The sequence below is a fragment of the Ptiloglossa arizonensis genome, chromosome 5 (assembly GCF_051014685.1).
Source record: "Ptiloglossa arizonensis isolate GNS036 chromosome 5, iyPtiAriz1_principal, whole genome shotgun sequence".
Taxonomy (NCBI): Eukaryota; Metazoa; Arthropoda; class Insecta; order Hymenoptera; family Colletidae; genus Ptiloglossa; species Ptiloglossa arizonensis.
This window is the reverse complement of record NC_135052.1, coordinates 5827122-6115479: the sequence shown is the minus strand read 5'-3', so window position 1 is coordinate 6115479 and position 288358 is coordinate 5827122. Positions and strand designations below refer to the sequence as shown.

Sequence of the window (288358 nt, the reverse complement as noted above, 5' to 3'; positions counted from 1 at the left end):
GCGTCGTGTCCTTTTCAATGCTCGTGAGAATCAAGCTTGCGTCCTTCGAATCGCACAGCTGCCCGCGCCACCGATAAAGAACGGTTCACCGTAGCTGGAAAATGTTCCGAATAGAACCGTTATAGAAAAAGTTCCACGGTTCTGGTAAAGCATAGCGAACGCCTACGCGCGTATACGCTATCGGAGCACCGTATTACTTGTTAGGAAGAACGCGGCGTTCGCGAACGAGCAGTTGTGACGATCGAATAAACGAATGGTTAACGGTTCGATAGCAATCACGCGGCTACAGCACTCCACTATTCCCAGTCGTAGCAACGGTGCAGGCAGGAAATGGTAGCACGGCAACCTTCGTGTGATCTCTCACCGGGGAGTAACGACATTCCTAAGCAGACTGTCGCTAAACGGGCCTATGTTCGACATGCAATCTTCATTAACGCGTCGAGGACCGCGCCAATTTCACGCGACTCTCCATTAAGGCCCCGTTATTGCATTTGTTACGTACGTTTGTAAACGACGATTTACAACGTCCGTAAGATTACACAAATAACTCGTCGGTAGAGGTGTAACGATTTCAACGTACGAGATATAAAAGTAATCGGATTGGTTTCGTAAAAGTGTTCGTATTGGGTCATCCTATAACTAATGTCGTCTCTTATCGTACTTTAAACGAACACTTGAATCGCATCTCGGCGATGCGTTTATAGAAACTTCTTTCTATGTAGCTTAAAGAGTCCTCTGTCGACGGTATATCGGTTGCGTTCGATGCAGTTCGATCGAGATTTTTCACTTGAAAAAAAATTTGAAAACGAGCGTGCGCGAACTTCATTCGCGGCAGTGTACGCCTATACGAATTTGAAAAAAGGTAGCACAACTACGGACACGGTTAAAAACATTTGTCAAGTGTACGGTGAACGTGGTTTGAATTTGAGAAACGTGTCAAAGATGGTTTTCCAAATTTCGAAAAGGTGATCGAAAGCTTTAATCGAGTTAGAACCACAATTAACTACCGATGAAATTGCTGAGAGATTAGGCAGTAGCAGCGGTACTGTCCATAGACGTTTAATACAATTGGGAAAAGTATCGAAACTGGGAAAATGGTTACCGCGTGAACTGACGATTTCTAACCGTATCCAGCGCATGAACATTTGTGTTTCTCTACGAGATCGACAAAATAATCGTTCGTTTCTCGATCAGATTATCACCGGTGACGAAACGTGGGTCTTATACCGCGATCCCAAACGAAAACGTCAATGGTTATCACCTGGTCGATCATCTTTACAGTGGCCAAAACCAGGGCTCCATCCCCGGAAAGTTTTGTCGCGCGTGTGATGGGATATTGGAGGAATTATTCATTTTGAGCTTTTAAAACAAAATCAGACCGTAACGGCTGAGATTTACAGCCAACCACTTGAACGTCTTCGAGCAGCGTTAGTGGGAAAACGACCATCGTTAGTGAATCGCAAAGGTGTTCTATTCCATCACGATAACGCTTGGCCACGCACAGCAAGGATAATAGTAGAAAAAATAAAAAATTTCAATTGGGAACTTCTGCCACACTCACCGTACTCTCCGGATCTTGCTCCAAACGATTACCATCTATTCCAGTCGATGCAACATTTTGTTAAGTGGACAAAATTTCAACAATAGCGAGGATGTAAAATCGGCACTAAACGAGTATTTTGATTCAAAATTCTAGAAGTTTTTCGAAAATGGAATAAGAAAGTTGACCGATAGATGGGAAAAGGTCATCGAAACTGATGGTCGATATATCGATGATTGAGAATAAACGTAAGTATTAATATTTTTCATCGAAAGTCACCGTCAAAAAACGACATTACATATGGGATGACCTAATATTTCGCTTAACAAAATGTTTACGTTATCTCTTACAAAATAAGAGGAAATTCCATGGAATTCCATGGAAATTCCATTCCTGGAAAGTTACAGATTGGTAGAGACGTTCTTTCGACACTTGGTAACTGTCCCGAAAAGCATCCGACGAAACTGTCGAGTTGTTAGTGTGGGATTGTGGAATTGTTCAGCACAAGAGAAAATGTAAATAGGACGTTTATTTTTAGATAAATATAATACAGTCGTATGGTTACGAACAACTGAACAGATTGTAACGATCACGTCGGCACACCAATGGAAAAAATAGGAAAGCCGATATCGAGCTCATCCACCATTCCTTGACTTCTCAAGTACTGCACGGTTCAATGTCGTTGTGTTCCAACAATTAGGAATACTAAACGAGTAATTTCGTTTTCCAAAATGGAGAACGTACAATATTAATAAAATATTTATACACTCTAAAAGAATCGTGTTTCGTTTCACCAAAAAAACAAATGAAACGACTTTCCGAACAACCCAATACTTTCAATCGATCGGTGACAATTGATCGGTTCAATTGATCTTCCGGATGTTCACGGGGTTCCGTAAGGACGAATCACGAGGTGGTTTGTTTTTTGTGGAGGAAAAAGCCACACGTAGTGAAATAGAGAGTACGGAGATCGCGAGGATACCCTTTTCGAACGAAAACTCGTTTTATAGACCACGCGGTGCGAGAAGATACATCGTCGCGACGCAGGATCCAAGAACGGGGAATCTCGGACCGGAACACGATCCTTTTTCTCGGTGTTTCGAGAACGATGGTAGATTCGGTCACCCCGGAGGTCCCTGTGGAACAAATTCCTTGCAAACCGTTCCCGTGAAACTTCAATTCCTCGCGAAATACTTTCTCTCGATACTTCTCGATAACTCTGTCGCGCGTGCAACACCGAGAAACTCGAATCGAACGAGCGAAGAGTATCTCGTTAAAGATGATCTCTGCGTCGTGTTCGCGTAACTGGAACACATTCGTGCGATTACACAGAAACACGTCTTCTATTTGTAGACCGAGTTCCAGTAACCGATGAGCAGGGCCCGACTTAATCGTTCGAAAGAACTACTTAAACATCGCAGTGAACGCAAACTACAGCGAAACGGTCGCAGCATCGAGGAATCGAACCGAGATCGTCTCTGTCCGCGAATCGTCGATGCACCCGATTCGCGAAGCTCCTGGAACGAACCTCAATGGTGGAAATTGCTACGAGGTCGCCACGAAACCACCGGAATGCTCGCTAAAGCTTATACAGAGCCCGTATAAAGGCGATGATCGAACAAACTTCCAACCACGAACAATGTCGGCGATGTTTAACCAAATCGCGATTAATTCTTCAACTCGGGAGCTTTTGCAACGGAGGATTGTCCGTAAGAAACACAGAATAGACCTGTAAGTCCCTAGAACGTGACCCGTGATGGATTTTCTCGAAAGAACGAAACAAAATTGAAAAAAGAGATCGAAACGAATCGATTTGGAATAGTCTCGTTCGTTCATCGTTTACAAATTCATTGCTTCGTTTCGTAGGTCGCGTAGCAACACAGTGTCTACGAGGAGAAACGAAACGAGTTTGGATCTATCTTATTTGGGTCGCTCTCGACCCAACCACCGTAGTCCCGGGTTGGTACCTCGTACCAAACATTTTCGAAGGAGTTTCTTTCGAGAAGAAGGAATACCTTCGGTGCTCGAGATTCGAATCGCGAATGAAATGAAAACGTTTCAATTGTACATCTCGGACGTAGAGATACTCGTTTCTGTAATCTTTGGTCGATTCGAATCAACGAGCTCCAATCGAGCAGCTTTCGTCCTCGTGGGCGTGAAGTTCGGTTTCCTCCTTGAACTTCGAGCGCGTGTTCTCTGCTCGAAGAAAATTCAAAATCCGCGAATGGACCGAAAGAAAGACGATTCTTCGCGGTGAGTGGCGGTTTCCAAACATTTTCGAAGGAGTTTCTTTCGAGAAGAAAGAATACCTTCGGTGCTCGAGATTCGAATCGCGAATGAAATGAAAACGTTTCGATTGTACATCTCGGACACGGAGATACTCGTTTCTGTAATCTTTGGTCGATTCGAATCAACGAGCTCCAATCGAGCAGCTTTCGTCCTCGTGGGCGTGAAGTTCGGTTTCCTCCTTGAACTTCGAGCGCGTGTTCTCTGCTCGAAGAAAATTCAAAATCCGCGAATGGACCGACCGAAACCAGAGAAAGACGATTCTTCGCGGTGAGTGGCGGTTTCCAAACATTTTCGAAGGAGTTTCTTTCGAGAAAAGAGCGTCTCGAGATTCGAATCGCAAGCGAACGAAAATATTTTGTCATCTCGAATGCGGAGATACTCGGTTGGATCGAAGACACGGTCGATCGAAACGAAGAAATCGCGCGATACCGCTCGATCTCTTTCGAAACGCGATTACTCGATACGAGCGAGTCGATCGTGGCGAACTCGAACGAGGACTTCGATCATCGAGAACAAAGAACCGGGTTCTGGATCTTCGCGATACGCGTGGAGCAGCTTCGAAGCGGCAGAAATTCTGGGTACTGTTTCGCGAAAGAGTCGAACGACGCTTAGCCGACAAAAGGGCCCGAAACTGGCGAGGATCGTGTTTACAGCGATTTCTGTCCGTAAATCCGCAACCGGCCCGGATTCGTGGAGCTCCCGGGTAAATCTCAATGCTGGATAAGTACGGTGGGTCTCCACCGCATCGCGAAATCACCGGAATGCCTGAACTGGTCGATGGAATCCGTGTAAAGGCGATCGGTGAGGAACGAATCGGGACAAAATCGGCCTCCGCCCGTAGGAAAAGAAAGAAGATATTCCCCGCGCGTCAGGATTTGCTCTGGAATCCCGTTCGGTAATTCATGGAGACAAAATCGTACGATCCGATGGCTCTTCCACGAAAAGGATATGTTCCCGGCTCGGGGAACGAAAGCACGACGTCGTCGTTTAGAAGCGATCCGGCGGTGCTTTGTCGTCGTTTCTCCTAACTGGCTCCTTACTCTCTCGTATCTCGAATATGGCCTTCGATCGGCCCCTTTCTTTTTTAGACGCGAACACTCGGAATCTCGGTGTAATTTCATCGTTCGAGATTCGGTGTACGCGTGCACGGCGAGGGTGCGATACGAGTATCGGGAAGGTGTCGTTCGTAAACTCGAATGAGTAAACTCGAGTGAAAAATAATTTCGTACAGCGACGATACACGGTGTTGTACGGTCGTTGTTCCGAGAGGGTGCCGGTTCTCCGAAACTTCGCGCGTCCGCTTCGAACTCTCGCTCGAAAAATGCGCCATTGCTCGGACAAGCTATTGGACGAAGAAAGATCTCGACCGTAAACTGTACACGGTGATTTACACTCGCGATTGTAAAATTGTAGTTTTGTTTTCAACGCGCGAAAACACGAAACATCGATTCTTTCGCGACTCGTGCTAAAAATATACGAAACGGACAAACAAGCGAATGATACATTTCCACGATTCCGCGCAGAAGCTTCTCAACGACGTATTAACGCGCGTAAAAACGATCTCGAGCGACAATTTGAAAATTATGAAAAATAACACGACTAAAAATGCGAAGGGCTCGTCTCTCGAGACGATTTCCCGATACAGTACGAACTGTAAACGAATTCAATTTTATTTCGTATCTTTTTTGCTCGTCGACGAGGAAAAACAATTTTCACCTATCTCTCTCTCGAGTGGAATATTAAAGTTTTTATTCGCCGAATATCGTGGCACGCCTTCACGGATGCCGAGAAAAAATTATTGAGAATATTCGCAAACGTGCGAATAAAATTTATCGAATTGACCGAGCGAATACTTCGAACGATGTGTCGCGCGCAACTGGTACCGCGTACTTCGTATTTTATTTTCCACGTACTGTATTTTTATCAAATATAGAATCATCGAAGAGACCAGAATCGTTCGCACACGTGCAGCTGTAACGAACGTGACAATTTTTGCAGAGGAAACATTTCGATTAGATTCGTTTGCTTTAATTCGGAATTATAAGTAAACGAGTATCTCCACATTCGAGATGACAAAAATTTTCGTTCGCTTGCGATTCGAATCTCGAGACACTTTTCTCGAAAGAAATTCCTTCGAAAATGTTTGGAAATCGCTACTCACCGCGAAGAATCGTCTTTCTCTGGTTTCGGTCGGTCCATTCGCGGATTTTGAATTTTCTTCGAGCAGAGAACACACGCTCGAAGTTCAAGGAGCAAACCGAACTTCACGCCCACGAGGACGAAAGCTTCTCGATTGGAGCTCGTTGATTCGAATCGACCAAAGATTACAGAAACGAGTATCTCTACGTCCGAGATGTACAATTGAAACGTTTTCATTTCATTCGCGATTCGAATCTCGAGCACCGAAGGTATTCCTTCTTCTCGAAAGAAACTCCTTCGAAAATGTTTGGAAACGGCCACTCACCGCGAAGAATCGTCTTTCTTTCGGTCCATTCGCGGATTTTGAATTTTCTTCGAGCAGAGAACACGCGCTCGATGTTCAAGGAGCAAAGCGAACTTCACGCCCACGAGGACGAAAGCTTCTCGATTGGAGCTCGTTGATTCGAATCGACCAAAGATTACAGAAACGAGTATCTCCGTGTCCGAGATGTACAATCGAAACGTTTTCATTTCATTCGCGAAGGTATTCTTTCTTCTCGAAAGAAACTCCTTCGAAAATGTTTGGAAAGCGCTACTCACCGCAAAGAATCGTCTTTCTCTGGTTTCGGTCGATCCATTCGCAGATTTTGAATTTTTTTCGAGCAGAGAACACGCGCTCGAAGTTCAAGGAGCAAAGCGAACTTCACGCCCACGAGGACGAAAGCTGCTCGAATGACGCGCTCGGACGAAAATCGGGCGTGCAACGAAAGCTGGTTCTCTTGTTCGGTTCAACACCTCCGTCGAAAAAGCAGCGGGAAGAAAGAGAACGGGCCAGGATACGCAGCATCAATCGCACGCGTCCACCGAGTCGCAGGGAACGTCGAACCGCGCTGAAAGAAGAAAAGAGAGCAAAGAGACACCGGGTCTTCGCGCAGGAGGGAAACGATCTCCTCCATTCAACAGGCGGCAGGTACGATTTCCAATCGGCGACCGCTTCCTTGAAACGGGTACCCCTTCTGCGGGATCCTGAACGACTGCACGGGAGACCGCAGCTCGGAATACTGGTTCTAACCGTGGCTCCATTCAAGCGTTCTTGCACCGCTGGCATCCCTCGATCGTTTACCAAGAAACTCCTTGATATTCCGCGGCCGAACCGATCCAGTTCGTCCCCGCGCGTTGATAATGCCGACTGGATGAAATAAAATGACGAGAGTCGGTCGACGGTTCGAGAGGACCCGACGAAACCAACTCCTCGAGGGAGTTCGATGACGTACAATCGGCGAATAAACCGTGCTCCTTTGTGTTCGAGAAACGAGCAATACCGGGGGAAATGTGTACCGTAGAACCGTCGTCGATTGTAGAAAATAATAATAAGAAGAATAGAAACGCGGAGACAAACCTCGACTGCTATTGAATCTAACTTGGATATTATCAGAAACGTTGATTCGTTATATTAGATAGAACATCGCGAGCAAACGTAATTTGAAACCAGCCCTCTGCCATTCAGGGATTCGTAGAGTTCCTGGTCGGGAGATCTTCAAAATATCTCCGATTATAAATAACGTTCTTCCAATTTCCCACGATACGATTTTCACGAAATTTATTCCAACCGAATTGGAATTATCGATCGGGTAAAGTTTCCCGAGAAAAGAATTTGCCGATGTAAGGAACTATTGTTACTACTCGTGTTTCGAATGTTTCTTTCTACGTAGACAATTAACGGACAATATGATTGGTCTCTTTAAAGACTCGAGAGAACTTCCTCCGAGAACACACCCTCCGCGATGAAACGCGCGAAATGAAAATTGTTACTTTACGCTCGTAAATATAGGTGGGGCCACGTGGACGAAGACGAAATCTCGCGCGGTCGAGGCCCGTCAACGGCTGCGCAACGGGGGTGGGGTGGGGGGCGAAGGGGCCAGCGGTTGGGTCCGGTAAGAATGGGAAGGAGGGGCTGGGTACCAGGCCCCACTTCTTCCTCTCTCGGGAGTCCCTCCGGGTCCCACATTACGTGGACATAAAAGGCAACCCCGGCACGGAGACCGTCTCTCTGACACATTGACACAGCCTCTGAACTACTGCGTGCTCTCTTCTACTTTACTCGAGGTACTCCTTTTTCCACGCCGACTGCACGGGATCATCCGCTCCGTTCTTCGTTTCCGTTCGGGCTTCCATCCGATTCGATATCCCTGTTATCCGACGATCATCGTCTACCCGCTGGTTTCTTTCACCAATGGAGAACGCCCTACGTACGTACGCGGTACATCACTGTCGTTTCTCGCAACCGAGAGAATTTCTACGGGGCCACCGTAACGCGAAACCTCCCTAAACCTGCTCTTTTAGAAAATTGTCCAATTTCGAATCGTATCATCAATCGTTAACCAATCGTCTTTTCCATCGATTTATCGTTCTCCGAACACATTTTACTCGTACCGTGCCTGGGTCTTCTCGGACCCAAGAAACTTTTCACATTTCTCAATTATATCGCAGAGCATTTCTACGGGGCCACCGTAACGCGAAACCTCCCTAAACCGCGTATTGCTCTTTTAGAAAATTGTCCAATTTCGAATCGTATCATTAACCAAACGTCTTTTCCATCGATTTATCGTTCTCCGAACACATTTTACTCGTACCGTGCCTGGGTCTTCTCGGACCCGAAGAAACTTTTCACATTTCTCAATTATATCGTTCGTACAGGTTGTTTTTCTTTAGAAATTAAAAGAAGGACAATAATATTGGGTTGTTCGGGAAGTGATTTCTTTTTTTTTTTTTCTCGGTGAAAATGAAACACGATTTTGTTAGAGTGTATAAATATTTTATTAAATTTCCGAACAACCGAATAGAATCTTCGTTCGAAATATTCGAACGAGATCGAGTTGTGCCTGTTCGCTAATTTGAACACTCCAATGTCGTTACATTTGCTTCGAACTCGAAAGCTTTCGAAATCAATTTCTGCATTCGGTATTTTGTAAATTAAATTGTAATACGTCCTGTCACAACCGTGAGTATTTACCTTTACCGTGTACTTCGCTTTAATCTAATATCTCTCGAGCGTCGTAGAATATTTTTCGACTTACTTTTTGCTTTTGAAAACTTAAACGATTCCATCGCTTCCCCCGATTTATCTATACAAGTGCTTTTTAAATACACCTTCAATTCGAAACAGCTCACCGAGCCGAGAGCCGACAGCTCTCACTGAGACACCGTTTAATATTGCGACCAGAATTCCATAGAACGAATTACGATCGGTTTAATAGTCGTAATAAAATATACATTACTGTTGGTAGATTTTTATATATTCCTACATTTTTTCGCAACCGGAATTCCATAGAACGATTTACGATTAATTCAATAGCCGCGATAGAACATACACTACTGTCGATAGATTTTTATAGACTTTTATATATTTTCACATCTTCTATTACTTAGAGAAATAATGTTACGCGAACTTGTTAGCCTTTTGGAATGGTTCGGTATAATTTTTCTGTGTTTTCGTTTACCGAAAGGTTCGACTCGCACATAAAGAAATAAATAAATTGAAGCAACTCGGACATCGTCGTGTGTTCTCGGAGGTCACAAGTTTCTCGAACATCGAACACAATGGGAGGTCAATTATCAGAACTGATCCCTGACTGCCTTTCTAATAAGGTAATTGAAATTTTGCCAACCAACCCAAAGATACTTCAAAACTACAATTTCCCCTCAACTTCTCGTTATACCGTATAATTCATTTTTTTTCGTATAATTGGTCGAGATACGGGCTCTCCTTGTTTCTTTTTTTAACGGAACAATTCGCGCGCAGCCCTGTTGAAAATTTTATCCCGAGCAGATTTCGTACTTTTTCGGCTGAAAAAACGAGCACGTGCGTGCTCATTTTAGTTCATAATTTCACATTTCCATCGTTTTACGTCACGAACTATCGATTTTCCAATAGCGTATTCGAAGCCCTTCTGGTTATAGTTCCACGGATTTCCAGCCGATTCGGCGTAATATTTCTCTTTGTAACATCCACGTTACGATGCTCGAATCTTGGATTATTTGTACACGCTAATGTTTACTTTCTTATTTGAAATCGAACGATCGAATTTACCCCTTAAAAGTCACCGAACGCACAAAACAATCATAGTGCGCGTTACACTATTGTTTCCGTTTGCATCCAGTTTCCTACAAAATGAATATTCACGAATCGATCCGAACGAATTACGTTGCTTGGACTAGCATCGCGTACAGATGCATTAAACATCCGCTACTTTTTCAATAAATGCGCGATACTCGCGAAAAAGTTCGCCGATTTTCGCTCGAATATCACGCTGGTTCTCCACAGTGAATAACTAATAGTATAATTCCTACTATACTATTGCTCGAACAAAAAAAATAGTAAAATCAGACCGGAACTGGAATTATTCGTTGAATTTTTCTGTATTCGAATATTTCGACACTTTGATCGTTCAAACGCTCGCCAACCATAATCGCAATACCGACTCGAGTGTTCGAATATTTTATACATTTATAAAGTATCTGGACATTTGAATAGTACAACGTAGACTGTAAGTCACATTCTTTAAGTTTGTCGTTTAAACACCACTTTCGTTTAAGATATACCAGGTTGTTCGATAAGTTTCGTCGTTTTTCCATTGTAAAAAAACATACAACAACACTTATAACAACTGCAAATATACGAACGAGTCGATCTACCTGAAACTTCGAACATGTTTACCAAACAGTAGTACCGTCTTTAGAAAACTAAAACGACAAATAGCGCCATTTCTCATCGAAGGACGAAACTTATCGAGTGAACCTATTACAACGTTTCATTTTGGTGAAAAAAAGTGTCAACGTGTTTACATTTTTCGACCGTAAACAACTTTTTCCGCACTCACCGTATCTCCAAGTTAAATCATTCGAATAGATCAAACTCTATCTCCTAACGCGCCAACGAACGATCGCGATTTTTATCGTTGAAACATCGTGTAAACATGTTTCTCTGTCCATCTACGAAGTTTCATTAACCCTCGATTTACCAACCAGTAAAAATCACTGATTCCAACTGCTTTCGTAATGAAATTTCCTTTAAATTCCATGGTACGTTTTCTGACGACGTTGTGATCTTTCCATTCCAAGCATGTGATCCATTTTACGAATTCTTCTCTTTCCTCATCGATTGATCTTCTTTTAGATATATGTGCAAGGTGTACCTTAATATTACGAAATCTGTAAGCGTTAAAATCCGATCGCGACACTTCACGCGGTTCCCTTGTTAGTCCTCGATCCACGAGAGACGTGTCTGAACCTCGTTGCAGTTAAGTAATAATCATTCGTCTCTCGTAATTCGGAACGCGGAGGATGTGCGAATCTGTCTAGTTGCAGCAAGATCTCCTCGATATCTACGCGTTGGTACTGAATAAGGTGTGAGACGAAAGCGTTTGCAACTGGTTTCGTCGATTGTGAACGTTCAATCGAACGAAGACAAAGAATTCCTTACCGAACGAGAAAATAGTCTCCGACGTGAAAATTATTCTGTGCTCGTTTCGACGTCTTTTCGAATCTAACCAGCGTACAAAATTAACGACTTCCTTTGTGTCGACGATTTTAATTAATATTCGTTGAATTTCCAATATCGTCTAAAGACGATACGACAGAAATGATCTCTGGTAGCATCACGTGTGTACGTGTATGTACACGTGTACACGAATGTATGCACGTGTATACGCATGGGTGGTTGGTTGTGTAAAATGTTTTTTCTAGAATTTTCTAGAAGATTCTATTCTACGGATACGCGATGGGGCTTGAATTAATAACGACCAAACCTACAACTCAATTGTAACATGCTTTTGTAATAATTTTTTTTATAGTAGTACCATTTATAATTGGAGGATTTGGAAACTGAATAATTCCCTTAATAATCGGAGCACCTGACATAGCATTTCCCCGAATAAATAACATAAGATTCTGATTAATTCCACCTTCACTATTGCTTATACTCCTTAGTATATTATTATTCCCAGGTTCAGGAACTGGATGGACAATCTACCCTCCTTTATCATCGAATCTTTATCACCCATCTTTATCCATAGACCTAACAATTTTTTCTTTACACATTGCAGGTATCTCTTCAATTATAGGATCAATTAACTTTATTGCAACAATTCTTAAAATAAAAAATAATGCTTTAAAATACGATCAAATACCTTTATTTGCATGGTCAGTATTAATTACTACAATTCTACTCCTCCTTTCACTTCCTGTTTTAGCAGGAGCCATCACTGTACTATTAACAGATCGAAATTTAAACACTTCTTTTTTTGACCCTACTGGAGGAGGGGACCCAATTTTATTTCAACATTTATTTTGATTTTTTGGCCACCCTGAAGTATATATTTTAATTTTACCAGGATTCGGCTTCATTTCTCATATTATTTTTAACGAGAGGGGGAAAAAAGAAACTTTTGGGAACCTAGGAACGGTATATGCAATACTTGGGATTGGATTCTTAGGATTTATTGTACGAGCTCGTCATACATTTACAATCATACATTTACATCATATATATCGGCAACAATAATTATTGCAATCCCTACAGGAATCAAAGCATTTAGATGACTAGCTACATATTATGGGTCAAAACTTATCATAAACTTATCATTGAACGAAATAAGAGTTTGTTCGTCACCACAACGAACTGCGATTCCGGGATATTAATAAAGTTTGATTTATCGATAAAATAGAAATGCCGAGCTATTATTTAATCGTACTCGTAAACTGAAATTCCAATAATACTTAACGTACGCGAGTCGCGTACATTGAACGCGCGACACCGGTACATCGTAATCTTGTAAATACCTGTTTCGTTGGTCGAGTTACATCGATTTACAAGGACGATACCCGAGAATGTTAACTTTACGTCTGACACGAAAAATGTTTCCAACGATTGAGAAACCGAGGTGCTTAACTTTCAATTCTCGCGAAAGAAAGAGGCAAGATTTCACGATGCAATTATTACTGCAATTATCGACACAGAACTTTGCTCCAATTTTGATATATTGTAAGATCGAACGAAAACGAGAAATAGTTACCAATTGGTTTGATATTTTGATCCTCCCTGCGCAAGATTGCCTCTGTGCAATTAGAGTGGAACGTCGATCGCTCGGAGAACGAGCCACGTACTTAAACTACGTCTGTATGCAACAATATACACATTCGGGGTTTAAAAATTGTAATGCCGACGATACTCAGGAACGGTCAAACACGGATAAAAGTAATCCAAAATATGAAATTATGAGCGACGATGACATCGTTTTATCCATTCTTAATAAAGACGACGATAAGGATTCTGACACGGATGAAAACACGGCGAGATATATCAGCCCGTGTCGACGCATCGTAAAACTGAAATTGCAACGGATATTGTATTACAATAGACGAAACAACAGAAAGAAATTAATCATCTTCCTTACCGTGTACCTACTCTCGTTGGTACGCGCCTAACAATAAGACGATATCACGAAAGAGATACACCTCTTCCGTGCAATTGATCATTATTTTATTTCTCCTCGTTTTACACCGTACTCGTAAATTTGGTAAATCCGAACCGATCATCCGTAAAACCGCTCATCCAAACGGATTTGTTTCCCGATCGGTTCGTATAATCTTCGTTTAACCGTGTTCCTTCTATCCGGTACTGTTTCCAAACCTCGAGAACGCACCAAACCCAAAACCCCAATAGAACAATAGAACGACGATTGCATTGGGTTGTTCGAAAAGTGCTTTCGTTCGTTTCGGTGAAAATGGAACACGATTCTTTCAAATCGTACAAACATTTAATCAAATTACATATTCCCCATTTTGGAAAACTGGGGAAGACCCGTAAGGTAATTTAGGTAAGGTAAGCTTCAGGCCCGGGAGAGGTATAGATCCACCGCAGACGTTTATCGGACACGATCGACTATTCGATAATTTCAATTCAGCTTATTAGAGAGATAGGTGAAATTGTGATGTTCGTCGGTCAGTCTCGAGACTTCGATACCGCAGCGGCGATGGACGGCTGCTAGATCAGGTGAGAACCGGCAACGGAAGGAGCGAAAGAACGCGAAAGGCGAAGGAAGAGAGGCAGATGAGGCAAGGTGAGAGACGAGGTTGGCCGGTCCGCGAGGTTTAACCGTCCAACGAGTAAAAAGCATGAATGGACGCCATCACGGCGCCGTACATTATCTTGCCTCCTTGTCTCTTTATTATTATTCTCTTGGCTCCTTTTATCATCCCCTCCCCTCACCTCCCCTCCCGTAGCGACGAGCTCCGTTCGCCCCGCCGCCCCGCCACTCCCGTACCGCCGACTCTTCCCCCTCTCCTTCCCTTCGTCGTTCCCCCCACCCCTCGCCGTGTACTCTTTCCACGGATTATGCTCCGCCGTGAGCTTATCTTGTTCTCTTTCGCTCCCACCACGGGCTGGCTGCGTCTCTTGTTCTCTCGCTCCGATATCTTGTTTGCACTGGAGGGAGATCAGGTTCACCGTACACTGGCAAGATCGTGTAACCTGCTTCCACGGGTGTACGGGATTGGACCAAGGACCTGTTGATATTCTCTGAACTCGATCGCACGCCACTGCGCGAGCTTTCGCGGAACTCGAAGGAAATCCACTCGAACGTGACTCTTTCCCGGAGACTTCGACACTTCGTGCCATTCCGCGTCGAATCGCGTTACGTTCGACACCGCATACCCGCTATTGGTTTTTGCCACCGATCGACAACGTTTCGTTCGACGGCCGCGCGACACTACGCGGAAAACTACAACTTCCTAATCGCACGGTACGGATATTTCTTAGTTTACCACTCGACGACCTTACTCGCCGCCGCGACGAACAACGGACGCAAGCTCGAGCACGTGAATACACGTACAGCGGTGAAAGCAACGCGACGGGACGAGATTTTTCGAAATTGGCGCTAAATTGTACGGAAACTCTACGGTCCACGTGTTAGAAATAGATTGTTCGATAAGTTTTGTCTTCCATTGCAAAAAAGTACTGCGACACTTCGAACGGTTGTACATATGCGAACGAGTCGACGGATCTGCGCGAAATTTTGCGCGTGTTCATCGAACGGTAGTACCATTTTTCGAAGAACGAAACGACGAATCTAATAGCGCCGTTTCTCATCGAACGAGACAATTTCTCGAGCAACGAGTATCGTTTCGACGAACTTCGAAGGTGCAGAGAACGGAACTGTGTACATTGTACCGTATGTAAAGTAGAATTAATATCTACGCGTAAAATGTAGCTGGATACACGCACGTGAAAATCATGGGGTCGCGGTAGAACGATAGCGTTCGGAAAGAGTCGGTTATTAGATAAATTTAATATCGGTGGAATCGGCTTCACGAAATGATGTTTTTCCGCTCGGTAAAAAGCCATCCTCCGAGAAACACGATCCGAAGGGATTAATAAATGGTTATTAAACGACATCGATTCGTTTTTATTTTACTTTATTCGACGTCCTTATTATGCAAAACGCGAGGCTACGGAGTACTTGCTGTAAAAACGATTGGAACAACGTTTATGTAAATCCGCGAGAAACGAGACGCAGCTAAAGGGCTATTAAAATTGAATCGATTAATTGATAAAATATACAGGACGTCACGGGCTTGGCGAAATAATCGCACCTCCTGACTCGTTCAACAGCTAACAAAAGACGGAATTAAATGGTAAAACGACGTAATCGATCGAAATTGATAACAAGTAATGCAACTTCACTCTTTCCAAAGTTTCTGGAAATCTATGAGAAGCTATGCATCTCGATCGTTTAAATTGGGAAGGTCTCGCGTTTGGAAACGTTACGCGAATTTTAACACCGTTACGCGTACCAAATTGTCCACGTTGTCGGCCACGTAGATTTAATTCACGCAACAACAAACACGAAACGAAACGAAATTTACGAAGAAACCCATCGAAATTGTATTTTTACGACACATCGATAAGAGAGATACGAAAGAACGTTTCGATCGGTTCCTGTAGCAAATGATCGATAAGTCCCATCGGCCGGTTGGCGTTTCGATGACGTACCTTATGAATCTCGTAGTTACAGCTCAGCCGTATTGAGAGTAGCCGAAAAAGTAATAAACCGGATACGATAATTGATATCGCATTGCCGGGCCTGTTCTTTATCGTGCCACGTGGGTGGAATTGCTTTCCATTCATTCGCTTCCCTCTGGCCAGCGGATATTGTGCAAAATTAATACATAATGCATACGCGCGTGATTAATTCTATGCTTATTGGATCGATACGTTGGCCAAGAGTACGATAACGGGTGATTTACGTCTCTTGTTACGTGTAATTTTCTTTCACCAGAATTCATAATGGTGTTTCCTCGTGTCGCCTTGAGTGAAGATTACGTTTGCAGCTGCACCGACGAGACTCTCGAGCGATACACGCGCGTTCACCGAGCTTGAGAAAATCGTGTACGTAAATCACGCATCGAAGACAAACTTTGATATTCTCGTATCGGAGCGGACCAGTTTTGCCATAATTTAACGATCGTTAAATCATATCTGGCGTAGTTGTAGCGAATTAATCCGGCTATCGAGGTTTCGCGTTCGAGTTTCCAAGAAACCCGGATCGATAAAGGAACGGTGGCCCAACGTTGATCCGTTTCAATGATTTGTCAACGGTAACCTTCTCGATACTCGAATTGTCCGCGTATTCGTGAAATCTTCGCGAAACGTAACCGTGAGAAACGTTGAAATCGTGGTGAACGAATGGTACACGCTCGATTCTTAACTATCCCGCGCGAACGAGAGAATTTTAAGTAGCCACTGGTAAAACGTTGATTGTATCGGCTTGGGACGACACGCTTTTAATCCTCGCGGATTTTTTTACCACGAACACCACCGGTTTTCCAGCTACTGTGCAAAATTAACGTGGACTCGACGATTATACGCGCACCCTGCTCGAATAAATGCAAGGGTATTCGAATCGTTTAATATCATTGGTAAGAAACTGAGAAAACTCGGATTACAATCTCGTTGGGGTGATTATTACGAGAACGGAACACGAATAAAAGTTCATCGGAGATGAACTTTTTTATCTTGTTGGAGATTGTTCGATATATCGGGTTGTAGACCCCCAGGTGAAAATGAAACACGATTCTTTTACAGTGTATAAACATTTTACTAAACGATACATTCTCCATTTTGTAAAACGAAATCACTTTCCGAACAACCTAATAATTTTTCAAGGGGAAACACTTGGAGGGTTTCGAAGAATCGATCGAATTTATCGTTTCCAGAATCCTCTTAAAATATTCAGAAGAATATATCCACTCCATGGACGACTCGTATTATTTTTTAGTCGATTAAAATTCATTCGAAGAACGAAAGCCAAAGTTTCACGAAACGACCCGATACATGAAAATCCATCCTTCACAGACACACAATAATTAAACATCTGATTCGAATACACCGAGTCTTGTGTAAGTGGACCAGTTTGTATTTCCTTTAGACATTAAACTTTTCACAAGTTCCTCGAGCAGCTAGAAACTCATTTTTATTCAAGTCTTCGGTTTTGAAATATTCGAGTATAATTCGATCGATATCCGACATCTTTGGACACCGTGTTCCACCTCAAGTTCCACCATGATCAGTTTCACGGTTCTTTCTCTCGTCCGTAAAAATGATTTCCAATGGTGTCCGCGCAGAGCCGAAATCTCGAGGAACAGAGGTCCTTGGTCGACCTTTAAAATTTCGTTTTTCCAAGAAAACTATTCGCGGTACGGACACGCCATTAAAGGATCCTCCCTCAAGAACAATGGACACTAGTCACTTTTCCCTCGACGCCGGTTCCACTGCGAACTTTCCGCCAGAAATTGGCGGAAGCGACGATTCACCTTGTCAGGAGAGTTCCTCGGGTTCGGTCGTCAGACGTACCCGAGAGATACTTCGTTCTCTATTTTCCTTTCGCTGGAAATTCGCCGTTTGTCCTTGTTTCTCGTTTCTTTTCTGCTCGTTCTCACCCTGCAAGACCTGCTAAACCCCTGAGAGACCGAACTGATCCGTACACCGAAGACCGAACCGTCCCGATACCATCGACATCACCGCTTTCCCTGGCAATTTACGGCTCTTTTGTCTCAAGGATCTATCCCGTACTGGTAGAACCGAACCCAACATCGAATAAAGGGACCTGACTTTTTCTTCGAGTTTTCTTCGTCTGTGCTTTTCCTTCTGCAAGGTGCCCCGAGACGAGAGAATTCGTCTACCTTCCAAATCGTTGAAGATTTCGCGATGTATGTTACAACGTTTCAGAGATCTTCAAATTGGTTTGCCATTAGTTACGTACGATCCATGGTGCCGTTTATCGTTGGTGAATTTTCTCGATCGTGTTCTACGAATATTTAATATTTATGGAACTAACGTACAGGAGAGAACGCTCGAATAGAAAAATACTCGTGCAATGAGGTAAATATGAGAAACACGAGCTGTTTAACATTGTACTTTCCGTGTCACCGAGATTCCTTTGAACGTTTTAAACGTCGCGTATTATTTCAATAACGCGCCACAGTCGATAACAAGACGAATTCAATAACTTGTAAGAAAGTGACCTTCGAGTGACTTCGATGAGAGGCAACAAACGATAAACACAAAGAGTTAACCCGTTGTACAGTGCTCCAGATTGTAATCGTTTTACAAAATTGCGAAAAAGCAATGGATGCTTTAAGAGAGGTCACTTCAAGGTCACTTTGTTGTAAACGACGACACAGCGTTGCAAATAATACGCGATTTTACTTGAAAATGTCAAGGTCACCTTGATATCTCAAAAATTACGAGCCACGAACAAATGAAATGCTTCTGTTCGATTGGTCCATTTGGATACAACGTAGAGTACTCGATGTACGAAATTGTTTTTCTTAAATCGCCTAAACGACACGATCATTTTTAGACGAATATTGCTACCGACTTACCTTGTACGTTTTAAATAGTTCTGTGGTTTTCTTATAGGATAGTTTGTACAATTTTCGAGTACTAACATTTGTAAATCAATCGGGGATAACAATGTGTAACATTATTAATTCGATTAATCAGTACAAGCTGTACGATCGAAGTTAAATAATCAAAGAAGTCGTCTACGTGTTTTAAACTGCTCGTACTTGATTATAATAAATTGGTCCCTCTTCTTCGTTAAAATCGAAAAAGTGTGTAATTTTTGGTAAACAGCGATTCAATATTTGTCTAATGTTAAAAGGTACGATTGAGGTACGAATTATCTTTCGTTTATTCGAACAAATAGATTTGATTTGCGTTTTGAAAACTGAAAGGGCATAAAGTGTTAAACCGGCACGGTTAAGTAACGAATGAAATTGGTAATTTATCACAACATTCGGATCAAAATATAAAAAGTCTTCCCCAACGACGACTTATCATTCTCGACTGTGTATTTTTTATCTGCAATCGTAGACACTCGTCAGAATTTCACAAAAACAGTCGACGAACAAAATATTCGAGAAAAGTATTCGATTAATTTGCGTTTAACCATATGAACGGGTATTTGTTCGAGTATGTATTGATTGTGTAATTCCATCGAGTGTGTAATTAATTCATAGATAATTATTTACATGCTTTGCTATTTATTAGTGGGAATATATAATCAATTACATAGACTTATGTACGCTCTATGAATTTACAATATTACAGGAAATAGCTGAATTAAAAATAATTAAATTTAGAAGTATTTTGAAAAAATTATAACGCGCGTGTTGTCAACAAACACATAATACAATATACGATAAAATATCACAAGTGTATTCGTTGGTATACGAAAATTATTCTTATCGTTATATTTATTAATATTTTCTCGGACTTTCGTTGCAAACGTAACGTAAAACAACGTGCATCCTCACTTTGGCTGTTCGTGTAATATTTAAAGGGCGTACGCAAATTTATGCGATTAACCGTATTATATTTAGAAGGCACGTGACTTTATTGTTGTTCACGAGCCAATAAAAGGTACAAAAATTACACGCGTAACTTCTACATTCCTTGAACTTGCGAAAGAAAATATTTCGCGATAATCGAGAATTTGTTTCCATAGAGACCTATTCAAATAATAATAAAGCCTACTGTACGCGATAAGAGTATTATACTTTGCGAAGGAAACTCGGAAATAAAACTTGTAATTGTAAGATTGGACATTCTCGCGTAACATTGTAACGCGCTTCTATTCAAGGACAATATGAATCGGTTATTAAAAGTAAATACTCTTACTCATGCTGCGTTAATATAATCGATGTTACGGACTCGAATAAGAGACGTTGAAAGTATTGTCGTGCCATACCCGATATAAAACTTCAGAGTTTTATTAAGACGTCTTTGTGTGAAAAACAAGTGATCGGTGTACAAAGCAAATCATATCGGCCCATAGATTGGTTGTACGCGCAATCTCTCTTATTATCTTATTTGCAGGTGATTTTGGCAAATTACGATGAGTCATCGGGCTTCTTGTTGAGATTCGTGGTTTGATATCGTTTTGTGAAATTGAAGATAAAACCAGCGACATGCCTGTTTCAAAAATACTTCGATATCTACGACAATGAAATTGTATTAAAAATCGTCTATCGTTTAAAGTGTAAGCTGGCTATTCGATCGATCGGTATTAAATCTGAAGAATATATTACGAGACGCAACTATATTTTCAATTTACACTCTTAACGACGAAGATCCGACGTAAACGTACATACACGCACAGCACGTCTATTATTAGAAACATGTAACACGAAGCAATACTCGATTCAACCGTTAAATTAGTTAAAAAAAAATTTCTAAGGAAAAGTTTGCACAATACGTTCAACGATACGGAAAATATACCGTTTCACTTAGTTATTAATATTAATTAATAACTATGAAAATAGTTACTCAACAACTACGAAAATATACCGTTTCACTCTCAATATTAATGAACAACTGCCGAGATATCGTGTCAAATAGATTCTCAAGTATCGTCTTCGTTTCGCTCTTTGTAATAAAAAGAAAACAATACGTGTCAAATATTTTTGAAAGAAACACCTTGTAGAAAACTGCCCTAAAAATTGGTCATTGTCACATTTTGAATGTTCCCTTGTTAGGATTTCGATAAAACATTTCTGACCGCCTCGTAGCTCGGTGGTCGCTTCCGTGTAACATTTGCTTCGTTTCCATAATAATCGCTCGAACGTGTTTCCCAATCGCTCTTTTTCATACATTCTACTATCTCATTTTTTTACAGTAGTAACAAAAATTCCATCGCGTCGCATTGAATCGGAAGGCCGTGCGTTAGATACAGCGGGGTTTTTCGATTTCATAAGAACCGAGCGTGTGTTTAAAACGATGGCCACCGCTACGGTCAGAAGGGACACCCGGCTGGTCTCATCCCTCCTCCCACTTCGTCACCCTGTTTTACCATCCAACCCTCCTTCTTGTCCTCATTCTTTCCGTTACCTGCCTGAACTTTCGTTCCCCGAGACGCGAACCGGGTTGTTCGCTTTACAGATGCCACGCTTCGACGAAGACAAAGACCCCTATAAGGTGGCGTTGCAGCTGCCCCGAAGAAGTGTCCCGAAAAAATTTCAAGATTTTTCCAGGAACTACCTGCCTGCTAGACTACGGAGAGACAGACGGACGGTCTTTTTGTCGATGATCTCTTCGGGGTAGAAGACGAAAGAATTTCTGTCTTTCCGGGAACACAAAACTCAACGGGGACACGGAGATTCTATTCCTGGTAAAATCTAATGGAACGTTACTAAATTATCGTATCCAGACTTTGCGTGAAAATTAAACTCGTAACGCTTCGAATTGTTTGGAAGAAAATTCGTTCGATTGAAATCAATAACGTCTATTCCAGTAGCAACAAACCCTTTTACGATTTCATCCATTTTGTTCGCTCTGGTGATCTCTTATTGGCGCGTTGTTTATACGCGGAAAAGTGGATTTTCCACGACTAACATTGATAGAAAATCCCCTGATTGTGTTTCACGATTCCTACATTTTCAAACGTTCCGTTTTACATTTTGTAAACGGAATTCGTTTTCGTATATTGTACTCTTACATTTTCTCGTATTATTTTACGTATTATTTTATGTATCTCCTATTTCATATTCTGATTTATCTAGACACACAAGTACTTTTTTGTTCGGTAGTTTTTCACTGTGTAGTTTATGTTTTCTCTCTTTTGTAATTTATACCGTCCCTCTTCGATAGCTTTAAAAATGATCTCAAACCGTGTTCTTGTTGAATCTTAACGATTCAAAATGTATTTTCTATCGGTTCGTGAACAATTAACCTTTTACGATAGTGTATGTCTGCTCTCAGCCACGACACAAGGAACCATACTAATCTTATATTTTATTCAACTATGTATTAGTTTACACTTTCTTTGAACAAATCTGAATGTCTAAAGAATCTGTTCACGAACCGATACGGTGCTTCTATTAGAGATAACGGAATCCAGTAAAGAGGAAAAGCTTAATGGAAAACTGCATATATTGCTACGAAGATGTAAAAAGTAAAGATTGTTTTGTATATTCGAAAAGAAAGATTAAGGGCGGAAGATACCAAAGCAATTATTTCTGCGATTGATGTAATCGAAAAGGACATACAGGACTATATGTTGGAGACTGTTTTGAAAGATACCAGACGATGGAAAACTATAAAATATAATTTTTACATAAAAACATTACATTGGAACACATTGTTGTACGAACGTATATCTAAAGTTCACAAAAGAATCGATAAATCTTGTTTATCCTTCGTAATCTTAAATGTTATGTATCGCTGCTTTTTCAAGGGAAATTAATTCATAATTGCCCATAAGTGTTCTACTGATAATATTTCTGTAAGTTTTAACCACTAACATAGAAGGTTAAACGCCAAAGATTAAACTTCTTTGTAATACTTTCTTGCGATTCTTAATCTCTTAACAGACGTAACATCGATTGCTTTTAACGAACAAAATTTCATCTCGACTGTGGCTACGTGAAATTATACGCGATTACATTTTTATTTCGTTCCGGTGATCAGATCGATTTCGCAGATTCGTCCATTTTGAGATTTACATCGGTTCATGAGTCATTTATTTCACGAACTGCATATTCTCGAGTAATCGTCATCAATCGTCTGCTAGTTGGTCACAGTTTCAGCATCTCATTGCATTCGATTTCGAAATATTCTTTGCGAGTACAATACGCGAATATTTAATATTTAAATATTAACCTCTGCGCGTTCAACTGTACGAAATTTCGTCCGAGTATAAACATACCTAAATATATTCTTACCGATTCGGACCGTACGACGTCCATCATTGGTTTATATTCAGTCTCCTAGTAATCGTTAAAGATAATTTTAGCAAGAGGAATAATACCTATTTTTCAGTTAAAATCGAACGTAAGGTGAATTTATATTAGATACACTTTGATTTTCAAATTTGAGAGAGGAGAACTTTTTAAAGATCTGTATCTACAAGGAAACGTTGGTAAATGAATTCAGAGACAGAAAACGATTATACATAAAGTTGACCGCACTTCGGACAATTAACGTTCTTTCTACATCTGTACGCGTTTCCATCGAATAACATTTACTTCAACAAATACACCCAACGATGCGAAATGTCCCGATATATCACAGGTTAAAATTGCAATGTTTTGAAGTCGACTTTCGCTAATCTCGGAAATAGAAGTTCCGTCACGTACGCGTTATAAATCGACGAGGACAGGGTCAGACGTGGGAACACGGTTTTTTAATGAGTCACACCTCAAACTGTAGGTCTCAACGACCTGTTTAACTGTTTCTATTCAACTGCGTGCGTATATACGCAGTTAACGTGATCACCGGATTTCCGCACACAGCGTACGCTAAAGGGATAACAAACAACCCCTTTGGGATGTAACTGCCCACTCGTACCGGTTACAGTTTTATAGACCCCTGTATAGACGAAGCTTTGTTACGGATTTAGAGCATTTGACAACAAGAACATACAGAAATCGTGTACGATTCGTGACGGAATCGTGAATGAAAATTATAAATAGCAACGGAGCTAAATTCGAGACCTCGAAGAACACCGAATAACCCGACAATTGCAACGCGAAACCCTTTGAGGTCAACTAAGCATTCTGAACGATTTCGTCGCAATCGAACGCAAAACATGTTTTCGAAAACATTACGATTCACCGAGTTGGGATTTTCTCTAAAATTTGAAAATGTAACATCGAACGCCATCGTTAAATTTGTTATCAGCCGTATGTAAAATCGTATTAAAATTCTCGAATAAAAGTGTGCAATTTTGCAACTACAATTTCATCGAGAATCATCGGCGAGCGTGGCAGGAAGAAAAGTGAATCTATAATATTTCACATCGGACTTGTCTCCGTTTGCAGGATGCAATTAGGCTAGCGAATAGAAATTAACACATTAAAGTATAGCGTTATACGTCCTGAAATACGAGCGTTTTCGTGCATGGGTATCATTATTGCAACAGATCTTAGAATTATATTACGAGTAATTACTGACTCACCTTTGCATAACGTTGCTGTATAACTTCTATGAGTAATTCTATATCGTGTTCCACGAATGTGACGCCTATGTCCACCGGCGAGCATAGTTTCTGCTTCTTTCATCTTCAATGCAAATGTCGTTACCCTACGTACTCGCGTTTCCCTCGGGCACGTGGCGCCGCGAGTTAAAACAAGAGGGGTTTGCGAGGAGCTAAGTGTGCAGCAGGAAGAAAATGAGGCGCAGCGAAGAAACGCGGTTTCATTGTGAAAGGGATGGAGAAAAGAAGTATCTTCCTCGCTGGCAGAGACGGAGCTACGAATTTATCTTTAGACAGAGACCACTGGAAGGACGAAGTCGGGATAAAAGACGAACAACGAACAAAAAGGGCCATCTCACGAAATGCAGGAATTTTCGTATCTTATTGTCGCGAATTTTCATTTTTCCTGGGTGCGCGCCTGCGCGTTGGGTGTATTTGTTTAAGTAAATTTTATTCGATGGAAATGTGTACAGATGTGCGAAGAATGTTTATTGTTCGACGAGTGGTCAATTTTACATATCGTTTCCCGTCTCTGAATCAATTTACCAACGTTTTTTTATGGATATAGATTTTTAAAAGGTTCTCCTCTCTCAATTTTACCTATGATCGTTTCCTGTCTCCGAATTAATTTACCAACGTTTCTCACCAACGAAAGATACAGATTTTGAAAAAGTTCTCTCTCTGATTTGAAAATCGGAATATATCTAATACGAATTCTCCTTGCGTTCGATTTCAATTGAAAAATAGGTATTATTAACTACATTTAGATTTCCTTGCTTCTGAAGATGAAAAACTTCTAAAGAGGACGAATTTTGGACGGTTCGAAGCGAGGAATATGATCGTACAAAATGATGTTGCAACGAGACTTTGAAATCGTCGATATTTTTCTTTCGAACGACAAAAGGAGAGAAGCTTGCACGAGAGAACAAGTAGAATCGATTTGTAGATTATTTGGATTACAGCGACACACTCTTTCGAAAATGATAATTACAAAAGGAAAATATAATATTCAAAAATCATACGAAGCGTGCATCAAAGATACGAAATAAAGATTAATGTAATCGGGCCAAATTGAAACGAACGAGTTGCGTCGAGGCTGGTGATAACCGACGTGATCAAACGTATAACAAATAGTATCGAAACCTGATGTTACGTGTATGTTCGAATTTTGCATCGATTAATTCGAGGAATAATATCCGTATCCATAAGTAGAACCAAACCTTATATAGAACATCTAATTCGAGTATCCACAAGATTAGTACACGTATCTATAAGTGAAATGGTACTTTAATAGAATACGTGGACTGTATTTGAAAAGCAATGTAAATAATCCTGAAATGAGCTTACTATCCTAGTACTATAGTACAGGAGAAGATTATAAAAAATTAATCGAAACATGCGATCACGCAAGACTTCTGTGTCGTTGAAACAATAGAAGCAGACATTTTTTTAGTACATAATTCAAATTGAAACGCTCAGACTTCATTTTTCAACGATACGATACACCTTGCTCTCTCTTGTATTTAATTATTGCGATACTTTCCGTAAACTATTCGAAACGTTTCAGTACCCCTATACATTGGATTGTTCGGAAAGTAATTTCATTTTCCAAAATGGAGAATACATAATTTAATAAAATGTTTACGCGCTTTAAAAAAATCGTGTTTCATTTTCGCCAAAAAGAAAAAACGAAATCACTTTCCGAACAACCTAATATTTTCTACAACTTTTACAAATTGGCTTCGAAACACTCGGTCACGAATCGATGTATACTTCAAAGGTAAATTTATTTCTGCGCAAACTGAGTTAAAATTTGATGTTTACATTATTGATTCGAAAGAAGGGGGCAGCCCCCGTTACGTCACGTATACTGCATAACAAAATAACTTGGTTTTAAAAATTATCAACTACGAAAACCGTTCAAATATTCAAACGTTAAATATTCGACGAGTATCGATTTAAATTATTATTACCATTTCTCGATAATTGGAATGCTAAAATAGTTCTTCCCCTAATTCGTAAAAGAAGCATTTCTCTTCGAAACAGTGTTACAAATGAATATTGACAAATATTGGATCGGACTCTAACAAGGGTAACGCATTTAACACAAGTGGGAATGTCAAAAACGCTTAAAAGTACAAGTTCAAAGTAACTTCTGTTTCTTCTGCAGACCTTAGCAGAAACGAACGACAAAGAGTAGTATAATGCAGCGTGTATCGTTCGAAAGAAATCACCTTAGTATCTTCCCTACGAATAGTGTCTACAGTGAAGACGTAAACTATATTCGAAAGTTAATCAAGTGTATTCCAAATTAAATGACCACATTTCACGATGTAGTTCGAGAAAGTAACGAATTATGGAAATAAAAGGCTCGAGGTACATTTGTCCCAAATAATAATAACATTTACGCGCGAAACTCATCGACGTATTTTTTCTCGCGTATTGTTCCATCAAACACCCCAATACACACACGAATCGCACGATTCTCGGAATTCCGAGAAAGTAGTGTCGCGTACACTGTACGCATACAGGGTGGTTCTTAAACAATGATTGACGCGTTCACGAAATTCGAGAACGTGCGAGAAAATTGTTCGCGAAAAGAAACAGGTTCGAGAAGAATCGGACGTCGATGAATGTTTTACGGTTCGAAGTTGTTTTCAAATCGAGCCTACGGTTTGTTTCAGAAGACCGTAAGCATGTTAGCGAGATATTCTTTGTACGATCATAATTTTTCACACGTCCTCGAACGTTAGAGATAATCGCATCGGTCACTTTCCAAGAATTACCTCTATACGACGTTGCATATTAATGAATCTGCTCGAACAGGATGATTGATCTTCCGGTGTCTGTTTTGCGGACCATCGTTCGATCGGTCAATTATCATTATACGTTTCGTCGTTCGAATGATTACCTGAATCGGATACGATTCCACTGGCATCTGTCTCTTGTCACTTCACTGTCCAATTATCCTGTTCGCAAGGGCCGAGGACCGAGTTCAACGAATTCCTCCGAAGAACTGGAGCGTCAAGAACGATGCCAGGACAAAAATAGGAGTCATAGGATATTACATGAATATTTTACCGGCACCTCGATCTGCACAAATTTTCTCGGTGTTATTCGCGTCGTAGCACCCTTACACGAACCGGGAGCGAATAAGTTGTTACAAGTCGTGTATACAGTTCACGTGATTCTTTTACGTACGAATTCCGCGACAGTATTGGCACCATCGATTGGAAAATACCGTTTAATGATTACTCTTGCTCGAAAAATAAGTCTCGATAGCTCGACCGATGTTCTCGAGTCTATAATCGATACCATTAACAACATTAAAGAATTACATCGCCTCGTTGGCGACCAATTAGAGGGTACTTTCACGAACTTTTGATAACGACGCTTGAATTTCATACACGGACCTAATGCACTCCAGTGGGGGTCCACGGATTCCCAATTAGGGGCCCTACCTACTCAACTTGCTTGAGCATAATTTATACGCGACGATGCATATTTATTAATTTGCATCGTCGCTTCTTGCGCATACGTCGAACATTCTCATTCTGTCTATTGTAATTATCGTTATCGTTGTACCGAAACCTTACCCTTCCATCGAGCAAATAAGTAAATTATTGGGTCTGTTCGGACCAAGAGACAAATAAGAGGTAACAAGTCGCGAGAACGATTCGCGCAGCGAGTCGATATTTTCTCCTACCGATTACACGTAACGTGAAAAATCACGAGGTATTTTATACCGAGCTGTGGCCTCTTACTGTAAACACGCGGTCGAAAGTCATCTTCCGTGTTCGTTGCGCTATATTAACGTGGCAATTTCTCGACGGTGTTTACCTTCGTTTACAATTTCACGTGGAGGAAGACAGTGTCCATTGAAGCTTCCAGTCGCGAAACAGGTGTGTCGAAAAGCAGTCCGGTGGGACGTCTTCCGCGGACGAGTCCGACTCTGGCGCAGAAGGTTGAACGTGGCCAAAAGTCATCGTCGAGCAATTCACATTCGCGGAATTTCGTTCGATAATAGAGCCGCGAGATCCGTGCGCAATACGACGGATCGTGGCGAAGGTTCTTGCAAATTCGACGAGCATCGATTCGCACGCGCGAGTATGTTTGTCTCGTGAGTCATCGCAGATACGAACGAAACACGTAGGTAACTCGGTGCGCGGGAACGGGAATTGAAAAGGAAAATACGGGCGAAAGGGATCGGTCGTACGATCCGAAATCGTCCAGATACCGATGAACGACGAATAAAAATACACTTTCGGGGAATAATCGATCGTGTAGCGCGAAAATTTCAAGATTGCGACGAAACGCGACCAAATCGCGCCGAACGTATATCTGATAATCCGCGACAGGATTGAACATAGGGATCGATAATGGGGGTATGTCGTAACGTTGCGCGAAATTTTGTAAACGTAACGCACCGACGGTGCCCGCTTTAGCGTACGTTGCTATCCCTGGACGATTCTTAGAAATCTAACAGAGCCGAGAGCTTCGATGTCGAGTGGTGAAACACAAGACGCACGAGGTTCGAATCCGCGTCCGTACGTGCACTGTATCTCTGTCTCGTTCACGCTCATCCCCTCTCCTTCGCTCACTCGAATTCCCAGAAATCACCGCCCCGGATAAGCGTCCGTATTTGGACCCGTCTGCGGACACTAAAGCGGGCACTACTGTATTAACAAACGAGGCAACGAAAATGTACGAGTATCTTCCGATGTAGAGACCGGGGAATCTTCAGAGGGGGCGTCTTACGATTCGAAAGGGGAGGGGGTAAGAGAAATTTTTGAACGAAGAAGTACGTGGACAACTCGAACACCTATTCGCGTATCGTTGCGTTACTATAGGTCGAATCGTGAATACAAGGAAATGGATTTTTCGTACAGAATGAAAAGAAAAAAAACGGCACAGAAATTGCAAGAATAACGTTACGATACAGATGGAAGCGAAATTGTAAACAATTATGCCGTACGTATTTTATCTTTAAGTTTAAAATTTTTCCCGAAATAATTTCTCGTGGAAGAACTCGTTTCGGTGTTATTTCAACGAGCGATGTTTCTTTCAGAGGTGGACGAATACTTATGAGCGTTAGTGTACCTACCTCTACTTCGAATCGCAGGAGCCTAACTTTGCGAGACGGACGAGGAATTCCCTGAAGACGGACGGCCAGCAGGTGTACAGAAAGCGGTGCACGAGAGGATCCGTTCCACCTGCGGTTTCCATGCTTCAAGGTCCTCCCGAGGAGCATAAGCGGTCCGGTCGCGCGATTTCGCCTAGCGTTTCAACGTAACAGGTAAACGGTGCGGCCGATAATCGCGGGGATTCGTGGACAGTTCCATGGTGATGTCCACGAGGCGAGAGAACGCTCGATTAATCTCCCGCGACGTACAACGTCCATTTAGAATCCATAAGACGAACTCGTCCGGCTTGAACTCTTAATAAAGAGCATTCCCGGGAAACTGGGAATGCCGCGAATGTCTTCGTTCCATTTGATTCCGACCGGTTTCCATGCTCATTAGGTCACCTATAGTGGGTCAGAATTTTTCAAGCATGCTCCTAGACCGTGCCGCGGTGAGCTTCGTAAAAGCGTGCTACGTATTCGGAACGTGATGCGAAGAACGACAACGGCGGTTTTAAATCGAAATTCTTATATCGGACACGAGCGGAATATAACTCGTGGAATCTGGTGTTCATCGAGTTCCTCTCGACGAGGCTGTCGAGTCGAAAGAACAGTTCCACGGAATAGGACGAGAGTAGTATCGCGACCAAGAAGAGGGATTTCTCGCGATAAAGATCCAAGATTACCGAGCGGGCACGCATACGCGTAAATTCGTGACGATACAGGAACACGAAGTACTCGAAATCGTTTCTTCCTTTTCACGGTTTGCTTCGAATTCGACCATTTTGTACGTACAACCTGGACAAATTGCGCGGGATAATCGTTGTGAAACGATTCAATCGTATGCAATTGAGAATGGAAGTTCTGTTTCGTACGAACGATCTTTTTATAAATTAAGACTCGAATGACAAATTTATTTGAATAATTTTCTGTATACGTCCCAAGAGAAACAAGAAGGAAGAAAATGTATACGTTTAATGGTGAATTTACACGTATATCGAATTCACCGGTAAAAGTATATACTCGCTACATTATTAATACTGTTACCGGTAAATGTATATATTCATAGATTACATTTAGTGAAAGTCTAGATTAGAAATTGAAAGTTTTACCAGCGCGCAACAGTCCGAGGATCTGATTGGACGCTTGACAACAGGACGCATCACTGTATCGAAGATAACTTCATAGATAAAGTGAAAATTCCTAATGAAAATTCGCTGTTGAATTTCCTGCAGCTACGGGTACATCCGTTCGATTATGACTTAAGTAGTTTTTAAACTGTCAATTTTTCATTTAAATGCCCAACTGTATCAAAAGAAGCATATTATTCTTTTACCAAAACACGACAGTGAATCTATGTACTTAGTTCAGACGTGTATTCATTTAATGCAATTTCTGCTTTTAATATGCTTGTATACATATATGTATAAAAAGTCCTTTTTGAGAAGTTTAAAGAGTTTCCCAATGTTGAAAATTGTATTTAAATTCGTATTCGAAAGTAAAGATAAACGAATGGCAGGGACTTAACTAATTTAAACGTGCAATAATTTATCGTGACACAGATTCTAGAAATCTTCTTGCACATCGTATATTCTACGTTATTTTAAATTTCCTTTTTCTATGTTACTCCGTTAAGTATCGTAGACGGTTAAAGAATCGTACCGACACCGCCTCAGTGTGCACACCTTGAGAATTTTCGATACAATTTACCGTACACGCTATCCGGTATTTGACAAAGATGGTGGCTAAAAATTACCTCCTCCTTCGTAAAAAAAGACTCGAATCCAGAAAATAAAAGAAAACAAACACCGAGAAATATGTAGTCAGCGGAAACGAAGGAATTCTAAGAAGACAAGGAAGGAGTGTTCGAGAGGCGAGAATAGAACGAGAAAGACCGTTGAAATAGTAAAACCAGAAAAAGGTTCGCGAGAAATGGGAAACGAGGAAAAAAGGAACCGGATACGAGAGACAAAGAGGGACCATCGAAGGAACAGAAGCTGCATCGCGGGGAGAGGGATAGAACGAAAGGTCCGTGGGAGGGAGATAAACGTAAAATAAAAATTATTAGAGGAATACAGAAATAGAGAGGAGGAGAGAGGGCCGTAAAAAACGTGTCGGAAGATGATGAAGAGAGGCGATGAGAACAAAGGACGAAGAAAGCCCGAGAGAGAGAGGGAGGAAGCTGAAGGAGATAGTGCTTCGAGGAAACGGAGGTCTCGACCGTTGATTGCCGAGCCGGCGTAAAGCTGCAACGGGGAGCGCACAAGTTGAGCAAGCCTGTAGAAGCGAATAACCAACCAGCCAGCAGCCAACCAGTCAGGCCAGAAGACTCAGGCCTGTGCTCGATCGGAGTTCCGGAGGAGTCCGACTGTTGTTCGCCCGAGACGACGGGACATTCCACGAAATGCCCAGCCGTTCTACTCCTCCCTGTGCTCTGCCCCCTCTTTCTTTACGCTGCTCGATTTCCCCTCGTTGCCTCAACGTCCTGAGGGCCGCAAGGAGACGCGTACTCCACGCGTCTAGCGATGGGACTGATCCGTCGTTGATTCAAAAGGATATCGCGCGCGCACGATTCGAACGATGCATAGAAGGCGCTAGGGCGCGTCCCGACACCCGATTGGCCACGCGCGTTCCACCAATCGGAGGTCGGGACGCGGCTAGAGCCTTCTGTGAATCCGCGTACTGCGGACAGAACCGTTTCGATCCACAGTGTGCTCCTCGATCCTAACCAAACGATATTTTCAATAGAAAATACTTTACCCTATGCCTTTACCGCCGAATGACGTCCCGGTAGATTTACCGAGACACTTCCAACGTGTCTCGTCGAACGTAAGAAATTGTTAAACGTAAACATTACGAGAACTTGATACACGTTACCTTCATACGAGCTCAAACGATACGGTACGCTTGTACTTCATTTTTAGGCGCACGTTTCTAACGAGACATTGGAAGAAGACGGTCAATTTTCGAATACATGTTTCTTATTTTGTATTACGATTTTGTTTTCGGTCCTTCTCAACCGTGTAGAACCATTTTGCGCGATGCAACGGACACGCGAGAAGGATACTCGGTACGCGGGGACAAGAAGGAAGTTATCTCGATTGAAAGGGAACTCGTGAAAAATCGGTACATTTCCATGAATCTCGATAGCAAATCGATCCCATCGCTATGCGAAGCGTGCACGATCTTCTCGCGTCACATGGCAGTCACTAACATGTGGATTCCCTGCGCATGCACACGGACACTGTATATGTAGCTTGTCGCGCTTCTCTCCGCGTTTTACTACTACAAACGCGTGCCACTTATTGCTCCTTCTGCAGGGCCGTGTACAGCGTCGTCCGTACAGGAAATTGTCAAGGAGCATCGAGCTACCCTCTGAAAGTTTTTAAACAAACAAAGCACACCTCCACACTCCTCGTGCCAATCGCTTATCGAATTAATCGATATTCTCGGGGTTTATTGCACTGGAAAATATACTAACCCGAAAGACTGAGATTGTTTGGAAATCCGCTACTGGACCCGCTGCGTATACAAGATGAATCGCTTAAATCTAGTATCCAGAGTACGTCCATTATTCTTAGTGAAACGACAAAAAATCGATGACACGAACGTTATAATTTCAAGCACCGATAAATAATACGTTAAAGAGTTTTCGTTTTTAAAGCGAAATCTCACGATTTTCGACATTTTAAGTTCACATCGGTTCTTTAAAACGGAACGTGTATTTCAAATAAATTAAAAAGAAAATGTACTCTTTTGTCACATTACGCGCGACTTTGATCAAATGCGTTATTAGTATGCTTTTACCGAAGTATCAGTTTCGTAATGACGGTATACATTTACCACAATACACATTCTATCTTAGAATATAAGTTAGGAACACTGTTTTGTCAATTTGAATAATGAAATATTATTACTTCGCAATTACGATGCATCGGACGTTTAATCACGTGTGAACGTGAAAATTTCCAGACAATTCTCATTCAAGTTGTATTCTCCGATTTAGATTTTCGTATATATTTCTCAATTGTTATCAATTTTATATATTACCATCGAAAATGAGAATAAAATGTAGAAAGAGAACTTTGGCGAGAGTATTATCGCGTAGATAATACTTGGTTGACGCGAGAAGGGAATTTATTTGACGTTTTGCTTAAATATGAGCCAATCTGCAGAATCTGACGGTACAACACCTGATTCAATCTCGCTCGCCATTGACGTAAAACTTAAAAGTGGCTCATTACTTATCACAGATTTCCAGACGAATCGTTGGAGTTCTTTATAAACACCAAGAGGAGCGAGCAATTAGGAACAGTAAATAGTTCGCACTTCGTTGGTCGTGTAATTAATATCGCACAAAATTGTTGATAACGATGAACTTATCCCAGTAGCAACTACGATCGACGCAGTAAAAACACACCGAGGTAATAATTAACAGTTTATCCACAGCAATACAAATGAATCGTATCGAACACTCGTTGCGTGTTAATTATCATCTTAGACGTTTTAGTAATTGATTTATACGTTTCCATGACCACTTCGACGGAGAGATTAAGATTATACCAACTCTAACAAAATATTACAAGGGACTGCTCGGCCTCCGATGCAATTAGCAGTTAATATACTATCATTATCGTGGCTTATCATTCAAGGACAATCAGATGAAGGTATAATTAACGATTGTGTCGCGCAGAGTATAGGCAAGCTCCCAGTTACGCGAGTTTATCGATCGTATCTGATACCTAACACCGCTCGACTATATAGTTTTTCCGTGGCCAATCAACTGTACGGATTGATTCCGTAACGCAACAAGTCACTTCGTTTTATTCATTGATTCCCCACTGAAGTTTACTGTACGGTTTCAGACTCTTGAATTCTACCGCGTTTTTCACATACTTGCACCGTGATACACACGACGACACGAGATCGATCAAAATCGATTTGCGATAACTTTCAAAATCACCGACACTTAAAAAAAAAACTACGACTATTTAAAGAGTAAAGAATCTATTCGAAGATCGAGTTAAATAATTCAAACTCGTCGTACATCGTTGAAATAATATCCCTTAATTTTGTTTAATATAAAAATGAACAATGTCGTAAAAGAATATACCTAGTTATCAACGGTTATTGAATAAATAAATAAACGAATTACTGCAAAAATGCTCAGTTAAGGGAACTATAATATTCACAGTTTTCTTTATTTATTATTATCGAGATAAGTGAAAGGAAACAGTAAAGTGTAATTAATTATGAAAATGAGTGAAACGTCAAGTTGGTAGGTCGCCAATTGTAGAATTTCCAATATAAAAACAAGAAAAGAATTAGATTTGAATTGGTAGGCACATTCATTCCGGACAATATCACGAGCATTCGTAATGACCGTACACTTTGTAGTTTATATTTACGACTCTGAGAACGTAATAGCAATGTCAGGATGAAACAGTCATTTTTATTAAGAGAAAGAATTTGTAGTAAAATCCACTCTCCTTGGAGAAAATAGAAACAAAGAAAAAAAAAGAAATAAAGAAAACTGAGAAAGCAGTGAAAAAGGAAAGGTTTTTGTTTCTGTAAGCCAGATTTACCGAATTTCCATGTAGTTCTGAAATTTCGCGAATTCTATCAGAAACACGTGACATGTTAGAATATACCATTCCCGCTGATAAGAGCGAGCCTATATCAATACGCACTACGAGCCAAAATCTATACTTTAGAAAATGTACTCATCTCTGTAATACAAATGATAACCGACTTACTGGCCAGCTACATTTTATTCGAAGCGGGTAAAATAGAGATAATTACGATTACGATTTCTCGGATTACCGGTATGTTATTCACAATCTTCCCATCCAAAATTTATATAAGATTTTTAATTAAGATTACCGTTGCCTGCGAAATTTAATCCAAGATTATCGGTAGCAGTCGCGACTGAAATTCATCTAGAATTTTCGTTTAAGATTAAGATGGAAGCTATAACCGAAACTAATATATTTTCGTTTAAACTATTTAAATGTCGTACGGTTCTCAACGAAACTTCTATAGTTTGTCATATAGTTATTCACGGGACCTGCAAACATTTCAAAATTTTGGGAATCTTGGTATTCTGATTGCAAATTTATCGTCCCTGTGATACAACGATTAACATTTCGGATTTAGAACGACGAATCAATAATCGAAATTCAACCACTTGCGTTACTTCGGTTTCGTCTACTTGCCTCGTTTGCTATCGACAACAAGACGCAATACAAAGATTTCCCCGTTTCACGAGTAAAAAATAATTAATTAGCTTCGTCGAAAAATCACATGTACTTACATATGTATATCTGATTTCCAAATCAATATATTCAACTTATTGTTTATCGTACAACGCATGTAGATAACGAGATACGAGCCCAAGAATAAAATACCCACACTTAATGGCAAAACATTTTTATTCAAACGTTGTATGCAGTATATTTCGGAACCACAACTGTGTACACAATTATACCACGACTGTGTATACAATTACACCACTATTGTGCGATTTTTACTAACAGTGTCTCAGCTGAAACATGCTTTCTTACCCACATGCGTAATAAAGGCGTTAAATAAAAATAAATAAAACAAAATTTACTCGTGTTTGCTCTTCAAAATAATTATGACTCATAAAATATAATAATTACCACGACAAATATTGGCTCGAAATCGGCGATGAATGTTCGACGAAATTGGTTCAATTATTGCTCAATTCGATTGCTCATTGAAGCGATTTAGGTGGAGATTTGTACGATGTTTCTTCTTTCGAGTCGCATCTAATCTTAAATTTGTGTAAATATTTTTCGTTGGCGCGCGTGGCATTAAATAAGTAACGTAAACCGCAATAAGAAGTACATTGATATCCCCGAGCAACCGCTCCTTTCCATTTCCTGTTCACTTTCATGATTAGTATTTTCTTCCGATCGTCTTCCCCGAGCTGTTTCGTAGAGGTCAATTCCCTGAAGGCCGTCCTTCCGGGACTGGCAGACGCGTGAGAAGAAGGTTGTATGTATCTGCCAGATAACAGCGTCCCCCTGCACGGGAAGACGAAACATAGCCGTGGCGACACCCAGGAAGACTGCGTCTGCCCTTGGCTTTACAGATCCGGAATAGATAAGCCAGATTATCACCAGGGATTCCTGTTTGTCTACTGCTCTCCCTACTTTCGTATCAATGTTTATAACAGGACGCATTTGAACGCCTCGCCGCAAAATATCCCGGCCCTGTTTTATCACTTTTCCTTTACACCATCGATTAGTTTGACTCAGGTCAGAATAAACGATAGAAAATTTGTAAACAATGGTCAATAGCGTCGTTCATTGCAATCCGCAGATACGTATTGCGTTTTATATATTGTGTAACATCGTTTCTAATTTACCGCGAATTTAAGCCGACAAACGAGAATTAGAATCGGTTACTTATTTTTATCGTATAAATTACGCAACGTTTAATAATCAGTGTTATTTTTGTCGTTCGTTTGAGTTTTGAATTTCTGTATCGAAACGACGGGTAAAAATGTCAGAATGGTTACGTGAACGGAACAATTACCGTATCTTCGTAAAGTAATTAAACGGTGAAAAACATCTGAAACTACTACAAGAAGTCGATTTTAATTGTAAAGGCTCTGTGCATCTCATTCATAGTTCATGCGATGACGGCAAAGAAAAGTCCATCGAATATCGTATCAGGAAATCCGTGTGACGTAAGAAGCCGCGGAACGAATGGAGGTATTTTCTCGATTTTCCATTTAAACATGCTGCAGCGGCACAAGGCCACGGTTAAAAGCCTCATTATCGTCTTCAAATATGAGGCATAGACAAGAGAGAGCGTAGTAGAGTGCGTCCCTGAGGATTCTGGCTGAATATCGCTAACTTTGTCTCTCCGCAGGCTTGAACTTTCTCGTGTCGAGCAACGTTAAAGCCTGTCCACACGGGCCTGGCTTGTTTAGGTAAGTTGGAACGTGTGAACGACAGCGGTATAATTTACGTAAACTAGAAAACTAGAGTTCGTACGATAGGTACCTCCGGTTCAAATAAAATTATAAAGTTTCTAAAACAAAAGCAACCGTTGAAGCGAAACGTAACAGCGATCGTTGCGCTCTATTCGCGGTATTATTTTTCGTTGAAAGATTTAGTGAACGCGTAACAAACGGAAAAAATAGAAATAATTGCAGTAAATATTGAACTAGGGAGTCGAGAACATCGTTATTGTTGTTGAATACAAAAAAAAAGAACGGAACGGTTATACTTTCGAAAACACTGAACAAACTCTTCGCAGTTACGAATTACTAAAGATGAAAGTGTTAACTACGCGGGAAAAGAAATATGTTACCATTGTTCGGAAACGAGATGAATTTTTCCGTAGCAGTTTAAAAACTAGTAATTGAACGGCAATGATTAATTTCGTTTCTTTTCGATTGATGCTTCCGCTGTTATAATGTTTACCGCAACAGTCTCTAATAATACGAGGGAATCCCGAGAAAGTTGGATCGGATATAAACTATTGCAGAGAAACCGTTATAAGTCACGAACGAGGCACGGACAGGAGCGTTTCGAAAGACGAATGCGTGTGGACGGAGCTTTACACTCGTCTCAGCGTCGAGTCCCCTCCCCTTTCGTCCCTACAGGATCCCCCACCCCGATGGTCCGCGTCCATCCCTTCAGTGGCTCGGCAGCGCGCGTTCGATACACGGAATCGCCTCGTGGTTCTCGGAAGGCAGTAGACTGTCGTCAGCCACGCCAGACGGCGCACTGCTCGCACACTCACTGCTCTTTCGGAGATACTCGCCCACTGGCTCACCCACGGCTGCTGGCTGTTACCTCGCTGTCGCGACCTCTCTCTCTCCGGCTGCTGGCAGCAGCACACTCGGCTTAGCGGGCCGCCAGTTACGCAACAATAACAACGCTGTCAGGAGGTGTAGCATGCGCGTGCTGTGCCACCTATACGCCGACGAACGACCCTGGAACGACGAGCTACCGATTCGTCGTCGCCGCCGCCGCCGCTTCTGCTGTTACTGCTACTGCGATCACTTGTTGAAAACCCGGTAGGAGAGTGCACATCCGTTTCGCAACACGGCACACTACGACGATCTTCTTTTGGTGGGAACAGACTCGGTGATAGTAGTGGTGGCGATTAAGGAGGAGCATGGAAAGTGCGTGCAGTGCCGTCAAACGGGAATTATGTTGCAGGAAGAGTGATGAGTAGTAACGGAGTAAACGTGGTGGGAAGCGATTTGAGTCCGTGCGGAGTGAGTGGCGCGGATCGAACGCTCGATACGCGACACGCGTCTGGAGATCCTAACTTATGGAGGATCGAGTCAATTCCTTGCCGAACGAATCGAGAATGAATGAGTGAGAAATCGTAACGCTACAGTGTATCACAGCTGTCCGCTTGGAGCGCCGTCTCTGTTGGCTTTAGACCGACAATCCACCGAAGCGAGGAAACTGATTTCTGTAACTTTATATCGCTTTCACGACAGGAAGTTGATGCGAAAAAAAAAAAGTGGGATACTTGTTGAAGCGAAACTGCTGAAATCGTTCTGTAACTTCTTTGTCCTGTCGATACACGTGAGAGAAGGAAGCGAAAAAGGAGGAAGGATCGAGGAAAGATCTATCGTTCGGGAGAACCACGAGGTGTACGTCCGACAGAAGTACGCGAAGAAGTGGTACGCGAAATACGTCGCGATTAGGCGCCAATGACGTCAGGCAAGAGTCGCGAAGACGTGTAAGTCGTAAGGGGAATTCGTTTGTGGAGTTTGCGGTGCGTTTACCGACATGGTGTCGTCGATGTGTTGGTGATATTACTGCTGGCAGTAGTAATCGTAGTAGTAACAACACCAGTATCTGTCAGGAGTATTGGTGGTGGTAACAGTTGTGTAGTGGGCTTGGTATCGGTGTTGCCGAACAGTAGTGGGGCTAAAGGAGACCCCGTGTGGAATTGCTGCGTGGTCCGTCGTGGTAGCCAATTATATTTTCTACGTGTGTGCTTCGCGGGCAATGACTAACTGCTCACCGTTAAATGTGTTAGTAGGAGATATCGTCGACGGACCCGTTTCTGCGTTGGTGTTGCCGTCTACGTCAGCACCGGTCGGACGGGATTTGCATAGCAAACAGATTGACGCGCTGGTAAGTGGATAACGAGAGAGGAGTCGCGACTCTGTGTCCCACCACGTACCAAAGAGAAAAAGATAGTGCGTGTGCGTCTCTCTGTGTCGCTCGTACGCCTGTAAGAAAAGAAGAAAGAGCGAGGAGAGCCAAGAGACGCAGACGACGGGGCAAGTGTGGAGCTTAAAATAGAAGAGTGACTTCGGCTTAAGTACGCGCCAGGGGGACGGGCAAATAAAGAGTAACCGGAGAGGGTGTCTCCTTTCTGATTTTCTTCCAACAAAATGATTATTGTGCTTCTTCTGTGATACGTTTCTATATCCGGGAGTATCGTGGTCGTGATCGTCTAGCGAGAAAGCATGCAAGATATACGTATAGGATGTATAGAGTGATAGAGTGAAACAGCGAATGAAAACGAATTTCGAACGAACGAGGATCGGTTATCGCATTGAGAAAATCGGTAGTAAGTGTTCTGTGATACAACGTGGTGCACGACGAGGGGTGGAAACCAACCGCGATTCTCCACCCATCACCGTCAGTCTGACATCTTTTGATCTCTGCGGAGACGGCGGATTATTGTAAGAGAGAAGCTTCTGCATCACGGTCTCTCCTACGATGGATCGTGACTCGCGTTCGTATTCCTGCGGAGGCTGCGAGAGGATCGAGGGTCGAGCTATGCCGATGGAGTAACAAGTGAGCGGCGAAGCGGCGTTGCCATGACGACAGGTGAACCATGAGCTACTCCTCTCTCCTCTCTAGTAATCTATCTCTCTTTCTCCCCCCTCCCACTTTTACCCTTTTTATCAATCCCTCTCCTTCTGTCTTTTTCCTGCGTATGAATTCTTTCCTCTCTCGGAATCTCCTGTTCGCTGTCCCTTTCCATTCTTTCTCGGTCTCTGTTTCCCCTCTCTGTTAACCTCTCCTTCCGTCTGTCTTCAGGCGATTCTCGCAATTGTCCCTCTTCTCGTCTCTGACCTCGTATATTTACAAGATACGGTGCGACAACAGTGTCGTTCGTCTTTTAACTTCCCGCCATAAACCGCATTTATCTACCTGTCTCCGCTTGGGCAGCCCTTCTTCCCCTCCGAATGTTTTATCTTTCTCCGTATTCGCGCGCTCTGTTTCTTTCTTTTTCCTCAACGGTCTTCCCTCGTACGTAGTCCCCACTCCTCGAAGGAGTCGTGTAATCTCTCGCGCTCGCTCGCACCCGCTTACGCTTGGCGAGCGCTTGGTGAACGCCGTTGTAGCATGCTTAACGCGTAGGCCGCACGATATTCCAAGTACGCTTGGCTATTTTCATGCTACACCAGAAAGACACCTAGCGACGCGCCACACCGCGCTAAGCCGAGCCACACCGAGCCGAGCCGAGCTTATAGGTGACACGAACGGTCGAACTCCGAACGCCGTATAAATCCGAAATCGGACGATCAGACCGACCGACCGACCGGAATTCTCGGAATTTCTTCTCGATTTGTCTGTCTCTCGAGTGGACAACGAGTACGAAACCGCTCACAATTTTTCTCGGAGTAACCTACTTCTTTTTCTCTATTTTATTTTTTGCTTCGATTTCTTTTTACTACGACAGGCATGTTCTTCCGAACGAAAGCGTTCGAAACGTACGCAAACATTTACGAAGCAAATTCTTAGCTATTTTCAATATCGATACTCATTTTTTCATCGTTACACGCGTGCGGATACTTTTCGTAACCGATACTTTTGCACAATGGGAATCTTTCGTATCGAATAACGTAACAAATTCGACAAAATTATTACTTCCTGCAATTAAAACAAGCGATTCATCATCGCGTTATTCGTTATTCGTATCCTGTAAGCATTATGTAAAGCACAGTAGCTCTGGGTCACTTGTAAATTCGGAACGCGTATTTTATACGGAGCACATTTTCTCTTTACTATTTCTTTTTGACGACGATCTTAAGAATGTGGCAGTTTTCTATAAATAAGTACTCGGAAAAATCTACTTTACATCCGAATTGCAAAGTGCATTCGAAATTCGTTCGACTGCTCCAATCTTGACACAGCGTAACGTTCCGAGTAGAAACAGATGCGCGTAAATTCTTCGGTTGCGTACGATCGAGGTTGTCTAAAATTATAGTTAAAAACAATTATCGTTTAAAACAATAGAAATATATTAACGGTCGGATGTAAGGACACCTTTCGTCCTGAGTTGCAAGTTTGCGGAAAGAAGAAGCAAAGGAGAAGCATTCTTTGAAAAGTTTCTCGCGATAAATCTTGTTTAGTAAGGGAGAGGAGGAGTTTCCCCAAGTTCCATTACGTCGACGCAAATACACGTGTCATAGATCTTCTAAGAACAAATTCCATTGGTATTTATAGGACGGGAAGCAGAAGAAATTTTTCTACGTGCTGACTCGCTCGACGTACTTTTCCGAATGTGTATTTCAACCAAGATTATATTAAAGAACGAAGCAAAGAAAGTCGATTAAAGCTACGATACGGTTCTTCTTGATAATTCTGAATGAATGCGATTTATTGACGGGTCGTTCATTGAGTACCGGGAACGCGTGCATTGCGTGCACGAAATTCCACGCGTTCTTTTTTGTTCACTGATCTATTGGAGGAATTCGATTAATGTGTCCCGATAATTATCACCAGTTGCGCGGATTCGAACGACTTCTCATTAACGATTAGTAAATTCTGCGAAGTTTGTGTGTTGTTTTCGACGTGACGCGCTTTTGAGAAGTTTTGGCAAAAAGTTCGTGGAAATTGCTAAGACAGCTGCGAAACGTTAACCGAGATAAGAACATTACAAGGATTTTGTATATCATTGCCTACTTTAAGGAATATCGCTCTCACGGAATCTCATTGAACGCGAATCTTTCGAAATCCTTCGGTAATTAAAAAACAAAAACTATACCACTTTTATGAAACCTGTTAAACGTAATACGTATGTATTAATTAAAAAAAAAAAGAAAAAATATCTTTGACGAACAGTCGGGAAACGAATATGAATTTTCTTGATATTAAACCGACTTGAAACAGCTAAATATGTAATAATCCTCTGTAATATTCTTTCGAATTGTTTCAAAGTCGAATACAAACGACAAGTCGTTACGCGCGGTGGTGGAGGATACGTAACATGGTCGTCTGTCAAATTTTCATTCCGAGTAACGGTAATAATAGTGGTCTAAGTCTGTTAGAAGAGAAACAGGTCATAATAAATCTAATACGATACAATTTTAAGCCACTTAAGTTATTACACATTATTAAGAAGAAATTCCAAAGAATAACTACTCTGTTGGAAATTCTACGGCTAAGATGTTAAATTATCGTCGACGATGACGGAGCAATCGAATTTATTTGACCTGCTGTTCAAATTTACTTCAATGGCCGAGGGGCCCGTGTCATAAATCTAGAGAACTTCATTACATTCGTTCAGTGATACCATAAAGCGGTTACGGCCTTGTAATAAGCTTAAAAGGATTGAATGCACTCGCTTTTCTCCTCGAAACTACTTTCGATCTTGTAACTTTGGCGGCTTCAACGGACCGGCACAATTCTCATTTTGCTGCTGTATTTCAGTTCCAACGATAAGCGATATTACGCACATTGCGTAGAAAGGTAAATTACAGCTCCGTCTATCGCTGGCTGCTCTTATCTTTCATTTTCACATTTTAACCGGGACGCTATCGTTTCGATTCCGTACTATTTTGATCGCGAACGATCGACAACGGCGCCAAACAAAATTGCCCCTTGAATGGTCAAATTAGTCACAGATATTGTATCGATATTATTACGCAGGAGAAATCAATATACAGAGAAACCTTTTTATCGAGTACACATCACTGTTAGAAAGTTCTACATTCTGTTCGACGACGAAATGAAACCAATTCTAACAAAATGTCACTTCTCGCGCCTCGAGCGCAATGCATTTTCCGAAATGCATTTCCATGCCACAAAATGCATTTTTCAAAATCTTTGGAGCTACGTTCGCAGTTTCCGTTCGATGTATTTTCCTTCTTGCAAAAATTGTTGTTTCGTTAGAGTTTAGAAATGTAAAAAGAAAATGGTTCGATCTCAGTTTCCTTTTTCCTTTTTGTGTTACTCGTTTAACAGTTTCTTTGTACGTTACCTGTATAAAATATAAATCACCATTACGATGATGATATTTTGTTCGCTTTCGTTGTTTCCAAGTACGAAGCAAAACTAAAATTTAACGAGGAAAAATGTAACACAGTAGGATATCGCGGGGAAAAGCTTTGCAAAGATGTTTTACTAGTTGGTCTGTCTCCGTCGACGTTCGACTGTATGAAATACAAGTAAAACATTCTTTGAAGGAGAAATTCATTAGCACAACCTGATCCGGAAGTTTTACGGAGTCTGTATTTTCTGCATGAGCACACACTCTAAACGAACTGATCGTCAGTAGCATAGCAACCAGTTTTCGAAGAATTGTTTCGACGTTTTCTGTATTAGAATTTTCAGACGTTGATGCCCGATGCGAGTAAAAGAATAAACAAGGCTAATTAGATACACGTTCCATCGTGCTTGAACCAAAGTGTACGCTAAATCGAATATTGTGTACGATAACACAATACTCTGTAGTGGATGCTGTTCATCTTTCGGCTGATAATGGATTGAAAAATATAAATATTCAAAATTTAGAATTATTTAGAAAACAGACATTGATGCTTTCGCGAAAGTCGCAAGTTTAAAGTTAAGTTGTATTATTTACCGCGTATATTCAGCGCTAGAGTGTTAAATATTTACTTTAATCCCATCGATTCTTTAAATCGTTGAAAATGCTCGAAGCAAAAGCAATTTGACTTTTTTTTTTTTTTAAAGGAATCTTCGTATTTGTACTCACGCGTACATAGTACAAATTGAACGCGTTACAGGGGGATTACCTGTGGTACCGTAGGCCCCCATATAACGCGATAGTTTTAAGCGTAGTAACACTGGGAATTTCCAGTTGTGTAAAAACTTCGATACGGGTATGTATCTACATACATTTTTAGAACTGGTTGAATCGTTCTTTTTTACACTGATCGACGTATCGTCGCATTTTGTATCAGTTATGAGTTTCGTATAACACGGTTTTCTATATCGCGAAACGTATTCTTCGCGTTACACGATTCCAGTGTATATTGCAGTGGAAACGATATGTTTTATGGTGTACAACGTTTTACATTCTTGCTAGTCAAGATTAGGTTAACCGTTGTTGATCTGACACTACGTAACTTTTATTTCAGATACGAACAAATCCACGTACAGGCTCAAATTCACGTTTAACTCTTCTTTCGAGTTTCGAACGTCAAAAAGTAGTATTCTTCGATCGAAATACCTTATCGAGCGCAATGGTAACTCGATTCTTCCGTTAATGAACATAATTTGAACACGCAATTCCATTCGGAAGGTTAAATATTTCTTTTTTCTTTTTTTCTTAATTAATACGATCCTTCGAAACTTTAAACATAGCACCGTAACATTATTTCGAAGTTGAGCAATCGGTGATATCTGTACTAGAACGGATTATCAATTGAAATACCACTGATTAAATTATCTGAGTTAAACAAACGTTAATAAACGCGTTATACAAATATCTCTCTGCGTGTTGAATTACTCTAACGCATACGTAATTGTTTAATTCGATATTGACGCAAACATGGTAATAAATAATTCTCCTAATATTGATGTTAAAATTAATTCGCTCGGGGAAAAAGTGAAGTAAACAATTAAAATGTATCGTACGATAAAGTGTATGCCAAGTAATAATAATATTATTATTTGACAATTACGAAACATTTAACGACGAGTTACAGGTAATCGAGAATTTCTCGAAAAATCGAATCTTGTTCTTTTACCGTTGGCGATGTTAGAAATATTTGATGGAAAGTTTTAATAATTTCAACGATGAACGAACAAAGTCTTCTGTTCAAATGTCACGGTACTTCCCATAACGTATTTCAAGCGATAATGTCGTTGTACGTATTAAGAGAAAGGCAAATGAAAGATGCCTTTCATTTACGACGATAAGGAGTAAATTACTCGTAAACAATGAACGATTCTCGACGGTGAATGTCCTGCGATATTCTGCGCGCGGGACTCGTGACCTAATCACCCATTCACAAGTAGTACCTACTTCGTCATTACCGTGCATTGAATGCTATTAAGCCGCGAACAAACCGGAGATTTGTCGTGAAAATCGTTAATGATTATCCACAATCCGCTATAGTTGGATCGAATTCAATTGGACGCTGAAGGCCATTTCCCTGACTGTGAATCACGTCGAACACGACTCTAACTTGTACGCCATCACGGCTTGCCTCATTATTTGAGAGACGAAGAATATATGCCTGCAGATTTGCGCAAATAGACGGGAGATAGAGCCACGGAGTGGTAAAGTGGTGGGGGCGAAGCATCGGTGACCAGTTGATTTTAATTTATCAAGAATTTTTTCGTTTACATTACGAAAATCAAACACTCGTAAAGAAAAAGAGTCACGAAATACGAAATTATTGTCCATCGATCCCGCTGTAACGTACAGAACTGAATTTCAATTCGAAGAACTAGAAAACTCGAATAACGATAATACCTATACGAGTGAAAAGGAAAACGGTTCGTAAGTATCGAATAATTGTGTGAAAATTTCGTAATTTTCAATGCTCTCGAGTCACTTCCGTTAATTCTGAGTTCGAATTTCACAATGTTTAAAAAATAAACTCCGTTGTCTACCGAAACATGGCATAAAGAGCGCGCTCAACTTTTTAGGATGTATTATATCTTCGGAGTATCTCTCTAACGTTTAGCGGTAATCTGCCAGCGTGGTTCAGTTTATCCATCGTGGAAATTTCCTGGGCAAAATCGGTCTCTGTGGTCGTGTCGCTTATGGCGCTTACGTTGGCAACGAAACGGGGGGGTCCGTGAAAATGTACAGCGGTAACGTGTTCACCGTTAAAACGCTATTAAGTCGGGAGATTTTGAAAAAGGATTTTCTAAATTTATTCAAGTGGAAAACTGTGCTCGGCCGTGTTTCGCACGAGGATAAAAGTATACCGCGCGAGTTGCGAAAGTCGCGCATTCCAAGCGGCGCTAGGTTAGAAACCGCGGCAGAGAATGCTTGTAATAATAGGTAGCGAGGCGATCAGTGCCTCTCAAAAACAACAGGGGATTCCGTGGATACACGGCCGTGAACGGCCTAGGGCACGTAGACGCACGGGGTGCGTGACCTAATCACCCGTTCACCGCTCCATCGGAGCGGCGCAAGTCGAACGACGCGAATCTGCGTCGAGTTTACTGCTTCTACTCGTGGAGGGGACGGGCTTGGGAGGCGGGAGGACAAAGAGAAGGAGGCAAGTGCGGCGAGGAGGGCCTCGGGGTTTCCTCGTGGCTGGCAAGACAAGCCGAGCCAAGTTGAGCCGTGTCGACTCGTGGAGACGCAGTGGGGAACCGACGACCGTCTCCGTGTTCGCTTTGGCTTGGGGAAGACGCTCGCGGGGAGGGTGTTGGCACTTCGTCAGACCGGAGAGGATGAGAGAGGCGCTTCGTCAGACGCGCGAGCCTAGCCGCACGCGTGACTCACTTGCCTATCGCGGGAATCTCCCGTTTCTCTGCCGGTGGCAGCACCGTACGAAACATCGCTGACAATGTCCACTTGGAACGTAAAACGAAACTTTCGCGTCACTTCGTACGCTACTCGAGACCAGCAGTTTCTGGAAATTAACGATCGTAACGAATTTTAAAGATCTCGAAGACCCGATGCGTCACACGACTCGATGGAAAATCGGGCCAACGTTCGAACCAGCGATGAAAAGAATGTGCAATTTTGACTCGCTTGAAATACTTGCGCATACAAATTTCACGCATTCGTATATTTTCATTATTTCCAAACGTTTTAACAGTTCGGTAGATCTAACCGTTCAACGATACATCGACAAGGGACCGGCCTGGATATATTTTTAACTTTTATTTTAGCGATACAAATATGTGCTTATTTTATACGGTTAACAACCTCGGAATTAACCGTAAGTCGTTCGGTTGCTCAACTGTTAACGGAGATTTTATGTTTCGAGATTGTTAAGACTTTCAACGTTTCCAAACGTTATAGTACCCGAAGGCTTGCAAAAAAGAAAATTGAATGTCCATCGCTACTTGGTACGGTTCATTCCAAGCCCAGCGCTTCTCGTCCAGAAATAGGCTGCAGACCGATGTGGCTTGTACATACATCTTTCTTTTACCACGGTGCAGTGGACCAAAAATGTTCTCGACGCGTTAAGTCTTCTGGGATTTCGAAACGTTCGATGGGGAATTACAATTGTTCGTTAATAATTAGTAGTATCGTCGATATTGAAAAACACATTTAATTTTAAGAAATTGATTCTCTCCTGAAATTTAATACTACGTACTTGACACTTGTAGAGTTATAAATTACGTAGCGACGTATAAATAAAGCTAAAATATGTACATAGGTGAAAAATTATATAAAGACTAATGGATTTTAAAGCTTTGGTAAATATTTCATTAACAACCTTATATATTCTGCTTCGTTTCCAAAGTCCACTGTATTTACCCACTCTTTTACAATTATAAAAGCGGGGCACGTTTAAGAAAAATATTGTACATATATTCGTTTTAAATTAAGATAAAATGAGAAACATAGTAAATCATTTAACAGAATATTCGAAGGTATATTAAAAAATTTGTATATATTACTATCTTTTGCAACATCGCATATACATTCATGCTTATGTATAAAAATATACTTTTTTGTTGCTTTTTTTTTCTTTTGTTCAAAATTATAAGTAACTGAAACCGTGTTTCAAAAAACTAATACCAAATGAAATTGTGTTTATTGCTTTTTTGCCACTGAACTATTTTAGCTTTTCACAACGTCCCTGCGTCCCTATTTATCATTCTTGTGTCCCGCTTTTTTAACCTTTAACCCCTTAACGGTTCAACGTCGAAAGTAACCAAGAAGATTTCGGTGTTGCGTTGTTTATAGAGTCATGAATATTAAATACTTTATGTAAATTTGTGTATATTTAAGAATACAAATATGTATATCGTTTCCAAGTATACCAGTTGTATGTAAAACGTACAAAATATTTGTTTCAGCATTCAACAACAGTTCTATACTCTATTGAACGGTGAGAGATCAAGTGATAATTTGAAATAATACCTATTAAATATTATAGTTACTTTTAGACGTGCGTTAACGTTTATTCATTTTTCAAAGTCTAAGGAACTGCGTGAGATTTTATAATTTACACATTTTTGGGATACGCAAGAAAAAATGTGAAGAAATATATTCCATATATAGTAACAAATTTATCAACATTCACGCTCAATATGTACTTCGTGCAAGAAATCGATGAATCATCGCTCACAGATAAATTTTCCTCCGTTCAAGCAACTAGTAAATAAGTGTTCATATTGTACAACTTATAGCACTAATATAAAATCTAGAGTGTCCTTAACATTTATTACTTGTGTCGATTTCTTTCAATTTATACTTCATTCGTGATTCGATTTATCGACATAAGAGTATCTTTTGGAATGGAAAATTATTTTTCAATGTTTCTAATAAAACCATTATTTACGTTTTGAATATTCGTTCTAGTACATTTAATCGTTGTTATGTACCACACCTATGAAAATTACAATTCTTAAGAAAATGTATTCGATAAAATGAATCGATACGACTGCAGCAAAGATTTACGATTCGAGCAAAGTTTGTCTGCAAACCGACATGACTGGAAAGTGACGCTTCTGTCACTTACCAAAATTTCCAACAGGAGCGCGCCGAAGTAAAAAAAATAGAACGAAACGCAACACGAGCATGGGTGCAGCGCAAAATATTTTAATTTCCATTTTCAGCAACGTACAATAGAATAATCCATTCTGAAAATAAAAGTACCAAGGTTCGTCCTTCTTGGAACTAATATTTCCCGAAATATTCCGAAATATTTGTTTGTTTATTATTTACATTTTAATGGATTGACTTATTGACACTCTTTTGTCATTTGAATATTCAAACCAGTTGCGTAGAACTCGAGGTTGTGTTCATCCTGGACAAGTTAAAACACGCTACATTTACGTGTCGAGAATTCGCAAATGAGTGATTCATATACGCACCACTGAAGTTATACAATAAGAAAACCGTCTGCTATTAAGGTGTTAATAATCCATTTGTTTTCTGTTACGTAATGCTTGTCCTTTTGTTTCACTGATTGTAAGCTTCTTACCATTGGAAAACAAGTTTAGAAATATTTTATAAAATAATCTTTTTTATCGTGACTCTGGTTTCACATATACCTACTTGGAAATAAAATGTTATAAATTAATTATTTCGTGTTTAATAATTTATAGCGTAGGACGATAGAGATATGAAACTAGATGCAAATAATTACGTAATATTCTTATTCGAAGTGTCGTTGAAATTCTATAAAACTTACAAACATTTACGATTGGTAAAAGTTTTCGAACAAAACAGTTTCCATCGAGTGATACAATGTTTGAATCAATTTTTTCGTACGTATTTGTATTAAAAAGCGGTTATTCGACTTGTAGATTTTGAAACACATCTCTGGTATCACTTTCAAATATTAATTAAAGTGAATCGAGTTTCTTTTCGATGGATAAATACCCGGTTGAATTAAATTCTTCTTTCACTATTTAAATACCTTTCTTTGATACTTTCATATATGAAGCGATGAGAAGAATTGATCATTTCGAAAAAAAAAAGAAACACAGATATGGTTCCATTTAAAAAGCAAATGTAACTGCACTTTGCAGGTGCATCGTTGCACTCGCGAAGTAAATGGCGTCACAGGAGTATGGTCATTGTTATGTCATTCAATAATTTTTTCTCTCTACGGTATAATAAGTTCTTTTTTATACACCTGTCAACTCGACGAATGACTGAGTTGATTTGAATGCGCGAAAAATGACCGCAGTCTTCTTACTGGGAACCTTGAGTGTCATCGCGCCGAGCTTTTTTCCTTGTTTCGCGGCGGTCGAAATATTGTTCGGAACGAAAACGACGATTACGACAAATTGAAGTAAAGTTCGAGGACCGTTGAACCAACGTTTAACACAGCTAACGCGTCCGGCATAAAACGGTTAACAAATTACAAGGCCTGGCCAGCGGCTCGTCGCGCGATGTACAATAGTCTGAACGGACTATTCATGGCTCGTAATTGATCGTTTGTCGTGCAAGTTACGCTTCATTTCTTGGACTCTAGCGTTATCTTGACTTGCAGCCTTCGTCCATCATTGCTGTCACTGGTACCCGCTGCCCAATGACGTTTATACTTTTCGTTCTCTTATCAGTCCCATATTAATTTTGGCACAACGATCCTTGCGTTCGTCGTCAAAATTATTAGACTAGAATAATTACAAGTTGAACGACTTCGATAACGAACGGCTCTATTATTAACGCAACAATCGAATGTTGCTAATTGATCGAGCTTTCATTGTTACAGCCACGATTGTTTGTACCGACAGAACGACACCCTTGGATAATGCTCCGCACGCAGTTCGCGGTCGTTAATGCAAGCATTATGATTTCAATTAAGTAGTGGTTTCAATTCGATGAAAAAGAATAGTTGATTCGAAAGGTCATTTCAAATTGGCGAATTTTTACGATACAATGATGATTTACAGCGACGAAACGACACCTTTCGGGCGCAATTGTCTTTAAGAGTGAAAAAATTGAAAAATTTGTTCACACAATGGGAGTTTCATATGTTAAAAATAATTACAAAAGGTCCAAGCGAAGAAATGGCAATAATGAGAAAATTTTTACGCCTAAAGTGATAAGTTTGCACGGTAGTGTTGATATGCTGAAGTAGAATTTCCGACACGTAACCACGATATCTACAAGGAACGAGTTTAATCGAGTAGGTCAAACTTCGAGAACCTATAACATTTTCTGCTACATTGCGTTTTAAATATTGAACATTAAATGCACGTACGAACTTGAAATATGACCGAAAATTCGTAATAATTACTACCGAGAACATTCGTAATACAGATATCGTAGTATTTTATATTTTTTTTACCTTTACGTCGAATAGTGTCCTTTCTGTAATTATACATATCTATAAAAAAAAGTAGATGCCACAGAGCGTAAAAGAGGTCAATGGAGGAATAACGAAAATATTTTCACGGCAGATTTTCCAGTTTTACACTTCGATTGCGACGTATTTATTTTAATTAACACACCGTTCCTTTAACGTTTGTTCCGTTTTGCAACCCACACGAGGATGTAATAATTACATTATGTTGAACATTGAAAATTCATTACACGAATTCAATTTTGTTGCATTTATTTTACCGAAATATTTAATTCATTGAGAAATGTAGAACTTCGTTAAATATCGTAATTGACAATTACAATGCATTGGTTAACTCTAATAGAATTTTATTTCGAAGATTCGAAAAAACTAACAATACGATTGATTTCACTTTTTCTTTTTCAAGATATAGAGATAGTTTTCCAGACTTCGCTTAAGTTGCCTTTTTTCACGGAATAAACATTTTCTTCGAGTCTAACAACAGAGAAAAAAACGAAACGAGTTCAAATATACCAGTTTATGCAGCCCCTGGCAAAAAATTTTCAATCGCGTAAATTGAAAACTAGAGCAAAAATTACTCACTCGTTTACCATTGGTTTTACAGCACAAACTTACGAAACAAAAGGTTTTGCAAATGAAATTTGAAAACGTTTTTGTTTCGAATCCTCTTGCATTTATTGCGAAACAATAACAGCAGATTTCTAATTATTTGTATCGTGGAAAATGAAAACACATATTGACACACATTGGGTAACGTTAAAATAATTTTTGTATCGAAACAATATTTTCCATCACGAAGAATGTCGGATAATTTAGATAGTAATGCACACGTTTCAACATTTTTTAATAAGATTCGTAAAAAGTGATGAAATTTATTTGAAGTCATTTTTTCTTTGTTACATGTCTGAGTTAGGTTTGAGTTAGAGCATATATTTGCACAAGACATTGTACCTCACTTTGCATTTTAAAATATTGTTCGCCTTTGGCGACACAAGTCTGATACTGGTGTATTATTGAATTTATCACAGAACGTGTTTTATTGCAATATTTTATTGTTGCATCTCGGAAACTGCAATGTTAATTCTTTCTTTTAAATCTTATCATATACTTATACATGTGCCAATTTACAATGGATTTACATAAATAGAAAGTTTACTTTATAGTTCCTCCGCAGATAAAAATCTAATGTGTAAGGGTTCGGTGGTTACGGGGGCCAACAAACTGGTCCTCTTCGATCACTCCATATTTGGGAATTACGTGCATTCGACCAATTTCTTGCTGGTTTGAGGCCGTCATCTTTTGAAAGAATTTTTCGAAGGATATTCGTACATTTTCTTCTTGTTCTTAACTGTAGAATGTATTGGCAGGACGTTCGACAGAAAGATGACTATAGACAATTAAATTTTGCTTTAATTTTACATATAAAATTTCTCCTTCTTAGAAACAAGCGAACAAACTAGCAAAGAAAATCGTGTAATTGTAATGGAATTGACAAACAGAAAAAACTGTCTACAAAATGGCGCCCAAGAGTAATCGTAGACGGTATATCGATGAAAGAAAAAATTGTACACGCACATTAGTGTGCAACAACGATCTAAGAAAACGTATTTATGTACAATATTAAATTTTTGTATTCTTTTCTTCCAAATTAATTTTTTTTATCTTTCCACAAACGTGATTACTGTTACGATTAATATTAATTGTTCCGGATTATCGTTGTCCCTCTCGTTTACTTTCCCCGTTAAAAAAAGAAGAAAACACACTTATCTATGATTGTGCATTCCTTTATTCTTTACTTTAGAAATTAATTTCGCAATCTTTTTCACACATGTTATTATAATTGTGACTAATATTAATTTTACCGGGTTATCGTCGCTCCTCTAGAACCGCGCACAGAAGTTCATAAACGGAATGAAAAAATAAACAGAAATGGTATTTCGGTCCGTTTACGATTTCTTTCGATATTTCGACTCGCAATAAGTCTTGAAGACCACGCGAGAGAACCACCGCAATCAAAACCAAAGGTTTACATTCAAGCACACGCAATATTTACGTATACGCGTGCCCGTTCTGCTCCACTCGACAATTTCAATTTTCAACTTACGACTGTTGGTTCGAGGTCCGCGCGGCATTGATTTTATTGGTCTAACAATAACCACAGTTGTCTGTCCGATAACGCGGCAGGCATGCGCGACGAAAGCCTCGAAACAAACAGCGCAGAGAAAGCAGGAAATTTTTCGAAACCTCGCTGGCAACGAAACACGGTGGCACACGAGTCTTTACGGAGACGGTCCGTTCGAGAACCTGACGAGTAGAAACGGAAGAAGGGAGGGGAGGTGGGTGTAGTATGAGGTCACGGAGCAAAGCTACCGAGATAGAGAGCAAACAATAACACCAATGCGTCAAGAAAACGCTGCATCGGGGCTTTATTCGGTTCGGTGGCCAACCAACGATGAGTACAGTTTCCCGAAGAAGCGTGTTTCATCGTTCCTCGCTAAAGCCCGACAAGACCAATTTTATTCCTCCGTAAATTGATACACGTGTTCTTGCCGTATTTTCCAACAAATAAAGAATGACTCGCACTACCTGCCTGTCGGGTAACCGAACGGTGCGCGTCGTGTACTACGCGGTAACTACCGTTTGCAATGTAACCGATCCAGGTCCGCTAGTTTTCACACGTACGGGAAATGTAGCGATTTTGTTTTTCCAGACATCGACACTTTTTTTCCTTCGAGCCGAGGTCGAGTCTCGCGTGTGCTGTTCGACGTGAAAAGTAAACGGGACACACCGAGAGCAAGCGAGATAAAGTAACTGCGAACGAGCCTCGGTTTATGTGCGTACGGCGCTCGACATCGATCCTTATCGCGCGCGAAATCGAACGTAATCCACTTATAAAAATTAATATTTTTATATTTATTCGAAATAATAATCAGATTATACGCCACTACGAACTATCGATATTTTAACAGCCTTTGTCAAATCAACAGACTGTTGTGAATGGATGGCAAATGTTAGTTTCTGTATTTTCATAATTTATAACGCTAACATTACCTTCAGCGCCGATTTACTTAAAATATATGTTTGAAATAAGTGACTACCGCAAGGTCACGTAACGTTTAATGCTCGTTATCTCTACATCACCGTCACTTGAGTATTAAGGTACGAGTATACGAAATGACATCGTAATGTTCCTCTAATTTCGTATTATTTATCGTTATGTTCAATAATTCGTTAATCTCGGATTTCGAGTGGCGCATTATAGGAAACCCCCATCCCCGCTCCCCAATCGAATATTTTCATTATATCTTTATAAAAGTATTATCGATAGATTGGCAATACTCGGCCAGATGAAATCAATTAAAACCCGTCCAGACTTTAAACTATTTTCAATTACGCACGTAATTGGAAGTTCTTTCAGAAGCAATTCAAACAATATGTAATTAAAAATAATCTGAACAAGGTCACGTTTCGCTAATCTATTGATAATACTTTCATGAAGATATGCAGACAAATATAGAATTTTTATTTACAGTAGTAGGTGAAATTCTACCCAACGTATGATAAGGATCGTTCTCGCCTGCGGCCGCCGGCCTCACGAGTCGACGGTCGCTCGCGCTGAATAAACAATAACAGTGGTGAGGATGACTTCGTTTCGCCTATCCGAGGAAAAATTGTTGCTCACAAGCGGGAACCGTTCTCGCTGTCTTTTAACACTTTTTATTTCTATGTTTTTCTTCAACTGGACTCGATATTCAATTTTATAATAATTATTTTTACCACGCTGGTAACGTTCCTACTTACCGTGATACAATTATAAAGAAATTACGAGTCGAGGGCCATTTCCATGCAACGATACTCTATCGTTACCGTTTCTTGCCAAAAATAAACAGATCCTGCGAGAAATCACTCCGCGTGTATAATTTTTTTTATAAATTTATTCATTTAAAATGGCGCGGTTGCATATTACCGAACACGAGAGAAAAAGATACTTAAATGTTTCACGCTATGAATTATAGCCTGTCAAAGCTGGGACCCGTGTTTGTTTTAAACAGAAACAAAACGAATCGCGACCCATTTCCGTGCCCCGTAGGTGCAGCTGCATTCGAGTGCACGGGAATTCAGGCTGAAAAAAGTGCGAGCCTCGTGATATTTGTAAACGTAAAACGGTAAATAGACTGAATTCCCATTCGGTCACTGTAATAGATACGATAGTGAAATAACAAAATGCACCAGTTCTGTAACTCCACCTAGTAACCATTCGCGAACGGCTGAGACAAATTTTTATTTCAAATTATATGTCACCTAGAAATGCAATTGTTTGCTTCACATATTTATGGTTCGGTTGAATGAAAATATTCATGTAATACGAAAAAGTATCAACGATAATATACAGGAAAGTCAATGTTCCATATATGTATCATTGATACGAATTACATTTTATTATTGACGAACTTTATCGATGTCGATTCACGAAGGAACTTTTCCGAATTAAATTGTCCGGTATAAAAACTATACAGAATTATCGTTTAATTCGAGAGATTTTCACGCAGTGCGTTAACATAATTCTACACGAACGCTCACGTGACAACACTGTACCATACAATTAAGATTACGGCAATTCATGATCTATTATATACAAATACTCTTTAATATTGCATAGGTTATGGCAATTGGAGTCTAGATTACTGCGATGACCCTTCTCATTAACTGTGATCCCATGGGGTAATGATTAGCGTACTGGGTTTTATCGTTAACCGTGTCGTGTTTGATTGTATAAAATATTACCAGAAAAATTCTCCGTCAGCCTTTCCCTCTCTTTTGATCTTCACGTTTAGAAAAATTATGATACAAATCCATGGTATATTTTGCTAGAGCTGCTGTATTGGATATCTGGTGGAAAAATATTTGTTCGTAGACTTTTTTTTTAATAATTGTCCCCTTATTTGTCCCGTCATTTATACAAAATGAATCGTTGATTCTCTTGATCGATAGAACTCGACGCTTCGTGAAATCGATGGTGCAGTTAGTCGCGACACTTTTAACGTAGGCTGCGGGAGGGGACAAAAAAAAAGTAAAGCATCCTGTGATAATTCCTAGTTGATATCGCGCGTTCTCGGAACAGTTGAATTTCATAGGAACGAGTTCAACAAAGAGTGCCGTCACTGTCATTTCATTCATTTCTGTGGATTTCCTGTTCGAGGATCCAATAAAGTCTTGAAGCGCCGTTTGTTCCACATAACTTCAGAAACTGGTTATCCGTTTACAAAGGGGCTTCCTCGTATTCAATGAATCTGTTGTACACAAGGGTTGCGAAATTGCATTAACCTCGTCGTTTCTTCCGTTTTTAATTGGCGCGATATGGTTTTACGCGACCTGTTTCGTATCGGTTTATCGGTTTCCACGTATTTCTTGCTCGGCTCTTGATTCCACTTTCATAATCTTCTCTCGTTACCGTCAAGATCGCTGTGACATTAACGACTTCGAACCTGCGAGGCAAATCACGAGAGACAATTTTTTGAAGCCTCAGCAACGTAACAGAACTATTGCACACCAATTACGAAAGATTCGTGTTGGCAACTTTTTAGAAATATTCTCACGATACGATGAAATCTTCTACGATAAGCTTACGTTCGATTGATTCGCGAAATCGTAAAGATGCGATACTGCAACCGGCAATGTAGATACGGTGTAACGGTGCCTCGCTAACTGACGCATTTTCTGCCCCGTTAGTGGTCATAGTTATCACTGTTACCGAACTCTTTAAGTACAGTATTCTATTTAAAAGTATCCGGTATTAACTCATTCGAATATCGTGTTATTATTGAGCTACGATATCGAGATCCGAATAAAGTCCATTGGAATTTGTTTTATTTGCCCGGTCCGGAATAATTGTAGACTTTGTTTAACAAATCTATGTCCACTTTACGTTATTACAATTTTTCACCGACAAAAATAGCAACTTGGAGTACTGTTGCTCATTTTACACTATGCGCGTACAAGTATCTTGATATTATTAGATACTTTCAGATGCCAGTGTCTTATTTATAGGACACGTCGTGACTTATTGTTGAAAAACAATGTTCTCTCGTGAAAAAATGATGCGTTTTGTTCAATGACGTATATATGTTTTCATATATGACACGTGGAAAGCAAATATCAATTTACAAAAAAAAGAAAATAATAATTCGGTAATCAATGAATTAACCGTATCTCACTCGTTCCCACTGTTTCTCTCCCTCGTTAACTGTGACGGTTCGATTCTTGGCGAGGTAATACTGGGCTGCTATGTTAACGACCATGAATGTTCTAATACATTGTACGATAAATAATTTTCTTTTCATATATCTCGAACAAAGAAATTCTCTTTTTTCTAGATATCTGCCTTTTAAAAAATTTTCAAATCGTTACTTCAAAGTGACGACATTTGAGGATAGTTTATCAAAAATTTCTATCAACGATTACTCAAGTACGACAAAATGAAAATATTCCTCTTACTTCAAAATGGAAGCAAAAGTTGCCTTTCGTTCGAGATTCGTGCGTCGAGTATTCGTATGAAATTTTACGACGATATGTAGCATCGTTTTGTAACTAGAACGATTGCTATAAACACACCATATCGACGCGCTAATGCAGAATTTTGCCGGCTATAAGCGAGAGCCAAGCGACGGCGGCGCCGGGCAGAAATGTGTTAAGAAACCTTGATCTATTAAGAACTATTCTTGTAAAGTATTTATTTTCCGACCACCTTCCCTTAACACTTTCCAACGCAGAGTGACGAGACGAATCAATCGATGTAAAAGAAAATATACAATTCCATTTACAAAAGAAAAGTGCAAGTGCTCTTTCTTATACCATAGAACTTTTCTCTCTACTTACTCCAACTATTTTCAATGAAACAGGACTCACGACCCGAATGAGCTACGATATCCTAAAATACGACTTAAACGAAACACTGAAAACACTAGAAATTAGTACTTACACGAACCATTTATTTCCAGACTCTTTAGGAGAGAATCTCTACGCCCGAGATTAATTAAATCGATTCGAAATTACATTCTTTTCCATGGAATTCGATAGGTTGAATTTTTTACTCATTGAATATACAAAATTACACAAAGAATGCATCTGGTCGGATTAATGCAATAAATAAATTATACTTACCAAGTATCGCGATGGTCAAAGCGAAAAATCGTGAAAATTCAAGTAACACACCTATGGGTATAATTTTTCCGAATCGAAAGTGAACGAACCGTGTATCGAATAAGATAAACGGCTAGTCTTGAAGCGATACAAGGAAAATGTATTCGTAGAGTTACTAAACCACGACGATGATCGATGTGTATTAATAGAAAGAAGAGTTTATGTTATTCACATTTTTCTGTATTAACAATCGTGCTTCCGTTGAATAATAAGGGGTCGTGCTCCCCACTTTGGAAAACTCCGATAGAAACAATCTTTATTACTCTTGTGTGCTGAATTCACGTCCGTGGTCGTATCTAGATACGATAAAACGCCTCGTACGTTTCTGGCGTTTCGTCGAAGCGTTCGCACGCACGAATAGATAAGTAATTCACTCGTCTATCGATCGAAACGACGTTCGTTCGATGGGAAACAGATGGACGACATAAGACGTTCGTATCGCAACGAGTCTCCAAGGAATGCTTCCGTCGACAAAGCAGGTTCGCTCTCGTTCCGCCAGTCTCTCTCGTCCTCGTCCTCTTTCTCTTTCCCTTCGTGTCTTTCCGGCATCTCTCTCGCCGCGTATAAATAGCGCGGTCCAAAATTACTGGCAGTTCGGCAAGCACCGGCGCAGAGGACGACGTCATCGAAGAAAAGTCCCGCCGCTGAATGCTCCGACTCGCCAGGGAAACGCGTGGAGGTCACTGAAATTTTGCACGCTTATGCAGCGAGACCAACGCGAACGATAGCTGTGTTTTTCACGAACCGTTACCACGTTCCTCGCGATACCTCGTGTCGCGTCTATTCACGATAGCCGCTCGCTCGTTCTCACACTATGAATCACGCGTTTGGGACGATCCCCGTTCGCTGCTTCGTTGAAAAAGGATCGACGAACGAGGACAAATTTCGAACGAATGGCAACGAGATCTCTCGTTCCACGATCTCGCTCCCACTCTTAACCCTTTGCACTCTCCAAGCGTTTTCGCTACCTGAAACTTTTAAATCGCCCCGATGAAATCTTTTAAATCGTAAGATTAACACCGAAGGGAATATTTTTCTTTCAATACTTGACATACGTATGTTTGCATCTTAGAAGTGTGCAATACTTAATTTCCAATTTGAATTTCGCGTCAAAATTTTCCCGAATTGGAAAAGTACACCGAATTGAGTACTGACCGAGGGTCTCCTCTCGAGTTCAAAGGATCAAGCGCAACGATAAAGTTTATTTAAACACTTTTTTTCGTAAAAGGTTCCTCCGGATAAATCGATTCTACTCGACGGAAATAAAAAAAAAACCCAATGACGATTCGTAGTTCGAAATCAATCGTAAATTTTGCGAATTCGATAATTCGTCGTATTATTTACAAGAAATGAAACTTTCTCCTCTCGAATTGTTTTCCTGTACTTTCGTTTATTTTTTATGCAATAATTTTATTCGACGTAACGGGGGGAAGAAATGTGTGTATAATTTTAGGGTATGCATTTAACAATTATAATTATCCTTGCTTTTTTTACTACTACTATATATATACACAATTGATTGATGATTTTTTTATGTGTGTGTACACACACACACAAAATTGATTCTTGATTTTGTGTGCGCGCGTGTGTATGTAGTAGCAGTAGTAGTAGTAGAAAAAGCAAGGATAATCGTAATGGTTAAATGCATACCCTAAAATTTTAATGCATATTTCAAGTAACGCGATACTATTGTATCACGTTGTTGAGAAATTGCATTACAAATAATCGTTCACAGTTCTAGCGTACATTTCCATGTTACGATGTTTGAAACAACATAAGAACCGAAGTAATTAACAATTCTTTAGAAAAGGAAGATAATTCGTCATCGATGAAATATTTTGACCGCAAACTACCGACGACGCGTTTTGGAAATAAAACGTTAAACATAATCGATCGAATCCCGGTGTTATTGTCGGAACGTCTTACACGTTCATTACACAGATTTAAAAATTCATGTAACGTCAACGGGCATACGCGCCGCAAAATAATAACGATAGTAAACAAGCGTAATTCTGAGAATAAATACTTGTACGCCGACAACGACCACCATGTGATGTAAGGCTACGTCATTGTTGTATCGCACACCATCAACGCGAAACGAACACGTTGAAGAAATATTATGAGGCAATGGTTTCGCATATTGCAGAATTGCTCATTGAATATTATTGAAAGAAAACAACTATAGTATCCGTTTCTAAGAATGACACGCCACGTTTCTACGCAATGCCGCGTAAATTCGAAGCAACGACGTAAAAAAACGCTAAAGATACCGAGAAAACGAATCCCCGGATAAAAGAGCATTCGAGAACTCTGGAACGAAGGAACAAATAATCCGATTAACGTTGAACAAAAAATACTAAACGACAATTTTCTACGCTGCACTGTGGAATCGATAACAATCTCGAAGACAATATTAATTTTATCGATGTGTAAATATTTGAGAAAAAAAATGTTAAGAAAATTATTCGGTATAATTACCCTTTCAAGATTTTCAATATTAAAAACAATTGTTTTCAATCTTTGTGGAAACACTTGGCACGATTCGTACATTTCTATATGAAAAATTTTCTTTCGCGCTCTACTTTGAAAAACACTGATTGAAAAAATATATATATATTTTTTTTCTCCCCGTTACGTCGAATAAAATTATTGCACAAAAAAACTACTGTCGATGTTTGTACACGTTCGAGTCGATCGATGGACAGTGCGCGGCAAACGCCTACGGGGCGTCTCGGTGAACATGTTTAACAAATTCGAGTGAAAGATTTCCGTACACGACACATGTACAATAAGATTAAAGTGTGAAACTCGATGCGCGAAATGGAACGAGCCGTTTAATCAATTCTGAATCGATAAGCGGACTACGCCAAGAACTGCAGAATTCGTACCAGTTCGTGCATCACGTATTAATAGAGTTGGACATATTACCCGATATTAGTAACTCGAGGTGGAAGTCGTTGAATATTTAAACAGCCATCCGTTCCTTGCGAATAATTCCAGATGGATTGAACAACGTGTAAAAACGCGGCTCCAGGATTTTCCATGCTTACGAATGGAAATCCAATCGAAGGAAAGTTCTATCCACGCACAAACCGACGACTGAGCGATCTGAACTGTTGAACTTGCCTCCTTCCGCTTTCGTAATGTAATTCGCGCATAAAACCGTAAGAATGACCTTCCAGGCCTTGAATATTAAACGATCTGATAAATGCGCGTCAAACGTGCACGTCTAGCCTGTCGTTCGGAACGTCTAATCCGAATCGATGTTATTTCGATCGAGAATCGCGGTTTCGTAGCTTTTTCGAACCGATTCGCATCGATTTCTTCGGTCGTGCACAAGGTATTCGTCGAGACGATTATTTAGGATTTGCATCGCGTATAATGCGTTGCAGTTTCTCGGCTCGTTGCAAGCTTAGGACCGAGGCGAGATATTCCGAAGAAGAGATACTGTAAGCGGGGAAAAAGATCGGTTCTGAAGTGAATTGCCAAGTCGTATCGGATTGGACGCACGTTCTAGCCAATCCGTAAGATCCACGAGTGAGCAAAACTTACTACGCGTGATTCACATTCTACTTACTCGTGGTGCAATAGAGTCTCGATTATCGTGGAGAAACGAAACCGAAAATTCGCGCAATAATCAAGGTAACCGATCCAGTAAAAACTACTGTCACTTACAAGTATATCTACGCTACGGTCACTACTACCGGTTACTTCTCCCCTCCTCTCGACACTTGGCCAAGTCTCCATTCCTTCTACTTGTCAACGGAATGTAACCAACGAGGCTCTCGTGCAATAATCGAGGTTCTACTATCATTTTCCCGTTAACTCGGAACCGATCTCTTCTGATCTCTTTTTCTCCTCTCGATGGGCGTTCCACTGTTATTTATCCGATAAAATGCATCGAGAATTTTCGTTTTGGATAGAACTGTTCGAATTTTCCTGTCACTTTTGAAAATATTTCTGGATACGTTCCGACGAGAGGCCGTTAAGCTTCTTCTTCTGTCGATGTCATTTCGATTCTATGAATTGAAAATAAGAAAAGAAAATTTCTCGATGAAAAAAATTCCATAGACGAAATTGTATAACACGAATCTAACGAGACGTATATTTCATTGGCAATCTTTGGAACGGTTAAACATCGAATTAGTAAATATTAGAAAATATTAGAAAATCGATCGTCTTTCGAGGATTCTCGGTTCTCTCTAAATCTTTCGACTCGTTAGCGAAGCAAACCTGGTTCGAGTATCGATCATCTTCGAGAGCAATTCTCTGCGAAGCTCCTGTATCGGTTTTTCCATTTTTAACGCGAAACTTGACGCGTCCTTTCTCTTCTATCTTCGTTTCAGCCACGATTTCCGGCTCAAAATTAAGCGAAAGATATTCGCGAATTTCGCACACGCATCGGTGCAGTGAAGTAATCGAATGAATATTCTTATCGTGCTTCGAAACTGCTTACGACGTTATATACTTGTTTACCCGATCGTTACATTTGCGACATATTTTAACGAGAACGTTACGACGAAACATTGAATTGTAATTGTTTCTTCCTCGTCATTTTTTCCAACTATTATTTCTGTAGACACGATTTACCTATTACCGGTATCGTGTACTTATTTATTTCATTACGAAACATTCTGCGAGACATTCTTGTATCTACCAACGGGCAAGAAATTGTAAAATCCCGCTCGCGAAAAAATTCAACGTTTCGCATCGTTTTTAACGAACGACTAGCATTCTCCTAAACAGCTATTGGGAAAGAATCTCGAAGATAAACTAATTGCTCAACTGCTTGAGAAATTACGTAGAAAACGAGAGAGACGGCACTTTATCCAATTTTCCGGGATTCTTTTTCGACAGGCTGATTCTTTAGAATCGTCTCGAGGCTCACGGTCGTTAGCTACCGGCGCGTTCTGCATCCTGTTAATGACACACGATTCGTTGCAACGTATTCCTCTCGATAGGCAAGATTCCTGGAACACGCGAACAGTATTGAAAAACAGTTCGAATCTGTTTCTGAATCACACTGTTCGACGAACTCGTCTACACGCGCGGCGTGTCTCGCTATTGGTGGGATCCGCTTTAACGATGCGTTCGATGTATAAACTTATACGGCCTTGTTCCCGTGTCGGTGCCGGTTTTTTGCGTTGCAACGATTCTCGATCTCGTTCGATCGATTTCCGTGTCGGAGATATCGACCAACGACACCCGAACAGTCTTGCACTTATTTCAATACCTCGATCTCACGGACAAACACGATTCGTAACGTCCACGAAACTCCAAATTCGTTTTACCGTTAATTACGAACAGATGCACCACTTCTCCTTTATCTTTCCCTAAAATGAAACCGAGAGACCAGATCGTGGACGTAATTCCACGGGACACTTTAACGACTAGAATAGAAAATTGTCACGATTCCTTCCAAACGGAGCAAAATTTATTCCAATTAAATCGCACCGTTACGAACTGAAAACTCTACGTATTTTCACTTCGTGCCGAACCGATTGTCTCGAAACATCGTTTGAATCTCGTTACGTTTTTGTTTCGCAGAGACTCATACTGTGGCGATGACAGACCCACAGTTGTCTAACAATAACAACAACAACAACAACAACAATAACGATGGCGAGCCAAAGTACCTGCACAAAAAGTTCAAGAAGATGGCGACGACGGAGGTTGCGCCGAAACTGGAGCCAAAGAAGGACACCGCGGCCAACAACGGTTCTCCGGACCCACCGAAGAAGAAGGATTCGTCCAAAGACTCCAGAGAGTCGCTCAAAGATCCAATCAAGGTCGAGGCCTCTCCGGAACCGGCGGACGGAGAACCGACCGAGTCTAGGAAAAGCGGCTACGTGTGTCCTTATTGCAGGCTCTCGTGCGCGAAGCCGAGCGTATTGCAGAAACACATCCGAGCCCACACCAACGAAAGGCCGTATCCTTGCGTGCCTTGCGGTTTCGCGTTCAAGACGAAGTCGAATCTCTACAAGCACTGCAGGTCTCGCGCTCACGCCCTAAAGATGGAAGGTGGTGATGCCAGCAAGGTACGTACATCCATCTTGATAGCGTTCACAATGCGGTCTTCGACTCCGAGATACATTTACTTGGATTTATCGGATCGCAGGACGGACCACCTGGTTAGGTCTCTTCTTAGCGAAAATAAGAGACAACTGTACGAAATGTTGGATCGTTCGGAAAGTTTCGTTTTATTTTTTTCTTGGTAAAAATGAAACAGAATTTTGTCAGAGTTTGTAAATATTTTATTAAATTGTACATTCTCCGTTTTGGAAAACGAAATCACTTTCCGAACAACCCAATGGAATCTTCGAAATATTCGAACGAGATCGAGTTGTGTTTTTTTTTTTTTTTTGGTGAGATTGAAACACGATTTTGTCAGAGTTTGTAAATATTTTATTAAATTGTATATTCTTCGTTTTGGAAAACGAAATCTCTTTTCGAACAACCCAATAGAATCTTCGAAATATTCGAACGAGATCGAGTTGTGTGTTCTTTTTTTTTATTTTTGGTGAGAATGAAAGATGATCGTTTTTAGAGCGTGTAAACGTTTGATTGAATTACACGTTCTCCATTTTGGAAAACGAAATCATTTTCCGAACAACCCAATAGAATCTTCGAAATATTCGAACGAGATCGAGTTGTGTGTTCTTTTTTTTTATTTTTGGTGAGAATGAAAGATGATCGTTTTTAGAGCGTGTAAACGTTTGATTGAATTACACGTTCTCCATTTTGGAAAACGAAATCACTTTCCGAACAATCTAATAATATTTCAACGATGAACGATAATTGACGAAAACGTTCGATTATTCACCGATTGGAATTCGACGGCTTCTATCTTTTCAAGATAAGAGAATAGAGATTTTTCTTCTTGAATATTTAGACGTTGTTATTTATTTAAACGACCCACGTTGCACAATTTCTACCGCGTGATAATAATCCGTGCAAAGCAAACTTCTCGCGCTGGAAAGACTTAAAATACGCGCTTAAAATACTTTATAGCATCGCAAGTTCTTGTTTATATTTATCTAAACAGTGCGACTCTGTCCATTTTTTACACGCGATCTACTCAAAGCTTCGATAGAAATGATTAGAAGAGCTCGTTTTGGACGAGTTAGCGGCTTCTGGCAATTAATTTCCTGCGCGAGAGGTTAACTCAATAGCACAGTTCTATTAGAAGAAATAGCTTTAACGCGATCGTTTAAACGACAAAGTGTTAAATTGTTCGAACGAGTCATTTCGTTTTTTTTTTTTGGTGAAAATGAAACACGATTTATTTAGAGTGTAGAAACATTTGATGAAATTACGTATCCTCCATTTTGGAAAACGAAACGACTTTACGAACAAGCCAATAGTATCGTTTACGAAGTGATGACACACGATTGCGACAATTTTCGCAGGTATCGGAAGACTCGGATATAAGCCTGTCCGACAGCGCGAGCAATGGTACCGGCACACCACCGCCTCCGCCGTCATCGACGCCTACGTCGACCATGCCCAGCGTGAAAACGATCAGAACCGGGAAAATCTACAAGCCAAAATTCCACACGGCGCTCCAGTGCGTCAACAACGACACCGAAACGTCTTCCCTTTCGTCCGTTTCTTCCAATAACAGTTCTTCCTCGATGACCGCTGCCGCCACTTCGAAACCCAACCCGGAGCAAGTACAAGAGCACATCGATAAAATCATCACGGACAACCAGGCGATCGTCGACGCGGTGGATCCACGTTTGCACAAGCTGATGCAAAGGCAGCAGAGTCTCGTCGAAACGAAGCAGTGCGAGCAACCGTTGAATCTCTCGTCCGTGGAGGAATTCTCATCGAGGAAACGATGCTACAGCGAGAGCTTCGTTCGAGACGGCAAGGACTACCCGAACAGTACGGAGGGCTCGTTGATCAAGGATCTCTTACGGAAAAATCCAAGCTCGTGTCAAGAAGGTCCGACGGAGAACGAGAATTATCTCTGTCCGTCTTGCAACATACCGTATTCGAGCATCGACAACCTCGACGCTCATCGTAGATACTACTGCAAGGGCAGCGTGAGTCCACGTAGGGATTGCCAAATGGAAATGGAGAAACGAGAATCCGATTTCGAATTAAAGTCTTCCGATTATTACAATACGCTGCAACCTCTGCCTTCGCCCGGACCTCTTTTGGGTAACACGCGATTGGTCGACGCGTACGCGCCCCCCGCGAAGAAGCAACGATCGGAATCGGTGCCCACCACGCTGCGATCACTCGAGGAGCTTAGCAAGTATCCGCGACCGAACTCGTTGCAGATGTTCGGCGGTGAGGTCAGGATATTGGACAACACCGGTGAAACGAAAACGATGAGGATCGAACCGCGACAAATGAACTCCCCGACCAACGAGCACACCGTGAACAGCAAGTCCGTCACATCGGAGACAGCATCGATCGTAATTAGATCGGGTCTCCACTCGGGAGGCACCATGGTACACAAACCGCCCGGTACGCCGGCCAGCACACCGAGTTCCTCCATATCTTTGCCCAACACGCCTCAGATGTTGGCGCCGATCATGCCGAACATATCAACTCCGAACATAGCCCCGAGCATGTCGTGCTACAATTACCTGGAGCCCCACTTAAATCCACTGACCAGTATCACTGCCTACAATCCGTTGACATTGCCCCAGGCGGGCATCACCAGTATCCTTCACGGTGGTAAAGTCATACCTTACGTTCCTGGCATGCCTGGACCGCACACACTGACACCGGCCATAGACATATCTTCGAGTATAGCGACCGGCAACGCCGGATACAAAGTGATACCAGGTTTGCCCGGTCTCCATATGATACCCCAGCCGTTGGATCTCGCCAGCCCGGTGAAGGTACAAACACCGAGCGTACCCGGTATACCGGGACCGATGTCCACCGGACACGTACCGATAATGGGTCAGCCGTTGGATCTCGCCAGTCCGGTGAAGGAATCGAAGCTCGGTTTCAAGACACCCGGAAACGATACCACGAAGCCCGGTTTCACGAGCCCGAAAGTTCCTAGCGTCAAGATCGAGGCAACCGGGGACAAGTATCGGCGCGTACCGTCCACGGGTGAGATCGCCAAGGTGGAGCTCGATCGTCATATCAAGAACACCGTGGCCGTCAAGTACAAGGAGAGTCCGCGGGAGAAACGTGAATTCTCGTACGACAGAAGCCCCAAAGTCGAGAAGGCGTTCGGTTACGCGAACGGCGTCGACGCGGGCGTCGCCCCGACCAACTCCTACAGCAAACTGAAATATTCACCGAAGGAGTCGACCGAGAGCCGAAAGAGGCTGTCCACGTGGAACGTGAGCGAGTTGGAAGCCAGTAAAACGCCAGTCGACTCTTTGGGGCACAACGCGGCGACCAAATACGATTCACCGCCACCGTTGGAGAACGGACGTCTCAAGACGAGTTTCACCGACGGCAGGGGAAAAACCGTCGAGAATTACGGCACGATCAACGGGGCGAAGGTAAAACCCGACTCGGTCGCGTCGATGGTACTCGTGAACCTGGATGCCTCGAAAACAGATGTGCCAAGCAAAGCTTCCGTAGATTTAATCGTTAAGACGGACAAACCGGAGGCAAGGTCCCCGAAAAACGGCGATGCCACTAAAGAGGAGATCAACTCGAGTAAATTCTTAAGGCCCACTTCCCTTCCCCTGAAACCGGACACCTTCACCCCGAAGAAGCATCACGGTATCACCCCCACGGCGAACACCCTCCCGTTGATCAGCCCGGAAACACCCCGACCGAAGAAATCCTACGGGCAGCTATACCTAAACGGACACGCCTATACATATCTAGGCTTGAAGTGCTCCACCAGAGTGTTTTACTGCACTTTGAATCGACCACAGCCCATGTACGTCACCCAGCAACACGGTTTGTCCATGTACTCGAATTGGAAGATATGCAAAGAAGCGCCGCCCGACGTCGACATGGCCCATTACGATTCGAGGCACAGACCGCTTAATTATACCACCGCCTGGAAAAAACAGGAGGACATACTGACCCATTCTTCGCAAAGACCGACCACACCGACGAACACGGACAGCGGCTCGGACGGCGACATGCAAGAGAAAGCGAAGAGAGTGAAGATATTCGACGGCGGTTTCGAGAGCAACGAGGACTACACGTACGTTAGGGGCAGAGGTGAGGAAATCGATGTCCATCTCGGTGAACCGAGTGTTTCGAACCCGAACGACCTTCGCTGTATTTATTCTAAACGCAACTCGCATCCGGTGCGTACCTTCGATTTATCGTAGGTAACGAAAACTGATCGAAAGTTCGTCGAAAAGAATCGTTGTTCGAACCGTTGGCTTACAGGAAATCGCGGAATACATTGTACGGGGGAAGCCGGCGCACGTGACACCAACGATGAAATTAATGCTCGCGGTGTTGGAATTTAACCTCTTCGGGGACATCCATCTTGTCGCGTTCCGCCGTCGCGAAATTTAATTACGAACAGTCGCGAATAATTTATCCGTCGCTAGTTTAACGACGTTACATCGATGTCGCGGCGTCGTTGCAACGACGAAGCTAAAGAAAGAGCGAACGATTATCCTTGGATACGCGCGTGTACCGTCGTCGGTTACGAGAAACGAAACGTTTGATATCACCCGTTGACTTTGAAGACGCGACGCGACGTCGAGAAGAGATCGTTCGTCCGCAACGATGCAGCTTCGATACGACCTCGAAACTAGAAAGTAAATTAGCGCTTGAAAATTATCCTCGTTCGATTCTAAATTTTTCAGTTCGAAATCGGTTACGATCGAGAGTAAACGCGCGCAGTCGCGTTTAAGTCAGCATCGATCAACCTTGACCATTTCGGGGGAAAGATAATTTCGGGACGTAAGAAAAATGATGCCAGCTTCTTCCTCGCGTGATATCGTTTAAATTACGATCCGCGCGTATTTGTTTGCGTCTTATAAATCTAAGAAAGATAATCGCGTGTCTTCTGTTTCTCGTGACTCATCGTCGTATTTACATCGCCACGTTCCAATTTTCAAAGCGCAATATTTACCACCCCACCGTTCACGCACTTTCCAGTACGCGTGTTTTATATATGTAATTCACTCCTTCGAGCAGCGTCGTTTTGCATAGTTGAAAATTTCAATTTGCTTCTCTGTTATGTAAGGTCGAGGTCGATACGTTTGCGAGGAATGCGGCATTCGCTGTAAAAAGCCATCCATGTTAAAGAAACATATCAGAACGCACACAGACGTGAGACCGTACACGTGCAAGCACTGTGCTTTTAGGTAAGTTGCCTCTCCCGCGTCTTAATTATTTCGTGCTACATTCCGGATCGTAAATCTTACTCGATCCGGAGATTAATACACTCTTTCGAATCGTATAAGAACAATCTACTTTTTAAAAACGTTAAAATTCGTATCCAGTAAGGATTGTACAGACAACGGAAGACATTTAGCAAAGGTTGTTGGCATACTGTACGAATGACCTTTTCAAACGCAACCTTTATCCCTAGAAAATTCTAGGTCTCGAATGTTCGGTACCACTTCTAAACAACCGATTATTCAAACGGTTGGAAACAAACCATTCGTTATTTCCGTTTCACGTTTTCGTATCAAATAAAAACGTATTGCGTAGCGAAGAACTACCGAACAAAATTGTTATGCATATATATAAACATATATATATATATATATATTTATCTATTTATTTATTTATATATATATTACCCGTATTATTTCGCTCTGTGCGTATTTTTTACATTTCGATTCGTCTAATTACACATATTGTTTCTCTTCGATTCCCATTATTCGATTTCGCTAGTTTCGAAGATTACCTCAAACGGTCGATCGAAAACGTTGAACCTAAATGGCAAACGGCTTGTTACGATCGAGTCGATTATTTAAACGAAACGTCGAATTTGATCAACGATCTTTCCTGTACACAGTTTCAAAACGAAAGGGAACCTGACGAAGCACATGAAGTCGAAAGCTCATTACAAAAAGTGCCTCGAATTGGGCGTCGTTCCTGTACCGACAACGGTGTGCGACGATAACATCGACAAAGACGCCATCGCCAGACTAGCAGCCGGCGGCAACACCGAAGAATCCTCGGAGGAGGAGGACGAGAGCGACGGAGAAGAGAGCGAGGAGTCCGGAAGCGAGGAGCAGGAAGCGGCCCAGAGTTTACTGAGCCTCTCGCAACGCAACACAAACAGATACCCAGGACTTCTTCCGTCCGGTAGACCGACAACTTACCCCTACACTCTGACTTTCCCGACAACCTCTACATCCGTGACCGTGTCGGTCGCCGTGAGCAACTCACCGTTGAGCAGCCAAGGTGTCACCACCCAGACAACCACGCTCGTTCGAAACGAATTACCGTATCGTTACTATTTCCCGTCGAGCCGTACCGCTCCGGAGGAATCGAGGACAACCGTGATTCAATCGTCGAAAAAGGAAAACTCCGACGTGGAAGTGGAGGACGTCGACCCGGACCCGCGAAACAATTTACCCCAGCCGATGGATCTCACTACGAAACCGGCCGTGCAACCGTTGCCATCGCCTATACCGCAACGTGCCAAGCCGGCGGACATTTTAACCCCAGTCTCGGAACCGGTGTTACTGCAAACGATCGTCCAAACCATGGAAAGACTACCGATACAGGGTAGAGAATGGAAACCGGACGCCGAGGGTCACATGTTACAGGCGTATCTCACGGAGAGACACGTCATGGACAGTAAAATGAAGCAACAGTATCGTGTCGGTAGCACGAAGATGGAGAAGCATCCGAAGGAGAGAGACTTCTACCTGAGACAGCTCTCCCCGAAATCGCGAAACACCGAGTCGAACAATAATCCAACGGTGACGTACACCGATCCCAGCAAGATGCAACTGACCGTGATGGACTCTCGGATCAAGCACGTATCGAAGCACACCACCGACGAAATTAAGATGGAAATCCGAGAGAAGATCTATCAGAACAACGTCGCGGTGGATCGACGGTCCTTCGACGTCGAAACGATTCATAGGGACAAGGAGCAAGGAAACCGAACGATTCCCGATCGAGATAACTTCGAGCACGGTTTGATCAATCCCGTCGGTTCGAAGACGAGCGTGGAATACGGTATACCGAAGAGCAACAATTGCACAGAGAGGTCCAGTTATTCCGTGGAGTCGCCCAGTAGGAGTACACCGCAAAACGTGGACTGTCACTCGCCGAAATCCTTCAACGCCGATGCCAACAATCGGCTCTTGTCTATACCGCACCTGAATAACGACATCGATAGGAACTCGGTGTTCAATTCGATGAAAGCGATGAACGAATTGGAGAGAGCTCGGGAGTGTCACACGGTGAACCAAGAGATGAGAGCAACCGGTCACGAAATCAGGGCTACGACCACGGACCATCACCGTATGCAGAGTCAGAGTCCGCGAAATTTGGACATGAGGCCACCCAGTAGGGAAATGCGTACACCGAGCCAGGACTACAGGAGTCAGATACAAGAATTACGGCCACCAGGACAGGACTACAAGATGTGCAGGCAAGAATTGAGGCCACCGAATCGCGAGTTCAAACCGATGGGTCACGATATACGTACGGGTCAAGAGATGGCGTCCATGGCCACCATGGAGATGAGACCGAGCAACGTGGACAACCGTCCACCGAGCAGAGACATGATTCTGTTGGCGGAGTACAGACACGGGATGCAGCCCCAAGAGCCCAGGGTGAATTTCGAAATGATGCCGTTGACCATGCACGAGGCCACCAAGATGCAAGAAGTCTCGAGACCGCAAACCGTGGACATGAGAAACGTCGATCGCGTTGAAATGAAACACACGGAAATGACGAAACAGAGCATAGCGGAGAGCATCAAGCACACGGTTGCACGAAAAATGGTTGTCGGTGGACCGGGTTTCAGATCGCCATCGCCTACCGCGGGGAATACCAAGCCGCAAGCAGAGTTCTTGCAGCCATCTAGTGGACCTGCACCGAATTACGTCAGGTGTGTGACTCTTTGTACAGACACATCGACGATGCGTAATTTAAAGTGTTCGACTACACTGATCACCGTCCAGTAACTGTACGGTATACGGATGGTTGTTCAACGCATTTTATACATCTTCGAATCCAAGAGAGATATATCCATTCCAATCTTTCGTTTCTCGATGTTGACTCAACCTCTACGTCTAATTTGGTATCATTATCGCGAGTTAAGAAACGACGAAACAAATCCATATCAAATTGGATCACGCGTTAAGGAATTTCCTTTTGCTCACGGTTAAAATGTATTGTACTCGAAATCGAAATCTACGTTAACGGTACGGTTGTTTGATTAATTGCGTAAGGTGGGAAGAAAATGAAAAGAATTTATTTGCGATCGCGATACGAACACCTTGACTTGAATTTCGCTCTGCGAAAGTTTCATTCGCTCGTTGTTGATCAATTTCACGCTTATTCGTTAATTGTACAACACAGGTGTACGCCTACCTTTCCTTTCGAATTTGGTTTTTTCGTTCTTTCTTTCGTTCGAATGTCGAGATAACTTTCCTTGAAAGAACTGAATCTACCGAATGTAGTTACAGTGTGACCGAAGATGGAAGAAGCGTCTGTGGGATTTGTAACAAGGTGTTCAGCAAACCTAGTCAGTTACGGTTGCATATCAACATTCATTACTTCGAGAGACCATTTAGATGCGAAAGTTGCGCAGTTTCTTTTCGAACCAAGGGCCATTTGACAAAACACGAAAGATCTGTTTCTCATCACAATAAGGTAATCGTTTGAGCAAATTTTATTTTAATTTAGAAAAAAAAGTTCAGTAGCGCGTTAAGGGGGAAGCGAAACACCGATTAGTAACGCCTGATCATCGTCCAATTTATACCAGGTTGTTCGAAAAGTGATTTCGTTTTCCAAAATGGAGAATATACAATTTAGTAAAATGTTTACGCACTCTAAAAAAATCGTGTTTCATTTTCACCAAAAAAAAAAAAGAAACGAAATGACTTTCCGAACAACCCAATACAATATTCATTTTCCTACTCTACAGAATGTTTCTGAAACAGGTGTACCAAGTTTAGGAACAGATTTTACTCGTCGTAAGTGTGAAGAAAAATCGTACAAACTAAAACCGATACCATTCGAATATTCTATAGGTACTCGAGTACCGTGAATAAATTTCGAACGCGTTCGAATCGAAACACATATATTTACCGCAAAAAGAAACCGTCTACGGTTGAAAGATACAAACAAATTTGCTTCTCTGCATCAAAATAGAAATGTTGTACGGAATGTCGTTGATAACGTATCTTAAATGGAAATAAAATTTAAAAGAAACACGGTGAATGTAAAAAACTTGATTTATAATTTACATCGCGTTGTTTAAATGTTACGAATATCCAGATACTCGGTCGGTCTACGAAGTATTCGAAGATCGTTTGGATCATGTTCGTTAAATATTTCAATCGTACAAGTGTTGGAATATTCGAATACAGAAGGGTTCCGGAAACGCTTCCTTTTCGAGTTACGACCACCTCTCAGAAACATCCTGTTCGTGTACATCTTTTATAGACTACCAGCACGTGTTTGCTTGCAACGTTTTAATTTACCATTTCTTTTGGCATCACCTCGGTAATATTCATCGCGTCGCCTTCATTTCGCGACGCTACATCGTTCCGCGCGATTAAACGTTAAATTAAACGTTGTATTACAGGTCAGTATGACTTCAACGTTCGGAGCTGCAACTACCAGTAATCCTAGACCATTCAAATGCACCGACTGTAAAATAGCGTTCAGAATACACGGTCACTTGGCGAAACATCTTCGTAGCAAGATGCATATTATGAAATTAGAATGTTTAGGTAAATTACCATTCGGAACGTATGCTGAAATGGAAAGGTCCGGCGTCAATTTGAACGACATTGATACTACCGACTGTGATAATAGTCTTACTAGTCTTCAGGTACGTAACGCGTTTGATTATTTTGTAACAAATCAGAATAGATTTTACTTCGTCTTGCACGGGGTTACTCTCGTTTGAAATGTTGTTTTCTAAGCGATTTAATATGAAAGAAAATAGAGTACATTCGAAGTTTGACACACATATACGTTGATATTTCAAATCAGAGCATAAAAATTGTTACGCAATTGTACGTTTTGTGTTTAGAAAATTACTAATTAATTCCTGTGATGTGTAAGAAAAACTAGCGTCCCTACCGTAATCATGGGTAAAGAATTTAAATTGATCTTCAAAATGGTGATCCTTCGAAGGAAAAATATTGATGTTCTCTCCACATTTTTCAAGTTTTAAATGCCGGACGAAAACATTATTGCAGATATTGACTCAATTATGGTACGGACGATAAGCAAGTGTCTACTTTATATGTATGTCAAATTCGAAGTCGAATTTCGAAGCTTCTTCCAATGCTTTCGTTACGAGATCGATACATTCGTCACGACCGAAGCATCGATCACTTAATATGCACGTTACGAACTTTTGGACACGCTACGTCATGTGCTGTAGTTAACATTATAATAGACGGTGACCGTAATCGCTCTTCGGTCGTTGCAAATGTTTTATGGACGATAATTCAAATAAGACAAACATTTAACGCGAGTTGTAAATTATAAAAAAAAAAAAAACGGAACGTTGAGCTAAGTGCAAGTTATGTTTCGTAAAGATTTTTTTTTGCAAAGCTACGCGTTAATTTTTGGCGAATATAAACGTTTCTCTGTGCTATAATTACACTACGATATCGCCTAGAAGAATAATTTCCATATGAAACTGACCTTCTGCGCAATCGATCCCTTTTGATAGATGCTGGCTCAAAGACTTTGTGAGAAAGATCCTAGCAAAATAGGGCAGTGGGATTCCGAGGCGATTCCAAGCCAAATAATCAGTGGAGGTGAAACTTCCTCGGACGAGGGTGAGCCTATACTACAACATGCGATGCATCCGTGCCCTGTGAAAGTAACAACAGACGCGGATATGTCTCGATCATATCATGTGCCAATCACCAACGAAGATCCAAAGTCTGATGTTCTCCTTGGGAATCCTCAATTTAAACAGCAGGGGCGCGAGTACAGCGCGAAAGAGAGGCCAAATCAGCCTACATTTTCCGTAGAGGATGTAAGGCCGGATGAAAGCATGCAATCATACAAGTGCCAAATTTGCACGGTGTCTATGCGTACTATGAACGAATTACAAGTACATTGTTTTGTTGAACATAATATCGAATCGGAGTCTAGTACAAATATACATGGGGATAGGGGTGTGGACAAGTGTAGAGAGAAAGAGAATACTCAGAAAAAAGTTACGGACGAGTCTGCAGTCAAGGAAGATCACAATAGACAAAAAGTTGAAGACACATAGTGCCAAAATAATACAGTGAACCAGGAAATCAGCGGTGAAGTTGTTTGAATGAATTCGTTGCCGTGCCGATAAAGTAGTTATAGTAAATATATACCATCACATTTCGAAGGAAAGCTCTCAATCAAGGATATTTTTCATCGGTTATAGACAGTGTTTGTTATTGCAATTATCAATTGCAAAAATCTTCCAAGTATTAGAAAGGTAATTATAATAAACTCTGTTAAAGGAAGTTCTGTGTTACGATGATATACAGTAAATATCATTAACGAAAAGAGTTTACCGCTCTTGCTATCAAATTTTGATTTATTTAATATTTAGTTTACGAGTCAACGTAGAGATAGATGTGTACGTGTACTGATTTCGGACATATTTAAAATCAACGAGTTCATGTATTAGAAGTATAAGTATCGCTGAAAGAACATCTGATACGGAAAAATTTCTTCCTAGATAAAACTAGAAAATTAAATCATCGAAACAATGATAATTGATATTTGAACATATTTTTTTTAATGGTAGCGTTGCAACTTTATTATAGGAAGGAAATCGAAATTCTATTTTTTAAATAATATTTTAAACTATTTTTTCAATCTCACTTGATAATATTTAATAAAAGGGCAGTTAGTCTTCAATTATTTGTGAAATCATGGAAATTTATATCACTGAACTCAATCTCCTTTATTAAATAATCTATTCCTTTGGTTCTGTCTTTAGTATTGTTTGGTACTCAAAATAAACAAGGAAACGGGACGAGTAATATTAGTCTTTCCAATAGACATAAGCTTTTCTATAAATTTTATTCGAAACATCATTATTACAGAAATGGTTCTTTTTTTCTTGTTCTTTCTGTAGAAAAACACAACGGTCGAATCGCGAAAAAATATGATTTTTAAATTCAGCATAATACGGGATTAAGCGTTTATCCTTCCTCATCTTAGATTCAAAGACAATAATTTGTGATTGACTCTTCGTACACTTTGCGAAGGAATTAAAGGTCGAATACTGAGCTAGGAGATCCATATCCTTAATGTGTGCTACAAGAGACCAGACAATTCTTCTGTCATAACAAATCTCATTCTCTATCTCTTGCAGTTTCGTTTCAACCATTGACTTCAAATGATTTAAGTTATACAGAAATTTAACCAAAACAAGAGAAGGCTGGAAATATTTGAAATTGAGCTTTTTTGTGCCCTTTATCCTAGGGTTTTGTTAATTCTCCAAAATAAATCCCTAGATAGAAAATATTGGACGAGGTTCGAAAAATTGACGTCTTATTATTGTAACAACCAGGAGTCTAAATATAAGAATTTAAATTGAACTGAAATCCAAGCTCTAGTATACTAAGAGTCTCATTTTTGTCATCTTATCTAAAACTTTCTCTAGAACAAGACAATTTTTTTACAGGACAACCATCCATTAAGGGTGTTCTTAAAGTAAGACGTTTATAAGTACTTTGGTATTCACCTAAGTGCCTATCAAGTTTGAGAACCTCTATATAACTCAAAATAGTCCCATTGATCAACTAGATAAACATATCCCTCTTTAACCATCTCCATGTGGATGTAAACTTTGTGATCTTCATCCAAGTACAGTAGAATGAATCTCCTTTGTTTAGATCTGTAACTTCTCCAATCTTCAAACCTTATCCCTAAAGCAAATATTTCAGCAGGTGAGATTCTTTGAGGTAAATTTGTTGTCAAACATTTTGTTTCCAGTTCCTCGTGCCAATATATGAAACCAGAAGTGATAGGATCTATAAGAAAACTAGATATCTTGGTTTTCTCCAAATTAAGCACTGTAATTTGAAACTCAACCTTCAATAATAGATCAAACTTTTCTCAATTAGATTCATAAATATACCTTTTAGTAGTGATGAGGTGATCTGCACCAGAGTATCAGTTGAGAACATTTCCATATTAAGAATTCAAAAAGAACTATTGAAGCTCACTTTATCTATTCTACTCAGTTGAGTAAACCATCAATTAAACTCTAGATTAAATGTTGTTTTGATTTTGAGTAATGTTTGTTTGGAATCTGTTAGAAGCAATGTAATAATGAGACTTATATCCAGGAGTCTTTGTTCCTTGAACTGTTTCAGAATAGCATGCCTTATTCCCAGTGCAGGTGACCTGAATTCACCTGAAATATAATTTAAGTACACTCTAGGAACAGTTGGAATTCATGAGCTGTCAAATATTAAAGGGAGAATTGCTGATCTTGTTATCCTAAAAATAGATTCACCCTACACTTCTTTATTAAAACAATAACTTGAAAGCCTGATCTTTCATTTATCTCGGATGCGGAAATTCAGCATAATATGTGCTACAATATTACAATAATAAAAATGTATATATCAGTTCATAACAGTAAAACATACAGAATATAGAAGAAATAATATATAAAAATAAAATAAATATTGCAATATGCAATGCATTTCTCTATTTAAGATCAATTAAATATTTAAAAATTTGTTCAATCTTATTTTTTAGTTTTATTATTAATCATATGAGCTGATAAAAAATCACAGAATGAGAATTTCCGTTTTAGTGCGCGCTCTTTACGTTATAACTTTTGAGACAGTAGACTTCATTGTTACTCGTATTTTACGTATATTTTATATCAGAATTGCATATCTGCAGCATTGGTGTAGCACTATAGATATTTATTTTGATTATAACTAAAAATTAATTCAAATAATTTTATCAAAAAACTTTATATCAATTCTAGATGTTTAATGGTTTTTTAGTATCACAACTTGCGATCAGTTGATTGAAAAATTGATTTTTTATTCATTTGTAAATGATTATAAATATTTTATTTCATAAAATATTTCATATTTACATTGTTATTATTTTCCCATCTTGCAAAATTTGTATTTATCAATTGAATAATTAGTTTGTTCTATCTTACATTAAATTTGAATTGTATTTCTTATAAAAGAACAGTTAAAATTTATTTGGTCAGTTTTATATTTTGTTCAGAGAATTTAAATAATTTAAACATTTTTAGTGATTCTTGCAATTTATCATTTTATATAATTCCATTTACAGACAATTTTTAAGAAAGAAAAATAGCACAATATTTATTTTGCTTCACACGAATAAGAAATTTGAGAATTGCACAAACATTGTATTGTATTTTTGGTCCATACTTGGCAGATTTCATACGTATATACATTTGGAAATAGCCTCTATCACAAAATGGTACTAACATTTCATTGAGTGTAACATATGTTCCGGGTATACAGTATCTTCTGCAATTATTTATAAAACAGTCTCAGTATTCCCTGATGGTTGCAAACTTATGATCTATCTTTCCCATGTCTCTTGTGGCAGCACAATCAAAATACAAAGACGTCATAACACATAAAAATCACTAAACATTCATAGTGGCACAAAAAACATCCTATCCAGTGCCATCATTAACAAGACCTATAACATTCTATGATTGGATTTTATTATTCTCAACAAATAAAACAGATCTATGTAAGCTTCCAACTCAATCATATCTAATGGTCTGCCAAATGTTGGCTGAGGTGTCTTATAGTTTTCTCTTATCTGATTCATTTTAATATTGGTAGTTCACATCCTTTTTTGATATGTATTTCAAAATATTAGAAACATTTTTTGCTTCATTCTTAATACCTAAAAGACATGTAACTAAATTTTGTGCACAGGTAGGAGTGATTTTGGAAACTTCTTTCAATCATTTATAACAGTGCTTCTTCTTGAAAAAGAACCCATTATTGGAAGGAAAATCATCATTTCTATCATTAAAGTTTAATGAAGTTTCTAAATCCATGTCACAACCATTGTAACATCATGGATTTCTCATTGTAACATCATAAATTTCTCCTCAACAGATCCAAAATATATTGAATCTTCCACCATTTTTCTTAATTTATGATCTACTAACAATTTTAATGGAGCCATTCTGTAACAATAAGAAAACCTAACCTCAAATTTTCAAGTTTTCATTATTATTTTACTAATATATAAGTATTTTAAAATATAACTGCCTGAAAACACAGATTGAACAAGGTGAAATAAAACTTACTTCAACACTCTGGTGTGGTATTTCAAAAGAAAATTTTTTTTCTTCATACTTGACTAATAAAAACAAATAGTACTAGTTGCAATGTGTCAAACAAAGCAACGTGACTTAATTAGAGATTACTAAAACTGAAACAGTTAACAAATAAGAAAACTACCAGTAAATCTCCAATGCTTGGGGTTCTACCTCACTGGAGAACCACACTGGAGTAGTTAAGGGTTAAAACAACCACTTAATACTGAATGAAATTTCTAATATTTACTTTCTCTTTGTACATCTTTTAGACAAACTTTCAAATCTGCTATAATCCTCTAAGTTTCATCTTTATTATATAAATAATTAATAAATAGTTTCAACAATAATTATACTAATAAGTTCAAACAAATAAAATATAGCTACATATTGCATTACTTACTAGTAGCTACATTATCCAACATTATCGGGAATAAGAAACATTGTTTGAATGCAAAAATTATTTTAAAAAATATTTAAAATTGTAAAAAATTACTTTCTAAAGCACAAATTAACAGCTTTCTTCCTATTTACCCTAAGGTGAATTAAAGCAAAAAATGTCAGGGCATTTTTGTCTCAATAATTATCCATTTTATTGAAAATTTGTACACAACAAAAAAGTTTACAAAATTAATTTAGCACAACTCTTGTTATATGCGTTTCTATTGCAAAAGCAATGGTAAGCGAAATATGGTATATATTTTATAGTCGATGTCTCCTACAGCTCCACCGTCTGTCAAGAATTTTGTGATGCCATACGTTCCAAGTTTCATCACAATTACTTCAATCATTTCTTCGTGATACGGTAACAAATAGACATACAGAATTGCATTTTATTTATAGAAAAGATAAAATACTAATTTTATACAATTGTATAGCTCGTATAACATCATTTAGATAGAGTTGAAAGTTTTATTATTTGTTCCGCAAAGCATAATTTATAGTAAAAAGAGTAATAAATTATTAGAAAGTATTTCTCTCTTCCAATTGTTGTTGTACTTCAAAGCCAAAAGACAATGTTAAAAGTTCTAATTTAAAATTTGTTAAGCTTTCCTTCAAAAAATGATGGAATGTAACTTATAAGAGCATAGTTCTCATACCTAGTAAAAAATATGATATTTATATACAATAGTCTTGTATCAGCATGAGGTGCAATGAACTGGCATGTGATTCTGTATTTAAAGTGCAACTGTTGCGTTCAACATTGAAGAGTATTCTAACATTAAAAATTAATATTATATCTTAATTATTGGTACATGAAGTATACACAATACACGCACACACGTACACACAGCATATACACATTGCGTGAAAAAGGGGATGAGTCATCTGTGACTGAAATTACAAATATCTCTGTTGTCTTTGATAATATGAAAAAAGTTTAAGTAAAGAAATTAATTCGTAGGGCCACATGATATGGTAATATTTAAAAATTAAAATACACTTTGAATTATTACAAACTGCGATCTTAAAGAAAAAATAATTTTTACATATTGTGTGCTTTTTCGAATAAAACATTTCCTTTACCAAACTTCAGATTATCAAATGCAATAAAAACAATAACGATTCCAATCTTAGATAACTCATCCTGTATATACTTGTATGATATTAGTATGAGCAATTACGAGAATTATTGTTGACATAAGAGAAGATGTGTTTGTACATATTTATGTGTAATATAATGAAACCATGTTAGTCTTTATTATAATTTTAAGTAATCCATAATGGGGAACAGAATCGGTTATTCGGTCATTATTGTACATTTTGTTAATTTCAATGTATCATCTTTGTGCCCTCAAAATCTGTCGTCTTTCTGGAATATGTATGTATTTAAAATGTTTCGGAACAGAGTTAGGTTAGATCCTTAAAATGTTTCCTTTAAAAATGAATATTTGAATATAAATTTCAGATAAATTAACTGATTTTAATTGTACATGGATAATATATAATTCTTTGTTTATATTGTTACGAATTAATTGAAATAATTTTACAGTCGCTATTTGGATCATTGACCAGAACCAAATACCAATAATTCAAAATTCCATGTATTATATTTTTAGCTTGTGTGAACAAATATATCATTTTTAAATAATTTTAGTTTTCTGATGAAAAAGAATATTTTATGACATTAAGTACCAATGTTAACAAAAGTTCTATCAACTTATATCAATATTCTTGTAAATTTTTAAAATAATAAGTTCAGTAATAGAAGCAGAACAAAAATATAACTAAAATTTAGTAAATACATATTAAATAGAAATAGAAGCCTTGAAAAGCAAAAATGTTTTATTTTTTGCTAATTTAATAAACTCAAACTGTGAGTTATATGAATAATGAACAAAATTATGATAATAATTAAGTGATTATTCAAATAATATGATTATTTCCTAACTCTGTTTAATGATTGGTATGAAACATTATATTTCTTAATAAATTTAATTAATAGGTCAATGATCGTTATCAACAAGCTGGGTAACCGATTTTCTGACCTTGCTTAAAACATTTAAGGAGCAACATACCTTCCACGAGAGACAGCTATTCTATCTTATAATTAATTATCTATCTAATATACAGCACCCAGTTTTTAACATCTCATTCAAGCACGACTTGTCTTTCCTACTGCATAATCAAATTTGGATTATCATTATTTGTACCTAGATGTGCTTGAGACAAAGTAGTAGACAAATAAACCGACCGCACAATCGTATACATTGAGGTCCAGTTGAAGTGATTGTCGCCAAACAATATCAATGTAGTATAATTTAATATAGCATTTGGTATATATCCATTTTAATGCTATCAACTCTGATTACAAAACCATGTATGAATTTCCAAAGCGTGCACGTGTGTATGTCCACAATGGCCAAGCCAACAATGTTTGTATTTTGAAAGAAACGACAAGACAAACAAAAAATAACTTTTGCATTGAAATTAATATTTGATAAGGTATATGAGAAGAAAAGATTCCATGAAAGAAAAATATTTTGGAATGCAGCTGAAGCCAAATTTCATATGATGTAATATTTATCTCTTTACTATCTCACATGTGATTACTAAGGTAGTTCTTTCAGATTATGATTCTGGATATATTTTCGAAACAATTGTTTTTTCTAGAAGTATTGCATACTTTCACAAGCATACATAACAAATCATCATTTACATATCAAATCTATTGATTTAGACTAAGGGACAATGAATACGATCACTTTTCATCATTTGTATCCTACAGTAGAAAAAACAGTTCAATATAAAATAAATTTATATTATATTGGAAAGCCACCTTAATTTAATCTAAGACATTAAGTATGTTATACGTCATTTGTTCAATTAAGATTATTTTTAGATAGCTTACACAAATATTTGTGTAAACATATTTTCAGTTAAAGTACAAGTAGAAAGTTTTTATGAACAACTGAATAAGTACATAAAATTCAAATTCATTTATATATTTCATTAGCTCACTGATAATTGAAACAATTGTTGTAAATGTTATTTTAAAGTTAAATAGGATATAGAATTTAGCAGAAAAAAAACTATGAACAAATTTTAAATATACATGCAACACTCTAACATATACAAAGCATTTAACATCTAGAATAACTCATGTTCATATCATCATTATTCTAAAAAAACCTATTAAAGCTTGAAACGAATAATTTGCAGTTTCTTTTATTTAAAAATATTTAATTAAAACATGTTACTACTTTAATATATGAATGGTGAATATGCTACTTCACACAATCTGCAGTTTTTAAATAGTTTTTATATAAGATAAATATACAATTGTCTTCCATTAGTATTCTAAGTAGTGGTCCATAGTTTTTTATAAACAAAATAATGCATTCAAAAATTTCATAAAAGATTTTATATGCTTAATGTGTTGTTTTTCAAATGTTCAAATATTTAAAACATGTCTTTTAAGTATAAAGAAGCTTTTATTATGTCTTCCATTTTCATCATTTTAAATGGAGAAGAAAGTAATTATTATTATATACATTTTAGTAAATGAATTTGATTTGTGGATTATAAGTTTAAATATTACTTAATTACTTCCCTTTAAAGTACAAATAATTTAAAAATCTGTGAAACAATGTACAAGAAAGGAAATTCAATGCTGTGCAATATTCTTTTTAAATTTGAATCATACGTTTTTAGAATAAAGAAGAAAAGAAAATGAGTTATTATAGGTGATAAATTGTTTTGCATTGTATATTATCATATTAAAACCTTCTATAAGAAGTTGGCTTGGCTCCTTCCAAACTCAGTATTAGAAATCTTAAGAACAAGCAGGATTAAAATCACAATGTATGAATTATTTTTAATCAAATTCTGGTTTGCAAAAAAATACTTCAAAATTATCAGCTTTTGTTATTTTGTTAAATTAAATTTCTGAAACGGCCCCTACCTTTTTACTGTTTTATAACAATTGCTAACAGTAACGCAAACAGTTGACTGGTTTGTATTGTATATGTATTACACATGATATAGATCATTAAAATTTTATAAATATTTTTCTTAGCACATGTTTTTAATTGTGCTTATATAATAATTCTATTGTATGTTTTTGTAATCAGTTGCTAGATTAACAAAGCATTTCGGGTTTGAGAAGTTAATTAATGAAAAAAAGGGTACTTTAATAGAAATCAACCGAGCATTTGCTCGCAAATATCAAATAATGGGACCGGAGTAAGATTTTATAAAATGTACACAGAAACATAAGAACCATTGGCTTTTATGAAATGTGAGAATGCCAACACTTTGCTAGTGTCACTGTCACTTTCACTTTTCTTCCTGATTCTGTGACTCTGTTGAACTACTGATGAAAATGTAATTTATTTATTGTAAATAAAAAACATATATTGCTTAAAATGTTTTATATTATATGATCTGCATTGATACATAATCGACGGAATTTTGGAGAACAATGTGAAAAAAATAATCGATTTAAAGTTTATAAAGAGCTATGAAATATATTTGAATTAATATTGTTATAATTTTCTAAGGTAATATTGCAAGCATAAAAGTACAACTTTATGAATAATGTGGGATGGGAATAAATATTTAATTTGCAATAATATTGTGTATTTTTTTATTAAAAACTGTGACCTTTACATAAAAATTATATATATATATATATATATGTACTGCTAAAATATTACACGAAGTTGCAGCATTATCTTTATTTACATCCTTAGTTTTATGGCATACACTTATATATTACATTAAGTATTTTTACCGAGCGTCAAATACGACAACTAAACATTATTAAGGAAAATAAATAGTATTCTTAGCTATAGAATATATACTTACTCAAATGTTCTTTTTATGGTTAAAATTTTGTTAATGAAAGGATACGTCTCTTGGTACGTTTCTTGTACATAATTCTGTACCCACACTCCCTACATCGAATTGGATCTCTGGGACGTATTTCATTGTCATGATGGCATTCTACGTGGATAAAAATGTTCTGTTTAATATAAGCATTATATTTTATTAACCAAGGAATTAATCAAGAGTTATTTGTGAGTAAAAGAAATCAAAAGAAGTATGGATTTAAAATTAACTAGAAATAACATAATTACTTAGAGTGTACATTTGAATTTATAAATAAAAATTAACCATTAGAAGACATATAGATTCTGTTATTGCCTATTAGTTATACTACATTCTGGAGTCATTAGTCATTTTGCAATACGTATAATTGTACAAAAAACTATTGGCTTACAAAGAACTATAACTGAGAATCTTGGAAAGTGTGTTTACATTATTTATTGACAGGATGTTATTTGAAGATATTAGAAAATTGAAATCCCCTTGAATCAGTACATAATTTAATCCATATGCAAAATAAATATTCTTCAGTTTTAAACGAAAGATTCCGTGCTTATGTACAAAAAGAACACAAAGTGAGGTTAGAAATAATTATCTGTAATTTTAATTATACCTCCACAAATATACACCATGGCTTGCTTTGGAGTTGATTCTGTCTTACTGGATTCCATTTTAAGTAAATTTTCAAATGTTATCACACGATAATTTGAATGTACTGCAAACAACAATTTGCTTACCACCTAAGCAACGTGCGAACTTGATAATTTCGATGGTGTATTGGCAGTCAAATTTGTGTCTATATACATGATAAAAAATCAAATAAATGTTTTGACATTTCGATTACTGACCGAGTATTGCATACTACTTTATCAACAGATTATTCACGATAGTTTGATTATATCATATTATGATAACATTTATCAATATCACGCCAAACAAGACTCCTAAAATTTTCAAAAATCTATTATAGATTTTCGAAATTTTGAAAGTCTCTCTAGATTGTAAAATGTAAATAGAATTAGAAAATGAAAAATTTAATAAGTAAATCTATAAAATAAGTAATTTTTGTTTATAGATAATGTAGTATTTGTATTACAGCTTTTCGTGTGTTACTTCATAAAAGTAACAAAAAATTATATTGAAATATATTTCAAAAATAAATTTTTAAATATTAGTTACTGCCCTTTTTAAGTAACAAATAGTTATCGTATCTTCAGAAACATTAAATTGTGATATGACGTTAGAGGGAAAGTAATTAGATTTTCATATATAATTTGTCAAATCAGTACTACATAAGTTTTTTATGAATTCGTTATTAAAAATATAAAATTGTTTATTCTAAAATTTTAATATTTTAATAACGGATTTTAAAAATGTTAAATGTATTGCCATAAGAATTTAATGCTCATTCTGAACGTATTTTCAGTTTACGTATATAATACGTTTACTGAAATTAAGAAATATTTGGTAGACTATGTGAATGGTTCTTGGTTTTCAAGAAAGATAAAAAATACGCGTACGTGATGTTGATGTTTAATGAATAAATTTCATCACTATTATAAACAAACTATACATAAGATGTTAATTAACAAAATCGATTATTTAAATATCTAAAAGATGCAATTCTTTTAAAAAAATCAGTTCAAATTTACTTCAATAATTAAGATTGAAAATTTTCCTTTATGTAACATCATAAAATTTTAAATCCATTCACAAATTGTTTACTATTGAAACATGTATGAACAAATACAATCATAACCAATAATGGAATGTCTATACATTTGATACTATCGTTGGTATTTCAATAATAAAAGAATTAATGTTTTTAATCGTATTAAAAATTGAAATTGATAAAAAATTTGTAATTATCAATTTATTAAGTTTTACAAAAGATTATAAAAGATCCGGCCACTCGAGAATTTTTTACGCAGCAAACAGCATCTCGAAAAGAACATATGTCACTATGTGGTGTATATCATTCTGTATCTGTCCGAGCAAGACTTTATTAACATTAAAGTATTATTACAGGAGCAATCGTTTCAGGAGATCGCTTCTACTACTTTCTTAAAAGAAAACCTTGATGATGAAGAATTCACGAGGAAAATCAACGGCTGTGGTAAAACTCGCAAATTTCAACGCGTCTCCATGAGCGCGCTACGAAAGGGAAACGAGGAACCAAGAAAGTCTCCCCAGCAACAGAATTCAATAAGTTCAGTAACAACCGGTAGAGGCGATAGCGTCGCAAACGCGGCTAACAACTTTAACCAATGGTAGCACTTGGCAACGAACGGCGGGATGAAACGGGTCAGCCGATTGGTCGGGCAATCGCCGAGGGAGCCGCGGTGGGACAACGGATAAACAGATTTCAAAGTTTCGAAGTGCTCCCAGCGGAAGAACACACAGAGAGAGAGAGTTGATGCCCGCGTACGCATGTTTCCTACGAATCCTTACTTCGAATCCTTGTATTGTGAAGATTAATATTTCAGATTGTGCGATTCTGTTTATCGGGTAATATTAAACGTTTTACATGAAATGTCACACGGAAATAATTGTGACAAGTGAAAGACCAGAAAATATTGGACGTTGTTTTTCTTCCCTCCACCGAAGAGCGGCTTTTGTTTACGAAGAGGAGGGGTGACTTCCACGATCGGCGACGATTCTCGGGCAGATGCTGTCTGCAAGGCAGTTTCCCGCGCGACGCACGTGAGCGTAGCGAGTGGGGTGATGAGAGGCATGGACAAAACTCGTGACCTAAACTCTGAAGACAGATGTGATGCGTAGAAAGTGGTTGAAACGTCAACGCGGGAAAACGTGCACGAACAGTTCCGATTTGTTTTCCTTAGTGAATTGGAAGAAAGGAAACTAATTATGCTCCTTACTCGGACGCATTTAATCGAGTGTAAGAAGAGGTAGTGCAATTGGTATTTGTTAACAAATTTTCCTTAAAGAAAACCATGGAGATGGACGAGATGGAAAGTATAAATATTGGCGAAACGACTAACGGTACAATAAACGTGAGCAATCCTAGTTCCCATGACAGTGTCGATAGCGGTTATTTCGCTCTTACGCCTCATTCTGGTGCGTATTCGCCGGTAGCTTCAGGATGCAGATCCAGGGTGTCTTGTATTTCATCGAAGAGACATCACAGAATTCGATTGGATCCTCTCCAGTCGGAACGAGCCCTGAGACATCGATCAAAATTAAATCATCTGTTAAATGCATCCGAATCCGATTACTTTATATCCGAGAATTCGGAAATCGAAAGTTTGCTCGAAGATCCATCTAGTTTGAGCGCTAATCATCAGAGTCTGTCGCTCGGGCATTCGAGTGTTGAATTAATTAATCAAAACACAACGTATCAAGAATACGATGCCGGTTTTCGGGGTAGAACTCGTCGGAATTGGAAGACGACGGTTCCCATTACGCCAGCTTCGACGAAGTTGCAACTTCTTTCACCGCCACCATCGCCGGCGGTACCTTCTTCTTCGTTTGTAGCCTCCGAACCTATCGAAGAGGATGTAGAAATGAAGCTAGTCATCGTGCCACACAGCACACCCCAGGTAATCACTTCACCTAGACGCAAAACACCAGTTCTGCCGCCTCCCCGTATCGTTATTTCGCCAACCTGTAGAAAAGCTAGTCCTGCAATTAGTTCAGCAGAGAACCAGAAATTAAGCCAGCTCTCTATCACGGATCTTGCTGCCATCGCTGAAATCAAACCAAAGAGGTTGGACTTCAGTCAAAATGCCTTACTCGTTGCATTCCATCGTACCAGAGCTAATCCAGATTATACGGGTAGAGAAACTGTGGACATGCTGGCTCTTCTAGGCGACAAAAGTAACCATTGGAGGATAGTTTCCAAAATATTGTCCTACCTTGGATCTCAGGATCTGTGTTCTGTCAGTATGGTGTCTAAAACGTGGATGAGGATCTGCAATAGTGACTTTAAGGCCAATACGAGAAGAATGACCCATGTAATACTCAGACAGAACGCTAAAGAAAATTTGAAATTAATCAAAAAGTCAAAGATGGAAGGAGATATTCAGTCCAGTCCTAAGAGCAGATATGCCAGGAAGGGCTACTTGACGGAGGTACAAAATCTTCTCCAAGAACAGAGGAAACACTGGCCACCCAGCAGTCCGCCTGTTTCTCCTAGTAAAGTCAAATTTCATTCCTTCATCAAGGTAAGCGAAACTTCAAAATTCTAGCCCATGAATTTATTTATAAGTAGCATAAAATTTGAAACTGGTAATGGTAAATTATAAAATTGCATAAGATTGCTTGTATCGGATAATATCTGTGGTTTATGTCGAATGCAAAAATAATGAAAGAAAACAAAGGAATATTGGGAATATTAACAAAATTTTCAATGCAACATTCTCATCGTATTAATCCATATGTTGATTCATCGCATTATTTACAAAAATTAAATTAAATTCGTTAATAACTATTTCATTGACCTCAATATCTCTTGGGCAAACGTGAGAAAATGTTCTAACGGTCAATGTAACCGGTGTAAAAGTACGCGCCCAAACGGTACACAAAGTTTCTCACAGAGGATTATATTTGATACCGGTAAAGAAAGAAGTGTATGTTGTACACTATTGGGAGTCGTGTTCCCTGCTGCATATACTGCGCAGCACCGATAGCTACACGAGAGGTGCAGGGTGCAATCAAACTCCCTTGTTCGACATTAGTAATGTCAGCAAAATTACATTTTTATCAGTAAAAAATCTTTTTCGTTTTATATTCGCGGCTCGTTCGAGCACGTAATCTTTTCTGATGAAACATTTCCTGTTATCGATGTGGGAAATTTAAATTAAAAAAAGACATTTCCGTTATACAATTATACAGCGTGTAAGTGGCATTAAAGCATCGACGGTAACTATTTTTAACAATTTAATAAGATACGGTAAAACAACGGTATGTGAAAAGGCTGTAACTCAGAAACAAGCTCAAGTAGGATAAACGTTCACAAGTACCTTTTTCATTATTTCTTATACGTTATAAAACACTGAAACGAGTTTTTCAGTAGTCGGTGCAAAGAAAGGTACAATTTAAAAAATTCCATACCATTTATCAAAATTAAAACCTACTTGTTATTCCATAATCTTAAGTACATCGCTTTGGAAGATCAGACGCAACTAATTACATTGTGGTTTGTGGTTCGCAGCCACGATCATTCGCGAGCTGAAAACGTTGTCTGTGGTTGTTAATATTTCGTGCAGTAATAAGAGAATAGCGTGAAACAAAAATATTTATATCCCGTACGTGGTTTCTCCTTAATTGACTAATAATTATTTACGTTTCGTTTGCGTGTGTTCGATTAATGAAAAGGACTACAGTGTCGTACCAGAGAGATATTTAGCGTGGAATTTTGTAAGGCGTATCTAAACCTATAATTAGGTTGCTGATTTTTTTCTCTCATCTAGTACTGATGCTTACAGTTTTTATGGACAGAAATTCGAAGAATAATTAGGCGGTAGTAATCGTCTACGACTCGATTGCTCACGATTTCTTTTAATAGTTGAACGCTTATGTATGCCCCCTTCCCCCCGGCGTAATTTGCACACGACCGAACTCCTGGACGCAAGGAAAATAATTGTTTCGTTCTTAATATCGCCTCTTTGACGTTGATTTATCGTGATTTCTTCTTTGAAACGCCGCTATTCGTCGACCACACGAAGCAATTCAGTGTGAAAAATTGCCCCGGAGATATTTGTGCGACTTTAATTGCAACAAATTTTCTGTTCTGTAATAATTTAAGTGTATCGCACTAGGAAGAGACTTTCGAAATATTAATATACTCTGTATTTCATTATTACGAATTAGTCTGTAAGTATACCGTATTCTATACGAAAACAATATTTTCATTATGGAAAAGTATTACGTAACGTGAGGTAATCGAGAATTGTGGAAATTTCTCTCACTTGCACACTTTTATTTTTCTCTTGTATAGCACACAGCCAGTTTCATCCGCGCGATATTATATATTTCATTATACACCGGTATCTTTATTATCCAAATACTCTGTTACTCGAACGTGCTGTCGTGTATACATTCTGTTGTCCGATAGAGCTGAATGTCTCGTAGTGTGTCCCTTTTCTTATAAAAACATTCTTCTATACGGTCACAGTTCATTTCAATCATAACAGTTCAACATAGTCAAATAGGAAATGTACAGCATATAACAAAAGTAAGTACGTAAATGTAAATGTTCCTAACGTTCGAATACATTTTTCTGAAATTTAAAATTTAGGTATCTTAGCAACGATGGCAGTAATCGATAGGGCAATGCCCCTCCATTGTGTTTCACAGAAGTCAGGATAGGACAATGCGTAAGACCAAAATCGTTACAAAATATTTATACGAAAGTTCGATAAACATTTTAAACTAGTTTTCGCGAAGCCCTGATTTTTGGCCAATAAAACCATACCGTCTACTTTATTATACACAGAAATGAACATTTACCTTCGTTCAATCTTTCCTCTTCTCGAAGAACACAATCTCTTTACTTACTTTTGCTACACACTGTATACCGTACATTATTCAATAATACGTGATTAAAAATCAGCGAATCGTTCGTGCTTCTTGTCGCGTCGTGTTTGGATGAATTTTGATCGGAAAAAGTCTCGTCGATCGTTCGTATTGTCCTCGTAAATGCACAATGAAGAATATAAAAATTATTATTCGGCATTAGTGGCGATACACCGATACATCGATACGTGTGCGGCATCGCTTTGAAGTTTACACGTAGAACGCATGTAATGCGAGACTCGCTCAATGTTGCGCTATCGCACTCGCTCTTGGTGTATACCGTTACACTCCTCGTTGGACGGTGCACGCGACGGTCAACCTTGGATCGAGGCAAGAAAGGTCGATTCCTGGAATAAAATCGCCTACTGTAATCGTTAAAAGTCCCCGAGCGAGCCCGAGTTAGCTACTTCTATCGAATCGCTGTATTGGGAATGGCGGTGTTCACGGTATACCGCTTCCATTCATCCGTGGAAGGTAACGACACGAAACACAAACGGCTACACGCGCAACAGTGCCGGGTACCTGTCGTTTGCATCCCGAGTTTTCACCGGTGTGCATTTCTGCTCGCGTAAAGTGCTGTAGCGATAGATTACGGACTATACGGTTGCTTTGTTATCGCCGTTCGCGCAACAAAGCTTTTCGAAACAGGCTTGGCGATACTTCAAGGTCCTTCGTTGCTCGCTTCGAGATAACACTTATTCATCGATATCTCGTCAATGGAATTAACGTTTTATTCACCGTCAACCTTTCGCGAGTTATTGCCCACTCTACGAGAACGCGATTAAACATACTGGTAGCGACGGTGAAAATTGTTCAGAATTGTGTTTACGAAGCCGAGAATTTATTTATCAACGACCGTAATTTTCCTTGAAATACCGAACTCTTTGCACGGTTAAACACAACGATGATAATTTTATTTTCCATCGCATCCTGCAATTTTCTGTCCGGAGATATTAACAATTCAGAATTTACGTTTCTTCGTTGAACTTCCGAAACGAATCTTCTACACGTGGCACAACGATCGGATGACAAATTAATTCTTATTTAAACGAAATAAAATTCTAACGCGCGTCGAGGATTGTAAATGTTAATCGATTCGAATAAATTTATCCGTGTATCCGTTGAGAGACAAACGGGAAAATATCACGGTCGATGTTTATATTAAATATTTCGTCTTGATGGGAATCGATACATTGTTGGTGAAAGATGTCGCGGTGAACGCACGTATTACGTATTCGGTCCTTTAAATGCATCTTGGAAGTGAACACGTACGACTCCCCGCAACTGTGTCCAGAGGAATAAGATGTTATATTAATCGATGCACGTCTAATCGGTTTAACATAATTGACAAGAGACACCCGCGCTACCGCGGCCCTTTCCAGACGATCTCGATCTCGCCGCGCAGCTGGCATATAAATATATTTTGCGCCCCCGCGAGGGGGTAGCTCGTGTTAACATTTTCATGCGAATATACACGGCTACGTTTAACGCTCCCCAATAAAGCAAATCGAGCGACCGATACGTCCGCGGCGAGGGACTCCTTTCCTTCTGCATCTGCGACGCAACGAATCTTCTCCTTTGGAGGGCAGACCGCCGCTAGCCCTCGGGCAAAAACCGGCCGCAGAGAACAATGCGAATATATTACAGTATTCCATGCTACAACCAAGAACCGTGCAGTTCTTTTCTTTGTCTTTTACGAGGGTTGCGCGGGGATGAGACACACCAAAACTACCCGTGGTTAACCGAAGACCGTTCCACAAAAATCGACGCGTAAAAGATTCGCTTCTTTTCGACCGAGACGACGCATTTCTCGCCAACGTTGCTAAACAAATGCTTTCTTCGCTGAGGAAAGTGTTTCTGGGGGTGGACGAACGAAATCTTCGTCCGGTTAATTATTCGATCGATTAAATCGTTACTCGTCGTGGATAATCGAATTTCGTTGTTCAACTCGTCCCTCGGATTTAAAGACGATTTTCTTTTCGAAAGGTTCCGAACGAATTCTAAATGTATTCGGTTGTAAGGAAAGTCATTTGGTTTTCCAAAATGAAGAATATATCATTTGATAAAATGTTTGTATACTCTGAAAAATCGTGTTTCATTTTCATCAAAAAAGAAACGATATTACTTTTCGAACAATTCGATACATTGAACATTTAGAATTTGTGAAAATATTAAGGAACCCCATGGAATTATTGATTTTCAAATAACGCGTACACGTGTGTTACCGTTGTGTTTGAGAGGGTTGGGAAATTGTCTGCTGTGCAATGCAAGAAATGTTCATTATCGAAGTCTCGAGATTTTCAGAGAACGTTGCGTTCTTTCAGGATCGATGTTCAATATTGAAATATTTCCTTGACGTTTCAGTTGTAACGAGTAGTACTCGAATTGATTAAATCGAAGGTTACATAACAAGAAGTCGTTTTATTGTAATATTCGTTTGTGCATTCCTTGGATCGCTTCGATTTCTTCAACCTCGAACAATCTTGCAGGATGCCGTAGAAAGTTTTGTCCGTGGTGAGAAATCAAGACAGCAATCTCGTTGCGAGAGAAAAAAGGCCCGGATACTTTTTCACCGTTTTTTCATAAGGTTTCGTTACCTTACAACTGGAACATCGTGAGAATTTTGTACGATGTAAACTTATACTTTAGAACATTCGTTACGGGCCTTTAATCGGAGCTTCTGGTCCCCCCACTCTCTCGTTCGCGGCTCTCTTTTTCCACGAAAAGACGAACAAACCTCGTTGTCTTTTGTCCCCGAGACACGTAGTCACGTTCCGACCGAAAATTTGCAGCGAAACGATTGTTCGCCGGTCGAAATCCGTCTTGGTTCGTAAGCAATGCAGCGACTCGAAATAATCGTCCCTTCGACGTTCTGCGGGAACGAAAGACAATTTTAAGGAAAAGAGAAACGAATGAAAGGAAGGAAGGAAGGGAGGAAGTAGTTTCATAATTAGCAACGGCCACCGAGGACCGTTGAGTGACCGTGTAACAGTTGGTGCGGGTAATTTCCTGTCTTCCTGAGGAAGTCTCCTTCCAAGTTCTTTTTTCGGTGGACGCATCTGAATTTCAACCGGTGGCGCGGTTAGATTTCTCCCTACCGGATTTTACTTTTCCTTTTGATTGGCGTAGAAATTACACGCAGTTATTTACCGCGTTTGGTTGACAATTTCGGATTGCTTTGTCGCTATTGTCAATGGATGGTAATCGAGAACGAAGAATGGGAAAGGAAGTATGTTGCACACGTGTCCCCATATTGTTGGATACTTTTATGCGTTAGTTTCCTCCTTGTAGGACACGTCGTAACTTGGATCGTTTAACGGACTATTTTTTAATACGATATACGGAAAGTAAGCATTGTTTAAGAAAATAATATTAGCGATTCGGTACTTAATGCTGTAATATGAAATCCATTTCGAGTAACGCGCTGCGGCAGTTACCTCGTTAACTATTGCGTAGTTATCCCTACCGCTGCTCTCACCTTGCTCGCACGGAGATAGATCTTTGCGTTATCTACGACTCGCGATCGGTGATCGTTGAACTCCTAATAGATAACATTTAATTGCATCCGACGAGCTCTTAATATTCCTTAACATTTGTTCCCAAGGGGTTGTCGATTCGTGGAATCCAGTAATCTTCCGTTACATGAAATCGTTTCTCTGCAACTGGATGAAACGGGATTATCGCCAGGACTGCGTGTTTATTCAATCCATCGATTCGTGGGATCGACAATCCTAAACACGAACGATAAGATATATCCGTGGATTCGAATCTTGTACAGTAAGGAGTATAACAGTTTTTGTATTTCTCATCGAGTACGTTGTCATTCGTGAAAATATGATTAATAGATCGATGCGGTTCTCCCGGTGAAAATGTGCCCGAACACGATTCTATTCAAAGTACTTTCAATCGAACAATAATCGAGCCACTTTCGAAAAACTTTCAATTACGTTTAGGTAAAAGTATTTCAAATGGAATTGGCCCTTATTTTTACGAATGCACAAAATAAAATCGAAAACTATCAAAAGTTTAATTTTCATTAGCGAATGCTACTCTCTTCGCGCGCGTGTCTCGTCGCTTTTATCAAAAGCGATTTACACTCTTGGTTACTGCAGCGAGGAAAAACTAGAACTGAAATATTTATTCCATTAAATTAAGAAAAAAATCATTACCTTGCCGATGCACTTACCCGTGCACTTTGATCGAAACGGCGATTAAGAGAATTACCTTGAGACAAGTGCGGTAATTGTCCGGCAATATTTTCGTAATATTTATCTCGCATTTACGAAATAATTGCTCTTCAATTACAATGTGTTTCAATCTTACCCGACACGTGGTACCGTGATTGATAATCTCGGGTGTCAGAAAATGTACAGGTCGGACCTGAAAACGTTACATCTCCGGTGAGAGCGTTTCGAATCGAAACGATACGCAGTAAACTTTTATCGAATATTCGATGTTCGATCGTTTTACTTTTAGTGCAACGTGATATCGCGAGGAGCTTCGTGTGAAAAATTGCTCGTTATTTGTTCGTTCAGAGAGTTTTCTTTTCATGGAGGAGGATACCGGATGTAGTCTCTCGGTGTTGCTAACGATACAAAAAATGAAGAATGTATATATCCATTAAACGGTTTGTTATTTTCCTGGGGTTTTCTTTTGCCGGGCAACGGTGCTACAGCATTATCACGTGCGCGTATTGACCCAGTGGTACGACGGAGCACCTGGCCAGGTGTACGCCTCGTTTCTCGGTGTTTCATGAAGCGTAAAGTGGTCTGGTAACGGTCGAGGAGAGATCTTCTTATATATAGAGAAACGAGCAAAATAAACGCCGTGAATGAGCTAGCTTTGCACAAGAAATAATTTCGCCGCGATTACAGGTATCCGTACTTCCCACGATGATTCATGAAAATAATATCTAGGTGTTCGTTTTCAGTTGGCCGAGACGCGTTCAATTTAATTCAGAAACGCAATTGCGCGACCATTTGTACGATCATTGCCGTGTTAATTAATTCTTATCGCCTTCGCACCATCTTGCAAATCAATTCAATGAACCGCACGCTAGTTATCGCTTCGTAAAATGTGCTGCATAGGGACGTTTAACTACGTACAATAGTTAAACGAGATACAGCAGTTTCTTTTATGTATATCGTACCGTATAAAATGATAATGATGTTAAACGAGATACAGTAGTTTCTTTTACGTATATCGTACCGTGTAAAACGATTTTTATCGACATCGGCTATGCAATTTGCAATCGATAAAATATAGTAAAACTTAACAAACGATCATTTTACATTTTCCTTTTGTTCTTGAGCCAATCGAGTCTTGACGAGTACACGCGTGTATTTTATTAGTACACGAATGGTTAACAGAATTTTTACAACGAATTTACGTTACAACAGTGTGACAAGAGTTGTATAACGGTGAATAAAATATGCAGAATTCTTTTCACACTTGTTCGTAGAAACCATAAAACGAAACTGAAACATTGAAGTCAGTTACGAAACGATATTAATTCACCAAGTTAAATCTGTGTTTATTTAACGGTCGGTTCTCCGAAGAAGACTGGTGTCTAATTCTGGAAAATTAAACAGATTTGTATGCAGGAAATGGGAAAAACTAAGGAATCCTGCTACACGCAGAGAATGAGAAACTAATTTGTAAAAGAATTCGCGCGTCTCCTTGGCCGCAAATAACGAAGAAGGCGATACAAAGAAATAATTATGCATTCATGAAATTCAAGAAGGATGCACATTTGTAAGCGAGACGTAAGCACCATCCGACACGCAGCGCCGTTCCTGCAACCCAATGAAACTTCTATCAAAGTTAAGCGAGTTGATAATGCGAGCCTCTCTGGTAGCGATAGGAAGACGGGGAGCTACAATATTTGCAGTCGCGAAGCCAGAGGCGTTTCGAACGTTAGAATATTATAACGTTGGACGTTCGGAGAATTTTTATATGCAAATCGTATAAATATTTTTCATATTTTAAACGCGAATATTTTTCTACGAAGCGTGAAAACTTTCTGGCTACTACGACTTCGTAATAGTCAATGATTCCGTGTTTACAACCAATAACTGTTACTCAATTCATAATAAATAACCGTAGAAATTTTTATCGACACTGCTACGGTTATCGGAATCTCCAAGATAATTATCGGTGAAATATAAATCTAGAACATTTTTCAAATCTCCGAACATCTCCGAGTAAGTTCAAAAATTGTACAGACTCTTATGGAAACTATAAAAGCAGTAAAAATAATCGATTACCTTTGCCTTTGAAGATAAAATGCAATACCATCGCATTTAAGAGACGAGATGACTGTAAACTGGAAGAATGTATTTCTCAAAATCCGTAACGTAGCGTACGCTTGAGAAAATAATTATTTAAAAATTTGAAATATTTTTTATTCTCGGAATATTATTCCGAACGTTCGGTTATCGCGAAAGTGATCAGACCTGATTGAGAATCGATTTGGCCGAATCTTCCAATTAAACATTAATAAAACAAAGGCATTCGCTGAACGCACTGCTGTCGCTACTCGTAGGGTCGAAAGATCGATCGGTATCGGGATTGTAATCGCGGTCTTTGTTCTCTCCACTTGTGCTCCTCGTTTCTTCGCGTGGCGCACACGTACGCGGGATGCGGAGGACCGAAGGTGGAACGTAAGGGCTGCTGACGCAGGGAGGGCTGGCGTAGGGCTGCTGGTATGCGTGTAACGAGCGCGGCGGCAGGAGCAGCGGGCGAGCTCTCTTCTGGTCCCACGATTCTCGGAGCAACAGCCGCGCAAAAAGACCAGGAATGCCTCGATACCTCGGTAAACGCATTAAATCGCGTGGGGAACCATCGCTGCACGCTCGTTTCGAACCTACCCCCTTTTTACCCCTTTTTTAACACGAATTTCCGTTAAAGGCGCTCCCGCTGCGACCCGTTTACGAAAATTTCGTGAAACGTTCGGAATCGTGACGTTTTTACAAACCGGTGACGCGAATCGATGTTTTTTCGGTTTTGGGAAACGTTAACCCAACGAGCGTTCGTGTCCCATTTAGCAGAGTATACTCGGAGAAATATTCTTTTATCGAGATTGAAATTTATAAAGGATATCGTGCGAATTTCAAAATATGAAATTAAAAACCCAAATAAAATGCACCGATCTTCTTTTGGTACCAGTTTTTATAACGTTTTAGGAATGAGGAAAGTATTTTACCGAGCGAATAATTTTCTTAATTTTGTTCGTCTGGAATTATTTAGTTATTTAGTTGTTATTTAGTTCTATTTATAGAATTTTTAATCGGCGATAGAATCGATTAAAGACGTACGACCACAGCAGACGTGTTTGCAGCTCAAGATTAAGGTATATCTTAATGTCACTTTTGATTTTATATTTCAAACCAGTTTAGAGTTTTCTCTAGAATTTTTATTGATGTAAACTTTTTTGACGTTGAGGAGTTTTTAACTTGCCAGATTAACAATTACTGACTATGTATGTGCAGGTTAATTATGTTGTTCGTTTGAAACAAATATATAATATGTAACATATAAAAACAAAGGAAATGTAAATTTCTGATAAAAGTAACTGATAAATTGTAGTAGTATAAATAATACGAGAGGAGTTTTTATCCAAGTACAATGTTACAAAATTATACATTAACGTGTAAGTGTGCGAAAATTATTCTTATTATTGTGCATATTAATATTTTGTTGGTCTTTTATTCTTGACATAACTTATAACAGTGTGCATCCTCAATTTGACTTTTTATGCCATATTTGATGGGTGCATGTAGATTTATGTGACCGACAGTAGGTCGTAACATGTTCAATTTGTGTATGGAACGTGCCTGAAATGTTTCTAGGAATACATTTGAATAGGTATAGTTTATCGGTGACTATAAAGCGCGAAATACGAACGTATACATATTGATTGCAATATCTGGAAAAGGTGCATACAGATAACTTCTTATTGAAAATATCGAGAAATAGATTTTATTCAGTTAGGTGATGTCGGTCTAAAATATTATTTCTAACTAATTTCTACTTCTTCGTAAGTTGTATAGTTCTATTATCAAAGCTGGTTTATCATCTCGGTAATTTCAGTGATATTTCTTTTCCATATTTTGTTCTTTCTCGTGCATTGAAATGTTTCAATTTTATTATACATAAAAAAAAAAAGTAAAACGGGTCAGTTGTTTGTAATTCAATGAAAAGAATAATAATAGTGTTAAATCGATGTTTAAAGAATGAAAAATTTGATCGATTTTACATGTGAAACTATCGGGTTGCAATTCGTTGCAATCTGCAATTACAGTGCATCGACCCTGCCTGTGGTTTCGGGATTCTAAGAACAATTTTCGAGGAGAAAAAAAAAATACGTCTGGGCCTCGATAAACCCACTAAATTGCACGAGGAGGCACCTGCAGTTGATTGCTTCGGGCTTCTCCGTCATAAAATCGCATAGCAGGAAATTGATAAAGTTGCTGTTCTTTGCCAGTTTAAAAAAGTGTACCCAATATTACCAAATTCCTCGAGCACAGAAAATCGCGTCAAATACGTTAGAAAATTCGTGGATTTAACTAAATGCTGTATCCAAAATATCAATTATAAATACGATTTAAAATATTTCTTGTGGCAAATATGCCTTAGTGAGATTCTCTGTAATGTGATTTTGTTTGTCCAATTTTCAATACACGACTTGTGTTATTTTAAATGCGATACAAACGCACGGCGTACTGAAAAAAAGTAACATTTTTATCGATGCACGACAGATTCGAAATCAATTCGAAATTTAATTTTGTGTATTTAATATTTTCAATCGTACATATGTTCTTTGGCAAAATATAATTTTTCAGTATTATTTATGGTAATTTAAGAAATCAGTAATCCATGCATAAGTATTCAACTGGTTACTATTGTTTATACTGTTACAATTGTTCTTGTACGAATGGAAAGTTAAGTCTTTTCTTTCGAATTCTTAGTACAATTGATATTTCTACGTTTCACGTGCCATTTGAAGTTCGATCGAGCAAAGGAGCAGCAGCAACAGAATTCTGACAACGCGAAACAAGATTGTTAGGCGAATGATGGAAAGTGTAGACGGTTCATAAATGTACTTGCCGCGCAATCTTGATATCGAGGCGACAGATGTCTCGATGTCTGCAGTGTAATCATGTCGGAGAAAATGTTACAAGCTGCACCTGCCCGTGATAAATTGTAATTCTATAGACGTCAGGAAGCAATTCACGTTAACCGGTACAGTAGCATGAAAATAATGAGCTTTCAATCGCTAAGACAGCGCAATTTGTAACACGTTATTTTCTAAGCGATGTAGAACCTCCGTCATTCAAACTAACAAGTACACGCGACTCAAATATTAATAAATATTAAATATTTCCGCGCTAAAATGAAATATCATTAATTTTGACTTAACTAATCTTTGTGATACCTTTATTTCAAGGATAGAAACAATTCGCTATCAAATTTAAGCTGACAAAGTTTCGGTGGGTAATTAAATGGAATTATTACTAGAATATGCGCGAAGAAACGATACTGGTGATTTCGAAGAATACGCAGGTGTTCGTCGCTTGTGCGCAGGCGCGGAAGGAGCATCCCTCCGTGTCGCCTTAATCTGCACGAATATGCAGGTAGCGACTCTAAAGGTTCTGCACATAGTATCCTTGACCATTGCGGGAATAGAATGGGCAGGTGCACGTTTTTCCGAAACATCCCGAAACGAATTGTAAGCTTTCTCTGCGCCCGAACTGTATTACTTCTATCGTTTACACTTTGTATCTCGAAGCGGATTTTATCGAACAAAATTTACGTCCCTTTATTTAGAGAGTGTAGTCGAATCCTGTTCAATAAATATCACGGAATGTTTATCGAGTAAACGAAAAGACGATAGAAAAATTTGCAATCAACGTTCACAGTTTGTCAAATTTGTTTTCTACGGTGATATCATTTTTTCTAAGATTCGAAAGTTCTATTTCGCCAAGAAATTAAATATTCATGCATTACATGATCTTCGGGGAGTGAAAAGTATTATGAAACGGAGGGCTGAAAAGTTGACCTGAATTCGTTAAAGATCAGAAAAGAGAGGGGATGTTCAACGTTCCGTAGCGCTTTAGAAAAACAGACGGACCGCATGGCACGTAGGTCGCAAGGGAGGAAATGACAAAATTGAACCCTCTTCAGGGACTCTTGGGTCTCACGAAGGAAGAAGAAAATCCATATCCCTCCTTATAATATTTAGTTATTCTTCTATCGAACTGAAGTTTGTTACGGTTAAATATACCGTAAAAAAAATATAAATGTACGAAAGAATGATATTTTAAATAGTAGGAAGTGTTGAATTTGAAGCGACAGTCTTCCGATTTGTTAATTTCTACTTTGTTGAAAGAAACTGGTAATGAAATTATACAGGTTTATAGAATAGCTTCGATAAAATTATCAATCGTTTGCGAGACCCTTTTAATATAAAATTTTATGCTCTGTCGTCACACAACGTGCTCTTTCAGAGACCCTACAATACAGTTTAGTGAAAATCCAACGAACGTGTTTAGTAGGGTGTGTGTTTGGTAGACCCTCGAAATGGGAAAAACCTGAAATGCAAGATGCAGCAGTGGTCAAGTGGTTAGAAGCAGGGAGTAGCGACCATACTGGAATATTTCAAACGAAATGAAGTTCAGTAAATAAACGATACGGTTATAATATTTCAAATAATAATGCATTTTGAATGCAGTTGAAGTATCATAGATTTTTCTATATTGCAATTTGTAACGCTACTATTTCTGTCAAAATTAAAAATTTTATTTTGCTCAACATAGACCAGAGCATTATTTGTAGAAAATATTTTAAAAAGTATTATTGGGGTAATAAATTATCTTATATAACTAATAATTTTTTTTTAATCATTTCGTTACTTGACCTTTAATCAAATGATTTTATATTAACATTTGTTCAAGTAATTTATTGTTCGAAGTATTATTATTCTTAAAAATAATTTCCACCCGCCTAGTTTAAGAGAGAAATATGTAAACATGTGTATTATTAGTAAATTGTGAAATGCGTTTATGTCGTATGTTAACATGGAAAACATACAAAACGCATGCGAGATGTATTTCATATATTATTTATATAATAATATTAATATTTCATTTTTGCGTATATATTATATATGTTTAGAATATATTTTTTTATGTTTATATACGTCATAAATGCATAAAATTTGCGATCTACATATCATGTTTTTTGTCGTGTAATTCGTATAAATCTCCGATCATTTCTGATCCGGTGCATTCAATGAACTGCGTGGCACGTTTCGTTCGTGTCGAATTTCATTGTCGTGTACAGCCGTTATTCGCTTGCCCTAATACAAACGAATTTCTTCCATTGTGTTTCGTGTGTTCGCGTTGCAAAGACTGCCATTCGTGGTGTACAACGTTTTACTCCCATTACAGTTTCTCACCGCGATTTCATAAATTTTATTAGACTTCATATCCACTTCCCAACCTTTTTGTGGAACCAATTTCTTTAAAGAAATATTATTCAGTCAGCGGTATTACTATTTCGTATGATAAGTTTACAAACGAATTAGCAAAATTTTTGAAACGGTTTGGAAATGAATTTATTTAAAATTGTTATACAGGCAACTATAATAATAATAATCATCAGAATTATTTTTCAATTTAAAATATTGTTCGTAATCTTTGCGTTTTCAAAGTTGCCCTTTTCTAGATTTACCGTTCAATTTTAAAATCTAAAAATAGCATATATTCAGGTAGTGTGCGCGATATTAAAACAATACGTGAAAACATACTTTGCATTCTTTGTAAAAATTATCGCTATTGACAATTCAATGTCTTACAATATATAGGATGAAGCATTAAGAAAATCACTTTAAAGAACAGATGATTGTCGGGTACAAAAGTTGTATAGTTTGCAAAGGGTTATATGTTGTTCTAATGATTTTTCTCCATTTGTCCATTTTCTCCATGTCTCCATTTTGTCTTTTATCCCGATTTCGAAGTCACTTTCAATTTCTTACATGTAATGCTTGTTACTTTAAACCAAATTTCAAAGGAATACAAAATTCAATCTAAAAAAGTATTAAACGTTATTTATTCTAAACGTAGCAATTAATAAAATTAGTGTAAATGTATTGTAAGGCCACATGGTGGGACGAACGGACTATATTGTTGTATGCACGTGAGCACCACGTGACGCTGGGTTCGCAGCAGTTGTCTTCGTTTCCGGTGAACCCCAGGTATTCGCCTCGGACTTCACCAGTCAACCACAACCTTTCTCCTTCCAGTATCACCTGCTTTATCCTTATCTCTTTAATTGAGAATAATGACACAGTTGAGTATATTCCTTCGTTGTTGTAATATTCATTTGATTGTTTTTCGCAATTTTTAGAATTTTTTACCGAACAAGATACAGGAACACTGTATCTTCTTCGAGTAGTTTTATCATAGATCGATTTTCTTCAAATTTAATTTTCCAATTTTCATTACACATACTATTAAAGTTTGCGATAATCTACATTTTCAGAGTAAATTAAAATTATTCTTATTCGTATACTTTAAACGCCTTTACGTTTCTTGCACACAATTTCAGATGATTAAAAGGTATGGATAATCAGTTTGAATGTCATACGTTGTTACAAAGTTCATCTTCAAAAATTGTGGAAAAGTTAGGTTCGAAATGTGATATTAACTCTGTATTTTAGGTTACTTTTAATTCGGGATTTCTGGTTTTTATGTTCATAAAATCAGAAAGTATCGTGTAAATATTGTGTACAGAAATTAGTATACATCAGTCGTCGGTGCATCAAATCGTGAAATTTAATTACATAAGTTTCTTGGAGAGCACTTAATTCAGAAATATTTATTGGAAAAAAATAAGCGAATAATAAATAACACTCGGAACATTTTTATGTTCTCATAATTCTACGAATCCGTAAATATTGGGTATCAATTATGCAACCGAGACGGTCGTGAGTCTGGAAGTATTTCAAACGGGAGACGCAGCATGGCCTAGGGGTCGACTAGGTACTTCCGGCGGAGATACGAATTGAGTCCCCGTTCTAATCTCCAAGGATTTTATCTCGCGTAGTAACAGGCGGAGATCGCGTACGTTACTGCTGAAACCCCATAACCCTTCTGTGAACAAATAGGACGGACTGCACCGTCAGTGATAATCTGGCGTAAAGTAACGCGCATAAATCTGCTGTGTGGTTCTGCAAACATCCTTATACAGGGTGGCCCACCAGGCACAGAACAATCAATTATCTGTCTGTGTTTCAAAGATACGAAAAAGTGTGCTGAATATAATTCGAATCATTTTAAATACGATGCGGAAAGAATTTTTCTAACGATCGTTATTTTTGAAATCTCTAAAATCGTTGAGCTGATCCAGGGGAACAAAATACGAAAGGAACGATTACGTTACATTTACGGCTCGATATACTTGAAATATCGAGTACGAATAGTTGCATTTTTATAAACAATTTACCTATTTTATCGATTTACTATTTTGCATTTTATTTTATTTTATTCTAATTGAAATTGTTGAAACGCAATAAAGATATATCCACGACAAATAGAAATTTTAATGCTTGAAACGTAGAGCTCATTGGGTAGAATTTTTCTTTCGTAGACTTCCGTTGATTATATTTGACGTGGCAAGCAGAGAATTCAAGAGAGTCTGCGACTGGTTAACAAGAAAGGATAGAGTTAAGAGGGGTCTGTCAACAAGATAGATCTACGTTGTAACGTCTGCTTAGAATTTGAACTAAGCAGGTACGTTATATGAGACTGCTTTTCTGAATGTAAATGAAATTTGTGTAGCAAAATCCGCTTTTTTTTCCCCACAAAAATCGAAGGAAACAGCACTTCGTCTTCAAATTATTTTTCTCAGTTCATTGTAACTATAAAAATGATTTTGGTTAAACTATTTTATTTTTCCACCCTCGACATTGAAATCGACTTTGAAATATAATTTGTACAATTCAATCCTACCGTTTTGACACGATTTTATGCTCTATCAATTTTAGTGTAATTTTATTACATTTTAATTGAATGTCAATACTCGAGCTAAACTATTGTACGACCGTTACAATCTCATCGATGGTGTTGTAAATTTAAAAATAATATACATTCTGTCGTTAAGTAGGAACGATAGAAAGCGTTAGTGGTATAAAAACATTCGAAGTGTATCAGAATGGCTTGTATTCTAGGGTTGAAATATGGTTGCCCCCGAGCCGGGTTCAGCTTTTCCCATAGCTTTCCTCTCTAAGATCCCTCACCATTGATTATTCTTGACAGCGTTCAAGAGAATTCAAGAGAAGAAAAGGAAAGCCAATAATGGCGTAGGAGTGAAGGAGAAAAGTGTAGGGCTGTGTGGTAGTTAGAGAGAAAAAGGCGGGGCGAGAAGGAAAAGATAGGGATACAGGAATGCACAACAGCTGCCCCTATCCCCATGGATTTGTCTTTGAAACCCCGACGATGGCGTTTAATGAAAGATAGTAACCCAATACTCTGTAAAAGAGAGAGAAGAAAAAAGGGCAGCTGATGCTTATTTAAATAAATTTTATGTGGATAATTATGTAACTACAATTTTTATCTTGCATCTGCTCGAATCTTTTGACCGGTATCACGGGAAGTTGTTTGAAACGCGGTGTACTTTGTTATCGGATTGTTTACCGTTTGAGAATTTCCTTATTGAACATTTAAGTTTCGATCGTAGCAGAAAAATTGAAACATGGTTTTATTTGACACAATGTCGTTAATGAAACCAGAGTAATAGCTATAATTTTTCTGCCAAATAATTTTCCTCTTTATTATTACTCATCGTTTAATATTTTTTTAAGCTGTATACTCTTAAATTTCCAGCATCAAGGATTTTTCGAGCATTTTCAGTATTTATTTGATTTAAGTAATTTGCACAAAATCAACTACGTTAAGCACGAGTTGCAAATAACATTTAATTTAAGACTTTTTGTATAAAAATACCAATATATAAAATATATTCGGAATACAATTATAATACAAATATAATTAGTATAGGAGTAAATTATTATTATATATTAACTTTCGTCAAATAGTATTCATGAACTCAGAGGGTAGTAAATAAAGATTTTCATGTTTGTTTAAATGCGAGGGCCATTTGAACGACAATTCCTTTTATACGGTATTCAATTTTATTTATAATGTTCCATAAAACGGTCCAGCTGCAGAGGAAAATGGTAGCAAGAGAAATACAATTGGAGGCGAGAGAGAGAGAGAGAGAGAGACGATATAGACGAGTGCATGAAAGAAGAGATCAAGTAGAGGGAGAAACCTCCCCTGCTTAGAATGATAAACCTCGCTAGTGAAGCGGCAGCTGTGCCCAGAAAACGTTTTTGTCCACGTTTTCTTTCTCTTTCTCTTTCTCTTTTTTTTTCATTTGCATAGTCACCGCCTCCGTTCTTTTTTTTTTTTTATATATCGCAGTCTTATCTAAAAACCGGCTCATCCATTTTTAATCTATTCGAGTCGAATACACTTTGTAACGATCCTTTGTAGGCGTCGATTCTTTTCTCGAAATTTAGAGAATTTCATCGGTTACTTGATTAGTATAAAGAAAATATCATATTACATTGGACTATTCCTTGGAAAGTATTACTTTGCGATCGCTGCAAAATAATTCGAAACATTAAATAAATGATTAAATTACACGAAAATTTCGGATTATACAAAATTTCCAATATGCTTGTTTCGATATTTTCATTATGTACCGAATATTATGAACACGTTTTTAACGTGGCCTGAATAGTCGAGAATAATTTCAATTAAGTATTTACGGTTCTTATATTTCCTTTTGAAATTTATGCTTTGTAATTTATTAAGAGTCAGTGATACATACAGTGGTCAGTATACAAATACTATAAATGGATTCTGTTCAACAAACTGAACAAAATGGATAGAAAGTCTCCAGCTATTTCTTTGGCGCAATACGTGTATACGCACATATATGTAGTTACGGACTAAATAACAGTACATCGACCGGATGATGAATCATAATTTAAAAGAAAATTTGAACGAAATATCCACAAAATTTTGACTGCGTACGAGATATCCAAACATTGTAATCATTTGTTTCATTTTCTGGCGTATAGGTAGTTACAGTTACCACACCGTGTTAAATTTTGATAACGCGTGGGTGCGCTGTGTTATATATATTTACTCAATGCATACGAACTGTTGAATCAAATTGATGAATTCTGTTACGTGTTCTGTCTCTGGAAATTTGAAACAATAAAGGAGTTCATTGACATTCTCATTCATCCACATTGCATCTCTGAAATAACCAAATATTAGAAATTGATATACCGTGTACTCTTAGCAAATAAAAGAGCCCGGTGTCTATGGTACAACTATGAATACTAAAAAGATAAGGATAACAATACACAGAACGATAGTCTCGATAATGATAGTGATTATCGTTCCGTAAAAAAAGATCGCATTGAAAAGTATAACGAGTCATTGGAAATACGAAAGAGGGACTGTTGAGCTTAACTTGACATTGCAACAAATATTTAAAACTTGATAATGAAATAGGAAAAAAGTACAGGATACAATATCCAATGGATTGTATTTTGATAGTCAGGCTTAGCTGCTGCATATTTTAATTTTATCAATAACGATCGGTATTCAATATTTCTCGACTGCAATTTATCGATGAAACTATTTATTTGAATTTCAATAATTTATAATATACTTTAATGCATATACGAATCGCTGTAAATGTTGAAGAATTGCTTTATTCCATTCCGACCTTGTATACATGTGTCTTAATGTTAACAAACGAAAAAGAATTTGAATCGATGAACATTTATGTTCACGAGACTGAAATGATTCTACGATTTCACTCTTGTCAATGCGGAGCTATTTCGTTGCTAAATCATGTAAAATAGCACGTTTCTCTTCCGAGAAGATGAAAGATCCCCCAAAAATTTCTATTCGATTTAGCAGGTAGAAAAGACTGTTACCGCTAACTGCTGGCGCACACGAATAGATCTACATTCGAATAACTGACTACATATGTGCATTGTCCGGTGGTCCGTCGTTACTTTTCTCAGTTCAAACCATTTTGCTTCTCAACGATAGCCCTAAATATCGTGTACATATTGAACGAATTGAAATTTACTTATTAATCCTTTAATTTTTTAAAGAAACGTAGAACGTTTTACTATAGATCATGGAAATTACTAAGTTTTTGAAACAAAAGTTTTATGATTTGGTTTTTTCAAATTATTTTCTATATTTCAAAACATTTTCAAATGTGAGAATAGAAGTAATCAAAGAAGTAAAATGGTACACTTTGATTTTTACAGCTGTGGCCACACCAAACAGGTCTAGAAATTACACGATTATTAATTACGAGAAAGGGTACAGATTTTTAGAACATAGTCCCAATTTAATCAAAGGACAGCGCTACTAAAAAACCTTTTTAAATTCATCAAAACCTACCTGCGATACCAGAAAGTTTCATAATGAGCAGGTAAATAACGAATAAAAAAGAGTGAATGGTAAGATGTTACATTTTTTTCCCTTTTTTATTCGAAGGTATCTCCACAAGGATATGCATAATAAATAACATAGGTGAACTATAGTTTACCTATCAAATAATTTTACCGTTTTAATATCTCTAGTTTAATTTACAGTGATAAACTTTTATTCGTCTTCTTACACTCTTCTGATTGAAAAATACCCATTACGATACTGTATTTAAAAATTGTTCAATAATGTTTCTAAACACATAACCGTTTCGCTTTGTTCCCCGCTTTTCATTCGCCGCGCATATTTTACAGTATACCGTGTATTTCACTTTCACAATTCCGGCAGTTCGCGTTTATATTTTTTTTTTGTTGTTTTCAGAATAAACAACACGCTATGCGTGTATGTCTTTTATGGGTATATTCAGTTTACATCCTTTCGTTTTGTTTCATTTTCTTTCGGTCCATTGTCATCTTTATTCCTTCTGCCAGGTTTTTCCAGTTTCCTCTGAAGTCCTTTGTACTTTTATTCTTCTGTTCCTCTATCGTCTTCCCTTCCCCGTTCCTCTTCTTCGGAGAGATTCTGTCAGCCGCTCTTTCTGCGTCCGTTTATGCTTCTCTCTTCTTTCATTCTTCTTCGTCGCTCTCTTTCTCTCGATTCGGAGTGTTTAGTCCTTTACCTCCTCTCTCTTTTGCCGGGATGCCGTCTGTCCTCTCCAGCCTCGTGTGGCCGGGCCTCCGGCAGGCCACAGGAGCGAAAGAGAGAACGGTCGTTGTTGCTATGCAGCGGTCGACGAGGAAATCCGCAAGAGGAAAGGAGAGGACCAACCAAACTGAAAGAGCAGGAGGGCGACCCCTATGATTATTATTCGCAGGCCGAATAACCAGTGCGCGGCCCTCTGGGGAAGAAGCCGCGTGCTTCGCCGTTCTCATTGCTGCTCGGCCACTTTTTTACTCCCTCTCATTTCATTCCCAAGGCTCTCCTCTGGCTCTCTTTCTTCCTTGATATCACTCCGTTATCGGTTGCCCGTATGTGCTTTTAGGTACACAAAATTGCGAGGACTGAAACTCCGTTCTGATCTTAATAACAATTTCCTAACAAGGAAGAAAATAATTTTTTCCCATCGATTTAATTACGAGGAATAATTCTCTTTATTTATAATTATTAATTATTATTTCTTTCTCCTTCGTTCTATCGTTTTTCAATTACGCGTTCTTAACGATTGACACGAAAAGATCATTTAGGACGAAAGAAAAAGTATTTTTCACACTTTTTTCTACAGATCTCCGCGTAGAAATTGTAACAAATCTTATTGTAATTAACGTTCATTTGAAATATATTAAGGATTTTGCTTTTACGAATAATTAATCGACAATGCTGTTTATTTATAATATTATGGTAATATAGATATCCGTATAATTATTTTACAAAAAAAAAAGAGTTTTTTTTACAATTTTGCTGCGCAGTAGTGTTTGATAGAATATTTTGCGAAAATTTTAATTGTTCTGAAATACATTAAAATAAATTTCAAAACGTAAGAACGAAAATGTTGATAATTATTCACGCCGAAAAAGGTAATACATCTCTAGAATTCAAATGTATCGGAACGGTCGCGCCAGTTTGTATATCTGAGAATGAGCCTTCGATCCTGGCGATAGAGAGATAAAGATAGGAGGAACAGGCACGAGCTTTGAGAGTTGGCACACCACCAACCAGGCTAGACACCAGGGGCCCTGATGACGTAACGTTATTTACTTTCGAAGTCTTCCGTTGGCAACAGGTCGTTTTCCGCTGGTCTAAGATGAGAAGATGATCATAAAAAGAGAAAAAGAGAGAAATCTACGTCTATACGTCGATCGGTGTCCAAAAATTCTTGGAAATTGCGATAGAGTATCGATATCCTTTCGAATCAATTTAAATAGAATTTGACGAATTTTTAACGCAACAAACGTACAAACGCAAACGCGTCGTATACGTACCAACTTACACAAATCTTTACAAATACCGTGAAATTAATACGTACGATAATAATAGTTGTATTTTATTTTTGTTTTATCGCAATTCGTGATTTTTCTAAAAGTGTCGGTGCATGTTTTTGTGCTGACGAAATACCGCCATAAACAGCAACGTTTCACAAGTGAAAGTTCGTTATGCAAACTTGCATCGTGAAACGATTCGTACACTACTTGCAAAGCAAATTTCCGGTTTTCCGTAGCGATAGTTTCTTAATTCGCTTTTCATGCACAAATTGTTAAGAGTCCTCACCGAAATCGACGTTCACCGTTTAAAATAACATTATATGGTTAGTATTATGCAACACGTGTCTAAAAACGATGTTTACTCGGATCCCGGTTATCCTTAAACACATTTTCTCCCACTGAAATATAAAAAGTCATTTTAGCAACGATTCTCCCGATAGTGTCTCACTCGTGTTACGATTTTACAATGTGTCGAGTTTTGAAAAGCATAAATGGATTTTTAAAAATAAACCTATGCCAAGTAATCGTCTACTTAAGACGATACTACGATTGTGCGAGAATTCAATTCGATCTATCAAAGAGGGCAGATCGTTTCCGTAGAACCGATTAACGTTACAACAGGCGCCCGTGTGTCTATAAACTGATTTCTCACGGCCCTCGACTCGGCTATTCGCGTCTCTCGGATTCCTAACGCCTCCTCTACGCCTTCGGTCTTGCACGACCTAGACAACACGCGGTAACCAGCTCCGTGTAGGATAAAATGTGCTTTGAACGTCCTTGACTTCTTCGCTTCGCTAAGCCGATGTGCAGCGGATGCACCGTTGCAACGGTGTGTTGTTACCTCGTTTGCCGTTACAATTTTTGATTAATTCAGTCGCAGGAGGTATTTAAATCTTTTTGCCAGGAACTTGTGTGAAAAGGATGCTCTTACCGTTCCGCTACAGACATCCATGCTTCGAATATATGCTTCGTCATTATATCTTATTTACGTGAACGAAGAAAACGTACAATGTATTCTGCCGAACCGAGGAAACGTAATAAATAGACGATATATTATACTTACGAATTACTGTAAGAAATTCGTTCTTGCATAACTTACAGTTTGATGTCTGTTATTTTCGTATCGTTATTTACATAATCAAAATTAACACTAAAACTAGAATTGTAGGCGTCTTAACAGACAAGTTGTTTCTAATAATCTTTTTCACGCTACTTCGATAATGTAGTCAGCTTTCGTTCGTATGCACATGGAAGCTATTACTTTGACTTTAAATAATTTCTTAGTTCTCGTTGCGCAAGATTTTCTATCTTTTGGTATTTTTTTGTTTTTTTGTTGTTTTTACGGTATTTTTTTATTTTTATACATTTGTAGCGAACCACGATTTGAAAATTAACCGTAATGTCTTACATACGTTTAACGCGATTACTGAACGTGAATGAACTGCGATACACTGGGTCGCCTATTAAAGTAGTTAAGTTATTCGCTTCACGAATCGAGGCCCCATAAAAGTGTTACGGCGCATTTTACTGCTGGACAATTATAAGGCGACGGGGAACCGTTCGAAGATAATAGTCGTGTACAAGTTCATGCTTGTATTACACGCATTGTTTCCTCTTGTCTTTACAAAAGAACTCTGTTGCGTACTAATGAGGAGAGTGAAGTTCTATAAATTGTCTCTAATCGTTTCGCGTGGGAGAAGTAATTAACGCGTATTTGCGAAAGGAATGTTAAAACTTTCGAACAATCGTAGGTGAAGTTTTATAAGAAATTGAATTACGTCGTCGATGACGACGATGTTTATTGTTCGATAAACAGAACTTTTACTTTCTCTCCGGTTGAATTTTCGATCGACAAATTTCCAAATATGATTACTTTTTTCCTCTGGCTCCTCCACAAATTCATGTTCTTGTTTATCGCATACGAATATCTCATTTGCGGCCAGAATTGTAGAATTTCGTTTACGGTTTTTTAAAACGATAAACACGTTTGTTCGGTTCGCGTTGAATGTATAATTATATTGTATAACTTTACGAATAACGTGATATCAAAATGTTCACAATTCTAACGAGACGTTCGTACGATACAGAAGGCATGGGAATGCGAGAGAACAGTAACGAGATGAGAAACAGGGACTCTTCGTGGTTTTATCGATCAATGAACGTCCTTGCACGGCACGAAGACGCTCAAGGTCGTAGCTCGGCTCGATGCGTGTTAGAAATTCTCAAACGAACATGCAGCCGGTGGGAACAAGATTCGCGTTTCACTTGGTGGAATATACATGTGATATATTATGTCTTATGAAAATGGCATCATCTTGAATAGCACAGCTTTCTTTCGATACATATTTAGTTCAATGCTCGACATACGCGACGATATTCTTCAAATCAAGAGCAATTGTTCCGCGAAATTACCTCGAACCGTTAATTAATAATATGCGATCGAGTTCGATAGAAAAATTATTTAAAAATAAACCGATACTGTGACCGTTCCAAAATAACGAAATGTAACTTTTATTACAAAGACACGTTCAATCGATCGTGATGGAATTGTACGACAAATTATATACACGTGTGCAAATATATTACGAGTATTAAGCCCCGTAAAACGCAAGTTCGTTTCGTGCTCGGCTTTCGTCTTCCTATCACGTTCTATCTCATAACGGGACAGGAAGAATTGATACGACGATATGTGGAATATTTGAAATTGTTTGCGTGCACGAGTGCGAAATGCAGATAGTATCGGGCGTCTCGGTAGGAAGTTTCGTAACTTCATTAAGAAAACCAGAACTCCAGTTAATAGGCGTAATTGAAAGTTATCAAAGAAGCGATAGCGATACTTGTAGCGCATAACTACCGTGTAATGTTAGAGCTGGCGCTAGTGCCAGATAAAACCGGCCGAGCTTAATCGCGTCCAGTGCTCGATAACTTTTACCTGAGCGGCTCCTTCAGCATCCGGTTTGTTCGTTCATTCATCGCTTGTTCTTTCAATGAAACACGTCTAGCTCTGGGTGTACGTAGGTAACTCGGTCAACGGATTCCTTCCTACCCCCATTGATTACATTAGATTATCAAGGTAATTTATACGGTATGCATAAGATTTATTAACTCGTTTGAGTAAGACGTACGCAATGAATGTGTACGGGATGAAAACGTTACCAATCGAGGCTCGTGTAAATTATTCATGAAATAATTACAGCTCAATCGTTGGCAATGAATTTCTCAATTGATAATTATAGAAACGCGAATATCGATCAATTTTCAGAATGTAATTTACGGTTGGTTTTCCACCGATGGTCCCGTAATGCATCAATTTTCTACCATACGTTTACATCATTTAAATATTCTGTATTATATAATACATTAAGAGATTAAAACTGTTTATTATTTAAATAATAACTATTAAATGGAACTATTAAGAGAATTGATAATCAGGAAATTGATTTTTGACCTATAAACCCCTTTTATTGGAAGTAGGCCACATATCTGAACACTTACATTTTAACGTTCAGTCGCATCGAATTCAGAGTAATACTCGGAGTAAAGGACGCAATACGTGTGAAGTTTTTTTGTAAAAGTTCGGTGCCAATTTTTCAATAAAATTAGATCGTTCAAAGGTAATTATTGTTAAAGAAAAATAATATTTTTTGTTACCTCGAGAGAGGTATGTGTACGTATCTCGAACTTCGAATACGTTCTTCGCGAAAAGTTGTTTCTGCACGTTAAGCTCCCTTGGCTTGGTGGCAGGTGGTAAATTCTAGCAAGTATGGAGATTCTCGCAACTCGCTCGACGTGCCGGAAAGGGCAGGCGAAAGTTAGTTGTCACGGAACGCGTTAATCAACGTTCCCAGAGACGAGTACAGTACAACCGCTATTTAAGTCGCGCGCGAACCGCTCGAAAGCCGATATTCCGGGTGTCATGAAAAACGCGACAAGTATTTTGTGTTTCTCGGCGGAAAGACGCAATTAGTGGTACCTTCGAGAACGGGCCGGATCTTCTACTTCGTTGTAGGTAATGAAAGCGAAGGTGGCCCGATCTGCTAACAGGTACGAGGCCAGAGTTCACGGCTAACGACGATCCGATAATGAGGTAGAGATAAGGCTGAGGTGGGTGTTCCTACGGTGTCAGGTTCGGAAGGCCATATCTTGCGCCAAGGTCTAGAGATTACACCCTGAAAGAAAGAGCGAAAGGGCACTTTGTTGCAGAATATACGATGGGCCAGGTATGAGCCGCTAACTGGGTGAAACGACATTTTATTATAGTTTTCCAATTGTCTGGTACAAGAAAGAGAAGCGTAGAGAGATATGTTACGGAAATTCGATCGAGTACACCTGCCGAAATCGTTCAACCGATTTTAACGATTATAAACGGTCCTTGTATACCGTTACATATTATCCACTGCGACAAATTTTGTCGATCGGTGAACCTTCAACGTCCTACCGACGATAAGTCCAATCGAATGTAAAATTTACTCGTTGATACAGATATTGCTCAGAATTTTCGTACAATTTTGAACGAGGTGTCAGGTACATCTGATGTTCTTTATTTCTCAAGTCGTCTGTTTGTATGCGACATAAATTTTGGAAAAGTCTTCGTATTCCAAGTTTTTATATTCGAACTGAAACAAGAAGTTCACAATACATAAAGATAATAGAAAATTCAACACTTAAAATAATTTGTGAAACGTTTCAACCTCTTACTTATCTTTTGTCCCAACGTACAGTTTCCACGTTAATTTAGATAAAGCATGTTGCTGGAATAAGAAGGGACACAGCAGACGTTATAAATTCTTCATGTACGCGGCCCTTTTACTTGTTAGGATTTTCTGTAAGTGCCTTTCGGGCCCTATGGATTAGTAATTTACCGTCGTAAAGCGTAGCTTGTGTTCGGTACGAATTTACTGGTCGCCTCGTACCAAAGGTACATACGTTTTCTCTTGGCAATGCCATCTTCTGTTCGTATTTCTCGGTTGGGCTAGACAAGAGACGACCCTAACGTATACTAAGAATTAGTAAACTATCATAGAAATATTCACATTCATCTTTTCGCCTATAGTCAGACACGTTCGTTTTTGAGAATAATTTCGTTGTAACAATTTTTACGCTTTATATGGTCTCAAGTGTAACGATATTGCACGAATTTTAATATCAATTCTTTCGTTCAATAAGAACGGGAACTAATTTATTCGTAGGTGTAGAACACCTGCATTTTCACCATAGGGAATGCTTCAATTTTTTGATATACCGATAGTTTGCTAGCATAAATAATGCAAAAGTAACTTGGCGCAAAATCGACTTTGGAAGAATTAAACAAAATTTCACCGCGTAAGCAATCCATTGGATATACATAGACACAACATAATATATTGAGAAGTTAATACAAAACGCGTGTACAAATATATTATTTAAATTTCTCATAAAAATATTCCCTTATACGTGTTATACGTTGTAACCGATACATACTTTCCTTACGAAAGTCATGTTTGCACTTCTGTAGCAATGGATACCGGTAATATAAAGGTCAGAGTGAAGAAACGCGGCTGTATTTTGAAATGTTACTAATTACTATTGAATATTAAATTACCGGAAGTGAAAGATTTCCAACTGACGTGTGAACATTAGACCCGTGAAGTGTACACGACGTTTGCAAACGTTTCTGAGAAAAGATGTTACACCTCAAATATACAACACTATCACAAGTTTCTTCTATTTGTATTTATGTTCGTGCGTGTCTAATTGTACAACCGTGAAAGCGTTTCAGACATTCGTGTTTGAAGGATACCGACCCAACGTAAAGCAGAGCGACTGAAAGGAAAGGGTGGCGCGAGAGTACAAATAAGTGTAGCGAATTTGAAAATTAATATCCGTTGAAACTTTCGAGAGATACGTAAAAATCTAACCACCAGAATAATTGTGTTTGCAAAAATACTTTGCCAGCATCTGTTGCTTTTTTTACCGAACACCATGCCCGCTTACTTTCATCAAAAATAAGAAAACCCGACAATTAAGTTACATATTTCATTCTGATGCTAGAGTAGCAGGCATTTCTCTTTATTGTATCATTCAGTTTTGGCTAAATTATATTATTACGTACATTTACGAGAATTCTACAACTTACTTTAACCGAGAATGTTCATTCTTATTATTCATTATCGAAGTATAATTTCTTTAATATCGATCTGCTCAAGTAAGAGTACAACTGCTCCATGCATAAAGGAATGATATTTTACGCAACTTGGATAATACAGTCGATACGTTTTCGTTAACTTTCATTGGAATATTATTTCAAATTACGTCCGTAGATTTTCTTACCAATTTCGTGAATCTTCCTCAGGTTTCCGATATTATTTATTTTCGTAGACACTCGTTTCGTGTGTCATGTATTTTCGTACGATTATAGTATATTTATATAGAGTGTAGATCTTGGGTAGAACGTATATACAACGGTAACGCGTTTCGCAACGGTTCATGTATGGAATTGCGGAACGTACACGAAATTGCTTGCAATTTCTTCTCTGCACCATTTTTACTGCGAGTTCGTTGACCATAGCAAAACATTCCGTTAGGCAGCACTCCCCGATGTTCGGTGGTCCGAGTTGCCGAAAAGGCACCGAAAAGAACTGTCGGTCTGTGCCACCGACTTCTCCCCGTCGCGTTGTTAACGAGCAACGAGAAAGCGACGGACGTGCTCGCCCAGGAACTGTAGAAAACAGAAACAGCCAGGAATAAACAGAGAGGACGACAGTGATATTAGCAAGAGTTAGAGCGAAACAGATGACGGCCGAAAGAGAGAGGCTGAAACAGGTCCTGTTGCCGGGCCCCTGTTGCTACGCGGTTACGGTGCATCGTGCTGAATTCGCAACGAGACTTTTTGGTGATTGCGTTGAATAATGTATGTATAATAGACGCGTGGCCCTGGTTGGCAATGATTTTGACACTACCAGACACCTTTCTACCGAATGGCCTCCGTTTCGTACAGGACGAATAATGGCCTCGAACGGGTCACGTCATCGGTCAGATATCCTGCATCCTGAACCTTGGTCACTCGATCGATCGCTAACTGCGTAGATCCAGCATTCTTGAGTCCTGATGGACTCGCACGCTTCGAGCGACCTCTTGACGCTTCTATACCAGTCGCGCAACGAATCGTTCCTTGAAAACTTAACAACAAATATGGAAAATACACGACTATTTACCGGGAAATTAATTTAATCGATCAGTCTGCACAATTTTCTTTTACGTTCGAACAAACTGTGGCACTTCGATTCGTTCCGTATTTACGAAAGTTCAGTTTGGGTATTTGTGAAAATTACTTAATATTTACTTAATATTTTGCTCGTTGAAACCTTCGGAACAGTTTTTCTATACGCGAAGGCAGAAGAAACAGAGAAAACGTCAGATACTTTCGTGTCGTTAATAAAAAAGTAATGCTTGTACAAAGATTTATCTGAGAGAAAAGGAATGTAATACATTTTTTACGTTGTAAAAATATGGACACTGCAATGACGGGTTGCTAAACAAGGATGTGTTTGTATAAGGTATTTTTATAATTAGCAAGTGTTCCTTGAAATGCCTCTTTAAGACAATTACGAAGAAAATAAACCGTGGAGGTGAACAACTTTTAACAATCTTCGAAATTTGACATACACGGTATCGTAATTGACGTTAAGCAACCGTGTGAATTTACTATTTATCGCTTCATCTTGTTAATTGCATCCTGGTGATAATGACGAGCCTTGTGAGGCATTCTTAACAGTTGCTGCATTAATGTGTGTACGAACTCGTTTAACGAGGTTTGGTTTTTTTTCTCTTTTTTTTCGGAAATGACGCGAGAATTGACCGCCATGAAAGCATGAAAAAGATGATGATATTCGATGCTGGCAGGACCGGCGGAATTCCGAGAAGGATGACGGTGCACATAGAAACACGTCATGCGATAAAATTTGAAAATCGACAAATAAATTGATTAATTACGGTTAAACGGAAATTTTAGCCCCATAAGAGGCCTCAGTAGGCACGTTTTGAAAAGACACTAACGAGCGATTTCAGATTGATACTTTCAGTTAGTATTCTTTTCTCTAATATTTGAAATATTCTAACGAGTATGTATTCTGCAAATTGGGAAAGTTTTTTGTAAGTAGAAAGTTTTTTTGTAAGAACTTCAGCTATCTTCTATAGAACTATCTTTATTCTAAATTGGTGTTACGATCAAAATCTATACAATAAAACAAACTACGTACAAATTAAACGCGTATTGATACATTTGGAAAAATGGATATATTTGGAGGGCCTATATCTTTAAATATTTTTTTAATAACTTTCAATCTTCTTTTCTGTGTACTTTTATCTGTTTGGATCGTTTAATAACTTTTACGTAAGAATGTACAAAATTAAATATTTACACACAAATATTTCAATATTACACCGACGTACTTTGGACATACGTGATTCTATATAAAAAGAGCACTGCTTTGTAGCACGAACGTACGGAACCGCGTGGCTCTGCTGTTTTCCCGCGCGGCTGCGCGCGCACCTTCCTGAAAACCGCCTTCAAGGTCAGGAGAATCTTAATGGAGACTAAAGAAATGTTTCATTGGCAGTCTGCCTCGCCTTTGTATGACGAAGGACGAAAGCGACACACATGTCTGAGTTATCGAACATGGACGTGTATAAAAAAAATTAAACGGAAAAAAGACAATATTTCCATATTGTACGTTACAAGAACAACGTTTCATAAAAATATAACTTTCTCGGCGATGCGTAACGGTAAAATTAATTGTTCGTTTCGTGCAGATGTTTTTGTCTCGATAAACAGAATTCCGAAACCGATGCACGACGAGAAAGAACGAACAGGTTATGGTCATTATGGTTCAAATTTCTGCCGCGGTGCAATCGCTTTTTGCGTGCCAAAATTTCTTCTTCGTTGCGGTCCAGCGAGCAGAAACAGTATGAGGAACATCCCCGAAAAAAGAAAACTGCAAAATCCTCGAGAGCGGGGTGGGGGGGAAGAAATCGTTGAAGAGTGTAGCCTAAGACAGCTCTCTCGCGCTCTCACGTCCACGTGCTGTTGGTTGTTATTGTTGTTATTGCCGTCTTCGTCTCCAGCCTGGTCGCGGTTGCTATCCCTTTCTACGTCTGACCTGGTCTCTTTCTTTCTTGTAGACGTTTTTCTGTCCTCTTTCTTCGGACGTTTCCTTTTCCGTTCGCCTATCTCCTTTCACCCTGTGCGCCTCTCTTTTTCCCCACCCCATGGCTGGCGTCACGAAAGGCGCGTTGGCGTCACATGGTGGGGATCCCGATTAACGGACTCTAATTGCATAGCAACAGTGAGGCTGAGATAATGATACATCTGACGTGCGTTGCCGGCGGGCATCTGGCCCACTTCGAAGCCGTCCGATCCTGGACCGTGAACATACACGACAGTCTCTGGTGTATGTGCGCGCAAAGCCCTCTCAGCCCGCACGCAAGTCGAGTCTGGAAATTCAAGCCGCCAAGTTTTGGCGCGAACCTCTCCGCCGAACCTGTCACGATATTTCCCAAATTCAACCGCACCGGATGCTTTCAAAACGTTCGGACGCCTCGTTCAATTCGGTGAATTGTTACTTGAGAATAGTTTCTCTGCTAAATTTATTAATTATTAACATTAAATATTACCGGTGGAACGATAAAATTAATAATCGTTCGCTCGGCTCGAGTAATCTTTTGATTCCAAATATAATCGTTCGGAACGTTTCACATCTTCATTTCTTTCACCAACTACGTAATATAACTTTAATAATGTCGCGGAAACACGAATAAAGATATTAGCAGCTGTTATATTTGGTACGTTTAGCTTTCACAAGTAATTTTACTTTCTACATAATTTCTTTCTCGTTAAAAATTGATGTCCAACTTGAGTTTGAAAATCTCTAAAAGTTTCTTTTATCTATGAAAGAGGGAGAAATAATGAGTATATTACAAGGATACGAGGTAGATGAGATCTTCTCCTATATATGTATATCTCCTTTAGTCGTCGGTTCTTCGTAATTTCACTATTCTTGATTTTCAAAGGAAGAATTTTTTCGGGGCTCCTTTTAGTCCTTACGTGTACAAGTTCTACCTGAGTACAAACTCGTCGGTGGGTGTATACCTGTGTCCACAGTAGTGTACCTTGGGCCTTTTGGTCCCGTAACCTGAGACCTGTCTCATGGTTGAGCACAGCTCCGATTGGACCGAAAAAATTCGTCTTTTGGCTGACAAAAATCGTGCATTCGGCGGAGAACGAACATGGATTGCGTTACCGACTGCGTATTGACTTCTTTCTTTCTCAATCACCCGCTTAACATTTCATTAATTCGATCGTCTGTAAATTGCTATTCGCTCTTTTGAATATTTACGCGTAAGGTTATCAATGTCTCTTCGAAAGTTTCGTACAAAAATATGAATATAAAAATTTACATTCATTGTTCTAATTTTCGTGCAACAATGTAGTAACACATGTTTAACTGTTTAAGACAGGATCAAATGTATCTCAAATCTTGGTTTCTACAAAAATCTATTAAATTTTATTTTTAATTAAGAAGTTGACACAGGTATTTAATTATATATAGTTTTTTTTTTAATATGTGGAATACTGATATTTCGGTCGCTTTGAGAAATATGTTTCAACCGTCAACTATATAGCAAGACTATTAAAACTGTTCGAGATACATGTTTAGAATATTTAATACATAGAAACATTTAATTGGCTATCACATAGAAAGGAATAAAAGGCAATTGTGTATGAGAACTAAAGTGAATGACACGCTCGACACAACCTTGAACGAGCCAATCTCTTAAATTTCATCTATTACTTTTAGGCGGGAATCGGAATGTATAATTCATTAAGTTTGATAAACAATTTCTATCAATCTCCTTTTCATTAGAGTAATGGGATTTTAATTATTGCACGTCCTTTTTAATTTTGATTCGAGGAATTTGAAATTAAGGTATCTGTATCCATCCGTTGAAATGATGAACATTTATTGATACTAAGAAACTGATTATGTATCTGGTGATTGAAGAAATCCCAATTATAGGGCAAGGCTATGGTAGCATTTGCCTCCAATGAAAATTGAAATTGGTAATATTTTATCAAAGCCAACAATTTGAACCAATTTTTGAAAATCTCAAGCGATATACGAGGCAAATGTTACAAGTGTTTTCTTACCATAAAAATTAGAGTGACCGTCAATGTGGCGAAGATATTTGGATAGATTAAGGTTCATAAATCTGTCAAAGTAATTCAAAATTGCACATTAACAGATTCCATAACTACTGGTGTTCATAAAATTCATTTTTTGTAAGGCTTGTTAACCGGTCATTACTCGTTGACATTGGGCTTCCTTCGAACGACCTTGACGTCGTCAGTATCTGGGTGAATCGATTAAATGATTATAGCAGATAAAAGTAGCGTGTAACAAGGACGAGGTCAAGGGTACCTGCATTGTATGCCTATTGCCGATCATTTTCACGGGTAATGAGACATAACGAGGTGCTGTTTCCTTTGGCGAATGACCGGTAAGTGTACATGTACAGTGTGTAAAATAAATATTTTTCACAGGGTTTATGGATACTTATACGCATTTGAAAGAATAGTTCTTTTTCAATTAAAATTCTACTGTAAAATTCACGTCGTGAAATTTTAAACATTTTTCCCTGACATTTTTTCACTCAAGTATAATATACTTATACATTTAATACCTTTTATGGAAAAAAATATGTTAATCCACTGGTAAATTTTCTCTATTGATTTTTATGATTCAAGATTCCAAATATGCTAATCCATTATGGCACCTTCATTTACTTTTCTAAATTACATCTTCATTTAATTCTATAGCTGTTAGTAGAAATCAGTTTCTCATTGACTAATGGTCAAGATGCATAACTGAAGGATAGTCGAAGCTAAGGTCTCGCTATTTTTTTCGTTGGAAAAAAGAAGTGTATCTGTTGTTGGCAACAGGAACATATGGTAGGCGGGGCCCAGGTCCAAAAGGATCATTACTTATTGCAGATTTAATGCTCCCGTAATCCTTTGTGTTGTTGATTAAGAAGGGCATTTTAATTTAACACGATCGATTTCTCTCGAACACACCAGGGTTAATTACGAAAGTCAATTTTGACATAAATAATGTCCATTTTTCGACATATAGTTAGAATGTTTTCATTATCAAAAGTTTTCAAATCTGCCGTTCATGTTTTATAGTAGATAATATTATAGTCGCGAAACTTTCAACTGCAAACAAGTAGAACGTTAAATTGTTGCTTTGATTCGTTGCTCGTGGGAACCTATTCGGTCTTAATCCAATATCGAATGAAAAATAAACTAGGAGTTAAAGCACGAAACCTGATATTTAAGTTTTTGCCTGTTATTAGCGCTGTCTTTTTTTTTTTTTGTTTACGAAATCTCAGATTAGAAAGGTAACGGATTTTAAGAAAGAATTGCGAACAAAAATTTCACTACCGAGCAAAAAGATATCGAGACACAAAAGGAAGGAAATAAACGTGACTAAAAATTAAACACGTTTTTTGTTTTGCAATAGGCACGTAACACTAGGTACGTAGAATACATAGTTGAAATAGTTTTCTTCGAATGCAAGAGAAACGTTATATTTACAGTTCGATGACGAGATAAGAATCTGAAGGAATTGTGCCACGAGGAAAAATTAAACGACAGTCAGTCACGACATATTGGTATCGTAGTTTTTGTATAGGGTAGACTGAACGATCGAATGTCTATTAGGTCGAAAAGTTGCCGAAGACTTTCTCGAACATCGGTACGAAACTCGAGACAGTGGCACAAAGCGAGAGATAAAAATCGTGATACATCTCAGCTACGATTTATCACGATGTTAGGGAAAGAAAGGCAAAGGGAAGGCAGAATTTCGGACAACCGTAAATGGGGAAACGTTTCGTGCACGTTAGTAGGATTAATCGAACCGAGATTTAATTTGACAGAATCAAAGTCCGAAATTCGACACCGACCTAGTGCGTTTAATGGAGATATTGGATTACCGGTACACCTTAATTCGATGCGATAGGCGAAAAGACCGAGGCAAATGGTCCGAATTTTTCGAAGCCTCTGGTCATGCCAGGACATACTTGGCGAGATTTCCAGATTCAAGTAAAATTCTTTAGAAGATTGTCAAACACAAATCATAAAAGTCAATTGTCAAACTCAAATTCTTCATCTCTGTCTCTATTTACTCATTGGTAATCCTTGCCTGCCTTTTTTTTTTTAAATATTAATTAATATTTTTCATTGACTAATCAAATCTGTTCTTTTTTCCCTTTGTAGACAAGAAATAATTCAAATAAAATACTTTACATATTTTTATTCTACTGTACTGTTAATTTTTTAATATTTCATCAATTTTTATTTCAATTAAATATTCTCATTAATATTGTGAACAATTTTGTTTTCTTTTTATAAATGCATCTCCATGTTTCTTTCCTCCTGCTTTTTCTTCTGTGTAGGACACATTATTTGACTCAAATTTAATAATTAGAATTAGAATTAGAATTAACTTTTGCTACTTGTATAATCGCCTTAAATTTACGTAGGTATATCATTATCAAATGATGTGCAAGATGAAAAATTTAAATTATTTTCTGTTATTTTCACAATACAACAAATTTCTTTTAAAAGTCGTACAAATTTATTTGCATAATTTTCGTCCGCAGAATTTCATTCGAAAATGATTTCTGCGGTTATAACACACGCAATCGGGATACTTCTATTTCTCGATCGGTAAGCAGTCATAAATAAAATTATGCCGTCACTTGAGTTTTATTAACTTATTTAAGATCTTGGGATCAATCTTTTAACAGTATTATTAGCATAAGAATTGGCCTCGTTTATCAAAACCTGCTATTTGTTTGTGTACTCGGAATATTAATTCTCATACGTACATTTTTCACGCGCCCTCTTCCATTAACACCGCAATCTTCGAGATTTTATCTTGACATCTCTATTAATAATTGATTTTACAATCGTTATGGAAGTTAATAGCGAAGCGATAAGAAAATCGAAGGGAGTAAAAATACTTTCGAATTCGCACACCATTAAAACACACGACAAATACTTGAACATGTTCTCAAGAATTTTGTATAAATATATAAATATAAAAGTCACGTTTAAATACATCGTAATAAATAGGATAAACGAATGCATAGTAATTTTATTATTAAAAAAATGGTCACGTATATTTCTCTCCAAGTAAATTTAATTAAATACTAATTGTAATAATATTAATTGTAATAACGATCTGTCATAATTTGTTGGATGTAAATTATAAAATCTTGTCTATTTCACGTGTATATTCACCGTTAGATTTGTTCGAAACACATAAAGAGTATCAAGATATAAACCTTCCGGTTTGAAATCAATTCAACTACTTCCCGAAGTTATCTCACTCATACATTTAATTATCAAGGTTGGAAGTCATATACGAAACACTGCGAAATTAGTAGTTGTATCTTTAACGGGGGGATTTTAGTTCTCGTCGGCAATATTATTTTTAAGCATTATTGTATAGCATTTTTCTCGCAAATTAATGGCATAAGAAAAGATAGAAGAGGATAAAGTTTGACTATTTTCTTTTTGTAAGGATTACGGTGGTTTAAAGTTCGAATTTTGTTCGTTTCAGTAGAACCTCGATAATTGCAGGAAAACGGAGCTGAAAGTTCCTGCAAGTATCGAAATTCATTCAAAGATCGAGGTAACCAATCCAATAAGAAGAAGCCCTACTTACACAGTATATCTCTACCACACTACCTGTGGTTACTACCACCCCGTTACTTGCATCTCCAACTTCACTTGTTGCTAAGTGACCATCCCTTTCACTTATCAACACAATGCACCGAACGAGGTTCGCATGTAAGTATTGAGGTTCTACTGCATCAAAAACATTAATTTCATGATTCACAATATTAATTTTGCAATTAAAATTAATATTAAGTAAAAGTCGAAACTTCATAAGTCGTTGAATACAGTTACAAATTGATACGACTGGAATACAACGTATACACCATGGTATTCTAATATCGAGTTTTATCTTTTCTCTAAATTTTATTTTCACTCTATTCTTAACAAAACTAACTTCGCTTTCCATTTATTTATTTCGGTTGAGGCTTACATAAGATAATCAAATTTTCAAAGAGAAAATGAGTATTTTTTAAATTATCTATGAATTGTTTGAGTATTGATAAAAAATACCCAGTAAATTCTCAAGATAATATTGGTAAAATGGATAGGAAGAAATTTTCGTGGAAAACCGTAAAATCGGAAGTTCTCGCATTTTATCTACTTCTACAATGTACCGTTTATCTGTAGCGAACCTTTATCGACACTATACTTTGTTGAATGTGCGCAGTATCGTAAAAAACCATACACGCGTCGTCACGTATCGACGGAAAACTAATATGAATGGTACAATAACACTTTTGATCCTTCGTTCAACATTGTGCCGGATCGACGTAGCAAGAATTTTTTATCTTCGTTCCACGAAGCTCTAGGGGCGGTACTCTGTAACATTGTATGGGTCCGTTTTCACGTGACCTTTCTTTCTGGATGATAGAACCACGAAGACCCCTATTTGGTAGAACGAAAGTTTTTGACCGCAATATATTACATCTTTGTTCGGAAAGTTTGAACCGATCTTTCAAGATACTGTATTGCAACATTGTGTTTTACATGTATCCGATAGACGTGTTATTCTATAGCAAAATTCGATAAAAACAATTTTTCTGGTAATATTTAAAAAATTTTGAATTTTTCGTCCATTTTCATGACTAGTGTCAATAAAGGTATTTCTTTTGTACTTAAATATAGTAAATATTTTACTTCTAAATTCCACTCGATTTAAATAGAATAGTTACCGGAGAATGGCCGGTGCTGCAAAAATTATTTATATTTTTCTATATACTCTAATTTTCATTTAAAGGTTTTCAGAATAATTAAAACTTAGATTAGAACCAAATGTCAAGGGTGAAAGGAATAAACGCGTATTTAAATACCGAAATATTTTTACGAAATGTCTAATTTACATAGCGCGCAAGACTTTTGAAGTGTTATGGATATTTTATTGAACGATATAGTCGTTTGACTAGATAACCATTTTGCGCTTAAAGTTGTACATACACATATCTAATGACGAATTTTGAACTTCAAATATTCGTTTTCATTATAGTAGCTGATGAAAAGAATTTTTCTCTTCGTTGCAGGAAGTGCGTAGGGACTGTACCCCGAGATATTTAGGGTCCGTTACGACATCGTTTTTTTTGTAGATGTGTGTGGCACAATGTTGCCCCAGCCAGCTGCCACATTGTAAGAAAAGGGCATTCGTTAGAACCGAACCATAATTTCTACATTTTAAACTCAGTTGCTATGGGCGGTATTCTCTTCAAGCGACCGTTATGTTACGAAATACATATTGCTACTAAGTTTCCAATTTTTCCTGCCCATTAACCCATTATGTAGCAAATTATTGTTTCTCAACATTTGATCAGAAACGCTCCGTGAGTATTTATTTTCTACATATTTGAAAATAATTTCAGGACTCTGACATCTAGAAGTATTTTAATATCGGTAAAAATATGTCTTTTTAAACGTTCTCTAAGCAGAACACTGGTACTCGATGAATGAAATTTCTACGATCTTTCTTTTGTGTTTGAAATATTTCCGTATCATTACAATTGCATGCATTATTATTCGAGAATTTCATAAGACTCTATAACGAAAGAAAAACATATTTATAAAGTAGCGCAAATGGTGGTTTAAATTGTCTAAAATTCATTGTACCTAGCGCTCATAAATTTGATGTTGTTACTTTTGCAATCTTAAATATTTGTACAAGAATTACAAATTTCATAACCTATTTACACGTTCTTGAAACTTTCTTCGTTCAAATGTTAGGCAAGAAAAATTTTACCCATGTTGCGAACATTGTCAAAATTTGTGGGTGCAATTGAATTCTAAGTATCGCACCCGTTTATAAAGAAGTAAGAAGAAGATAACATCGGATATGTATCCATCTGTGTCCTAACCTGTATGGCGGCTCACCTTTCCCGCCAGAAATACTGGCGCCAATGTTTCGACGTTTCGTTCGGATTCGTTAACTGGAATCCGTTCGGTTGCTAGGGACGGGAATTCGAGCGACACGGCCGTAAATTACGCTCGGTTAAAAGCGCGCGACTTTTTCGCGTATCGACCATCGAGAAAGGACGTCCTTTTTGATAATCCCCGATTTCGCTTGGCACATTTGATAGTTGAAATTTTCTCACGCATTTTCTGCCGCGGTAATTACCAATGCACGACAGATGCTCGATAACTCGCGTCGACAACGTTGCTCGTTGTTCGTGACACTATGTCGGATTGTGAATACGTACGATAAGTGCGTACGTTTATATTGTATAGGTTATTCACCTATAAACTGTTGTTCGCGCAGTTTATGCACTATTGCTATTTTTAACACTGCATTATTAAGAAATTACGCTAAATGTTTCTGTTCTGTCCCAAGAGGATTGCATAAGAATCAATAATGTATCGGGTTGTTCGGAAAGTCATTTCGTTTTCCAAAATGGAGAATATATAATTTAAAAAAATGTTTTTATACTCTAAAAAAAATCGTGTTTCATTTTCACCAAAAAAGAAAAACGAAATGACTTTCCGAACAAACTAATATTTAAATATACGTTCAATCGAGTACGTTGAATCAAATTTGGAAACATTTCGCTAAGAAGAGTAAACTCTGCTCTTTTCATTCTAAGAAGAGTAAAAGGACGCAAGGATAAAGATCGATTTTCAATAGACCGCAGAATATAGGGAAATTGTGTTAGTTTCTCGTTAAATTTTTCTTGAATTATTCAATGCGTCGCAGTTCTTTCGATTCGCGGTATCCGTCAGACAACGATACGTCGTTCATCCATCAAGATATTTTTCAAAGGGAACATCACCGGACGGAATGTTGATGGATAGTGTGAATACTTCCATGCAAAACATATTGATGGATGTCTCGACGGATAGTGTGCATCAGCCTTTAAACGTCTCATACTTGGAGCGTTATCCATTGAAAATTTTAAATTCCTTCACTTGCTTGCGTAGCAACGACACTTCTGGAAATGTATGCATGCAGGTGAATCCTCTTGTAATCCTTGGTGTTAGTGTATAGCTCGGCGCTCCTTTCACCTTGCGTTACTGCAATAAGTTATCCTGACGCGAACAGGTGCAACCTGACGTAACTAATCCGAATAATTGTTGGCCCGCAGAAAAGGAACGGACAAGTGACAGCTTCGGCTTGCTCACTAATTACTTCACATTTTTGGTGATTAAGTAAATAGAAACACAACCACCTACACTATCTAGAGGTAGATACGCAGGAACCCGCGATAAGGGAAATATGGAGACCCGCTAATGGCCACTTTTTCACACTTGGTGCGATGAACGGTCCTTTGGGCAATCGAACACAGTATCCGTTAATTGTTGATTATTTTCAATGCACGTTACATTTCACGAAATGTATATTATAATGGAAGGTGCTTGCATCTTATCGCACGTACGTTCCTTTTCTTTATACTTTATACGATCATTTCATATCACGTGTGCATTATTTTCACGTAAATATTTACCCCAAGTATTTCGTTGTCCTGAAATAATAAATATAGAAATGGTATCGCGTCGATAAAAGAATTTCTAAACAGAGAATTGTTACGATTACTGTTTACAATTTCGTGTTTCTACATTTTGAAGTTCGATGTAGGATGTACATAGTCGTACAATTTAACGTATAAAAGTTCTTGTAGTCACGGTATTTCAACAAATTGAACTTGAAAATACGATCGGAGCATTAGCGTGGTCGTACCAACAGCAACAGTCGGTAAAATGCAAATCTACTATTACCGCTACTATTTCACTTACTCTCTTACCGGTTGAGAAAAGGTTCATCGCGGTGTACAGAAAATACTTATCTACAGAAAATAATTTCTAGCCGTGCAAATCTGTAGAAGATAATAGTTAAATATGAAAACTGTTCTGTAACGTTAAATTAATAACAAGATTAAAATTGAATTCAATACTCGCATTTAATATTACGATGTAACTGGTTGCGTATAATAGATACGAAGAGAAAAATAAAAGCGTTTTTGTAATTAGTTTACCGCGTGTATCGTCACGATGCTTCTGTACGTTAATAATAAAACACAAGACTTTCCAACATACTTCAATAAACGAAAGTATAGAAAAATATATAATTTCGCTTAAAGGAAACCTAGCGATCTTAAAATTGATTTGAACTTCCAGTTTATTGTCGTTTTTTAAATTGTACGCCGCACAAATGTTTCGTTACTGCATCGAGGTATCAGGTAATCTTTACATCAACTTTTCTGTTTCAGGCTAGTCGTACACTCGCACCCTGGGAACATTTGTTGTCCTGTCCAAACTGCTCATTCCCATGTCACGTGAACGAGGAGAAGAACGTGGCAACGTGTTCGAGGCAAGGTTGCTTGATGGAATTTTGCACCTCGTGTTCGGCGAGGCTGCACCCCGGTCCCTGTAAAACACCCCTGTTAGCCACGCCGACCAAGAGGAAGAAACGCCTAGTCATCGGCTCGAGACAGAGCAAGCGGAACCTCAGGAGATTATAAGCATTTTCGTCGGGAAACGTTCACCGTTGAACAAATTTTGTCACGTCGAAGGTTTCCCTTCTTTTTTCCTCAACGTTGCCGCGTCTCCCAAGGAACGTTAAACTAATAATCTTTTAGCGTAGCGTCGTCCCGCGAAGAATATATTTTCGAGTTAATTTAATTGTCGCGAAGCGCGGTTTTTATTCGAAAGCGAAACGAAAGTCCATCCGAGCGGTTCGGAACCGAGACACACGGGGAACACCCCTGGAAGCGTGTCTGGTTTGAAAAATTTGTTTAACTTTCGGCTCCGAACGGCTCCGGCGGTTCGCTCGAGCATGCAGATGCAAGGGAGAGAGTGGTACGGAATCGTTCGAAAACTGTGCAAAAAGCACGCCGAAGCTTCGGTTCACCGCGCCTGGTCGTAGTTGAAAAACACTAACACAGCGTACAAAATATACGAGGGGGAGGGCTTGTGCGATGCGTTGTTAATTACGCGACGCGTTACCACTCGGCACTCCATTCCAGAGAGTTTTAGGAAAGCGTTTGTTTGCCGTTCCATAATTTCGAGTTCGTAAATTTGCGCGTTGCAAATTAAACGATTTCGGCGTTCGCTCGTAAATTCGGCGAGCCGCGCGAGGTCGGCGCGCGCACGCGCGTATCCGCCAGAAACTTTTACGCGCCCCTTAAATTTCGTAATCGAGCGGTTGCAACCGAGTTTCGGCGTGTTCTCCCTGGGTCCAAACTGTGGGGACAAAGGGAGATGGCCGAAGATCGCCGATTAACAGCACGGACGAGGAGCGAAGAGAGAAAGAGAGAATATGAGAAACCATAAAGGCCGACTCGTAAAACCTTTAAGGGGTATGGGCCCGACACTTCGCGTCGACCACTTTTTACTTGCTCGAAGCCATCGTGCATCGCGGACTAATGAAGCCAGCACGGGAAAGACGGTTACTATACCGGGTGGGTCGCGCTACTGGAACCGATTCGACAGCTCCGTAAATATCGATACCAACGAGAATCGATTTCTGCGAATACCGGGCGGTTCGATGGGCGTTATACGTATATCGCGCTATTCGAATCTTCTCCTTCGACGCTTACGGCTTTCAAGATTCCAAGCTCATCCTTCGATCGGTTCTTCGATCCGTCGACCGCAGAGGGAGATCAGAAATCACCCCTAACCGGTGGTGACAAAACGAACGAAGACCGATTAATTCGTCTTGTCCCACGGTAAATGCGAATTCGTTTCTAATTTATGTTCGGTGGAAGCGTAACGATAGTATTAAATACAGGGGATCTTGGATACATCGACCACCAACTAGTTTTTAAATATCGTTGTAAACGAGACGAATCTTTATTTTACAACGTAACGAAAACGAAAGGTTTGCGGACGCGATATTGGAAAGTATACTGGCTTTGCAGTTGGAATTAAAAAACGGAAATCGTATATATATATATATATATATATATATCATAATATCGAAACAAATACAACCGTGTTGTACAATATTATCGTTATTATTGATCGTGTTTGTTACGCACACCCGGAATACCTAAGCGCGTAGTACGATAGCAGTTTGAATTTTAAAATCCAGATATCGTACTCACCGTGTAGACACCTCGTACAATAACAGAGGCCAAGACCACCATCCATTGTATCGATAGACCGGAGGTGTCGTACAACGACAGTCTTCTGTTTACTATTATCGAACGAGATGTCTAGATGTTGAAATACGAAAAACGTCGGTTGAGTTCCAGTACGTTCATCGGTTGTATTTGCTTAAAAGTCGCGTTCGACGATCGTATTGTTCGACACGATTGAATTTGTTTCACCGTTGCGCCAGCGTACAACTCGCGTTGTCGAATGATCTTGAAATCTTGAAATTCAAATTTTTACAACGAAACACGCGAACAGCTTTCATCAAGCTTACGATATTCGTTGCACGAATATTTACAAAGTTACCGAAAACGGTTTCGGTTGCGCGATCCACCCTGTATAGAAACGAAACTGCTGCAACCCTTCTTACCGGCTGACCTCCTTTATCGCGCAAAGATCGTCTCGTGCAACGATAACTGTTCAACAAAATGCTCTTCACGACGATGCGATTCATCGAGCTTTTCTTTTCTCGACGAGTATCGCCGGTTACTTGGTTTCAGTGTTCTTTTCCTGCAACGATCGTTTCGTTCACTGAATCGCTGCTGATTTTTAATCGTCCCGAGTCGCGATAAAAACCACGATCGAAATAGACCGGTTGAAAATAGATCTCGAATTTTACGCGCGAAACAATTCATCGCCAATATTTTTATCCCGCTCTCTTCGTATTTTATACGATTGCTATCGCGTTCAATTTATACACGCCGCGTGCTGTGAGTTTTAAAAACGACGTTCAAATTACGTTGAATCTCTCGCTCGTTCGCGAAATCTGAATTCATCCGTGACCTACTACTCGAGAATCAATTAGTCATTAATTCGCGGCAAGTAATCGGCAATTATTTGTTTTAAATTCATTGGCCAATTCCCTCGTTGCTTTTCATCGAAAGATGGTTCGTTTTTACGGTTTGTACTTTTTTTTTTCTTCCTTTCGTTTATTTTTAAACGTTCTCGAATTTATTCGATTCCGGTGCTACTTCTTCACGGTGAAAGAAAGCTCCTTAACGCCTTTTTAAACGTTTTCGGTCGTTACGAAATTGTCACGGTGGTAATTGTCGAATGATTGTTTTATCTAGCTGGGCTTTATCAGCCGACGCATTTTATGGTAGCGCGAAACTAAAAAATTACCGCGACGAGTTAATCGCTCGGAATACGTGCCGGCAGACTGTTCGCGCAATTTAATCGTCCCGTCTTACCTCATTGTTCGTAGAATCGCAGATACACGACGCATTCTCTTTTTCTCTCTTGTTGTCCTCTCGAGATGACGCGCTATATTCTCTCTTCAAAGGGAACAAAGAAAATGTTTTGCCTCGCGTGTGTGTACGTATTGCTCCTAGTCTCATAAAATACGAGATCGAAAAAGAGGATTGCCATGACTCGTAAAAGGGTCGCTCTAAAAGTATTATCGAAGTATGTATAGCCGTACGGAATAATAAGGTAAAAAGAAGCGAGTATGCGAGGGCAGAGAAACGCCGCGCAGTGCCAGAAACTCAGAGGGTTGAGCCAAGTATCGGGAGACGAAAAGAAAGCGGTAATGACGAAAACATTCTCGTCGAAAGAAAAATCTTTTAATAAGTTTACCCATACGTGTGACCGTTTCTTGAGAACTGTTACCTCGTTCTCTTCTTTTTCTTCTTTTTCTTCTCATATTACAACGACCCAGTCCGATAATGTCAGAGAAGTCGATTAACGAACATCGACTACAATTAAACGAACCCGAAAAAGTATTAATTGTACAGTATTAATCGAACGTGTTTCGCGTTTGAAGATATCCGAGAAACTCGTTCAAGTATTCACGAATGATATCCTCAACATGCTTTTCCGTTTCATTAATTTCGGCGTTACATCTCGATTTTGTGTAACTGGTCGTGGAAAATTGGATCGATGGAGTTCTTCTTTTTCTTTCCCGAGAAATGTTTTCGTCGATATTGCGCTCAGGTTCCCGAGATTCTTAGCCGGTACAAAAAGAAAAGGAAAAAGGGAAGAATACACTTTTGTGCCATTGTGTAATTTACGCCATAAGAATTGCCATAACATATTTCGTTTTAATGTTTCAGGCAAAGGAAAAGAAAGAGAGCCGTATCGCTGTAACACGAAAAAGAACAGCGATCCGTTTCTTGCTTTTCTTTGGTCGCTCCTCCTCGGGAGCCATACTTTATTTTTTACATTGTTTTTAGCATCTAGTACGTCACGTCGATTCTATACACTTTCGTTTTACAGTTTCGGCGACACGCGAGTTTCTTTTAGTTCTTTTTTTTTTTATTTTTTTTTTATTTTTTATCTCTCGTTTGAACGTTATTTTTGTACCGGTGTATGCTGGATCGCAAAAGACTGCATGTAAATAACCAGCGCATAGTAATATATTTGTATTTGGTTGGAATTTCGTGATCAATATTCATCTCTCGCTCTTAACGTTGGTAACTTTGCGTCTACTTAATTTCGTTTCCGTTTCGAAAAATACAGAACCGTGTCTCCGACCCTCGAGTATAATATTTTTCGAACGCAATGACTCGTATACCCAAGAGACGTGATTTCGAGCTAAATGGCAAAGAATCGAAGAAAAAAAGAAACATAATTGATACCTTGTAAAAACTAGTGCCGTTTTAAACGAGTATACTCGAAGTTATGTACCGTTGTACCAGCTCAGCGAAACAAGTATTTTGTAATCGAGAAAGATACAAGAGAAAGACTCGAATATTGATCGTGAAATATCCATTTTGTAAGGAAAGAAGTTTAAAGCTTATTGATGCGTCTCTCTAAGCGAAAATCCAAATATTTTCTATGAAATGTCGTGAAAAGTTCTATGTATCGTTACTTCCACACTTTTCGCTCATTGTTTTACCATTTTGTCTATGTAAGCGCTCTCTATTTATTTCAATGTACCGTTTCAAATCTATGCCATGAATTTGGGAAATTGACGCCTATCGATGCTGGTGCGAAACATTTAACGATAATCATATATAACGAATTCATTTAAATCAAAAACAGGCTCGAGGGGTACGCTTTATAAATTTCAACTTTATTCCACAATGTATGAGAAAATCTAGTTACTGGTTAAGTTTATACTTATGTTCTAATATAAATACTTATACTGATTAGATTTAACCAAATCTAATTGTTATATTTATATTTCAATATAATATAATATATACAAATATATGTTATATTATACGATACCTTGAAAGGTAATTAAATCTTTCAAGCATTTTCTGATCTCCATTAATCAATTTTGTGAGTAATAAAAGTAAAACTATTGCCAAATTCGATCACAAACAAAGTAAACAAAGTCAATGAAAAGAAAATTGAAGTTATTGTCAGGATGTCGTATGCCGTATCTAGATTTTCTTTACGTTGCTCGAAATTTAATCATGAAAAATCGAGTAGAAAATAATGTTTCAGTTACTCCATGCGATCGATTAATCGTTGATCATTGCAGTCTGACAAACATAAACGATTAATAATACGTTAGAAACCATTTCCTCGAAGTCATCGCTGTTACAGTGTTGCTCGCAGAAATTTCCCACTGGTTTACGGCATAAGTTTTGAACACCGTATAGGGTTCACATTTTAACAAATTTTTATCATACTCCATTAGTATAATCTTCGTGAAAATTCTCTCGCAATTCGATTACTTCAATTTCTACGAAGCGATCGAAATCATTTCGAAACAGTGTGGTTGCAACGAGCACGTGCGACATTTCTGTGATATGGGACAATATCATTCCAGTGTACGTAGTGTTTTAAATAATCGTTAGACGATCATTACGCTCAAAGACTTAATCAAAAGATCGATTACGTTGTACATATCGTTAGAAATTCAAGTTTAATTGTTACTATAGTATTACGTACTGTTGCCTCGAAAACGGCGGAGAAATTAACTCTTAGAAGAAAAAGATGTCCAGTGGTTCCGCAGATTATTTTTTTATACTTGTAGGAAAAATATTTCTGCGGGCATCTACGTTCGAATAATTTCGAGCCTCGCGGGAACGGATATCATCCGATGGCGGCTTTCCTGGACAATATTTTTTTATTTAGTATTGCGCGATTAGTGTTTTACGTATAGAATTAAATTAAGATTAGCGGTTAAGCGATTAGCCATCGTGTATCACTTATACCAGAAGAATAACGTGCCTTATATAAAATAGTACATAGATCTTAGATATCTGACTTTTTGGAGGATCGGTACGAGACGAGATTTAACTTCGTATATAATGAAACAGAAGCGCAAAAGATTTTTGAAAAACTTTGAAATTCAAAATTGTAATCTCGTGAAAATGTGACGATAAAATTGTTAGCGATATTTGGGTTTGTTTTGAAACATTCTGTGAAATTAAAATAAAAAAACCGTTGCGTGGTAGAGAAACGCAACGAGACGAATTTCATGTTACGACATATCGTAATACGAAGTTATAAATAGTAAAAAGTCTCGTTTCGATCGTTCTAATAAAAGTAGCAAAACATTTGCTTTCTTATTTACCGACTTATATTCTAATACACACGTGCAAGATAATACGTAAAGTATTCTTCGTCTGTTCAAAAACGGATGTATTTTTAGGTCAGTCCTGTCGAATGTCCAATCTTTACCAGGATTCAAATTACTTAAATGCGTCAGCTTTGCAATACGTTTGTTTTTTTTTTTATTGCAGATAAGCACAAGGAAGATGTTAGTTTTTCATCCAATATGTCAATTCGAAGCAATAACGCGAAGAGATAGACGAAGAATGAGTAATAAATTTGATTCGTTGAAAGAATATCGTTTAGTATGTCTTGTGTATGTATTATAGTAACGATAAATTGAAAAGTTATAACAACGATAAAGTGAATGAAGCGTAATTAGTTAAGAAATACGAAATTCCCATGACAAGCGACTAAAATTTTAAATTCAATTTATAACGATAACTGGAGCTCTATTTTTCAATTTTCATGCATTCTCACGGTTGTAACGAGTATACGATATTCTAAAATTTAATAGTAAAAAAGGAAAATCAAAATGTAATGTTAATTCTATCGTATATATTTGTCTTTGATAATCATTAAATGCAAACGAAATTTTACTCATAAATATATATTTTAAATTAAGAGAATCAGAAGTAAATTATCATAGGCATTTGTATTGTTGTATTTTATTGTGTGCGAAACTAAAAAAGTTAGAGCTCCGAAACAAAAATTCGAATATATTGTTTGTATATCTGATTTTTTCGTATTACATATTTTCTAAATGTTTTCAAATAATTATTTTATCACTTTTAACTTGTTACATATTTTCACCCGCGGATTTTAATACTCAGGAGATACTCTGGCAGGAATCACATGCGTGTTTAGAATAAGCTACTTTAATGGAAAGCAAATCCTTAACATTGAGAAGGTTGATACCAAATAAAAGAGTAGTTAATGCAATAAATTAAGAGGTTTGTATTTTTTTAACGAATATGAATATCTTAGTAGATATTAAGGTTCTCCTTTATTCTTTATTATTATAATTACGATTTTTCAAAGATGTACTAATTCGAGAATGCTCAATATTCTCCATCCCCTGCTCTCTCTTTCTTTTGTATTATTGTAGTTTTATTAGTTTTGAATGCGTCGAATAAGTTAAATTATGTTTGGTATTATCGTTCGAATGGAAAATAATTATTAGTATATCTGCGTCGTCTTAATGAAATTTTGTAAGCCCTCTCAGGGCAGGTTCCTGTATTTTGTCAATTGAAATATACTTAATTAATTATTTATCGTCATTTTTATATTTTTTGATCATGAAACATTTCGTTGCTTTAATTACAAGCTGGAATATAACGAAGTGCAATTCTTGCACTTTTTCTTTAATTTTTACTTACAACATACATCTAAAGAAAATAAGAATTGTGTCAAGAAATACAATTCATATCTGGAGGTTGAAAATTGGATAAATTTTTGCATAGTTGACGAATGCATTATAGCGATTTCAATGCCATTTTTTGTTTTTTTACAAAATCTGACTATTATTGACTAATATTATAAAATTTACTTATTTTAACCATCGCCAACAATGTGACATAATAGATTCCATCCAATGAAATGTAAATAGGCTATTGCCTTGTATCAAAAATTGAACAAATATGCATTCCTGGTTTCCAGAACCACGCTTTATCATTTGCTAAATATCTGCACGAAGAGTTATTCGTATGTATAGTTTAAGAAGGAACAGTAATAAATACAAAAATTTTAAATTGGTCAAAACAAGTTTTTCTTTAAGTATAATAATTGTTGTATTAATTTACAACATAAGTAACGGTGTCTTATTTATTCTTAGACCATTAGTAACTTCCATAATAGCCTAGTAATTATAGCAAAAAGGATTGTTAAAATCGCTGCTATCCTATATTTTGATGATTTTATTTCCATCGGTATCCCAGAAACAATTCCTTTTGGCAAGCACGGTTTTAACGCCGGAGATGTACCTTCGTTTATCGGTACACCCTTCATGGAATACTTTGTCGTATTTATGATTTTCACTTTAATCATTTTTCCCAAGTATTCCTGTCTTAAGGGTACCAAAATCTGCTCGTAAGACTTGTTGTGTCCAACGTAGTGTTTTTTGTCGTGGGATACTTCTGTGACCAACACATTCTGGACGATTCCAACTCTTTGATTGTACGGAAAATAGGACTGAAAGAATTCTGACAATCTCTTCGTTCGTTTCTTCACTTGTTGCGGGGGTATGCTGGGCATTCGGGCAGCAGGTGTGCCTGGTCTAGGAAAGAACTGATTGATGAACAAACTTGGGAATTGGTACTTTTCGCAGAGAGTCATTGTCTCCTCGAAATCGTTTTCCGTTTCTGTTGGAAAACCGCAAATGATGTCCGTGGCTATGGTTAGTCCTGGAACACGTACCCGTAGATAATTTACAACGTGTTCGAAATTTGCGCGCGTATACTCTCGTTTCATGTCCGCCAACACCTGATCGCTTCCCGACTGCACTGGAATATGAAGAAAACTGTAAACTTTTGGGTGTCTCAGAATTTTACTCATCTCCTCCAGATGTTCCATAATGTACGGTGGATTAGTCATTCCAACGCGTATCATACAACCATCGGGCACTATTTCGACAAGTTTCCATAACAATTCTGGCAAGCTGGTACCAATGTCTCTGCCATAGGTGCCTGTGTCTTCTGAAGTTAACCATAATTCACAGACACCTTCTTCGAACGCCTGTTTTGCTCTCTCAATAATCTGCTCCGGCGGGTAACTTCCTAATTCACCCCTTGCGTGTTTTGTTTTGCAATAAGTGCACTGATTCAAGCATCCCGTGTTTACAGCTATAATTTCTATCAACGGATTCCTCCTTACTTTAGGCAGGTTCAGAGAAGCGCCACCGACTTTTTTGCCAGCTTCTTTCTTCTGTTGCAAGAATCGAACTGTGTTTCCCTTTAATGTTTCCTCGACCACTTCTACGACACGATCGATTTGTTGTACACCGATCACGCTTAATCCTTGAAGAAAAGATGATTTCGGGGCGCCTTGCGGTACACATCTGAAAGAGATTTGATTTTGTCACCGATTACTTGTTCTCAACTTTAGGCATAATAATACAAGTTTGTCTTTTTTAACCATGTTATTTCGTTTGATTTTGTTTGAATAACTAAGACAAATATATAAAGGATAGTTACAAATATTTTTAAAGTAAAAGTAATAATTCAATAAAAATACAAATAGGAAAACAAAATGATGAATTTACAAATTTTCACAAGAGTTAAATAAATGATTCTAAGTAATACAGTGTTTTATAACTATGAATGTTTCAGACTACTAGATTTTCAAATTAAACACAATTGAAATAAACTTTCATTTCATTTAGTAAAATGAAACATAATGCTATTCTTATGTAAATTGTTGAAACACAAAATAGAACAACAGATCATGGAACAATATGCGATTAACCAAAGAGCTTTTTGCATAAGTTTCTACAATTTAATCTACCATTTATATTGATTAAAGCAATATATTTTACACAATTGTCATTAGTACGAAAAAAGTGTGTATAATGTTCATAGGAACCATTTTGAACAGGATTTTGTATTTTATAACATTTTCTAACATAGTTATCGCTATATTATCAAAAATCAATTTTTTCCAGTTTATGTTTCTAAAAAGTGTTGGAATTAGAAAATATAAGCAAAATTGTATACCCTGCTAATACAATATGTTTCCCTTGTTTCTTCCCAGCTTTGATTTCATTTCTAAAGTGATCCTCTGCAGGACTCTTCACCGTACAAGAGTTTAAAAGCCATAAATCTGCCTCGTTCTTATTTTCTGTTAATTTGTAACCATAACTAGCAAGTTGACCAGCCATATATTCACTATCGGAATTGTTATGCGTACATCCCCATGTTTTTACATAAATTGACTGAGTTCCTGGCACAATGCTATTGAAAATTCGAGGTTGTGGTAATTTTTCTATCAATTGTTTACGCTTAGAACGAACAGTAATAGTTTTTCTTGTACTATATCGCTCTTTTGGCGTAATGTCTTGTGACGATATTAAATCTTCTATGTCTTCAATAATATCCTCACATGGAGCTGCCATCCTAAAAATTAGTACATATGGTACTTTTAAGTTAATTTTATACTCGATAATATTTATAAATTATTTTGTTATTTACCTTTTAAATAACTTCTATCAACTTTTTGTGTATTTTTATTATTAAATAAAACCAATAGTAGTCTATAGATAAACGCATTAAAAATCAGTTTACGAAGAATTATATAGGTTATGGTTTAGGTTATACATGTAAATTTTAGAGCTTCAATAGCGACTAGGGGCCATTTTCTATAGGACACTAAAATTTTTAACTCGTTTAATTTGTTCTATATTTAATTATAGCGATTATCATTGAAAACTGAGAATAATATTTAATGATTCAACAAGTTTCTCACAAGACAATTGTCTTCCGTCATTATCATTTTACTAAAGAAATTATTTATACAGAAGTAAACTATTAAAAGTAATATTTATACGATGAATACTAATAAATATCTTTGAATAGATCTTAATTTAAATAATTATATATATTTCATTAAATAATAAAATAATTTTGTTGCACGTTAGTGTACGTGGTGCCATCTGTGGCTAATCGCTCAAGTTTGTCGAGGAATAATTTCCACTTTCATCGCTAGATGTCGATACAAGGACTATATTCACATTCTGGCAGAAACCAGGCAAGGCAAACCTGTCAAAAACTATCTTTTTCCTCGAATTTGGATTAAAATTAATTTTTATAGCTAAATCAATCATTTATAATGCATAAGAAACATTGAATTTTTTGATCGCTAGTAATTCTATAGCATTAATTGATTTAACCTGGATTTTTAAAGTTCTCCAATTGGTTGCTTGTTTATATAGAAAAGCGATTTAAATCTACCAGAAAGTGAATATAGTCTTTGTGTCGACATCTAGCGGTGGAAGTGGAAACTATTCCTCGACAAACTTGGCCGAGTAGCCACAGATGGCACCACTAACGCGCAACAAACATTTTATTACACGATTATGTAAGTAATTTTTAGTAATCCTTTATACCTGGTCTAAGCTGTATTATTGGTCTATTAATATACATTTTATATCCGATTTAGTAGTTGATTCATATTTTTTTAAATAGGAAAGAAAGACTGCAGTGTTTAATTATGTACATTAGACTTTGTTTAGAAGATATCAGGTTTTAAGTAAGAACGTCTCATTTGTACAATTTCACATTTCTATTTAACTCTTGTAAAGTGTGTTGTGTTCTATTTTGAATCGATTTATGCCATGGTTATGCATTATCAGATTTTTCCAAAAATTTCTTTTTTTGCTGGTTCTTTGAGCAGCGATTCAAATACGATCGTTTTTCATTCATACAGTAAGAAAGTATAGATAAATAAAAGTTCGGAATAAAAGAAGGGTGGCTAGGTAGAGCGGGTTTTCATACGGAGCAACTTCCACGAGGTAAAACCTAGGCAATCGATATTATTTAGTGTGTAATTAGTAATTGTAGTAGCGAAATGCAATCGCAATTTACATGGGATGCAATATTAGCAAATTAACTTTACTCTATTGTATATAGTTTTCAATGAGTGTAGTTGAGCACGTTTCGTACCATGTGATTATTGTACCCGATGAAGATAAATGTTGGTGAGTAATAAAGTCTATGTTTTAATCTTTGTTATCTATCGAAAAAAATATTCTGTGTTTTGTTTGTTTTATTAGTTTTAAATATTATTTTCCTCTGTTTGAAAATTTTATTACTTAAATTTATTTTTTATTACTGATAGAGTATATTTATTTATTATGGTAATATTTATACGATGAATACTAATAAATATCTTTGAATAGATTTTAATTGAAATAATTATATATATTTCATTAAATAATAAAATAATTTTGTTGCACGTTAGTGTACGTGGTGCCATCTGTGGCTAATCGCTCAAGTTTGTCGAGGAATAATTGAGAAACTTGTTGAATCGTTAAATATTATTCTCAGTTTTCAATGATAATCGCTATAATTAAATATAAAACAAATTAAACGAGTTAAAAATTTTAGTGTCCTATAGAAAATGGCCCCTAGTTTATTACTCTTATTCCTTCTCTATACCGATAATTTGTATGCGACACGAGAATGGTAAATGGTGACGACACCACAATCAGAATTACCGACTGAACACGAGAGCAATGTCTGGAGGTTCCGCTAAGAAAAGAGATTTAGGAGATCTCAATACGACTAGATTTGCTACCAAAGGCTTATCTTTCGATTATATTATACAATTATAAAGTTTGTTACATCCAATTATAATTAATTGTTCGATCGTTCGTTCAGCTGACTCGACCGATAGTAGTACGCGTTTTAACCATACGAGAACTGTGGTCTTGGTGTACGTAGTTTCGTTTGTTACAGCCCACAGCACTGTATTTTTATTCTTTTCTACGTCGATAACTAAATTAGAGTCAGACATCGAAATAATAAGACGAGCCCTCGAGTTCTGCGACAAAAAGTTGTCTAATGTTATCGATTCAAAATATATTCATTTCGAAAAGAAACGATATTCAAATCGATTGGTATCTGGTTACTGGTCCAAGTCAAAATGTAAATTTTGCTCTTCAGATTCAAGATCCACAGAAAATAATTAATTACGGTGCACGATTAACGAAAAAACGTAGTGTATCTTTTATGAATTTTTATTACGATTTTGCTACATCTTGCATATATACAAAGGTCAACCTATCGAATTACACGAACGAACAAGAGGTATTTAACGAAAAGATGATGAAAAAAAAACTCGTATACTCCTACGAACATCTGACGTATCGGGGAACCGATCAACAATCGTGAAACTTCGATTAACGACAAATGATCTTCCGATGTTATGAGAATCGAACCTAAATCGTTGGAGGGGACAAAATGTCTGTCAGAAAAATGATGTCATTTCGCCTATTGCGATATTCAGTTAGAAAACACGAACACCCGTTCGTACACTTAACCGATCGCTCGTCAGACGTGTACATATTACAGTTTACTTTAACATATCGTAGATTCTCATTACAATACGTGTATAATAATCTAGACTTTATTGTATAGTCGTCAAAGCTTAACCAGATAGACTTCTTTCTTTATTCATATACATTATAGGTACTGACTTACATTAAATTTGCAGCGAGCAAAATAGGAACTGTGATCGCCTGATGTACCTGATTCGTCCTCGCTTCGAATGTTCTCTCGTCATAATTTCTTTCCAAAAGAAATACACGAACGTCTCTCGCGGTACTTTTACCATTTCGTTCATCTTTTACCCAGTAACGTTTCAAATATAAAATCCACCGCTGCGAAAATTGTCTACCGTACGATCGTACTTCAATCGATTCGGAATTAATTCGCATTAATTCTTAACGTTCGAGAATGCCACAATAATATTCACAGTTTGAACGAATTACGCAAGGCTACAGAACTTGGAACTTTTTCAATTTTAATTCAACACTCGCGACAATAACACCCTTCGGAGTGGAAGCGTTTGAATATGCACCGTGTTCGTACGTGGAATTTTCCACACGAGAAAATAACATTCAAATGTTCAGATTTTTTTCTTCCAGACGCGAGAAATATTATTTAACAGCTTCTTTAATCTACAATGCTAAACAAGCTGGATTACATTAGCTTCGTTCAGAGACAGTTGGGTCGAAACGACTGGAAATCTATATACACTATTGGACAATTGTTCGAGAAACCGGGGAATTGTAAAAGTTGTACACAATAGATATTTAAAGATTAAAATTCAACCAGCTTAGAAAATTTATAACGTAACCGTACATTAAACAGCACGATTCGATCGCAGAAGTGATTTCTTCCGAGCACAAATGGTATTTGTATTTACAGAGATAATATTCTTAAACGCGATACACACGACATGTTTTTATTTTATTTTTCTCCGATGAACTGTCGTGTAGAGGTAGGCTTGAACGTTTAATAAAAATAAAAATAAAGTAAGAGTACGCGTAATACTCACGGACGTTCCACTCCGAAGAATTAAAGTATTTGGTTGAATTTTATAATTTAACCGTTCCCCTGAATAAAAATCTACAATTCGTGGTGAACGAGTTCGATTTCTCTAGATAGATTTATACGAAGTTAACGTAAAAATCTCGCCCTTACGTAATTATTGGATTACCGTGGCGCGACCCGTACAGTTTCTTCTAACTTGCGTAACAACGATGTTCTAATTATAATAAATCTTTAAAATTCAATCCTTCGACGAACTTTTTCACGTCGAACCCTGTAATTCGCCTCGTAAACAATTTTCGCAATCGGAGCCGAAAATGACTCGAGGTCGATAGGTCAAATATTAACATTAATACACCGACTGTCGAGCCGGTTTCGTAAAACTTTCCCTCGGGAATATTCCTGGTTTCTTCGTAATTTATTTCGGTCTGATCACGAAACACTATTTTGGATGGAGTTTTTACCTTATAAAATTTCCAATACCGAAAAATATTTAAATGTTATCATCGTACGACGTAACGGTACGGTGGTTTCTTATAAAAGTAAAAATTTACGCGTCGTTCACGAACGAACAATGTCGACAGTCGGTGCGTTGAGTGATTCTTTTTTATTTTTATTTTTTTTTGTTAAGATTCGAACGTTTACCACACTTCGTATGCAGAAATGTCTCGTTTGTCGAGCGTGGTCGCTTAACGACCATAAACGCGTTCAACGTAAGGACCGCGGCGATTGTTTACAAGCGCCGGTAACAACAAACGGTAGCGACGAGACCGATCCGCTGATACGTTTATTAATATCGATACGTGACAATTCACCAACGTTGCGTCGAGCTATCGAATCGATATCGTAATAATTTATCGTTTCTTGGTAGTATCGATACAATTCGAGCATCGAGTATCATCGAAACATCAACGAGACACGATTTAGCTAGTCGAAGTTGCGAATCATTCGTACAATTTTCGAGTAAATGATTATTCAGGTTCGAGTACTTTTTCGTTAATTTTTCGTTAATTTTTCTGTACTTTTTCATTCATTTTTCACGTAATTTTCCATTTCCGCGAACCAATTCTTTACTTTTACACGAATTTCGTATCTTGGTCGAGGTTTACACTATCATCGATGACGATTTGTTCGAAGAACCGCTAAAGGGTAACACGATACAAATGGAAACGAATGCGTTTCCATATTGTTATAAAATAATAGTCTAATTGTTACCATTGTAACGATTAATCCTCGAAATATGAAATTTACTCGGAAATCGTATCGGTAGAATTTCGATCGTTATTCCTCGCGTTCGCTCCAATCCCAAGTCGAAAGATTCGGCAAGATCAGCTATGGAAAATTGATCGTACTCTAAACACTAGTAAACATTAGTAAAAGTTACTAATTACGTTTTACACTCTGAGTGGCTGTCGAGCGTTATCGTCGTTTCTTTTATTACCGACGAGTCGCGAATGTAACCGAACAAGTATCGAATCTATCGTAAATTATAGGTATCGGTTAAAATATTCTCGTTTAATGAAATTCCAAGGATTGGTGAAGTTACAAAAATATGAATTTCATGGGTAAATTAAACGATAGCGTTAACCCGTTTGGTTTAAATTACCAGTCGAATTCGTAGTGCACGATCTGTACGAAAAAGCGTTTACTGCAAGTCAGACTTGTAGTTGGACTGTTTTAACATTGTTTTTATACACCGTGGACTAAAATTCGTGGTTAAAATGGAGAATCGACTGATTTTTGACGCAAGGACGGAGTAACATTACAATTGTAACCGTAAGATTTTCCGTTTAATACGTGGCCAATAATAGATTGTTCGATAAGTTTTCTCATTGGAGAAATAATTGAACAACCGAGTAATTTGCGGTACAAATGGGGTCAGGAAGGTTTCACGGCTCGAAATAAGACGGAATTGAAGAAAACGTTGCATCGAGGGCTTCGTTTCCGAGAAAAATGCAATGAAAAATCAATCCAGTACACCTGATGACTGGAGTTACGTATTTCGCTACACACGGTCGTCGTGATTGTTTCCACACAGGATACAATATCAAACAACATTAGGACGTTCGATATTAGGACTATCGTTTACGGTATCGATCGTTATTTTACATCGAATAAGCGACACGTTGCGATACACCGATTGGAAGTATAGAAAAATACGAATTTCGATCGGTAGTCTACGAGTCGGTATCGCGAGCATTAATCGTGCAGGTTCGCAGATCTGACAATCGTTCTACAAAGACGAGATCGATGATAACTCTGGACACCGTATCCTGTGCAAGAAGAATCACAGTAGCTACTTACGAGCACTACTCGTACTACTTAGCGAGTATCGTAACGTTGGTCGTTAAATTCGCGCGACTAACGAATAGTAGAAACTATCGAGCGGATTTTTAACGAAAATTTTCTCATCCTTCTCCTCTTGGTCGTATTTCGAGCCCCGAGAATGATCTGTAATTCTTCCCGATGTGATTTCTATCGCGAATTTCGGTCCACGGTGTACCGATCCATCAACAGTGAACATTGAACGCTCGCTTGAAACGTAAATATACTCGTGTCACGAGTATCGATGTATAAAACGTGATCGAGAATTGTCACGATCACGTTTCGTTCGTGTATCGGTTTCGTCGCTACCGAATTCGTCGCTCGATTCGTCTCGAATTCGAACGATCTCGAATACGAACGATCTCGAATACGAACGATCTTGAATACGAACGATCTCGAATACGAACGATCTCGAATACGAACGATCTCGAATACGAACGATCTCGAATACGAACGATCTCGAATTCGAACGATCTCGAATACGAACGATCTCGAATACGAACGATCTCGAATACGAACGATCTCGAATACGAAAGATCTCGAATACGAACGATCTGGAATACGAACGATCTCGAATACAATCTCGAATTCGAAAGATCTCGAATACGAACGATCTCGAATACGAAAGATCTCGAATTCGAACGATCTCGAATACGAACGATCTCGAATACAAACGATCTCGAATTCGAACGATCTCGAATACGAACGATCTCGAATACGAACGATCTCGAATACGAACGATCTCGAATACGAACGATCTCGAATACGAACGATCTCGAATACGAACGATCTCGAATACGAACGATCTCGAATACGAACGATCTCGAATACGAACGATCTCGAATTCGAACGATCTCGAATACGAACGATCTCGAATACGAACGATCTCGAATACGAACGATCTCGAATACGAACGATCGTGCGTTCCGAAACGCGTGCACAATCAACACGGAGAGAAAATCGTTCGGTACGAGCAGTCTGGACGAATCGGTGTCGCAGTTTGCGTACAAACAGGCCGCAAGAAGGCACCGAGCAACGCAACGTACGAGCTCCAGAATCCTGGTGGACGAGCACGTTGGAGGATGGTCCGCGATCACCGGATGATAAAAGACTTCCGTCGCGTACGGGGATCCGTTGCAAGAAACGTCCTCGTTAAGTTAACGAGGCGTCTTCGGAGACGTTCCGCGGTTAGATCGCCGCCCCTCTGGTTCGTACGGTTAGCTTTATCTTTTCGCGAGGCGTCGCGACGGCGATTCAGGACGATTCGTTTCCACGTAGGAAACGGTCGGTCGCGCGGCGTTGTGAAATACGCGGCGTCGAATCGATGGAAACGTCGCGCGCATCCGTATTAAAGCCGAGCTTTTCTCTTCGGCGCGGATTCGGGATCGCGCGATTCCACTCGTAAATTCACGATCTGCCTTTGGTTGGCACGCTTTAAACGACCCTCTCTCTTAGACGCGTTATTACTTTCGATTTCGATCGATGAAACACCGAGCGCGTAACGCGAACATCTCGCGAGGAAATAGACGTTGAAAACCGCGTTCGAAGAATAGAACCGCGGGGAGTCGAGCGAAAATAGATACAACGGTGGCTGCTTAACTTAAAAACCTTTCACAGTTTCGAACAACGTCTCTCGAACTATCGTACGGGAATCATTCTAGAGGACTCGGGGGGATTTTAAACGAGAGAAAGAACAGAGTTTCACGCTGGAACGGAAAGATTCTTTACGTACGTTAGGCTTGTCGGAGTTAGGTCTGGGTTAGGTCTGGGTTACGTTAGAGAATACTATTACGGACGAGAATTACTATTTTGTCGTTGGGTTCGTTCGGTCTGGAATGATTTTCGTTTTCTCGTTAATACGAACGCGGGGTGAGAATATTTGAAAAAAAAGAAATAAAAGCGTAAATCATCGGCCACGATAATCGAACCGAAATCAGATTCGTGAGAAATGAAAATCATTTTACCCTACGTCTGGTCCTGTAAGATTTAATTCTTAGCTTTGCGTTAAATACGTTACGTACGTTAGACTTGTTGGAATTAGGTCTGGGTTAGGTCTGGGTTACGTTAGAGAATACTATTACGGATGAGAATTACTATTTTGTCGTTGGGTTCGTTCGGTCTGGAATGATTTTCGTTTTCTCGTTAATACGAACGCGGGGTGTGAATATTTGAAATAAAAGAAATAAAAGCGTAAATCATCGGTCACGATAATCGAACCGAAATCAGATTCGTGAGAAATGAAAATCATTTTACCCTACGTCTGGTCCTGTAAGATTTAATTCTTAGCTTTGCGTTAAATACGTTACGTACGTTAGACTTGTTGGAATTAGGTCTGGGTTAGGTCTGGGTTAGGTTAGAGAATACTATTACGGACGAGAATTACTATTTTGTCGTTGGGTTCGTTCGGTCTGGAATGATTTTCGTTTTCTCGTTAATACGAACGCGGGGTGAGAATATTTGAAAAAAAAGAAATAAAAGCGTAAATCATCGGCCACGATAATCGAACCGAAATCAGATTCGTGAGAAATGAAAATCATTTTACCCTACGTCTGGTCCTGTAAGATTTAATTCTTAGCTTTGCGTTAAATACGTTACGTACGTTAGACTTGTTGGAATTAGGTCTGGGTTAGGTCTGGGTTAGGTTAGAGAATACTATTACGGACGAGAATTACTATTTTGTCATTGGGTTCGTTCGGTCTGAATGATTTTCGTTTTCTCGTTAATACGAACGCGGGGTGTGAATATTTGAAAAAAAAGAAATAAAAGCGTAAATCATCGGTCACGATAATCGAACCCAAATCAGATTCGTGAGAAATGAAAATCATTTTACCCTACGTCTGGTCCTGTAGATCTATTCTTAGCTTTGCGTTAAATACACGATTTTAAGGAATTTTTCATGACTGTGTCTGTTTCGGATTACCACATTTTTAGACCGAAATGAAAACAACGCTTTAATTTAAATAACGCTTAAATAAACTTTCGTTCCGTTAAAGAAAGAACGATGCAATGCTATACTATGTAACTACTGTTACTTAAAACAGTTTTTCCGTCTTGAACATTGTTTCTAAAAAATGAACCGAAAACAACGCTTCAATTTAAATAACGCTTAAAGAAACTTTCGTTTCGTTGAAGAAAGAGCGATGCAACGTTATACTATGTAAGTGTTGCTTAAAACAGTTTTACCGTCTTGAACAATGTTTCTAAAAAATGAACCGAAAACAACGCTTTAATTTAAATAACGCTTAAAGAAACTTTCGTTCCGTTAAAGAAAGGACAATGCAATGCTATACTATGTAACTACTGTTACTTAAAACAGTTTTTCCGTCTTGAACATTGTTTCTAAAAAATGAACCGAAAACAACGCTTCAATTTAAATAACGCTTAAAGAAACTTTCGTTTCGTTGAAGAAAGAGCGATGCAACGTTATACTATGTAAGTGTTGCTTAAAACAGTTTTACCGTTTTGAACAATGTTTCTCAAACTGTGCTTCGCGAACTCTCGTAGATTCGGAAGATTTTAGAAAAAAAAAGAAAAAAGCGTACTACACGGTGGAAAAAATGTTTTCCGTAAGTCACGGTCGTTGAACTTTGCTCCCGTTTCGCTACCGAAACAATGTTTCTACACTTGCAATATATATTCGTTACTTTTCGTTCCGTTTCTAGTAAAAATACAGATGCAAAATCGATTGGCTTTTCGTTCGAAACGGTGTAGTTTTTTTTTTTTTTTTATTACCATTCGAGAAAAGAAATTGATTGAATAGCTTCGAAGAAATCCCTGAAAGACTCGCGTAAAATTTTCTCGTTTTCTTTCGTACATATTTTGCGCATTGCTCCGACAAAAACGTAGAAAAAATTTCAATTCACAAATACGGGATCGCAAGGATCGCGTAAACATCTTCGAAACGTCACTTTGAAAGAAAACTCGTTGGAAAGTATACTTAGAAAAATAATAATTAAACGTTACTCTCTTTTTTCTAAACAATTTGTAAACGAACGAAATCTCCGAAACGCGAGACAAGTTTGTTCCCCGAATGTTAAATAGCTAGCCACCGCTGTACATCCTTAACGGATAATAGTCGAATTACCAGTTTTGGCAACGCTATTAGTCCCTTTCGTTCCATTAAACTCGAAGCGGTTCTCCCCGATGCATTGCCTTCAAAATTGTTCTTATCGTCTCTTTGAGTTTCGTTAACTGTATCGTACATCGTAACCGTTGTTTCGTTAACTGTATCGTACATCGTAACCGTTGTTTCGTTCACTCTATCGTAATCGTTGAAGTTGGTCATCGGTGAAGAGAAATTCGCTCGGTTGTACGGGAGACGGTGTACACGTTATTAAAAACGGATGGAAAATCCGTAGTTCCGGTGAACGAAAAGAATCTCGTCTCTCGTGAACCGGAGTCTTCGTTTCGAGCGATGAAAAATTATTCGACCAGCGTATTTCGAGTTCGGTAATAATCCGCGCAGCGTGCCCGATACATTCTGCGTAGTTTGTATAACGACCGCGATAACGAACGAACGGCAGTAAAAAGGGACAGCGTGTAATTTACATCGTCGTACGGGAGTCTTCTCGGTTTTACGATCGCTTTCCTATCCTCCACGGTCGTCACGGTTAATCTCGCGATCAACTGGACACACATATCGGGCGCGGTTAACGTTAACGTTATGCAAGGAATCTTTCCGTAACCACGCTTCGCATACACGCGGCCCTAACGTCGCTTCCAGTCCCGTTTCTTCTTCCTTAAATACGCGGCGGGTCGCATCGGTTTCACGCTCTCGAACGCATTAGAGGCAATTTCCTGTCGCGTCCATTATTACCTGGACACGCCAGCTCAGCCTCGATAAATAATAAACGACGATAAAACGCATCGGTTACGTTCACCGCGATGATCGACCGCCACGCGTGAATCGCTCGAACGTGAAATCCGTGTTTCTCGAAATCGATTCTTTTTCTCGTTTTTTTCTCTTCTTCGATCGTACACGAATCCCGAATGGCTTTTTTTCCTCGCTTTCGTCCCGGTTACTCGAAACATCCTCGTACGAACCTTCGAATCGTCAACTACGCCCAAGTTCTAGCGCAATATTAATCTAGTTACGGGTAATTTTGTACTTTGACCGAAACGTCGTTTGTAGTTCGGTGGATACCTTCGATCGGGGTAAGCAAATTCGACGTACGGCGTGTCCGTTGTCGAGCACCAACGAAACCAACCGGAGAATGGAACTTTTTCGTTTCGTTGCGGTGTATTGTTAAAAAACAAAATCTTTTAGAATATTTTTCGGTCGCTGCAATTTTTTAAAAATCAAAGAAACCCGTAACACGAGCGTTCGTTCGAGAATCGAACCCGATCCGAGTGAAACGTTTGCCGGATCTTTGGATGTTTAACGGCGACCTTCGAGAAATTTATCGTTGTTGAACAGGGCGAGTCTCGCAATTGGAGCGGGTTGTATTTCGAATTCGGTGAAAGCTAGAAACAAACTATGTACAACAGTGTTCATTTTTTTACGACTTTTCTTTCGTCGCGAGCGCAACGATGCACCCGAACGATGCAAGTGCATTTGATTTTTTTTGAAACGAACTCGTATATTTCTTTCTTTACTACGATCGAAAATTTCATATCTCGCGATCACAGATGAGATATCTCATATCACATTTCTTCCAAGTCGTTTACTTTCTTCGTAAAAGACGCTGGAACGTTCAAACGCGGTTACCGTTTATATTTGTACAATATGTTTAATTCGTTACTGCGACTCTTTCGTGGAAACAAACGAAGACGAATGCACTTTATCTTTCAGGTAACCTTACTGAAAGAAGTTCAAAGGATTCTTGTCTATTGTTCAAGTTTCTAACATCGAAAGATCGAATGTTGTCGATGTAAAATATCTCACGAGGCATCGATTTTCTAAACGTGGCACCCTTGATACCGAAAGAAAAAGTGCATTCGCGTGTTTCGGATGCATCGTTGCACTTATGAAAAAGCCAAGTCGTAGAAAAATTGAGGCTCACCCTGTATATTAGGAGAAAGTGTGCCTTGTAACCGTCCAAGTACGTAAGGGCGAGGACAGCCGGTTGTTCTCGAACCTAACTTCGAACTATCGATCCGCGATAAATGATGCAGTAGATTTGCAAAGAAACATTCCGGAAAAAAATTTCTTTTTATTCGACCCAAGTTCGCGGATCATTGAACGGTACCTTGGACGCGCATCTATCCGTTTTTTGCCGATAAACGATTTAAGAGGGTGAAACACCCCTTCGAATTTGAAACAGAATTTTCTACCGGGTTTAATCCCGAACTTTTCGTTTTCATCGAATCGAAACACGTCTCGAATGGAAGAGGTTCGATTTCGAACGCAGAACCGTATTATAAACGGGAAGATTGACACGAATTTTCCAAAACCGGGAAACAGATTTGTAAAAAATACGAAATATTTTTCTAAACGGGAATCGAACACGGAGAAGACGTATCTCGAACTGGAAGGTAAAAAATGGCGGGCTCGTTGACGATAATTCTCGTTCTTTGGACAAATTAAAATCGTATTTCACTCGGACAGGATCGATTTTTCGACTCGCGTTCGCGTAACATTCGTTTCAGCCGGCTCGGTGCCTCCGAAATACATTATTTTCCCGATAGATCGTGGATCGGGTTCTTCCAACGAGAGACTCCGAGAAGACGCGACGAAGAGACCAACAACAAGATCATCGCGCCTCGAAAACCGCCAAAAAGAAACATACCGCAGAAATACTTACGTTCGAACGAACGAGCGAACAGAAGGAACTGAAATAAATGGGCGTAAAAACGAAACGCATCTCAATTGTCTCTTCTTTCTAAACATATTTATTGTAATCGTATTGGCAAGTTGGATGGCTTACATGCTAAGAATGGCAAAAAAAAAAAAAAAACGTAAAGAACATAGGTAGTAACGTAGTACGTGCGATGGGAGCGGAAAGAACAGAACGATACACGTAGGATTGCGGGGTAGAAGAAGAAAGTGAAAGAAAATGAACGTGGAAGAAGTTCGTGGATCGGGAACGGGTCGATAATGGATAAATAGACTATATGATATTTACAAAATAAAAGAGAGGGAAGGAAGTGGGTGAGAAAAACGTAGAATTGAGGAAGGAAAGGCAGGACGTATACCTGACGTACTGGCTCGTTCGCGTACTGGCAAGACCCGAAGTCTGCCTCTGTCTCGTTGGCGAGAAACGTTTGCCAAGAATCGATTGAAAAAAGAAAAAAAAAAAAAAAAAAGAAAAAAAAAGAAAAAAGAAAAAAACACACACGCAGAAAGAAACTAAAACAAATTCGTGGTTAAAAGTCGCTCTCTTTTTCAGTTCGAATGCTATTTGCAAGCTTCTTCTTCGTTTTCTCGCGCAATTCCGCGTAATAAAGAAACAAAAATTCTCGCGTATGAGTCTCTCGATTCCTTGCCAGGAGACAGACGTACATCCTTCCGATGCGATCTAGCGAAGCTAATTAATAATGAAAATGATAATGATAATAATAACATTAATTATTACAAATGACGGTAATAAAAAAGAAAAGGAAAAAAACGTAACGTAACAATATTGAAGCACCTTAAATGATAGTTTAACCGTAAAGTAAAGAACGAGGTGGCTGTGTCTCGATGACGCGTTGTATCTCTTTCTCGATCGGGGGTTTATTAATATTTTTTTTTTGTTTTTTTTTTTCTCGTTTTCAGTGGTTTTCTTATCTCGTCGTTTCTTCGCGACGGCGATGGCGGTGTCTGCGTTGGCGGCGACGCGTGGCGTCGAGATCCGTCGTCGTTCGTCCCTCCCTCCCACCCCCCTCAAAAAAAGGAAAAAAAAAATGGCGCTCGGGACACGCTCGCGAGTTCCCGATTTTCTACGCGCGTTTTTCGTCCGCCGCCGCGGTTTCTCGCTTTCGTTTCGCTCGCTCTGTCTGCTTCTCTGCGATCAATATGCAAACTACTACTACTACGTCCTCGTCGTCGTCGTCGTCGTCGTCGTCGGTTAGCGATACGATGATGGGCGAATCGTGGCGGTAGGAAGGCGCCGATAACGATATATAACAAGCAGATCGATAAATACGTATCGCAGAGCAGACAGACGGCGCGCGCGATTCGTTCGCTCCCGAGTTGCCGGCGAACCGAAATTACGCGCGAGAAAGAAACGCTTGAAAACCGCCCGGAGGAAGAAGAAAACCGCGATCGAGATAAATTCACGCACCGACGGAAAGAAAAATTCTTTCTCGTTCGTATCCATCACCGGTGTTGTTCTATCGAGCACTCGCGATTTACCGCGAAGACTCGACGCCGACGATCTCGCCCGGCGAAGAAGAGGATTCGATTTTCGTTCGTACGTAGGCCGCGCACGATCTCTCGCGTTTTTCCTCCGCGCGGTTCGTTTTAATAATTGTACAATATCAGAGAACGAGTGGTGTCTTAAATATCCTTTTTTTCTCTTTTTCTTTTTCTTTTCGAAATACCATTGTAGCCACGCCGTACGTCGAGATTGCACGCTCATTGGTTTCGTCACGCGACCGTGTGTTTTCTCAGATCCCACATGAGTTACAAAATAAGTTAGGAGTTATGGTTTCTATCACTAGAAAGACTCTATATACATATGTATATATATATATATATACATATGTATACATATGCCTAAGGTTACGTCGCGTCCCTGATTATGTTCTCTGTAAAATATCACGTAGATAGGTATATTTTATATTTTTCTCTTTTTCTCACTTTCTAATAATATATAATATATGCGTATAGTAGGAGGCCATCCGATCGTTTATTCGATTCTCTCTCACGCTCTCGTTAACTCTAACCGTTTCAAAATCTAACATTCGCATCGTTCGACTCTTTTACACGTTAGGTCATGCATACACACACATACACAATCGCGCGAAATTATCGTTTCTCTTTTTCGGTTTGCGTCTCTCTCTCACTCTCACTCTTTCTCTCTCTTTCTCTCTCTCTCTCTCTCTCTCTCTCTCTCTCTCTCTCTCTCTTTCTTTCGGGCGCTCTCGATGCAGCAGTAAAATCACTAACCGGTATATATCGACGAGTCAACGCGTAAAAACGACTGTAAGTACAACGTATTGCATTGTGATTTTGGAATTCAGCACTGTCGCTCGCGGAACAGTCGAGCCGCGCGCGGCTTGGCAGTGAACGGGTTTCTTCCACTTTGTCGAGAAAATGCAACGCGAATACGTACAGCTATATAAATATCCAGCTCTCGTAAATCTATCGTTAAAGTGAGGTAGCTCCATTGTATTTTGTTCCTTACGGCTTGATCGCAGAGTCGCGCGTCTCTTCTTCGAGTACGTGCACCGCTCGAAACAATGGCGGTGATGACGTAGCGGTTCAACGTTGAGGTGGGTTCCTACGATTGGTTTCGACCATTGTTTACCGGCGTTGGATATTCGATCAAAATACACGAGTGTGATATTTGACGTTAATTCGAAGAACGCGTCGCAATTCTCTCGGGAATAACTTTTCCCGACATTTTTCTGTCCTCGGTGTAAATTATCTTCGAGAGTAACCGTCTTGCGATACGAGTATCCAATTTGGCGGTAAAGACTGTACAATGGAACAAAATGGCGCGAAACGAACGAAATTTACGCAAAGCGTACCGTTGATTATCGTTCACCGACGGTGACCGAGAAAATTGCGACACGAGCTCAGAATTGAAGAAAATTGTCTCGATGTCGAATACACGGAATTTCGGTGTTGCACAATTATCCGAAAACGCGGATTATACCACCGATCGTTTCGAGCTGTGCATTTTCAAACCCCGTCGAAATGCGAGGAGCATCCACGGGTTTTCGTTCGAAGAACGCGAGAAGCTCGACTCGTTTCTCCACGGACATCGTCGATCGTTCCTTTATAATCTTTGTCGTTTCTCTTCGTCCTTTCAAACTTATGTGTTTAGTATGTTTCGCGTTAGCTCGACTGTTTCGCGCAAGGAGGCAAATTCTTAAACCTATAATCCGTGGAAGCTATATTACCTCGCGCTCTGACTATGTGTAAATATTGTGTATACATAATTATATATAATATATACTCGCTACAGAGACGTGGTTTCGGGCCGATTGACGGCCGAACATCGTAAAATAACATATGTTTTAGGTAATATGAGCGTGAGTATAGCGCGAGAAGAAGACTGATATTTAATAACATGGAGGTAGCTGTGGTGATTTTCACAATCATTTCTCTTTTTCCTTTCTTTTTTTTTTTCGTCATCTTTGATCGTAACGCGTCGCATGATACTCATTCGAGCCGTCGAACGCTACGAGTACAACCCTAGATTCTAGGTCCGTGTCTCGCGATACAATACTTAACTGGAGAGACGAACAATCCACCGAAAGTAACGAAAGTCTTGGCTCGTTCGATCCGATTCTGTAGTTTATACACCCCGCATGGTCACCGACAAACTACGCAAGCGTGTTCGCAGAGTTATTTCGTGTTAAAAACGTCCCGTACATCGTACGTTTACGTCCGTCCGTTGTCGGGTCGCGTCCCATCGCGAAACAAGATACCGCGTGGCCTATGGTGTGGATGACCGAGCGATGTGGTGGGGACAATGGCCTTCAACGGCCAATAAAGTCCGTGACGATTCGGCTACGAGACGAAGCAACGCGTATCTCGACAGCGGATAGAAACAATATCCAGAGCACGGTGTATTCGATCTTTTTTGTGTCCGGAGAGTCCGCGATCGCGTTGCGGTACATTCTGTACGAAAGAAACACGCGGTTTTCTCCGCGTTGAACAGCTCGAATAAATTTCATTCTGGCATGCGCCGATGTACGAATACGGTGCGTACACGTCTTGCTACTTGCCAGTGTAAAATCTCGTAACAAACAAGAAACAAACAAACAAACGAAACAAAACAGAATAGACGCCGGCGCGTTGATCCGTCGCCCGTGCGTCCGATTAACGCAAGAATCACACCTGTCGTAGTAGTAATAGTAGTAATAGTAATCGTAGTAGTAGTAGTAGTAGAAGTAGTAGAAGTAGTAGTAGCAGTAGTAGTAATAGTAGTAGAATTAGTAATAGTAGTAGAAGTAGTAGTAGTAGTAGTAGTAGTGGTAGTAGTAATAGTAATAGTAGTAGTGGTAGTAGTAGTGGTCGTAGTAGTAGTGGTGATAGTAGTGATAGTGGTAGTGGTAGTAGAAGTAGTGGTAGTAGCAGCAGCAGTAGTAGTAGTAGTAGTGGTGATAGTAGTAGTAGTAGTAGTAGCAGTAGTAGTAGTGGTGGTGATAGTAGTAGAAGTAGTAGTAATAGAAGTAGTAGCATTAGCTACTAGAAGTAGTAGTATTAGCAGTAGCAATCGCAGTGGTAGTAGTAGTAATAGTAGAAATAGTAGTAGTAGTGGTAGTAAGTAGTAGTAAGTAGTAGTAGTAGTAGTAGTAGTAGTAGTAGTAGTTTCTATAAGTATAGTATCACGGCCTGGCTGCTTCAGATTTCCTGAGTTTGTTATTACATTTACATAATGCGTTATTAAATCGTGCTGGTTTTACGAAGTACCTGAGACGGCAGCTCGCTCCCTTCCGCGGCGATACGGCCGCGCGTTTCTCGCGCGTCATCGAATATACGCGCTGTACAACTCCTCTGAACGAGGGCGTTCGAGTATCCAGCTTGGTTGTTCGGGGATAACGCATCGCAGACCGTTGTGGACGCGTCGTGTTTCTATCGTCTTGGATAAAGAGGACGACGAAAGTTTGATCGCGGTGGAAAATTATACAAAGATTTCTCCTGGCCAGTCTTTTTCGTGACGCGTATGCCGGTTACGACGGTACACGGCTCTCGGTAATATTCTTTCTCGTTCGATGAAATCTTCGGCCCCGGTCTCTGCCCACACGAGGTTCTCTATTGTTTTCTCGACGGACCTTCGCCTTTTTTTCTTCTCTTCTTTCCCTTTTATTTCAGACGTTTCGTTAAGTCAGGACTATTCGCCCCTCGGTCGGGGTGTGCTTATTTGCATTCTCCCCAAGGATACGAAGCGAACGTTCGGGATGCTGGCTGGCAGACAATTTGTGAAAGGCTTACCGCGTTTACGGCGTCGTTAATCCGCCTTTATAATCACCGTAAAGCGACGCGGAGGCGAGAGGCGCGCTCGGGTCGATTCGGCCTTTACGAGCCTCGACGCGCTCGTCGTTTATTATTGTCGATACCGAGAGCCGCGTTCCCCGTTCCCGATTGTCGTCGGTTTCTGCCATGCGTTAGCCACGTTCAACCGTTTGGTTTGTCCTCCTACATGCCTCTTTAACAATTCTTTTCCCTCCTCGCTGTTCGTCGCGCGCGAACCGTCGAACGTTCGTACCTCGATGGAAAGACGAGTTCGCTCGGCGATCATTTTCTCCACGAATTCGGTTTACAGTGCGCAGAATTCGGATACACGATCGGAAGATTATCCTTCCACCGTCGTCGTCGTACAATTTCGAGGAGGAATCGTTCGCTCGAGGATCCGCGCGAGACCGATGGTGCCGCGATCGCTTCGGACGGGAGCGTTTCACGCAACACGATTGTCTCTCTAACAACTATTGCAATACTGTAGTTGGTGGTATCGTTCCAAGTGACTATTGCGAACTATGTTCAACGGACTATTATTTTAACGTTTGGGGATACACCCGACAGGGTGTGGCGGGGTCCTTTCACACGGGGCTCTGTGTAAAAATATTCATATGTATATGTACATTCGGTATACACATATATGCTTCTGTTCGTATACGTATCTATATATGTACATACGCACGTACGTGTATAGATAGGTATAGATATATAACTATATAAATACTGTTGTAGAAAACTATGATTCGCAGGAGGGGGTTGAATATCTGCTTGTCTCTTCTTCAAAGGGGAAACGAACGTACCCCGCCAACCCTGTTTATTATATGCTCTCTTAACGTGTGTGTAGAACGTGTCCTGTGTGTACGCGCACGCGTGTATACGTGTGTGTCCCTTCCTAGAAATTCTCAACTGTTTGCTGTTGCTTTTTAGCGAGTGTATAGAGACGTGTGTGTATGTATATGTGTATACGTACGTATATGCGTAACACGCGCGACAATCGATGAGATCGTCGCTTCTATTTATAGTTAGAAACGAAACAAAACAAAGAAGAAGAAAAGTCTATCGACGAGATCACTGTTGGTTTCGTCAACGTACGGGATCGTTGACGATCGTCATGGGTTTTCGGAGCGAGGAGAGACACTTTTCGTGCACCCTTGTCTATCCGTTGCGACATGATGATTTCTTATTTTTTTTTTCTCTCACTTTTACGAACAAAACCGAACGCGGCGAAAATAATGGGGGGAGAAACGAAAGAGGGTTTCGAAAAAGTTCGAGTTCGACCGATTCTCCGGATGAAAATGAAAATGGCACGAGAAAGAATACATATTTCGATTTCCTCCCTTCGTCCAGCGTTCAGACGGTTGTTTACGAACGATGCGCGGAAAACTTTCTTTTTTTTTTTTTTTTATTAGCTTCCCTCCTTCGATCGTACCTCTTTTCGACATTTTTTACATTTTCTTTTTTTAGATTCTCCTCCTCGGCGAACACCGCGGATAAATTTGTACTCTGGAAGATTTCATTTTTTTTGTTTTTTGTTTTTTTGTTTCATTGAATTTCTCTTTTCTCTTATTTTGTTGCATCTTCTTCTTCTTCTGTACCCCTTACGTTCGTCACGGGACACGGGTCGCCCGATCCGTAACATATAGAGAGCTTCAAGGCAAGAAGTGGTTCCTTTGTACCGATTAGACCTGGACTCGCGTCTCGATCGATCATTCCCGCATTCTCTCCCACGATAAAAACGTCTATCTACGAAGCTTCACGAGGGTTGAGCTTCGCCGGCGGTTTCGTATCGAGCCGTGGATCCGTCGCGAGAAAACCCGCGCGATGATCAAAATTTCGCGGCTGGTAACAAGTATTAAAAATTAGAGGCGCTCAGAGGGGGAAAGTGGTCGGAGGACTCGAGTCTCGAACGAATTTCGTTCGTCGAGCGTTCTCCTCGGTAATCTTTCGCGGCCTCTCGCGTCGATTCGTATACAAATGTTCCGATCGTATACAAACACCTTCGTTTCTCTCTCTCTCTCTCTATATATATATATATATGTATATATAATATAAAGTTTAAAAAATTCAAAAATCTCGCGCGTTTCGTTTTAGTCGAATCGTCGTCGAACTCACCCCTCGCCGATCTTTCTCGATAATTTTGACACGTTCACCACCGTCGTTCATTTTCGATACACGTTCGTACTATTATTGTCTCGAATAAAATTACTTTCTACCGGGTGCTACGTTTCAGGTCGGTAACGAAATATTGCAGAAACTCGCGTGAAAAAAGGGGTGCGAAACGTTCGACGCGATTCGCGGCAAAAATTTCACCGATCTCGCGCGCGATCCACGGTCGACCGTTTCTTTATTTTTTTTTTGTTCGTTTTTTCTCGTTTTCTTTTTTTTATTTCCCCAATTCACTACTCTTCTTTTCTCTCTCTCTTTTTTTTTTCTTCTTATTGGACGTATCGTCGTTGCGCGCGATATATAAGTTCTTCTCGACGAGATATCGTTCGCGCCTTGGTCAGTGGCTTCGCAATGTCACTGAGACTTCCCTGTGTTCATCGATAAAATGCTCTTACAGCCTACGGGGGTTAAGTATACTCCGAGTATTGTGTACAACCTACTTATCTAGGTAATAGTCTAAACCTGAAACTCGTTAAGTCGTCAGCCATAATGATTCTCTCATTTTCTCGCTGTCGCTCTCCAACGTACGCTCGCTAGAACGAGAAACACGTAAAATAAAATAAAATGAAACCGAACGATCCTTCGTTCGAACCGTGCCGCGCCACTACGGTATTGCTAAAGTTCTCTTTTCCCTAGGCATGTCTAACGTGCTTATGTATATATATATATAATATGTATTCTTCATATGTGTATATATATACATACATACATACGTACATACATATGTATATATACATATATGTATAGGCTACGAAGGTATATCGCAAATCGAAGTAGCTCGTGTATGTATTATTAGTAGGAACCATTTGAAGATTTATCCTCGAGCCTGGACGCGAAATTGCGCGCGCAGCTGCGATCTACTCCGCGTTTACGCTCGTCTTCTCTTTATCGTCCTTATTATCGTCGCTCGATCGAACCAGAATCCACGCTCCCGAGCACGCGCGAACGTGAAACGACGAACGTGAAACGACGAACGCGCAACGATATTGGCAAGGCCGACCGATCGCGTTTCTTTCGTCGATTGGTGTAAAAAAGAAAAGAAAAAAAAAAACTAAAAAAAAGAAGACAAAGAAAAAAGATGATCGTGGACTTCGAAGTAACGCGAACCGTGGGGACGGTTGGGGTGGGGAGAATCGTTGATCAAGACGAGTCGGAGTTAACGACACGTTCAAGAATGCGGAAGGACTTCGATCGATGCTCCACAAACGGTAAAAGAAACCGATGGGGGGGTTGGGGGGGAAGCTGGTCGAGATCCTTGCTTCATTGTGCCTTTATCGTTCCCTCTTCCGAGACGTTTCTTTACCTCGCACTGTTCTTTTCCCGAGAGAAAAAAAAAGAAAAGAAAAAATATTTCCTCCGTCGATCTTCGCTTCGAGTCGTACGAACGAAACGATACACGAGCAACTCGATCGTTTGCGAAGATTCACCGCGCGAAGGTCATCGTGCGTCGTCTCGAGGGTCAATTTCGAGAACTTAATACTACAAAGTCATGGCAAGCCCTGGGACATTTGGAGCTCCGATCGTGCGAGAAGCGCGATCGAATCGAAGAACAAAAAATCTACCTTTTCCGATTCTTTGATTCGAGGGTTGGTCGCAGACCGCGCGCTACTTCGCCTGTGACGTTTTCAGGACCGCATAAAGCACCGTTTCGAGCAGCAAACAGGGTTCCCGTTTCGAGCTCGTAGCCACGTTTCCACGTAAGCGACGCGCGATGCGAAACGCGCTCGAGTTTTCGTTTCGTGTTTACTCTGTTTGACACAGTTTCGATGAAGTTTTCCGTTTCCGTTTCGTTGGAAATACAATTTTACAACGAACGATCTCTCGGATGGAAGAAACGCGAATCCGCGACGAGTCGAACGAGGCGCGATCGTTAAATTGCGAACAGAATCGTAAATTCGACGCGTCGATGCAAACGTCGCACCGTGGAGACTTCAACGCGCGATAAGGACACTCGTTCGTGACCTTTGGTGTCGAAGAACGACCGTTTTCTAGATACTTGGATCGCGTTTTGCGTTATTACGCGCGGAAACGTGGCTCCTGGCAAGGCACCGTTCGTTGGACTCGATCGGTACATTTTCGAAAAAAGAAATTCATCCGCCGTTTCGACTTTCCCGAATGGTATTCTTGCTCGCTGATCGACACGGTACGTTATTCGGCGTTTGTTCCATTTGCATCCTTCCCGCCTCATTCCCTACGATAAAAACGAGTAGACAATTAACAATCGCGATGATCATCGCGCCCCTAGCGCGACTCTTGATCGGCGAGACACGACCGCGCGTAATTTCGCACGTGATCTCGCACACGTCAGCGTAACTTATTATCTTTCTCCGTATTCTCGTGTATACACGTATGCGTGTCTGTCTCTGTGTGTGAAGTGTGTGTGCGTGTGTGTTCGCCTCTCGAGAATGGGGAAAAAAAAAAGAACCGTGTAAGTGTATGTATACGTGTACGTAAAATGCCACACGCGTGTGTCGTGTACTTCCGAAATGCACGCGTTTCTAAAAAATATGGGGTGCTAACCCTAGCGCTACACGTATTCTCTCTACTCGTTACCTAATTGTCGTGTGTATACGCGTGTATATATATCTGTATGTATATATATATATATATATATATATATATATATATATATATATATATATATATATGCGTGTGTATGCTCCTGTCTGTCCGTATCTGTATGTTTTTTCCTTAATGCATGTACGTACGTCTCGTGGTACACTAACTTCGCTATAAATCTAGACAATATATTTTTTCCTCAACATTCATATATAATAATAATAATAATAATAATAATAATAATAATAATAATAATAATAATAATAATATAATATAATATAATATAATAATAATATCTTCTCGGGCGTCGCGTGCTCGCGACGGGCACCGTTCTTTTAAACCTTTAGAAAATAAAAAGAATAAACAGTTGCCCTGGCGTCACCTGGCTTCTCTCGCTTTTCCCCCTATTTCTTGCTCTCCGCGCGAGCGCGCCCCGCGAAGCGTCGCTTGCTTCGACCAATAGAAATTCCGTAAAACCGTGAACGACATGGCGATATCTTTCACCGTCGCGACGCGCGACCGGTACCGTGATGGTCACAGAAGGCTCGACGCATCCTGTGTTCCGTCGCGTCGTCCTCTTCGTTTCTTCGTCCATTGAGATTCTCGTGTCGGTCTGTCCTATCGCTTATCGTTTATCGTGTTCACTGAGGTAGACAGATGGAATATTTTAACGGGGTATGGGGGTGGTGGGTGGTGGGGATGCTTGGGGGGTAAAATGTATATACGCGCGTCGAACATTCGGACAACGTAACATCGTTGTTGTTTCTTTTTCTCTTTCTATCCTTTCTCCTCGTTCGATTCTCGAGCGCGTTTCGCGAAGGTGGGGATGATTCCGTTCTCTGACCAAACTACGTTCGGAGTCGGGTTGTGATCGTTGGATCACGTGGCTGCGTCGTCTTCTTCCTTCTTCTTTGGAAATTGTATCTCTCGCGACAAAAGAAAACAGGAGTAAGTCTCTACTGAGGTAGTGGATGGATTTGACTGTGAACGAGGGGACCGCGGTCGGCCGCCCACGGTTCCTCACTCTCTCTCTCTCTCTTTCTCTCTCTCTCCCCGTGAAATCGCCGCGGCGTACCGCGCGGTCCCCTAAGCACTTAGTAATCGGGTCACGTGTCACGAACAGGTCGTAGGTTTTCGCGCGAGGGCGCCACTACCGTTGCACCTATTCGGCCTTGACGATTTCCGGTTCCTCGTTCTCGCTGAAGTCGTCCTCCTCACCGGCCGACGAGTCACCCTCGTCCATCAGCACGCCGTGCCTGTCTTGCATCAGATCCTGACGTTCGTCGTGCACCACGCCCAATCCTCGTCCTTCGTCTCGGCCGATCATCGGATAGTCCTCGATACCGCGACCGCCCAGTTTGTCCATACCGCTCATATGGGCCATTTTCGCGGCGTGGGCAGCCGCGACTGCGGCCGCTTGTTCGGGGCTCAGTCCCATCGTCGTCAGACCGGAGTTCTCCGCGATGAACTGGAGATAAGTGTCCAGGATCGCCGATCCCGTCGCGCTGGTGTTGTGATGGCTCGGATGAAGATGACCGGGTGGATGAAGCGGCGCCATGTTCGGTTCGCGAGTCCCGTGCATGGTGTCCAGGGATTTGGCCGCTATCGCGGTGGCGGTGGTGTTCTTTGCGCTAGTTCCGCCGCTGTTGGTGCCGGTGACTTTGGTGATGACGGTGTTGTTGTTCGGGGTCGGTGAGCCGTACCTGAGGCTCAACGGCAACGTGAGGTCCTCCGGGTCGTCGCCGCCGCAGATGCTGCTACCGGCCTCGGACGGTGCCCCGCCGCGCGGTATCTCGAGCCTCATGTCCCCTCTTCTGGGCCCGGTGGGACTGGCGCGTGCACGCAGCTCCGCCGGACTGACCTTGACGCCCGCTTTGGCCAGCAGACGCGAGGCCAGATCAGGATCGAACGGGCTGGGCATCGGGAGCACCGGCAGGTCCTTGGTGCTGATGCCCCGATGCTGTCGGGACATGTGGGAGTGTAAGGAATTCCTCGACTTGGCCACGGTCCCGCACAACACGCACCGATACCCCGGACAGATCGTGTGCTTATCTTCCAGGTGGGTGCGCAACGTGTGGGCAGATCGATAGATCTTGCCGCACTTCGGGCAGGGTCGTGGATCTGTGGCGCGAACCCGCGTCATGTCCAAACCGCGCCGGGCGACTGAAAAAGAAGATAAACAAAAGACTGATGAAGCGAAGCGTGTCTCGCGTTGGACGGGGCCTGTCCGTCGGTTAGCAGTGGAAACAAAAACACCCGGCATAGAAACGAAAGAGACGCGAAACCGCGTAACTCGAGGCGCAAAGAGACTCATTCGTGGGATCGACCACGTTCGGATCTCGGTTACGGCGAATCGCGTCGATCGTTCGCGTCCGACCGAACGGAAAGCGTTCGTTCGTCGAGAGAGAGGAAAGAAAAAAATAAAATAAAAAGAAACAGAAACGAACGAAAAGTAAAGGTGTGAATCCATGGAACGAAGATCGACGAGCCAGCTTCTTTGAATACCTTTTATTGTACAAAGCATTACTTAAATAGTATTATACTTCATTTCGTGTGTCGTATGTATAATCTTACGTAACGCTAGTATCTGCTAAAATAGTGCGTATGATGCTCTATACATTGTTCGTGACACGAGGTGTCGGTCGTGTAAGCGGTTCGACCGGAGAGCAACCAGAGAAACCAGCTTATCGAGAGTGAATAAAGAACGATTCTCCCTTCGGGGCGCGTGCACCGCTTCTTCTTCGCGCGTACTCTCGCGAGTCAAGATTTTTTCCTCAAATCGGAGACCGATATCGTAATCCGGGCCGCGATTTTCTTTCTCCTCTTCTTCTTCTTGTTCCTCCATTTGCTCGCACGACCAACGACTCGCGGCACGCGAATATATATTTTTTCCCGTATTTATTCGCAGCGTATCGCTAGTAACTATCGTACACGTGTGTCGAAAATTTAACCTGCCCGGGGAATTCTTCACCTAGGGAATACTGACGAAACACAAGACTGTAGAAAAATAAGGCTAGGCGCTGTTCGAGACGACTGTTGCGTCGGTGCCCTGGGTCGATCACTTCGACATCGAATTCCGCGCGATTATATCTGCCGTTAATATGTTTCTCTACGCGTGTGTATGCGTGGTGTGTTCGTGTAAATATATGCGTAATATTGCGTCGCGTTTGTTCGGATAACAATTACGGAAGCATTTATAAAGTTATTCCCGATACCGGTGCGATCGATCGATTTTTTTTTACCGTTGACCGAAGTTTGTGTGTGTCTGTTTCGGATTCGACGCGTCCCGTTCTCGTACTTTTTAATATTTTTCGACTCCCTTCTACGGTCTTAAAACTACGTTCTTTAACGTAAGGCTGGCTTACTCAGCTTAGAGGAACATTGTTTTCTCTTGTAAGATACGTAACCTAACCGTTATGTCATCGTCATCAACATCGTAGTCTTATGTTCAACGCCGACGGTATTATTACACGTTTATCTATGGTTGTGACTACGTTTTCCTTTCTCTCAGGCTCTACTGGAAATACTGCTTCGTACATTTTTATACAAAATCAACTCTTTCTCTCTTTCTTTCTCTCACTCTCTCGCTCTCTCTCTCTCGCTCGTTCTTTCTTTCTATAATGTATATATAGATTTACTCTTCATATATATACTCTCTCTATAATATTTATATATTTATATATATATATATGTATATATATAATATATTCCTTCTTTTTTTTTTCTTTAATATATCATCTTTCGACTATTTACAAAGTGTGCGCTTTTCTCAATGGGATACGGGTCTCAGGAGGAGAGGTGGGTGGTGCTTGTGCGGCGTTTCAAGAATAAAGCACGTAAGGACAATTTTCGAGCGGAATATCCCGCTCGAAAGTCGTTCTTTACCCTCTGTGTATATACTTACTCCTAACTACCTCGTAATTTCGCGTCTAACCTTTAGAAACGTTTAATAGACTCTGGCACGCGAGACCTTTCCGTTAAAAACGCACCCTCCACCATTCGAGAAACGGTATCGAGTCGCGTGCAATCGTTACAACGACAGTGAAATGGGGCGGGGGGTGGGGTGAGGGGGTGGGGGGTGCCAGGGAGAAGAAAACGAAACGTTCAACGCGCGTCGACGGTACCAAATCAAAACTACTACGAAAGACTACCGCGAAAAGTGATTTCGGCAAGGTCTGCGATCACCCAGCGACGAATGCACTCTCTCTCTTTCTCTCTCTCTCTCTCTCTCTCTCTCTCTCTCTCTCTCTCTCTCTCTTTCGCTCTCTCGAACTGCCTCTTTATCAGACGTAGGTCCATCTGAGCGTCTTGATCTGATCCCATTGAACGGGATGCTTCAACCGCATGTGGTTCCGCACGCTGTTAGGGTGAGAAAAGGTTTTGGCGCAAGAGGCAACGGGACATGTGGGCGAATCGCGCGGGTAATGGTGCTCCAAGTGAGCCCTCATGGTGCTGATGTCCTGCAAGGTCCTACAACAAAGCGGACACCTGTAACCGTGCTGCTGATGATGATCGCGCATCATCTTCTGCTGTCTGAAGTCCGGCTGGCTCCGCTGATACTTGGTCGTGGTGGTGCTCGCCGTTGTAGCGGTGGTAGCCGGCTGATGGTCTTGCTCGTCTTCCTGTAGCGCCTGATGATGGTGATGGTGAGGAGGAGGAACGGATGGTGGATGATGATGACGATGCCGATGATGTTGCTGGTGATGGCTGTGGTGGTGGTGGTAAGCCGCGCCCTCTGCCTCATCGAGCCCGTGATCTGCAACCACCACCACACCAACGTTACCACCAGCCACCACCACCGTAAACCCAACCCCAAACCCCTGATAAAAACGGAGCACCGAAGCTCCGAGTCCCTCCCCCATCCCCCCGATTTCATGCGGACTATCTAGAGGGGGTTACATCCCACAAATGGTTGCTGGTTGCTGGTATCTGGCGGATCGCTAATTGCTTTCTCTGCTCGATATCGCGCGCAATTGGCAGGCAGGACCGTACGGAATCCGCGCAATCATCGCGTAAATCGAATACCGAAGCGAGCCACTCGAACGTGTCCGGGGCTGAATCTCACGTGCCAGATTATTACGAAAGCGTTCGGCTCTGACGGCGGCCGAACACGCTCACTCCCCGACGGAGGAGAGAGCCGAACACGGCTAAAACCTCTCTCGTTGGCTCGAAGGTGGCGGAGGTGTAAGCGTTCGTTATTACACATTTCATAAAATTACCATTTGCAAACGTAAGCGGTCGGTCGGGTCTCGATGGAGGGTTCGTGCCATGCGTTCGAATACGGATACCGATCCGACGACCGCTTTCGTACCGCGTTCTAACCCCTATCGGATATCGTGATCGCGGAACATTAAACGCGCGCGTCTCGTCCGGCTATACCCCCTACAGCCTGACGATTTTCCCATACCCCTCCCACCAGATTTTCCACGAAGATTCTCGAGACGATCCAACCGGGGGGATTCGTCCGCCATCGGGTACGAGTCTACGAAAAAGAGGAGTACATCTCGAGATCGAGACGACCTCGCGGATACAGCCGTCTCGTCCGTCGAGGTTCGCGCCGGGACCGTTTCTTTTCTCTCTCGATTTCCCCGTGTACACCCAACCTACGTATACACCAATCGGTGTGCAACGACTCGAGATCAGTTTCACGCCCGGATCTCCATCGCGAGACAACAACGGCCGATAATTCGAACACAGGGGATACTCGTCGACGAGAACAAACGTTCTCGACCCACGGGGCTGGCAACGGCGTCGTTAATACGAAAACGGCTCCTCGGCGCCGAAACGCGCGACGTGTCCGATCGAGAGACTACGCGGACCGTCGCGGCGCTGTATCGACGAGCGTCGAGCAACGATCCCCGACTTCATCTCGTCGCGGATCGTTTTTCGTGGCTCGACTCGTCGTGCCACGACAACGCGACGGCGGACGAGGAGGACCGTACTCATGGCAACGAGGAGGACGAGGAGGGCGACTGATGCTGCTGATTGGGATTGTTCAGGCTAGGCCGTTGGTGTATCCCGTGCGCCTGAAGTTGATGATTGATCAGGTAATGCTTGGTCTTGCACCGCTTCCCGCAAACGTTGCACTGGGGCCACGTCTCCGGCGGCGGCCAATTCGAGTGGACATTTTTCACGTGTTGCCGAAGGTTGCTCGGCGACGAGTAGCTTCTGCCGCAGTAACGACAGAGAGGCCTAGCATCGTCGTGGCGCAGTGCCGTGTAGAGTCTCGCGAAATTCTCCACGGCTTGCGTAGTTTCGCTGGCGGCTGCGGCCACCGCCGCCATCGCGGCTTCCTCCCTCTTCGGCATCACCGATCCTACAACCAGGACGTGCCCGTCAGTTGATTCCGTCGTCTCTTACTCTCGCTTTCCTCCCTTTCTCTCCCCCACCCGCCCAACCCCCCATCGCAACATCCCACACACACACACGCAGACGCACACGCGCAACCTTTCTCGTTCGTTCTCGTTCGTTCTCTCTCTTGCTCTCTCTCGTTCTCGCTCGTTCTCTCCGTACTCTTTTTCTAGCTCGCGACAACTCCACATTCGTTCTCTTCTCTCTACTCGTCTCTTTCTTTCCAAGTGGCACACAATCGTTCCGCGCGCGCCCGTCATTCTTTCTCTCGCGCGCTCTCGCATACACACGTGCCGCGGTAGTGGCAGCCACTCTCTCTTCAACGTCGAGACGCAAACACCCGCGCAGCGCACACGAACCCGTCGGCCAACCGTCGGCGCTCGCGCGGCAAACACGTGGCCCACTCACACGCGGCTATTTTCCCTCTTTCGTACTCTCTCCGTCCCTCGCCACTTCGCCTACTTCGTTCTCACTTTCGATCCGTTCCGCACCCTCGGGCACACACTATCGTAACCGGCCGATCTATCTTTCTCTCGCCTTCTTCGTACACCGCACACATCCGCGCGTACCGGGCTTCGTGCATACGCGTACGTATACACGCACGCGGGTGCTGCTATCGTACCTATGCAAACGAACAGATACACGCACACACGCCCAACCAGACTGCTTTCATACCTGTGCAAACGTATACACACTCGCGCAGGCTACTCTCGTACTCTCAGGGCATGCCCGGTTGTAGGATGTTTGGTGTGTTGTTGTAGTTGTAGTTGTTGTTGTTGTTGTTGTTGTTGTGCTCGTCGGCGTTGCTCTCGTATAAAAACGTACGCTCGATTCGCAGCGAGTACACCATCGATCGCGCGCACCGTGGAGGTTACCTAAGCGCGCACCGGTGTGTCTTTTTCTTTGTTATTTTTTTATTTTTTTTTCCAATCCTCGAAATTTCGGGAAGATCGAAGCCTCGAAGTCCGAACGCCACCGTGGCGTCCCGATGTCGTTGCCATTCTCCGCGTGTGTGCGTCGCCATTGTCCGTCGGTGGCCGTTAACGCACGTCCTCGGGACGTTCGTTTCTGTCTCACGCACGGTGACGGTGACATCGATACGGTCACCGGAGGAGGTAATCTTCGCGGTTACACGGGGACACGCACGGCCGGAACTTCGGGGCGATAAATAGAAGAGAAAACACGTGCAACAACGATCTCCTCGACGAACATCGTCGCCACCTTCGTCCTCGTGCGTTTCGAACTCTCCGCGAGCGAGGGAGACGAAACACAGATAGAGATGGGCAAAGAGAGCGAGAGAGCGAGAGAAGGAGCGAGAGAAAGAGAAGAAAGAGAGAAGAGAGCGAGAAAGCTAAGTAGAGACAAAGACGGTGAAAAAAGAAAGACAAAGCGACGATCGAGACGAGAAGGGAGTTCCAGATGTAAGAAAGAGATAAGCGAAGGCGGAAGACAGGGCGGAGTTCGGAGAAAGGACGAAGAGATACGGTGGGACGGAGACGGTGAGCGAGCTACGTAAGAACCCCGGTATTGATCCACCCTCTACGCCTCGTTACGATTATCTTTCCTACGAATCTCTAAGCAAAAGGCCTCTCCCACTTTCGTGCGCGTCTCATTACGTAAAAGGGGAAGGATGTGCAGGCACGGCGTGACAGGTACCCGCCTTCGAAATTGTCCTTCACGAGCGAGCCTCCCCTCTAATCCTTCTCCGTCTCCGTCTCCGTCTCCGTCGTCGTCGTCGTCGTCGTAGTAGTAGTAGTAGTCGTCGACGTCGATCCGTAGATTTTATTTCGGTACGCAAAGGGGGATGATCGCAAGGCCCCAATTCAGTGCCACGTTGTTCACGCATGCGCGCGCTCGGTTACTCGCTCGCTGGCTGGCTGGCTGGCTGGCTCGCGCGCGAGGACTCGTTTAATTTACGAGCGGGGTTTTCGTCGTTCCTTCTCCGGCGCGCGAGACTCTCTCTCGGTCTAAGGATTAATTTTTGCCCGGTGTCCGGTGAAATATAGCTCGAATAAGAACGTTCGCGCGGGAAAACGGCGACGCGAGAGACCCACCATCGGGAAGGGGTGGTGGAGGGGTTGGTCGACGGCGGCGGCGGCGGTGGCGGCGGTGGGTGAGACCGCAGTCTGATTTACAGCGCCGGACGAACAACCAATTTATTAGAATTACACAACCGGTACATAGAGCGCGAACGGCGGACCGTATTCAGCGATGATTTATGCATCGACTCGGAATACGCGCGGAATTAAGGTCGCGCTCAGACCCAGGAGAAAAGAGAGGGGAGGGGAAACGCGCGCGATCCTTTCCGTTCGAATTTTTCAGCCCGTTATCGGCCGGCTGTGAAAGTAAACCCGGTCGTGGTGGCCAATAAAACGACACCTGCGCGAACTGCGCGCGAGAGGCGTGAAAACGGAATTTTATTTTTCTTTCTTTTTCTTTTTTAATGCAAAAGACGCGAATCGCCACGCGAATGGAATTTTATCCTTCGTTTCTCTCTCTCTCTCTCTCTCTCTCTCTCTCTCTTCGTAGAGGAGGTAACCTCGTCTCGGAGACGAGAGGAACGGGGCCAGGGAGGTAGGAAAAATTGCTGGTCGATCACGCGGACCTCGAATACTTCGAGAGGAAGTTTTTCTACGTCGGATGGAATCACGTAAGACGGTCCTCCGGGTGAGTAATTGTACCAGCGAGTTCGATCGATCGCGGAGAGGGTTGGAAAGTGTACGCGCGAAGCTTGATTACGAGCGAACCTCCGAGCCGATCGGTCGGAAGAGAACGACGGAACGTACGGGGGGTCGAAGCGGAGGGAAACGTCCAACCGGAAGAGAAAATATCCTAGACAGCGATAGGGGAGAGGGGAACGACGAAACGGTCGCGAGAGAGGCGATAAACTACCAGGAGGAGCTCCTGAAACGAGTCGATTTCAGCTGCGTGTTTTTTTACAAGCACGTGGAAAAATCGCTCGATGAACTTTCGCAACGTGAGAGCCCTTCGACATCACACGTCGAACTATTCGGGATCGATCGAACCATCGAGTACACCTTGAGATTGTCAATTATCCGGTACAAACGATTTCAAATGCTCCAGGAATTTCGAAATGCGTTCGGTAAATCGTGAAAGATTAGTTTTTACCGTGATACCACGGTTTCGTTCGGATAAAGACTCTCGAAACCCGCGCTGTAGAATTCTCTGTTGGAGAATCATGGCCGTTGTTTCGAAGAATCCGTTTCGAAACTCTCTCTGCGCTCTCTTCCGTCTCTTTTATCTTCGATGTGAATGGAAAATGGGGATTATTGACGAAAGAAACACGTCGAATGCAACTTGCTGAGAATTTTTTACACCCAGATCTTTCGCACCTAGTTACTCGAAAGTATGTCCTGGTGAACGCATCTCCGAGATCGGTTTCATCTTTCTTCCGAATCAAGGATAAACGGAACCGATACTCGACAACGATCAGCAGAATCTGAAACTTGGTACGACAATTTCGATCGTAGAATGGATTTTCTCGATGGATCCGTGCGTCCTGAGTAAATCGATCAAACACTATGGTCGATCGTGAGACTATTTGACGCGTGTATCAACCCTTTGCGCTCGAGAGACGACTCTCGATCGTTAAATGAAATATCGAAATAAACGCGGCACGTTCCAGAAGGATTTACTTTTACTTTTCGTGCGAAATATTACGTCAAGATGTTCCAAGTTCGGCCAACAGAGAAACTTCGAGCGCAAAGGGTTAACTTGATTGTATCGTAGGACTAATCCCGTTCGTAACTGAAATAAATAAAGTAGATGTTAACCCTTTGCGGTTGTACGTCTGCTCTCAGCCACCGCAGCAAGGAACCGTACTAATCCTATACTTTATTCAACTATGTATCAGTTTACACTTTCTCTGAACGAACCTGAATGTCTGAAGAATCTGTCCACGAACCAATACGGTGCTCCTATTAGAGATAACGGAATTCAGAAGATGTAAAAAGTAAAGATTGTTTTCTTTACGTTCAAACGGAAAGATTAAAGATGGAAGAAACCACCCTTACTACCAAACTAATTATGTTTGCGATACGTGTATTCGAAAACGAGGACTGCACGTTGGAGACTGTTTCGAAAGATACCACACGATGGAATTATATTATAAAATATAATTTTTACCTAAAAACTTCAAAAAAGAATTAACAAATCCTGTTTATCCTTCGTGATCTTACGTCTCATCTATCACTGATTTTTCAAGGAAAATTAATTCCGACCAGTACCACACCACCCGTGTCCAAATTTAATACGACCGCAAAGGGTTGAAACTCCGAGAACGAAAAACCGCGACTCGAGCGATCGTGTTTACCAATTTTTTATAAAATTGGATACCTCGTTCCGTGAGAACTCTGCTCCACCGAAGAAGATGCAGTCGACGAGTAGCAACGTTCGAAAGAAACTTGCTCGATCGTCCCTGGGTTTCTAATTAATTATCGATATTCTTCGAAGGAAAGTAAAAGTCGACGAAGAATTGCGGCGAAATGAACGGAACGGAAGACGACGTGGAAATAGAAGAAACGAAGAACCGCGGCTCGCGGAACGGAGAGAAGGAACGTACAACGATTGCTCCACTTTGAAACGGAGCCAGGTATCGCTCGGTCGGTTAGGCGAATCGAAAAGCAAGAGAGACGGAACGTGCGACCGATACGTAGCACACCGCTCGGAGAAGTGAGACAGAATACGAAACGACAGAGTTACGAAACGAATGCAGAAAATGGAACGAACGTGAACGTGGCAGGAAGGAAGAAAGGAAGGAAGGAAGGAAGGAGGGAAACGTTGTTGACGAGGAAGGAAGATTCGGTAGCGAAGGCCGGGATGATTGCACCGGTCCATTAGCGGCGCCGCTCCGACGAATTGCGTTGCATTAACGAGGGACCTGCTTCTCGAGGAGCAGTCAGCGTGCTGATTGGCCGAAGGGAAGCCGAAGATCGATGCGTTCGGGTTTCCGGGAAAGTTGTTCGCCTCCTCTTAAGCAATGAAATATCCCGCAAACGAGAAGGAAGATATCGACGGGGCCGCAATTTCTGTTTCCACGAGCGCCACGAAACGAGATGCGACGTCCGTGAAGAGACGAGCTGCTTTTTCGACGTGGATCGAAGCCTCGAGGTCCTTTCGATCTCGTCGAGAAGATCGGTTCGCTCTGAATCGTGCCGATACCGCCACCGCGAGTCTTATTTTCGAGACGCGCGCACCAAGCAACGGGTAAGTCGTTACTTTGACATTTTTTCGTCGATTCCGGCCGTAAGCTACCCGCGCGAAGGAAAGAGAGACGCGACCAAGTCGAGAGGATACGCGAGGCGTGAAATTAGCGACGCGCTCGAACGCCGAGATCGGAGAGCGACGAATTTCAGTCGAGACGAAATCGAGTGGTCGCTCGAGGTCACCGAGCTACGATCCCCCCACCACGCCGGTAGACTGGCTACCCCCACCACTGCACGCTTCCATTCGCCAAAATCTACGTGTACGTACTGTTCGAAGATCGTAAGTCACCGAGTGTTTATAAACTGAACGACAGGGAGACGCAAAGACTGGGACATGCCCCGTACGATCGTCCTCAGAGATCCTCGCGTTTAGTAGTGTTCTTGTATAGAGGGAAAGCTACAAAATCGCGGATACGGAGATCTCATCGCGTGACAAAACTTTTGTAAACGTGTAGAAAAAACGGAGAAGAATCATTACCAAAGAGATAATTTATTGGAAAACTACTACGGATAATTTAACACTGCAAATAGAATATTGTAATCGGTCAACTGTGATACTCGTTTTTGGCAGTAATTGTCACGTAGAATTTATACGGGAATATTTTTGTTCCGCCGATAATCAATATTCCCGGTCTGTCTTTTCAGACGCGTATACGCGATCGTCTTGGCCAATAACGAAAATGCGCGTAATTGGACGTGGGAGGACTAATCTGATTTGATGGCAAGCTACGATCTCCGTATAGTACGTATTCTACGTCTTTCGAACGGATAACAAGCTGTTACGGCGTCTAATAGGTGGTCACGATTTCAGTCGAATCGACTTGCATTAGCTCAACGAACATCTGGACGTTCGTTTTCCGTCCTCGGGGGAGGGGGATGAAAATATTACGGTGGATAAACAGCGGTTGTTTTACGCGACGTATAACGAGGGAGAAGTGACCTTGAACGGACGATAGAATTCGATCCAATTGTATTAGTCGTACGGACTCGGATACACGCTCGTTGCTCCTCGAACGAAGCGGTGGGAGCGACCTTGAGCAGTGAAATTAATTCAATTTATCCGTGGCATTTTAAACGTCCGGATGCACGATGTTTGTTTCGCGAAGAGGAGAAGCTAACGCGGCATAAAAGTAACGGTTGTCTCGCACAATTTACAAGGGAAATGGCCTTGGACGGACGACCGAATCCGATCCAACTACATTACATCGAGCGGTAGTAATTTCTATCATTCGAGGGAAATGAGACGCGGCAATCCCTTTCTTCGTCTCGTCGAGTTTCTAATTGGTTCGCGGTCGAAACGCTAGATAGAGTTACTATACCCGCGCGACGAATCGGAATTTATTGCCGAAACGCAACGATGCGAATCTGATTAACGAAACTTGCATTCTTGAATTCGTAGTTTCTTTAATCGTTTCTTTTAATCGTTAAATATCTCGAATATCTCGAAAGTATTTAATCGTACTTAACTGTTCGTCGCTAAGAATCGAATCGTTATTTTCAGAGAGTTAATAACAACGCGTCGTTTTGCTATTTTCGTGAAAACGAATATTCGTAATATAGATAAAAATTCAACGACGTCTATTCAGCGAATCGAGATGAACTTTTGCTGTACCGGACAAATGCTCGAATAGTTTTGAGCGGAAGTTTGAGTTGGTCGCGTATAGGTTAGGTGTTTAGAAAGTTCGAGTCGCTCTACCATGCGATTGGTGGTATAGTAAGGTCGTCTAGCGTTTCGATCGCGCGATAATCGAAAACTTGTCGAAAATACGACGGGAATGCGTTCGACGCGTTCGAATTGCTAAAATTTCTGTTCGTTATACTTCGTGGACCTTGATACGTTCAACGGATCGTTCGAAACATTTCGTTGGCCTGTTCGTACGTAAAATCGTGTACATCGACGCTTACGGACTCAACGGTAACACACTTTATACCGTGAATTTACATTTTAATTCGCCGAAAACTGTCTGCGAACAATTTATCGGTTAACAAAACTTGACCAAAAACGATGTTTAAATTTCAGTTTCGAAAAGATCGAATAAAGTTACCACGAACGCACATCCCTTTTCAAAAGTTATAGAACATCGAGATACTAAGTCGCAAGGACCTAAAGAATAATGGACACTGTTGAAATATTTAACGAGAAACGATCATTTCTTATATTTTACACTACCGGCTACGTATAATCTCGTAGAATGTTTCACAGCTTTGTCTGCTCCTTTGAATATTTTTGTTTCAACTGTTTAAATATACTTTTCGTTATTCAAAACATCCGAACGAATCTAATTTTTTTTTTTTAATTTAGTAACACTGAACACGTGTCTGTAAATATACGTAAATGAGAACGTGAAAAATAATTTCAACGATTCGTATCACGCGAGCAAAATTTGTCAAAATGGGTAAGTGTCCTGTGACTTTTGAACGAGGGTATAGAATTGCGGTGGCGTACAAAGTAATTTCGCAGTGGGGGAAGCGGCCTCGAACGGTCGTTCCAGTTCGTTACGACTATAGTTTGGACTGGAAGAATCCAACTACTGTGCGTGAATCGCTCAATGGTACGAGGGACGACGAGTGACAAGAGGAGCGAGGCTCTCGTTCGCCCCATCTATTCTCACCATTGACTCGTTTACTTTTTTCGTCGTTCTCTCTACTTAGTACGTGTGATTTCTTTGAAAAATTCTACCGCCAGTACCGACCGAAACTAATTCTCACCTCCGTCGTTGGAGACTTAGAGACAAGTAAAACCTCAACGAAATCGTTGAGCGACGAAGAAATCATCGAACGTATCACGCCCAAGGAATCGTTCGGCAATGCACGGATCAGAAAAATATAATTTTATTTTCAATGTTTCTAAAAAAATGTCAAATAACATTATTCTTAACGCAAATATCTTTCGCAAACATTACCTAGCGCTATCGATCACCCGATCCGAAGAGTTTATTAACGAAACAACCGATCGATACTAGAAAACGATCTTTCGTCCGTTATTTCCATTTACATTTTCACGAATGATGAATTCTTATTGTTAAATTTCCGGAAACGAATTTATTCTCCCTTTATCGAGTACCGTTTGCGCTGTGGATCAATTTTTGGAGAAGTATTTCACTCTAGCCCAAGTTACAACGAAAGAAAGACCGAAAGCGGTCGGTACCGGTAGAGAGAGAGAGACCCTCCCCTTTGGCGGAGTCGGGATCGACGAGGGGTGGGGCATGCCCCACCCACTCCGTCCAATTAGACTCGCATTCCTTCCGCGTGTCATCGAGCGATTCGTGCACAGTACTCCGAAGCGATCGGGTATCGCGAACCTTCGGTACCCCGTAACGAGCGCGCACCTCGGCCAGGGGTTCGCCTTTCGTCCCTTTCCACCCTCGATCATCCGCGTTCGTATTTCCCTCTCGACTCGAATAATTTTTCAACGATCGATAACCTCTCCGCGCGATTCACCTATACACACTAGCCCCGAATCTTCTCCACCTCGTCGGAGAGTATCCCCCGTCGGAAGGAGCGCCACCTGGCTTCCGGTACCGATTTCCTTAACGATTGGTTACGTCGAACGCGCTCGGCACGGCTTAGGTTTATGACAGGCCGCTTGATGTATGGGGGTCGGCGAACGGGAGGGGAGAAAAGTTTAATTTAGGTGGCCCGCGTTGTTGCCTACGAACTCGTGGCCCTCGCGCACATCCACGTCCGCGTCGCCCCCTCGGCCAACTTTTTACGAGCTCCTCGTGAAACCTCGCGCGCACTATCCGCGAGGCGATGACGCGGGGGAACGGAACGAAGGTAAATGGTGAAGGAAGAAGAAGAGAAGGAGGATGACGGGAAGCCGCACCGCGACGAATAACTTTTGTCCTCTATCGTTCGTCCTCCCGTGTCGTCCGTAGGATCCACGAGCTGCGAGCGTAATTTCGATATTTCGAGAGCCGGCGTCAGCTACGTCTCTCCGCGCGCGTCGTCGACTTTTTTAATTAACGCCTCCGCTCGCGTCGCTGTCGGGGAATTACCCTCCGAAGGAACGTCCTCCGTTATTTACGATATCAAAGTGCGCGTTGGTAACGACGAACAACCCCTAGGACGCGTTGCAACGAACCCTTGGACCCACCATTATCGAGGAACCCCGATCGAACCGTGTACGCGCGATCTCTTGCCTCGAATCGAAAAACCGTGTTTGCCGCGAGCCGTGTGCGCGCCACGCGTAACGTCTAAGGCACATCAAAGGGGGCGTAGAAGAGGAGGAGGAGAAAAAAAAAGAAGAATTCTGGAGGGGGACGGACGTGGAAGTTCGGACAACGAGGAGGATATTCGGAGGGACGCGCTCGGACGATCGGAGGAAGTCCCGAAGAAACTAAGGGTGGTCGGCGGTGGCGGTGTGGCGTCGGTGACGGCGTCAGCGGGGGTGGCGGTGGTTGAGTGTGGCAAGGGTGGGTGCCGGGGGCAAGCGAGGGCAGATCAATGCGGACATGTGCGGGAAATTGCACAGGGATCGATCCCAGGACCCTCGGGGGTCGCGCGGCTTGCCTCCTCTCTCTCCCCTTCTTTCGCTCTCTTCTGTCTCTCGCATCGCCCCGTCCCCCTGCTGACAACCGTACCCCCTTCTACCACCTAATTCGTATCTCTCGCCTTCTCACAACTCGTCCCTCTTACTCGTACGCGGAACAACGTACGAACGGTCTGGCTCTTGCGCGCTGGAATTCGCTTTTATTTCGCGTATTTTAGGGGACATTTGTTGCGTCCGGAACTTCACCCTGTGGAGAGGTCTCCTCCTCTTCTTCGCGGCACATCGAGCGTATCGGGAACGTTCGGTGGATCACCGTGTCCGCGTTAACCGGGGAAAATACCGCTCCACGGAGCCGCGCGATTCATCCATCCGCGATCGTACACGTTTTTCTTAACACGGATTCCAAACGAAAACAACCAAGACGGACACGCACGATCGTACGGTGAGAAATCGCTCGTACGCATCGAGACTAACTCGCGGTAAAATCGACCATCGGATAGGTTACGTCGCGCACGAAAAGGTGGAACCTCGTAAGGTTAGGACGGAGAAAAAGGCGATGGAAAAGCGACGCGTGAAGTGTCTCTGCTCATCGAAGCGTCAAAAGGTAGAAAATCGATCGACGGAACGAGCGCCGTGAGATACGGAAAGCGAAAGCGCGGGGAAATCGATGCAACGAACACCGAGATACAAAAACGTACAACGATACGGTCACTTGGCGTTCGTTCGAGATTCGACGTACGTTTCTTCGAAGATCGATGCAAAAATGTATAGACAATTTATACGGTATCGTCCGATTGTTATCGATCAAGCTTCGTCGAAAATACTCGAACTCGGACCGAGAGATCGTTTTCGAAACAATTTCAGATCACGCGAATCGGCAAATGTATGGAAAAAAATTGCCGACCGTTTTCGGTTTCAACCACGGTTAAAAAACCATGGAGAATCGTTGGAAAGCGACCGGTTCTTGTTCCGTAGAGCCGCTCCCCGCTGGGAATTCCAAGGAAAACGGGTAACTCCGAAGGAACAAAAGCCCGGTGTTAGAGGGCAACAGCGTCGGGTCTCTTTCCGTAAAATTGACGAAGAGAAACCATAGTCGCTGGAGAGGAGTCCAGGAAGACTTTGGTTCCTCAGACATCGACGTGGACATCGTTGAAAATTCGCGACGAAACGTCTAACGGGATCTTCGTGAAAAATGCAATCTGCGCCGAAGCGCACCCCCGACGTCGTCGTCGTCGTCGTCGTCGGGGAAAAATAGAACGCCGAGGGACAAAGGAGCATCTCGAAATAAATATTCCGCCGGAATAAAATATCTATACCTCGTTGCCTGGGCCCCTTCTCGCACCCTGCCCCCCTCACTCTTTCCGTCTGCCCGCTACTTCGTTCGTTTTAATTTCAAACTCTATTTTAATTTCAAATACGCCTCCTATAGGTTCGGGTGGTTCGAAAACTGGCGCGCTAGGTTTTAATAAAAGCTCTAGACCGCCGGTCGCGTTCAATTTGGAAACTACAACGGAACGGACATTTAGCGCGGCAATAACGAAACTCTGTAATCCCTCGCGTCCTCTCTAATCCCAGCGACCGGACGCGAGAACCGAAAATAACCCCGTCGAGGCCAGAACACCGGCCGCGCACAGGATAGAAAGGCTAAAAGCTTTCCTAGCGGATGGTGTACCCATCGGGGTGGGGTGGAGTGGAGGATAGGATTTAAAGAAAAAAAAAAAAAAAAAAAAAGGGAAGAAGAAAAAAACCCCGAGAGGGAACCAACGGCCCAAACCTCGGACCGAACTTGTCCATTTCCCGATACCGTCCACTCGTCGGAATTCGATCAAACTTGCAAAGTTTTCGCGGAAGAGGGTCTGCGCTCTGGCTCTCCACCAGCGAGCACGTTTCTTCCTCTGCCACGTAGCGGCACCCCGAGCTCACGGAATCGAGTAAACAACGAATTCGGATAGACGGGCAACCGCGCGGCGAGCCACGAGGACGATAACAACGAACGAAGAAAACGCGAACGTTTCTCTCCCCGCAGTTGTTTGTACTCCGTAGACGAAGACGATGGGAGAGAGTTTGCCGAGAGAAAATTACCGGCAAGTAGGAAGAAACTGACGGGGTCGAGGGGGGGTAGGGGGTTAGGTAGGGAGACGGAGGGCCCGCAGCACCGCGGAAAATCAATGTGGTCAGAGCAGATAGGGAGGATGGCGCGAGAGAAAGAGACGGATGGAACTCGAAGACGGGGAGAGATCCTTTATGTCGGGTCACGTCTTTAATATACCTCGCGTGGGCGGCGGTGGCTGCGGCAGCTTAATCAATCTTCCTGGGTAAAGTGTGCTGCTGCACCACACCACCACCACCACCACCACCACCACCGCCACCACCGCCGCCGCTATCGCCACCGCCACCCCCGATCCGTCGCCGGTGCAACCGTGAAACCCAATCTCGTTCTATCGTTCCTACGTTCGACGCGGAACAATCGATAAGCTCCAGGCGAAACGAGCATTCGCGATGCCTGCACGCCGAACGAGCGTCCGCGAAACACGGGAATTTCAAACACGTTCCAACGTGGATCCGTGTTGCCTCCCGAAGGGGGATGAAAAACGGTTGTTCGTTAATTGAAGAGTAATTTAATTAAGGCGGCGCGGTCCCCGCGCGGCTCGGTTTCTTTAATTAACACGGGACGATCGGAAACGGACTACACTCGCGCCCGACTAGATATCCTTCCTACGTTTGTTAAATCTCCTCGGAGTACGACCTTGTCCCCCTTCCCGCGGTGTCGTTCCGTTTCGCGCCGAAACCAATCGATAAAATGAGAATAAAACGAACCGCGCAACACTACGAAATACCAACCTCTCCTCAAGGAGGGGGACCGACGTCGACGACGTCCACGACGACGACGACGACGACGACGATGTGACACGCGCGGACGATGGGCGCTCGATTCGTCATTTTTCTTGATGGCGCGCCAAAACTTTCGTAATTTCGTGCCACGACGTGGTACGCGGTGTCGCTCGTAAAACCGTTACCGCGAACAACATTCGTAACCCTTTAAGTTTAACCCGTGTTTTTCTTGGTATCGTTTACGTCGGATGTTCCCGTTGGTGGAGCGCGGGACGTTCTTGGCACGTCCCGATCTTCCCACGTTCGTACACGATCTAATAATAATGGATCGAACGTGGCTAATTCTTTTCGGGAAAATACGTGGAACATTTCTCGATACGTGCGCCTGCGTCCAACGAACCCTACTCGGATCCGACCGTTTCGGAAAGAAACGTTTCAATGTGTCTTTTTTCGCGCGTAGATTCACAAGTCGGTTCGTTGATTTGTTTCGCGTTTCTCGATGTGTCTTTCTTCGCGCGTAGATTTACAAGTCGGTTCGTTAGTTTCTTTCGCGCGGAAAATATCGACCGCATTCCAGATCGCTTTAGGCGTTCCTGTGCGGCGATATCTAACGATTCAACGTTCAAACGAGAGACCAATACGATGGATTCTTTTCTGGAAAATACTTGAGAAATTTCTCGATACGTGCCTGTACGTCCACCAGACTCTCCTTGAATCCGACTTTTTCGGAAAGAACTCGACTCGCGGGAAGAAACGTTTCTCGATGTGTTTTCTTTTTCGCGAATAGATTTACAAGTCGGTTCGTTAGTTTCTTTCGCGCGGAAAATATCGATGCGCATTCCAGATCGCTTTAGGCGTTCCTGTGCGGCGATATCTAACGATTTAAACTTCAAACGAGAGACCAATACGATGGATTCTTTTCTGGGAAATACCTGAAAAATTTCTCGAGACGTACGCGTACTACTTGAATCCGATTTTTTCGTAAAGAACGACTCGCGGGAAGAAACGTTTCTCAATGTGTATTTTCTCGCGCATAGATGTACAAGTCGGTTCGTAAATTTCTTTCGCGCGGAAAATATCGATGCGCATTCCAGATCGCTTTAGGCGTTCCTGTGCGGCGATATCTAACGATTTAAACTTCAAACGAGAGACCAATACGATGGATTCTTTTCTGGGAAATACCTGAAAAATTTCTCGAGACGTACGCGTACTACTTGAATCCGATTTTTTCGTAAAGAACGACTCGCGGGAAGAAACGTTTCTCAATGTGTATTTTCTCGCGCATAGATGTACAAGTCGGTTCGTAAATTTCTTTCGCGAGGAAAAAGATCGACGCTCACTCGAGATCGCTTTAGGTGTTCCTGTGTCTTTTGGAAAATACGTGAAAAATTTCTCGATACACGCGCATACGTCCCCCGAACCCTCCTTGAATCCGATTTTTTCGGAAAGAACGACTCGCGGGAAGAAACGTTTCTCAATGTGTATTTTCTCGCGCATAGATATCTAAGTCGATTCGTAAATTTCTTTCGCGCGGAAGAAGATCGACACTCACTCGAGATCACTTTAATCGTTCCTGTGTCTTCTGGAAAATACGTGAAAAATTTCTCGATACACGCGCTTGAATCCAAGTTTTGTCGCGAAAGACGACTCGCGGGAAGAAACGTTTCTCAATGTATATTTTCTCGCGCATAGATATACAAGTTTGTTCGTAAATTTCTTTCGCGCGGAAAAAGATCGACGCGCACTCGAGATCGCTTCAGGCGTTCCTGTGCGACGATATCTAACGATTTAACGTCCGGACGGGAGACTAATGCGACGGATTCCAAAAGGGAATTGCAATTGTCATTTGTCCGGACGACGCAATATACGATGGAACCGACCTTCCAGTCGAGCGACCCTCTCCATCCCTCGCCCGGATAACCAACACGTGGCTTCCACGAGGGTAAGAGCGAGGAAAAAGGGGGATCCTCGGAACATTAAGGAGGCAAGAAACAAAAAGGACGCCGGAATCGGGATAAGGTGGACCGTAGGAGGAAAAAAAAAAAAAAAAAAAAAAAAAAATACCGGAGACGAAAAAAAAGTGCGCGTCGTGAAGGGGGAGGATGAAAACAGCCAAGGAACATTCGACGTCGACGCCGCGCGTTCATCCCGTTGGCCGGCTTATCGCGCAAAATCCCATTTTTATTCTTCCACCAATCTTCCCCGGGTTCTATAACCAGCCATCTTTCTCGACCAACCCTAAAACCTCCGATGTATCTGATCGTCGCCACCAAAGTGGGCCACAATATCCTACGCCCCATCTCATTTCCTGTTCCTCTTACTCTTTGTCTCTGGCTCGCCTTCCGTCGACTCTCCAAACCGTATTTTCCATTCTCGAGGAACGATCGGACCGTACTTCCACGCTCGGTCGCCCGATCCTCTTTGCGATTTTCCATCCTTCGTCGATGGAACCGCGTAAACGCGCTTTCGTCTCGTACCGCGAAAACAAACGACTACGGAACCCGGGTTTATCTCTCGACGTTTACACCGTACGCACACTTCCCTGTGTGATGTTTAAGAATGTCCCCGAAATTCGTTCCAACAGTATTTTACTCATCGAGCATCTACACGTTCGATGATTCGTTATTTCAAAGGACCGACAACGACGATAAAAGGTCGTTTAAAAGTTTCAACGGTATCGGTGTTCGTTGCTCGTAAGCGTCTCAAAGAAACGTTGGAAGTTCGGGGCGTTGGTCGTCATTTTACTCATCGAGCATCTACACGTTCGATGATTCGTTATTTCAAAGGACCGACAACGTCGATAAAAGGTCGTTTAAAAGTTTCAACGGTATCGGTGTTCGTTGCTCGTAAGCGTCTCAAAGAAACGTTGGAAGTTCGGGGCGTTGGTCGTCGTTGACCACCATGGCGTTCGACGCGTTAAGGGAGGTGCTGCGGAGAGGTACGAAGCTGTAGAAACGCGGCGTCGAAAACGCGAATATCGACAAGAGGAACACTCTCTCTCCGTCGAGGTTCGAGTTTACGAGACACGACTCGTGGTTCGATGGCGCTATTAGGATGTTTTTCCGTATTCGAAGAACGCGAAAGCTGTATCGTAACGTTGGATCGAGAATCGAAACAACAGATACGATTCCAAGTTCTACGTACTCGGTGAAAAAGGTTCTCCGTGAACGTAAACAACGAGAATCGCATCTTCGATTAATCTATCGGCTGAAATTGTATCGTAGTTCGTTACCCGAATACAATACTCTGCGATAGCATTCGTTTCGTCGGGTACGCGTTTCGAACACCAGGTTGGTAGAATTTTTCCACTTCGTTCTACCTCTTCATACCTAACTCGTTCGTTTCTGCGTCCAAGAACGAACCGAACAATGGACAATCGAATCTATTTTCGGATCTCCGTAAGAAAATATCGCGCGCGAATCTCGCAAGATTATTACTATTTCGCGTCGATTGCTTTCATCCGCTCGCATTGTGCCACGTAACGTCGAGAAGATTCGTTTTATCGCGGAACGAACCCGTAACGCGGAAGGACGGAAACGCGATCACCGAGGAATCACGAGATCGGGAAAATGTTATTTTCCCGCGCAACGCGCGACGCGTATTTCACGGTTAAGCTCCGAACGGTAGAGATCTCCGATCCTCGACGAACGTCGCTCACCGAATCCTGCTTCCAAAATACTTTCGGCCCCCTCCATCCTCTTCGTCGCTCGAAGTTTGCCCCTAAGCGTTTATCGCGTACACGGCGGAGCATTGGACGCACGGTGAAAGAAGACGCGCTCTTATCGGGGAAAACTCGTCGGCCCGATAACCATCTGCCACGGGGACCGAAACGACAAAGTTATCCGTATCGAATCCGGATGATGGACGACTCTAATCCTCGGAACGAACCGAAAATCGAGAGTCGATCACCAGAGAGAGAGCGAGAGGAAAATAGAGAGAGAAAGAGAGAGAGGTTTCAATGCGCCCCGCGACAACGAATTTCAACGACGAACGATAAACGAGCAACGGGGATATTAAAGCGATCTGAAATTCCGAGGAACGCGAGGGTACGCGTCAATTTTCTTTCTCTTTTTTTTTTCTTTCTTATTCGCTCGGGAAATTGGAGCTCGTTTCGCGTCGAAGAAGAAAGTTCCCCGAGGATCCTCGTCGCACGGCGGTAGTTTCGAGCCGAAACTTCGTTTCCATCCTCGCGCGATGTTTCGAGACGAGAGAACGTCTCGCCACGGGCCATCGGCCCGGAAACGCTGCAATTTCGTCGACATCCGGAGCCCCCGGGAAAAATGCGCGACAGCCCACGGGCCACGAGTTCTTCGAAAACTTTCAAGACTTCCTCTCTGGAAAAACCGTTCGCCTAAAAACCAAGGTACGCTCGGTTTTCGACGATACGAGACATCCTCCCCGATCCAATTTCTGTCTGGCTCGTGGGAAGAAGCTCTCTTCGTCGAACGCGACGGAAGAGGCAATTCGAGAAATAACTTTCCGATTGGACCGTTTTCTTTTATTTTTTTTAGCGAGGAAGAGAGATATGCTCGTTTGTATCGAGCAATGTGGTCGATCGCGATCGAGTATCCGAACTGGGTGCTCTCGTACCGTGACCAACGACAACTTTGACCGCAAAACGTAACCAGTGTACGCGTATCGAGTATGCACTTATCGCGTACCGATCGCTTATCGAGTATTCACACACGCTGAACGCCCATAGGCGTTTACCGCGCGCGATCGACCGATATGTGCTAATCGTAATCAGAGGGTTCAGAGAACGTGTACGTTGTTGGTAGAGAAACTTCGTGAATGTAATTCTAGTCGCGCGAGAATCAGAGTTGGAAAGATCATCGATGAAAACTCACTTGCGAACGCAATTTGTGCGAGGGTCCAGTTGGAGAAATGATTGGAGAAAATCCATTGCTGGTGGAATATAGTGTGCGCGAGAATCGAAGTTGGAAAAATTATTGGTGAAAATCTATGAATGAAGAAATATAATGTGCGCGAGAACTGGAGTTGGAAAAATCATCGGAGAAAATTTATCGACGAAAAAACACAATGTGCGCAAGAATCGAAGTTGGAAAAATGATCAATGGAAACCTATCGACGATGAAACGCAGTGTGCACGAGAATCGAATTCGGAAAATTTATCGGAGAAAATCCATCGACGATGATGCACAGTGTGCGCAAAAATCAAGATTGGAAAAATCGTCGATAAAAATTCACCAACGAACGCAGTTTGCGCGAGAGTCAAAGTCGGGGGAGTCAAAAAATAATTGGTGAAAATCCATCGATGAAAAAACACAATGTGCGCGAGAATCGAAGTTGGAAAAATGATTGGTGAAAATCCATAAACGAAAAAATACAATGTGCGCAAGAACCGAATTTGGAAAAATGATCGATGAAAACCCACCAGCGAACACAGTTTGCGCGAGAGTCGAATTGGTAGAAATGATCGATGAAAATTTATCGACGATGGTATCCGGGTCCGTGCGATTTCTTCCCGAGTCATTGTCCTCCTCGTTGAAGCGATGGAACGGGAACAGTTTCTTCGTTCCCGCACGGAAACCCGAGTGGTTCCCTCGAATGCTTTTAGTGGCAGCCGTCTAGCTTTCAGAGGTGACGTAGTTTCACGCCAAATAAGGAGAACACGGTGAACGAACCGGGCGGGTGAATGGCAGGGATTGCAGGGCGAAGGTAAAAACGAAGAAAGCAGAAGGAACGACCGGACAAAAACGTGGGGGCGCGGGCAAACGGGAAGGGTTAGAATGGGAGGGTGCCGGGAACAAATGCGAGCCTCCACCTCCATTACGTCGGAACTACGAGCGTCAGGGTTGGGTAGCACGGAAGACAGGAGATGGAAGAGATTCGTGGAAATACCGTGGAATTGGATAAGCCCGCGCAGGGTTTGTTTTGCCAGGGGTTCGCAACGAGGGTGATAGAGCCGATCGTGAGCCAGCACATCGCGTGCTCGATCCTCATAGGGGCGCGGATATCGCGTGTCTCGCCCAACTTTCTTCTTTTCACCAGCGAGGAACGGCCACCCGATCATTCGAGACAGACACTCGCCACGTTAACGACGAACGCTCCGATATATCGATCGGATCGAGAGAGCTATTGAAATTCACCGATACGGCCAGTCGATCGAAACTTTCCCAACGAACGCGACTAAATCAATTCGAATAGGTGAATTCGTTCATCGTCGAGTTTCGAGAATTCTACCCTTACACGGGAAAATCGTACGCGCTTGTAAATCGGTAGATTCTATTTTTTATAGAAATTGTTACTTTTCTACGGAATTGTTCCGAACGAGACCTGCGTGGAACAAGTCTCTGGAAAATTTCAAGCGAATATAGTAAAATGTGTTTGTATTATAGGGGCGAAGAAGTTCTGTCGTGTTTCGAGGAAGACGACGCGAATAATCGATGAAAATTATTTAAACGATCCTTTTACAGCGGGACAGGTAAAGTATCAAGTCATGGAACGATGTATTGCATCCTTCGATTGAATTTTTTTTCATCGATCCGATAGAAACAACTGGGACATTGAATCGAGGAGGTACAGGGTGTTGGAAATTGAACAAAATTGGAAATAGAATTTTTCTCGTAAATCGATACGTTGAGATTCGAGAAGTATCCGATAATTGGGTCCGTGTCGATATATGTATCGACGCGAGATTTTTCAGCGTTGCGGGATATAGCTTCTTCGATCGCGAAGAGAAGATTATCGATCTGGAAGAAGAAATCGTTCTGCGAAGAATGAGCGTTTTGGGGGTAAGAGAGCGTGGATGTAAAAGCTCGAGATCGAATCGATCGACGAACTCGATGTATCTTTTATCGAGCAGCGATTAAGAATAATCGTGTGTGTGCTCGCGACCGATGCAAATAAGACAACGCGAGTAACGAATTAGCATAAACGTTCGAGCGATAAAACAGTCTGAGAATTGTCATCCAGAAGTATTTGGCTTCTGCATCGGAGAAAGGCTGAAGCGATGCGTTAATGGAATATAAACAGGAACCAGTTTTGGATCCTTTTTAAACTAAATTACCTCTTTCGGTACGATTCAACGTTTGAACAAACTCGACGAACGAATAACGTATTCGCGAACGAGATGTTCGAGTATCGATTGCGGTCGTTCGAGAAACAAAAATTACGAACAGGTTCGATTTCGAGCGAGTACCGAGCTCTCGTAAAGGCCATAATTTCGAACCCCGCCTACGGAAAAACTGAAATACTTTTCTACTCTACGAGGAACGTGCACGTTCGCAAGTTTCGCAAACGCGTGCACTTCCATCGTAATTAATATTTAACGTCTCCGAGCCGAGGCGGAGTTTCGTTAACCGAACGTCGAGTTTCACGCGCGTGTAAATTGAACCCTTTGCGGACGAGTGCCGCATATATGCGTTTTACGCAAATCATCAAATTGGCCGAAGAACTCGTATATGCGTTTGGCGGAAACAGTTGATAGAGCCGAGAAACGCATATATGTGTCCCACCTGAATGCACATCGATGGCCGAGGTTAAGCAGAAATATGCGCTGGCAATTTTAAACGACTATCGCGGCAGGAGCTTTCACTTTGAACCGTCCCGTCCGCAAAGGGTTAACGGAGAAAAATTCATTCTCGGTAAGAGTAATGTATATCATCGAGCGAAAGATACGAAGGAATATCCACCGGCAGGTGTTACAGCGAGGTAAAAAGCAACCGAAGGAGGACGTTGCGGCAACCTATATCCGGCGATAAGATGGCACAGAACTATCCAAAGAGGGTCGTTCGCCCTCGTCGAACTCTAGCCACGGAACCGAACGCTACGCGGAGAGAACGAACGAGAAAGGGACAAACCCCGAGGGTGGTAAGGTGAAGTCGGCGAGGAAGGAGAGCGGGAGGCACTAGGTACTGTTTGTTGAATCCTCGAGATCAATACAACCCGCTCTATCTCTTTCTGCCTCGTAATTCCGCGAGCCTAAATGTGCGCGGGCACACGGGCGTGTGCACGCGCTTACCTACCTACGTACGTGTACGCTCGGGACGCGTGTGTACGTCGCGGGAGTTACACACGCGACGGCACGGAAATACGACGCGTCAAGACGGAAAGCGTCGGTGCAAATGGAACGCCGTGCACCGTTCCCGCGACCGACGTCGCGACGGTTTTAACACGAGCGAGCGAGCGAGCGAGCGAACGAGCGTGCGCGCGCGTCAATATTTTAAAAGCAACACCCCGTACAAAGGGTACGTTTAAAGGCGAGCGTTTACCGGGCTACTGTGTCCCGAATCGTGAATTTTCCTCGTCAGTTTTTACGCTCGAGGAAATAAATCCCTCCCACTTCCCCGTGCACGCGCGTAATCGCGAACCGATTGCATTCTCCGCGACTGGTTCCTTCTTCTGCGCGCGCGTGTGCTTTCGACGCGCCGCGCGCAACTCGAAACACCCGCCGCCGCGCGAACAAAACGAGAAACGATTTTTCAATCATCTCCCGCGCCTTTCCTATATTCACCGTTCGGTTTTTCCAGCGGGGTATCTCCCCACCGTGAAACCAGTCCACGAAAGGGGTGAACAACGCTGCCCTTTATCGACGTTTCCCGCGAATGACTTTCTTTCGCGGAAACGAGGCCGATGCATCCCTCTTCCCGATTCTGCCACTTGCACCGATAAGAATTCCGCGAGGAGCGCTTCGAGAACCCCTCTCTCTCGCTCTTTCTCTCTACTTTTTCTCTGTTTCATTCACTCTGTGTCTCTTTCTCTCTTTCTCGTTCTCGCTCTCTCTCTTTCTCTCTCTTGGCCAATCGCTGAGGCTTACTTATCGCAGCCTCGAAGGATTGGCTGCGCACTGCGGTACAATACGAAAATAGGTCGGCCAATCCTCGTATCAGCACCCTCTTTTCGCCACCTCTTTGCCTATCGCCACCTCCGACCTCTTGTTACAACTATCGCGAAGTAAAAGAAAAGAAAAGAAGAAAAAAAAAAAAAGGAGAAAAGATACTAGAAATATCTATCGAACGCTGTTTCGGGGGCAGCAGCAGTAGCAACAGCGAACAACACGCGCAACCTTTCTTCTCTGTACGCTCTTCAATCGTCCTATGCATAAATTTACACAATCGTATGTACAAAGGCTCTACGAATATCATTGCGAGGTTTCGTTTAGCATATTCGATCGCATCTCGAGGTCTCTGTAGTTCGCGGGTCTACCGTGGTCGAGTACGAATGCAGATTGCCAGCATCCGCTTTTATCGAGCCTCTTTCGAGCCCAGAACCGCGTCGAGGGTGTGCACGATTCTCTCGTCGATCGTACGATCGATCAACGATACGCGCTCGAGTCACTGTTTGTCCTCGGACCATCTATCCGGCGCTGGATACTGTTGCTGCGACTGTTGTTGACCACCACCACCACCACCGCCGGATACTTGGGCCCCAGACGGCACCGATTGTTGTTGCTGTTGCGACTGGGCGTGCGATTGTATCTGATACAACGGGTAGCTCTTCCGTTTCCGTATCCCGTGCATGGACAACAGATGTATCTGGAGGTACTGCTTCGTTTTGAACTGCTTGCCGCATACGTGACAGGACACGTACTCGGTCTGCACGGTGTGCACGTTCACGATGTGCTGCTTCAGATTCGAATTGTTCGAGTAAACTTTACCGCACTCGGGACACTTCGGTTTACCGGACTGATTCACGCTGTCCGGTTGCTGCTGCTGCTGCTGCTGTTGCTGTTGGTGTTGGTGTTGGTGTTGTTGTTGTTGTTGGTGGTGGTGGTGTTGCTGAAACCGTCGCTGATGGAACAACGCCATACTCTCGATTTTGTCCTTGGCGCACGACTGAAGCATCAGGTTCAGTTCGCTCTTGGCCGTGGCGGTGGTTTGCTGTTGCTGTAAACTCTGCAGATTGTTCTGGAGCTTTTGGTGCATGATCGTCAGCTGCTCGGTATTCAGACTGTTCAGTGAGTTCAGGGAGTTCAGGGCATTGAGCGCGTGTTGCTGCGACGGTTGGCTGGTGGCGTGTAGGTGATGGTGATGATGCTGCTGGAGGAGGGACGAGAGATCCTGCGCTTTCGAGTTGTGAGCTCCGCTCTGGTAGGTTCCAGACCCGGCGTGGTCGTTCCTCGCGGAGGACGTGGCCGGCAACCAACCGGAACTCGAGCTTGAACCGTCTCCTCCGGAGGGCTGCCATCGCCCTGGAACCACCAGCCAATGTCAGTCCTCAGCCAACCTCGTACGATCCCTTAAACACTATTCAATTTTTTTTCCTCCCACAGCCCTTCGTTTTCTTTCGGTTCGCAACCGGCTTTTATTATTTTTTTTCTTTCTTACATTCGGGTAATATATTCGGTTTTTTTTTTTTTAGTGCGAGCAACAGTTGTATCCCTCCCCGATATTTATATATCTATATATATATATATATATATGTGTATATATTCCCATACGAAGGAAACGCACTTTCGTAGTGACAATTTTATTACGATTTTTGTTTGTTGTATTTTTTTTTTTTTTTTTTTTTTTCGAATGCGGTAACGTGTACTCTGTCCATCTTCGTTGCCAGTCCGTACCTCCACCCTCTTTTTTTTCCATAAACAGTTTTGTCGGTCGATCGTATTATTCGTACCTCGTAAATCGAGAGCGACCAATTAACTCGTTAGCCTCGGCAAGGTTCGAAGGGTCGTTAAGAATTCGAGTAAAGAGTCAAGCTCGGCTTTGCATGGCAACCCTAACAACGTTCTAGCGACTGCAGCCTTTTAGCGGAGGAAATCGATAATTCCGGCGAACGAACTCGAAGAGCCGTCGGGAGACGCGGCTCCGCGATACGTTGCGCTCACCATGTCATTTTTTTTTCTTTTTTTTTTTTTTTTCTCTTTTTATTCAGGGGGTAGTTGGGCAAGGGGATGCAGGGTTGTGAGAGGTACGAGAGTTCCATGCATTCAACGCAACAACGAGAGACCAGAGTCTTGAGGGAACGACGGGAGGATAAATTAGTCCGGGCTACGATAATCGTATAAACTGTGAAATCGAATCGTTGCTCTTGATCACTTACCGTAATTCGGATCCTGATTCGCCGCGTGGATCCCGGACGGTCCTGGTATCAGTCCTGTAATTGTCAATTACAATCACGATCATCGTCCGTTGCGTGATAGAACGCGCGCGGTGTTACGTCGAAGACGGTTTCGAGAATCGATCGACGATTATCGGTGTCGGGGACCGAAGATTCGAACAGACGACGAGGTGACCGGCTCGTGGGGGGCGGAAAGTCGCGAACGAGACACGGTTTCGAGAAGCAATAGTCGTCTCGGGGGACTTTCGAGGTAAACTGAGTGGAAATTTACCCGGTAGTCCCAAAAGCGCCGCTGGAAACGAGTTACGATGATGCTCCATGGAGTCGTTCAAGATGTCGCTCGGCTCGGTTTTCACGGAGTTCAGAATGCTGTCGTTGTTCGACATGTCCTCCTCGTTGTCCGACATGGAATTCGAGTCCTCGCCGGTGGACTGCGCCTACGATCAACGATAACGTCTCCTTTACACGAACTCGAGACGAAATCCGGTGAACGCTGACCGTCGATCGACGGTTCGATCTCTCACCTGCACGTTGTTGCTGGGCGTCGTGTGTATCGTCGGTCCTCCTTCCAGAGCCTGGCCCAGCAGCGATTCCTGAAGGTCCGTTTTCGGCTCGACGTGGTTACCAAGCGGTGGACTGTTGCTTCTAGGTCGCTTCTCCGGCGGTGGACTCAAACCGCTCTCGTTCAAGTCTCCTCTGCCGTTGTCTTGCCAAGGGTTGCGCGGCGTCGCCTGTCGATACAGAAACATCGTCAAACGATCCACCTACGATAATACACAGTACCGGACGAATAGTACTTTGTGTACATTTCTGTACACAATTTCAACGATTTTAACGATACCCAGTACCGGACGAGAAGTATTTTGTCGTTCGTGGGTAGACGTACTGTTGCAAAATCTACGTTTCGATTGAAATCCACCGCGACGATTCTCGTTGTTCCCATTTCTGTACACAATTTCAACGATTTTAACGATACACGGTACCGGACGAAAAGTACTTTGTCGTTCGTGGGTAGACGTACCGTTACAGGATCTACGTTTCGATTGAAAACCATCGCGACAATTCTTGTTGTTTCTATTTCTGTACACAATTTTAACGATTTGGTCCCTCATTGGTCCCTGTTAATATTGCACTGTTCGGAAAGTCATGTACCCGAAGTGTATAAAAATGTTCCATTCCGGATTAATTTTACGACTCGAAGGATCTTCTCGAGGCGTCGGTTTCCGGTAGCAAGGAACCCTCGAGTGCAAAGGGTGAATTCCGTCGATGGTATTTCTAATTATATTAGGTTGTTCGGGAAGTGATTTCGTTTCCCAAAATGGGGAGTGTATAATTTAATAAAATGTTTACACGCTCTAAAAAAATCGTGTTTCATTGTCACCGAAGAAAAAACGAAATGACTTTTCGAACAACTTAATAATTGGGAATATTGCGAAACAACTGCTCCAGTACATTTGTTCGGTACCGTAAAACTCCATCGATTTCAACGAAAGTTAGTCGATTTAACGAAATCGATTTATCGAAACTTTGACTCGTCGAGGGTATCGGTAAACGATGCTCCAGGTTATAGAAACTCGGTTCCAACGTTTCGGAAACAAACGAAAGATTCCAAAAAAGAATGAATTCGGATACCGAAACTCTTGTTATTTATTATAAACGGTTCTCGATTGTTTCTGGATAACTGGCGAGTTGTTCCCGAAGCGAGGAGACTTATATTTCGACGGTATAACCGAGCGCCGAACACTTGTGTCGATCGACAGGATAATTCGCGAAAACGTTTGCAAGAACCGAAGACAGAGGGTCGCAAAGTCCGAGAACTCGCTACGAACGAAATCATCATCGGTGTTAATTAACGACGCGAGTTTCGGTTGGATTTAAAAACGAACCGTGCGCGGGAAATTTGTGCATCGCGACAGCGCAACGAATCGAGGGTACGGAGCATCGTCGAATGAAGAAGACATCGATGGAGTCGTTCTACAGAGAAGTAACCGGTCGCTCGAATTCTCTCGATCGAGAGACAAGATCGTTCGTAAGAACGATGTTCCGCGTACTACGAGGAGCTGAAAAGATGTCATCGGGAGAAATGTACTCGAAGAAGTCCAACGAATGTTTGTATCCCCACTCTGGGTTACAATCTACCGAGTCTAACCTCATCGCTGTTCTCGGCCAATAGCGACCACGGTGCGATGGTAGGGGAGTCGGTGGACTGTATACCGGAGTGGGGGTGTAAACGCTCGTTAACCTTCTTCTCGCGGACGAAGAGTACCGTGTGTAAGGGGAACGTGGACAGCATCGAGGAAATTTTGCTAACCGGAGAAGCTTCGAAATCTTCATTGCGATGAAATTTCACAGAGCGATAAATCCACGTCTACGAAAGGCGCTATTTTAATTTTGACCGTAGAAGATGAGTCAATTTCGAGAAAAGTAGGTACGAGATAGAACAACTCGCGAGAGTAACCGTTCTGCGCAGTGGCGTAACGGTCAGGTTTTAGAAACTTTTCGTTCGAATCGACTCGCGGAAAATGTTCTATCGCTGTGTGAAACATTCTCGCGTGAAATTAGATCGCGTCTGTCTGTCCGATTCGACGCGGTGACTCGAATCGAATCCGATCGGTAGATCGAAATGGTTGAAAAATGAACTCACCGGCGCGCTACCGTTGTAGCCACCGGACGACGACGGGGGTGGTATCTTGGCGGTGGCGGCGCCACTGTTGACGTCTGCTAACCCTCGAACTTGGAGCATCTGTGCAGTCTTCAAGAACGCAGCCAGTTGCTCCTGACCCACGTGGACCTCGCCGTGGTACATGAAACGCAGCAAGGACTCCATGTCCGAGGAGGCGACGTCCCTCAAGATCACGATCGGATGCTGACATGGGTTGGCCTGCAGCGGAAAAGCAAAAGAACCGCTCGATTCAGGAATGTCTCGTTGGTCCGCGCTGCGCTAACTGGAATTAATTCTAGATTGCGCTGTCCGGCGTTGATTATGATCGATGCCGACCGGACGGATATCTCGTTCATGTAAATCAGTTAATCCTATTTATCAGCCGGCTCGGCCCGGCCAGAGCCGGTCAATTGATTTACAACGACGATTTACAACCTGGACGCGTATAACGAGCGACATTCAATCCACGTCGTCGATATCTTTCGCCCCGCTTTTAACGACTCCGCGGACCAACTCCCCGGATTCTTTTTCCATTTATTTTTCTTTGTTTTTTTCTTTTTTTTTTTTTTTCTTCTTCTTTTTCGATACACCGGCGGAGCGTTACAACAAATTGACTACTCGCGTAACGGGGCGGCCCCCGTGATTCGTCGTCTCTTTCTCCGCGCGCAGGACGGAAATTTATACGGACGCGTACGCCGCGAAACTTACACGCGAGAGGCGTTCTCCGCGATGTATGTCCTGGCAATATACGGAGTGCCGGGGTACCATTATCGGCGGCGATATTAATTATAATTAATGACCCCGAGCGAGGCGACGCCGCGAGGGGGGTTTCCATAACGCCATTACGGTTATTTCGTGGGCGGGGCGGGAGGTGTCGTACGTATCGTGGCCGCGTGTACGCGTAAAACGGTGTGTTCGAACGGTGCGAGTGTGCGACCGGAATCTCGACGAAAACCCGGTCGTTCGTTCGATTATCGATACGTTCCAAATCGCCGATACGCTAAAGCACACCGCGTGCAGGAATATTTATTATTGTCGGCCGCTATCGACTTACCGCGCTGTTATAATCGTTCCCGGTTTTGTAATATCGACTCGGCGTATATCGACCGGTTGGAACTCGATGCCGCCGATCGAGTTGAACGCTTTTTCTTTTTCTTTTTCTTTTCGTTCTCTCTCTCTCTCTCTCTCTCTCTCTCTCTCTCTCTCTCTCTCTCTCTCTCTCTCTCTCTCTCTCTCTCTCTCTCTCTCTCTCTTTCTTCTTCTTAATATTTCGCCTCGTGAAAGGAGTATTCGCGGCAACGCGGGCAACGCGATTCGGTCTGAAAATTTTATTGCGATATTAGCGCAATAAAATATAAGTTTCGCCCTTTCGAACTGAGGCCGTTTGCCAAGAGACTCGCACGCGCGGATCGCGGACCGGGATATACGTACGATCTCGGGACCAGATATTTATCGACGGACACGGAATTTCTTCTTCTTTTTTTTTTTCTTACTTTTTTCAAAATTCTTCCACCGTTCTGTGCTTTACGTTCCTCGAGCATTTTACACATATCGGACGGAGAAAACGCTTTTTTTTTTCTTTTTTTATACTGTGAATGAAAGAAAAGAAAAATGGAACTACTTCACGGTGAATCTTTACCATTCGAGACACTTTGAGTGCACGAAAATCGATTCGAGTTCGTTCAAGGAAATCAAGCTCGTGGAAAAAATACGAATTACAATTCTTTTTAAACGAGGGGAATAGCAATACGGCGTTAGTCGCGCGCGTCGAAACGGAGCGCTACAATTTTTAGAAAAGTGCACCAATTAATGCGAGATTTTTCGCGTTACTTTCAAAACGAAGATTGCACCATTCGAAGGAGAAAGAAATGTTTCGTAATATTCGGTCGTTCCCCGACGATGTATCAACGCGTTGCCAGCCGGGTCGATTTTGTATCAGTTTCCACGAGGGCCTCTCTAAATTTTTTCGCAACTTCTTTCGGGCCATGAAACGCTACGTTACGTATCATCATTTTTCCACTATGGTATACACAATCGGTGAAAATTTCACGGCTGTGTAATTTCTCGAGACTCTCGATCCACAACGTTGAAACGTTTCAATATTTCCGAGAACGATTCCTCGTTGTTTCTTCTCGGTGTACGAGATGATACTAGGTTGTTCGATAAGTTTTGTCGTTTTTCCATCGTAAAGAAATACTACGACACTACGACTTTGAGTAAGTTTAAATGTACGAACAAATCGACGGATCTGCGCGAAACTTTGCACAGGTTCATCAAACGGTAGTATCATTTTTAAAATAATAAAACGACGTACCTGATAGCTACGTTTCTTATCGAACGACAAAACCTACCGAGCAATCTATCATTTAGGTTAATTTATTATTTGATTAATTTATTATTATATTATTAATTTATTATCATGAACGATTTTGGTGTTCGAACTGTAGATACTTCGAACCTAATGCCACCGTTTCTTATCGAACGATAAAACCTACCGAGTAATCTATTATTTAGGTTAATTTATTATTTGATTAATTTATTATTATATTATTAATTTATTATCATGAACGAATTTGGTGTTCGAACTGTAGATACTTCGAACTTAATTTTTTTTTGTCAAACGTACTTTTAAAACTGCATTGCTTTTAAAGAGAATTATTGGGTTGTTCGGGAAAGTCGTTTCGTTTTTTCTTGTTTTCGGTGAAAATAAAACACGATTTTTTTTACAGTGTACAAACATTCCATTGAATTATATATTCTCCATTTTGGAAAACGAAACGACTTTCCGAATCGACCAAATACTTGACACACAGAAATACGAATGCACGGTTTTACAGCGAATCATCGACGCGTTTACTTCCCGTTGAGAGCAATTCTACGATAAACAATCCCCGCGAAAACCATCGATTTGTGTTAGGTCTGGGTCAGCGCTCGCGTCCAGATGCAACGAATAGTTTTCTTCTTCCACAATTTATAAATTCTTAAATCGAAAGTTCCAACTTGCTCGATACATCGGGCGTTTCGAAGGGACATTGTAATGTTCACGCGAACCGTAAAGATTACAGACTTTGGGGGGTACGGGGACGAGGACAGAAAAATCAACGAACATAGTCGAAATCGTTGGAAACACCGAGCCGATCCACCGCGGTTAAAATAATGTAATGATTCAAGAACCTAGAATGCCATTAGTCACGAGCGAGTTTTTGTAAACACGAGTCGGACCCACTCCCCGCGTTAACTGTACCGCGATACCGATGCAAACGGTTAACGATCGTTGGATTCTATTTCGAAGGTGTAATTATTCATAGAAACGGTTTCGAATTGGCCCAGAATGCGGTGGCCATTCCCCGGCCGGGTGTGTCGTAATCGTGAAAACACACGCATAATGGAACCATGATAACCGTTCGATGGAAGTTCTTATTATAGCCGCGTTACTCCTCAATGGGATTACGATACACATCGGTGTAAACATTGCGAGACCGCGAACGACAAGGCATGCGACCGTGTCTATTATTCATCGTGGCGACATTGTTCGAAACGGAGCAGCGGTTTCGATCTGTCCAACTCGTGTAATTGAAATAATCGAGCTGAAAGTATCGTCGTTGCCGTGTTCGCGTCGCGACGCGACGCGACGCAAAGGGACGCGAAACGCGACGACGCTGGCGACGAAAGCAGACGAGAAGAGAAAGGGAACGGGAGCGAAACTCCGCTATGGACTCTCCTTTATCGCATTAACCAATTTAATTAACAACTTTGAGACGGGCCTCCCTACCCCCGCTAATTAGACCTAACACGATTAAAACGGGTCAATAATTAATTGTATGGACGGTCCGTGAGTCGCGGCCGAGCGGGCGAATGGCCGACGTGTTCGCTCGCGACGATTCGCCACGCAGCTGAATTATTTTCCTTGCTTTTTCGTGTACACGCCTCGAGCGACGCCCACGGTACGTCGCGGCGAAGCCGTAATTTAGAAATTGAATCGAAGGTAATTAGACACGTCGGTGAGTGCCGGACACGTAATAATACTCCGGTACGGAGCGCGGGGAATTATATTTCCCGCGCACATTCCGTCAACAACGAGGAAATAGTACATTTCTCGACGCTGCTACGAGCGGATCGTTCGTTGCGCGTTGTTACACGTTTTCGTTTATCGGTCACGGAAACCGGCCGAATTTTCACCCGGATGGAAATTTCGAACGGCGGGTATCGAAACGATAAAGAACCGTTTTTTATTTGATTTTTTTTTTTTTCTTTTTATTTTCTTTCTTTTTTCATCGAAACGACGTTACTCGTCGCGGAAAAAATTGAAATTCGAATTATGGAAATGTTTCTCGACGAACGAGTAACTCGGTATATTCAATTTGAGAGATATACGTCGGCTTTGATCGAATTAAATTTTCCTCGTTTCCGCTAGCTTTCCGCGATAAATTCCTCCGCCACGAATTTTCTTCCCACTGCGATTCGTATTTTATGATTTTAAGCGGTTCGTGTAATTCCCTGGTAAAAACGAAATCTGTTTTTTCTTTGCGTTTCTTTCAAGAACGGTTTTCAAGAACGCGACCAACCACCCTCGAGAACTCTAGATCGTTGAATAATATATAAACGAATCCGAAAAATATTACGCCGAATACTCTATTAACGCTCTGAAATCGTACGCCGCGGACTTCGAAGTCTCGAAACAACACCGATGTTCGTATTTCGTCGACGTTGCTAATACCTTGGGAACAAATGGATCGATTGTATTCAAAAATTTTACATATCGCGCCGAGTGAACGTCTCTCTCTCTCTATAATCCGCGTCGAATTCAACTCTGCGCGGAGATTTTCTTCTTACCGCTGGAAAAAAATATCAAACTTTTATCCAGAGATTGAATTTCCTTTTGGATAACGATATATGTAAATTCGAATCTATTTGTTCGCTTTCGTCAGCATTCGACGTATATATCCCGCGATCGGAGCGCGAGTTTCTTTGATCGTATCGAGCAACAACAGGAAACGTACGATCGATTGTTTATCGATTGCAACGTTTAGACCATCGAGAGTTGCACGATCTTCTTCCACCGCGCAGAAGCCTCGAATGGAAATATCAAGCTCGAGAATAGAACAACGATTAAAAATTTTTACTCGAATTAAAACACGATCGATCGTTCGTTCGCGAAATAATTGCTGCGGTTTGTCGAAACACAGTCCACCGCAAAGAGACGATATCGCTTTTGTTGCATCGAGATATCTTGAAAATTCAATTTACAAATTCTTAAATCAAAGCCTCCACTTGCCCCGTAAACCGTTTCAACGATTTTCACGAGCGCGGTATAAAATAGCTCGCGGGTAAGAGGGATTACGAGACATTTCATTATTACATTATTTTAATTCCATTTTCGTCTCGTTAAAAGTACTTCAAGTTCGCTCGGAACTCGTACCGAAACGGAACTCACAATTGAAACAAGCGAGCTGCAATTGAAAAATCCCACTGAAAGCACTTTCGGGCTCGTTTTGCAACGGCCGTTACAACGTTCGGGAAAAAGGAAAATAAACGGCGTAACTAACTGCTTTTAATTTTAACGTTAAGAAACCTGCCGGGCATTCGCGCAACGCTGCGTTACTTTATTATCGTTCCTTTGGAAACTTTCGAAAACCGGAAGAAGCGTTTTTATTTTACGGAGGGAGAAAAAAAAAAATAAACACCCCACTAAACAAGGCTACCGTTTCTCGTTGAAGATCGCGTATCGATACGTTTCTTCTTTCTGGAGCAACTCGTACCGAATCAAAAAGACGACCACTACCAGAAAGAAATACCCTTCTTCGAAAAACAACGTCCTTTCAGACCCCCGAAGTCGAAATCGCAAGAAACCTCGAAGAGGGAATCATCGCCGCTGTTTACCTTTCGTCGAGAGGAGCTCGTTTCTTTTCAGATTCCGGTTAAAGCAAGCATATCTCGATTTAAAGAAGGAAGCGGTGGTAATTAGTTATTTCAATAAACGTTCTATCGTTCGTACGATATTCCGTGACGGTGGTTGCCACTTTCCTTCCATTAGGAGTGTTTTAACTGCCACGGGTTTCTTCGGGGCACTCTGTACCCGATGAGTCGCGATTTCAAGAAAACCATTCGGGATAATTGGTTATTTCCTGTTGCAAAGTTCAGATTATAATATCTAGTTTATTATAATATGCAGGGATCTCGCGTATCTAGTTAATGTATATATAAGAATACAAAGTTCGAACAAATGCGTATACAGTGACACGTCTTGATGTGAACGACAGTGTCGTGTGGTTTTTGTGACTCTGGACTTGGAATACGACTAAAAAGAAAAGCCGAAAATGGAAACCGGCCAAACCATTGACCAGTTCTTAAAACTGACATCGATATCTGGCACCCTTAACCCTTTGCGGACCGAACGCTCTTTACCGTTTCGTTCCAGCAGGACCGAACTGGATTCGCAAGTGCGTACCATGTGAATCAGTGGGTATATAAAATAAAATTATAGCCATACTCTTTAGAAAATAAAATTTTCTTGTAAAAATGTAAGTTTTGAAAATGCTTTCTTCTGCTACGACTTCGAACACTGCGCTGTGTTCGAAAAGACTAAAGCGAAGGCGCGAAGTTCAAGATGCATGGCTCGTTTGAAATTTTCTGTCCCGTAGCTCTTATCTTATCTCATTTGGTCTAAAATTGAGACATAGTAAAACTTAAATACGAGTAAAACTTGATACAGGACGCGACAGAACACAAAACTATGTCGAGCCACACGCGACATCGGACGCGCCAGAAGGAAAAGCGATGTCGAGTGTGACTCGACATCGGACCGCTAAGGGTTAAGATCATTGTTGCATTCGCTCCAACATTTCCACCGATTGTTCCGCGTCGCCTAACTCTTACTATCCCTCGCGCGCTCGTCGTCCCGTATACGTTTACACACCCTTTATTTCCATTAATCAATTATCGAGCCGGTCGGATCACGACGTGGCCCAGCCACCGCAACAACCAGCACCGATCCCGCTCGCTCTTTAATCGATCGAACGATCTTCCTGCATTACTTACGGTTTTTAGAAAGCGGACGCCGCTCTGGATTCCATCGTGATCGCTTACAGGTGGTTAGAAAATTATGGCCGCGGCGCTCGGTAGTGATACACGGGAGGCACGGTTCGTAGACCGTGCGCGCGCATCGCTCCTCGAAGAAAATTTCTTTCGAGTGCGCGAGCGTGACTACAAAAGCCTGGTAATAAACCGGCCGAGAGGTTTCCCACGTTTCGCGGTATCTCGGCTCATCGCTAACCCGAGACTCCTAACGCGAACGAACCAACCAACGAACCAACGATGGCGGATGAGAACGAACACGGAAGAATAGCAGGAGTTATTGCACGGGGACGACGCTCGATGTATCGTTAAATTCCAACATGCGCGCCAATTGGTCTCGCGATCGAACACTGCGAATATTTATCTCTCGGGCGGCAGATAAGGGCACGTTTATGCACACCTGAGCCGAGATCGATGGACGGTGAGAACAACATCCTTTCGGAAAACCGCGATACCGGTTTCGACGAAACACGCCTTCGAGCCTCCAGGGAACCGGTGCGTTTAATTATTCCGTAACTTCGTTAATCGCGCGGATTACGGTGTAATATTTTCAAAACTTGCTATTCGAAGCACGCGCGAAAATACACCCGTACACCCTCCGGAGGATTTCACACTCTGGTATACTTAAAAGGAAAACGTATATATTTTTTTTTTTCTTTTTTCTTTTGGGGAGGGAATGTTTTGTACCAATTTACCGATAACTTCTCCAAACTTTCTGAATCTATTTACACGCATTTCGGAGAAATGTGCCCTCCCACCACCGGGGTAAAGTAATATTCATTTATTGGTGATATACGTTGGAGATATCTCGGTAGAAATAAAAAATACGCGTGTCGCGGGATTTTCGGTTTGTTTTTATTAAATTCTATCGATTCGAAGCGCGATACTGTTGTTTAGTACGGTTGTTCAGTACGTGGTTATCGTCGGGATTACGGAGAGAAATATATACCGAAAATTGTTCAAACGACGATCAATTTTTTTTTCAATTTTAAGGATACATCGTTGCTTTCTATCGAATCTCGTTGTCGCTTTTTTAAAGCGTTATTTCGAAATATTCGATATTCTTTATTTGTTACGAATCGAGCACTTTTTCGTTCCGGTTCGACGAAATTGAGAACTTTGGGGTTACGAGGAGAGCTCGTATATTTTTTTTTTTTTATCACCTTGGTCTCCTCGGAGTAAGTAAATATGCAAAGTTTGAAATAGATATTATCGGTAAGGTTCGAGCAAAGACTTCGTGAAATCTAGATCGCGAGACTGCTTTAAGGACGTCGAGTAGGTGAAAGAAATTTATGTAAACCCGTGGCGGAAAATGTATTATTAAAGAGATCGATGAATCATCCGTAAATCGGTTTTTATCGGTTTCGTAACTCTTCGTATAAGGCGCTGATTCGAAAACAAACAAGTGTATCGTTTACACATTTCGGTCTGTACTTCGCATTATTAGTGGTTATCGTACTAGATATTACATAACTTACGGCAGCTGTTCGATAGTTTTTTCGTCTGTAAAAATAGAGTTCTAAATCAGTTACAGTATCAAGATGATCCAGTTTGGATCTATTAAAACTTGGCATGAATAACGGTCTATTCTTCAAGGATCTTCTGGGTACACAGAAATTGATTTTCTCGAGCAATCGAGGACATTCGTTTCGACAATTGGTCATTTTAAAATAAAACGTCCTATCGACGTTTCCCCAAGGGTGATCGTATCGAGACAGTGTATCATCGTTAACATTTTCGCGCCCGCATCTAAATGCGGCGAATATTTTTCCTTTTTTTAAATTGCACATCGGTGAACTTTGCGAGAACGTAGGTCGTGCCTCGTATAGCTCTCAAAGTCATCGATAACGATATTACGATGTCCTCCTTTATCGAATTTTGACGATATATTTAATCGATCGAATTTCACGTACCACTCAAACCGATCAGGGAATATACCAATAATTTTTACAAGACACGAGATTTATATAAATCTATGATTCGAAGGATCCAATAAATCGGATCGTCTCTATGCCAATCCAGACGATAGTAGCTTTCGATTCTTCTTTCGTAAACATTTACCATTCGAACGAATCGTTGAACGAACTATGCATCGTGGAAAATAAGTCGCGTGCATTTGAATAAATTCTGGACATTGGCAAGTACGTACGAATAATAATATTTGAAAGCAACGCGCGTTCGAGATGAGAAGTGGACTCGTACCTGAGAAAAATTAACCGGCGGTGACGATTTGTCACGAGCAAACGACGGATAATGGGAATTTTAAAGAAAAGAAAAACTCAGTGTAAATATAAAACGAGCCAAAAATGGAAAAATAAAACGAGCAAGAAATTAGCGCTCGAGCGCGAAGGGTTCGTCCAAAAACACATCTCGAATAGTTGAAGAAAAATTCGGGAAACAATTGTCAGTGGAGCTCCTAGAGATTTCGATGTGCGTTGTTTTTACTCTAACAGAATTAAAATATTTTCAGAGCTTGTTTCCTGTACATTGCATTCGCGGAACCAATATTTTTCAATAAATTATACTTCACGGGACATCTTAACCGTTTAGACTCGAGAGGAGATTCTCGGTCGCCACCTAATTCAGTGTTCTATTTTCGATCCGGGAAAACTCGGTGGTTTGGAATTCAAATTGGAATTTAAATATTACGTTCTTGTAAAGTGTAAACGCGTGTATGCGAAGTATATAAAAATGTTCCATTCCGGATTAATTTTACGACTCGAAGGATTTTCTCGAAGCGTCGGTTTCTTGTAGCGAAGAAACCTCGAGTGCAAACGGTTAATTCCGCCGATAGAATTTCTAATTATATTAGGTTGTCGTTTTCCAAAATGGAGAATATATAATTTAGTAAAATGTTTGTACACTCTAAAATAATCGTGTTTCGTTTTCACCAGAAAAAAAAACGAAACGACTTTCCAACCAACCCAATAATTCATTCTCTTTAAAAGCAATGCAGTTCTAAAGGTACGTTTGAAAAAAAAATGGGCGTTTCAATTGGTACGATTATAATAGATTGATTAGTAAGTTTTGTCGTTCGATAAGAAACGGTGGCATTAGGTTCGAAGTATCTACAGTTCGAAGACAAAATTTGTTCATGATAATAAATTAATAATATAATAATAAATTAATCAAATAATAAATTAACCTAAATAATAGATTGCTCAGTAGGTTTCGTCGTTCGATAAGAAACGATGGCATTAGTTTCGAAGTATCTACAATTCGAACACCAAATTCGTTTAAGATAATAAATTAATAATGTAATAATAAATTAGTAAAATAATAAATTAACCTAAATAATAGATTGCTCGTTAGATTTTGTCGTTTAATAAGAAACGGTAGCATTAGGTTCGAAGTATCTATAGTTTGAACACCAAATTCCTTCAATAAATATAATAAATTAATAATACAATAACAAATTAATAAAATAATAAATTAACCTAAATAATAGATTGATGGGTAAGTTTTGTCGTATGATAAGAAACGGTGGCATTAGTTTCGAAGTATCTACAGTGCGAAGACCAAATTCGTTCAAGATAATAAATTAATAATATAATAATAAATTAACCTAAATAATAGATTGATCGGTAAGTTTTGTCGTTCGATAAGAAACGGTGGCATTAGGTTCGAAGTATCTACACTTCGAGCACCAAATTCGTTCATGATAATAAATGAATCAAATAATAAATTAACCTAAATAATAGATTGCTAACTAAGTTTTGTCGTTCGATAAGAAACGGAGCTATTAGCTATTCATCGTTTGATTTTTGAAAGATACTACCGTTTGATAAACCTGTGCAAAATTTCACGCAGATCCGTCGATTCGTTCGTACATTTAAACTTACTCAAAGTCGAAGTATCGTAGTATCTTTCTACCATGTAGAAAACAACAAAACTGATCGAAGAACAGTATTTATTTATTTCTCGTAAAGCGTGGAAGTAAGGAAAAACGAGTGCGGGGCCCGAGGAGGTAAGTGTTCCGTTTGCCCGGTGCTAAGTCGGTACATATCGACGATTTGAGCAGAAGAAATCCGAGCTGCTCGTTCGAGGTACCGAGCTACCATCGGACGCATCAGCCGCGTAAAGCTCGGCTGCGCTTTTCCTGTATACTCGATCAGCTTCGCGCGCACGCGGAGAGAGAGAGGAGAAAAGAAGGGAAAAAACCGACGAAAAAAAGAAGAAGTGCTCGTAATCGCGCGTCGCGGCTGTACCGTGATCGCATGTAGGCGAAGCACCCCAACTAAAGCGTAAGTAGAAAAGTAGATACGATTGCATGGTTTCTGATCCGGTTATGCAGTGAACGCGCGGCCGTCATGGCTTCGCGAAACATATCCGTTCCGTCGTACGAGCTGCAGCGGTATACACACGCGGCCCCGCATCGCGGACGTGTACACACACGGGCAAGTGGTTCGCGCGTACACACACTCGGCCGTCCCCCGGCCCCTCCTTATCTGCTTATCTGGATAGTTGATGTTTTACTGACGCATGTTTTAAGCTTTCCTCGCATTAAGTAGTCAAATCGCGAGATAAGAGTCGAGGGAGCCGGTATCGATCAAACATTGCCCGCGTAGTTACCGTGTCTTCCTTCATCTAACCGAGCGTGCGCTACCGACACCGCTTCGCTCGTGTTTCCCCTTAACGCTGGTAAATAGACTTTGGGAAATCCGCCCGAGATAGCTGTAACGATAATCGTAGCTAGCCCGGAATCGATCGATTCCCGACGTACTTCTGGAAATTTCTAACGCGATTGCGATACACGACCGGTACCAGTTCAACGGAATTGTTCCGTTTGGATGGGAAGGTTTTACAATGACTGAGGAGTCGTTGGAACACTACGGTTTTTCAGCTGAGGAAACTCCCAACGTGACTCGAAGAAGATTCCAATACGAGAGAATTGGAAACTGAACCGAATCTTGGGCGAAATTGATGCGTGGAATATGAAAACGAACTGCGTTCGCTCGTTACCGAAAGGTCACGATGAAACGCGCTAAGAGATATTTTGACAAGTTTTCAAGATTCGATACGAACGAACGAGGACAACCGGAGAAAAGTCGTCGGTGTAGAAGCTTGGTATACGAACGTGAATTACCGTGGTTTAAAACAAACCAGTCCGTATTATCACAAATTTGGTTTGTCTATCCAATTTGTGTGGAATTATCCCGTTGCATTTAGGAAAACAATGTAAACATATAGCGGTTGTCGGAATCCCTGGGCAATGGGTACAACATGTAAATATTAACGCGTTAGGAAGCCATAGCTCTTTGGGTGGGTAGTTTGAAAGAGCCAACGGGGCAGCTAAAATAATTAACGGAATTAGAGAGATTGTTGACAAAATTACACAATCGAGTAGCAGGGACCGGTACGAGAAAGGTTAGCGATGAAGTCTCGTGTCAGGGAAACGGAACGAGTGTGCAGCATTAGTGACTCGAAGCAAATGACGAATACGATTTCATTTTAATATTCCAGAGCGGTCGACACTGCTATCGATGACTCTTCGCGAAGGAAACAAACGTCGATACTATGTTTTGCGTCTTTTAACGCTTCGAGTTGTCATCGATCGTATCGTACAGCGCATCACCGATCGGAAATCAAAACCTGTGCATTTGCGATAGTACGAACGATTTTCTTTCAAGCTGATGATGTAGCATTTGCGCGTGTAAAAATATACAAGTTGAACGAGATCTATGAACGGATTCGGTTCGATGTAACGATCCCCGTTATCTTTCCACAGTCTTTTTTTAAATAATATCGGATTACACCCGATAGCCGGGCCATAAACCGAAGCGAAGTTTCGTCGCTTTATTCATCCGTTCCCCCTCTACTCGATCCTCCGCGATCTTATTAACTTCTCAACGACCACCTCGTGTCTCATACGGACCCTACGTTTTTTCACACGTCGTCGCCCGAATCCGTATTAGGATACGGATCTGTGCAACAGATCACGTATGGGGTTCCTTTCTCCATTGGGTTGTTCGGGAAGTCGTTTCGTTTTCCAAAAATGGAGAATGTATCATTCAATCAAATGTGTATACACTCTAGAAAAATCGTCTCTCAATTTCACCCCCCAAAAAAACTGAAATGACTTTCCGAGCAAACTAATATATAAACAGTGATTTCATAATAGGACCTCTTTACGTCACTCGTTTAAACATATATACTATGTATGTTACATACTATGTTCGAGTAACGTAATATAGAGTTACGTTAATGGAACAAATATTCCTTCAGTTTTGTAACGTAAACACTTGTCAAGGAACAACAATGCACACTAATACCTCGTTTAACGGAATGATATTTCATTGGTAAAGATTTCTTCACCGAAGGGGAAGAAATCAAATCCGTAAAGACGTTGCGTAGTTTGTACAAAAAAATGATAAAAGAAGACTTAAAAGAGATATCGCCGTGAAAAATGTAACGAGAGATTGTGTTTGGATGACTGCCTTGAAATCTATCACATGCCGCATCAGTTTTAACGTAAGCTATTTACACCGGACCGCATAGGACAGTTTTCGACCTCGGTAGCTGAGGGGTTAACCCTTTGGGCTCGAGAGGAGATTCTCGGTCGCCATTTAATTCGGTGTACTATTTTCAATCCGGGAAAATTTGGTGGTTTGTAACTCAAATTGGAATTGAAATATCACGTTCTTGTAGAGTGTAAACGCGTGTACGCGAAGTATATAAAAATGTTCAATTCCAGATGAATTTTACCACTCAAAGAATTTTCTCGAGGCATTGGTTTCTGGTAGCAAAGAACCCTCGAGTGCAAAGGGTTAAATGTGTACAGCTATACTCGCATTCACTGGAAAACGTAGAAGTCGGAAGATCGCGTACAATACGTACCGTGAGCAATAAGCAGCGAAGAAATTTAACAAATACGATTGAAAACGTGACGCGATAAATATCGCACCGTGGAAACAAAAAAAAAAGAACGAATTTCTATGATACGTTTTTTACGAAATGACTACACAAATTACCAGTAGTGTTTACCAATCGTTTACATATAACGTATAGGAGGAATGTCTCGTTAAAAAAAAAGATGAAACATATTTTTCACGATTTGGAAAGTAGATTCAAATGGTATTGTTAATTTTTTATTGCGTGGGAATTTTCAAGGTCGTTTTAAAATTAATCTACCTTTTTCTTTTTCAGGATCTTATTCTACGTAAAAATATGCGCGACGTTGGTCCGAAACACTTTTTATTACAAAAGTGCTATTTTTCCAGATATTTGAAGAAACATAAGAAAAAACCTGTTACAGAATTACATTAATTTTGTATATTCGATGCATCAACGAGAATGCAATGTAATTTTTCGGGGCCAAAAAAATCGCAATAAATGCTCCAAGTGGAAGTGGAAAATATTTGGTTCGCAAAGAACAAAGATAGAAAAAATTCGAGAGATGTTCAGCTACGGCCCACGTACACGTGTCGATTTTACACAACGCTGTTGCTGCGTTGAATCGTTAAAAAAAATTAATCGTAAATTTACCATTCTAGCGGATACTCCCGTGTTGCAACATTTTAAAATCTAAACGTGAACGCGCGCTGGTACGTCCGAAGAAGACACCAAACAGAGAACCTGTCCTGCTCGTCGCGATACAACACATCGAACAATTCGTGTCAAGTTTGATCGTAAAATGTCCGTGTTTGCGAGAGTGTGTACGCTTACTCTGATAAGTTGGACTTTTTCAGAGGGCCGTTATTCTCCTTTAAGCGTTATCTACATATACGACGCGTACATTAATTCGCCGTTCGTGAGTCACTGCACAGATGTACGCTTTGTATTCGTGAACTCGAATCATCCGTTAATTTTTCCTGCATTCGCCGTTGTAATTGTATTCCACTTACACCGAAGTGTTCTCATCCGTCGAAATAGTTGGGTAGGAGAATTACGCGAGTAACGCGATACTATATTACAGTGTCGATAAATACAAGCGCTACGTTACAATTTGAAATATTCTCGAAAAGTTTCGACGTTAGTTTCGTCGCGAATGAATCCACGGAATCGAACGAACCAGCGGGGACTCTAATTGCGAACAGTTTTTAACAACAACACGGAACTCGATCTACGACTTCGTACAGATCCGAAGCGTCGAATAACCCGGTGGTATCCGTGTATCCAAACGGAGTAACCAAACGACCGTGTTACACGAGGCTCCGAGACGCGAATCGATCCTCGGATTCTTCCGTTTCTGTTCCATCGGTGTGACTCCCTTTGTTCCAAGCGACACACCGTGGCCGCGCGAAGATGTTTAGTCTAACGGAAGCGGGGTCTACACCGCGAATTCAAAGGAACGTTCTAACCTCCGAAGTTAAATCGGAAATGCACGCCGAACGAACGACGAAGCGAGGAGGCTTTGCCGAGGAGAAACAAACGACGACCCGGGGACCGTGAGTCTACCACCAACGGTTCGCGAATCGTAAAAGCGGACCGGGAGTGTAAAATACGGCCGAAGGCCGAAAGAAACGAAGAAAAAGTTCCATCGCCGGTAATGCCTCTATCGTCGCGCCTCGGCGACAATGGCGGGAACGAGAAATATACGTACTTACGGCGCGTTTCACGCTCCTCCTCCCCCACCCTTCCCTCTTCGCGTTCTGCGTCGCTTTTCCAGGCGCAGGCTGTGCAGGAATGCGCGCACGTACAACTACGCACTTCCGTTGATAAAAATACACGGGAGGTATAATGTGTCTCGGTACACGCGCGACCGTCGTCATTTCGCTCGGCTGTACGCGCGGACGGAAGGGGAGCAAACAGAGAAGAAGAAAAACAAGACGGAGCGAAAAACAGGAGGAAGAGGGACGACGGGTCGGGGGGCGGAGAGAGAGAGAGAGAGTGAGAAAGAGAGAGACGGGGAGGAACGTCGAAAGAGGACGAAGCCGCATTATACGCACACGCGGCACAATAATATACCGGGCGATAATTTTCTGGCCGCATGTGCGCGACTGCGACCGCGACCGACCGACCCGACTGGCCTGCGAGCTGGTCGTGCGACATTAAGCGTAATGCGAGTGCACCGTGTGCACAGACGCCGCATTAACGAAAAACGAGAATACGAAGGCTTATTAGAGCCCAAGGGGGGGTAGACAGAGAGAAAGAGAAAGACAGAGAGAGAGAGAGAGAAGAGGTTACGACGAACGGTCCGCGACTATGGGCTGGCTACGGGGAAATTAAATACGCCCGTGCGAACTCAACGCGGATCCCGTCCGACGTCGCGCGTCACGCGCGAGGACAGAGAAAAAGTCCAACGTGTTCGTTCCGTTCTCGGCGTGCATTCCGCGTTGCCCCGCAAATTGACACGAAGCACCAACGCGCGCTGTACGTAAGTATATATTTAGATGGTACCAGCCAGCCAGTGGGAGGCAAGATATTTTAAAATATGAAGACACCCGCGGGAGGATGCAATCCGCATTCGAGACGCCCAACTGGAAATAAAATTCGGTTATTACCGCGGGATCAAGGATCCCTACCGAAACGTTCAAAAGGGAGGAGGACATCGCGTACCGTATGATTTAAAAATGGACACCCGTGGCACAGAAGCCACAACTTTCGATGGTAATTCGGATCTATCGTCGTACACGTTCGGGATCTCGTCATTGTCCATCGATCGATTTCTCCGATTTTTTTTCTCCATCGATTCGAATCGCGAGAAATTCGAAGATGGGGGGGAAATCGATCGAAGAACGCGAAACGAAGTCGGAAACGGGTCGGGAAATGCACGCGAGAGAAACAAGGGAATTGGTTTTTGTAATTTCAGTAAGGGCGGTTTTGCAATTTTATAAAAACAAGAGATCCAAGTCTTGTCCAAATATGTCCGACAATGCACTTTCTCCGCGAGTATATCCGGCAGCACTTATATTTGCGCGCAAAGTTTTCCAATTACGAACACGAGTAAAAGCAAAGCTAAGAACCAGTTTAAAGGTGAAAATCTGAATACCAGTCTGCAACTTGCTGCAACTTCGATTAAATCAAACGTTAAACAGCTATTGTATTTAGATCAAAAGTTATTCTTTGCATATTTCTCCGATCTTGAGCAGCCGGCAGAGCACAAAGTACCATGATAAATCTTTGAATATATACATATCATACATACATACATACATACATACATACATGCATGTATACATTGTCGCTTAAAAGTTTGGATTCTTAACGATTTTTCTCCGTAAACTTCCTCGAAGAAGTGGAATGCGTCTCTATGATCCGTTGCTCAATAATGGAAGGCAGCTGTTGCCTGTCTACGAAACGATATCAAAGTAAAAGAATCTAGACAATCGATCGTCAGAAGAGACGTGTTCGACGAAACGATCAAACTCGACGTTTCGTGTTTGCTTGTGAAAGAGCAGCTTGTAAACGTTCGTGTTTCTCTATAAAATATTTACAACGTGCAATTTTTATCTCTTATTACACACAAGCAACGTTCTTTTAACACGTCGGAGTCAAATATTTAACGAATCGATACACGTGTACAGAGAAGCTTCGTTTTTATAAAAACCTAAAAACGCCTCGAATTTTCGAACAGCGATGTACATATATTTTTCGTTATTACGTTACATCGAGACGTATTATTTGCGGTGAATGTTGTTTTATTTTATTTGGCCCACCAGCGAAGGTCGCGCATCATTGCTAGAGCCAAACGTTTCTCGTAACAACGGGGAGACAAACACGTCCAGAAAATCCACTCGCGCAAAGGGGGTCACTGACACACAAACTGTTCCAAACAACTAACCGATAACCGTACATGGTCGGGCAGGAGTAGGCTAGTGACGTTATTTGGAAACCAACGCGAAATTCGAGAGAACAATTGGGTAATGTTATTCGACTCCGGAATTATTTTCGCGATGTTAGTGTCACGACATTTTCGTACGCGCCAAAGTTTCCTTATTGTATATGCAACTGACCGTCGAGCATACCTCCTCGCAAGAGTCACGAGCTATGCTTGTTCGTACGTTTCAATTTTTGCGAAAAACGTTTTTTCGAAGGCAATGGAAAATTCGAGAGAACAATTGGGTAATGTTATTCCATTCTGGAATTATTTTCGCAAGCGTGTCGCGACATTTTCGTACGTGCGAAAAAACGTTGTCTTACTCTATATGCAATTGATCATCGAGCATACTTCCTCGTAAAAGTCACCAGCTACGCTTGTTCGTACGTTTCAAGCTTTTCGAAAAACGTTTCTTGGAAACCAACGCGAAATTCCAGAGAACAATTGGTAACAATTGGTTACTTGGCTCTGGAATTATTTTCGCGAGCGTGTCATGACATTTTCGTACGCGTGAAAACGTTGTCTTTCTCTATGTGCAACTGACCGTCGAGCATACTTCCTCATAAGTCACGAGCTACGCTTGTTCGTACGTTTCAAGCTTTTCGAAAAACGTTTCTTGGAAACCAACGCGAAATTCGAGATAACAATTGGTTACTTGGCTCTGGAATTATTTTCGCGAGCTCGTCGCGGTATTCGCGCGCGTGAAAACGTTGCTTTACCCTAGACGGAACTGGCCGTCGGGCACATTTCCTCATAAATTTCCCTCGATTTCCTCGAGCATTCGCGTCCGAACACCCGCGCCGTGGACAAGCGTGAAATGGACGCGTGCACGTATAATTACGCCCGCGTACACCTACGTCGTGCGGACATCGTGTAACGATCCGTTAATAACGTTACCGTTAACCGCGCATTAGTGGTCACCGTGGCTATTTGCATATCGGATCGGTAATTTCCATCTGACGCTGGCGAGAGAACGAGTCCTCCTCTGCGCGAGCGAGCGAGCGAGCGAGCGACCGAGCCTTCGAGCGAGCGAGCGAATGCGTGCGTGCGTGCGTGCGCGCGTGGTTGCGTGCCCGCGTACGTGCGTGCTCGCGCGTATGCGTGAAACACGAGCTGTACCGTATTTAAACGCGGCGGCACTAGGTACCCCTCGCTGCGGCACCTACGTGCGCCATTACGGAGAACGTACCGGTGATTTATCCCGTACGGTCGAATCGGAACCGTCGTCTCGATCCGAAATGGATATACGCGTGTACGCCGCGGCGGCGTGAATTTAAAATGCGCGAAGATCGGTCGGCCAGATAGCTGAAATAACAGTATGTTCCCTCCGGTAACTATCAATTACTTACGGCAACCTCGGAGAGCCTCGCGCGGGTATATCGAGAGATTAGACATTCGAAATATGTATTTCTGGTTTCTTTGCCCGCAACGGGCAGACGACGGAGGAGTTATTCACGGTATTTCGGATGTCACGATCCGGGCCGGAATAACGCGCGGCACGCCTTAAATAATTGTTGGGTTTCAGCTTTATCGACAATGCTAGATATGCGGCGAACGAGTAAAGTCTTCTCGGTTTAGAATAACGCCAGGAATCCGATCGACGCGAAATTGTACAGAGACCCGAAGTGTGCAGGGTTGAAAATAATTGGAGGATCGTTTACGGATATCGGATCTCAATTATTGGAAATTTATCCCGGTTGTATACTTCGCTACCGCGTAAGGATTCGACCGTTCGAATTTCATTTCTTCTTGGAAAAATTCGGGTCAACGAATGAGCACGGTTGGGCTTTCGATCGGTTTTCGCGCGAGTTGAAAGAGGTTACGATCCGAGGAGAGCGCGGGAAGAAATTTTCAACGTAGAGAAATGGAGGTAACTGGAATATTTCTTTCTACCGGTACAATAATCGTACGAATTTAACAACCGTGGAAGTACATTTCTCTCGTATCGTTTCAAATACACCACTTGTCTTCGTTCGATAAACGAACGCATCTCTGTACTTTGGTACCAATAATTTGTACGAATACGTCGCTTGAATTTTTCGCATTTTTCGCTTCGTATCGCACTGTTTGCGATAGATGGCGCGGTATGTTCGTTTATTATACGCGAGAGATTGGAAATATTTCATTTCGGCAGAAATCTTCGAATAATTTTGACGAAAAGAACTCAGGGGGCACCTCTCGAGAAGTTTGAAAGTCGTTGCACACGATTTATCGCAAAAATAACCAAACTTGTTAAAAATAGTACCACACGGACGACTTTTGATAAAAAAAAGGTTTCATTTTATTCAAGATACATTCCTTCTGCAGCGATACAACGATCGGGTAATGTACTAAACGATTGTTCTATATTCTTTCGTGGAATATCTTTGAGAATACTCGTCAGGGAGTTTCGAATGTCTGGAATGTCATCGTAACGCTTTCATTTCATGGTTGTTTTAAATCGTGGAAACGAAAAATAATCACACGGCGAATATGGCGATTGATGCAATATAGTAATTTGTTTCTGTGTTAAAAAGAGCAGTTACAGCCACCGCACAGTGAACCTAACTGCCTGGTTCGCGATATCGAGAACGAATACGACAAAATCGTTTTAACAAACGCTTCGTAACGTCCAAGTAAAAGTCATTATTAAGTAGAAACGGATAAACATTGTTTTGAGATTCGATTTCTGCAAACAGCACTTCTTCGAAGTTATCCCGATCATTTCTATTCGACGCGTTGAAGTTTTATTTTTGAATCGTATTAAAAAACACCAAATTTCATGACAGTAACAATTGATCTAAGGAAGTTTGGATCCTTACGGACAGTTTTAATCAGATCTTTGCAATGTTTAACACGGTTCAATTTTTGGTATCGGTTAATGCGTACGGACAAACTTTCCGAAGCTTCTTGGTTAAAATGCGATGAATCGAGTTTTTCGATAGGCCCAGCTTATTTTCCAGGAATCGTATCAAAGATTTTGACCGATTTCTTATCGCTTCGCGCACGTTTTCAATGTTTTTTTTTTTCGATGATTTCTGTCCTTGGACGGGCTGAGCGATTATCGTCGTTAATGTGTTTCCGACCCGCCTCAAATCGTTCATACTATTGGTAAACTCGAGTATGGAACGAACAGTTATCACCGTACACTTTCTGTAACAATCGTTGAAGCTATTAACGAGAATGAAACAAAATTTAATACCGATCCTTTGCTCGAAGCTCGGTTTTCGACCTTTATACGAAAACGATTCTCATTCTACGTGTCGCAACGTGGCTTCTAACGATTCAACTATCGTAAAATTGAAACGAAACAGCAACAAATGATTTCTCGATAACATACTAGGTTGTTCGATAAGTTCAGTCGTTTTCTCCACTGTAAAAATAATACTATGACACTTCGACTTTGAACAACTGTAAATATACTAACGAGTCGACGGATCTAATAACTCCGTTTCTTATCGAACGACAAAACATACCGAGCAATCTATCACTTAGGTTAATTTATCATTTTATTAATTTATTATTATATTATTAATTTATTATCTTGAACGAATTTGGTGTTCGAACTGTAGATACTTCGAAACTTATTATATTATATTACATACGAAACTTATTGGGCAACCTATTAGGTTTCGTATAGATGTCGTCACCGGTTTCTTTCGTTCTTACATAATTCGGTTATTTTTGCGACAAACCGTGTACTACACGTTTCTAAACTTTTCAATCGAAAGACATTTTCACCGCGGATGGACGAATACTCGGTAGCCCACGGATACACACTTCCCAAATTTTCATCTATTCGTCCGGACAAGGAATCCCGTAATTAATTTACAGAGCAGATTTACGCGCGCACAGCTGGTAATTTTAATTTATCCGCGTCGATCGCGCAAGAACCGAATCGTTCGATCGAGACTCCACGATTAAACCTAACCGCGTACGATTCCGGCCGCTTCTGATAAGATTTCCCGATAAGATGTCCCGGGCGTTCTTGGAGCAACGCGCGATGCAACGCCGAGGTAATGTTCAGGAATGAATAATCGGGTCAAGAATAAAAAAAAAAAAAAAAACGAGCATCGTTTCAACGATCAATTCGCCGATCGGCTCGAAACGCTCGAACGGTGAGCGCGAGAAGGGACGAGCGTCGCTCGACGTTTGGGATTCGTTTACAATGGCGGAAACGCTGCGAGAAAGTCACTCGGAACGGAATTCTTGAGATTAACCTTTACCCGTTCGGTCTAAATTACCAGTCAGACTCGTAGCGCACGAGCTGCACCGAAACGCGTTACGAATTAGTCTCGTTGTGCACGACTTGAATCAAAACGCGTTACGAATTAAACTCGTGCACGACCTGGATCAAAACGCGTTACGAATTAGACTCGTTGTGCACGACTTGGATTAAAACGCGTTACGAGTATCTCGTTGTGCACAAGTTGGACCAAAACGCATTACGAATTAGACTCGTTGTGCACGACTTGAATCAAAACGAGTTATGAGTCAGTCTCGTTGTGCACGACTTGAATCAAAACGTGTTACGAGTCAGTCTCGTTGTGCACGACTTGGATCAAAACGTGTTACGAGTCAGTCTCGTTGTGCACGACTTGGATCAAAACGCGTTAGGAATTAGACTCGTTGTGCACGACTTGGATCAAAACGCGTTACGAATTAGACTCATTGTGCACGACTTGGACCAAAACGAGTTTCGAATCAGTCTCGTTATGTACGACTTGGATTAAAACTCGTTACGAATTAGACTCGTTGTGCACGACTTGAATCAAAACTCGTTACGAATTAGACTCGTTGTGCACGACTTGAATCAAAACTCGTTACGAATTAGACTCGTTGTGCACGACTTGAATCAAAACGCGTTACGAATTAGACTCGTTATGTACGACTTGGATTAAAACGCGTTACGAGTATCTCGTTGTGCACGACTTGGATCAAAACGCGTTACGAATTAGACTCGTTGTGCACGACTTGGATCAAAACGCGTTACGAATTAGACTCATTGTGCACGACTTGGACCAAAACGAGTTACGAGTCAGTCTCGTTATGTACGATTTGGACCAAAACGAGTTACGAATCAGTCTCGTTATGTACGACTTGGATTAAAACTCGTTACGAATTAGACTCGTTGTGCACGACTTGAATCAAAACGCGTTACGAATTAGACTCGTTATGTACGACTTGGATTAAAACGCGTTACGAGTATCTCGTTGTGCACGACTTGGATCAAAACGCGTTACGAATTAGACTCGTGCACGACCTGGATCAAAACGCGTTACGAATTAGACTCGTTGTGCATGACTTGGACCAACACGCAATTACGAGTCAGTCTCGTTATGCACGACTTGGACCAAAACGAGTTACGAGTCAGTCTCGTTATGTACGACTTGGATTAAAACGCGTTACGAATTAGACTCGTTGTGCACGACTTGAATCAAAATGCGTTACGAATTAGACTCGTTGTGCACGACTTGGACCAAAACGAGTTACGAGTTAGACTCGTTGTGCACAACTTGGACCAAAACGCGTTACGAATTAGACTCGTTGTGAACGACTTGAATCAAAACGCGTTACAAATTAGACTCGTTGTGCACGACTTGAATCAAAACGCGTTACGAATTAGACTCGTTGTGCACGACTTGAATCAAAACGCGTTACGAATTAGACTCGTTGTGCACAACTTGGATCAAAACGCGTTACAACTCGTACTAGTGGACCTCGGAGAGTTTTCGATCGTAATTTCTGTTCATACGCAGTAAGCGGAAAATATTCCGGTCGGAACTGTAACGTTACTCTCCTCTTGCGAACACGGAGGTAAAATGTAAAAAATCACTGACAATGAGTCAGTGTCACAGTTCGTCCACACGATGCGCGAAATAACTGAAGGTTGAAAGGGGTTAATGCGTTCTTCCGTTCGACTGTACACTGGAGATCCTTGGGTCAACAGTGTCCCGCATGGATGAAATTCGTGTTTTTCAAACTTTACAATGCGACGAGAAAATACAGAAGCGATCGGTAGCATTTATCGTAACAGTTTTGACTATAGAATTATGATACCAGGTTGTTCGATAAGTTTCGTAGTTTTTTTCCATTGTGGAAGGATACTACGACGGTTCAACTTCGAACAATCGTAAACACACGAACGAGTCGACGAATCTACGAGAAACTTCTCGCGTGTTCATCGAAAGGTAGTAATATCTTTCGAAAAATCAAACGACGAACCTAATCGCCATTCTTATCGAACGACGAAACTTATCGAGCAACCTATTGTATCGTGAGGATGCCACGGGTCGTGAAAGATCCGAGAAACTCGGTAGGCTTGAAAGCAACGCAGCAAAGATCAACGAAACAAGCACGGTACGTCGTTCGAGTTGCTACTCGTTCTGGACCGGACTCCAAGCAGCCCGAAAGACGAACGATAAACGAAATTCGATCGTCTTTACGATCGTCGAATAGACACTTTCTCAAGACTGACCGCTCGAACCGATGTTTACAAACGAAAGGAAAAGTACACGGAGCACGCATCGGGAGTTGCTTATCTTTAACTCGGTGTTTCGCAGTCCCGTGACGATAAAGTAAGCAATACAACAATTTGACTTTTCCGTTCCGGTGACTCGTTGGCAAGCCGAGGTGTCGACGACCGTGGTTCGTAGATAACGCGGCGCTTCGTGCCAGCAGTTCCAGGAAATTTGGAGGGTAACTGCGTAACAACCGGTGGGGCACAGTATACAACGATCAAAAATACATTAACTGTACTCGCTTCGTTGACCAACGAATAGAGAACGAACGAGAAACGAAAAATGGTGGTGCGCGGTGTGGAGGTGGAGTGTCCGTTACCGCGGAAGTGATTCGACCGAATTTCCAGAAAGCGAGGAAACGAATCGTGAAATAGACGAATCGTTGCCGCGGTGTGGCAACTTCCCGGGGAAAAACTCGACGAAATGAAGGAAATTAATGCGTAAGGCCAGCAACGCCGGTGGGATAAATATTCTCGACGCTCGATGCGACGACCCGATGTGGATGTCACCCAGAAAGAAGAAAAAAAATAGAACCGCGTTGGGAGAGTGACTCAGTGGCGAAAGAAAGCCGGGAACAAAGGTGGTCTCGTTTGTACGCCCGTGGATAATTGCACGTTACAATTGAACAACGTTTCGCGAGACAACAAAGAGTCGTATCAAGATTTTCCGTCGGAGAAACGAATCGCGGACGACAAAGAGACAGCGTCGACATCGCGCGCAAATTGCATTCGCAACAAAAGTAAATTGAACGCGTATTCCGGCCGCGTGCGCATTTTTCACTATTCTAGACGAGCCGCTGCGGGAATATATCTTGGCATTAACCTCGGTTGTCTATCTTTGCCAATACGATACGCGATAATGTCGATTTTTAGACTCGTTCGATTTAACGAGTAACTCTCGAGACGCGATGTATCAACTCGCACCGTGATCGAAAAATATCGTTTCGGGCGAAACGAATTTTTGGTACACGGTGTTTAGTCCAAAGTCCCGAGACATCGTCAATTTTTCGAGTTACGCTACATCTTTTCAAGATGGTACTTTCTAAACTCGAATCTCCAAGGGAGACCAAAAAAAGAATCAATTTATCGTTCTATTTAGAACGACCAATCTGTCCTTCTCAAGGCACACAAGAGTACGTTAAAAGCTGCCGATACAAGCTGACTGGATTTCAATTCGATCGAATAAAATTAAACTTCGCGATTCGATAGTCAACTTGGTCGATGTATCTTTAATTTTGAAAAATTCCCATTTCGAATTTCCAAATTTATTACTCCATTTTTCGTTAGCTATACAACGATAGTATCTACGAGGGAAAATCGTATGAATCGTTCACTCTCGAAAGTGTGATCCGTGCAAGAAAGAAGAAAACGAAGAAGAAGGTCGATATCCCACGCGTTCGCTCGAAGATCGAACGTTTCACGCGGTCCCTGAAAATATTGGGTCGTTTGGAAAGTCATTTCGTTCTCCGAAATGAAAAATATACAAATTGATGAAACGTTTGTACGCTCTTAGAAAAATCGTGTTTCATTTTCACCAAAAAAAAAAAAAAAAATGATTTTCCGAACTTAATAAATTCATCGTTAACGCGTGAATGATAAACCAAAGTTTACAATCTAACCAGGATCGGTCCGCGTGGACGATCCACGTCCCCGTTTGTCGCGTACGGTAATTCCCATCGAAATTAAAATACGCGAAACTGTTCGGTCGTGCGCGTGCGCGTATTCCCAGCTTTCACCCGAGCGTGTTCGTGTACCGTCGGTGAGTGTCGTCACCGGGGACCGCTCAGTCGAATTCTTGAATTACATCGTAACATATATAGCAACATCTTCTGGCGAGCGGATTTATAAGTTACGCGCGCGTGCTTCTGGTGCGCACTCGAGGCAATAGGGTTGGCTCTCCGTGTCTTTTCGATCCCTCTGTGAGTCACTTTATTCTTTTCTCCTCCGCTGTCTCTCCCGGTCCCCCGCCCCACCCTCGCGGTTGTTTTTCGTTTTGTTTCTCCCGGTCGGTCTCCTTCCCTCCTTCTTGGCTGACACTTCGAGACACGCACGCACGATACGCGCGAGGAGGAGGCACGCAGAATTTATTACGGTGCGGTGGCCGGTCTTATTTTAAGACTAGCGAGCAGCAACACGCATATTCGTCGTCGCGCGATGCGCGTGCACGCGCGCACACGCGCGGGGTACTTACGGGGACGAGTCAATGGATATTATAGTCGACAGATGTACTACGGCTGTCTAAATTTGACGCGGTTACAAGGGCCGCCAGTTCGACCAAATATTCGACGCCGTTCCTGATCGAAGTCGTCGCGGCGTACGAACGGACCGAACCGTCTTTTGATCGGAGCCGATGCATTATTTATATTTTGCTACAAAATGGCGGACCAACCGTGGGAACTCGCGTTTACAACGATATTCGACAGAGCGCGCTGCAATCGGTAGACGTATGCGTCGAACGCGTACGTAGCGTAGAACGAAACCGCTATCCTTATTCGCTTCGGTATCGATTAATTAATTATGCCCGGGTATCGGGGTCTTTTCGGTAAAAAAAACCGAGCCAAGTGTCTGGATTTAACCTCGTGGACTGAAAGCGATATTCGCCAACGGAGCGAGTATCCGCGAGGCGAGATACGTGCGCGATATTCGTATTAAACGGATAAAAGGTATATTCTCGATTTGCTATCGCACGTGCACGTTTCTCGGGAAGAATGCGAAAGAACTAGGGCATATGCCGGGGGATTTCTATGGTACGCTGTATACGCGATAATACCCTCTCCGTGGATGATATTAATAAATCAAAATACGATTTAAATCTGCTACGTATTTAACGACCGGCCAGCAACGGAATACAGCGGTTGACAAAAACCGACAATTACGAACGTAGCTCGGTAGGTATTGTACGGCTCGACTCCGCGTAAAGCAAATCCGTTGAAGAGGATGCCTCGGATTATAACTAGATTGCGGATTTTCTGCATTTATTGCGCACGTTCGTTCGAGAAACACGCGCGAACTGTACGTTGAGTACATCGCATCAAGCGGTGTATCGATATTAATTATTTCTCGCAAACGACACGTATTGCATACGCTTTTAACGGTATGCAATATTTTCTTTTTTTCTTTCGTACCAGTGTTAGCCATAAATGCATAAAATCCGCGGTCTAATTGTAACTACACGACGAATAGAAAGTTCGAAAATACGGTACACTTCGCTATGCGACGTATCGACGCCGAAACTGTTCGAACGATTTAGTATTCGAACGAATGAAACTCGAGAGTCGGTGTATCGTGACATTATCGCCGAAATACTTCGGTACGCGAACCGCCGCGTAATTTGTAATGCGAGCCAACGGGAGATGATTCTTCGTCCGAAAATAAGTCGAGACCGTGGAATGAATTTTTTTCCTTTCGGGCTTCCTTCTCGAGGAAATGGACGATACACCGGGACGCGCGACGTCCCTCGATAAAAGCGACACCCTCGATAAAAGCGACACCGGTGACGGTGATATTTTATCGGAAATATTAAATCGCGACTGTGTAATTCGACGTACGCGCGTTAAACGTTTCGTCGTGCACACAGAGATCATTTAACGCGCTCTTACGCGCCAACGACTTACTTCCCGCGTCGAGCAACAAATTGTTGAAAATAATACCTCGCGATTCGAGCGTCGAAACGCGGATAATACGTCAATGCGCGGACCGCTTCCATTAATTCGTCGGTTAACGATACAAATGATTTCACCAAGTGTGTTAAATTGCTTTCGCGGATACGATATAATAGTTGCTACATCGAAACGTAATAACGGAGTTCGTACTGGGGACCACACCGAGGCTTCGTTAAACGAATCTGTACACGACACGTTTAAAGCTGTTTTTCACCGAGAGGTCGCTGGCGAAAACGTTGTTCTCGACTCGTCTCGTCGCGTGGATTTCTGTGGAAAAATTTCACAATACCGATCATTTTTAACGCCGTACCGTGGCTTTCGTTTACAGTAAACACGTTTACGTTACACCTCTGCCACGAAAATTAGAAGAGTATTTCGTACAAGAGAGTTGTAACTGTGATAATTTACACAATTTCGAGGTACATCCGAACGTTGCTTTCGAACCTAGCCCCGAACAATCGCCAAACGACGAATCAATATACACGTATCCGAATATTATTCGTTGAATATCCGACGATTACCGAACAATCGCTACGGGATGGATATCGACGACCGAAATCGTCTCGCGAGTTATACGAGTTTCTTCTCGATCGCTAATTACACGTTTCTCGGGCTCGGGAATAGAAAGGCTATCCGATATCATTCCCGATATCTCGCTTCTTAATTTATTTTTAATGCGAAGCCGCGCCGAGCGAGCAAAGGTCGCGCATAAAATTTACAATCGTTAAATGCCTCCGAATACCCCGACGGAGAAAGAAATTCTAGTTATTCGTCATTGAATGCAGCCAGACGTCTTAACGAACCGCGCGATTCCAGTTATCCGGCGCGACCGTGCACGCAACATCGACCCGCGATCGGGGGGAAAAAAAAGAAAAAACCCATCGTTACCGGATTACACGTATTTCTAATTAATTCCAGCAACGGTATACCTCGATTCTCGAGACCCGACGCGTCAAACGTCGTCGTGGCTCGCGAGAGGCGGATCGAGCTCGAAGAGACCAGAGCGCGATGGAACGAGGAAAGAAAAAAGAAAGAAAGAAAGAAAGAAAGAAAGAAAGGAAAAAATAAGAAGAAGAAAACGGAACGAGAAATTAGGACAAGAGCCAGCCGGGTCTATCGTCTTTCTAATCCGAACGTCGCTACTCGGAGCCTTAGGCGCGGCCCATTAATGGACTCTCCCGTCGAAGGAAGTACGCGGGTTAGAGGGGTTAAACGACGCCGTATATCCGTGGCCAACGTCATGAAATCGTGGCTTGTTTTCCTTTACGAGCCGTTCCTACGGAACCACTTACGCGGAGGCCGCGTACGCGTACATTAAGGCACGCGCGCTCTTAATGCGTGCCGCATTTGCGTTTCTTACTCCTACAGCCAATAGGGGAACATCCCTACTCCTACATAACCGTGGTATTGGACGCTACGCGAGACCGTATCGATACAACGTTTCTCGAGCTTTCGAGACAGCGAGAGATCACTGGACGCAAAAGTTCGCGAGACGGTCGTTCTCTGATCGCAGTTGCCACGAATCGTTCCCTCTCTCGTTTAGAGTTCGTCGATGGAACAATCGACTACGTCGGAACGGTTCGAACAACGTGCGTACAGATTATCGAACGATCGGAGTACCCTTGTACCTTGACTCTCCCCTCCAGTAATCCCCTTTGAACCCGCAGTAAAGAAATTGATCTTCCACCGTTACTCGTCGCACCTTCGCGTACTTCTTTCCGAGTTTTATTCTACGTTCTTGCTCGGTAATTACGTTCCAATTCTCTTGCGCGTATTTCAGCGTTTTTCCGTGAATCGCGGCTAATAATTTTTCTCGCGGGTTAGATATGTATTTGGATAGGTCGTTCGATCATAGTTCGGTACTGAAACAATTTGTAATCGAGGAGCGATGCAGGTTGAACTGAATAAAAAAGAAGCTGTTGGAAAGTCGGTTGAAAAACATTCGATGAAAAGTCGTCCTTTGAAGAAAAAAGGCGCGTTCTTTCGGGCAGTGGTATATATAGTAATGTCGTTTCTTGACGGTGACTTTCGGTGAAAAAAATTCATACTTACGTTTATTCTCAATCATCGATATACCGACCATCAGTTTCGATTATCTTTTCCCATCTATCGGTCAACTTTCTTATTCCATTTTCGAAAAACTTCTGGGATTTTTAATCAAAATACTCGTTTGGTGCTGATTTTACATCCTCGCTATTGTTAAAATTTTGTTCACTTAACAAAATGTTGCATCGACCGGAATAAATGGTAATCGTTTGGAGCAAGATCCGGAGAGTACGGTGAGTGTGGCAGAAGTTCCCAATTGAAATTTTTTATTTTTTCTACTTTTATCCTTGCTGTGCATGGCCTAACGTTATCGTGGTGGAATAGAACACCTTTGCGATTCGCTAACAATGGTCGTTTTTCCACTAACGCTGCTCGAAGACGTTCAAGTGGTTGGCTGTAAATCTCAGCCGTTACGGTCTGATTTTGTTTTAAAAGTTCAAAATGAATAATTCCTCCAATATCCCAGCACACGCGCGACAAAACTTTCCGGGGATGGAGCCCTGGTTTTGACCACTGTAAAGATGATCGACCAGGTGATAGCCATTGACGTTTTCGTTTGGGATCGCGGTATAAGACCCACGTTTCGTCACCGGTGATAATCTGATCGAGAAACGAACAATTATTTTGTCGATCTCGCAGAGAAACACAAATGTTCATGCGCTGGATACGGTTAGAAATCGTCAGTTCACGCGGTATCCATTTTCCCAGTTTCGATACTTTTCCCAATTGTATTAAACGTCTATGGACAGTACTGTTGCTACTGCCTAATCTCTCAGCAATTTCATCGGTAGTCAATTGTGGTTCTAACTCGATTAAAGCTTTCGATGACTCAGGATTGAACGCTATTGGTCCACCGGATCTCGGTTCGTCGGAAAGGTAAAAATCACCTTTTCGAAATTTGGAAAACCATCTTTGACACTTTCTCAAATTCGAAGCACGTTCACCGTACACTTGGCAAATGTTTTTAACCGTGTCCATAGTTGTACTACCTTTTTTTAAATTCGTATAGCGTACAGTGCCGCGAATGAAGTTCGCGCAGGCTCGTTTAAAAATTTGTTTTCAAGTGTAAAATCTCGATCGAACTGCATCGAACGCAACCGATAGACTGTTGACAGAGGACTCTTTAAGCTACATAGAAAGAAGTTTCTATAAACGCATCGCCGAGATGCGATTCAAGTGTTCATTTAAAGTACGATAAGAGACGACATTATATATGGGATGACCTAATATATATAGTTAGAATTATTTTTATTATATAGTTTTATATATATATGTGTAGTTATTTTTCAAACGACTTTCCAACAGCTTCTTTTTTATACGCGTTCGGTTCAACCTGCATCGCTCCTCGATTGCACGTTTGGGTACCGAACTATGGTCCCACCTGGTTTAGAGGAATTCTATTAGTTGCTCGGACACTTATCCCGTTCGAATCCCTCGTGATTTCTCTCTTCGATTAGCGCGACGTTGTATATTGGTCCGAGTTAGGTTAAATACGAGCACACGTGTTTCCTCTTTACAACGGAGTTGGCGTTTCGTATGTATTATATGTACGTACGTATAGAGCATCTACATTCTTTGGGAATGACACTCCACAGTTGTAGAATTAATCAAATACATGCAATAAGATTCTTAGTATCGGTATTGATATGCGTGTTAATAACGTTCGTTTATTTCTTTGCACGTGTCCGTGCAAAGTTTTCCATATCTTGAAAAATAACGGATATACGAAAACGATATCACAAATTTCTACGTTAGAGTTCTCCCGTGTATGTCAACGATCGTGAAAACTCGCCTATTCTCGCTGAATTCAACGAGACCCGAATCTAAACTAGATTCGACTTTTGCACGGAAAATACTAAACGGTACTGCGAATAGCCCCGAAATTTGAACTCGGTTCAATTTACGTACATCTCTAGAGACACCGTCTCATTCGACAAGAATCTCATCGAACCCTTTACGATCGATTCAATCGCATCGATAAGATCCTCGATAACGTTAATCCGTACAGCGAGGAAATCGACTATCTTTCGTTCCAGCTGTTCCTTTTCTAAGTGTAATGTACTTTCCGTACCGATTACTCTTGAAACGTAGAAACAAGTAAACAAGTACAGGTCGTTTCGATCCGGGGCTCGTACGGATTCCTCATCTCCGCTGTGACGTTCACGAGACATCCGTAGACCCGCCCTCGTTGTAACCTCTTCAACCCGATCCGTACTACTTAACATTTCTTACGGTTCGAGCGAAGCCCACTCGCTCGTAATCGTTTCCATCTGTTCGCTTTATCGTAACGCAACACTCGCAGTTACGATTCGCCTTCGTCGGAGAGACGACGTTTCCTCTTCGAATCCATTCCACGTTGAAACGCGATTACACGATCCTTGGTGCCCTTCGTTGCCGCCTCGTTCGACCTTTTTTGCTCGCTTCCTTCCCTCGTATTATTCGTATTATTATACTCCGATGAAGTAATTACCAGAGCCGCCAACAGCAACGATCGTACGTCATCTCCGTGCATGAACGTTGCACGATGTCCTTGTAATTCATCCATCTTGGACTTGGCGTTACAACGATGTTGTAACAATATTAACGATACCAAGGAAGGTTCGAAGGAACGTGGGGCACGGTACCGAGTTGGCGATAAAGTCGTCTAATTAGGTCCTTCGGTTACCCGTAGCGGCGTAGGCGCGCTCGCGCGCGTTCCTCGTTGCACCGTAACTGCAAACCAGCTACACTTACAGCCCGATGTTATTTATTTACTCATTTATTATTAGTTTCTGCGTGGCTGCGGGACCATTACCGAGGCCCACACGTGCACCGCGTCTCGGAGCAAAATACTCGACGCAACGAACGAACGAACGAACGAGCGAGCGAAACCACCGGCCGTGATTCATCGCCAACGCGGACTTGAAAATGGAAGCGGTAGCCGCGCGGCAAGTTCGAAGCGGATCTCCGATAAGTAACGAGGCGTTTTTCCATCGGGCGACAGATGGCGTACGTCGAGAAACGTTGAACCGTACAATTACGCGGTTATATTCGACCATTAAAGGCGGGGATCGCGCGGTCGTAACTTCCCGTCGGATCGTTACTCGTCGGCTGGTGAGAATCGGTTTACTCGCTTCCCATTATGCGACTTGCTTTTTGCCGAGCGTGTACGTGGGTGTGCTAGGCAAAGACGCGCGTAATCGTAAACAGCCTCGTGACACGTTACGAGGCGGAAGAAGGCCGGCCGGTCGGCTTCGATTCGACGCCGATGCCACGGTTATCTCGTATACGATTCCAAGAATAATACGGAAAGGAGGAAAACATTTCGGGCGTATCGAGCGATACGAGAACGCGGAGTAGTCGTTTCTTTTTCACCGGTGCGATTGTCCTATCGCCAGATCGTCATCGATAAACCAAACGTCGATCTACGCGTTTTTCACCCGGTCCCTCTCTCTGGAACTCTCTCCTCGGTTTTTTTTCTTTCTTTCTTTTTTTTTTCTAGGTAGGGTAGGGTATTTGAACAATTTCGCGACCCACTTCGTACTTGGAGATTCCGCGACCAACGCGCAATAGGTACAATGGCTCTCGACGACGCGAATTTGTTTATACACGGAGTTTTTTTTCTCGACGATTCCCCCTCCACTTACCATACAATGGTTCTCGAGTTCCCGTAGCTTTCCGCTAGGAAATGTTCCAACGTGGATTCAATTACAAATACGTGGACTCTTTCCACGACGATTCCCTTCCGCTTACCGAACGATGCTTTTCGATCTTCATCGTTGTAGCTTCCGGGTGTTGGGAAATAACTCTTTCGCCGATTTACCGACACTCTTTCTACCTACCGTACCGCCAAAGTATTCAATTCGGATACGCGATCGTTATTGTTCTTAATAAGTGTGCGACGATTACTATTCTTGTGTATTCATCGAACGGTGTCCATAATATTACAACGACGCGGACATAATTTTCATCGTACACGTGTACGAACGGGTATTTCTTTCGATCGCTCGAATCTTCCAATTGATTTTTGAAATACGAGCAATACGAAATTACGTACAATACGAAACGAAACTTTCGGTCAATAACGGACCACGTATTGTACATATGTATTACATTCGAGATCCGGAGAGATGTACAAATTTTACACGGATTTTCAACTACGCAGAGAGTCGGTTTACCTAACCTCCCCGCTTTGTTGGAGGACCCATTGTATTTCGAAACTTCACCGCGAATAACCGAAACACGGGGATAGACCGTGCCGAACGACTCGATTCTACGTTCCACCGGGAGAATACTAGTACTCGAATTATGAATATTCGTCGGTATTCGCCTCGAGACACAAAAGAATACCGACTCTTCCACGCGAAACCGAGTGGAATCAACACACACGTATCGAAAGTAACGAGAAACTTTTCTTTCGATAATTTCCATCGCTGTCTTCCACCTGACCCTAGCCTGATGCCCGAAATACGACGTTTCGTAGAAAATTTTCGAAGTCGATATCGAAAAAGAACGAAGCACGCGCGATTCGCTCGAGGAAATGAAAATAATGGACGAAATACGACAACGGAGCAATCACGATTGTTCCTCGTCGTTAATAACCGGGCAAAATCCTTGTAAAAAATTCCAACGACTCGTGGATCCGACCTCGGGAACTTACTCGTCGATATCCGGAAACGACTCGTGGTTCGTTTCGAATTTTCACGTTCCAGTCTCGCGGCAACCGAGCGTATTGCCCTATCGAGAGATCGCTATCGTTATCGTGCAATCAGGACGCGATATCTGTTTCCGATGGTTGCCTACGAATTCTCGCGTTACGAGACAAAGCTCCATCGTAGCTTTTCAACTTTGTCGAGATTCCATTGTGACCACCGAGGCCGAGAACGTTTCGCCACTGAGCGATCGTTTCGCGCCCATTTTCAGGCGCGAAACTTACGAACGCTTTAACCCTTTCTATACATACACCCTCTCGACGAATTCATGTACAAAGAGCGTATACATACTCAGTTGTTGAGAAGTGGTCGCTGAGCTACGAAAAGTAGCTATACTAAATATATATATACTTTTATTTCATACTTTACGAGAGATACTTTTGTTGATCGAGTAACTGGCATCAAAAATGCCTCGTATGAGGCATCGAAAAAGAAATCAAGTTCGAAAATTGTGTCGTTTGTAGTAAACACGAGAAAGACGCGAGTCGAGGTACTATTGTTCACAACGTGATGTTGATTTATGCGTAGTTACATGCTTTGAACTTTATCGTATCAGACTTGATTGTTAATATTGCGTTTGGCTTTCAATACTTTAGTAATTTCGTTATAGTGTATTAAAGAATATTATACGAACGTTATAATATAATATATAAAAAAAATAAATTATGATTATAAAGTGAAATGATATTACAAAAATATAAGAAATATCATTGTGACATTTCGAGACCAAGAAACGACTTCTACTTACTTCGTAGCATTCCGTAGCTCATTGTCAATTACTCGGTAGTGCGCTTTGTTCACAGCTATCACATTTTCTCACAAGCGAAAGGGTTGACCCATTGTTTTACCATTTACTTGAAAGTTTAACCCTTTGCCAGTCCCGCTTGTGACTGTCACGCACTAGTGAAACATAGTATAATATTTACATAAAAACTGTATGCTCATTGCCACGTTAAATGAAAGTTCTGGTCAAGTTTACAATTCGTATTAAAATAAAATGTTATGTACACTCACCGCTTGAAATCACTCTTTTTCACATCAGAATAACCAATCAATTTATTGAAGATAAAAAAAAACAAGTAGGGCAACTTTGTAGAGCAATTTTGTCAAAATTGTGGGACTGGTAAATGGTAAACCCTGCAATGGCACAGTGGAGTCTTTTGTACTCCCGGTGAAATTTTTTAAGTAAATAAATAGTTTACCAGGTCACGAAAACTATTTCCACTACAAACTTGAAAGTATTTCCGGTGAACTTTTACCGAATTGTTTAATGTTTCGAGTATACGAAGCTCGAGAAGCAACGATACAAAAAAAATATAAAGGGGGATGAAAATGTTCGTCGAACGACGACATTGTTAGGGGGTTAACGTATTTAAGAACTTTATCGGAACGAGTATAGAATAATAATTGCGACGTAGTTTGCCAGGTTGCCCGTTAGGTGTCGAGTTTCAACGAAATGTAAAGAAACGTTTGTATCCTCGGTTTTTTTCCAAACGCGTGTCCGGCGTGGCGTTCTCGTTCCGAGAACGCGGCGACTTAAAAGCGTAACCGAATAACACGAGCGGCGGTGTGATTCTCGCAATAGATATAGATTGGCGTTATAATATTTCAACCGAGCGTGAACGTATTCCGGTGTGTCACCGACGTAAACTCAAAGTTTTGCCAGAATCTCAATCGTGACAAGCACCGCGAAACATTTCAACGCTCCGTTCGAGAATCTTGCGAACAAGCTCGCGGTAAGAAGACCAAAGCGAAAATGGCCTACGGATCTATTTTCAACGTACGTATGACATCGAGTTGCATAGCTGCACCGATCGAACAGAGTGACATCGATGGATGACTTCTCTCCCTCGCGAGACAGACGACGACGACGACGACGACGACGACGACGACGACGACGACGACGACGACGACGACGTTGTCCAATTTACTTATCGCGAATCGCGAAGATCGGATACGTCGATTAAATGGAAACCAAATGTATTCGAGGTGACTTCACTTTTTAAGACCTTGGCTGGAACATTTTTCGCGGTCGAATAAGCAACGAGCAACAAGCTCGGCATTCTTCGTTGCGTTTTTAACGCAGCACGTGAGCAACGCCCGACGCCGCGGCGAGAACGTTCGTACGACCGACGCGCGACGCCTAAGAATATAATAATTTTAGACGGTAAAGTTTATTCAACTCGGCGGACATTTTTAGAGCGTTTAGGTTATAAATTACATTGTTGCCTGCCCGTATCATCGAACGGCGCTTAAATATCGTTTAACGGTGGGTGAAAACAGTGCAAATTTACGATTCGTTCTAGTTTACGGACGATCTTCCGACATCCAACGCAGAGAGGTTGACGAGTTTCGGAAATTTTCGAGAAAATTTGCGCGACCATTCCTTCCGTCCGTGTAATCTAAAATACGTAGAAGAGGCGAACGTAACATTTATCAACTATACATTTACGATCGGGACGAAGTCTGTTGATGGAGAATATATAATTTGATGAAATGTTTATACGCTATGAAGAAAACGTTTTTCATTTTCACCCAAAAAAAACGCGAATGTAGAGGGTCGAGAGAACCGTATAAACCGTAAAACCAACAATATCGCCAGGCAGAACTACCGATTTGTCAAAGGTCGCGTTAACTTTTGCTATCGTAAATGGCAGAAACCTTATCGTACAAGTATCTGCAGTTCGAATATCAAATTCGTTCAAAATAATAGGTTGCTCGGTAAGTTTTGTCGTTCGATAAGAAATGGAGCTACTAGGTTCGTTGTTTTATTTTTCGAAAGATGGTACTACTGTTCGACGAACGTGTGTGAAGTTTCACGCAGATCCGTCGACTTCGTATATTTACGGTTGTTCAAAGTCGAAGTGTCGTAGTATTTTTTTTTCAATGGAAGAAACGATATCGAACAAACTGGTATATCATTCCGATAATAAGTAATAATTCTTTCTTTAACGTACTTTTACAAGTAATAGGTCGCTAGATGAGTTTTGTCGTTCGATAAGAAACGGAGCTACTAGGTTCGTTTTATTTTTCGAAAGATGGTACTATTGTTCGACGAACGTGTGTGAAGTTTCGCGTAGATCCATCGACTCGTTCGTGTATTTACAGTTGTTCAAACGTTCAAGTGTCACAGTATTGGGTTGTTCGAAAAGTCTCCATTTTCCAAAATGGAGAATATATAATTTAACAAAACGTTTATACGCTCTAAAAAAATCGTGTTTCATTTTCACACAAAAAAAAAAATGAAACTCTCCGAACGACCCAATAATTTTCGTTCGATTTAATTTTTGATTCGACTCGATTCAGAACTGCCAATGTAACGACGTGGTTCGCCGATGCATCGTTGTACGCTTACGTGGCGGCATTCGCGAACTCGCTTTCGACGACAAAATACGAGTACATCGAGTTATGTGCTTTGTTCGAGTAAACCGAGGTCGGAAAAGTTTGAGAAGCATCGCACTGGACCAAGGGTCGGTAAACTGTGCCTCACGGGCCAGATCCAACCCACCGTCTATTATTGTACGGGCCACGAGGTAAGAATGATTTTTAAACGAATGTTACGCCAGAATCGATGTTCCGGTATCCACGGAGCAGCATCGATGCGACACGGTCCAGCCTGGATTAATTTCAATATTTGTGCATCCCCTATCCGCGTGAAATAACATTTTCAATATGCGACACGTTGCTACGAATCGATCTTATTCGACGAGAACTTTAACGATGCAAACCAATGAAGAGTAAATACGTTTGGTAAAAAGAATTCTATACTTCCATTTACGTTTTCGTTCGTAACGTCGTGACCGTGATATATTCCTAACGGTTCGATAAACATTTTCGCGCGCTGTCGCGAATCTCGATACTTCCGCGAAATCGGTGAAATCGATAGCTCCCGTGTCATCGATATCGAATTATAGGAATATTGTTCGTCGTGTTGTACGCGCGTAGACAATTCCCTCGATGTTGGTTCTCGAGCCACGGTGGCTCGATATTCTCGTCATTCTTCTCGGAAAAATTTCAACGTATTAATCCCGGGGAGACATTTCGAAAAAGGAAGTTCCATTAAAGTCTCGCGACTCGTTAATATCGGGACGCCACTCGTCAGAAATAATGGACGTATCAGCTGGTCGTGCTTGTCCACGGTGAGAAGCGGATACCGGGCAACATGCTTCATCGCATCCTCCTTCTGAACCCTGCTCGCTCGCTCGTAAATTATCCTGTGGATTTCGAAATGATTCAAATTTCGAACTGTATTACGGTCGAACCGAACGACTCGGGGCTCGTCGAGTAGAAAATAGACGCCACCGATTTCTTCCACCACGGTTCCTCTCCTCCTCCACTCCCCGTGCCTCCTGCAGTCCTCTCATCGACGCGAAGGTTCTCGTTACAGCGCTTCGAATCACACAGCCGGAAACAAACGAGATCAAGCGCCGTCCCGTATATTTCCAGCACTCTCTTTCCCCCCTCCCACCCTCCCGGCTCCCACCCTACGGTCTTTTTCTTTCTTTCCGTCTCTGGTTCGGTCTTCTCCTACGTGTGTCGTCGTCCCTCTCTCGGGTATTACACGCGCGTATAGATCGCGTCGGGGAGCGCCTCGACGGCGCGCATCGCTGGTAAATTTAAATGCGACCGGTCACGACGAGAAGCGCGAGTACCGCGCGAGTACATACGCGATGAGTTTAAAAGCAGAGCGCGTGCGTACTGCTCACGCACACGTAGCACGTGGTGCGTGGGTCCTCTCTCTCTCTCGGCTGGCCTGCGCGCGCCTTTAAATATAGAATATGGAGCACCTTTTGCCCGCCACACGGTGCGCGACGTATGCGACGCGTGTTGTATTGTGCAAGCGTGATTTTCTGTTCCCTGAAACTCACCACGTGCCGCAGCATCTCTCGGCTCGCTCGTGTCCGCGTTTTCGTCAACGTTTTGCGTCAAAGACACTCATCCGACGGAGTTCTCTCTCTTATCGTTTCCATACTCGGAACGAAACAAACGTTTCTTTTTCAGCGCCGATGAAACCAGTTCTCGGACAGAATCGATCTCGTTGGAAAATTTACCACGCCGATGATGAATCGTCGCGCGAGAAACGGGATCCGGAACACCGATCGCGTTTCATCGTGCAAAAGTATCGGGTCGAGTAGTATCGCTACCGATACGAGTAATTAACCGCGATTAGGTCTTAATACTTCGTCGCCGCGATACGCCAACACCTGAGCAACGATCGCGAATCGACTCCATCGAGGCTCGATCTCGGTCCCGATTCTTTATCTTTCTTCTTTTTTTCTTTTTTTTTCTCTCTCTCCTCGAAACGTCGCGACAGATTTTCTCGTTGCGTTCGACGTTTCTAACGAGATTTCCTAGATCATCTCGTACATATTCAAACGGGATTTAGGTCAACCGATCGAGCCCGAGCACGGTGAAACGTACGTTTCAATGGTGCGTTCAACTCGCGCAAGGACTTCGTGTAAATGAGACCACGTGACTGGGTTAATGGATACAGATGCGATAGAATTTATGCGTATATAAATAGCAATTGTACCGTTTTGCAGTTTCATCGAGTAAGGGTTAACGAGAAAAGGTGTGTATGTGTATATAACTATTTATATAGACGCGAAACGAAGAGACGAAACTAAAAATACGTTCGAAAAATAATTTTACAATGGAAACGCCGCCAGTTTTTCAACCGTTCGCGGACGAGATGATTTTTCCCCCGGCAGTCACGTGGATTTGTTTACACGAGGTCCTTTCGAAATCGAAAGCACGCAACCGACGTCTTACCGCTATTGCGGTGTGTTTCGGATCATTGTCAGGTTAGAAAACCCAATTAGACGGCATATTTTTCTTGGCTCACGGCCACGTCTTTTCTTCTAATATATTTGTATAGTCAGCACTACTCACGATCCCGTCAATTTGTGCCAAGGGTCCGCTCCTTGAACGGAGAACGTAACCCTTCCGTAATATTCTCTCCATCGAGTTTAAACATTGGAATTCGATGCCTAAAATTACGTCTATAGTCCATTCGAAAAGACCAGATATCAATGTTTACAGTACCTGCGCGATCGGTTAAACGGTCTGCAGCTATTGGTCTATTTTCTTCGGTACCAGGAACGAGTCTTGCTCGGTTATAGAGGGCTCTTTGAACGGTTTGAAAGAACGTTCGGAATTTATGCAGCGCGTCTTCTTTCGAACCACTTGGCTCGATTCGAATTGGTCGAATATTCAAACGCTTCGATCTTAAAGGAACTCTACATTATTCGGTGGTGGTGGCGGTGGTCGTCGTAGTAGTGGTTCGAACAGCGATTCGAAATGAACTTTTAATAAAAAAGAAATTACTTTTTCTAACTTGTTTCATCGATCTCGTTACTATTCTATATTTATTATATCTCTTTAAGAAGCGACTGTCCGAAAAAAATATTGGGTTCGGAAAGTCGTTTCGTTTTCCAAAATGGAGAATATACAATTCAATATAACGTTTATACATTCTGAAAAAATCTTGTTCCATTTTCACCGAAATAAACGAAACGACTCTCCGAACCACCTGACAGTTTCTTTATCGTACGTGTCGTTGATTGTCCAAGTAATTTAATCGTAAATAGAATAATTCGAGTTGCAAAAAAATGGAAACGAAGTTTCGAAAAAAATGTTCTACGTGATCATTTGGCTCCGAGCACGGTGAAGTCGGCCCTGATCTGATCACGCACTCGTCACGTGCACTCGTCGCGTTCGGTGTCTCCGCTCGTTGGACGAACTGTAGTTTCTACGGATCGTCGAACACACTGTGTTTCCCATCGCTTCCAAACGAGTTCACGCGTAAGAAAGAAACTCGAGCGATACCCAGACCGAGAAGAATCACGCGCGACGAATATGCAAATCGATCGACGTACGAGCTAACCGAATTATAGAACTGTTCAACCGTACCGTAAGAACCCTCGTCGTGGAGCAAAACGATAAATAAATTACACCCATCGCTCTTGGGACCACCGAGAAGTACGTTTATACCGATTTACATAACCGATTGTTAAAACTGGTCGAGCAAAAAATTCGCAAGTCTTTTTTATTCTCGATTTACAATGTTAAAATACATCGAGATGAGATCGATCCATCGATATAGAGTAATTCTCAAGGGTTAGGTCTGGGTTAAGGAATTCTTCACGGTATATCGTGTTCGATAGTTATCAAAGACGAATGTTACGGTCTGATACTTTTGCACTGTACGTTCCTCGTTAGAACGAAACAACCAGGAACAGTAAACGGGGTAGGTGTGTTATTATCGCGGGTACGTTTCGTGCAGGATTTTCAGCGAAACGTTTCACTTTTCCCGTTTCGAGACCACGGTTCGGTAAATTTTACGACGCGCCACGGCGTCCATTATTCCCGCGTACGGCCACCGATTCGATCGAATCGATCGCGCACTTCATCGTTCTCCCGTTATATTCTATTTTAACTTCTCGCCCGGTCGAGCTCCGATCCCCGCGGCGCATCGTCTCGCCGCTCTTGCCTCCTCCTCGTTGTAATTTACGTCGCGGGCCGATATTGCTTTAGCGACGTCGAAATAACGCTGTCGTCGCTCCACTTTCGTCGCACTGTCCCTTCTTCGTCTTGTTTCTTATTATTTTCTCGCGACGCGACGCGTGGGCCGACACTACCCGATGCTACACGCGCGATTAATATAGCGCGCGATTCCCTGAACGCGATAACGAGTCGCGGTGCAGTCCCTTCGATCTTTGGTCCCACGCGGGACACTTCGATACTATAACATTGTTCGAGTGTACTTCACCTCCAATTGAATATTGAAAATAATTTACGAAAGGAACAGAGTTGGGGATGAGCACAAATTATCTGTAATGTGCGAAACAACGATTTCTCGTCCTATTGAGAAATAAAAGAAATTTATGTAAGTCAAAAAATTGCGTGTTGGATTATATTTAATTATGGATACGTAGAATCGATGTTTAAGGAGAAATATAAAATTGAGTAGGTTTAACACCACCTCTTTCTTTACCATTAAACGGTTCAATCATCTCGCATCGTTCGAGTGTACTTCATCTCCAATTAAATATTTAAAATAATTTACGAAAGGAAGAGAGTCAATGTTTCGCGACTTTGATCTTTATCGGTGGGTAATGCCCACTGTAAGAAAATATGAAATTCTACAATGTTTTTTTCTTTGTTTTTTGTTCTATTGTCTACGTACACGAAGACATGTTTATACCAGGTGGAACATAGTTGGGGATGAGCACAAATTATCTGTAATTTGCGAAACAACAGTTTTTCGTCCTATTGAGAAACAAAAGAAATTTATATAAGTCAAAGAATTGTGTGTTGGGTTATATTTAATTATGGGTACGTAGAGTCGATACTTAAGAAGAAATATAAAATCGAGTGGTTTTAATATCACCTCTTTCTTTACTCCGAAATAAATATTTAAAATAATTTACGAAAGGAACAGAGTCAATGTTTCGCGACTTTGATCTTTATCGGTGGGTAATGCTCCCCTGTAAGAAAATGTGGAATTCTACAGAGGTTTTTTTTTTTATACAAGAAAAGGTGGTACCATGGCTCCCTGCTGTGCAAGTTAATCGCCCAGTGAATTTTATAACAAAGATATCTGGCTATAAATGGTGTTACGTGCTTTGTCTATTGGCTACGTAAACGAAGAAACATGTTTATACCAGGTGGAACATAGTTGGGGATGAGCACAAATTATCTGTAATTTGCGAAACAACAGTTTTTCGTCCTATTGAGAAACAAAAGAAATTTATATAAGTCAAAGAATTGCGTGTTGGGTTATATTTAATTATGGATACGTAGAATCGATGTTTAAAGAGAAATATAAAATTGAGTAGGTTTAACACTATTTCTTCCTTTACCATTAAATGGTTCAACTTATCGTACATCTTTTTTTCGATCTTGGTAAGAGAGACACGACTCGATCGAATTGTGCAATTCTGTACGTTACAGAATTGTTTCGTAAGTTTTTGCATATTTTATTGGTAAATTTTTAACACGATAGAATGCACGCGCAAGCAAGGTTCTACAGATTCCTGCGTACACCATCGATTGTTTGTATTCGGTCGTTGAAGTCGGTTCCGTCGATTTTTCTTGGTTAAAAATTCGTACAATGGGCAATTTTTTTTTTCTCAAATTCGATAAAAGAGAACTCGATACCCAAGCTGCTCCGGGTATCGAAAACATACCGAAACGCTCGACGGGTTTTAAAAATAAAATAATTTTCGTTCCTCATTCCATCCGAAAGTAACAAAGGTTCCGCAATACACGAATAAATTTATCATCGAACAGTACCTATGTGAGTTCCGCTAACTTCTTCAAAGATGAACAAAGTGTAGCAGGAAACGTTTCTATCCTCTTTTACAAAATTGTGTACGAATGAAACTAAAATTGTTGCGACCCGAGTACACATTTTTCGACCGGTATCCGAAACATATCGATACGAGTTTCGTTCCAGCCGGTAGGATCCATCGATAGTTTCCTTTTAACGAAGCCGTACGAAGAATTACAACGCGTAGAATCGACTCGTGGGGAAACGCGCGGGACGTGCTTCAACTTTTGAAACGATCCGAGAAACGCGAACGGAACGTCGGAATTGAATATTTATCGCGCGTGGTGAAGTAGACGTCTCCGTCGCGGATCTACGGAAACGTTCGTTATCATCGTCAGCGAACGTTTCACCGTGAATGAAAATTCCAAAAGGGCCCGGTGGTCGAGGTCTCCTCGCACGCGATTCCGATCGTTCCGCGAAAGTCACCGATGTTCGTCGATTCACCGCGAGTCACGAGCGAAACGAACGTCCGTTGGCCCGTACGTATTATAATTGCCGGTTATTTGTAACTCGGAACGCTCACGATCCACGCGTTTCGGATTTTTCAGCGAGCTGCTCGTTGATTACGCGGTGCCGTCACGCGGAAAGGGATCCGTGCAATTTATAACGACGATAGTCCCGCTTCGATTGCACGCCGTTTTCTCGTATCAATGAATTTTCGTCGAGCGATCTCGCCGGGATCGGAGCCGAGCGGAACACGCTGGACTCGGCCCGATAAACCACGAGAACTCGTTAAGCCTGTTCCCTGTAATATTCCCGGTATCGATGCGGCCGGCGATCAGCGGGACACGCCTTTCAGAGGCTGTCACGGTGCTGGAGATAACTGCATTAACGTCCCGGGCCATGATGACCACTTGAGAGGAATTAATCTCCGCGAAGTTTCATTTGTATTACCGTAACCGTTCACGGCGTACCTTGTGCTTATTTTCGCGCCGGGTCCTGAGCGACACCGCGATTACACGCACGTTTTAATCCTCTCCTTTCACGACGGAGGAGTGTTTCCAAGCCCGTTACAGCGTTTCGAATCATCGAGATCGCTGGAACGACGTCGATCGCGGGGAACGAGATCGGGTGAGAGACGATCGCTCGAATTCCGAGTACACTCGGGACCGGTCGCGAAGGATACGCGTCCTTGGATGAGATTTGGATTTCTTCTTCTTCTTCTTTTTTTTTTTTTTTTAAACAAAGATCGCTTCGACCAACGATCCGGATTTCGTGTAGCACGAATCGACGATCGATAGCATCGCTGTCTATCTTGAAATACGGGATTCGAGAACACGGATTCCTCTCGCGTCACGAATACAGCTACGGTGCGCTCTTTGTAAACCGTGGTTAGAAATTAGACAAAAATTACATTTTATTCTGTACAAGAACGTTGGAATAAACGAAACTTTCGTTTTGATGAAAAGGGTCGTATCCAGGGCGGTGAACGTTTAGGATTTTAGTCTCTTTTTCAGTTTTCTACGGTCAGTCACGAGCGGAGAGAAAAGCAGACACTGTTCGTCGTTCGCATAAAGTTAAATCGTTATAATAGGTTGTACGATAAGTTTTGTCGTTCGATGAGAAACGGAGCTATTAAAAGATTTTTTTTCAAAACGGTACTGCCGTTTGATGAACGTGTGCGAAGCTTCGCGTAAATCCGTCGACGATTCGTTCGTATATTTAAAGTTGTTCAAAGTATGTCGTAGTATTTTTTTACAATGGAGAAAACGACGAAACGTATCGAACAACCCAGTATTGCCAGATAGACGAGATCCCTGTGTATCGTAATAAACGAAATACTATAATTTGAAATTTTGCGACAAAGAACAATCACAGTGGCCATCTTTAGCGAAATCCGCGTCACACCGATCATCGTGTGTACTGGATGCATTTTCTTAACGAATTTTTCTCGAAAACGAGGTATCCCCTATGTAACCTCGTTGTCCTTCATTTTCGTCTATTTCGACCCGTAGAATCTCCCCGTGACCTCGTTTTTAATACGAATTTTAAATCACCATCGCGTACAGAGCGTTGTCTTCTTTGTTCCCTGCATCGATCACGGGACAATTGAAAGTAATTAGAGCGCGGTTACGAACAACTTGTTAAATCTTCGTCAGTGACAAAACTGCGTGAAAATTTCGCGATAATCGTGTCCCGAATGTATGTAAATGTAAAATCGATTCGAAAGGTGTTCAACGACACTTCGAACTGTGCAATTTGCATACGCGTTAAATTTCACGCAACGAGTTGCAGACTTGGAGCAACGTTTATCGCGTTATTCCGAGCTCGCGGTACAATTTTTCAACCTTTTATCGAACTATCGTCGAGTCGATATTTCCTCTCGAATCTTTCATACTTTTTCTTTTTTTTTTTTATCAAGAGCAATCGTCCCCGACTTATCGACCAGGTGTCGACAACTACGTATACATTCAATTGCTTAATTACAGCGACGCTATTGATTTCTCCGCGGGTCGGAATATTCTTTTAAATTGGGCTTTGACCTTTTTGGAGCTGGACTCTTCTTCTATATCCGTCTTTTACCTACGCGGAACTTTTACATCGGTGATATTCTATTACGGTATCGTATTGTTCGAGCATTACGACATTATACTACGATAATGTATTACCGTGGTAACGCGTGTGGTCCGGAGAGAATACGAAGTGTTTGGAATAGACGAGCGAGCAAAGTGTGAAAGAAGAGCGATCGCGATAGCGCCATACTGGGAAATTTTCGGCGTACGTGACCAGATGCATCGAGCGAGAGAGATCAAGAATTAGAACGAAAGGGAACGATATAAAGTGCGAGAGAAGAGTGTTCAAGAGCAGTCATTGTTTGAAAATTGTCGAAGTGTGTCGTGTCGCGTGAAATAAGAATAGCGTAGTTAGCGTAGTTATTAATTGTGAGCTTTGTCAATGTTTGCTTCCTACCACTACCTCGTTCGATACACTATATCCTAGAACTTTATTCGCCCTTATTTTGTAACCACCAATATTAGATAATTCCTACATTATTACCACGTTGTCCTCGCCATGGTCTCTCTCTGTTCGGTATAATTTTTCCCGAGGTGACTTTAAAGGACCGATAAATTTTCTTCTACGATAACACGTTGCTCCTAATTTGTCACGGAAATGTAAATCGTAAACTGGAAAGTCGATCTAAGAAAAAGAAAGAAAAAGCAAAAAACCACGAATTGGATTTACAGCTTTCAGCGATTTCAACTTTCCCGCAATTATCCAGCGTTACGTTTACGCCACGGTGCATCGAAGTTACTGCAACCGTTGAAAGTATCGATCTCGTCGAGCACCACCGAGAACGGTATTCGCGGGGTGCGTTGACAAAAAAAAAGAAAAAAAAAAAAAAAAGAAAGAAAAACGCGAAATAGTGCAACTCGAACCGTAGCGATCTGCTCCGACGAGTTTACCCTTTCTTTTTGTCTCGGGTATTTCACGGGAACTCTGGCAGCCTATTGGCTGCGAGCAATTTATTACCGATCCGGGACAGATCTAAATTTATTATCGGTAGAACGCCGCGTACAGGGCCCGATCGTATTTCGGCGAATATCATTGCGGACGTAGTCGATAACTCTGTGATTCGTCATCGACTCCCGGGCCGATAGTCAAATGAACGAGACTGCCGTAAATCGTTGCACCGGTGCACTAACGCATAAATCAAAGCGCGCACGGCTGTCAGGTGTTCCAGGCAGACTCGTTATCGTTGCGTCACGCGCGTGATATCGAACACGCGAAAATATCAGGTCGTTTCGCAAGCCTTCGATTTTCTTTTCAGGAAAACGTTATCGGGCGAGAATAAACACAACCGGATAAAAATCGCGACGATCGCTCGCTCGCATGCAATTGGTCATCCTTCTTGCACGATGATTCTTTTCATTCGTGGATTAATTCGCGAACGTATCACTTCCATGGAAGTTCGTTGCTTTATTTACCGATACTCGACCAGGGTCAATTTCGATATCACCGACTCGTTGAATCGGTATCGCTATTATTATTACGACGCAAATTGATACGTCGTGGCCAAGTACGGACGAAGCTTGCTTTCGAACCTATCCTCGAATATTTGCGTTAACTCGATAGCGTGTCCACCTTAATTAACCTTGAAATGCGGGACTAATGTGAATTTTACAGTATCGCATGGCTCGTGGTGTGTACACACTGGCTGGTCGAAAACAGAATTCGAGTTCGAGTGGATCGTCGAAGTGCAATTGTTCACCGTGTTTGCCTCTCCGTTGTTGTTTTCGTTAAATGTAACGCGCGAGTAACGTATTCTTTTTCAACGAGTGTTGGAACACTTGGTCCGTTATCCGTTGGAATCTAACGAAACGAAGTCTCGTAAAATCCAAATACAGGTGTAACGCATAAAATTCAAAGATTTCCCAAAGTATGCGCGCAATCGATAATTTCCAAGTATTTTTCGTTGGTCGAATAGGTGGAAACTCGTCGAGTTAATTCGTTCGCGTTACGTCGTTTTATCGATTGTTCGAATGCTCTCCGCTGTAACGGAGGAATGGAATTTATCGACGTTTCGTCGTAATTAAGGGAATTCTTAGCGCGAAATCACGGGAATCGTATTCGAATAGTCGAAATACGGATTTACGCGCGATCGAGAAACGATTCGAGAAACGCACAGGGTTGAAATATTCTTTACATCGTGTAACCATATTTTAACACATTTTTCGTACACCGCTTCCGCGAAACAGACGCGAAGAAAAGTCCTTTTCTTCCCACAATCGGCGTAAAAACGTCCGGAGTAGAAATGGACGAACAATTTCCCGTCGCGAGGTCGTTCGCGATTGCGTAAAAGTTCGTCTCGTGAGAAACTTGTCGCTTTGAGTTACACCGTGTAATTCTCGCGAGTGAAGTCTGCATCGAGTTTCACGTACGCGTGTACAGAGTATTTAACGGACATCGTATACGAGAAACGGTGAACGACATTAGGGTGTGCGTGTTTGCGTAGGTTTGCATCGCGAAAAGAATAACCGCAAAGGCGAACCGCGTGCAAAAATTGCAACCGTCTGTTACCTAAGCGAGACCTCCTCTCTTACCGTTAATCCTCTCCAATTGTACGAGCGATAATTCAACGTTTCGACCCTTCTCCTCGTTTTACGTCGCGACGAGTCCGGCAAACGGAGTAATAATAACGCGGCGACGTCTACGAGCGTTAATCGCAACGCTCGGGAGTCGTCGGTTGGAACGTCGACGTCGGTGAAAGTACCAACGGCTCTGGATGTTAACGAGTACAAAAGACTCCACCTTGGTCGCCACGCAATGCCCGCCTTTTCTTTTCTTTTTTCCTTTTTTTTCTTTTCTCTTCTTTTTATTACGTCGGCCGCGTGACTTATATTTAAACGACGCGGCACCGATGACGACGGTCCGCGTCGTCGTCTGCACGGCGTCGTGACGCAAGCACGGGAACGAATCGTCCGGCGTTCGCGCGTTATTAACTCGGCTCGAGTACCGCGCCCGACACTTAAAATCAATTAGCGGTACGCGTCAATTAGAAAGTCGGTCGCATCTTCCATCGTCAATTTCTTGCCGACCGCGGACGCGTTGCCGTGGCGTTCCTCGGAAACAATTTCTATCTACGATTTGATTTAAACGCTCCGCGGCTGCTGGCTAATCGAAATTGGAACCGTAGTCGTCGAATAGAGCGATACTCGTCTCAGCTACGAGGAATACTCGCTCGAAACGTCTTTGAGAATCATTTCTAACGAGATTGGAAGAACCTCGTTCGGGCAATGATCGAGGAAAGTGGTGGATCGAAGAAGATCAGCACACGTGGGGAACTTGGAATTGTAATGAAATTTTTAACGCGGAATAATTACGTATTTCTTCGACGAGGAATATTCGCTTGAAACGTCTTCGCGAGCAATTACCAATAAGACAGAAAAAGTAATCGTAAAGAGTAAGGTAATAATCGAGGATAGAGGTTGACCGAAATAGACCACTGTACGTTGGAAATCAAAAATTTTAATTTTATTAATCGAATCGAGGAATCCTCTACTGCTTCGTCGAAACGTCTTTGAGAATCATTTCTAACGAGATTGGAAGAACCTCGTTGGGGCAAGATCGAGGAAAGTGGTGGATCGAAGAAGATCAGCATACGTGGAGAACTTAAAATTATTGAGTCGTTCGGAAAGTAACTTCGTTTTCTAAAATGGAAAATATATGATTTAATCAAATGTTTATACGCTCTACAAAAATCACGTTTCATTTTCACCAAAAAAAAATGAAACGACTCTCCGAACAACCCAATGTAATAAAATTTTTAACGCGGAATAATTCCGTATTCCTTCGACGAGGAATATACACTTGAAATATCTTCGCACCGATAAGACTGAAAAAGTAATCGTAAAGAGTAAGGTAATAATCGAGGACAGAGGTTGATCGAAATAGATCACTGTACGTTGGAAATAAAAAATTTTCATTTCGTTAATCGAATCGAGAAATCCTCTACAGCTTCGACGAAGAATACTCGCTCGAAACGTCTTTGAGAATCATTTCCAACGAGATTGGAAAAACCTCGTTGGGGCAAGATCGAGGAAAGTGGTGGATCGAAAAAGACCACTATACGTTGGAAATCAAAATTTTCATTTCGTTAATCGAATCGAGGAATCCTCTAACAGCTTCGTCGAAGAACGTTCGATTGGTTGTTCTCGACCTCGACGAACAATTTCTAAGAACGTTAAAAGGGTAATTACATCGAGGTGAACGTAATAATTAACTTGAGGGGTTGAACTGGAAGAAAACCGGTATAGGTGCAAGCAACGTTACACGTAATCGTGCGAACGTTAGAGGAAAAACCGATGGCGTAGGCAATCCACGAAACAGCATCTTCGTTTCCATGTACTTCTCTCCTCTATTGATCTTCTTAACCTCGTCCGAGTGTTAAAACCACTTGCGCAACGGTTGCATTTAATTCGAACAAGTCACGAAGCAATCCCCCCGTCCACGGGACACAGAAACAAGAAGTTTACGACCACCGACCCATCCACCCAAAGTGAGAAAAAGCTTTCGAAAGCGACGATCGAATCTTTTCCACGCCTCGTCTATCGATCCCACCGACCTCGTCGGAACGTTTCATCTAGAACGATTTATAGAGCGTGGTCTCCTAGGGAGGTGGCGATGAGAGGGTAAATCGAGGGAGGGTTGAGGGGGGGAAAGGAACACGTGGAAACGGGTTTGCGAGAAGAGATAGGTTGACGCGATCGACGACGTCGCGACGACACGTCGAAGTGATCGATAGTCCTTTGGCAGCGAAGGACTACGGTCGGTCGCCGGCTGCGGTAGACTTCGACGCCACGTTATTATGCAAATCGAACAGGAAGTCCTTTCTGGATTCTTAGTCCTGCTACGGGCCCGTAATTACCCGCTTCCGCTCACGGAACCGCCCCAGGGATCGTCCGTCCGAATTTTATACTTGCATCGACTAGATTACGTGCACGAAGTAGGATCGATCTTCTTCGCGGCCGATTCGTCGGGTTATTTTCAAGAAAATTAACAATATCGAATTTTTACCAACACGTTCTTCTAGGCCGGTTTTTTTTTCATCGATCCATCTCGTAAAGAGGGCGTTAGAAACGGTACGCGAATTTTTGGAATTTTTTGTATACACCTTCGCGTGACTACGTTCCACGTGAAGTAGCTGTAACGTCGGAACTATCGATTTAGATAAAATTTTCAGTATTTTTTTATCTTAAATAATATTCTTTACCACGATATCGGCACAAATTTTTATATTTTTTATATTTTATATTTTGGATTGTCACGTTCGGGGTTAAATTTAAAATTTTTTGAACAAAATGGGCACTTTGGTCCCGTTGTCCGTAGTCGTTTTATACACGTTCGATAAAATATATATTTTGTAGCGTACGGAACAATAAACGCTAATATTGTTTCAAAATACGATATCGTTGGAAACAACTCCCTTTGTGTAATGGTAAGTCACAGAATTTGCGAATGTATCGGGTTTCCGCTATGTATTTTGTGGGTCGCGAGCACACGATATCTACTTCGTAGAACGTAGGTTGAAATGAACAATGGAGAACGTCTTCAACGAAACAACGTCGCTGCAATACTGAAGAAATGTAAAGATGAAAACGAAATGTTCATTCTACGGATACTTGTATTTCAAGTGCAGGTTTTATGACCACAGTCTCTCACCCGACCCTAATTTCACGAATTGCTCGGTACCTAGTACTTTCTATTGGGTTCTTCGGAAAGTCGTTTCGTTTTTTTTTTTTGTGAAAAAACAATAAATACACTTAAAAAAAATGGTGTTTCAAAAAAAAACGAAATGACTTTCCGAACAACCCAATGTAATAGATTGTTCGATAAGTTTGGTCGTTCGATAAAACTTATTAAACTTGAGCATCTCCCGCAAACAACTAGTTAAAATAAAAATAAAAAATATTTTTCGTTTAACAAAGTCCGTTGCACAAGAGTATCGTAACTCGTTTCGAGTTTCCTGTACGATGAAATAAAAATTTAACGCGTCGAAGTTGTTGAATTGATCTTGATCGTTCCGTGACAATTTCTTCGAAAATCGAATTTCGTTCGAGATCTCGTTAATTTGAAAAACGAAACGTTCGGTATACTCGAATCATCGAAGCGTGATCGAGAAACGCTATACTTGTGCACCGGAGATCGAATCTACGTTCGAACAACGAGACCGGTGTTATTAAATAATAAATACGCGAACAATGTATCGATTCACGGGACACTTGTGATCAGCGAATAAATTGCACACGTTTGTACGGATCACCCGGTATGGAGAGCTTCGAGATCCTCGTAGAATTTCTCGATCGTGCTCGACGAACGATTCCATAAACAATTTAAGAATTATTTCGTTCGAAAAGGAGAAAATTTTGAAATCGTCGTTCATTGTTATGGAAAATTTGCACAGTCGATGAAATCTCCGTTCAATTTGTACCGTGTTCGATTTCGTTCGACGAAAAATACCATCGTCTCGTTCTTATGGTAATTCGAGCGGGCACATCCGTTGGAAAATCATAAACTCTCGTTTTCTCGACCCTTCTCGAAACGACGACTCGCAAATACCGCCCTTTTCGTGTTCCGGTAACGAGAACTACCCCCTTATCCCGAGCGACGCTGTTCGAGGAAAATATGTAACACAATTCGTTGCAAATTACAGAGCACTCATTTTTTTTTCCTTTTTTTTTGCGTCAGATTCCGTGAACCGTGCGAAAAATTGTTCGCGCGAAAGCCACCGGGATCGATTTCACTTCGGCCCGAATCGATGAAAAAGGATATCGACGTTTCGATAGAAAACAAACGTTGAAAATATTCCAACGGTGGTTCAAGAAGAACGAACAATTTCGCAACGATTCGACACCGCGACGAGCTTTCGGTTGGAAAGCGTGCAAACATTTGCATATCGAATCTACGTTTCATTTCACTTTCGAATAATTTCCGTATTATCGGCATCGTATAAATTGTTTCGCCGATGGCCGTACGGATTAATTCGTCGCGCGTTTATCAAATTTTTACGATTCCACGCACATACGCAACCGTGTGCTCCGACCCGCCGATTTCCGTCAACGATCAACCAAACGTTTCCGTACTCGGTGCAACGATCATTTTTATTTTACGTCCGTGCCCGCGACACTTTATTCGGAATATTAAGTTGGCCTATTTAATACACTTCGCTTGCGCATAGCTTGAAAGCGTGCCCTACATTAACACTCGCGCGGTCGTCGACGAAAAAGTTACGGGTCGTTTTACAACCTCACCTTACCCTTTAATTTAACTCGTACGCGTCTTAAAATACACAATTATCTCCAGAACCGAACTCCTTTTCCACGCCTCACATTTTTCTACCAAAGAGAAAAGTAACGTTTACGGAATAATAATCAACGCGTTTCGCATCGACCGTTCCTTTTTCTCGTGATTGAAAGACACCGCGAATGAGAAAAGAAGAAAATTAATTACTGGGTCTTGAAGGACCCGGCACTCGTACAAGCGTGGAATAGAATTCGTACGAACACGCGTGGTTGAAAATTGATGGTGCAGATAGGATTAGGAAGATTCTGTGATTCGAGACGAGACGAAAACGAAGAACAAGAAAATTACATCGGGGGTTTCGTTTCTCGAGAATAATTGCATTTCAAAGTCTGCGCGTCCAATGTCTGACGTTACGAATTTCTTTAAAACGTTCCAAGTGTCATTTCGCATACCTCGAGAACGCATTACCAAATAAGTATCTGGTCATCGTTCTGTCCAAAAATCAACCGAAATAGTCGTCCGTGGAAAATCCGTAACGTCGATCGTGAAACGCACGCGTACCAGATTAATTTTCAAATGTCTCGCAAACGAAGTCCCGGTCGTTGTTCCCGAAACATTGACCTTCCTAATTTTCGTCGAAATATTCAAAAATTGTGTTCCACGGTGCAGAAAATTCGAGGTTCGACTACGAACGCGTTCCAGCCCCGTGGAATCAATTCACCCGATGGGAAAACGTGGAGCTCGATTGGTAAAACAACGCTCGTGAGCGATAATCGTGGTACAAAGTGGTAAAGAAGTTGGATGAAAAGCACTGACCTTGAGAAGTCTCCGAAAGTAAGGACTGCACGCAGAGAGGACGACCTTGTGCGCGGTAAAGCTGCTACTGTCGCATGCCAGGGTCACATCCACGAAATCCTCTTCGTCCCTCAGATGACGAAATGAGCTGAGGATGCTCGAGTGGAAGTCGTTCCACCTGAGTGAGTACTGTTGCTCGCCGCTCGACGAGGACGAAGAGGCCGCCATGGCGTCCGTCCCCTCGGGACCCACGGCCGAGGGCACCAGAGGTGCTATCGTGCTCACTCTGGCACCCCACGAGGACACCTTCACTTCACCCTCTGGTTGGGTTTCGCCACGCACCCCTCTATCCTTATCAATCGGGCTATTAAACGCAGCCCGAGCCGACGTCCTCGCGGCTGCTCGTGGCCCGATTCGTCGCTGAACGAATCGCTCGGCTTCCAAGATCTCGAGGTGGCACGGACCGGCCCGGTTCTCGATGTTTCTTTCGCTCGACCTTCACCTGGTGCGCTAACCGACCCCGCCGATTGTTTCTCGAGCGGAAAATTCTTTGGTGGCCTCTCCGTTTTGTCCTCGGTCTCGTTCACCGAACAGCAGCAGCGGCACGATCGATCGGATCCTCGATCAGCTTCCGTTCGGTTCTTCGGTCCGCCGTTGTTACGTGGAACAGGTGTCGCTGCTTGGTCGTCGACGTGCGATGACGGTGCTCGAACGTTGCGAATCCAGGAAGCCTAGTCAGGTGTAAGGAAATTTCGAGTCTACCGGGCACGCTGCTGGATCTCTGATAACGACGACGACGACGACGACGATGTATCGCGATACCGAACTAGCGAACGAAGTTTCTCACCGGTGACGGATCAACGCCGAGACAAACGAGAAATTCGCGATCGGTTCTGAAAATCAACGCGTCGCGTCCGTTGCGAGGGGACGACGCGAGCCCATCGGGGCGTGCGTTTTCAACCATCGGATCGATAAACGCCCCGGTATGATTTTTACGCGCGGTGCACGCACACGGTGGAGATTTTACACGATCTTCGCTCCGACGTATCCTCCTCGATGGTTAACCAACGACGATCGCATCGTGTCTCGGCCAAAGAGATCCCCGCGAACGCGAACTTTACCGATTAGACGATTCGATCGGTCAACGACTTACCTGATGCCCAGAAAATTCGAGGGATATCTCCGGAGCGTGCTCCTCTCTTCCTTTCGGCTCTCCCTTCGCCCGTTCCGTTCGCGCTCCTCTCCGCCTCTCCTCCCCTTCTCCTCCTCGGGCACAAACCACGACGCGTATCACCACTTTCCCCCGTTTAACTGTGCCCTTGCACCCTCTGCCCTGCCACAACGCGATGGACGCGTCATTCCGACATACGTTCTCGTGAAGCCCGGCGACAAGTATGCCGATACTTCCTCGGTCTTCGTACACGCGGCGTACGGGTATCGTTCACCAGGTCACCTGATTTTCGTGGAACACGCGTGTCCTTGCTTATCATGCCCCTCTCGGAACCTCTTCTCGCTTCCCACTCGATCGCTCCTTTTTTTCTCTCTGACCTCTCTTCTCCTTCCTCTCCTCCTACTACTCAGCCGCCTTGATCTCTCCTCTCCTGCGAAGCGGATAAAAAGGCCAGGTTAATACGCGTTCGCTCGCATGTGCGATTCGTCGCAGCTTCGATAATGGACGAGATTATAAATGAAACGGGTAACGGCGCTCGTTTATCGTGGACATTCCGACGCTTTTACTCGTTTATTTATATCGTCGCACTCCCGTAGAACGCGGTGCCTCGCGAGGAATTATTAATGATCGGTCAGTCCTTGTTCCACGCGCGCTACTCTACGCGCGGAGAATCGAGGGAAATTATCCTACGATCGGAAAATTCTCTGCCGGATGCAACCATTCTGGATCCGATCCTGCACCGAGGCGATCGAGTCGCCGATTCAATTCGCTGGATACTGTACGGAGAACGAAAAATCGATCGAATTTTTTCATTCGCTCGAAGATCGAGGAAAATACGACTTGTGATTCTCTTTGTACCTGGGATCGAGGTAATTTTTCTCTAGGTGAGAATTTCGAGTAACGAGTAGATTGAACAAAATTTGTATTCGTTGAAGGAAGATCGTTTGCCTTCCATTTGGGCTTTCAACGTTTCTACGAATTTGTTAGATACGAATACAGTCGAATGGCGATCATGTTTGACCTAATTTTTCTCTAGGCGAGAATTTCGAATAACGAGTAAATTGAAAAAAATTTCTATTCGTTGAAGGAAGATCGTTTGCCTTCCATTTGGAGTTTCAACGTTTCTACGAATTTGTTAGATACGAATACGGTCGAATGGCGATCATTTTCGAGGAAGGTTATCGAGAGATAAACGATTCAGAAGGGAAAGATTCAGAATTTTTTAATGGTTTTCAAAACGGTGATTGTTATTCTCGTTGGCGAAGATTCCGATTATTCGTTTAATAATAATCACGGTATTTTGTCCATACGTTCTAATCGAGGGTCTATCGTTCTCAATTGTACCGTAGAGAATTCTAAAAGAAGAATCCGTAATATTAAACACGCTTGCTATGACCAGACCTGTTCGATTACTGTTACTAGATTCTTTATTCGAATAACTTTTGGTCGAGATAATGTCGACCTCTGAGGGTAATTTCGCGCGAGGGTGTGGTAGCTAAACGGCACGGTGGGGGTGAAGCCCTCGATGGCCTTGAGCGGCTAGTTAAATTTTCATCCATCGTAATTTGTCGCGACCCAAAGTTCCCCAGTGTTCGAAATTCGAGGGTCGTTCGTATTCGTGCAAGAGTTACGAGCAGAATCGGTACGAATTTGTACTCCTCGAGGCTCGAAAGACCTCTGAAGCATTAAACTCGTTCGTATCGTTCGATAATGACGCGATTTAAGAACGTAACCTCCATTTTTTTTTTTTACGACGCACACTACACGGTACACGTGTACACGCGTGACGAATTAGTTGCTATGGATGTGGTAGAACCAGGCTCGATCGTAATAGTACGTCGTTCGTGATATACCGAAGTCAGGTTATCGCGTCTCGATTCGTCATCCGTGGTATGTGAAAGTTAGGTTATGAGGTCCTATAACGTCCAACGATGCAAACGGGTTAACGCGATAGTTCTGGAGTTCACCGTGTTCCCTTAATCGCTTCTCCGGTTGGTTACAGACGACGTAAAAGTAACGCGGGAGAGGATCGAAATCTATCGACTTGCGAGGGAATTGTAAAAGACAGAGGATACGAAGTGTACGAGGAAAGAACGAGAAATGTTCTTTTCTTTTTTTCTTTTTTTTTTTATTTGCCGTTTTACGACACATTTTATTCGCGACAACAGACCACGGAACTATCGAATCGCAATCGCGATGTTTAAAACATCTCCAACAGAGGTATCGTCGAAAGATGGAAAACAGAAAATGTCCAATTAGAATCGAAACGAAATGTTATCGCTGTTAAAAAGAACGAGAGAAAAAGACAATGATAAAACGGTAGAGGAATTCGAACATTCGAGTACAACGTACACAAAATTGCTGGATACTCGAAAAGTAAAATACAAGGACTCGGTGGATTTGAAAAAAGAATTTCATGACTCGACGATTCTACGAGACGTTACCTTAGCATGCGCATCGAGTGAATAACAACTATTTATAAAACATGATTATCCGTTTTTTTTTTAAAAATAATAATACAGCTGATAATTTTGTATTTTGTCAAATGATACAATTATCGTTCAAGCGAACGATACAATTAAATCCATCGAACATAGTTTGCAACGGTATTAAAATATTATTAATTGAATAGTTGGCAACGTTACCGGAACATTAACAATTGAATTGTCTCGACGAGGCGGTTTCGCGACGTTCCTCGTTTTTCCCTCCACCTTTCGTGTGCATTTTTCAAAGACAAGCGACGTAATAACCGAATAACGAGCAACGCGTAACTGCATCTGGCAGAAGCGACGAGGGATTACCCCATCGCTCTTCTACGTTTCATCGTTGATGGTGAACCGAGCAGTTTCGAGAAATCGTTACGCGTTTGTTTCCGCGTAACCGTGCGCGTTATAGCCGGAGAATCCTTGAACGACACTCGGAAGAAAGCGTGGCCGTGCAACTGCCAGTATCGTACGAAGTTTTTCTCGTTTGCTCGAACCACGAATCGCGGGAAGTAACGAACCGAAATACGAAACTGTGGTTCTCGAGTATCGTCGCGAGAACAATACTCGAAGATCGATTTTGGTCCGTGTGAATGCAAGTAGACTGGACGAATCTAAAAACCGAGAGTTCTCTTCGTTCGAAGATGTTCGCGTTCGTTTGAAACGGTGCTGAAGAGAATATGTAAAAAGAATGCGATGGTGTAAAAAAAAAATCGATCTCCGAAGAGTTCTCTTCGAGTCACGGATTCTTTCTCCCGGAGTTTAATATTCGAAAATGGTTGTCAGAAGAAAAAAAAAACGTTCGAGACGAGTCTTTCTTCTCCCCACTCTAGACTCTTCTTCCTCTTCCGGTCGAACGGAACGCGAGAATTCGAGACACAGAATCCGGTTCCTTTCTACGCGTCAACGCATACATTTCCATGTACGCACGAATTATTACAAAGAAATTGTTATCTACAAGACCGATTTCAACGAAAGTTTGTACGCACGTAGAGCACAATAGTGCATATATCGAGAAATTTTGTTGTCCACAGGAAATTTCAACGAGAAAGTAAAATTCTTGAGTCTCGAAGGTTTTCGTGTATTTTTCATTTTATAATGGAACTTTTCTTGGAGCTTCTTTGCAACAGAATGATAGAGCACTGAGAGCTGAATATTTTTTATTAGAAAAGTTTCGCCCGGTTTCACGCTGTTACAAACTTGTATTCGAAAAATCGAATACAAAGTGGCACCGTAATGGTCGAATTTCAGACGATCTTGCAACGACTTTCATTTTCTTTATAAGTTCGTAATCGTGCGAGACGTGACAAAAATTCTCTTGCAAAAAATCTTCAGTTTTTAGCTATCGTTCGATTGTGACAAAAGTACCCCAAAAGAATTGTATAGAAACAATGAAAATGCGTTGAATATTCCAGTCTTGATCGATTACCTTCTCGAGAACATTTTTTGTCGACAAAAAATTATGTCATACGGGGCCCTGTATGCTTTATATGCGCATAAACTTTCGTTAAAATCACACTTGCAAGTCAATGAAATTTCCTCGTAATGTAACGTACAAATACTTTTTGGATCCAGTGTACTATGTTGTTCGATAAATTTTGTCGTTTCTCTTCGTTGTGAAATAAACACTGCGACACTTTGAACATCTGTAAATGTACAAACTAGTCGCAGGATCTACACGAAACGTTGCACACGTTCACGAAACGGTGGTACCGTCTTTGAAAAACTAAAACGACGAATCTCTGATAGCTCGGTTTCCTATCGAACGACGAAACTTATCGAGCAACCTATGAAACGTTGCACGCGCAACGCGTAGCTTTTACCGTGCGCGATAACATCGCGATTCTCCGCGACGGAATAATAATTTATCCTCGAGATAGAAGCGTCGATCGGTAAACGTTCGTTTCTCTTGGCGAGAGCTTCCTCAGCGCTTCGTCAACAGGACGCGCGTCGTCGCGTTTCGATTTCGAACGTCGCGTTCCGATTTCCGAGCGCCGCGGCCGTTTCGGATTTCAGGCGTCTCGAGGGTTTCGGATTCTTCGTCGCGCGAACCAGAATTCTGAAACGAAACGAAACGAAACGAAACGAAACGTAACGCGACAATTGCGAAGGAAATCGCGTACGTACGTACGAGCGAGCGAGCGAGCGAGCGCGAATATCGCGAGGCTCGAGAGACCGATAAGGCCGGCTATCGGTCTTGTTTACGATTCCGTGAATTTACCTTGCAGCATGCTCGGCAAATATTAGAGAACGCGTGAGATATCGAGCCGACTCGCCGCGTCGTAATTACTTTTCCGCTTTTAATTACGAAAAGGGCCACGGATTACGCCGACGTGGCCCACTCCTCGTTACGATTCATCGCGAATCGTAAAACACGCCACCGTGGAACATCTTCGAATAATCCGCGGTTGCTCTTCAACACCGGATTCACCGATCGGTGGAACCACCGGTTCCAGTTGCTCTCGTAACGAAATTTACTTGAAATTCCACGGCGCGTTACCCGGAGACATTATGACTTTTCCATTGGACGCGCGCGCGATCAATTTGATAAATTCTTCGTTCTCCTCGTGGTTCGTTTTCGTTCGAGATACGTGCGAGACGCGAGTTTAACGTTCCGAAATCTGTGACTGGTTCCAGTGTTAAATTACAGACGCGGCCCGAGTCGAGTTAAGGCTGACCGCGAAACATACGCGATCGTTACACGCGGGATTACCAAACGCGAGAAACGTTACGGGATTACCGTGCGCGTGTTTACGGAATATATCGCGCGGCGATACACTATATAGGTGTAAGCAAACACGCGCCGCGGCAATTTCCAATTATGAGAAAAAGTCAGCCGATGAGCGTCAGGAGCATCGAAACAACGACCGGTGGTTCGCGAACTCGATTTAAATGTCGTTTTTCGGATCGTGGCCCGCGCGGTCGCCCGGAACTCGATAATTGAGCGATTTCGGCGATAACTGCGCGCGCTGGAAAATAGTTCCAAAGTAATACGTTCCCGATTTTTTTTTTTCGCCACGTTTACCATTTCTCCTCGTTTGAATTCCTCACGGCGACGAATCAACGAAAATAAACGTTCGATCGTGATTACTTCTCGAAGGGAACGAACAGGAGACGTTGTTGTATTACTGAAATTATTTCGTCGTTTATTTTTCGCGATGGAATTAAGTAGACTTTATTTTTAATAAAATAACGATATACGGAACTCGTACGGAAGCAGGACCGGGTACGTGTAGAAGGAATTTGATCGATTCGTGTATTTTGAAATGTTCGCATTTGTACCGTGAAGGAGTAAAGGTGAACAAATAATCAAGAGTGAAACATTTATCGACGCGACGGTTCGTGCGAGGGAGACGAAAACAACGATCGCGGTACGTAAAAGAAATTACAGGAATCGCTTATCGAGTATCGTCCAAGGTGTACTTATCACTGATCGGGCAATTATTTTCGGCGTGCTACGTACGAATTCTCACCCACTTGTGACTCGACGACGATTCTCGAACGAACGAGAACAAATCTCGTGGAATCGTGGAACACGGACCGCGAACGATACGCGACGCGACGAGAATCGAAAAATACGTACGCCTCCGAGCGCTACTCGTGCATTATGAAACTGACATAATGACCAGAAGAGGATTTCGCAAGCGCATACCTAGAAAGCGTTACGAGGTGTGGAGCGCGAGCACGCGTTATCTCGGTTTCGATACTGAAATTAAATACGCATTTTCCCGTCGTTCGAGTGGCCAGCCCCTCCACACACACACACACGCAGAGCACGCCCCACCCCGCGGACGAGAACGAAAATTATTTACGAGAATCAGCTGATCGTTCTACAGGGTGTTTAAAAATTACAGATACGCGTCGAGTGTACGACTATCATAATTTGTGGTTCGACGCCAACTATAGAACTCGGAATATTTCGATTTTACGGGACGAAAAAAAAAATATTGCAAATTTTCTATATTTCGATCCGTGTACCTTTCGAAACATCCGAACCGAAATTTCTACTTTGTACGAAGTTTTAAAAGTTACATCGCCCATTATTTTCCGTACTGGTAGCAATACCATATCGCAAAATTACTAAATTTTTATTTCTCATCTGATTCACAAATTTGTATCTAACGAAGAATTCTCGAACGTTTGCAACACTTTCCTTATTGATCATCGAACCTGTTTCTTTGCACAATGGCCACCGAATAGAATAATTGAATAATTTTCGGTTGCGTTGTTTTTTTTCGTAAAGTTTCGTCGACTCGATGCGAAGAAAAGATGGATTCTCGTTTACAAAACCATTCGCGCTCGATATCCTTACCTTGTGAATTTAATTCGTAGCAATCTCTCGTATCACTCTATTAATGCCCATCCCACCCGTTCGCGATCATTTATTTCTCCTCCGCGTACTCCACATTCCAGACCTCGTTTCCCTACTTATCCTCTCGTTATTATAGCTCTCTTCCTTCGGAAATTCGCATTTTTCCAACCTACTTTGTTTTCCAACGTGTCGTTGGATCTTTCGTTCCGATATATTATTTCTACGATTGGATGAAAAAATCTCCTCGATAAAAGGATCACCGATTCGCGTCCACGCGACGTTTAACGAGTACGATGAACGATTTCGTTCGGAAACCGACCTTTTCCGCTTCGATTCGAAGCCGAGTGAATTGGGCACACCGAGAGCGAGCGAGTGTAACATTATTACACGCGCTCGACGACCCCGATATATGGTACGTGCATCGACGCCAATCGATAAATATCGCGACTTTTAACGAGGAATTGCCCGTACTTCTTTCGTTTCGCTTCATATTTAATTGTTCGTGTAATATCTTTGAGATTAGATCTGAAAACGATTAGATCTAAAAAAAAAACTTTCTATTCGCTTTCCTTATTTTCGTAACGAAGATCGTACAATCACGATAATTGCGTTGTTAAAAATGATCGAATGTTCGGCAACTCGAACGATCGAATCGGTAGTTGGAAATTCGACCGTATCGTGTCGAATTAAATACTCGGGGAAACTCCTGAGATATTTGTTTTATTCCTCGCATTCGGTTTATCATCGTCCAATTATTTCGTTACGTTCTCGCGTTGCTCGTCACTGTTGAGAATGTTAAGTAAATTAATTCACAACAACGTAGATTATACGCTGCGAGATCGGGTGGTACTAGTCGTCGACGCGTTAAACTTTCAAATCGTCGAATAATATACGCATCACGCAGGACGTTCCACGTTATTTTATTATTCGTAAAATTTTCCATATTTTTGGTACGTTAGATCGTCGATAAACGTTTCTTTTTTTTTTTTTTTTTTTTCCTTTTTACGTCGGTTGCGTGGTTACGCGACAGTCGTTGTACAACGACAACATTTTTATTCCAGCAAATGTTATTTTAATCGAAACTTGAAATATGACTTTCGGTGACCTTGAATGACCTTAACTTATAGATCGTTGAACGCGTCTTAAGAACCGGTATCAGATACGGATAAAGAACTATGTAACGTACTGTATAAAGAACCAAAGTAACTTTCATTTCTCCTTGATGTCCCCACTCGGATTTCAAATATTTTACGCGATCGTGCACACCGTGAAAAATATTGTCCGAAGTACTGGGTAACACGGAAAATGTTTCGGTTAGCAAAGTTATGGAAGATACACCGTATATACTGCTCAAAATTGGCGCAGGTCGGGTAATAAATTTTAAACGATAAATGGCCGTATAATGCGAAGAGGAACGAAAAATATTAAAAGATGAAAACAGATTCGAGAATGTTTGAAAAAGTCACCTTGAAATTAAAAAAAAAAAAAAGAAGAAGAAGAAAAAAATAACCAACGTGTTCAGTGGTGATTGCGCGTAAAACGTAAAGTGTATAAAAATGATCGAACAAATAAGCCAGAGGCGAAAACACAACTTAAACTATGTACAAAAGTTGTGAAAAGAAAAAAAACATCGCGGTTGTCAACTATTTATACTTTGTTCCTTACTTATACGTCGTCATCGTTGATTATCGTTCGTATTACCTTGCGTATAAAGTCGTTTGGATCGGCCGTAAGCAATAACATTAAATAATCAGCACCACCATTAATTATTCATCTTGTTTCGAGTTTCAATTTCTTCCAAGTAAATACACTCGACTCCATGATTTTTATTTGCCGTTAATTCCATTTAACATCTTTGCTCTTTCCTCGCTCGATTTTTCGTCGAACGTCCGTTTATCGCGCACAACGTTTTTTTCACGAATACACGATTGTTTAATTGCGTTTTTCATCAATTTTCCACGTAATCTCGGTCGAGTTCTTTTCACGTTTGTCCTCTTACGCGACAATATTTATACAACTTCTATACTACACGTGTGATCACGATCGTTGGACGCGTCGCTTGTCTTTTAACTTCAAGGTAACTTTTTCGAACATTCTCGAGTTTCATTTCGTCGTTCAACGCATCTTGTTTCTCCCTGTACCACGTTTACCTATTGCAGACGTTCGTTAACGAACACTGCGAGTCGTATCACCGCTCCGGAAATTACGTAAACTTCTTTCTCGTACAAGTAACAATTTCGTATCGCTCCCGCCGTTTCGCGATAATACGAAAACGTTGAACGTAGCAATAAACGTTCGAGAGGCTACCGAAACACCGTGATTTATCGCTTTGCACGTACTGAAGCGTCCCGAAAATTCGAACGCGAAAATTGATTCGCGTACGAATCATCGTTGCACGAAACGTTCACGCGTTGAATGAATTCTTCGCGAAAAATGTTCTTACGCGAGATTGTCCGGGTGATCGAGTTTGAAGCGGCCTGTATCGTCCAATCGGGTGTTCCCGAGCGGTTTGCGTGCACGCAAAATCGCGAGGAAAGAGCCGAGCGTTCCACGTGCGCGCTGTCCACGCATATTCCATTACATATCGTATGAATGAATCGCGCCCAGTGTCCCTGAATATATTTTGACGAACGATCGATCGTCGCCCGGGTTTACGCTCGAGTTGTTTCCTCTTCCTTCTCCCCGTTGTTCGTCACCGTGTGTATCAGTCTCGCGAACAACGCAAAATGTAATTCACTAGGGACGGTGTTTCTCCGTTGGAAAATATGTTGGTCCGGTACGACGTTGATCAGAGTCGGTGAAGAAAAATATTCGCGACGTACACCGAGACACTATACGAATTCACGCGGCAAATCGCGAGAGGAACTCGAGGCCGGTATATAGTAAATCCGTTCGAAATAAGGAACAGGGACGCAGGTGTTCCCCGTGAAACGATCTACACCTAACCCGGGAAACTGTGCGTCGATTACGCGTGTTCGGCGGTAAGATAAGGATTTTTACGATTAGAGACGTTGCAGCTTCGTGTTCACAAAGGAGTTCCTCGGCAGTCGGGAAAAAAACACGGCGATCTGCATACATCTGCCGCGGCGGTGATTTATGAAGCCGCGAGATCGACGAGAACGAACCGGCTATAACTCGACATCATTAGCGATCGTTGCTTTTGTGCCCGCGGCTCGAATAACTTCGATCTTTTCACGATATACGCGCGCTGGTTAGCGGCTTCGTTCGGCGCGTTGCTCGTTTTAATTAGAAGAAAAAAAGAAAACGAAAGAAAGAACGAACGAACGAACGAAGAAAAAAGAGAGAAAAAACGAACGAAACGAGAAGAGAAGAGAAAGAAAAAAAGAGAGAGAGAGAGAGGTCTATTCGCGCGGGTACACGGTTATTGGCAAGCCAACCGTATACGTAACGTACCCGCCTATCGAGAAACGTTATCGACTCTCTTTCGTCCCGCAAACGCAAACGCAAACGCAAACGAGACGACGATCGGAGGCGTTGGAATCTAACCGCGGTGCTCCGCGACGCGCCATTTGTTTTCCTTCGCGCTCTCGGATGTTTGTCGGGCGACGCGACGATCCACGGCCGCGATAAATCAAAAGATACAACCACCGTTTAAATATTTCATTCGCGAAAAGTTTCGCCGCGCCGAATATCAAGGACGCGGCCGCCGCGGGTGCGCAAACTTCCTCGAATCGGCGATCGTTTCGTATTCCGCGCGGCAATCGATCAAACCTCATTGCAGTGCGACGCAACGCGTTATAATCGCGAATCAACAACGCCTATCGCATTACTCCAGCCTCGCGGCGCGTACCGTGCACGATGATGCTTTTATTGCGTCTCTCGCGTCGCGACGCGTCTCTCGCGTCTACTCGAATCGATCCGTACGCGTGTACCACCTTTCCCTCTGTTTCTCATTTCTCTCCGCCATCGCGAAACTCACCGATAACTCTTTCATCCTGAATCATAGCCAGTAGGTTCGAGACGCGTACCGAATTTATCAACCGCCTCGTCGATGTTATTTAATTGCCCATCGGGATCATCAAAAATTAACCGACGGCTGTTAAACCGTTGCGAGTATCGATCTCGAAGATTGCGCGAAAATACACCGATAATCTTCACCGGAATGTATGCAAATGCGAAATCGATTCGAAAGGTGCTCGACAACATCGCGGAATAATTTGCATACGCGTTAAATTTCGCGCGACGCGTTATAATCGCTGGTCAACAACGCCTATCGCGTTACTCCAGGCACGTAGAGAGTTATTTTGCAATGCTTTATTGCGTTTCTTGAGCTACGAGCGAAACGATACGGTTCTCCGTGAAATTCACCGCGCTGTTGCTTACGTCTTCGTCGGGGGTCCGCGGAACGATCGATCCGATCGATCGATTCGATCGATCGATCGACAGGACGCGTTCGGATACTTTAACCTCTTCGTTGTGGAACAATTGATACAATGTTGGGCGCGTTCATAGATTCGCGCCGCGGCGATCTACGCGTACGTCGTACCGCGATGTGTATTTTTCACGGTTATTATTATCGTCGCCGTGACGTCTTTATTGCGCGAATAAAAAAGAACGCGCGGAGCACCGAATGGACGATATCGCCGCGAGATCGATTTTGAATCCAACCTCGACGATACACCGGGTATGTGTATTTGCAAGAATAGCTCGAACATCGAAGAGAAAAATAATTACACAGGCTGTAATATTTTTGTATCGCGAACGAAGTTCCGTAGTCGTACGACGACACGCGGCCCGGAATAACGTTCAATGTCGCGCGGAAATCGGATACGAACGCGCAATGAGAACATTCCGTTTCGTATCCTAACCTATTCGTTTGTAAAAAGAGTACAAAAAAAAAGAACCGCGTAACGGTAATAAAGCGAACACGAGTGTTAACGAACTCTTTCCGCGTCATTGCTCGTATTTCTATTTCCGTTCTAACGTTATTTATTTTCGTTCCACGTTTATTTATCCAGCTCCTTTATTGCGCGATTGAACGGATACGCGAATAAAAGTGTACAAACGAAAGGGTAAGAAACGAGGGTTGATACAATTTTTCGGCTTTAGTTGCGACGTATTTTCACGGTTGCATCGAATTTTGAATGCGGTTGGTTCGGAAACCGCAAGGCTCGTACCTCGATCGATAGGTCGAACACGCGACGAAAAATTGCGCGGGAACTCGAGTCGCGAGATTCGGTACGGAGCAACGTTCCCGTTCGAGTGACCAAGGACGGCTCGCTCTGTGTCGATCGAACGCGTTAACGTCTGTACACGGTTGTCGGCGAGTATCGCGATAAATTTTGTCGCATCCGCGAATGGAAGGTTGTGTACGGTGGTCGAACGCGTGTTGCGTGCCAACCGGCGAAAGTAACTCGGACGTACCGAGTCGAGTCGAGTCGAGCCGAATGGAGCCGAGTGGAACCGAGTCGAGCCGAGTCGAGCCGCGTGCACGTAGAAAGTGTACGACAACGTTGTCCCCAAGAAAGTGTCATCGCTGAAAGCCGCTAAATGCTCACGGGTTTCGATGTACACGGGTTTACAACGGCGCGTACACGGCTCGCGTCGCGTTGTAGCGAGCGTCGGTGTTTCGCGCGTACGCGACACACCACCGCCGCGCCGGGTGAAAGTCATTCGACCGCGGTGGGCTGATTATTATGCCATCCGGGCGATCGTTGTTCAATTATTACACCGATGGCCCGTGCTTCTAGCGGCGTAATTGCGCCCGACGCGCAAAATGGGGGCCGCCTACTGCGTCGCGCGAAATCCAACGCGTACGCCCGATTATTTCGAGACGCTGCGTAGGTACGTAGCTTAAAGCCACGTTTTCACAGCGACCGCGACGCGTGACGCGTAGACACGTTTCGACCGCCTTTACCTTCTCGGTAGCGATTATCAACGTACCAGGTTTTTCGATAAGTTTTCGTCGTTCGATAAAACTTCTTCCACGGTACGGTACTAGCTTGTTCGATGAGTTACGTCGTTCGATAAAACGTATCGAACGGTACTACATCGAATCGATTTTTATCGAACGACGAAACTTATCCAACAACCTATTAAAAGGCAATTGGAGATACAGAAAGTTTTGGGAATTTTTTTCGACAGCGAACCGCTTCAACGATTTCGATGCTTTTTAAATACATTGGGTTGTTTGGAAAGTCGTTTCGTTTTTTTTTTTTTTTTTTTTTTTGTGAAAATAAAACACGGTTTATTTAGAGTGTATAAATATTTTATTCAGTCGTATATTCTCCATTTTGGAAAACGAAGTGACTTTCCGTACAACTTAATATTAACGATATTAATTTTACTATTCGAGATACTCACAGGGAAATTTTCGATACTTGTGCATCGAATTTTGTCTATTCGTGTGTGTCCAAATAGTATACGCGTCGGTATGCGAACACCGCTGTTCCACTGTTTCTATTATATAAACAAGAGAGCGTTGGCCTACAACTCGCGTATACAACGAGTAGATCAAACTTGACCGATTTCGAAGTTACCGATTTTGATCTTGGTGTTGGGTATTCTTTGTAGAAAATTCTTCGTTCGACGAGCGACGAATAAAATATAGTTTTCGTTGTTCGATTCGAAGATCAAAGAACCAGAATTTTACCCGTCCCTGACTACGTATTTACCACGAGAAGACACAAAGTATGTTTCACGGGCGATAACGATCGCAATGCGAGAGAAATGCATCTTCTCGTCCATAAATTGCGTTTTTACGATATTTATAAACGCTATTAAATAGTCGTTAGTTTACACAGCGTGGTGCGTCCATACGTTAGACATATTTTTGTTCTTCACCGACGAATGTTTGTCTTCTTCGTTATCTCGAGGTTCCTTCGAATCGTATTCCTCGTTATTAAGAATTCGTCGTTTTTACCTCATCGAACGCTTGAAATCGATCGGAGTTTCCGAACGAACAACGATCGATAAAAATTCTCGTGGTTCGATAATTACGAGCGTTCGTAGAACGACAAATACAGAGATCCGGTTAAGCGGTGCGGACGCGGTCGGTGAATTTTTAAAGCCGATTATCTCGAAAATTATTATCCGGTTATTTTTTCTTTTTTTTTCCCCCCACGGGGAATCGTCCATTTGGCCGCAAAATCGTTTCGTTCGTTTCTACGATCCTCCTCGACCCGTTCGTTTCATCGTGTTCGATTCCGCGTAGATCTTTTCGATCGCGAAGCTCGAGATTCTCGCCTTGAATGTACAAACGAAAGATCGAAACACGGTACTCGAGTAATACTCGGCCGTAAATGCACGTTTTTCCTCGATCGCGATGCTTTTTCGTAATTGGAACGCGAACGGTAGATCGCACGGACGATTAAACTTATCGGTGAATCGGTATCAACGCGCAGTGCCGCGGGTGAACTCGGCGCACGCGTGTATATATATACAGGCGTGTGTTTACAGGTATTGCCACGATCGCTCGGCACGTCAGGTTGACGACCCTTTGATAACTGCGCGCGCGTTCCCGCCGCGACGACGCGGGATCTCGCGTCCAATTGGGAGCCACTCGATAATCGAAGAAGCATCGACGAGGTCTCGGTGCAATACCAATTTCAAAATTCGAGACGAACGCGGGATCACGCGTCCAATTGGGAGCCACTCGATAATCGAAGAAGCATCGACGAGGTCTCGGTGCAATACCAATTTCAAAATTCGAGACGAACGCGGGATCACGCGTCCAATTGGGAGCCACTCGATAATCGAAGAAGCATCGAAGAGGTATCGGTGCAATACCAATTTCCAAATTCGAGACGAATGCCGGATCACGCGTCCAATTGGGAGCCACTCGATAATCGAAGAAGCCTCGAAGAGGTCTCGGTGCAATACGAATTTCAAAATTCGAGCGTCACGGGCTCGCTTGGCGCCCGCGGAGGACGATCTGCGGTTTCTAGAAGAACAACGAAACTCGGGAGGAGATCGTGGCACGGTTCGCGTTTGAAACCTGTTTAAAATAAAACAGGTTCGACGCGAATTTAATCGTGGGCATAAATAACGCTAGATCCATGGAGGAATCGAAGCTGCGAAGGTATGCTAAGAGAGAACCGGATAGAAAAAAAGAAAAGGACGAAAAATAATGGCAAATAGTCGAAGAGCCGGGCAAAAGAGAAAAAGTTGGTGATGCAGCACAATGCTCCGCGCGCGTACGTAAATAACACGAGTGCTGTTATCTCGTCGGCTCTCTGCAATATGGAACGCGTTATCTTGCAGTCGACTGCAGAATATTGCGTTTTTATCGCGAAACCGCGGGATACGTGTGGTAGAGGAGCAGGGGAGTTGGAGAGCGCGAGAGGCGCATTGTAGATACGAGAGATCGGGATTAAGATCGATTACGCGTCGCGCCGAAGAGCATCCACCAAGATTTTTCACCGAGACTGGCGATACGCGTTAACGCGATGCAATTAAGACGAAAAACTTGGGTTACGTGTGGGTTTTTTTTTCTTCTTTTTTCTTTTTCTTTTTTCTTCTTCTTTTTCACCGTTTCGATACATACGTACGTGTTTTGTGTTTACCGGTCGCGGAGCTTTATCGCCGCGACGGCGAGACTCAAAGGTGAAGCCAGACACGAGCGGCGGAATTGTTGTTCAAACGGGCTGATAACGGATAGAAACAATTAATAATACTGTTTGCGACCGAGGAATTACACTTTTGCGCGAGTAACGCGTCGTTCCGATAGATAATGCTTTTTATCTAACCGGCTTCGCTAATATTCTGGGAATAACGATAAATATAACTTCGGGCGGGCACAATGTACTCTGTGTTCCAGAAGTAGGTGATCCAATTGCGCTTGGTTTCTTCCGGGGGCTGGGTAAATTTTATAGGAAACGAATAATCGTACGAAACGACACTTTGGTGTTTCGTTTTTCAGCGGTGTTTGTTTGAAATAATCGATTCGTTCGAAGTAACGGACACGCCGAGTTGTATCGTTTCGTTTCTTATTTTCGAATATCGACGAAACAACGATGCTTTGGATAATTCGATCGATACTTTGAAATCGTTTCGCAAGGGAAACACCGAGCTTGAAATTTTCATTCGAACGTAGATTAATAAGTAATCGAAAAAAATTTTCTAAATTTAGTTTTTCATTGCACAAAATGGATATTAGTCGTTCTTTGCGTCTACGATTCAAACGAATCGTTATCGAATCGTGTATTCCGAGCTACGAAGAATGTTTTCTTTTTTCAATTATTGGGTTCTTCGGAAAGTCGTTTCGTTTTCCAAAATGGAAAATATACGATCGAATAAAATGTTTATACACTCTTAACGAATCGTGTATAATTTTCACAGAAAAAAAACGAGACGACTTTCCGAACGAACCAATATATTGACGTTTGTTTCACCGACGCGGAGATTTTTCATTTTTTCTAACGAGGGTTTCACACGCATCGGTTACTTCAATGAAAATCCTACACATTGTATCGTAGTTTAAGAATACATTCGATTGGATATCGTAATTGCGTTTCACCTTGATTTTATAGACAGGTAGCCGTACTAATTACTTGCGTAATAAGGACATTACGCGATAATAAAACCGGAGGAAAATCGAAGACGGTACACGCACGTTGTTAAAAAGCAACGATTCGCGTTAATAGGGTAGTATCTTATTTTTTAAAGCAGAGAGGATATCGCTGTCACCTTTTAAATTCGTTTAAAAATAATTTTAACATTCTGGGCGCGTCCCATAAACGGAACAGTGGCGCCTAACGGATCAATGAAACGTCCTTGGAACTTTTTCTTTTTCGCTTAACGCGTTTAGTGTCACGGCGGTCACCAGTGTCCGCCGCTTCGATTACCGGTATTACCGTTGCGAACTTAAAACGCTTACAGCGAATAAATCCTAATACGCGTTTACGAATTTTCGGGTAACGTTAACGTCATTGGGAGCACCGTGAAACGTTGGCGAGCGAATCGTTGCGGTGATTCGCACGAATAAATAAAAGAGAAGAAAACCACGAAAAGAAAACAAAAAACTCGCTCGGCGCTAAACGCGATAATTAGGAGGCACCCGGTTTGTTACGAGCGAGCCAAAAATAAAGCCAAGATCGAATAAAAGGACGTATCGTCGTTACCAAACGGCGAAAATAATTGCCTGTCCCCCCCACCAGTCCGCGTTCGAGTACGCTTATCGATCGATCGACGAATCTCTCGCGGATAAACGATAACCGAAATCATGATCGATCGTCGGCGCGCGTCTGGCGCGGATCATTCATGCGCGGAGCTCGTCGCGTCTCGTCGCCCGAATATGTTTACCTTCGACGATCGAAATTCTTTTTTCCCCCTTTCCTTTCGTTCGGCCGTCGCGTCGACCGGGCCGCCCGTAATTTATCGCACTTACTACGATTTTCAAGGTGAAGTGACTGGCTAATTTCGTCGATTGAGCAACTCTCGGTCCGCGAGCGCCCGCGTAATCACGGCCTCGTGATTCCCAGGAAATCCTTTTCCCGTTGCGAAAAGAAGTGTCTTTATTAATCGTACGCGACGCGTCCGAGACCGGTGTAAAACAACGAGCGCGATTTTCGTTCGTATCGAATCACGCGCATGCGCTGTACGTTCTCGACTCACCGCGTACAATAACATCTAGTGGAACGTAATCGTTCGCGATTATCGAGCGATTTTTTGCCACCGAAAGGGAAACGACGAGAGAAAGAGAGAAAGAAAAAGAATAGTCCACGCGTTCGTATCGCGACGAGGTAACGATCGAACGGTTTGTAAAAGACATCGGGACGTATTCGCGCGCCGAGCAGGAAATGCACGCGCAGCGCGTGCCACGCCGTCCGTATCGATATACGTGTATATACTTACTACAGCACGGCGATGCGAAACGAGACGCGGATAGTCGCGGGAACGGATCAAGAGACGAGTCGAGAGATTGGGTACGTTGCAGGAATGCCGCGAATTCGAGGTGTGGCAGTTGTGTCCAGTTCCCCCTCCCTTTCCTCGGTCCCCCACTCGCCTCTTCCGAAGGATACTTCTCGCTTCCTCCCCCACCTTCCAGCCGTGCGCGACCTACTCGACTACCGTGCACGGTGATCGTAGCGATGCAAAGATCCGTCGCGACGACGACGACGACGTGTTTTCGATATCTCCGTTAACGGCCGCGTCCGACCGAACTCGCCGACAGCTCGTCGTTTCCTCGCACGGCAAGTTCATTGTTCAATGCGATTCCAAGGACGGAGGAAAAGAGCCACGCCACGGGAGCGGCCGAGAGCGCGAGAGGAGAAAGCAAACGGCGAAATGATTTATGCTTGGAAGTAAACGCTCGACTCTTTGTTGGGAGTTCCTGCGAACCGTAGGAAGCTGGCCGGGCCAGTATTTTCCAAGCTAGGAGACGCGAAGGAGCGCAACATTTTTCGCCCGGTGACACCTAGGTGACTCGAACGTTCGTTCGCAACTATACGTCGATCGTCGGACTTTAACTCGATCGTGGACGCATACTTATATGGTTTTTTCTCGCATCCTTTGAACCTCGAGAGTCGCTTCGCGGGAACTATTGTAAAATTCCAAGCGACGGAAAATTCAATTACGAATATTCATTCGTTACAAGGTTTCGACCGTTCGGAAGCTAAGCACGTATACGTGCCAGTGGTGTCCTTCGCGAGGTTACGTATGTATATAAATACAAGAAAAGAGTAAATTTAGAAGTCGATGTACCAAAGAGCTTACAATTCTTTACCGAGTCAAGTGTTTTCGAAGCTCGAACGGGAGCACGGAATAGAAACAACTCGATCCAGTTTTTGAAATTCCCTCCGCGACTACGATCGGATAAAAATATTCGATGGCTCGAGACACCACCGAGCGAACCCTCCTCGCGATACACGCGCCCCCTGTACGAGTAGAAATTCTTACCAACGGAAGACAATAATATCCAGAAAATGACGAATCGAAGACAAATCGATCCGATGCGGACGATACACGGTCGGTCGACATATTTTTTTCCGCGAGAATATTCAAAGGAATATCCACCGGAAATTCGTAGTCGGAAGACGCCTTTCCTAAATATTCAAATGTATTCGCGACTGAGACGGTGAGAGAGAAGGACGGCCGATATTTCTCGGAGCTGCGTCCGAGACGTCGGTCCCTAAAAGAGGAGGAACATCGTCGGACAAAGACGAGAGACGAACGACGAACCCGCTCGAGACGAAGGTCCTTGATTTCGTGTTCCCGCGCGGTGACGCGTTCCGTTTCCGTCACTGGAATTTATCGGTGAAAGTTGCGTTGCCGTGAACGCACCACCGCCGAGAGTGAAAACGTATTTTCACGTGGCGGGTGGGTGTGTGCCATCGTGAACGCGGTTTGCGGACGCACGTGTACCAAAGCGCGGGGAAATCCCATAACGCGGGGCTCGTGTTACGAACTCCTTCCTCTTTTCACCGAGAGCTCGAGTGCGCGCGTTACGGGACGGAACCCAGACCGCCGCCGAAAACGAGAAAGTACATATATAACCGGCGAGGAGTGGAAGAGCCCGCGCGGTACTCGAGTTACGAGGGGAGGCCCGAGAACGCAAAGTTTTTCACGGGACTGTAATGAAAGTGTGCAGCTCCCGAGGCAACCGTTCCGTTTGTGCCCGAAAATAAACACCCTCGCGCATCGGCCCCTTGCGCATCCGACCCTTCTTAGAAAACCGACCGAGAAGTTGTTCGTATTCTTCTTCCTTTCCCCGTCTAAATCCCCGGAATCTAAAAATTCGCACGGCTCTTGTTAAATGCACGCATCGACCATTCGACGCGAACGAAAATACACGGCGTGTTCTTTCGGTTACTAGCTTCTAAAAATAATATCGTACGAATACGGAGATACCGGTCGCATCGCGTTGGGATAATTATACGCGAGACGTTCACGTCGTATCAAAATTCGTTCATTCGCGGGAAAAGTTTCTTCGCGAGATACGCAAAATGGACGTATCGATCGGTTGGAGATACTTTGCTTTTCCAAATTAACGAGATCTTCGCCGATCTGTACGAAAGTTCGCCGACTATCTTCGTCTCTTTATCGGATTTCGATGCAAGCGATCCGCTGTATCGTTGCTACGAATAATATTAGTCGTTTTTAACCTCACAGATGCACACTTAACCTCACGAACGGAAAAACGAAGATTTTTGATCGCTTGGTATTTACACGGCTCGCGATGCAAACTCTCGGTAAAACTATTTTCACGGAAGAGAGATCGTCGAGCTAATCTCGAAATAGATGGAAATCGTGCAAGATGGCCGCTAGGTAAAAGAATAATGGGTCTTTGTACGTGCATACATTTTGACCGAGGTTAGGTTCATAAAAGCATTCAGCCGTACCTCGTCTCTTCGAGCAGATCGTAACTAAGCCAGGATATTTGTGCCGTTGGGTATAAAGGTGGCACGAGTAAATACTTTTTCATTTTTTTCATCGTATTATTACGACGCGGATCGATGCCGTCCGTTTTTCTACATTTTCTTACGTCACTTCCATAATTACTCGCACATTTTACCTCACTCGGGTAAAATGCACGTAAAATCGAGATCAAAATATTCACGATCGGGATTAAAATATATTTTGTTCCTCGCTCGGATAATTGTAAACGTAGAAAGCTCTTATGAACTGCACCGCGCCGTTAAGAGTATTATAAACGGACCAGCGAGAGTAATTCGGAAACGAACATCGATTCGATCCTATCGGTTAATTGTTTCAATAATCGCGATTATGGGTTCTCGATACAATTCGCAAATATTTGTTCTTCGCGTACTAGAAGAAGATGAATTATTCCGGTGCACGTTGTTCGCGTTGCTCGAAATAATCGAACGACTTCGCCGCTCGGTAAGTTAGCAGCCTATGGTGTATAATTTCAAAACTACGAACCGCTACGTTAACTCGAGTTCTCGGTAAAAATATTGCCGCCGCATCGAATACGCGCGTGTTTCTTTCACCGTCGCTAGTTTCTCTTACTAGTTCGGAAACGTAACAATTTTCTCGACTGGTAATATATACATATCGCGCGCGTTGCTCCGATTGGTACACCGATGTAAACTTTTCCAAGAGACACGGTTTCCGCGTCACGGTTCAAAAGGCGCTGTTACCGTGATCCTCGACTAAAATTTTACCACGTGAAAGCTCAAAGTCGCGCGAACACCGTCTTCCGACGACAACACCGCAAGTCTGGAACAACCGAGAATTTTCTCGATTCGCGCGACACGATCGTATAATATTCTCGCGTTCCGAAATACTCGAGATCGTGAAAGCAGTAAGGTCTACCGGGCACAAAGATTGTCATTTTCGGGGCACGTTCGGCCAACGCCACGTTCCCTTTCAATCCAGGAGTATCATTGTGCCGGGGCCCGTTACATCCTGCACTTTTTCACGTGGTCGAGGATTAAGGCGGACGCGCAAGTACCTAGAGCCAGCACGGCGCGGTGTACGCGGCGCTCGTCTACCTGGGTCCCGGCCGAGGCAAATCTTGGGGACCATTAATAATATCGCCGGGCGCAATTATCGGGCCAGCTGCTACGCTCCCTGGAGGCCCCGTAGTCGTCGGTCTCTCTCGGCAGGTACGACCCCGACGCGGGTTGGAAACCCTCCGTGCGAGTACGTTTTCCACGCAGGTACGTAGCCACGGACCCCGAGACCCTCGATTTCTCTTATCTCGTTGCGGTTCGCCGCTCGGACGCTCTGAAACAATCCCTGCTGTCTCGAAGACGAAGACCACGGGGGATGGAAACGGGCTCCGAGCGCGTTTTACAACGATACCGAGGAATCGCTACGGAAATTATACTCACCGCCGGTGCGGGATAAAGAGAAACTATTATTCCTTACTATTTTTCTACATTTCTTACGTCACTTCCATAATTACTCGCACATTCTACCTCTCGGGTAAAATCCACGTAAAATCGAGATGAAAATATTCACGATCGGGATTAAAACATATTTTGTTCCTCGCTCGGATAATTCTAAACGTAGAAAGCTCTTATGAGTTTTCTACCCGAAAATTTATTCTCGACCACGAACGAACAAATTCTTACCGCAACGTTGCGAACAACCTCTACGAATTCGGTGTGTCGGATCGCTCTTGCTACATAATTTCCAATATTTTCGAACCACCGTTATCGGTTTCCATTTTCTGATAATTACGTTTCTACCGCGGACAACTACCGATCGATTCTATTATCGGTTACGAGTCGACTTGTTTTTCTTTTCTTTCTTTCTTTTTTTTTTCATTCTTCACTATCGAAAAGACGTATTACCCGATCGAGCGGATACGTCGGTTCGAGGCACGCTTCCTCTACACGGAGCCGTAGCGTGTTCTCCGCGAGTTGTTTCCCACGCTGTACACGCGCGGCCGACAATTGACCGTCTCCCAGTGACGAATGTATGTACATCATTTCGCGGCCGCAATCTCGTGCCCGTCAATTCATTAATTAATCGACGGACAGGCTGCGCGTCGCGAGCCGCGTGCGCGCTGCCAATTACCCACCCATTGTCGCGCATAAATCATTAGCAAACGCGACGCTTTCGTAATTCGGGGTAATTCGCGCTGTTTTCCCCGGGACACCGTGTGCGCTCGCGATCCCTCGATAGTTTCGGATCATCTTCGTTCTCGATGACCGAGGTGTTATCGAGGACCTCGATATTCGAACGTGCACCATCGTTCCGTAAGTTAGCGACAGCATCTGTTCGTTCAGGTTTGAAAAATGCTAATTAAGACACGAATACCATATTCTGGTGTGAGACCATTTTGGACTCGGATTTTAGACATCGGTCTTTGATCAGGTTTCTCGTAATCGATGTTTGTTACCGTTCGAGTCACGAGAGAGAAATTGGAAGGAAGAGAAATTTTGAAAAATGTTCACGAAAGAGACATTTCGAGATGTACGTATACGTGTATAATACAGAAATACGTGTTACATGGCTAGAAATTATCGAGGTAAACGTATGTTACAGTCAGGGCCGAACGGTTAGAGTTTATTATTTAACGTAACAGTTGTAATACATACGCAACGTGTATCACAACTGTAGGTAAAGTTTGAACTAGGTCACGCAGCTCGCGGACGCAAACAAGAAAGTCCACGTAAATGTAGATCTGCGAACTGTTTTCAAAAGTATTCATTTTCTAAACTAAGTTCGTCGTACCATTATACAGACCGTACAATGGCCGATGTCTCGAGAGTTTAGGACACGAAGAAATTATTGCGGAAGGCCTTGAGACCCGTTACCGAAGCGTGTATCGAAAGGAATGCTTATCTGAGAAAATGAAAAGCTGAGTACACACATCGAAGACAATTAGCTCGAAGATTTACGTTTACTTAGACATTCTTGTTCGACCGCGAGTTCCATCGGTTTGTTAAAATTTTACGTGCGTAGGTCGAATAGAGCCGGTACGTAAAATTGAACCGTAACGATACGGAAAGGTGGCAATAAAATTGGTCCAAAACGAGAAGCACGAAGTATCGATGAAAAGAAAATTTAAAGTGGTAACCTTTCGGTGAAATGGTTAACGCGGAATACGATTCATATTTCCTCCACCGTGTAAAAAATGACACAATAAGCGTTGGTTCCATTTCTTAATGTCGATTCGTTCTTAATCCGCGTTTACTAAATGTTTTATCCGGTGTCTTATGGACGGATATATTGTTCGACGACTGCCAGTCGCGTAAAAGTAAAACGATACGTCACAGTATCGTAAAAAATATCACGCCATTCCTTGAACATTTCCGTACGAAATGTGCGCTTCGTGAAAGTGAAACGACTTTGGAACCATCGGGGGGAAAAATAAAACTCGACACTGTGTTCCGCGAAGTTCTAGCTCGTACTAAACTTTAGTGTCAGGTGTTTCCGATATTAAAACCGTACGTTCTTTTAAAAATATTATTTGCCACGTCTGATGACGTATTTAAAAAAAAAAGTACCATGCCGATGCACAGACCTTGCTCTACGAAACCTTTTTCGAATAATAATAATGCGTATTTATTCCACCAACATCGAAACGAAGGAGCAGATAAGAAAGAATATTATGGAATCTGTGTATACTCTATATTGTGCAATGCTGGCCATAATATGTGAGAAAATAATGCTTCCAAGTTGGGTTCGCGCTGCTCGGTATGCTTCTCAAAGGAGCCATAAACGTAACGATTTATCGTACGTTTCATGCTGAACAAATAAAAACTAATTTGAATAACGATTCGATCGAATAAGCGTTGCGAAAGATATCTGTACGTTTTCGTTTGAAGAAAATATTGCCCGTCTTTATTCCCGGGACGTAATCTCTAATCTTGATCCAATTCCTAAATTTCCCCCGTCTTCTCGAAATGTATACTCGTAACTCTGAGAAAGTTTCCAAAGACAGATCGACATTTTTATCAAAGCGACGCAACGCTGCAAAAACTATATCTCGATAGTAACTTTACAGAGTCGTATCGCCCTGACCGTATTTCGTCGTATTTCGCAACCCTCGAAGAAGTTTATTTCCTTCCGGCTGTTTTCCAAGTTCCGGATACTCGCTACTTTCTCGAAGTACACATTTCGTGGACAAAGGTTCGAGAAGTTTTTCATTTTTTTTCTCTCACGATCCAACGTTGATATCTGTTCGTTATTAACGACAGAACTACCGACAGATTTCGTAATATTAAGGTATACCTAATATATATATATCTAAACCAAAATCAATCGATAAGGAAAAAGAAGAATTTATACAATCGATCACGTGCGTAGGATAGAAAAATCACAACGGTTTCAGAAAACACGCTATGCAATTTAAAGTTAATTTTTATTACGATAGCAGTCGAAACCAGTAATTTCGACGGTTGGTAAATCTAGGGTTAATACCGTTCTCCGTGATATTTGGGCGAAAAAGTCGATTAAAAAAAAAAAAAGAAAGAAGAACAACACGTTCGTTGTTGTTCCACTTTGGATGGATTGGAAAGCCGTGCGATTGGTATCTGTCGCGGATCGTGGGAACGATAAAAGTCTGCGACAGATGGATCAGGCGTGTTTACACGTTATCGTCGCACCGAGACGATTTCTTCGTTCGGTACGAGATTTCCAATTACGATTCGTGGTGCAAATTCGTGGGACGCGTCACTCCGTTCGACGTATGACTCTTTTGTCCCATCGGGTTCGATAACGATAGGGATTACGAGACGCGCGAATTAGAGGATCGATAATCGCGACGAGATAAGCCCGCGTATTTGAAAACAACGAACGAACGAACGATTTATTCCGTTCCGTTGATACGGTTGTCCGCGGAATCCAGCCGATCGAATCGTGCGAATCGAAGGGGGTCCCAGAACGACTGTCGTTAATAAATCGTCTGGAAAGATACGACCTTCGTGCGTGCGTGAACGCCGCCCCAGCCGACTGTCCCCGAATGCCTCGTGACTATCAAGCTTATCGAGATGCGTGCGAGTCAGTCATTAATAAAAGGGTCGCGATGCTCACGGTGAAAAGCGAAGAGCCAGGGGCTCGTATCGATCAAATAACCATTGGCCGCCATGTGGAAAGACACGACCGGGGAGTTCTCGCGACTCGCGTTAAAGAGAGAGAGAGAGAGAGCTGTCTCGGTAATTTCCAATTAGAAAATCGATCACTTTTTGCATTTTTCCCCAAGTACTCTCAAGAGTGCTTTATCGTCAAATTTAAAGAATTAACGATTCCACGGAACGTTGCAATTGGTCGGACACCTTCGTGTTCGATCCTTCGAGAGGATATACTTTACGTAAGATACTTTTACGATTTTAGAGCGCGCCTTGTGGTAAAATTGTGGTAAAAATCAACGATTATTTTCGTCGTGTGTGTGTAACAGTTTGTCGAATCAGACGAAATTTTCAAGGTTTAAGGAACAGTCATGTTTAGAATATAAGAAGTGAGAAGTATACCGGGGAGAGGATGTGTTCGTACGTTGAATTGTGTAATGATATGAGATAGAATGGTTTCTGGAAAATGTCGATTTTAAAGCACGAAAATTTTCACCCAGTCGAGGATCGAAACGTCACGTTTCGTCCGATGTGTGTATGTTGATACACGTGTGCACAAATATCGCAGCACCGAAGAAACTGCAGCTCTTCGAAACTTGGAATATATTCCTCCTTCGAATCCAGAAGGGCGGAAAGCAATTGAGATTCGCCTAAGATCTTTCACTGGACGCTGAATTTTTATAAGGGAGCTACTGTGTGGATTTGGCAGCGCTGAGTAATCGTAAGTAACAATAAAACCCAATAATACGCTCTTTCTAAATTTTGGAAACATTTTCCTGAAAATGACAGGTTTTGGCACGGTGTGGACAATCTCTCGAGAGTCACTTGGGCTTGAAATTCGAATACATTACAAACGAGAAATTGATTCAAAGAATGGAACACCATTGGCACAAAATATCAGATACACTTGTTTGTAACCGACTTGAAAAACGAATAGCGATCGAAAAAGAATTTTACCGAACAATATTACTAGTCAACACGGTGTAACATTTTTTGTTTTCAAAATTCCGTCTTCGTCGTGCTTCGTTCGACGAACGGAGTAATCTAGATTAAAAATATTCTCCATTTTGATTCTCGGATTAACGATTCACCCGAAATCGCGCCTACCATCGAATCAGATTGTTTTCGTATCGTGTCTCGAATTGTGGAAAACAACAAGAAGAAAAAGTTGCTTCGGTGAAATAACACGTATCTCGTTGAACTGGATTACGCGGCGTGCAAGTTTGTTAATTTTCCTTCTGACCTACTTGTTCGTAGAAAATGAAGCAAACGATAAAGAATCCTCGAGTTTCGATCCGGGATACCACCCTGCCAGTTCGATCGTTGTTACCAATCGTCCAATCGCGATGACGCAATAGCAAAGTTTTTCGGTTCGGTGCCCCCTTCCTTCCCCTTCCTTTGAAATTCGCGCGTCATCGATCGATGGAACATTTTCGAAGCGAGGATCGCCGTTTTAATGCGAAAGTCAATCCGTTTGACCTCCCGATGCGCGTGCATGCGTATTACTACGCGAGATAATGCACGTGCGTACATTCATTACGTGCCCAACATCGCGCGGTCTCTGCGTCCAGGAAGTTTCGTATCGAGTTTATCAAAAACAAGACGGGAAGCTTGTAGGATGATAGCCCAAAGAGAATGTAAACGAGCGACCGGCTGAATAATAGTTCCGCGCAATAATTTTTCTACAATTTCAACAATACCGTGTGTGTTTCGAGTTACCCTCGTCGACCCTAGAACTTCTCCCGACTTTCGTGAATTTGACGGTGTGTTTTCAAATCGTTCGTCCGGTAATAATTATCGCGTGAACGATAATGATCGGTAAGAACCGTTACGGTTAAAAATTCGAAGAACTAGAAGTGTAAATACTGCAACCAGTTATTATTTTCAGATAATTCGTCGCGGTAAATGCTGCTTCGCTGTGATGTTACATAGAAGAAAATCTCGAATAAATTTGATTATTTTTGGCACGTCTGTCGGGAAAATTTTCCGTTCCCTTTGCACAGTTAGGTAATACGTTCTCCTTACATCGGTTAGGTTAAACGGAGACCGATTACTTCTATTGCGTAATCGTTGGTGTATTTTCTATTTTCCCTATACTTTTATCCATCGTGATCGAAAGCAGCATTATCCGTTTACGATTGGTATTACTTTTTCGTGTGAATACTGTAAATTTGTCCGTTGTAAAATTTATAGAGGTCAATTACGGAGGAACTGATTCCAGGATTAACAATGTAACCTCTTTCGCGACATTTAATTTTCAATGCGCATTTGTCGATAGACACGCGTATCATTTCCTGCGCAAAGTCTGACAATTGTTCGCATCGAGTTCCTAGAGTGATCGATCGTACCGTTTCTTTGAAGAAATTCGTTTTACGAATATGGTACGCACAAAGATCTCCACAGCGAACGAACGACCAAAGATAATTTACCGAACGAACCGAGTGTTATTACATGTAACGTTAAGTAAGTTTTATCGAAGGTTTAGTTTACACGATACAAGTCTCTCTCAAAATACCGGTTACCTCATTTGAGTAGGCGATCCTCTAATTATTCCGAGCGGTGTGTACAGGATGGTCCGGAATAAGAAACTACGATGATTCATTTTTGAACGTAGAATCATGCCGACACGTACGGTTCGATTCTAAACGCAAAGTGCTTTTTACACGTTGACCGATCGATGTTTTTCGCAAAACGTTCGCAAACGATCCAACGAATCAAATACCACGAAACGATAAACGTTAAAACATTCGTGCTCACCGGAATATCGTTTTCGATGCACATCTGTGTCGGATAATTTACACCGTTACTGCAACCTCGATCGCGTGCTCTTCGTTCATGGATTATTCTTCAGAGTCGATACGTTACTCGTAATCAAGCGCGGCGCGATTTTTACAATGCAACGATAAGACAATCTCGAAATCGATCTGCATTGTACATTTGTTTTGCAATCTCATTATTTTTGCGACGAAATAGATGTGCGTCAAGAAGTAATATTCACTGTTATCTACTATAACGCAGATAAGACCGGCCGGTTCTTCATTGAAATTTCATAATAAAGAATCGCTCGATTCGATGCAACGTGCGACTTATTACCAAATAAGCACCATCGTCGTCTCACGTTTGTATTCGTTGCATCTGCAATCACGGTCGACTCGCGTTCAAAATCGAAATTCCCAGCTCGAGTCCACCGATCGTTGAAACTTTTGCAGATGATCGCTCGCTGCGTCTGCGAGCGTCGATATTGCTCGAGGAAATTTTATGCACCCGTGAACGGTTCCGACCTGCGGGTCCCGTGTATCGTTCTATACATTGTTGCAGACTCGTATCGGGGGAAGGTACGGTCTTACGTTCGGGGCACGGTTTTAGGCCGAGTTGCAACAGTGTTGACGCCACGTGCGTACACGGCTGGCCCGGGTTCGTGTGCGTGCTGCACAGCCCGATTTATTGATCACACGCGACGCACGCAATACGCGGAGGACGTGAGTGCGTGTCGCAACGGCCTACGAACTTTAACAAATTCCGTCTACGATCTGGCGTGACATGTGCATAGAGAGTTCGGCTCCGCATTACCATAAATTCGAAGGGAGCTCGAACTCGACGACGAATCGGACTTCGATGGGCCATTTTCCACGAGAGACGCGAACGTTAGGTACGACGTTCTCGTTGAAAATTGTCGAGCGACGGTGGTCACCGGTGACCGGCGAAACAACCAGACGGAAGTCATTCGCGATGAAAATAATTGAACGATTTTCCCGAGAATGTGCACCGCCCGTAGAAAAAAAAAAAGAACGAACTCGGTTTTAACGAGCACCGGGTTAGCGACAAAAATTCTTTGTTAAAACCACTACTCGTTATATCGGTGGCGAGTCAAATGGATTTTTCTTTTTTAATTTTCGGTGAGTCGGTAAAAGAGATACGGTCGAACAGAGACGAGCAAACGTTCGTTCGAATAAATATTTATGCATTTCGATATAAATTTGATTTTATTTTCTATTTTTTTATCGAACAAACAACCCACCGAGACCTATTTACGTTTCATTTCCATCTCTGCGGTCGAAGAACGAGTGATATATTTGAGAAATAAATACAGCAATTACACGATTAAATATTATTTGTATTAATATACTCGTTGCGTTACAATAAAGTTAACGTGGTTGCTAATACGCGATATGTATGCGTAACGGTTTGTTTCTTGCGAGGGAAACCAACGTTACATGCATTTGTGACAGCGATGATTTTCTATTTTATGTTCAGATGAATAAATGAAATATGAACTATAAACCAGCGTCACACTGCGTGTGATATATTATTCAAAATATTCGGTTGGCCTGTTTAACGCATTCTATTTGCGTATAGTTAAAAGCATATGTTTACGTTAAATAAAATTATTACAAATGCAGCGCGGTTTGTGGCGGACGGTTTTCCAACTGAATGACGGTACACAATGTGTTGATATTAAACAGAACTTGTTTACCCGTGATTTTAAAACCGTACACTTACGAATGATATTAAGCGGTAATAAATACAATTTCAATTTTACTTTTTATCGTCAATTTGATAGCCGATGTCTGCATTATAGATTTATTTCGATATTTTTTCAAATTTGCACAATATATCGGTATAGAGCGTTCCTTGTAAAAGTAAACAATTCTATAGAGGTAAATTAAAATCATTAGACTTTTGCTCGTCCCGATTGCGATCTTGTTTATATCCGTGCTCGTTATAACCGAGTTCGACTCTGTTCCAAAAGTAATTGCTATAATATTTCTGTACGAGATGCAAATGATTTTCATCTGTCGTTGGTTTAAACTATTGCAACGATAAATTAACCAGTTACGCGTATCGTTTCACTTTTCGTCTAGACATCGTCGTTTCTAACACACGAAAGTAGAAATGTTCCTATTCGTTCCCAATTTGCAATGTCATACTTTACAATACGGATGTCAAAGTTTAAGAAACAGGTGCGTGCATAAAGTGTAAATGAATGCAATTTTTTGTAGGCGTGCTTAAACATTTCATTTAGAAAATGAAACGAACCGTCGAATATTTTTATTTACATTGTTTTTGATCAAGTGAACGCGTAACTTATTCCGTTCGAGGCGAATGAACAATGTCGGTTACTATCGGAGCTCATTTTAAAGAACGAGAACTGTTTAATAGAAATTGCACCCTTAAACTGTAATACCTTTACTACAAAATATTACACGATAGATTAGGAACGAATAGGTAAGAAGACTTTCAATCGTTGGATGTTTGTACAAAAATGTGACATAGTAGTGGTGTAACTGAAACATTTGTTATTCTTAAGTGATCGCTGCGACAGTTTAAGCAAAAGAAGAACGAAAACAATCGCGTACCTTGCAGAAATCCCTTATTGAATCTTTTGCGCAGTTCTCACCGAAGTCAGTCAATTATTTTTCTAACGTTACGAAAGAATTCTAACCCAACGCGAGATGCTTCGAATTAACAACGAATAAAACCTACAACTTGCAAGCTCTCGAGTAACACTGTCATCGACGTTACTGCAAAATAATAAGCGGATTGGATATTTCCATCTTGTGCGCTACATTTTGATCGAACATTGAGGTCAACCGTAGACATAGAAAACAATAAAGCGAATTGTAGAGTCAACGAAGGAATTTACATTGCAAGAATGCGGTAATTAAAGTCACATTATCGAGAAAAACATATTGAAAAATTGTTCGCGACGTATCGCGTATCGTAAGCGCGAACATCGCGTAAGGAGAAATGATCGTAAGACGATTTCAAAAATTCATTGGCCACCGACGATTCGAAAGTTTAGCGAAAAAACACGGAACGCGGGATCCACGAAAGTATCGATTGAATTCATTAACCGAATCCCATTTTGGGAAGCTAACGCTACAATATTTACCACGAGTCACCGGTTTTGATAATCTTCGATTTTTTTATTCCGGTCCTTCCACGCCGTAATGTTTGTCTTTTGTCTCCCACTACAATTCTATGATCGAATGTTGTCGCGTTTCCATCGAAACATTGCACGATACCTATTTCCTTTCCTTTTGTTTTTTTCGCCAAAGCGTGAACCCTGTCGACGAATCGAATTACGAAATATTAAGCCAACACGTTTTTCCGATACGTTACTTTGTTCTCTCCTTGCTGGGAGCTTAATTAAAACATCAATTGTATTTCAATTGGACGAATACATTGTACACGATTCTAATCGACGCCAAGATTATTCGAGTGACGCGCGGAGAAATCGTTGGTGTAACGTAACACGCAACGAGACCGGTAAACGACGATTCGAGGGAACGAAGGGAAACAAAATTAACGGCGAAATCGTTCGAGACGATCGCGAGCGAAATCGACTCGTCCGTTAGTGGAATCGGTGGAACGAGAAACGTGTCCGCGAACCAACGGAACGATCAAGGCGCGCGAAAAGACCTAACCCAGACCAAGCTAGAGCTACCGTAAACCACGACGAAACGTGAATCCGCGACGTACGGTGTGTGCACCTGCGAGAGTCGGATAACGCCAACGGTATGCGCACGACGATGGCGAAAAATTTCCACACGATTCCTCCGATCGACGAATTTTCGACTCCCGTGGTGGAGAGACGCGATACTCGATGCGAAACGTTCAACGACAAAGGGATCCAACGATATTTGTACGTATCCGCGCGAGCGCGTCCTCGTGATCGAGTCCGCGTATAGTTTTTATAAAAGGATACGGCTACACAGCGAGCGGGGACGACGTAGTTAACGACGTGGGCCGTGGTCGATCGTGCAATTAACTTTAACGAACGGCGGCCTTGCGATTAAACTTAATTAGTATCGCGGTAATAACTCGTTGATAATCAGAGCCGTGTAACGGCGCGGTGCGGCGCGGCTCTCCCGTTCGTGCACGTGCGCACACGTGTGTGCGGGACGCGGGTTTCGGGGCATGCATGCGTGTTTTATTTCATATTTACGTGACGACGTGGACCAAAGCGGGAAGGTAGGATGACGATGCTCTAACGATCGACGTACGACGACGGATGAGTGGTCCCCTCTTACCGATGACGACGAGAGAGGTACATTAGCGAACCAACACAATCATCACCAAAAAAAAAAAGAAATGATACAGAAGAATTTGCAAACGCAAGTATCACGAATTCATGAATCACTGGGGCCCGTGTGTCCGTGGCGTCACATTTCCCTGGAGCCTGCACGGGAGACGAACCGCGATACAATCTCGCCTCGTCGGAGGATCACAAATCGTGTAACAGCACCAGATCTGTCGGCCGGCGTGGTCGTTCTCTTCACTTACGGGATCGGGTACGATCATCGATACGCGAGAGAGCTCGAACTACCATCGAACGACCCGTGGTAGCGAGTGAACGAAAAACGTGTTGGTCCGTGGCGTAGACAACCGGCACTGACCGAACACGACGACGAACGACCAACTGACCGAATGGTCGGCTGGTTGACTGGCAAACGCGCGCTCCTGTGTCGCGAGTCTGCCGGCTCTAGTCGAGGCACCGCGTTCCTTTCGTTCTTCTTTCTCGGCTTCCGTTTTCGGGCTGTTCCCTCACACTCTTGTGCCTTCCGTCACGGTGACACCGCTGCCCTTCCGGTTTCGCGGGCGCGCGTACGAACGTACCGTGGCGACGCGCGAGCAACCGGGATGTCTGTCGGCCAGCTGCCGGAGATAAACAACAACGGAACGCGCGAGGCAGCCGAGGAGATCGAGATACGAATAATAGAGGCCGTTGGCGAGCGAGCGAGCGAGCGAACGAACGAGCGAGCGAGCACCGCGTTCCGATACCCGGGACCGTACTTAGTCAACAGAGTTGACGAGCAAACGTAAAAACGTGCACTACCGTCTCTTTCTCCCGGCTGCGACGAGCGAGGCGGTTGGAAACATCGAGCACGAACCTGATTGCGGGGCGGCGCACCGAATTATGGGCCGCTATGCGCTTTCGGCGGCCTCTCGCTCCCTCTCCGGCTTCTATCGGTTTCCTGCTCTGGCGCGTTGCGCTCCCTCTCGGTCCGCCTCGTCTCGGTTCCCCCCGCCAACGATCGGCTCGCTCGTCCCCCACCAAGCGTCGCGGCTAGCTCTGTCTCGCGCTGCCGGCTCACCCCCACCATCCTCGGTTAGCTGACACGCTACTAGAGCGCTCTACACCCTCCCCTCCCGGCGCGTTGTTGGCGCGCGAGCGGTAGCATTGCCCCTTGCGCCCAACTCTAAACCTCTCTCGCGAGAGCAACGTTGCCACCTTACGGCGTAGCTGCGGGGATGATGGACGTGCCTGGCGGTCAGCCGCACCGCGCTGACTCGCGCCTCTACGATACGATACGATACGATACGATACGATACGATACGATACTATACGCGACGCGACCAGCCAGCGCACCGGCGGCATCCTTCGCTGCCTCGCTCGGTACACGCGTCGGCGATCCTACGCGCTCGCCTCTTACGACCGGAAGTCCAGCTATGCGACGCCTCGTCACGGCCTGCCACGGACGCCTCGGTCCGGGGATCTTTCCACCGGGTTGATCGATGATCGGATATCGCGGTTTTGCGGGGATCGCGGAACCTGAAAGGGTGGATTTCGAGGGGTCGGGTGACTCCGAAAGGGAAGATTAACAGGGAGTTTTCATCGCGGGAGAAAGCTTTTCTATAGCACGACAGCGGCCGGGTAGTTCGAAAGGCGATAAATCTTTCCGCTCGGAATTTAGTCGCAGCGGCGTAATCGTCGTGCTCGACGCTGCTCGACCGTGAGCACAGGGATACACGCGTTGGTCTTTCAACCATCGTTCCGAGTTACCCGTGTAAGAGCGAACGTTCTGCTCCTAGCCGCCAGCATGCAGCACCGCATAGCGCACCGTACCCCAATTCCCTCGGTACGCCCAGCATATTGTTTCGCGATCAATAACGTTCGATCGGGACGTGCTCGTTTGTCCAGCGTCGGGCATCTTTATCGAAAGGCGGTGGTCCTACGACCGAACGTTATCACTGAAGGTCGGTAAGGAGCGCGTCGGCGAGAGTCCGGAGGGAGTCGCGAGGAGGGTGGCTCTCCGCGCGCAGAAAACTGCCGATTGTTGCCCAGTCTTTCGCGGCGAGGCTTTTCTTTCGTTGCACTTCTTTCACCCTCCGTCAGATGTCGGCGTCTTCGACGAGCGTTCGGACGGTGCAACCCCCCTCCCTCTCCCCGTGGACACGCTGCAAGCTTCGAATACCCCTGGCAGGTAGAAGCGGTCGAAATATCCCGACTTGTCCACTTTTGATTATTTGCGAACACACGGGCCGTCTGTACGCTCGGTTTAACTAATTACAACTCCGAGTAACGAGACTAGTTTCGGTCGGCGTAGACCATGACATTTAGAGTAAGCCGGTATCGCGTAATTAAATGAAAGCGCGCCGGTCTTAACGACTGTTTCGCGTTAAACGCGCTTAACGACGTACGCGTATCATCGTTTCGAAACGGACCGCGTGTAACGAATTCCACGATAACGAGCGCGCATCGAGTGATAAACAAAACGATTTGCGCTCCGGTACAATTTGTGCCCGGTGGTCGACGAATCGAACCGCTCTACGCCAACGTAACGGTAGCGTACGACTATCGGTGTTCGTTATCCTTCGATCGAGAAATCTTTCGACCCGTAACTCGTCGACCAAATTCAGAGATCATCGTTATCATCGTTGTACGCGCACTTCGCGTACACTTTTCCAACGAAGCCTATTTTTTCCTCTCGTAGATATCCGTAAACGATCGTTATTACCATCGTCGTAGACGAAACCTAACCGTCCGTAACATCGGGAATACTCACTGCCGAATCATCGAACGCCACTGTCGCAATGGTTGCGGGTAACGCAAGGTCATCCCTTGACACTTGGATCTCGCGGTCCCGTGAAAAGTACGATTCGTCGAGGGGATCGTCGACGCGTCTCGAATCCGTTCGATCGTCGGCAGCGAAGATACGTCCCGAGGAACGTTTCCTGCTGAACCAACGGGCGATTAAGAGAAAAACAATCGTTAGGCGGAAACGGAGCCACGTGTCGGGCAACCCTCACGCCAGTCGAGAAAGGCGCGTGTTGACGCGCCGCAGCGGTACTCGGGTGCGCTGG

At 41.8% G+C, this 288358-nt stretch overlaps 7 protein-coding genes, 5 long non-coding RNA genes and 1 pseudogene across 17 annotated transcripts; 3 read left to right on the top strand and 10 right to left on the bottom strand.

Annotated features, from left to right (window-relative positions):
* Window positions 1–9568: 9568 nt before the first annotated feature.
* On the top strand, window positions 9569–13500 carry LOC143147421 (cytochrome c oxidase subunit 1-like; annotated as a pseudogene).
* A 9784-nt stretch (window positions 13501–23284) lies between these two features.
* On the bottom strand, window positions 23285–38202 carry LOC143147024 (uncharacterized). The gene is made up of 2 exons (XM_076311840.1): window positions 35940–38202; window positions 23285–23296 (listed from the first exon to the last, which is right to left on the bottom strand). Exon 1 carries the CDS (start codon window positions 36832–36834, stop codon window positions 36463–36465), a length of 372 nt encoding a protein of 123 aa, XP_076167955.1. The 5' UTR covers window positions 36835–38202; the 3' UTR covers window positions 23285–23296; window positions 35940–36462.
* On the bottom strand, window positions 29096–30869 carry LOC143147483 (uncharacterized). Its single transcript, XR_012992269.1, has 3 exons — window positions 30739–30869; window positions 29609–30031; window positions 29096–29165 (listed from the first exon to the last, which is right to left on the bottom strand). It is a non-coding gene; the product is annotated as an uncharacterized LOC143147483 (long non-coding RNA).
* A 158-nt stretch (window positions 38203–38360) lies between the features above and the next one.
* On the top strand, window positions 38361–85494 carry Shn (zinc finger protein schnurri). 3 transcript variants are annotated; one of them, XR_012992294.1, is made up of 9 exons: window positions 38361–40470; window positions 64545–65035; window positions 66407–69155; window positions 70141–70261; window positions 70921–72978; window positions 73553–73745; window positions 74683–74931; window positions 75787–76542; window positions 81128–85494. XR_012992294.1 is itself a non-coding variant. In XM_076312987.1 (8 exons), the coding sequence occupies exons 1-8, from the start codon at window positions 40461–40463 to the stop codon at window positions 76339–76341; spliced, it is 6420 nt and encodes a 2139-aa protein (XP_076169102.1). In that variant the 5' UTR covers window positions 38361–40460; the 3' UTR covers window positions 76342–76570. The 3 variants fall into 3 exon arrangements, 2 of the variants coding, with proteins under 2 accessions (XP_076169102.1, XP_076169101.1); XM_076312987.1 differs by lacking the exon at window positions 81128–85494 and having other exon boundaries at window positions 73559–73745; window positions 75787–76570; XM_076312986.1 differs by lacking the exon at window positions 81128–85494 and having other exon boundaries at window positions 75787–76570.
* LOC143146761 (uncharacterized) lies at window positions 58259–62718 on the bottom strand. Of its 2 annotated transcripts, XR_012992067.1 has the most exons (3): window positions 61926–62716; window positions 59766–59971; window positions 58277–59680 (listed from the first exon to the last, which is right to left on the bottom strand). It is a non-coding gene; the product is annotated as an uncharacterized LOC143146761 (long non-coding RNA). The 2 variants fall into 2 exon arrangements; XR_012992066.1 differs by having other exon boundaries at window positions 58259–59971; window positions 61926–62718.
* On the bottom strand, window positions 77128–78253 carry LOC143147420 (uncharacterized). Its single transcript, XM_076312667.1, has 3 exons — window positions 78199–78253; window positions 77803–78133; window positions 77128–77717 (listed from the first exon to the last, which is right to left on the bottom strand). The coding sequence occupies exons 1-2, from the start codon at window positions 78251–78253 to the stop codon at window positions 77814–77816; spliced, it is 375 nt and encodes a 124-aa protein (XP_076168782.1). The 3' UTR covers window positions 77128–77717; window positions 77803–77813.
* LOC143147604 (uncharacterized) lies at window positions 78218–80255 on the bottom strand. Its single transcript, XR_012992296.1, has 2 exons — window positions 79550–80255; window positions 78218–78477 (listed from the first exon to the last, which is right to left on the bottom strand). It is a non-coding gene; the product is annotated as an uncharacterized LOC143147604 (long non-coding RNA).
* Rpb12 (DNA-directed RNA polymerases I, II, and III subunit Rpb12) lies at window positions 85479–86559 on the bottom strand. Its single transcript, XM_076312988.1, has 3 exons — window positions 86348–86559; window positions 85759–85851; window positions 85479–85658 (listed from the first exon to the last, which is right to left on the bottom strand). The coding sequence occupies exons 1-3, from the start codon at window positions 86403–86405 to the stop codon at window positions 85636–85638; spliced, it is 174 nt and encodes a 57-aa protein (XP_076169103.1). The 5' UTR covers window positions 86406–86559; the 3' UTR covers window positions 85479–85635.
* LOC143147603 (uncharacterized) lies at window positions 86404–87884 on the bottom strand. The gene is made up of 2 exons (XR_012992295.1): window positions 87622–87884; window positions 86404–86530 (listed from the first exon to the last, which is right to left on the bottom strand). It is a non-coding gene; the product is annotated as an uncharacterized LOC143147603 (long non-coding RNA).
* A 273-nt stretch (window positions 87885–88157) lies between these two features.
* LOC143146914 (uncharacterized) lies at window positions 88158–131470 on the top strand. Its single transcript, XM_076311659.1, has 2 exons — window positions 88158–89918; window positions 131186–131470. The coding sequence occupies exons 1-2, from the start codon at window positions 88689–88691 to the stop codon at window positions 131435–131437; spliced, it is 1482 nt and encodes a 493-aa protein (XP_076167774.1). The 5' UTR covers window positions 88158–88688; the 3' UTR covers window positions 131438–131470.
* A 7800-nt stretch (window positions 131471–139270) lies between these two features.
* LOC143146867 (threonylcarbamoyladenosine tRNA methylthiotransferase) lies at window positions 139271–141952 on the bottom strand. Its single transcript, XM_076311575.1, has 3 exons — window positions 141704–141952; window positions 141230–141628; window positions 139271–140574 (listed from the first exon to the last, which is right to left on the bottom strand). Exons 2-3 carry the CDS (start codon window positions 141625–141627, stop codon window positions 139350–139352), a joined length of 1623 nt encoding a protein of 540 aa, XP_076167690.1. The 5' UTR covers window position 141628; window positions 141704–141952; the 3' UTR covers window positions 139271–139349.
* A 23022-nt stretch (window positions 141953–164974) lies between these two features.
* LOC143147403 (protein abrupt) lies at window positions 164975–252085 on the bottom strand. Of its 3 annotated transcripts, none has more exons than XM_076312645.1 (6): window positions 251879–252085; window positions 197239–197475; window positions 195119–195325; window positions 194866–195031; window positions 194577–194630; window positions 164975–166832 (listed from the first exon to the last, which is right to left on the bottom strand). In XM_076312645.1, exons 1-6 carry the CDS (start codon window positions 252083–252085, stop codon window positions 165832–165834), a joined length of 1872 nt encoding a protein of 623 aa, XP_076168760.1. In that variant the 3' UTR covers window positions 164975–165831. The 3 variants fall into 3 exon arrangements, with proteins under 3 accessions (XP_076168760.1, XP_076168761.1, XP_076168762.1); XM_076312646.1 differs by lacking the exon at window positions 164975–166832 and adding an exon at window positions 167163–169425; XM_076312647.1 differs by lacking the exon at window positions 164975–166832 and adding an exon at window positions 169525–170985.
* Window positions 252086–253282: 1197 nt separating this feature from the next.
* On the bottom strand, window positions 253283–286091 carry LOC143147405 (uncharacterized). The gene is made up of 2 exons (XR_012992260.1): window positions 285219–286091; window positions 253283–253458 (listed from the first exon to the last, which is right to left on the bottom strand). It is a non-coding gene; the product is annotated as an uncharacterized LOC143147405 (long non-coding RNA).
* Window positions 286092–288358: the final 2267 nt, after the last annotated feature.

Coding starts and splice junctions, on each gene's coding strand:
- Rpb12 (XM_076312988.1), bottom strand. CDS start 86,405: ATGGAATCCAGTAAGACAGAATCAACTCCAAAGCAAGCCATGGTGTAT. Junction 85,852..86,347: donor CATGGTGTATATTTGTGGAG/GTATAATTAAAA, acceptor TTATCCACGTAG/AATGCCATCATGACAATGAA. Junction 85,659..85,758: donor CAAGAAACGTACCAAGAGAC/GTATCCTTTCAT, acceptor AATAATGTTTAG/TTGTCGTATTTGACGCTCGG.
- LOC143146914 (XM_076311659.1), top strand. CDS start 88,689: ATGGAGATGGACGAGATGGAAAGTATAAATATTGGCGAAACGACTAAC. Junction 89,919..131,185: donor AATTTCATTCCTTCATCAAG/GTAAGCGAAACT, acceptor TTTCTGTTTCAG/GCTAGTCGTACACTCGCACC.
- LOC143147024 (XM_076311840.1), bottom strand. CDS start 36,834: ATGCGTCCTGTTATAAACATTGATACGAAAGTAGGGAGAGCAGTAGAC.
- LOC143147420 (XM_076312667.1), bottom strand. CDS start 78,253: ATGGAAATGTTCTCAACTGATACTCTGGTGCAGATCACCTCATCACTA. Junction 78,134..78,198: donor CACCTCATCACTACTAAAAG/GTATATTTATGA, acceptor TTCAAATTACAG/TGCTTAATTTGGAGAAAACC.
- Shn (XM_076312986.1), top strand. Junction 69,156..70,140: donor CACGTACGTTAGGGGCAGAG/GTGAGGAAATCG, acceptor CTGTTATGTAAG/GTCGAGGTCGATACGTTTGC. Junction 72,979..73,552: donor CCTGCACCGAATTACGTCAG/GTGTGTGACTCT, acceptor TACCGAATGTAG/TTACAGTGTGACCGAAGATG.
- LOC143146867 (XM_076311575.1), bottom strand. CDS start 141,627: ATGGCAGCTCCATGTGAGGATATTATTGAAGACATAGAAGATTTAATA. Junction 140,575..141,229: donor AAACATATTGTATTAGCAGG/GTATACAATTTT, acceptor AATCTCTTTCAG/ATGTGTACCGCAAGGCGCCC.
- LOC143147403 (XM_076312645.1), bottom strand. CDS start 252,085: ATGGCGGCCTCTTCGTCCTCGTCGAGCGGCGAGCAACAGTACTCACTC. Junction 197,476..251,878: donor ACTTTCGGAGACTTCTCAAG/GTCAGTGCTTTT, acceptor TTTCCGCTGCAG/GCCAACCCATGTCAGCATCC. Junction 166,833..194,576: donor GAATCAGGATCCGAATTACG/GTAAGTGATCAA, acceptor CTTCTTTTTCAG/TCGCCCGGCGCGGTTTGGAC.